Below are 277,818 nucleotides of genomic sequence, written 5' to 3' on the forward strand. Positions count from 1 at the left end.
GATGATGATGATGATGATGATGATGATGATGATGATGATGATGATGATGATGATGATGATGATGATGATGATGATGATGATGATAAAGATGGCTGCGAATCACCACGGGCTCAGGTGGAGCTGAGCTGGCTGCTACTGCCCAGGTAAGGGCGGAAGCAGAGCCCTGGCCATGTCAGGCCAGGACAAACCTCACTGACAGTGGGAGGGCTGGCTGAGCCTTTAAATATTCACATTTATAATCAGTGAAAATAAATTGTTTTTGACAGCTTATTATTATACAATGGATTATAAGCTTTATTGTAGCAAAATGTTTTCTGGGACAGCAAATTCTGCTGAAAAAATGGGAAAGTTCTTGTGTGCTTTTACAGTATTCATTCCTGACCCTCAGCAAGTAGGACCAAACCAGCGACATATTGTCAATTTCCCCGTTCAGACAATAACTCACTTGATGGGTTCAAAGATTTTATTGAAGATATGAGAAAGACAGAAGACAGTCCTGGCGAAAAGGCGTCAAAGCAGTTGATAATAGGTTGCAGCAAATCCCCACCCCCACATGTGAACCAAGAGAGTTAGAAAAAGTCCATCCTGAAGGTCCATCCCAGCCGCTGAGCTCCAAGGCCAGGGAAACAGATAAAGCAGCACCTGCAAATGCTAAAGCTCTCCCCAGCAATTCCCCCCTCTCAGCAATGGCATCCTGACATTTCCGCCCCCTTTAAGACCTTCCCCCTGGTTTGCTTGGACAGGCACGATGAAATGCTTTGATAAGTCGGAGTGCTCTGATGTCATCTGCATTCACCCATTCATTCTGTCCATGTAAATAGCCTTTCCAGGACACCAGGTACTGCAAGCGCGGTTCACTGATCAGTGCGCCCAACATTGGGAACGCCGCAGTTTCATCATTGCCAACATGGCCAAATAGCCTGTAATCCTGGGGATGCCCTGGCTGGAGGAACATGATCCAACCATCAAATGGGTGGATTGCATAGTGCAGTTCACTGATCCTCCTTGCAGCAGTCATGTGTGCTCGAGTGTAGGGGTGAGCCCGCGAACCCAGCAGAACCGCAGATAGAGCGCATGGAATGCCTGTGCCAGCTGCGGCCTTCTGGGCGCACACGCTCCCCCAACCCCCGGTCCCCCGTGAGTCACAGGTCATGAACTACCTGACTCACGGTCACCAGGTGTCCCAGACAAAGGGACAAAATGGCTCTTGCCCCCAGGTATGGATTAGACCCAGACACGGACGCTTCCTCCTGCACGTAGCAGCCCCATAAGATCATGCATCACATGATGATCTCCCGCTCTCCCGCTCTCCCGCTTTCCTGCCTATTCACCTCCTTTACACGCCCCCAGAGAAACCCTAATAAAAGGTGCCAGGGACTAGCACACGGCAGAGTTGCCAGGTCCATGGATCACGCGCTTCCTGCTGCTGGCTCTCTCCACCGGATGATATCACCGCATCTCGCCTCTTCCTTGCGACCCCTGCGGGCCGACTTCACTCGAGTCCCCCCCCCAACCAGCTTAGAAAGGACTGAGGGCATGGCCGCTTCTTTGGAGAGTCTGTCTGGAACGACAACCGGCATTCCAACGCCTTACTGGGATTTGAGTAGGGTGTTCAAAGAAAAGGAATATGATTCGTTGCCCCCACACCATAAAACTGACTTTAAAACAGAATTGGTTCCTGGTGCCTCTATCCCATGAGGTGGAGGATGCTGCACTTCGGAAATTTTTGGATAAAAACTTAGCTCGGGACTTTATTCGGACGGCCACTGGCAGCAATGCCGCTACAGTACATTTTGTTAGGAAGAATGGACCTCTCCATTTATGCATGGACTATCGAGGTCTCAACGCTGTTTCTACCTGCAATAAATACCCCCTACCACTAATCAAAGACTTGTTGGCCAGTTTGGGAAAGGGGCACTTGTTTACTAAACTGGACTTATGGGAAGCATACTATCGGGTTCGAATAGCAGAAGGCTTTGCGCATTTAACAGCTTTTGATAGCCTATATGGCCAATTTGAGAGGGATACCAACATTAACGAAAACAGTCAGGATTCAAAATTACCTTGGCAGCATGGAATGAGACAGCATTGTGATATGTCTGCTAAATAAAACTAATGCAACCTTGGATTACATTAACAAGGCATAGTGTCCAGATCACAGAAAGTAATAGTTGCACTTTGTTTTGCACTAGTCAGACCTCATATGGAATACTGTGTACAGTTCTGAGCACCTCATTTTAAAAAGGATATTGACAAAACAGATTGAATCCAGAGGAGAGCACACAGAATGATAAGAGGTTTAAAAACTGTCCTATGAAGAAAGAATGAAAGAGCTGGATATATTTAGCCTAGAGAAGAAAGACTAGCGGCAGAATCATGATTGTTGTCTTCCAATATCTAAAGGAATGCCACAGAGTTGATGGAATAGACCTGTTCTTTCTTGAGCAAGAAGGCAGAACTACAGGAAATTACAGAGAAATAGTTTTCAGCTAAATATTTGGAGAAACTTCCTTATGCTAAGATCTGCTCAGTAGTGGAACACATTGCTTTGGGAGCTGTTTCACTCTGCTTGATTAAAGGTTTTCAGCAGAAATTAGTTTATCATCTCCTAGAGATCCAATAGTTGTGTATTCCTGCACTGGGCAATGAATTGAACTAGATGACCTCCAAAGTCCATTCTAAATCTATGACAGCTTCCATATGGAGACAATTCTGTGTCTAGTTATTGCTACTGCAAATGCAGAGGCATACCTCCTTCCACTACAAACTTTTTTTAAAAAAAGGGGAACCAACAGATAGCTATGGCATAGTAACATTCTCCTGATCTGTTGCCATAATCTACTAGTTCCCAGCTTTCATTTTTAAAAAGTGAACATAGATCTCTAGCCTTTTTTTTTTTTGCTGTAGCATTAGAAGAGAGAAGATGCAGCCCAAACACTTTCCCTTATAACTGCAACAAAGGGCTACAAACTTACAAAAATTAAAGCTGGAAAGTATGTTGTTACAGTAGATCATTGTGATTGTATGCTCTTCTTCTCTAATTCAGAGAGACTCAAAAACTGGAAGAATTCATGAAGGCTATGTTAGATTTGAATAACTGTAACTTAGATAAAAATGAGGAGATGACTGATTTGACTTTGACAAGGTAAACATCACTTCCATGCAATTGCAAATTAACTTTGTTGTACACTGTGAATACATTTGCTAAGTAAGTGTGTCATCCTTGATTTTTATTAGTTCCATCATTAAGAACAGAATTGGACTCTTGGAAGAATTCAACAACTGTGTTAAAAAGTGAATACAAATGACTCAGGCAACTTTGCTTGCTGTGCAACCTGCTCTGAAGAACTTTTTCCTCCAGTATTGCAAAGCCACTTATTTTGACTCGCAGCAAGGGGAATAGGTGGCAGAGCAAGTTCAACAGTTGTATGTGCTACAGGTTTCCCTGCAAAGCCATAGCACATTTTCAATCCTTCCCTCTCAGTCTCCTGGAAAACTCTCTTCCCATCCCAACTCCAGTCATCTTGCAAACTCTTCTCCTTTGTGCAATTTGCACAGACCACACCAAAGACATAACGGCCCCCAGCATGCAATTTTGCATGCGTCCAGCTCATGTTCCTGCAAAGCATGAAAGCCAACACGCTTTTTGTTGTTGTTCTGCCTGCTCTACCCACCATAGGAAGGGGGATGGGAATGCTCACAGGCTCTGCACCCTTTCCCCTCTTTATGTTTTCTGCACAGCCCACAGCAACTGGGTCTCTGGCCACCCATGGTGCGCTCTTAACCCTGCACCTCACTTCCTTTGGCTCTGCAAGCAATCTCACACACCCCTCTGGTCAGTCCCGGGCTATACTCCATCCCACATGTCCCTAAAATTTCTCACCACCCACACCCCTTGATGTCTTCAGAACCCCCGGGAGGCAGTAACCCCCAAGTTGGGAATCCCAGCATAAAGAGATAAGCAGAGAGCAGTTCACTACAAGGACTTGCTCAATGCATTTGCATCTGGTCAGTCACCGTGCTGCCTGAACTTCAGCTTTTTATTAGGAGGAAGAACAGGCAGATCTGGAGATGCCTTAACACAGTTGATTCATGAACCACTTCAGTATCCTAATGAAAAGGTCTAATTGAAATTACTGCAGTCACAGTACTTCAATGTTAGGGTCAACATGAATTCACCTAAAATGACCCCTCTTTACTTTTGTTGGCTTACGTACTAATGGCATTGCAGGGTGTGTAATAATTTCCTGCTGTGGCTAAATTAACATTCCAGAAGCCAGTGGAAAATTTCTGTTTCTGCTACAGAACCTGCAGCCTCAGATAACTGTTACACAGGAGAGTGGGGTTCATACAGACAGACCTGCCACAAACTAAGAGTGTCTCAGAGCCTCCTAGTCTCCCCAGTGTTTCAGAAGCTGCTACTCAGGAATTCATGAGATGATTTTCAAAAGAATAGATTGGTATAAAATGTCCAGAGGATCCAGGTGTTTGAAATAAGAAATTTATGATTGTGCCAGAAATTCATGTGGCTATCGAGCAGACCCTTTCAATAGAGCAAGTGGACTATACAAATGGAGTTCGTGAGTCATAGGGAGAAGCATTGCCTTTAAACAAACAGGAAAGGGAAAACTGTGAAGGAGCCAGAATGACTCAGAGGGAAATGAAATGGGCTGTATCAAGACTACTGTGAGAATTTGCTAACCAACTTCACTTTTGTAACTGATTTCTGTAGTCCTGATGACACTGGAGATTGTTATGCAAAGAGCTTCTCAAGAGCACTCAAAAAAAATCCTGCAGTTGCCCACCCCAAGGTCTGCAATGCCCACTCAACTATGCTGTACAGTTCATGCAAAAGCAGTTTCTATAAAAAGTAAGTAAACATAAGATTGTGTGTCTTTTGGTAGGCAAAAGGTTAAAGAGGAAAGGAGACAATGTGCAATTGGCAGGCACTTATATCTCCTTATGGTTTTGTAAATAAAAAGGACCCAAAATAGCGTAGTACCCTGTTTCCCCTAATATAAGACATCCCCGAAAAGTAAGACATAGTAGAGGTTTTGCTGAAGTGCGAAATATAAGGCATCCCCCGAAAGTAAGACATAGCAAAGTTTTTGTTTGGAAGCATGCCCAACGAACAGAACACAGGAAAAATAAGACATCCTCTAAAAATAAGACATAGCACATCTTTGGGAGCAAAAATTAATATAAGACACTGTCTTATATTCGGGGAAACACGGTATAAGCTTGAGTAAGTGTGTGGTGGAGCAAATGGGAAGAATTGTATCATCACAAACATTACAAATCATACCCACTAAATTCCATTGATGTAAATTCATACAACCGCATTTCATATGGCAATTGAAGACTGGGTATGTGTAATCTGGGAGAAATGTTGCATTTCCCAAGTACAAAACATAGTACTTTGCTTAGATATGGTGTATCCTTACAACAGCAAAAATGCTACGTTTGCAAGACAGATATGGTATGTGTGCTAACACCTAAAAAATGTTCATGCATAAAAAGGGCCAGAGAGCAGTAGCACAGCAGCGACAGCACAAACTATGTGTCTTCTTTCTTTTGGCCACCATTTCCAATAAGTAATATAACCAAAAAGAAATATTTCAGGGCTGACAATAAGCAAAGCAGGTGGTGGCTTCTGAGCAATCATGAGGAGGAAACAATTTCAAAATACCTCCCCTCCTCCACGGGGGGAGGTCTTCTCCTCCACAGTTCTATAAGCTTTAATAGGCTTGAGCAGGCTCCCTTCCCTTCCTTCCTTCCTTTCCTTTAGCAGACTCTCAGCCTGCTGTCAGCATTTCATGCTTCCAGAAGCATTTGGGCTGCCCAGTCTTAAGACTCTGGTGCTAGCCAGCACAACACTGGCTCCAGCACAGTTCCAGTTCTGCTGTGGCACATCCTATGCTCAGAGCACAGAGGGGACAAAAATAAAGATAATAAGCCAAAGTTCAAAGAGCACAGCAATTGCAGCAGAGGCCACTGCAACACATCATAAACCCCCTGTCGTGGAACAGCATTACAGTTATGTCCCATGTTAGAGGTGTCAACCTGTTGCCACTCACATGCAGATCACAGCAAGGAATGGGACACAGAATCCTTCTCTGCATACTGCGAATAGGAGGAGGAGCCCTGGAAACAGATGTGGGTTTGAGCCCCTATGTAGTCTTTTACCAGACACACTTCTAAGGAAGGAAACATGGACATTACAGCAACATTTCCCACATCCTTCTGCAGCCCACTCATCAGAGAAAGCCTTGATAAAATTCTAAAGGCATTCTGGGACATTCACAAGGGTTTGATTTCATGGGGTTTCGGGAGCACCAGGAAGGGTCGGACTCAGAGGTGGGATCCAGCAGGTTCTCACCAGTTCCTGAGAGTGGGTTACTAATTATTTGTGTGTGCCGAGAGGGGGTTACTAATTGGGTCTGCTTTTCCGTTAGAAATTCCATTAGATCCAAAAATCATAAAGTCCTATTGTTTCCTATGTGGCTGGTTAGAAAATGGCTAGAAGGTAGAAAATGGGAGATAATTCTCCCTGTTGGGCTGTTTTAAAAACATGTTTTAGTAATATGGTAAAGTTCCTTGTTTAAGGAAAGTATCCTTCTTTTGATTTCTAGAAACAAAATTAAGTATTTGAAAGTATTAAGTATTTCACAGGCAGTCAATTAGAGGAGAAGTAGTTGTTTCTGTTGGCAGTAGACAATAGGACTTGCTATAATGAGTTTAAATTATGGACAGAAAGATACCAGCTCGAAATTAGGAACTTTTTTTTACAGTAAGAGTTTTTTACAGTAACAGAGAAATTATTAATGCCCCGCCCCCGGAATGCCTGGCCACGCCCCCGTCATGCCCTGCCCAGCCCCATTGGCGCTACGCCACTGTTTGAATGCCACCACCATGGGAACCTGTTACTAAAATTTTTGGATCCCACCACTGGTCAGACTGACCCCAGTGTAACTACAGAACTGAATATTCACAGAAACCTTCCTTGTGGTTCCCAGGAAAGGCTGGTTCCCAGGAATAAAACCAATGTGGCAAACAGGAGCCATGGTTTCAAACCATTTTAATGTGAGTGCCACAGCAAAAAGAAAACAGCCATCCAGCAACTGGATAAGCATCAGCAAAACAGAAGGCAAAGGACTGATTAGAACGCGCACCTCAAGATCAGTTTCCTAACCACAAACACGCAACTGGGCAGACAAACAAGAAATATTACTGAAGCAATGTGCAGAGACAAAAAAGGGGGGTAAAGGCTGGTAACATAGCCTGAGGCAGGGATGTCCCTCCTATGTTTACCTGTGTGGCATGTATTTTCCTCCCCTCCAGTTGGCAGAGCAGAGACCACTTCTGTGTGTTCTGATTCAAAGTACATGTGAGAGTTCAAAGCATAGCAGAGTGAGCAGTATGCTACAACAGCATTCATTCTGTCCCTTGGTTGCAAAATATCTTTTCACTGTAGTTCTCATTACCGAATTCTCCTTGTTCCAAGCAAGTGTGACATTAGACTAGAGGTATAAGTGTTTTATCTGCAGTCTGCATACTCCTTAGAAAGGCTGTGATTAGCTGATGAATTAGTTGATATCCTAAGATGTCCCTGAGTTTAAGAGTGAGGTGAGAGGGGAGTTATCTTTTTAAATTCCATGACTTCTATGAGGATGTTTAAAGCTAGGCACACATACATTGTGCTGGAGTTTTTTTGGGGGGGATGGGTGTTACTAGGATGCTAAGCTAGGGTGTTACTAGGATGCTAAGCCCCACTCTGTCCTGACACACCCCAGACACTGCCCAATTCTAGGTTGGTATCAGAGTTACACTGACACACTACTGGCACATTACTGGCAAAGCATGGTATATGATGATGCTGGTGAGGCGTCTAGAAATGCACCACTGTCTTTGCCACTTATGTTTCAGAGTATGCCAATTTAGGGCTTGGTTGTTATTCTACACTCTCCAGGTGCTCTCTGTCATGATGAGCAAAGTAGCATTATGATAATATGAATGGCTATATGAGTCAATAGGATTTGTAACCTTGTGATTCAACTACTGCAATACAATTTATGTGGGGCTGTCCTTGAAGACAACTTGGAGACTACAACTGGTTTTGCCAGAATGATTGTCAGGAGTTAGCCAGTGGTTTTTAATGAAGTCTAAGCTGCAGACACTTTCTGGGTGGAGGGTTAATGGGGTTTCATTATATTGTGTAATCTGGAACTGTAAGCCTCCCTGATATGCGAGAAAAATGCCGGGTGTAAGTACTGAGAGAGAGAGAGAGAGAGAGAGAGAGAGAGATTTTGTTTTATATAAAGCGTAGAAACAGTTATTTTCAATTAAAAATGTCCCGATGCTACATTTTTAATATAGAAACAGATAGCAAGGACTGCTCGGAACGTGAAGGGACAAACGGTTAAGAATCTCAGGGCATTTTGGGGCAGAGGGTACGTCACATGCATTCTTAGTAAACATATTTTATTGCCACTGTTCATAAACTACAAAATGCACACAATTTGTCAAAGATTTGTAGTAGTTTATAACGGTTAAAAAAATCTTACATTCTCCATTTGACCTTCCAGGCAATGCAGGACGTCTCACCTTGTGAGGATAACTGGCTACAGCCTGAAAGTCAGGAATCCCTGAAAATGATGTTTCATGTGGCAGATGAACTGCACCTCAATATAAAGAATCAGCTCTGTTATCAGGCACACAAGAAAGCATTTTGAGCACCAGCATAAACCTCTTTGATAATACAATAATTAATTTCTGAAAACTGGGTGGGGGAATAAAGTATGGGGCAGTTTTTGGGACTTCAGGAACTACATCTGTCAACAACAACAAGCCTCTATTGGCATACAAAACAGGACAAAATTTCAAAGTAAAACAAGATTAAAAACACAGTTAAAATTACTAATTTGCGGTATAAAATTTGCAACAGTCTCACAAAAGAGCACATCAGAGCTGTTCAGGAGGTTGGGTATCTTGTAACACACTTGCCACTGAGAACAATTGCAAGAAAATGGAATTCATGTATTTCATTTGTATCTTATAGCATATGAACAGAGAATGGTCAAGTGTTTCAACCGTAACCAGATCACAAGAACAAACCCTTTTAGAACGTTCTATATTCTTAAATTTTCCCTCCATTTGCCATCTGTTCAACTTCTTCATGATCCTGTTGAGAAGATAATACAAAACACATTCCTAGGAATAAAGTTTTCCTATGGTTTCAATTTCCTCTGCAAGGAGAAATAAAAGGGCCGCACCAGTCACAGGAGAGAGAAAAAAACAAAGCAAGGCCAATGGTGGTTACTGAACTTATACTCTTCTTTGAAAAACCACTTCAAGACTAACAGATTCCCTTGAAGAAACCTCGTGGACAAACCGTGTAGGGAATTTTATCTAATAAAATATATTTTCACCTTTTGTGAACCATTGACCTTGGCCTTATTTTTATCTTCAATTTTCACTGCACATATGCAATATAAATTATAGTAGTATGCTAAAAATAGTGTGTCTTCCTTTGAGGAGTTCTTGAATAAAGTTATTTTTGTTAGTATTTCCCTTCTTCCCTCCCCACACCCCTCTCTAGAGATCATGTCTGATGACATCAGAATTAGAAGAAAATTAAATCCTCTGAGCTCAACTGTCTTTTCATTCCACAAAAGAATCAAAATTGCAACATAAAGCTTTTGTGTAGAATGCAAGACACTATAATAAAACAAGATGGCGTCTGGAAGAACCTGCTTGTTGTGGGATCTCTTTAATTTTAAATTTTAGTAAATTTTAATTGCCCATGACCCACTTTTAACCCATAGGATAGAGATACAAGATACAAAGAAATGGAGAGCTTACTAGTGGGTATCTCATGGCAAGCGAGGGCGGTTGGATTCTTGTGCAGCTACACTACGTTATGCTACTTCAGGAGTAGTGGGTGAGTTTCGGTGGGGTGTCCTGCTTGGCGGCCTGCAAACGGTGCTGGAGGTTGGGCTGAGCTGGGCTGGAGCAAGAGCAAGCTGCAGGAGAAATTGAACATTCTGGAGCCGTGTTGGGACTGCAAGCCAAGTAGTCCGGACGAACTTTTAACAGAGGTGGTTCAGTGGCAGAGACCCCCCAGAGACTTGTCAGCGGTGGCATCGGCATAGGAATAGCAGTGATGGCATTGGGGGCTGGGTGAGCTTTGGCCAGCATCAGCAAACCACGACAGTGATGCAACAGCGACAGTGACGTCAGCGCAGGCAACGATGCCATCGGCAGCCTGCTGAACTCCTAGCCAGATTGTCAGTGGCTGTCTTGTTGAGAGGTTAGTGGCAGAGACTTCTTGGCAGTGACAGCTTGGCTGGAGGCGACATTGGTACCGTGGTTAGAGGAGACAAGCCTGCCTGTGAGGAGACTATCTCAAAGACCATCTCAGAGGTGACAGTCTGCAGTCTGCAACAGCACTACTGATAGGGGGCACACTTATGTCCTTTTGAACAATTTAGAACTACGCTGCTACTTGCCCCAGGGATTGGTGGCAGAATTCCTCATAACAGCAGCCACCCAGTTAACTCCCGGTATAGGGACAAGGGCCAGTGGCAGAGGACCTTGGCCCAGGACTTAATGGATAGTCCAGTTCCCTCTTGGGCTGAATACAGCCTGTACAATGACCATTTGCCACTTGAGTTCCATTTGGTATAGAACTGCTGATGGTAGGAGAGTCAGGCATTACGGGTGGCTTCAACTCTTGCTACGAGACCCCCATAGGGGGAGAAAAATTTTGATAGTATAGAGTAGTATTAGTGTTGTTGTTAGTGTTGTTGTCCTCCTATGTATTGTAGTTTAGTTATTAGGGTGCACTGTGTTGTATTTTTTCAGTTAAAGTTAGCTTAGCAAATTGTTAGGAGGGGGTTAGAGCGTTAGTCAGTTGTTAAGCTAGATTTAGGGTTCCAGTGGTGCTACCTAGGTTAGTAGTTAAATTGATTGAGTTATTATGACTAATTTTGACCATGCCCATCAGGAGACCAAGAGAAGGTCAGGGATCCCGGTGTTATTGGGCCGTGGGAGATATGACGGTAGGTCCAGGCCATATTATAGACATCGAGTGCGATATGGGTATGCTCTTTGTCTGACTGGCGTCCTATCACGAGACATGCAGGTTGTGAGGAAGGGGTCCTTAACTCTGTTCCAGGGCTGATGTTAATTAATGCAAGGTCCATTAATAACAAAACTGCTATCCTTCAAGACCATATTGACCACCAAGTCATGGACCTCGTATATATTATGGAAAGGGGTTGCCCTTAATTATCTCACCCCAGATGGTTTCGTGTTTGTCCATCAGAATTGGCGTGGCGTGGCGATGCTCATGAGATTCTGTCTCCTTCAGGATGTCTCCAGTCCTGCAGACTGCTGGCTTGGAGTGTTTGGGCCTTTGCTGGGACTCTCCTGAGAAACTGGCTGTTCTGTGGTGTACCAGTCGCCTAGCGCGCCAGTAGGCAGCCTGTCATGGTTCCTTGAGGTCGTCTCTGAGCGAACGTTGTTATATCCCAACCTATTAGTGCTGGGAGACTTCAATGCCCATGTTGATTAGACCTCTTCTGTGGCAGCTGCTAATCTAGTGTCATCCATGGTGATGCTAGGCCTCTCACTTGTGAACACCAGGAGCCCCGCACACCAACAAGGCCACACTCTGGACCTGATCTTCACGGATAGTGTGTATGCGGCCTTATTCTCTATAGTATGCCATGGTCTGATCACTACGTCCTCAAGGCTCGGATTGATGCTGCTGCACCTCCCTGTCTAGGCAATGGGAAAAATTTAAACTGCCTTCAGAGACTAATGGACCCTGAGAGGTTCCAGGATGTCCTACGGGAGACCTCGCCCACTGGTGACATGCTTGATGTGCTGGTAGAAGGCTGGGACATCAGGCTCTCTGAAGCCATTGAAGCTGTCGCTCTGAGACGCACTCTCCGCCCCCATGCTCACCCATCTCCTTGGTATACTGAGGAACTACGTGGGCTGAAACGGAAGTTGAGATGGCTAGAGCAACTGTGGAGGCGGGTTCATGACAAGAGGACATGACACTCGTATAGGACGCTTATGAATTCTACGAGAGAGCCATGAAGGAGGTGAAGAGGGCTTATTTTGCTACCTCTATTGCCACTGCAAGTTCGCACCTGGTTCAATTGTTTAGGGTAGTTGGGACATTGACAACCTCTTCGATGGGTCCTAAATTGAAGAAATTGGCATTTAGCTGTGAGGCTTTTGCAACTTCCTTCACAGACAAGATCTTGTCCATCCGCCAAGCCCTTCCTGCCACAATTGATACAGTAAGGGAACTGGAGGCCCCTTGGCTGTCTTTTGGTCCTTATTTGGACCACTTCAGCCTACTCGACCCAACAGGTGTGGACTGGACGCTGGCAGCTGTACAATCTACCACTTACGCTTTTGACCCATGACCTTTCTGGCTGGTCAAGGCCAGCGAGGAGGAGCTTCGGAGCCACCTTTTGGATATCATCAATAGCTCCCTCAAACAAGGAGTTTTCCCAGGTCAGCTAAAAGAGGCAGTGGTCCACCCGCTCCGACCTTACTTGGATCCGTTGGATTTGGCCAATTACTGCCCAGTTTCAAATCTACTGTTTCTGGGTAAGATAATTGAGTGAGCAGTGGTGGTTCAGCTCCAGAAGTTCCTGGATGACACAAATGGATCCCTTCCAGTCCAGCTTCCACACTGGCCATGGGACCGAGCCAGTGCTGGTTGCTGTCGTGAACAAACTCCTGCTCCACCTACAGAGGTGGGTCGGTGCTGCTGGTGCTGCTTGACCTCACTGATATGTTAAACTATGACCTTTTGGTTCACTGCCTCGCTGATATTGGAGTGTGGGGGTCAGCCTTAGATTGGCTGGCCTCCTTTCTCCAACATCGGGGATTGCAGGTGGCATTGGGGGGAGATAACTCCAGACATCATGCCATTGATTATGGGGTGCCGCAGGGGCCGATTCTCTCACCGATGCTTTTTAATATCTACATGCACCCCCTGACAGGGTTGGTCCAGAGTTTCGGCTGTGGTGTCACCAATATGCTGATGACACCCAGCGTGTGTTCACGATGGAGGGCAACCTGTCTTCGGCCCCTGGTGCTCTCCATTGTTGTTTAGAGGCCATTGCTGGTTGATTGAGTGCAAGTTGGCTGAAGCTGCATCCAGCAAAGACAGAGGTCCTGTGGTTGGGCCGGGGAGAGAGGCTGGTGGACTTTTGCCTGCCTACACTGGATGGCGAGGCCTTACATCTAACCTTAACTGTCTGTAGTCTGGGAGTGATTCTGGCCCCGGCGTTGTCACAGGAGGCCCAGATCGCCCAAGTGGCTTTCTACTATCTGCAGCAGGCATGACAACTGGCCCCATAACTCTCCCATTCTGATCTAGCCACAGTGATCCATGCAAAGGTCACCTACAGGCTGGATTACTGTAACTTGCTGTATGGTGGCCTACCCTTGGGTGTGATCCAGAAGCTTAAATTCGTGCAACACTACGAGGGCCAGGGCTTTTATGGCCTTGGCCCCCACATGCTGGAACAAGCTCCCTAGGGAGGTTAGGACCCTGCGAGGCCTACAGGAATTTCGCAGGGCCTGTAAGACAACCTTTTTCCATCAAGTGTTTCCACAGGGAAGATAAATAAGATTCCCTTGGCTTTCCTATGGGTACAGAGGGGAGGAGGTGGGTTCTGTTGCCATCTGTTTCACTGATTGGAATGTTTTTACCGGTTTTATATGATTTTATGCTGTTTTAAAATGTTGTACGCCGCCCTGAGCCCTTCGGGGGGATTGCGGGTTATAAATATAAAGAATGAATAAATAAATAATAAAAAAATATCTTAAGGCATTCATCACAAACCTCTTTCTCCTTGGTGCAACCTAATTCCATTGGAGCCATGGTAGAAGGGTATCTAGGGTGGGATAAGGCAGGGTACATATTTGGGCACCATCCTCAAGGAGCGCCATCCTGCACACGCAGACTCTGGGAGCAACTGTGCCCTGCCCCCAAACTCCACATGAAGTACGGAGGTGGGGAACACCTGTCCAATGTTGGGTTCACCTTGGCCAGGTCCAGCTTTAGTCTGCAGTTGAGTCAGGCCATCGAACTGAGCACTTAGTATTGAACTGAGTCCTTGGGATGACTGGCTCCAGCTGTATACTGCTGGCTTTGCCCCTCAAGCTCCACCTGAAGTTTAAAGTTGACCCAGTCAAGCATAGAGTCAAACAGGCAACCCACTTGGAATTGGGGGCAGAGCAAGCTGTAGTGCTTGCTCCCAGTGCCACTTTCTACCCCTAGGTCATGCCCTCCCCCTTGGAGCCAAAACCAGTTTTCATCTCTATTTTTGCATTTGAACAAAGAATTGAGCCTTTGGCTAGCAAATGAAGACAGGAGCACTCCTAATTTATGCAATTTACTGGAATTGGTATCCCAAGGAATCACCTGGAGAAAGCCTAATTGATTCTGATTCTGTCCTGGCATTCAGGACACTCAGTAATTAATCATAGTGTATCACAGGAATGCGCAACTTGCAACTCAGGGGCTACATCTGGAGTGGCAACACATTTTGTAGTGTGCAGCACCCACTGCCAGTTCTGTGATTCAGCAGGACTGTAAGTTCATGTCTGAAGAGCTCAGTGGTTTCATGGCAAATGGATGCTGACAAAGCAGCAGTGCTGATAAAGCAGTGTATGGGCGTCATCTCAGGCAAGCTGCTAAGAGCTGCAGGTGCCTGGGATAGGAGTGAAGGTAAGTGCTCTCGTTACAAGCTCTTACAAGAGCTCCAACAATGCATGCATGGCTTGGTAGACTTAGATAAAGACAGCCAACAATGACACACTTGGTCTCCAGCTATGAGGAACAGGGTGGGAACAGAAAGGATTGCAGTGTTGGCATGGGGTGACAGGAAGGACAGAGAGCTCCCCACTTAAAAAATGCTAACTCTCTTCTGATTGTGATGCACCCAGCCCTAATAATTCATTGTATTGTGACAAAAGTCATGATTATATATCTCTGCAGCATCTTGAACTCTGAGGCCGTTTCTGCACAGCCGTAAGGGCGCCTCCACGCTGGCAAGAATTCCGCCGGCGTGGAGGCGGAGGCTGTTCGCATGCAAGCATGCGGACGGCCTCTGGAGAGGCCGGCAGACGGCTGGTGGCTCCGCATGGAGCCGCCTCTTCCCCCTTCCCTGTCCGACTCACCTTGTCCTCGTCGTCGCCTGCTGGCCATCGAGGCCCCGCCCACGCTGTCCTCCGACCTCCAGGGGTCGGAGGGACGAAATGGCCGAAAACTTCCGGCTTGACTTTCCAACAACTTTGGCTGAGCAAAATGAATTGAACGAGAAAAAAACTAGCGTGTTCAATGGTGCTGTTAAGCACCTTCGCCCGAACATTTCGCAGCTGTTGAAAACAACCCTTTAAAGGGGTTGTTTTCAGAGCGACTTGACGCTGCCCTGGGAGAGAGGAGCAGAGTCGAATTCGGCTGCTGCGTTGCAGCAGCGCCGCCTGTCGCGAATAATAACTCCCTGGGGGCAGCGTATTTCCGTCCCAGAGCCGATAATGGAGCCCGTCTTGAGCTGACCTGAGACTCTCAGAGGAAGTTGTGATCTCATATATTTTCACCATGTGGCCCACTTGGATCCAATCTAAGTCAGTTCTAGTCTATGTAACTATTTGAGTTGTGCACCTTGCTTTACCCACCAGTATAACCATTTCAGGATCCATGCCTGTACTTTGATCAACCTTATTTGTTGTTTTCCCGTCAAGTTGCAGCCTCCAGCAGCAACCCATCAAGGGGTTTTCAAGGCAGTTTTCAAGTCAGTTCTAGTCTATGTAACTATTTGAGTTGTGCACCTTGCTTTACCCACCAGTATAACCATTTCAGGATCCATGCCTGTACTTTGATCAACCTTATTTGTTGTTTTCCCGTCAAGTTGCAGCCTCCAGCAGCAACCCATCAAGGGGTTTTCAAGGCAAGAGATATTCAATAGTGGTTTGCCTTTGCTTGCCCCTGTGTAGTGGCCCTGGACTTCCTTGTATCAAGTGTGAGTGAATAGATTGCATGGTGTATGGGTTGCTGTCTCAAGTTGGCAATTTTTTTTCATCAGATGATGACACCCAGTTCTATTTCACCTTTTCATCTACTTCAAACACCCTAATTCTAATCCACTATTTGGCTACACCCAGTGCCAGATTTACCTGTAGGCTTGGCAGGTTGAAGCCTAGGACCTCGAAATCTAGGGGTGTTTGGCCAAGATATATATATTTTGACACTGCCATAGGTCTTTCTTACATGTGTTGTCATAACACACTGTACTTTCTAAACAATCCTTCAGTAATTTTCCTTGCACTCCATTTCAAAATAATACTGTCACAAGCCAATAACTTGACACTAGCATTGATTTCTGTACTAATTTTGTCCTTCCAGGACTTCACTGAAGTGGATCCATTTTGTGACCCCATCTTCCTCAAAATGTGAGGGTGTGGGATTGGGCGGGGCCTCACAAATGGAATAGCCTCTCTTCATCTAAATCCATCACTGTCAACACCACCATGACTACTGAAGTGAAGTTGGCACAAAAGCGGGTCTGTTTCTTACATATATCATATTGTATGTTTAATTTATACAATTTATATACTGCCCTTCCCCGAAAGGCTCAGGGCTTTCAAGTCCCAACTGACATAGTGGCCCTAGCAAGAGGTTTTCATGGCAAGTGAGAGAGAGGTGATTTGCCACTGCATTCCTCTGCAGAGCCTTCCTTGCTGGTCTCCCATCCATGTACTGACCCTACTTGGCTTCCAAAATCAGGCTGTACTACACTGCCTTCCCTCCTCCTGCATACCTGAAGATGCAATATTTGTTCATAAGAGTGTTTCCATACATCACTTCCATGATGAAAATAACATCACACGGTTATGTGTTATTTACTTGCAAGTGACTCTGGACAGGTTGCTTCTTGAAATCTCTCAGGCTGAAATAGATGTTATTTTCACACCATGCCCAAACAGGAAATACAACTAGCACTTTCCCTTGTATCCAGGCAATATGTGGAACTGCCCTTAGGACAACAAACACTTATATACATGGATTCTGTGAAGTGCTTTGAATGACTGCAAGTATTTTTACTGAATGACGACAGACGTTGACCTAGCTATGATGCGCGGGAACATGCCATAAATGGCGGCCTCAGAATTTCTGCTTAGCTTCGATTGCACTAACTACCTGGAAAGTATGGGGAAAGCAGTTTGGTCTTATCACCTGTTTAAATCTCTTTGTTTAGTGATATGTATGTAATGTGAATCTAGCAAAGAGTAAACCTAACCTTGTTCAGTTTCAATGAAAATATCTAGCAATGGCAATAACATATTCTTTGCTCCTGGACGGAGGAGTTTTTTACATGCACAGATCACCCTCATGGATCAGTGAAATTACTTTTAGAAGACATTTTTGAAATCAGTAATATCCATGGAATTATTCTTTTTTAAATCATCAAAATATACATCTATAAAGCATTCCATTTGGACAAGAAAAAAACAACAGCACACAAATGCTGTAGATACTCTTCGAGCTTGCATATTTATTGAACAAATCCTACTAAAAGAGCTAAAATACATTGGGTACTTGTAGTGCATTATTAAAGATCACACTGTTACAAAAGCCTGCATTTCAGCAGTACACAACTGCAACTATACATAAATGCCACAACTGCTGATTACTGTTATTTGCTATACGTATATACAGCACAATTGACTTATCTAATCTACCAGAAAGAAAGTGCATAAGAATTGGGGGAGGGGGAACTAAGAAGTGCAGTGCATGCATTGGTATTTAACAGTCAGAAGCAAAGCATTTCAGGACAAAGCCTGCCCAGTAACAGAAAGAGCTGAAAGACAGAGTTATATAAAAAAATTAAGGTGGGCTTCCAGACTGTGTCTAACACAACAACATTCCATGAATAGATGGTACTGTTTTGTTTTGTATTTTGTTTCTTAATTCCCTGGGAGCAAGAACAAAAATGTAAAATCCACATGCTGGAAAAACTGTGGAACCAGATTCATTGCTTTTGAAAACATTTAAAGAAACAATTATGTTTTTATTTTATTTTTAAGCCAATTTTATTGATTCTAAGAGGACACTTAAAACATACTGCCCCCTTGAAGGATATGCCTCCTAATGCATTTTTTAAAAAGAAAAGATAAAAACATTAAGACAACCCCTAAAGACTATAAGAAAATTATTGCTGCTCTTTATTCAAATCATGTAAGCAAAATGGCAGCGAGGAAAATTGTAGCAAATTACAGTTTTGTGATTGCTCCCACCACCATTGCACGTTTGTGAGCATACCCAGGTGGGAATCAGTTCCTCACTTGCTGTATTAGTAATTACTCACCCTACAACACTGAATAAGAAAGCCACACTGAAGACACAAGGAAACAAGTCAGTCCAGTCTAAAGAACGAGAACAAAGTACCAACACCTTCTTAGAACATGGAAATTAAAAATAACTCCATCAGAGCTACCTTGCCAAGGAGCATGTTTAAAGTCCAAAATAGCACCATTCATCAGTGTCTCAAATCCCGTGGCAGCATCTCAGTCACTTACCACAAGGAAACCATGAGTTTCATACTACTTCTATACATCAAAAGAGTACATGGATAAAATATAGAGATATACAGACAATCGAAGAAAATAAACTACTAGGCTTGTTACGTCTAAATGAAATAAAGGGGGACTCTCAGCCTCTGCAAGAAGCAGTTTGGAATCATGAAAATGGAGAGGCAGCAGTTTACCAGTTGCATGTGGTCAGTGAAGTTTGAGTAGTGGAAGACATTGCTGTGGTAGAACAAGGCCTGAAGGCCCACCTGTAATGTTTGTAAACTTGAGTTCACAGTGTGAAATTCTGAGAGCTTTTAGTTGCGTCAGAATGGTTAAAAACCGGTTTATGGTATACATTTTCCCACTGTAATTCTCTAAAGCAAGGCTCAGAGTCCCATAGTTTTCTTCTTATGATTTACACAGAAACAATTCCCGATATATGACACCATAATGACCTCATCAACACCCATACACCATATTTAATACAAATGAGGAGTTGTGATTAAAAAGAGGAGGTAATTGATTTGGGTGAAATGGTGTCCATAGCCATTTGCTGATGACAGGAACGGAGGTTTGGATTTCTCATTCTTTTTGCGGTTAACTTCCTTTGGGATGGGCAGATTGTCCTACATTTGAAGAGGGAGGAAAAGGAAAGAATTATTGTATTTTTATAAAAATTACTGTACGTAAACCCTGCCCCTTAGATCCTTCTGGCTTTAAAGACATGAAATGTGGCTTAAACCTTTTTCAGACTTAAAAAATTAGACCTATTTTGAAAACTCATCGCTCTAGAGGTTTTGTCCTGACAGGTGCTATTTTTGTGCTAATAAGTTAAGAGGACTCCAAGTATTCATTCCAACTTCCAGTGTGTTTATGGCCAGGTGCCATTTTCCTGTGTAGAATGAGCTAGGCTAGCAGCAAATAGGTTTCTTGGAGCAGTCGCTATGAACACAAGTTGCTGATTTGTCCGATACTGCTCAGCCCAGTTATATGCTGGTCAGTGGCTTGGGTATGTGGCAAACAGTTTAGACAGAGAAGATTTCCTATTCAAAGTCAGAACCAACAGCAAACTGATAGAATGAATTAACTCACGGAACCAAGTTTACTAAATCTACTGCAGAAGGCCACATAAAAATTAGCCCAAGTTTCCGAGACCCAATGCAAACTATATCTATGCAGAGAAAAATATGAAGATTGTGATTTATAATCATGTTGCACTGTCAGTAATCAGCAGGATATTCAGGGCAAAAAAATCTTAACAGTATTACAATAATTTTACACCATCTAGACTTCTGGATATACAGGTTGAGGTACCTGGCCACAGAAAAGTATTCTCCCTTAGTATTTCACCATGCAACCATTCAAAATGATTGCAGGCTTCCCAATGATATAGACATTGTATTGGTGGTTATGGATCTTTCCTTGCCTTCTTTAACCATCGCCTGTGATCCTAAAAAAACGCTGGCAGGGAAAGGGAGACCTTTACAGAAGAGAGCTGTTTTGGAAGCAGGGCTTCATCCTCAGACCATGAAATACAGGATACCATTCAGCATCAGTTATCAACGTACATAGAGCTCTCTCTGGTCAGTGATAGGAGGCCGTAGAGTGCCACTTTGTGTAAAACACTCTTATCCCATTTTTTTTATTCAGCACAGCTTAGTAACAGTAGAGTTTAGAAATTAGAATATACAATGATCAAAGAAATTAAAAACTGTAACATGATAATGAAATTCATACTGTTAATACCTGAACTCTTCCTCCATAATCACATAAGTTCCACAAAATCTGAAAACATTTCAATAGTTTTCAATAGACCACATAGAGAAGATTACGTAATGATTACACTATGAAGAGAGAACCCTTGCCCAGAGGCATAAGCATTAATGAATATGTCTTCCAATAAATTCATTTTGAGTTTTTAATCATTTGCTTTACTTTTATTGCCACTTTAAATTGAACGCACAGAAAATCAATATGAGCTGTAAAAGACTGCCTTGTTACTGAAGTGTTCCTTTTGGTGCCTACTTCTGTCTTCTTAAATGACTTATTTCTTAGGCTTCTGGCACGCAGAAAAGAGCCCTTTTTCCTGTAAAAATTTACTGAAAGGCATATTTATTCCCCCACACTTGTAAGGAATGATAGCATAACCATTCTGCCAGAGACTGTGGTTCACTATGTCGCCTGCAAGCAACCTAAGACCCATATTCTCATATTTCAGTAGCCCTCAGATTTAGTCCTCAATTGCTACATTAAATAACAAACAGTTAAGTGGGAGCCCAGCTTTTGAAACCCAATTCTACATATATTCTGTTTACTGTAAATCATCAATGAGATGTAACATTAAGTACACATGATGGCATTTTTCTGTATTGTTGAAATATGGCCCTCACAACAAATCCCATGCAGGAAAATTACCTTTAATCCCTTTTTATTAAAAAATGCTAATCATAATGGTTGCAATCCTACACACAGTTAGGTGTCTTAATTCCCTCAGACTTCATTTTGTTCAGTTTGGAAGTGGAGATGGTTAACCATCTGTTTTTGCTTTATGGTGGTTACTTATAATTGAGCTAGAGTCAGAAGACTTAAACTCCATCAATCTAGTATGAAATACTTAAATTTCCCTCTTGAAATCAGAACATAGTTTCCACAACTCTATATTGATTTTATTTGGTTTCAGTGTTTTTGACTGAAAAATTACAAACACACACACACACACACACACACACACACACACACACACACACACGTACTATACAGAGTATTTCCCTAGCCTCAGTAGGTCCAAAATTTGCAACTACATTTCATACATACAGGTCTTTCTACAGTGAGCACATTCCACTATATGTCAAGAGTTCATTCACTTTATGGCTTTTCAGCAGTCTTTGTTGGAACATAACTAGCTTCAAGCTGAAGTCCATGTGTCATGGACAATTAATTCAAACGGTCTTTGCAGGATCTGCACTTGAGAACGAGAAGGAGCTCCATCCTGCTCTCTGTAATGCTGGCAGAGACATGACATCAGCCAGCATTCAACAAAAAACAATACCTGTTTGCCAGTGGTGAGGATGTTTTTCTTCCTGTTGAATGCCTTTTAATACAAAAGAATTTACTTTACACCTTTAAGAGCTTCACAACATGGAGCTTGCAGTCAAGTTTTACTTTCATTTTTAGCAGACATTTCTTGTGTGTCTGCTTTAGCAGACATTCTTTCTGCTTCTCTTTTTCTGACCATACTATCTGCTCAGCCAGAGAGAGGTAGAGAACGACCATTGGTCTTACCTGTGAAGGGTCATTCTCCTTTGAGCAGAAAAGGACATCTAGGTAGTTCCCCAGCAAGCAATCAGGGAGGCAGGAATCTTAATTAGGATTTTTGCTTCACTGGTCTGCTGAGTACCTCCCACTTCTGCTCCAGTTCTGGAGACTCCAATTAGCAATATCAATTTCTGTAACAACACCAGCAGGAGGCCATGACTCTCCCCTAAGATAAACACTTAAGAATGGTTAGGGAGGAAAACAAGCTCCACAGATCAGAAGTGGGAAGAGTATGATCCCAAACACAACATGTAAAACACAACAAGGCAGTCAGGAAGCTGAACAGTAAAACATAGAAAAACATCATATAACAAACAGCACAATTGCCTGATTGAGAAAAGATAATGGCTACCTGGGAGGGCAGATGACCTTTTCCGCTCAAAGGAGAATGACCCTTCACAGGTAAGAATGATCATTCTCCATTTGAGCTCAAGGACATCTGGGTGACCTCCCCTAGCAGTGTCACCTCGTATAGAGCAGGGTCGATAGCATCCCCTAAAATGTGCTCCAACACCCTTTTGCCATAACTAGCATCTGGAGAGCTGTATGCATAGAGTCTTTAATGTTTTATGAACGTAGAGACGACCAGCTTGCTGCTCTAAATGTTTCTTCTACCGGCACATATTGAAGGCCGCATTAGTCGAAGCATTTCTCACAGAATGAGCTGATTCCCTTTGGAACCTGAAGTCTTTGCGTCTTGTATGCCTCAGCGATGCATTCCCGTAGTGAGTGCAGTGAGTGCAGCACTGTATGAAGCTTCCTAGATGGGAAATGATGTTTGGTGGAACCATCCCTGAAACTCACCCCTCGCAAAAACCTGGTGACGTGAGGATGATCTAAAAGATTATGTTCCTCAACGGATGGAATTACTGAGGTGCTGACCCTCAGTAATCAGGGTGTTTGATTTTAAACCAGACTCCAAACCATCCTGGAGGAACCCTAGTATCTCTCAGATCTTTGGAGCAGTGGGACATACCTTCTTCCTCCAGCACCAGCAAATAAAGACCTTCCACATTGTCTTGTAAATCCTTTGGTGGAAGGCCTCCTTGAGGAGATGATGGTATTCAAGACAACAGAGCTGTAACCCCAGGCTGCTAAGTCTTGCCACTCAATCTCCATGTGGTCAAGGTCAAACGTTCTGGGTCAGCAACACTGGCCCCTGATGTAGGAGATCCCTGGATGGAGGTAGATGTATTGGACTCCGAATTGATAACAGTAAGATGTTCGCAAACCATGGTCTCCTCAGCCACCAGGGAGCCACTAGGATGAGCTCTGCTCTCTCCTCCCTGATCTGGCGAATCAGTCTGGGAATGAGAGGGAATGGAAGAAAAGCACGCAGCAGCCCTGGTGACCACTAAGAAGACAGTGCATCTGTGGCCTCCGCCTGAGTATGGTGAAAATGGGAGAAGAACCTCTGAATCTGGTTGTTGAAACTGGAGGCGAACAGATCTACTACTGGAGTTCCCAATGTCTGAGAAATGTGGAGAAAGACCTCTCTCTTCAGGGACCACTTGTTTGAGTGTAAACACTTACTCAGCCAGTCCGCCTTGTTGTTCTGTATGCCCCGAATGTGTCTGGCTCAAAAGGACAGGAGGTGTTGTTCTGACCGGATGAGGTTCCTCCTCACTCTACTCTGGAGTGGACCTGGGCCCTCCTTGGTGGTTCAAGTAGGATTTTGAAGCCATGTTGTCCGTTCTGAACAGAACATGGGATCCCTGCAGGGAGCACTGTAGAGCTAGGCCAGGGGTAGGGAACCTGCGGCTCTCCAGATGTTCAGGAACTACAATTCCCATCAGCCTCTGTCAGCATGGCCAATTGGCCATGCTGGTAGGGGCTGATGGGAATTGTAGTTCCTGAACATCTGGAGAGCCGCAGGTTCTCTACCCCTGAGCTAGGCGAATGGCTCTCATTTCTAGGACATTTATGGGTAGCTTGGTTTCTAAGGACCAGGACTGGCTGTTTCTCCAACACTGCACCCCAACTGGACAAACTGGGGTCTGTAAAGACCTGCTTGGTGGAGGCTATAAAAAAACTCTTCCCCTGTTCCAGGTTGGAAAGTTTAGTCCACCAGATTAGACTGACCCTGAGAGGATGGCTGGGACAGATACTTGTAAGTGGATCTTGTTCGTAATTTGTTCCTGGAAAGGATGAAGGAAGGTCTGTAATTCCCTTGAATGGAAGCATCCCCACTGGATTGCATATGAGCATACGACTAATAACCCCATAAGGCGGGCTAACCTCTGGAGGGAGCATTTGGTCTTGGTTATGACCGCACGCACCTTGGCTGTCAATTCCTTCTGCTTTGACAGAGGAATGAAGAGTCTGCAAGTTAGGGTTTCTATCAGAAATCCCATATATTCAAATCTCTGGGTTGGGATCAGGGCACTCTATTTGTACTTTATTAGAAACCCATGTTGTTCTAGGGTTTGAATAGTTAGTTGACAGTCTATCAGGGCTTTCTCTCGGGACTCTGACCTAATTAGGATGTTGTCCAAGTAGGGGTGCAGACGTATCTCCCTCTGCCTATGGATGACAATCAGGTTTATCAGGACTTTGGAAAACACTCTCAGGGCAGTACGCAGTCTAAATGATAGGTCCCTGATTTGAAAATGTTATCTTCCTATGCCAAATCTGAGGAACCTTCTGTAACCCTCGAAGATGGGAGTGTGTATGTAGGCCTTGGAGAGATCTATGGATGTGAGGAATTCCTGGGGTTGGAGGGAATCCGCTATGGAGCAGAGAGTTTCCATCCTGAAGTGTCTCAGTTTGATAAATCGATTCACAAACTGTAGGCCTAGGATGGCCCTCCACTCTCCATTCTTTTTTGGGACTGTAAACAGGATGGAGTACACACCTGTGCCCCTCTGAGAAGCAGATACATGCTCTACATCATGAACGTTTAGGAGGTGATCAATGGTCTCCAGTTTCCTTTGTCTTTTGATCAGGTCGTTGGATAATGGAGAGTACAAATCTGTTGGGGGGAATTGTCAGGAATTCTATTACATACCATGAAGATACTATCTCCTGGGTCCAAGCGTCTGAGGCTGACTGAATCCAGGTCTGTTGGAACCTGAGAAGTCTGCCCCGCACCGGAAGATCTCCAATATCACGCCTTAGAGTTTCTGTTGTCCTGGTTGAATCTTTCATTACCTGAGGGCTTACGGGAGAAGAAGGGCTCCCTGTATTGTTGTCTTTCTTTGGGTTCCTGCTTGAAGTGGGAAGGAAATGGCTGGGACCAAATGGACAAATTGAAGCTTGTCTTTTTGTCAAAGGGACAAAAAAAATTGGGCATGGTTTTGGTTTTATGCTTGGACTCAACCAGAATCTTGTTTAATTCCTCACCAAAGAGCTTATTGCCTTGAAATGCAAAGTCCGCTACCTTGGACTTAGACTTCCAGTCCATTTGCCAGGGTCTGAGCCACAACAGTCTCTTGATGTCCATGCAGGAATCCATGGCTCTGGCTGAGAAGGTTATGGTGTTCAAAGTTGAATCAGCTCCGAAGGAAGCTGCCTTCAGGATCCTATTTACTCCCTCAATGAGTCTAGTCTCCTCCTTGGGGATGAGTTCAAGGAGTTTTCTAGCCCATACAATGGATGCTCTGGCCACTAAGGAGGCTGCCGCAGATGATTTAATGGACATGGCCATAGCCTCATGTGAGCTCCGTTCTCCTGTCTAGGAGAGAAACTGCTCCGCTCTCCTGTCTAGGAGTTCTCTAATCTGCCCCTGGCCATCCTTGGACATCAGACCAGAAGATTGTAAGGCATCCACTGGGGCATCCACGGGAGGTACTTGGGAGTATCTCACTGGTGTAACTAGGCATAGCATAAAGCTTACACAAAAATCTGGGGTAACGCCTATTAGCAGTAGGCTTGCCCCACTTCTGAGTCATCTGCGTTTCAAAATTCTCTTGGAAAGGGAACACCTTTGGGGTAGCATTGGAAGCTGGGAAGAGTTCCCCCTCCCCCTTGTGCTTGGATCTGACCTTGCGTTTGGCCTTCCTTGGCTGCCTGAAGGTGAGTGCAGCCATAGACTTATAGAGCAGATATTGGTAACCCTCTGCTTGGGATAGGCGAGAGGCCTGTTCCGGAACCTGTATGTCCTCCAGGTCATCCTCCCATGATGAAAACTCCCCCTCCTCCTTGTCCAAGGTCTCCTCCTCCGAGGAATCCAAGGACCTACGTTCGGGACTCAGCCGGGTTCTTGGCTGCCTTAGTTTGCCGGGGGGATGGGCTCACTTAGTCTCCCATGAGGTACCTGGCACGGGCATAGAAAAGGGGCTACTCTGTGAGTGGGGATCAGCAGGGGCGAATCTAGGCAAACTGGAGCCCGGGGACAAAATCTGAGTTTGGTGCCCCTCCCACCCCAGGTATGGACGACCACCCTCCCCCACAACGACCAAACAATGATTTTTTGCACCAGCTCACAAAACACCTCCCACCACCAGCAAAACATACATGGCTTTCTCCCCACCAACTCTCTTTCCTAATTGTGTCCCCACACCAACCCTATGAGGTAGGTTGTTAGCCTCAGAAAGAGCTCCAAGCCAGTGCAAGGGGAATTAACTTTTAAGCATGTAAATCTCTCACAAGTCACCCCCATCTGAAGGTTTACCAAGCAAACATCAGCATCATCTCTCACAAATCACCTCCTACCCCCAGCAAAACAGGCATGGCTCTCTCCCCACCACTTTCCTAATTGTGTCCTCTCACCTACCCTGTGAGGTAGGCTGCTAGCCTGAGAAACAGCTCCAAGCCAGTGCAAGGGGAATTAACTTTTAAGCATGTAAATCTCTCACAAGTCACCCCCCATCTGACGGTTTACCAAGCAAACATCGGCATCATCTTCAGTTCTGCTGCTGCTTCTGGGCTCCCTGCTCAGCTTGCCTTTTCCTGTGCCTGCCGGTGCCGGCTGCCGGGGAGAAGGCTTCTGAGCAATGCCACACTTAATTTAAAGCGAATAAGGCATGCCGGGTTAGAGGGAGGGGAGGTGGAGCTCCCCAGTCCTGCTCCTGGGAGCCCAGTGGGACTTCTCCCCCGCCCCTGGACACTCCAGGCCACCGTACAGAGTGGGCGGGGCTACGACAGGCACTGGGAGCAGTGGCTGCTTCAGTGCCTGCTTTCTAGGGCTTGCTCAATCCCTCGCTGTGTAGGAGGATGTTTTGGCGCCCCCCACGTGACCTCAATCGATGCGCCCGGGGACAAGGGGTACCCCATGTCCCTAGGCAGGAACGCCAGTGGGGATCAGAAAACTCACCCCTTAGGTGAGCACTGAACAGGGCACGCATTTCTTCCCTCAGTAGTGCTCTCCCTTATCGCCAACTCCCTTTAACAAACTCTGTCAACTCAGTGGTAATAGAAGCCTTATCAAAGGTCTTACCCAGCACTTCCTTGTCTGAGAGGGCAGAGGATTCCTCAGGAGCTTTTCCAGGGCTGTTGGAGCGCTGGGGAGAAGCACCTGGAGGCGTTTGGCTTGTTCGCTCCAAAATGTGTCTTCCCGTGGTCACGGCAGCCATTTTTGAGGCACCTTTCTTTTTTGCCCCTAAACGGGCCTCCTTGGCGCTTGGTCTGTGTTGCAGCTCTGTGGCAGGAGATGGGGATTGGACAGGCCTCTTGTGGCGAATGTCCGTCCTACCAGACTGCAAGAACTCAGGAGTTCTGCTGTCTTCCTCAGAGGACAAAAAGTAATTCTTGTTCTGAGGCATCTTGCTGCCAGGGAGACTTGTCTCAGTCACAGAGAAGGCAAAGAGGAACACTGCTACTCAATGCAAAGGCACTGGTAGCCATTTATATGCTCCATACAACAAGGGGAAGGAGTACTCCTTTCCCAGTTCAGGCAGAAATTTCAGAATCAGAATCAAAATCAGAATAGAGTGAGTACAGAATAAAAGAAGCAGGATAGGGAATTTGCTCTGAGGCAAAAACTAACTGGGGCAGAAGTAGGAGGTCCCCAGCAGACCAGTGAGGCAGAAGTCCTAATAAAGATTCCTGCCTAACTAATTAGTTGCCGGTGAATTACCCAGATTTTCTTGAGCTCAAATGGAGAATGGGACCATCTAGCAGAGAAGACTATCTAACAGGGTAGAATAGAGGTATTTTTTAAAAACAAAAATCAGATTTGCTGATTTCCACTCAAAACGTTTTCTTAAACCCATCACAGAGTTTCTGTAATGTTCAATCTGATCATATGTATGCAGGCGTTTATTCCAGAAAGCATATATAGGACTGAATATTACACACATTATACTGGAGACAAACCACTGGTCCATCCAGTCCAGCACTGTGTAGTCTGATTACTAGCTGATGTCTGGTCTTAGCTACAGCTTTCCAGCCATGCTACCAGTGATCTTTTTAGCAGGAAATGTCAGCATCTGAATTTGAGCAGTTGCATTGAATATATTACTCCTGAATAAGATATGGCTCTTTTCTTTATCTGAAAAATCACATCTATAAAAGTTAAATCTGCTCTTTGCACCAGATGGCATTAAGTCTTCAAGGTAGAACTCTATGTTCCTGGAAACCCTATTACTCCTCTTTACTTCTAGAATAAGTTATTTTGGAGTAGATCTTAAATTAAGCATTGTATTATCCTTTCAACAGCAAATATAGTGTTCATATCAAGCACAAATACACCATAAAGGATGTACATTTTTATAGTACAATGTAAAGAAGTTATGAACTGGCTTAATAGTCTTCACATTTTGTGAAAGCAATTTCCCCCAGCAGAAAATGTATAAACTGTACGCAGCATTTGAGCTTAATGTAAAATGTATGCATTGCTGATTTTTTTAAAAAATTAAGTATTTCAAAGGCAAAGAAATTAAAATTTACAAAGTTAATTTAAAAATAAGAGTAATTTGATATGTTTATTAATTTAGAAATTATTGAATTAGGTGAGCCATTCTTTACACTGAAACCAGTATCTCCTCTTTATTAACACTGTTATTATAAAATCCAAAATCTAGAAGTTACTTACTGATGTAGGTAATAATTGTGTTGTATTTTACAGATGGCTGATAAAAATTATAGTTGGATAACAAGCCCAGCCACAATTTATGTTAACCTGATGCAAGCCACTAGCTGATATGCAATCCAGCAGGTTTGAGTTTTGCTTCCCCCTCTATAATGACACTGAGCAAATGTATACTCGCCCATGGAGACTGATGGACCCAACTGGTTTCCAAAATGCTCTGAGATTCCTCTGGACATGTCAGGTTCCCTCAATGAGCTTACTGAGTCCTGCAAACAAAGTCTTTGTCAGGTCATTAACCAAACTGCTCCTGGATGTTTGTCTGCATCCCCATTCTTCCTTTTGCCCACTGGTTTATACAGGAGCAAAGGCAGAGACAGAAGGAACTCGGACGACTGGAGAAAGTTTGGTGGCATGCTCACGACGAAGCCTTGAGAACACGATGTAAGCTGTTTCAAAAGCCTATGATGTGGCAATGAAAGCAGCAAAGAAGTCTTTCTTCTCTGATTCTACTGCATCTGCTTGTTCATATCCAGCTAATTATTTAGGATAGTTCAGACTCTGACCTCTCCTAAGGAGAAGTCCCAAATTATCTATTTGGCTTTTAGCTGTGATATGTTTGCATGCTTTTTTGTCTATTAAAATCTCTGGACCCTGCATCCAACTTTGATGTAAATAGTGGACCACTTCAGCCAGCTCTCACTATCTGATTAGAGTTCTGAGGGCTGCTCATTGGATCCTTGCCCATCTTGGTTGGTAGTCAGGCAGAATATGGTACAAGTTCCCTTGAGGGAGATTATTAATCTCCCCCTCTCTTGGTTGTTTTCCTAGATCCTTAAAACAAGGTACAGACAGTTAATGCTCTTTTTGAGAAAACTTCTTTAGATAAAAAGGTTCTAGCCAATTACTGCCCAGTATCAAATCTTTCCTTTCTGGAGAAGGTAATCTAGAGAGCTGTTGCTGATCAGTTTCAGATCTTCCTGGATGAAATATCAGCACTCAATCCATTCCAGTATGGTTTCAGGCTGGGTTTTGGTGACTGAGACAGCCCTTATAGCCCTTGTGGATGACTTCTGGATCCATCTTGATAAGGGCGGGTCAGCGCTGTGGCTTTTACTGGATTTATCAGTAGCAGTTAACCATTCCACAGTTAATGGAATAGTTGATACAGTTGATACAGTTAACCATTCCACTCTGGTCAGCTACCTGGTCTCCCAGGGGGTTTGTGTGGCACTGATTTGCCTCCTTTCTCCTCGGATGTAGTCAGAGGGTAGCCATTGGGGATAAGGGTTTGACTGGACAATTTCTGGGTTGTGGGGTCCTCAGGAGTCGATCCTTTCTCCAATGCTATTTAATAACTATATGTGTTCTCTTGCATAACTTGTTAGGAGATCTGGAGTTGAGTGCCGCCATTATGCTGACACCGATCTTTTCCTCCTGATGGATAAATAGCCCAAGGTACATCTCATGACCCTACCTCAGTCCCTGAATGCTGTGGTTTGATGGTTGAGAGAGAGCAGGCTGAAGTTAATTTAAAAAAACAAACAGACTGGTGAGGGCAGGGTTGTGGGGAAGGGACCGAAGGCTGCCAGTTCTTGAGGGGGTTTACCAGGCATTCTGTTGAGAACAGTGAAGATCAATTTTCTATCTTATCAGCAATGCTGTCTGGTTTTGACAACAGTCTGGGATGCAGGCTGCTGGGTGATATTGATGACGTTTTATTTTGATGTCTGTTCGGTTATCCTACTATCTTCTATTTTAAAGATTTTGTATATTTTAACATTATTGAATTGTATGCCGAATAAAGGTCTTTTGATGTATGTATGTATAACATTATTGAATTATTATTCTATTGAATTGTGAGCCATCCCAACCCTTGTGATCCAGAGGAGGGTTGGGTATAACTCTAAAATAAACGATGTTGCTTTAAAAAATAGTTCACAGCAGCTGCTGTCCGTCTGTTGGGAAACTGGGTTGGATTAAGGAACCCAGATTTGACTTGTTTAAGAAATGTAATGGAGTGGTAGGATAGAATCAATTATTCAGTACTTCATCTTGACCTCAGAACGCATATACAAATTTAAGACCTAAAAGGGTATCTGTAGGAAAGGCATTTTTTTCTGCCCTGTCTGTGCTTAAGGCTACATACAGATATATCTTCAAAACAGAAGCAAGTGCTGACTTTTCTGCTGTAGGTTGAGATCAGCCTTTCCTTACCTTCACGCCTGTAATTTAACCTTTGAATCCAACACTGTGCTACGATCCCTGCTTCATGTGGCAGGTAGGCCAATGGCTTAACATTTTTGTTCATTAAAAAAATGGGTATAGTCTTTTGGTTGCATGTTTCTGTTCAAACATTTGTCTGATATTTGTTACCTTCTGAAGTTTTACACTAAAAAAGTTTTTTTAAAATATTTTCCACTTAAAAAATATTTTCCACTAAAAAAGTTTTTTTTAAATATTTTCCACTTTCCACTTAAAAAAACTGTTTCAGAAACAGAAGCCTTACAGTGCAGTTCAAAGCAGAATTACACCCTTTAAAGTCCACTGACTGACAGAAGGCTCTGCTAAGTGATCCTGTGCACAGTCTTTATAGGAAGAAGCAGCTTTCTGACTGAACCAACTGCTGATCCATCTTGGTCCATATTCTGTTGAAAGCAGAACACGAGGCTTCCCTTGGGCTCAGTATGAGTAAAAAATGGTACATGTACACAAATGTAGTATGCGCTTCCACAGTGAAGTCACTGTTAAAAGTTTCCATGTCTGCATACTCCCCTGTTTCTGGCTTAAAGTTTCTGAGAATTTTGTCTAAGATTTCAAATTAAATTATATTCTGCAGGATATATGTAGATCATGTAAATCAATTATTTTAAAAATATTCTTGACATTATTTCACTCATTCATTGTATTTTTATCCTAAGAGGATGTGAGAAGAAAAATGGAAATATAGACATGCAAGCAACACAGACAGACAGACAAAAGATCTAGGCATACTTCCAAAAGCATTGTGTTATGCAGTTCCTTTTCAGCTGTAAAAACAATCTCAGTCCTGAAACTGTGCCATACAATCATAAGATAAAAATTCCATGAGACTATTCTGGGATCTGCAAATATGTTCTCTATTCCATGCAGCCATTTACATTTGGCTACTCCATAAGAAAGAGAAAGGGTCTTTTTGTCTGGAATTCTGAATTTTAAATCTGTTCCTTTTTAATTGCACCTTTATTATATGAGGCTTTTTGGAATTAGCGAGAGGTGTTCATAACATTGTTTTGAAGGTTTGAGCCCTTTTCACTCTCTTCCACAATGTTGTATTTTCTCTGATTTTATGACCTGATGTAAAGACTCTCCATTTCTAAGTAATCTTGTTATATCAGTATTCAGAAAGGCAGACTGAAAACATGTAATTATTCAATGGTGCTCATATTAGGTTTGGGGCAGGAGGCTGTGACTGATTCAACAAAACTGAAGGCTCAACCATTTTCTTGCATGCAGTGGCTTACGATGCAGCCCTTTAAACTGAGCATTTAATTGTTTCTATCTTGATGCACAGAACAGTTTTCAAGCAATTCACTTACTAGGGTTTCCATTACAGAAGTAAGCTAACATTTTGGTCACACTGACCAGCAATTAGAATGGCATCCGCTTCTTGTCAATGCTATAAGGAAACAGTGTGGTGTAGTGGGTAAGAGCAGGTGGATTCTAATCTGGAGAACCAGGTTGGATTCCCCACTCCTTCACCTGAGTGGTAGAGGCTTATCTGGTGAACCAGATGTGTTTCCGCACTCCTGCATGGTGATCTTGAGCTAGTCACAGTTCTTCCAAAAACTCTCAGCCCCACCTACCTCACAAGGTTTCTACTGTTGAGTCTCCTTACAGGAGAGAAAGGTGGGGTATAAATCCAAATTCTTCTTCTATCCCATATAGTGATCCAGCAGAAAACTGCCTTATTATGGTCCCTAGAAACCAACAGGATGCAGAAAAAGGACTTGCAGGGAAGCAATAACCATTCTGAGGAAGGTGTGAGATCTCATTTCCCCCCACTGGAAGGGAGAAAGACATTCACACTCAGTGGCCCAAAATTATTCCTGAAGCAAGACTTTGTTGTGAGTAATACCCTGTTTCCAAGTAAAGGCATTCATGTAAAGACGTAGGGCCCTTCCACACATGCAGAATAATGCACTTTCAATCCACTGTCACAATTGTTTACAAGTGGATTCTGCTATTTCACACAGTAGAATCCAGATGCAAAGTGCATTGAAAATGGATTGAAAATGAATTATTCCATATGTGCAGAAGGGACTTCAAGTTGTGAACAAAGGGAACCAGACATGGGGAAGGTCAAAGTGGAAGAAGATTTGTGATTCCCTTGGTTAAAATGGAAAGACCTTCTCTCTGGCTGAAGCCAAAGACGTTAAAGGAGTCCACAAACCTCTTATGCCTGTGATCACCTTTAGATTTCTGACATAATGTAGTGGGGCACAGCCCCAAAACAGCTGCAGCAGGAGGAAGAGCCAGTCACAAAATGGCTGCCATAGCTTACCTTTAGTCAAACAATGAAGATCCTTGTGCTGTGGTACCAGTTGCTGCCAAAGCAACATTTTAAAATATCTGAAAAGCCCATCAAATCTCCAGTAGTCAATCAAAAGCCTTGCTGGGCAAAAGTCCTACCTAGTGCTGCCTACATACTAAAAACAATTGATGGGTGTCAGAAAAGCTGCTGGTGAGAACACAGTGCCCACAGGCACCATGTTAGAGACACCTGGTCTAAAGGCTCCTAACCAACTTTCATATACAAGTTAGTCAAGAAACAACTAAATGATATCCAAGGACTCACCACCGCTAACAATACAGTATATGTTTGAGAACCATTGCCCAAAGATATAGGATCTAGTTTTTCAGGGATAGAGAATATACTCTTAACTAATAATTACTGAAATTAATTATGCAGTAATTGTTATACTAAAATACCTTTGTTCTGACTAACACTGATGTGATTAGCAAATATGTTAGATTAAAATATAATTTTGATGAACAGTAGGGGTAAAATTATATGGGAGTTTTGTGTGGTAATCTTCCTATCAAAGACTAAAAAAATCATTTTGTAATGTGTGGAATGTGTCGATTGTCACTAAATGAGAGACTGGTACAGATTGAGAGTAAATGGCCAATCAAAACAAACCCCCTTCACCTGAGCCTGCAGTGTTTCTTCACAAACTATAATCGAAAATGGCTATGCTGTGCAGTACATGAATGTATGGTTAGAATATAATGAGTATAATCATGTGTGACAGATTTTGATGAAACAATCTTGTCATAAAAATGACCATATTACAAGCAATTGTCCTCATCACAGTCCGCAATCCACACAGATGTCCATGCAGGTCCAATGATCCGCAGCATAGCCTTTTGGGGTGGTCAAATGGAATCTCCCTTTTCAATTCACATTGTTATATGGTGGTGTCTTTTTTAAAGTGTAATTTAACCCTTTCCATTCCACAACGGAACTGTCCAGTGTGCGAATCCCGCTGTCCATGAGGTTGGTTGACACTCACAGTCCTGGCTTGGGTAAGGCAGAACTGGGGCAAGGAGGCTATCCCAGTCAGGCAGCAGAGGCAGGATGGTGAGGCGCTCAGATCGAGGCCAGCTCTCTGGGTTCTTAAAGGGCCATGTGCAAAAGAAGCGGAGCCAGTAGTGTTGGTTCACCCCCACCCCGTGGATTTTCTTAGAAGGAAAAGGCAAACTCCAGCTCGCTTTTAGTAAAAGAGAGCTGTGGCGAATATGGGTGAGGAAGTGGATAAGTGGTGGTTGGATGTAAGGGAGGGCAGAGTGAGGTGTGTGAGGATGAGCTGGATGTGTGTTGTGTGGTAGCAGTGGGTGAGGCACAGAGAGTGAAAGTTACCTGCGTGTGAGTGGGGGGAACTCCACCTGATGTCTCACATGGCAAAGTGTGTATGTGTTTCACTTCCACTCGTATTACCTATTTACTGTTTTCACTGCTCATCTCTGCCCATCTGCACGAACATTCTAAGCCCTCAGGCCACAGACAGACAGGCTGCACGAACATTCTAAGGGTGACAGTTAAACACAGCCAGCTTCATGGCCTAGTGCGCCAGGAAAAAGACGTTTTACCTGGCTCAGGTATGGACTTTCGGCAATTTGAAGGTCCGATTACCTGCCCAGAACAGGGAGGAACGTCATGTGCAAATTTGGGGACGATCCGTCCAGCCGTTTTGGCGTTAGGGCGTGACTAACAAAGATACTGTTAGCTTTTTATACACACACACACGCGCGCGCGCGCGCTCTCTCTGCTAAGTCCATTTAAGTCAATGGGCTTAGGATACAACTACTTAAGACTGCACTGTTAGATTTGATTTTTCCCATGTGAATCCGAATGTATGTCACATTATAGTAAAATCAAGAGGACTTCCAAATATTGCAAAATAAACTACTTTCTAACTATACAGTTCAAAACTTTCCTTCAATAAAGGGTATGGGAAATGTGCTGATATCTGAACAACAGATTTGTTCATGGGAATTTTCTAAGGATAGCTCTAGGAATTTATCTCAAACTGTTTTCCATTTGATGAGTATTTTGCTTACTTGCCAATTCTGCTGCCAAATTTCTGATTCATTAGTAAACAGGGTTAAGAGAATGAAACTGATATGTTCTGTGGCTTTTGAAAAACTGTTTTCACTCTATTTAAATTTTATATCCTATTTTGGACAAATCAAAATGAAAATAAGGCTATTCAAACTTGCCAGGAAGACAAACATTTCTGTAGTCATGTTAGCACTATTATTATTTATCTGTATGATACTTAATTCCATTGAAAGTACTCAAAACCTCAAAGATAAGTAAGATGTCACATTACCAGACAAACTAACTATGACATTGCTTTTCTGTTCTGACTTCTTTTATCCGAGGTGCTTTTCATTTTTTAAAATGATGTTGAAGGTCTGCTGTGTTTTTCTGTGAAACATTTAGGTAGCCCACCAGAAAAAACAAACTTCAGGTTTATTACAGTAACTCATATTTCTCTTTTTATTCTCTTGACCATCATAAAATAATCCCAAATTATACTTGCATTATACAGTTTAAAGTTCTTGTAATCCAATCAGAGATATTTAAAAGTATGTAAATATATATACCTTAAGAAATCCTCCATACCCATGGCTGATCGGAATGTGTTTCTGGCTGGCTGTGAGCCTTGGTTGATAAACCTATAGAAACATTAATACAATAAAAATATTCATCATGAGAGTAAACAGATTCCACACTGTGACCGACTAAACCCACCAGAGGCCAGAGATTTTCAAGCAAATTTAGAGATCACTGCATTATAGAGGAAACTTTAAGATGAAGGCAACATCTGTCAAAGGGTCTGATACTGGAGGTTCTAGAAACAATCTTTTGGATCAAATATGTTTCCACTCTTTCCTGCCTCTCCCAATAGTGCCTAGTCCTAACATATTTGCCCTAAGTACTGCCTTTCAATATCCTATTGATTCTATATTCTTTTTCTACTGTTGTGCTGTTTTGCAGTTAGGGCACACCTAATCTCAAGTGACATTACCTATACTTCAGGTACTACTTTGGTCAATGAATACCATTTCTGTTGATGTTGAATTGTATTTGTTTTCAGTTAATTTTGAACTAATATATTAGAATAGAATAGAATAGAATAGAATAGAATAGAATAGAATAGAATAGAATAGAATAGAATAGAATAGAATCTTTATTGGCCAAGTGTGATTGGACACACAAGGAATTTGTCTCCAGTGCATATGCTCTCAGTGTACATAAAAGAAAAATACATTTGTCAAGAATCATAAGGTACAGCACTTAATGATTGTCATATAGGTCTAGTAAGCAATCAGGAAACAATCAGTAGTAATGAAAACATAAAAAGTAAAATCATAAACTAAAAAAAAATAAAATAAAATATAAAACAAAATGAAATGACAGCACAGGCTATAGTCATACAGTCATAAGTGGGAGGAGATGTGTAATAGGAATGATGAAAAAAAAAATGCAATAATTATATAATGAGTATATAATAAATAGTTTAACATTATAGGGGGAATTCTTTATTTAACAGAGGGATGGCATTGGGAAAAAAACTGTTCTTATGTCTAGTTGTCTTGGTGTGCAGTGCTCTGGCGACGTTTAGAGGGTAAGAGTTGAAACAGTTTATGTCAGGATGAGGGGTCAGTAAATATTTTCACAGCCCTTTTTTTGACCCGTGCAGTATACAGGTCCTCAATGGAAGGCAGGTTAGCAGCAATTGTTTTTTCTGCAGTTCTGATTATTAGTTTGCTACAGGAGCTTTTATCCTATGTTTGTAAGATTATATTTCAATCTGTATTGTTTACTTGTGCACTCACAACCAATGTTTTTTGTTTCAATATAGTTGCACTGCATTTATTTCCATGGGGTTTTTTTTTGGGGGGGGGGGGGTTGTTGTTGTTTCCCAATATATTAAAACTGAACAATTTATATAACTTACATTCTTTACTGTTTATGATATTTGGAATCAGTGAGGCAACTGAGAGAGAAACTAGACTGTACTAGTCAGCAACTGAAAGGCAAAGAGACTTGAGGTTACTGTGCCACACCAGTGAAAAAGGCAAACTTAGTCCTGAGGATTATTAGGAAAGCGACTGAAAATAAAATGGCCAATATCATAATGTCCCTGTATAGAGCTATGGTATAGCCTCATCTGGAATACTTTGGGCAGTTCTGGTCACCATGGTCACTAAAGGGAAGGATCCTATGTACTATTCAGAGAAAGGCAGTGACTTGTATACACCAAAACTAGGAGGCAAAAATCAGGAGGAGGTCCCAGCCTCTATGCTCTGTTGTTGGGCTTCTAGAATCACTAGTTGGCTACTGTGAAAACCAGTATGCTGGATTAAATGGACCACTAGTCTGATCCAGTAGGGTGCTTCACAAGTATCCTGTTATTCTGTGCCAAACTAAACTATCACTGGAAAGGCACTGATTTTTTCCCCTGTCCATCAATCAAGTCCTCCATCACCCTTTTTACTGAAGGATAGCTGAGTAGCTTCTCAAATGTATATTTATGGTTAACAAGATATGTCTCTCTTTATATAAGAGTATATAATTTTGCCTTTTATTCATGATATTTCTCACAACAATGACTAGTACAGAAAGATCCTCTTGAACCTGGACTAGTAGCAAAGAGAAATGCTGAACAGCTGGATCTATCTCCTTTTATTTAGCTCATTTACAGACAGAACAAACTATGAGACTAACCTAATTGGGGGTTCTTGTGTTATTTCTGTATTTAATCACTTAAGAAAAATGTGGGGCAGGGAGCCAAGTGGGACCTCTGCGAATTTTTATAGCACCTACTTTAATTGTAAGAAGACAGAGCATTATACCCCAAAGATTCTTAATACACTACAAACTAACAATCAGTAATGAGGAAGAAGACAGAAAATACGATACTTCCTAGTGGCTACTAGTAAGGTTAGATTCAAGCTTCACCATGGCCAACCGGAAGGATTCTATGTACTCTGACTTATAGTCCATCCAAGGATGTGGGGGTAGAGTGACAGCTGGGGATGGCACTGTGGCAGTGCAGCTGCACTGTGTCTCCAGTGGGGTTGCAGGCAGAATGGGAAGAGGGGAAACCAGAAAAAAATCTAGCTGGCTGAAAAATATTACAGGGAAAACTGACTTATACCACACCTTTCGGAGGTGTAAGTTGGTTGTTGGTGTAGGGCAGGGGTCTGCAACCTGTGGCTCTCCAGATGTTCATGGACTACAATTCCCATCAGCCCCTGCCAGCATGGCCAATTGTAGTCCATGAACATCTGGAGAGCCGCAGGTTGCAGACCCGTGGTGTAGGGGGTGTAGCTGGGCTGAAAGTCCCCAGGAACACCCCAGGAATATCAGTGCAGCCTCCTGTGCTGCAGGAACAATAGCATAGAAGACCACTTCCTCGTCCTGTGCTATAGCACCCTGCTGCCGGGTAAGTCTCTCTTCACTGGTTTCTGTGCCACTTTGTATGGTGTCAGTGGCATGAGCACCAGAACGACGCTTTCGCCATTTCAAATCTGGCTTCCTCCCCCCACTCTTTGAATTGCACAGTAAGAAGGGCCTTTGTGGGAATCTTTTGAGAGGTATTAAGTAGCATTGGTATCTTAGATAAACTGACCAGTCCCTGACATGTTTTTTTTTCTAAATAACTCAAATAAACAATAAAGCACCTCAAAATAACAATTATGATGGTCCTGCTGTACATCTTGCTCAAAAGTATTATTTATGGTTTGTACCCTATTTATATAGAAGAAAATACAAGTAGTTCTACAGCAGAAACTGTTTTTTTAGAGGTGCAGAAGGCAGCATAATAGAAGGGGCACCTCCCCTTTTCTCTCTTAGAGAAAGGTCATCTGCACATTTTATAAATATGTGCATTAAAATAATATTTAAGTCTGTTGTCCAATTATTTACAGCTTTTCCATCTCAAACTCGCTAAGAAGCTGCTAGAAATACCAACCTCCATTGCTATATAGCTAGGAAATAGTGGAGATTAATATTTGCCTTAGGAACAGGCTGGTAGATGAACAGACTGGGAAAGTGCAACAATGGAACTACAGGTGGGGGGAAATATGTCCTTTACTCTTAAAGACTTATCCAAACATTATGCAATCTTTGCTAAATATCTATGCCATAAACTGTTCTGCTGTTCCAGTGCCCCATTGGACTAGTATGACATAGCCAAGATATAGAGCCAGTCATCAGCCTACAGATGTCCCTAAAGCCTCTCACTAGAGTTTTAGCACTGGATGAATAGGAAGAAAGGAAACTCTCTATGACATGTTCTGACAGAGAGCAAAATGAAAATGTGCAACAGTCTAAACATTGGCAAACATTATAGACAAAGGTGCCCTGCAGCAACAGTTGTCAGAAAATTTCTATTTTTCAGCACTGTAGTGAACTGTGAAGGCCAACTCACCTAATCAACTATGCACACCTAGAACTGGTTTGAGCACTTATTCGTTTGTACTAGAATCATACTGGAATGATGATCACTCTTAATTCACTGGTTGGTATTCAGAAAGTTATCTAGGTCAACTTGCTAAGAACTCATTCATTCCATCTATATTTATGCAGTCATAAAAAATATATCATATGTATCATTCCTTGGGATATAAAAGTTCAATGTATGGTGATGAAAAGAGAGAGGATCACTGAAGGCAGAAGATGAAGTCTTGGCAACATAACTGCAGAAAGTTTACAGTTGACAGCTAGATGCTGTGGACAAGTGTGCTTTCCTGTAGTAGTTTTCCTCACTGGAACTAGGCCAGTGTACTTTTTGGCTCCATTTTTACTCCTTTATAGCAGCAATCCATGCCCAGAAGTGTGTGGAAGATAATTTTTTGAGTAAAAGTGAGCCAGTAAATGGGTGTGCCATTGCTAAAACCTCCATGATAAATTCCTCTCTTGTTTCCTTTGCTCCAACTTCTCTGGATTTGGTATTTTTCTATGGCTTCTCTATATTCTTTCCCCACTTGTGATTCAAATCTCTAATATTAACAGGCTGAAAACACCTAAACGGGACAAGCAGCTTTCCCATCATCCATTTTTACACCTTCCTTGCTGTCACTCCACAACTCCCGCATAAGTACTTCTTAACTGTGAAATTTCTAATAAAATCTTCTGATCTCCTGAATCCTCTAATTCATTTGCAAAGCCTTTCTTTTAGCTGGAATAATTAAACACGTTGATTTTTTCCCCTTCCCATTTTCAAAGGACAGAATGCCATCTACTACTTTGTCACTGTTATCAAAAGTTACTTTAATATGGCTACATTCTTGCCCTGCAATCAACGGATCATGGGATCCTGATTCCAACAAATATTTAGGCTTAATTTCCTATTTCAATAATATGGTAAGCTGACTCAAGTATTTTCTTTTTCAGCATGGTTGACTGTCCCTCCCTTTGTAATATGTTAGTTTAGGACCTTTATAATGCAATCCTAAGGAGAAAATCACCCTTCTAAGTACATTACAGTCAATGGGCTTAAACAAGTAAAACTCTGCTTAGGATTTTACTGCCAATTGTCTTAGGCCCTTTCCGCATGGGCCAAAAACGACGGCCTGGGCGTAAGCCCCCCAGGCCGCTGACTTCTGAAGCGGCTGCTAGCGCCAGCAGAAGCGCCCGCCTGGCCTCCCCTCCCAGGGCGTCAGGCGCCTAAACAACAACCCTTTAAAGGGTTGTTGTTTTGCAAAGTGTGTTCGGTGGCTGGCGCGAACCGCTGAACACGCTAGCGAAGCTGTCTCCGATCCACTTCACCTTGTCCCGTTATCGCCAGCCTGCTGGCGGTTGAAGTTCCCATCGCTGTCCTCCGACCCCTGGAGGTCGGAGGGCAGCGTGGAAACTGACGCCAGCAGCGACACGGCGTGAAGGTGAGTGGGACGGGCACGAAGAGGCGGCTCCATCTTGAGCGGGCATGCCGCTTTGCCTCTGCTGAGGCCGTCCGCATCGCGCAAAAGCGACGTTGCTCGCCTCCACGCCGGCGGAATTCTCGCCGGCGTGGAGGCGACAGGGAGGCCGTGCAGAAACGGCCTTAGTGTCTTCTCCAGATCAACTGTAGATCATTTTCCATGTGAAAGCAAGTGTAGAAGAACACATCTTCTACCCAAAACATTACAAAAACATATGGCAGATAGAGTGTTCAAAGTATGCCACAAAAACTGAAAGTTTCGCTTTCACAGCTGACAACTATGTGGTGACATTACATAAGCTTACAGGGCAAATATCCTCAGTGAAATCCAAAAATCCTTGTTTACTGTTATAGATCAGTACCTTTTTAAAAAGTCTTACCTCTGCTTCTTTTCACAGAGTAGGTACAACGTTTTGCACCATACATATTCACTTGTTTTAGCAACTTCCTTCTACATGTCCTCAAGGTCAAGTGAATGAAAATTTGCCATGCTATCACTGACCTGTACAAGCACATTGCTTTGAGAGCAAGGTGCTTTTAACAGAGAGGAATATACCCCCTTTCAGTTATCTTAAAACGTTAAAAGCACATTTAATCAACTTATGTTCTGCAAAATGATATCATGTAATTATATGTATGGTAGCTATACTGTTACATGAAATACATAATCTCTGATCCAACAAAAAAGTGACATAAAATAATAATTTAAATATCCGTGTACAGCTTAAATTCCTTAGGTGCATGTAAAATATAAAGGACTTACCAATATAAAATTATTTGCACTTTTACTATATACACCAGTAAACTCTAATTTAAAACTACATATAGTAATGTCAAAACAAAAAAAAATATTGAACTCAGTTCAGTTTATTTTGATACAAGAATAGCTTGATATTGAATGATCTTTAAATGGCCAGTAATCTTTTGAAATGTGCTAAAATGGTAGAATGAATATACTTGTGGGAGCGGGGGAGGTAGAAGTCATCTTCATTGGAACATTTGCATAGAGTCTGTATGCACACTGCTTTCTTTGCATGACTGACATCCCTGCTTTTTCCAGGTTTTCCATTTGTGTGCTTGCATATAGGTCAGGACAGAGCTTGTTATCACAGTTGTACTCCCTCTACTATATGTATTCATGTTACCTCCTGAGAATGTCTGGAAAGATTAATGATTATTTAAAGTGAGAAATACATTTCTTGAACTTACAACTATTATAAGATGGGCAGAAGAGGGAGGGTGAAAGGAGTCGTGGAAGTGGCCTGCCCAACCCATTGGTGTAAGGAGCAAATATTTCAGCAGAGAGGTTGAACATGCCAGCGGGCAGGTGCCATGCAGCCCCACTGCGCCCAACCCAGTAGAGGCTGACCACCTAGAGCCATGCCAGTGTAAAAGGAGGCACCAGCATAGCTGGGGGCAGGCTAGGGGTGTTCCTGGGGGAGGAGCCGGTTGTAGTTGGCTTCCAAAGGCCATTCAGCCTGGGAACACCTTTGATATAGCCCTGATTTATGCCATGAAAACGCCTGGTATAAGCCACTTTTTAAAGTGGAGTTTACCGGGTGGCAGTGAATTACCTTTTTTCCCCGCTACTTTCTATGCCGCCCAGAACTCCATTGATACAGCATAAATGTGCTTCAGGATTGTCCCTAGGTGCTGCCCTGCCCCCCACAGATTGCCCTTTTAAAACTTTATAGATGACTGTGAAGTGCATCTCAAGAGTTGTTTCCATTTTTTGTCCTCTCAGAGGAGTATTAAATGATTATACACACACAGAATCTAATTTTTTGATCCAAATATCCTTTCGCTTGGCAATGTGTATACCCACAAACATACAGGTTCTGATAGTTCAGAACACTTCAATCATGCAAAAGATAAAGGATGCATCATATCAAATAACTGCACCAACCATCTGTCAAGGGGTGTGTGCGTTAATCAGTCCGGCAAGGGATCCACTTGTTTCAAGAACAAATCATCCTTCCTAGAGCAGAGTGAAATACTGCTTCAGTTTGGATGCCAATCTAGCACCTTAAACTGCATTTTGTGCAAAGCTTTGGCAGTGTTTAAAGGTTCACTGATGGAAATCATGGAAACAATCCACAACATCTGCAAAATAACGTAAAGCCATGGCACATGTCATAATACCAGTTCATCGCTATAGCTCAAGGAATGGATTTTTTCCTAATGGAACAGGACAGGGATTTCACGGATTTTCCCTTTCACTGCACAGTTTTTTTTAATGTGAAAAATTTCCCACATATTAAGGTTTCAGGAAAGTGTTTTGGGTATTCACAAATACAAAAAATGACTCTTCCGTGTTTTCAACTGTGAGGAAAGAAGCATAATTAATATGACATTACTTATAACTATTTGTTTGCAATCTGAAAATTCACCTTTTGATGACAAGACATGAGTACCTCTTTTTCCTCCAGATTTAGTGAAGTAACTTAATTGCTTGCTTCTCACCAGAAAAATTGAAATAAAATGCACAAACAGAATCTTCATTAGCGCCAAACTAGACTGTGCACATGGGTTCAATCTATGGACACTACCACCATTTTAAACAGGTTTAAATGTAATGCAAGGAACTGAGTCTGCAGCACAGAGGGCTGAGGCACTCTTCTGAAAAGATGTGAGGAACAAAAGTAACTCAGCCTGCCATGCTATGGGCCCAATCAGGATGAGGTCCTTGCAGCATTTTTAAATTTCTTTAAAGAGGCAGCATCTACAGGTCACACCTAGTTTGGCTCTTAAATAAACTAATATTAATAGGCTATAATGATGATCACTTTCAATTTTTTTAGCACTAACCATTTAATTAATAAAAATATCTATAAATATTTTCTGGAAAGAAAAAATGTTTACAAGAATTCCTGAAATGGATTATACTTTCAGGGTTTTTTTCTGAAAGCTAAATTTAGAACACATTCCATAGATTAACAGTCTCATTCATTTTCCCCAAGCAGATAAGAAGTCAAGAATGCTCCCCAAATCTCCTATTGCTTTTGCCTTTTATTTTGAATCAAATGTTATAATCATGTACATACAGTTTAATTCTGTATAAGTTGATAGGCTTTTCAAATTGCAAACTTTCAAATTGCAATTTTCAAATTGCAAACTTTCTCACCTAGATACCAAAGAACTTCCTGGAAAAAAATAGGATTTAGCATGTAACAACTGGGTAATTCCCAACCCTTTCAACAACTGTTCATCAGATATTACTCACAACTTTTTTAAAAATTGGATATTTTCATTACTTAATATGAACCACAACATTCCCATTAGTTACTACATATATTACGAACTGTTGGGCCACATTCCCAGTCCCAACCCCATGATTTAAAAATTCTGGCAACAATGATTGCCATTAAAGGTCATTATGACAGATTTCGTTAATGTGAGAAAGGAACACAGAGATAGCAAACACATTAAATACAAATGGTAAACAATACTGAAAAATGAAAAGCATTAAAATTATTCTGTAGTTAGTGTACTTCTTAGTACTTACATACATACTATATAGGGGTATAATTTCAATGGTTCCACCAAGGGGGTTAAAATTGCTTTCTCCAAATTGATGTCCAAACAAAACTTTGTATAGGAATAACAAATTTAGCTGTGGCAGAGAAAGAATATGTGATACACTATTTCTGCTGCCATCTATGGTGACTTTAAAAGAAATTAATGAAAAATACACTATCACATACATTATATATATAAAAATCTATGCAACTTCTAAAGCATATGATACACCAAAGAATTCCTCTTGTTCTAAGTATGTCTTGTTTCAGCAAAACATACTTCAGGCTTCCATTCAAAATGTCTGAAAATGGAAAATCCAACTCACCAACGTTTTTCAAGTGCATTTATTCAATGCATGGCAGATCACCAAAATCACAATGCATGCATTTTAAAGGTCATGTTGATGAACATGTGTTGAGATAAGCCCATCAGATTAATATTTATCTGAAGCTGATTTGTTTTATTTGCTAAAACAACTAATGCTTACCATTCTTAGATTGATTAAGACTTAGGACTGCAACTCTCCCTCTGGTAGCGCAAAAATAGTCTGTCAAAAAAGAGGGGGGAAAAGAAAAGAAAAAGCCTAAATCAGCTCATCAAATACAAAAGGCTGCATACCAAATAGCAAATAAATCAAACAATAAATACTGATGGTTAAATTCAAACATTTGCAAATCAATCTACTTGCATGTCACGTTTCTTTGCATTTCAGCAGTCTATACTGTTAAATATAGGACAAAGGAATCCCTGAAACCTGGATATGCAAACCCCCATGCTATTCTTAGCACACTGCATGTCTTTGAAGTGCACTATATCTAACCCACTTCAAATTACAGACAAACCAACAAAAAAAGATGCATTTTGTACCAGTTACATAGTTGTCCATTGTTCTCAAACATACTATCAACTGCTTTTTTTTATTGAAGGCAGCAGTATTACAGTCACACTTTCACAACGTAATAGCCTGGAGAGGGGATATTTTTGGAAATGGCACTGCATTACATAACCTCTAGCTCTCTCAAGCATTACAAGCTTGCATCTCTTCTCTGCAAGAAAAATATTAACTTACAATTTCCCTCCTGAAAGTTTCATTTAAAAAGAATGCAAAAGAATTACATTATGTAAAATTTTCAGGATACAACTACACTGTCCACAAGGTTATTTCCCTAAAAATAATGATCATGCATATCTAACATTTTCATTTTATTTTATGAATATTTTCATTAATTAGTTCGAGCAAACTCAAGCACGGTTATATGTGCAGAAAAAAGTCAGGTAAAATAATGAGTGAAGCTTCTACACTGTCAGTCACACTCCATCCAGTAGTGGACTCTGTACAGAAAATAAGTAATACAAAGAAAAAATTTATTGCTGCCTTAACTGATACACATGCTAAAATGTAGAAGGCTGTTGCAGGAAGAACGCCTGTTTCTAAAAATACACCCAAGGCAAAGCAACCATTAATATCCCAAGCTTTAAAATCCACCCTTGGCACAGAAAGACAAAGATTTAAGTCTATATATACTGCACGTTTCTTCTTCACACAGTCTTCTCTGGAAATATTAAACAAGCACGAATATTTTCTTTTTTAAAAAAAATCTGAATATGCTTACAGCACATTCCAAGGGGGAGGGGGAATAACCTACAAAGGAAAGGAAACCAAACAAAGAGTTGGGAAGAGGAGACATCTCTTCAAAAGGCGGCGGGGGGGGGGGGGATGTATATACTTACAGACAAAAGCCCTTGCTCCCTTCTCACTCTCTGTCCTTTCTACATGATCTGAAATACAAATGTGGATTTAAAAGGGGGAGCAGGCTACAAGAAGAGAATTTATAGAGGGGGGGAGAGTGGGCTGGGTAAGAGGGTGTGGGGAGGAATGACTGCACCTCTTTCACAGTGCAGCCTTGGAAGGGGAAGGGAAAAAATCAGAAAGAAAGAAAAGGGGGTGGGGGCAGCAAGAGGGAAAATCTCTCTCTGGCTTTGGTTGCCTGCACTGGTTTATATTGAACAATGAGCTAATTCTGATGGTAGCTGGCGGGGCGCCAAGCGCTCCCCTCTCCCTTCCTTGCACACACCCCTCCCCCTTCCCGTTGCTGCTGCTGCAGAGCCAGACTGCTTAGTCTGCAATAATCTGCAGCTCAAAGTCCCCCCCCCCCCCGCCATGTCTAGCAGCCGAAGAACCACCCGACCAATCACTGGGCACAGACCGGGGAAGGCTGGAAACTCAGCAGCGGCAGCGACGGCGTGGGGGGAGGGGGGCAGCAAAGGGCTTCGGCTCCTCTGGTCTCCACCCCTCTCCCCCCGTGGCTACCGCCGGAGGTCCCAAATTGCCTCTGTCCGAGTCCAAGGCTGGGCAAATGCAAAGCACCCATTGGTCAACGCAGCCGTCGATCAGCCGCCTAGCCTCCACCTCCCCCACCCTTACCCGTCGCTGCTTTCCAGACAAATAATAAAGAGCAGAGAAGGCCGGCGGGAGGGAGGGATGCCAGGCGCGAAGCAAAGCCAAGGATCTGCTCAGCCGCGGCGCGGGGCCAAACTTGGACGGAGGTGGGGGGAGGAGGCGGCAGAAAGCAGCCACATACTGTAATAATAAACCTGCGGCAGCGGCAAAGGGCATCTGAGGAGACAGGGCGGGAAGCGGCGGCTGCTTTGCCTTTCTCCGTCCGTCAGGAAAAGGAGAGAAAATGGTGCACGCGAGTGGGGGGGGCGGGGAGAGAGAAGACTCCAAGCCGTGACACACAAACTCGGAGGCCTGAGGAGGGGGACCGCCGAAGTGAGGCGCACGCAACTCTTGCAAAGAGCCAGACAAAGCGCCCCGGGAGGTGGCGGACACGCTCTCGCTCAACCTGACAAGATGCGCAACACGCACACGCAACCCAGATATGGCCCGCAAGGCGGGCAGAGTTCAAGCAGCCACAGGCAGGCAGGCAGAAGTGCTGGCAGAGTTATCAGGCACAGTCACAGGTCAGGGAGGAAAAATGAAACGTCTAGTCTACACTAGAGGCAGGCAGGAGTCTTCAAAATTCTGAAGCAGACCAACACGGTTTGCCTTCTTTTAGAATCATTGTTAAGCGGTTCCCATGTAGACTCTGGCCCATTCCTCATAGGCCAAGAAACACGGGTGTGGGACACTATAATTCATTTGAGTGGGGAAGCTTTGCACAAGTCTGACCCCCAAAACGAGTCTGCCCAGTGTTATTTTTCCCAACCTGGTTTTTTTGAAAATTGCTAAACAAGTGATCCTTTTGAAAAATCCCAGGTTGGAGCCAGTGGTGTACCGGACCTAAATAACACCTGGGGCATGACTGCCTCCCCGAGCCCTGCCTGTTCCGCTCCCCATGCCCCACTTGTGGGAGCCAGCAGGGAGGGCAGGGCTCAAGGGGGTAACTCGGGACAAGCGCCACAGCACCCACCTAGACCACCTGCTGCAGCGCCGCACCTCCCTGTAGGCCGGGAGGGGGGCAGGGCTCAGTGACATGCACCCGGGGACATGGGATACCCAGTGGTGGAATTCAGCAGGTCTGCATCACTTTGACAGAACCGGTTGTTAAAATGGCGCTTGTAAACAACCAGTTGTTAAATTATTTGGATCCCACCACTGGGAATACCCCATGTCCCCATTAGCGGTATGACACTGGGTGGAGCAGCTCTTGAGTGAACAGCCAGGCAGGAAGCACTTTATTTCCCTCCCTTCCACCCTGTCCTCCATAGTGAGGAAGAAGCTACGTAACATTGCTGAGCTGTTGCAGGGAGGCCCCTTTTCCTTTAAAAAAACCTCCACAACATTGTGGCTTGTAGCTTTGCAGGTGCAGCCAGTCATATCGTGGAACATCAGTGGCGGTTGAGGTTCATTTCTGCCTGCCTGCATTAGCTGTGTATGTGTTGGGGGGGGGGGTGTGCAATTTGAGAGACTGCCCCAAGTGTCAATTTCTGTAGCTGTACCCCTGCAACCCCCACCCCCAAAGTGATAGGAAGTATCCCAAATGGAGGTTGCAAGGCCAATGCACCTTTTTGCCCACCCACCTCTTTGGGGTGGGCAAAAAGGTGCATTGGCTTGGATAGGAAACAAACAAACTGTAGGGAAAAAAGAATGGTGTAAACAGGAAAACTGCACTGTGAAGTGAAGTTAAATCAGTTGTTAGTATTGCATTCATAAATGGCCTGTGACAAAGAGACTGGCTCCAGGGCAAATTTGGAAAGAAAACTAAGATATGGATGTATTAGAACATTAAAGCAGAATAAAGTACACTTATGCAGTCAGAATTGTACCAGGTCAAGAAATAGCATTAAGGGCCAGAAAGCTTACAGTGAAAGTAAATATTCCAAAGGCCCACACAGGTTTGCCATGTGTAAACTCAACAGGGAAGACTTATGGTTAAAGAGAGAAAACTGTTGGAAAACCAGAGGATTGTAATTACCTACTCAGGCATGCTTCTGCATGGGGAAGTCATCTGGGGAGGTTGAAAAGCACCTGGGCAGTCACCAAGGCAAAAAAAAAATTTCCTAGCAGGCTAGGACTTCCAAGAGAGTCGCTGGAGTCCAAGTGGGAATCTGAGCAAAAGTCCAAGAAAAGATCAAGAGAAAGGACGCACAAGGTGGCACTAAGGGGGTTGAAAGTCAGAGGACGTAGCAGAATATGCAGCAAAGGTTGGGTATTAAACACAAACTGAGCAATTTATATGGTATAGTTATTGCATTTGACTAGGATCTCAGAAACCCAAGTATGAACCCCAGTCTGCCATGGAAAATTGAAGGATGACCTTGGCCACTCAGTCTCAGCCCAACCTCCTTAAAAGAATTGTTGTGAAGATATAAAATGGAGCAGAAGATAATTATATAAGCTGCTTTGGGTCCCCATAGGGCAGAAAGGCAGGATGTAAATGGAATAGACAGTCAGACTGATGAAATATAGCAGATGAAAATAATAAGAAAGAAAGCATTTAATTTCCAGACTTGTAAAGGGGAGGAGAATCTGGATGAAGTCAGAATTATGCTTTCTGTCTTAAAGAGGAAGATGCTCCTGGGCCCTGTAAACTACTTATAAAGGAAGGAAGAAGTATTGTCAAAGGCTTTCACGGCCGGATTCAACTGGTTGTTGTGTGAGCAGACAGATGGAGCAGCCATGGGAAGTCCCCTCAGCCCGGTGATAGCCAATTTTTACATGGAACATTTTGAGAAACAAGCCCTCAAAACAGCACCCAGGAAACCCGCAACTTGGTTCTGATTTGTGGATGACACTTTTACAATCTGGAGCCATGGTGAGGAGGAACTCCTGAACTTTCTGGACCACCTTAACTGCATCCACCCAAACATCCAATTTACCATGGAAACTGAAAAAGAAGGAAAACTGCCTTTTTTAGATGTCTTGGTCTTTCGCAGACCCAACCACCAATTGGGCCACACAGTATACAGAAAACCAACACACAGAGACCAGTATCTACATAAAAACTCCAATCACCATCCACAACAGAAAAGGGGCATAACCAAAACTCTGACAGATCGTGCAAAACGAATTTGTGAACCTCACCTCCTCCCTGATGAAATCAATCATCTAGACTGGGCTCTGCAAGCTAATGGCTACTCCACAACAGAAATCAGAAGAGCTTTAAGACCAAGAGAAACCCAGAGGGCTGAGAAACAGCCCACCACAAGAAAAATATTTCTACCATACATCAAGGGAATCACTGATCAAATAGGGAAACTGATGAAGAAACAACCTACAAGCCATCCTCAAACCTACCAGGAAAATACAGCAGATGCTACGCTCAGCAAAGGACAAGAGAGATCCGCTCACTTCTGCAGGAGTCTATCGCACACCCTGCAGCAGTGGAAAGGTCTACAAAGGAACCACAAAATGCAGCATTCAGACTCGTATTAAGGAGCATGAAAGACATGGTCGGCTTAACCATCCTGAAAAATCTGCAGTTGCAGAACATGTCTTAAATAAACAAAACTGCACATAACATTTTATTTGAAAACACTGAAATTCTGGACAATTCAAAAGGTTACTTTGTCAGACTGCACAGGGAGGCCATTGAAATTCACAAACACCAAGACAACTTCAATAGGAAAGAAGAGACTCTGAGAATTACCAAAGCTTGGCTACCAGTACTTAAAAACACCAAAAACAAATTTCAAGGGCATGCTAAGTTCATGAACAATGGACTCTACCCAAACACAGAATTTGCATTCACCAATACTGCTGCTGCTGTAGGGCATGAAAAAGTGAATGACTCCCTGGACTGATAAGCCTCACCCACAATACAATACTATCAACCACATCTTTGCCTAACAAGTTCCACCCAATCACTCACTGATTGGTTCCCCACCCTGGGACATGGACAATATATACTCCAAACATTCCCTTCTCTCTTGACACAGTGTGTAACAGACTTCTCTCTGTGATACACCTCTGAAGACGCCAGCCACAGATGCAGGCAAAACGTTAGGAACAAAATCTACCAGACCCTGGCAACCCAGCCCGGAAAACCCACAACAACCAGAAGGGAAGAATGTTCAAGGGTTATGTTAGAGGTAACTCACAATGAGTAGCTGTATTAGTCTGTAGCAGCAGAAAAGAGCAAGAGAGCAAGAGTTGAGTATCACCTTAAAGACTAACTAGAATTTCTGGCAGGGTATGAGCTTTTGTGAGTCACAGCTCCCTTCAGATACTTCTTCGTCTGAACAAGTGAGCTGTGACTCATGAAAGCTCATATCATGTTAGAAGCAGCAACCATGAGTTGAAACCAAGTTGGTAAAAATGGTGCAAGTTGTGAGTCATGTGATAGAGGCTGATTTTGCATGTGGTGCAAAAATGCAAACTGCTATAGTTGCAGCACCAAGTAGTAAAGGAACAGGTGTTAACAGCATATATACTCTTCGGCCCAAACACTTCCACTCACTTCTGCTCACTGTATTTATAGAGACTTGTGTCCATATCCATCACTACTGTTATTATATTATTGGTTTTCTTTATATATTTTTCCTTTTTTGTTTTTTTCAGGAAATGAAAAAAATGTTTTGCGGACTGGTGTCATGACCCACAATTCCATTCCTCCCTTTCCCCTTCATTATGCCTGTGTAAAGATTCAGGCACAGTAGCATCACACTGAGACCACACATTGCTCTGAATCCCTTCTCATTTTCACTGTCACTCTCCCTACCATCATAGGCTCATTCCGCACACGCAGAATAATGCACTTTCAAGCTGCTTTCAGGGCTCTTTGAAGCTGTGCGGAATGGCAAAAACAGTTGTGAAAGCAGCTTGAAAGTGCATTATTTTGCGTGTGCGGAATGAGCCATAGAGTATTTCAGAGCCACCGTGGTGTAGTGGTTAAAAGCAGAGGACTCTAATCTGGAGAAGTGGGTTTGATTTCCCACTCCTTGACATGAGTGGCAGACTCTAATCTGGTGAACTGGGTTTGTGTTCCTGCTCCTGCTGGGTGACCTTGGGCTAGTCACAGTTCTCTCAGAACCCTCTCAGCCCCACCTACCTCACAAGGTGTCTGATGGGGGATAGGAAGGAAAGAAATTGGTAATCCCCTTTGAGTCTCCTTAGGCCCTTTCCCCACTAAGAAATTAAATCCAGAAACAACCAGGTTTCAAAAGAAATGGCACTTTTTCATCATGGTTTCACCCTCCCCACTGCAGCGTGTGTGTGATGAGGACATCCATGGCTATTACACTTTCAAACAGTGCAGCACTCCCCATGATCCAAGGCGTGATCTGCTCAGTGGCTCTTTCTTCCTTGTCCTGATTGGCTATTGCGCTGTGTTGGGGCGGGAATTTTTTTTAACTTTTTTTTTTGCCCAGCTACGTCACCACGTGCATGCATAGATAAGACGGTAGCTGTTTTTCGCACTAAGTTTCGTTTATGTGCAGCTTTGGTACTCTTTACCCATGCAGCTGCATTGGCACAAAAGTCTACTTTTAGTTAACAATTGGCACAGAAATCATGTTCCACGCAGCCACGTTTCCACGTAGCCTCCACCGGCGCAAAACAAAAAAAGGGCTGTGTGCGAATCGCACACAGTCCACTGCACTCTGATTGGCTGGAAGGTTCTGCGTCACTGCCAATGGCAGGAAATTAAATCTAGATTGGAACCCCAATTCTCCCCACCAATCTGGATTCAGCGTGTATTTTTTTAAAAAAGGTGCATTTCCATGCGGGTTCTTTAAAACATGTGATAAGGGGAAGCGGGAGCGCCAGAACCGGGATGAATCGTGTTCGGTGATCAGGCAGTGGGGAGTTCTTCCTGAAACCTGGATATTTTGCATGAGTATCATACAATTAATTGATCGTGGGGATTTGACTTCAAAAGTAGAGAAAAGTTGGTATAAAAACTAATTCTTCATCATCATTAGGGAACTGAAGGGCCAAAGGGCTAAAAATGGGGGGATAGTGTGCAGCAGCTTTGCACCTCCCCATAGCAATGACAAAAGAAGCATCCACATGGACATTCTCCTGCAGCCCTCCAAAAATTCCTCTTCAAAAGAAAAGTAAGCATATTTTATTCTGTATTGAAGGGGAATGCCCCCAGAATGCTACGGGTTCTTCTTGGAATTAGCATGATGTTCTGAGGATCTTCCTCTCTTTTATCAGGGGATCCCTGCTTTCCATACAGGGGAAAATCCCTATGTGGAAGCAACTGGGGAAAATGTCCTTAGAGGTCTGGTATCACTGGGATCTCTTTTGCAAGGTAGGAATGTGCCAAGGACAAGGCTTTGTTCCAAAGAGCACCTTGAGTGAGCAGAAATATTTGAATAGTGAGCAGCAGTGGCGTAGGAGGTTAAGAGCTCATGTATCTAATCTGGAGGAACTGGGTTTGATTGCCCGCTCTGCCGCTTGAGCTGTGGAGGCTTATCTGGGGAATTCAGATTAGCCTGTACACTCCCACACACGCCAGCTGGGTGACCTTGGGCTAGTCACAGCTTCTCGGAGCTCTCTCAGCCCCTCCTACCTCACAGGGTGTTTGTTGTGAGGGGGAAGGGCAAGGAGATTGTAAGCCCCTTTGAGTCTCCTACAGGAGAGAAAGGGGGGATATAAATCCAAACTCTTCTTCTTCTTCTTCTTCTTCCTAAAAGCTTTGGCTTGACTGAATTACTTTTGCTCTAGTCTGTTCATGAGATTTTCTGCACAAATATACTATTCCTTGCTTTTGGGCTGACAACAGAGCTTCCATAGGGCTTCCCTACACATCCTTTTCTATAGTTGCCATAATGTTTCTTGGCTTCCAGATGTGTCTGAAGAAAGATTGGCATCTCTGTACTAGGTGTTTTCATCACAAGTGGTGGCAAAGTACCACCTCCTTTTAATTATTATTTTGTGTACGCAATATACTGTTGTATTGCAGACTGTGAGTATCTCCCCATCATCTCCTGCACGGCATAACTCCTCCTATTAAAGTTGGCCAGTAAACCTCCTGCTTTAGCAACTTTGGATTCATTGGTTGATCCCTGTGAAGATTTCAGTTTAAATTGTTGCTTGATTCTTGAATCTGTTCTGCATGCTTAATGACACTGGTGTACCATGTCCCCACTGAATGCTGTATTACTGATGTTGATTCAAGATATCCCATCATCACCCTAAACTGCTATCTGGATTTCTGTTCTCTGTATCTCCATCCTGTTTGGAAATAAAAGATTCTTGGAAATAAAAGATTCTCAGTTGAAGCCTCCAGCCAGCAGGAGCACTGTCCATGGAATCTCCTGCAGGTATTCCTGGCAAGCAGGCTATGGTGTGGCCTTGTAGAGGAGCACATATCCTGTCACAGATGGGTCTACCTTTGGAACACAGACTGGTGGGAGAAATTCATTATGCAAATCTGGAACAATCAGCATTGGATGAAGAGCTTCTACATGACCTGTGAAATTAATGAGATTATTGGAACACTATTCCAGTTGAAAAGAGAGTTGCAGTTGTAGTATGGCATCCAGTAAACACTAGGGGAATTACGACGATTATTTAGATGAAGGGAAGCTAAAGAGGGCAGTTCTTACAGACTTCACTATGAGAAATTAAGTTCCATGAACTCTACATAGGAAGCAGCACTTTGTTGATGATATTATATGTTTAAAAGTCTGAAAGGGCTCCATTTTCATGCTGGATGGATGGGAATAAGAAGGGCTTTATTACTGCATATACTTAGTACATATGGACCCACTTAGTACATATGGACCCACTGAGTACACTGGCAGTTTCACCTTGCCTTTGGTCTTTACTGTGCTTTCTGGTATTGTAGAATTGGCTGCAACAACAGTTACTGTAACCCCTTAGTTATCATTTCTCTCAAGTCTGCTGGTTTAACAGAGGAAGGAGATCAATAGTCACATAACTAAGCAGTGAGCACTTGCCTTTGGCTTTGTCTGCACTCTCCATAAAGTTGATAAGTGATTTAGCTGTACAGTTCAGTTGCCAAAAACATTCCAGGAATTTTCTTTATGCCAGGAAACTGGGATCTGCGCAGTCCAGCAAGAAAAGCTTTTGAGATCTCATCCTTCCCATGTACTTATCATCTGATGAAAAATGCTCTGCTTTAAAGCATAAACCAACATGTGGCAGAGGCCCTTTAAGAAGGGAAAGGACAAGAATGTGCTATTGTTTTTGAACCAGACTTTTTTTTTCTGGTCCTCTGCAGATGTTTTATATCTTTTTTTTCTCTGTGTGGATTAGTTTCCATACTGCTGCACTTCTATTACTATAGTTTTCTAAATAGTCTCTTTGGCTGCTTTAAGCTTTATAAATCTGAAGAAGCCAAACTCCAGAAGGTTGTACTGTTGTGCTTGCTATGTATGTTACCCATGGGCAAAAATCTTGATTATACAGTTAATGTAAGCAGCACTTGTAGTGTAGCCATGAGAATCATGCTGGATTAATGTATTGTCGAAGGCTTTCACGGCTGGATTCAACTGATTGTGGTGGGTTTTCCAGGCTGTGTGGCCATGGTCTGGTGGCTCTTGTTCCTAACGTTTTGCCTGCATCTGTGGCTGGCATCTTCAGAGGTGTATCACAGAGGGAAGTCTGTTACACGCAGTTACACGAATTCCACTGTTACACACTGTAACAGATTTCTCTCTGTGGTACACCTCTGAAGATGCCAGCCACAGATGCAGGTGAAACGTTAGGAACAAGAGCCACCAGACCACGGCCACACAGCCCAGAAAACCCACCACAGCCATGCTGGATTAACTTTAGTTACATTAACAGCTGTGTGTGGTCATAGCTAAGGATGTCAGTTTTTTAAACTGATTTTTTCCTGGTAAAATTATTCACTTGAACAACACATTCAATAATTCAGTACATGGTGAAAACAGAAAATGGGTAATGGAAGCAGGTTCCGTTGAAATTCATGTAACCCACTTCCAAATGAATTTAGGATCTTGTTACAATATTACGTTCATTTAATTTTAAATTAAAGTATACTTTCACTGGGAAATAAAGGTGAATATCTGCTGAAATATCATTTAATTAATGAAAAAAATCCTGATATTCACATATTCATTGGGCAAACTCCAATAAGAATGACATTTGTTTTAACCAAAGTTTTCACACATTTATTTTTTAAAACTGAATTGTATGGGTTTTGAACATTCAATCAATTAATTGCTCAAATCTACTTACATTTGCATATGAGAAAAATGTTCTAAAGCAGAAAACCACAATTTGTTTATATATTATACAAATGGGCTGTATCAGGGAGCAACTTATCAGTATCTATACATTTCTGCAATGGGGCAGATATCTTTGTGGGATCATTTCCAGTTGAACGAATTCCACTGAGAAGGAATCTTAAACCTCCCACTGTGCCACTTATTCATCACCTATTCAAGAGCCTTTTTCTTTAAAGGGGGGGGGGGATGGTGAGTGCTCTCAAATCCTCATCTGATTTGGCCTCCGGAAGGAGTATTTCATCTTCTTTTTCACATTTGAAGGAATGCTTCTAAGATGATGCCCCCCACCTGCCATAGTATCTATTAAACATATGAAATAATCTGATTTATTGGAGTTATCTTCTTGGATTATCAAGATGTTTTAATGAATTGGCAACTCAGTCCTAAAACTCTGACACAGGCACATTGCGTACATGGTTCTCAAGATGCTGGTTGGTATCCTATGCTTGGTCAGTGGAGGAGAGAAAAGCTAATGGAAGAAAATAAAATACATCATTCCAAGGTGCAAAGCACATAGCAATTGCACCAGGGACCACAGCAACCCTGCTGCAACCTGCCAAACATGGACCAGAATGCTGACAATGTCCCTGTGACAGGCAGAAATGGAAGCTGTGTTCATATGACCACACCCTCCTGATATGACCTCACTGCCCACCCACATATGCACACAAGAGCGGAATACTGCACATTTCACTGGATGCAGGGCAATAATGGGAGTGGGAATCATAGAAGAGGAATAGTAAACATGTTTGCTGCTGGGTTATGAGGTTGAACATAATAAAAACTGCAACATGCTTTGAAACTTTAAAGGAAAGCATAAAATATTAAAGAGTGATAATTAGTCTGCTTATGGTTTATTTATTTTATATTTGTATATATATTTTGGTTGAAGCACATGTGTCTCAATCATTGTGGAGTTTGAGTGTGCCAAGTGTTATAAAGGTGATTCTGAATTATTTTATACTTTTCCAACCAGCAGTAATTTAATTCAGCACTGTTTTTGTGAGAAGTTAATGACACATCTTGATTCAGTAGAGGCAGCAGCACAGCTAATATTATCTACATATAAGCAGGTTAGGTCTTAATGTCATTAGAATGCCTGGCCAAACTTGTTCACATTTATTTTATTGGCTGTCTCTTGTCTATTTCTTCATTCTCTCTCTTTCTCTCTCTCTCAGACACACACACACACTAACAGAAATAGGCATATCAAATAGAACATATATTTACTTAAATTATCATCCTGTTTAATGCATTACTCCTTCCCCTGTTTTAGATAGATGAAAACATATTTTAAACTGGTTGTTTTATTATTTGTTTCTTGATACAGTAGACAGTACCTCCCTGATCTACAACAACTCTAAAAACCCTTAGCATCGTTTCTCCAGCATTGATGCCCTGCTAAACCTGTGCTACTTCCCTCCTCTTTTCTTTCTAATTAACTTCTTGAGTTTTTTAAATTATGAAAACAAAACTGTCCATTCTAACCTCTTTACCTTTATTCTACACAATTCATTGGCTTTTGAACATCCTTAAAAAAATTTCTCCCCCACCCCCAGCCTAGCTTGTCCCACTTGATGAGCTGACTTTCCTATTGCCCTTTCCACATGCCTTCTTGATTCCCGCCCAGCTTCTGGTTAACATCTTTGTCATCACTCCTCCCATCACATAACTAAACTATCCCTATTCTATGGCTCCTTTCCTATTGCATTAAAACATGTCACCATTACTCCTAAAGCATGCTGCATAGTGTCACTGTCAGTTTCCTTTCCTCTAATTTCCTATTGACACTTCTATAATTTGGCTTTTGTCCTCAGCTCTTCATTGAAATTGCCACATATCACAGTTGGCCTTATTCAACCACATATCACATAGGACTTCCACACCAAGTTCCTTATAGTTAGAAAAAGCACCTTAATTTTATGGCAAATATAATTTTCATGCTGAAAAACTCAGCTTTTTGAAATAATGCAGCAGCTCCTGTGACTTCACAATATACACATGCATATTTGTTTCACAGAATTTAAAGTACCTTGCCTTTAATCAGAACCCTGAGAACTACAGCAATACACTTGAGCTGAAATGTTAATATAATATTGTACATTCCTGTGTAGAAGAAGCATTAGGGCCCAACTCACCTGAAACTGTAATATACGTGATTGGATCTTCCCAGCGTTTGAAAAAAAAATCAAGTAGGAGATGTTCAAGAATCCAGTTTGGACCTGGTCTGTGTTATAAGGGACAAAGTGATATAATCCAAGAAAGGAAAAAAAGACAGGCATTCTATATTTGCCTGAGTTATTTCCCTTCCAGGGTAGGGGGATCAGGCAATTAGCAAAATTTGTGAGAGAATTTCTCCTTAAAAGTTTTTAGGATAATTCCTCATAAAAATTAGCAACATTTGTGGGAAAATTTGTAGAAGAATTCAGTGCCATTTCTTCTATTCCCTTACTACTCTTCTGATCTGAATCAGGGCTCTGTTTGATCCCCCCCCCCCATATTGTGAAGATCTGAGTATGTCTTTCCCAGTCATCCAGTGACACTGAGGCTTAAGCAATACAGTCCAAAACACAGTTATAGACATCAAAATCAAAGGGATTAAAAGACTGTCACTTTGTTTAGGATTTACACTATAAAAGACCAAAAATAGTGTCCCTCGCTCTGGGGCCCAGAAACTCTTAGTGGTCTGCAAGTATACTCCAGAGGACCTGTATGTTCTTAGTCCTTGCTATTCCATGACAATTCTCACATATTAATTGGAATGGCAGCAGGGACTTAGCACCTCAAGGAGACCTCCCCCTGTTTCAAAGGTCAGAGGCTCTTAAAGTCGCTGCTGCTCACAGTTACAAGCTTCCAGGTCACCCCAGAGCAATAGCCAGAGAAGGCATTAACTGGTTGCTGGAAACCAATAGTTCAGCCCTAGGAATTATACTTGGTTGGGTAGAAGTACAATCATCATAGTTATTTCTGGCCTACATATATTAGAGGCTCAAGTCATGAAAACATCCCTATAGCTTCCTAGTTAATCTATTTTTCTCCATTTCATTTTAGCCTGTTATACAATCTGGAACGGGTTTATTATCTCAGGGTACTCTGGGAAACTGGCAAGAATCAAAGAATGGATTCATCATATATACTGCACTATACAAATATTGCTGACTCATACGCCACATTTCTTGAAAGCAACCTTGTTTACCAGCATGTTCCTTGTTGTTACAGTATTTTAGTCAGCAAAGAGGCAAAAACTATTTAGGAGGAAGTTCTAGACAACTGCATTGACCTTTGGGGAGCACTTAGTATCTTGTTTCTCACCACACAGCCACTCCTATCCAGAAAAACTATTTTAAAAGAATTATAATGCAAGAAAGCCAGGAAATTAACTCATGTAGAAGAGTAAAACTGAAAATTATTGCCTCTGCAAGCAAGTTGACAAAGCTAATCTAGGGCCAGTTTTTCATGGCGAAATAGCACTGGTGTGAGGATTCTTCATGGCTCCTGGAGCTGCAGCGTGTTTGCCCCAGTGTGGACCCAGAGTCATCCCACAATATTGCCTTTGCTCCACAAGTTTCAGAAATCGCTAGCAAGGTGGTACTTTTTACATACCCCTCTGTGACCCCATTGCCGTAAAAAAACCACAGGAGCAGATCCGGGGCAGAACTTTTGTATTTTTCCCACCTCGCTGTTCTGGCCCGCACAATGCTTTCCATGCTGAAAGTGTGAGCCGGAAATGCAAATGGCAAAGATGGTGGGGTGCTATGATCACATTAAGCAGAGGCTTGTGTGCAGCCCAAAGAGAAGGGAAGGGGACACCCTCTGCCGGGCTGCAGTGGCAAAAATTCATCTGCTGGAGGAGGGGGGAGATTTACGGGTGGGGGGCAGAGAGGAGAAGAGATGAGCGTGAAAAGAATTGCAGCTTCCCACCCATCATCTGCATAAAAGGACTCCCTCTTCCTCTCCTAAATGGAGTCTTTCACTGCAGCCATTACAGAAGGGCAGATGCCCACCCCCACACTTTCCTCCTGTCCTGCCTCGGAAAGGCAGACTGCTCTTTGTTCCCCCTTCCCCCCTCCTCTTTGTAAATCCATGGTTTCTCCCTCCATGAAAGGGAATGGGGGAGAATGACACCATTTGAGTGACACAACCAGCGGCCAATCAGAATGCAGGAAACGAAGGTTGTTTGCACATGCATGAACTAGACTGCGGGCAAATGAAAAAAGCCCTGTGCCTGTGGAGAAACAGCTGGAGCAGCATAGGGGCAGAAGCAGGGATCCAAGCAGAATCACAGACCGGGGCAAAATGGACCCGGTACGTGAGATCCCGGGTCCACCCAGGTGCAATTTCATCATGAAAAACGGCCTATGAAAAACAAGCTCAGGGATCTGCAAATGTTTAAAGCTGTATTTGAAACATAAAAAAGAGTAGGACATAAAGACTATACAACCCAAGGCTCTTTCATTGTGGGAGCATGTGTCTCTCCACTACATTTTTTGCACTGAAATAGCCTATATGGACATTCTATACATTCCCCATCACTGTAGATATTGACTGGATTTATTAGAGGAATGGCTGGCGCCTCTGGCAGAACAGAACTTCATTACAACTGCAAGGCAATCAATAAGAATGCTCAAGAATGCTAAATATTTCAGCAATGTGGCAGGCAGAAATTTTGCTCCAGCAATCATGTTCAAATTCTCTTTTAAAGATTCTCAAATAAGGTTAGTTACCCATCCGTCCTTCCTTAAAGGAGGTGAAATTATGACTGCTTGGGAAATAATGTTTTCTGTGGTGGCTCACTTCTGTGTGATGCATCTTCTTGTTCAATTCAGCTGGTAATGTATAGCTACATTGTTTAGATGGGCTTTTTCCTGATTCGGTTTTTATTGTTCTGTCACAAAATATGTTTTGGCTTTTGTTTTTACATATCAAGTTTTGGTTGGCTATAACTTGTGTCATTTTATTGCCAAATGGTTTGAACACAATGGAAAAGTGGTGTAGAAATATAGCATACCAATAAATAAATATTACATTTCAGATTCCTTTACTCAAGGCATGGGAAAAGAAATAATCCAATTGACTCCAGAGCTTGTACTCCCTGATTGGTTGAAGGTGCAAGAAGGGAGGAGTTACATGTCCTGCGAACGTTTCCAAATAAGGAAAAGAAAGAAACCTTGTGGGGAGGAGGGGCATCAGTGGCAGACTTGACTGTCGCATTGGAATGTAGAATGTTAGAAGTAGCTTCCAACTGTTCTGTGTCAGGTCATGTAAGGGAAAACATTTGGGATGAAGGATGTTTGTTAGAAAGAATATTAATGCAATAGGAGTGTAGTGTGCCCAAAAGCACCTTTATTAATTGAGCTGAAGACTAAATTATAGTCTGAAAGCCCTGATGCTAGGTGGAATTGTATATCTCTGAGATATTATTGCCTAGTGAATTTAAGGAGACAGGGGTGGAAATGGTGTTTGATTTTGACTCTTCTTTGTGGTCTTTCAGATTCTGTTGTAGAAATGGCCTGATAGAGTGTTTTGCAGGTTTGGGGAAAGGGATGCTGAGAAAGAATTAAGGTTGTCACTCTTCACTCTTTCTCTCCTTGCTATTGCACTTCTGGGGTGGGGTGTGGGAGAGAGGATTGCATTTGTATCCCAACAGGAGAGGAATGAAGAATATGTTTTATCCCCCCCTTCCCCAGAAATGTGAAGCACTGTAAAGTGGGGGGGGGGGGGCTGGCCAACTTTAAGACAGATTATTTATTTTATTTATTTATTTTATTTATTGCTTCAATTTTTATACCGCCCGATCCCCAAAGGGCTCCGGGCGGTGAACAACACAATTCAACGTCAGGCAGGAGCAAGTCATACATAAAATATAAATACATAGGCTCCATCCCATATCATCAATAAAATAACTTAAAACTCATAAAAATAGAGAAAACAGTTAATACATAAATAGGCAGGGCGTCCAAAACCCCAATTTAAAACCTACCCCCAAAAAGGGGGGACAGCGGGCCCCTCAATATGAGGGGACCCTGATGTAACAGCCCCAAAGCAGGGAGCAGTAAAGAGCAGTAAGGGGGCACCATATCAGCGGCTGGACACTCCAAATTAGCTTTTGATGCTGTTGCATTTTTGTGTTGTTGGGAAGGAGATGTATGGAGAGAGTTGAAGTGGCATATCTGTCCCAGCAGAAAGCGTGATCCTTTAAGAATTTGGGTGAGGGGCAGGAAGAGAAACATGGATCCATCTGCTTTCAGGGCTCCTTCTTGCTAAATATACTGGCTATATAACTTGGTGCTGTCAGGACTAGGGATTCTTGAACACTGACTTGTGAATAGAGAACCAATTTTTGGATTATCTGTTCATTGGCCAGTTGTAGCTGTTCAGCAGGTTGCCTCAACCATTGCTTCCTAATTTATAATACAGCATAATCAGCTTTTCCTCACATGTACATTCGTGCTAGTGTTGTCAACCTCCAGGTGGCAGCTAGAGATCTTTTGAAATTACAACTGTTCTCTAGGCAACAATTCCCCTGGAAGAAACATCAGCTTTAGAGGGCAGACTTTATAGAATCATATCCCCAAAGGGTTCCCTTCCCTCAGAGGTGGGATCCAACCAGTTCTCACCACTTCTCTAGAAGTGGTTACTAATTTTTTCTGAGTGCCGAGAAGGAGTTACTAAAGCAACCTCTCTGCCCAATAGGGACTGGAGGTGCGTGTGTGCAGCGGCACCACTGTTTGAATCCCACCACCATCGGAACCTGTTATTAAAATTTTTGGATCCCACCACTGCCTCCCCTCCATAAATTCCACCTTCCCCAGGTTCCACCCTCAAATCTCCAGGAATTCGCTAAACCAGAGTTGCCAACCCTGATTCTCACATAGGGGCTTTCTGCACTGACAGAGTTGTACTGGTTTCTATCTAGGTTCACCTCAGTGTATCCGCACCGCAACTGAGCTCAACGTTGCTTTGTCTCAGTTCCCTCCCCCCCTCAGAACTGCGACATCCCTGTCGCAGTTATGAACTGCACCTTTCTGCTGGAACAAGGTCAGTACTGGCCGAGAAGCTTCCGAAGTGCGGACGCTATCGAAACAACACCTCATCCGTTCAACCAATCAGGAGCCGCTTTTGTGGCATGCGCAGAACGGGAGAGTCGTGGCAGGCATGTAACTGTAAACTGTAAAAACTGTAAAAAAAGAACGCTCCCTTTTCCCATGGTAACACAAGCTCCAATCACGATCGAGGAGCGAAACAGGCACCAAGATGATCCCGCCCACTTAGCTCGGTTCCAGGGGGCCAGGTAAGTTGCTGTGCGGACAGCCTGGAATCGCCCCCCACTGAAGGGAACCAAGTTGACCTTAGCTCCCTTCTGTGGTGCGGAAAGCCCCATAGTCTTTCCCAGTAGAGTTCTTCTGTCCCCTATCCCACTGCACTAGAAGTCTGCTTGTGATTGTTGGAATAGACAGTTAAACCAGTCACAAGAAGTTCTCAAATAAATGCATCTAAGAGCGTTTACCCACTTACCTGCTGCTGCGCGCTACTCTCCCCAAGTAGCGCGGGGTCCCCCGGCGCTCCCCATTACAGGGGCGGCGACAATGCAGCCGCCCCGACTCTGCCACTGTCTTGCCCCCTCAGCGCGCAACATTCCTGGCGCCTTTTGAAATGGCGCCTTTTGATGACCCCACGTAGAGCGCGGAGTTGTGGGGAAGCCTGGGCGCGCATCAGAAATGACGCGCACTGAGAGTAGTGCGCAGCAACCACTCACGCAGGTAAGTGGGGAAACGACCTAAAAGAAATCCACCCAGGGCTAGACTAAAAAATCTTAACAACACTAAAGACTGTTTGAATTGGCAGAGGTTTGATACATATGCAGTTTTGCAAAATCTTGATGTAAAGTTCTTTGGCAGACATTGAGTTATTCAGCATTGAACTCAATATATGGGCAGATTGGCCTTTACAGTTAGGTCTTTTCTTGATGGCCTGATGGCTTGCTTCTCCCATACACACCTGTGCTGTGCCAGCCCAGTGGCAAGAAGAGTAGCACCCAGCTGAGTTGTGGTGAGGTGATCCTGGCAGGGCAGGCAAGGAGGCTCTTTATTTCTCCCTCCAATTTGAGAATAGGCTGGGGTTGGAACCCTTTTCCAGGGTGTCTTCTCCATTCAACCAGACTGCCTCTAGACCCTGGTGATCAGCTTACATCTGATTGACAAAGCTGAGCATGGTACATTCCACTGCCAAATGTTCACTATGCAGTTCATGTCATCCCTAGTTGGGACATCTTCTTAGGCAAGACTCTGACTGCTGCTCCATGCTTCTCATGAGATGTGTGTGTGGGAGGGTAATAATATAAAGCTTAGCAAGGTGCTCTGATAGCCCCCATTAGCTGTGTGATAGGCAACAGCCAGAAGAGGAGATAGATTCTTGATATGTGTAAGTCATATAATTATGTGTAACATTTGTTTAGCAGAGAACACATGTGTCATTGAAACTTTTCTATGTTAAAAATACTTCCTTTTTCTAACAGCTATCATTTTTTTCACTTTAGATGCTGGTTAGCTTATATGGAGATTTCAGCAATCTGTTAATAAGACTGGTAAGTATTCAAACATATCAATATGATCCACCAAGTTCAATAGTACTATATAAATACACATATATCAAGTGGGAAAAAACAATATTTCAGACAAAGATTACAATGAAGCTATTTAACGTGTATTGATATGACATCCCCCTACTCCAAGATATTATTTAGATTTTTTTTAAAAAAATGTCACCCTTACATTGCAACATTTGCCATGTATCTCCATTTGTAGATTATTGTATTTGGTCACAAATATGATCTGTGGAATTCTGAATTTGACACCTTAACATGGGCTGACCTGGATGGCCCAAACTAGTCAGATTTCATCAGATCTTAGAAGCTAAGCAGGGTCAGCCTGGTTAGTATTTGGATGGCACATGGGCGCCAGCTCAAGCAATTTATATTACCTATTAGTTACTTGTAAAGTATGCCAAATTGTTGGCTATTAGACTTATCAAACTATTATATCTCCATAACACATATTATCTATATTATATACATACTAGCAGGGCCCAGCCACGCGTTGCTGTGGCTTATTGTGGTGAAATGGGAAAGGAACAGCAGCAGCAAATCAATTGCAGAGGCCAGCAGTATGTGCTCATGCAAACAGCCTGATACTGTGCGATGTCATTGATGTGTGTGCCCGCATTCCTTGCGGGGGGGGGGGGCGCGACGCAGCCATTCAAAGTATGTCAAGGTAGCTGTACTGAGCTTATTCCTGAGTAATGTGTGCCTGGTTTTCTTAACTGTAACCGCAGTATTCAGGGAATCTAGGGTCCCTGGCCCCTGCCTCCCATCCCTTGCATGTCGCCCCTCACGCTCTTCCCTCCCTCACTTCTCTTCCCTTGCATGCCACCCCTCCCCCTCCTTCCCTTCCCTTTCCCTCCGCTAGGGTGGATGGGTCATATCAAGATGCTGGGCCCCCTGCCTCCCCTCCCTTGCATGCTACCCCTCACTCTCTCTCACTTCTCTTCCCTTGCATGCCTCCCACTCCGTCCCTTTCCTCTCCCTCCCTCTCTTCCCTTGCATGCCACCCCTCCCTCCCTTCCCTGTCCCTTGTGTGTATGTGTGTGTATGTGTTTCATTTCCACACGAGTTACTGCCTATTTACTGTTTTCACTGCTCATATCTGGCCGTCTGAGTGAACATTCTAAGCAGTGCGAACATTCTAAGGGTGACAGTTACACACAGGCAGCTGCATGTCCTTCACCAGGGAGCGCCAGGAAAAAGGTGTTTTACCTGGGCCAGGTGTGAAATTTCAGGTATGTGAACATCTAAAAACACTCTCGCCTGGTTGACTACAGTGGCTGGGAATTTTCAGAGGAATTGGCCCAGCGGTTACTGAGGTATACTGTCATCAACAAAAACACTGTTAGCTTTTTATATATATAGATATATATCTCCACTTTTCAATCCAATTCATGCAACACAGTTTTCATTAATTGTTATGAACTTTCACCACAGTCACAGTGGATGCAATAATATATACAAGATTATGGACATTGTTGGTTTAACAAATACATGATTATGGACTTGAGAGAAGATTGTCTTGTAATAAATTGTGTTGCATGGATATATATAATGTGTTATGGAGATATAATAGTTTGATAAGTCTAATAGCCAACAATTTGGCATACTTTACAAGTAACTAATAGGTAATATAAATTGCTTGAGCCGGCACCCATGTGCCACGCGTTTTTGTGTATCTTATATTGTTTTGTATGTAGCACATTTATATCATAGTATTTGGATGGGACACCACCAAGGAATATCAGGGTCACTATGCAGAGGAAGGCAATGGCAAAGTGCCTCTATTCTCTTGCCTTGAAAATTCTACCAAATTGCTTTAAGTCTGCTGTGACTTGACCGCACTTTACATACTCACAAAATGATACCTACCAACTGAGCAACCCCACTGGGAAAGACGATCCAAGGATGTGGAATCAGTAAGTTGGTGATTGTTCTATTTCTCCTTTTTGTTTAATTCCAGGGACACACTAGTACTGATTAAAACCCATACATTGAAGCCGTTAGACAACTGCAACTGAAGGGGATACTAGTCATTTTACCAATTTAAATATATTTCCATTTTATGACTAGAAGTCAATTATGTTTTTGGTCACTAATTGTTTGTAGAAATGCAAACTGACTTAATTCTAATTTTGCCAATGAAAGAGGCAGAACATTATTTTCTATGAAGCCATGAAATCTATGGAGATCATGCAGATTGAGATGTGCAGTGATCAGGTTCTAAGGACATTTGCAATATCCACTTGTTTAGCAAGAAATCAGGCTTTTAAAGATTTGGATATATTGGAATGAAATATTATCAGAATTCCCAGTAACACCGAAAAATAAATACCCACATGGTATTAGGATTCTGCCCCCACCCCCACCCACAGTTTCCAAAGGTTTGTGGTTCATTATTCCTCATAGGGAAATTTTCTGGGTGGCTGGGAGTTGTTTTTAAAAGTACAGACATCAAAATGTCAGGTGATGCCTATCCTTTAAATACTCCCTAAATTTTAAGTAGATTGGACCAAGGAACCCAATTCTATAAGCCTCTGAACAAGGTGCCTCCAGACAACCTCCACTATTTTCTTTGGAGTTTCTCCGAACTGCTTACAGGGCAAACGTTATGTCTGCAAGCAGCAAATTACAGGTCAAATGCCTTCCATGGAAGAATCAGCAACAAGCCCAACGGAACCAATGCAGAACCCAGTAATTTCAGTAGAATCACAGCCGAAGTGCCGAGCCAAACAAAACCAAAATCAAATTAGGGAATGCTGCAGTGAAAACTTCAGTTGAGGAGCACTTTTGCAAGCCCACAGTACCAGTGACAACGTGCAGATGCCCAGCAGAATGCAGAGCCACTGTGGCAATGCAAACTCAACAAAACCACTGCCAAATCAGAGAATCTTGACAATAAAAACTGCAGTTGGGGGTGCACTTTTGCAAAACCAGCAGAACCAGTGACAATGTGCATATGTCCAATAGGATCCAGGGCCACGGTGACAGTGCAAGCCCCCCGCCCCAAAGTAGTGTCAAACCAAAGAATCTGCACTGGAAACTGAAGGTGGGATAGCACGTTTCCAACAATTGTAATGTATGAAGCCCAGCAGAACCCAGTGCTCCTCTAACAGTGCAAGCTCAAAAAAGTAATTTCAAAGAATCTCTCCAGTTGACATTCAAGGTGGATGGACACTTTTGCAAGCCCAGCAAAACCAATGACAATGAGTGGATGCCCAACAGAACCCAGAGCCACTCCGGCAGTGCAAGCCCAACAGAAGTAATGTCCAACTGGAGAATCACAACAGAACACATTCAAGCCCGGGGGGAGGGGGGGCGAAAGCCTGTCTGGCAACTATAAAGAGAACAATTGAAACTGGCACAGCCTTGAAATAGATGGAAGCAGTCTGGCAAACCAATGGAAACCTTGGGAGACACAGAAGCAAAAACAAAGAAAAATGCAGTGGGAGGGGGAACAGTCACGGAACCCTGCAAATGGTTAATCCTGAATATTTCCAAAAATTTTCAGGATCATTTTTTGGATATTCCTCCACTGGAATGTCAAATATATCTGCAAAATACCAATATGGTATTTTAAAGGTATATTTATGGTTCAGTCTTACCAGAATGCACATCTTCGTATTTAGCCAGACATCTGCAATGTCCCATAGCCAACAATGTATGCTACAAAAGTACATTTATGTTGGAACTTGATAGACCATGGAGCCATACTTCTGGCCCAAGTCTCCCTTCAGGTTCATCCTGAAGGGCCTAGACTAGCCTAAAATAGAGAGAGGATGGGATTCACAGCCACCACTGGTCTCTCTTCCCAATCAACATTTTGAATGTTGAAGAGGTCCTAGGCTGTTTCTCCCCAGCCTGTTCCCTGGCCCTATTTAAATAGATCTTCCTATAGACCTGGTGTGGAGAAAGGCTTAATTTCTAACAATCCGTTGAAGTCTGTGGAACCTGCTGATTGCATGATGGGAGAAATTTTTAAAAGAATGAACATTCCTTCAGCAGCAGTTAAGGCAGTTAGGACAGTTAAGCTGAGCCTTCAGACTGAGGTGGTGAAAAAAAAAGAGAGAAGTCTCTCTATATACTTGCATGTATTTAGTTTAGTGGGGGTTGTTCACTATTTAGTCAGAACTTGAATGTGAAACAAATTAACTGAAACTAAAAGAGTTACTTAGTTTGTTTTAATTGTAACCAACATAAGCTTCACATACAGCATTTTGATTTTTATTGTTCTTACCTCATAAATGATTTTTTTAAATTGGCTCTGAGTGCTTTACATTAACCAAATCAGAATCCACGCAGTAGCAGAGAGTTCCTCTTGCTGTACACCTGGCATAGCCTATCCCTTATCCCAACCACTTGCAAGGGATGAGGAGCAGTCCTGACTGCCTTCTCACTCCAGCCCTGCCCTTATTTTCCTGATGATACATCTCACCTCCAGTGGGGTTGGTGGTGCCACTGCAATAGTCAGCTGCTCACTATACTTCAGAAGAGGGCAATCCTGCATTAGTTGCCACAGGAAACAGCATCTTCAGTGTGTTGGAGTCATGTCTCTGGCAGGCCAGAGCTGTTCCACCTGGGTGAAGGTGGGAGTGTGAAAGAGACACCTGAACAGGTTGTACTGTCTTCCAGTGAACAGAAGGGAGAGTTCAGAGCATAGTGATTTAGTTGGGTAAATTTGGGGTTAGCAATGATCTCCCAGGTGGTGCCAAAGGGTTCCATACTGTCCTCTTGCTGCTGCTTCAAAATATATTCAAAGCAAAGAGCAATTCTTGACTTTCTTCTTCATCACTAGCATAGGAGATCCTTCAGAAGACCCCAGCAAGTATCACTTTTGTGTCTGCAGGGAATACTTATATGGAAACAACTTCATCCATCAAAAGAACATTATTGACTCAGATGGGATGGGAGCCCTACATGGTATATTCTCATTTAGAGATTTTTGCCTTTTTTCAGTCAGCCATGTGGAGAATTTTCTAAAAGTTTTGGATAAAGGAGGAAGGGAAACAACTTTTTGCACTTCCAAACCAGCAAGTCACTTTTTTGCTGTTCAAAATCCTCAAACTAGGCAGGTGTAGACAGAATAAACCAGATAGGATTTCCTGGATAAAAAAGGCAAAGTTTCCCCTTCAGTCGTGTCCGACCCTGGGGTACCACTGCAAGAAATGATTTTATAGGCAAGCCTTTTGTGGGGTAGTTTGCCATTGCTTTCCCCGGCTATTCTTCACCCCTCAGCTAAATGTGAACACCTATGACTGGCTCATCTCCATCTAGATGAAAGGCCACCCAGACTACACACATCTGTTTTTGTACAAGAAAGCTGGTTAAAGGGGATATATTGGACATCCTGTATTTGACAGTACACTAATATTAATTAATTAAAAACATGCCAAATTGGGGGAATCTGTGTTTATCAGAGATCTTTGGGGAAAAATATGTTTTCTCTTTCCCGTGAATGATTCATGAGTGTTTTCCACTGAAACCATAAAAGAATGCAGCTAGTAAAGAACTTAATTGGATGGAGGTTTCATGCTTTTTAGAACAATTTTTTTTTAAATTGAAACAGTTATTTCCATTATATCTATATCAAGAGGACACCAAGAGGCCAGAGACATAAAACAAGGCTTCAGAAGAAAGAGACTGTTTCGCTCTTTTTTGGAGGTGGCGGGCGAGCGGGGCGGGGGGGGGGGGATCTTCAAAACTTGTAATTCCACAACTCAGACTTTAAAACTCTAGAATGTTTGGGATTCTTGTCAAGTCTACACAACACAGAGAGTCAAAGCTATGGCAGAGCAACTTAATGATTTGAAAACAGAGCCAGAAATATATTGGAAGGTAAAAAGTATGCTATATTTGTAACCTGTATCTTGTTAATTCTTCCCACAACCTCATGTTGTCCCCCATCCCCACATTTTACACCTCAGGAAACAATTTCACTACATAATAAAACAACCTTGTGTAATATTAAAAGTTCTGTTTTGATAATGAAAAAATTAACTGCAGCTGACAGTGGGTTTTTTTTAAAAAAAACTTGTTTTACTAAAGAAGGAAGAAACAGACCTTCCAAGTTATTTAGCTTTCATCAACCAGCTAAAATCTGAGTGTGGATCTAAGTTCCTACGAATCAAATAAGTTAACAGGAGTTAATCCATTTTGTCTTTCAGAAGATCTATTCAGGAGGAAAGGAAACCTTCACAAAGTGTAAGCTAGGTATGGGGCCTGCAAGAAGAAAGAGAGTTGGATAGAATCACTCCCTTTGCTCTTTTTTTACATGTAATATTTATCAAATCGATAACATGTTCTTATGACCAAATCCAGTTCAGAAATTAATATCAGCTATAGTGTACAAAAGAAATCAAATGGTCAGATTGCATCTTGAAATTAAGAGTTACAATACATTAAAAAGATAGTTCATAGAATTTGTTCACTCCAAAATTCAACCTTGTTTGATCAGGTAAATAGCATGCCCATTGAACTAACTTTCCATATCTTATTAAGACATTCTTCTCTCATTGGTGTTTTTTCCCCACTCATTTTTGCCACAGATTATTCTTTCAAATTTTTTCCTAAGTGTAGGACCTGGATTATCCACCTCTTGATGGTTTTGAATAAAATAATGTAATACACCCTATAATACGTATATCACTCATGATTAATCCACACTATATTTTTGCCCAAGTGTGCCATATTTCCTTAGAAAGGTTTGGGCACTCCTATAAAATATTAACTCTCACATTCATTCTCATATTGCAAGAATGAAGCCAGCTCTGTGAGTGTATAAGGGGGGGGGGAGGGTTTTGCTATACTTCCCCTGGGCTGCATGGCATATCATTCTATATGGAATCCCCACTTTCAGTAGTGGATTTTTTGGGAGGTGCAGGGATCTTCCAGGGGAATGGGAAGATGGAAAAGACCTCCTCCTGTGAACTTTACCATTTGTGAAAACTTGGATCTAACCAACTGGAGTTCAGAACAAACAAACAAACAAAATGTTTGTAACACATGGTATGTTAAATGTGAAGGCTCTACACATTATTCCAGTTAAGCATGCTGTACCATTTCTGGTGCACTTGCTGGATGGGGCTGTTCTGAACAGAGAATACCTACGTGAGAGTGAAAACAGTAACTGGGAGTTGGATTCTAAATTATTATTTTTGTTGCTTAATCTCCATAGTTCCATATTGGCTAGGCCAGACAATCTGTACCATACGATTTGCTTGCAATACTTCCAGTGGTGATTTTTCAAATCATAAAAGTATTTAAGATAAAGAGGAAATTGCTTATTTAAGTGTACTGCCAGTTTCTGTTGTTATCTCTGATGCTAACTTGGGACAGTGTGATTTAGGACATTGTGGAAAACAATTTGGGTAGAAATGGGAAGGATGTCAGAGGAGTGGGTGATAGTGAAATGTAATTGGACTTGGTCCTGGATTTTATTTTTGATTTTTTTGTTGACTAAGCATGACTTTAAGGGATTTAATTGTAGGATTTAAATTATGAAGACCTGTGGAGAAGAGTAAAATATGGGTAGAATATTAAAATAGGAGACTGTTTCAATCTCTCAGGGGTGATGATTTTTTTAAATGCCCATGTAAAACGCTCCCTGCTGGTAAAGTCATAGTTCTACCATCTCAGTTCCATTTCATGCTGTTGCCTGTGCAGACTAGGTTTTATTCAGCCTGCAATAAGATTCAGAACACTCCTAACAACCCTCGGGGTGGGGGGAACATTGACCAGACAGCAGGTTTTCTCAAGAGCAACCCATAAGCATATACGCAGTGGCGTAGCACCTACGGGACAGGGGATGCGACACCCTGGCAGAGGCATGGCTTCTGGGCCATGGAGGGGGCAGGGCGGAGGCGCTCCAAGGTGGGGTTGGGGCAGGCAGGGCCACGGCAGGGATGCAGGGTATGCATGCACCCCGGGCACAGTTTCCCCTTGCTCCACCTCTGCATATATGTTAGGGTTGCCAACTCTAGTTTGGGCAATGCATCTCCAGGGTGAGGCGTGGGGAGGGGAGGGTTTGGAGGGGAGACAGTCTTCAGCAAGTTATAATGCCATATGATCCATCCTCCAAAACAGACTTCAGAAGGATGCAGTGCCATATAATGGCTCACAGTTCACCATCCAAAGCAGCCATTTCCTCCAGGGGAACTGATCTCTGTAGTCTGGAGATCAGTTGTAATCCTGAGAGATCTCCAGGCCCCACCTGGAGGTTGGCTACCCATATGCAAATCCAAAGTATTCATAGTTGATAATAACAGAGGTGGATTCTTGTTGGTATTTTTGCAAATGTCTATCACAATTCAGTTACTAAAGGGTTAACAGTTTGTATGTAAACCAGTTGCTGAGGTCACTGTTTTATGACCTGTCCTATTGATTAGCTATTGGTCAGGGAATCACCATTGCATACAAGCCAGCAGGCACACAGAGCTAAGTTTATAAAGTTAACTCTGTTTTCTTTGAGTGTTCATAGTATGTTGTAGTGTGGATCTAGAGAGAGGCATGAGGCTAGATAGTCTTAAGTACAAGATGTAGTCTTCTACTGTAAATATGTAACAGAAAAGTATAGCATTTGTTGTTTTATCCCATGTAACCCTTCCCTAAGCTACTAAACTATTTTTATTCAAAAGCAACTCAAAGCATCTCTGGCTATCTTCTTTTCACACATGAGACTGCCTGCGCATCGCTGCTACTTAAGTATCTCTTTTAATATATTTAAAAACCTACAATTCTGCACAGCATAATAATAATGGGTTGCATCCGTTATTTTTGAATCCGAGTCCATTTTATTCTGTTTTTGTCTTTTGTATGGGTGCCTGTTTTCTGTGAAGGAATTTAATTGATATTGGGGACGGGGGAACAATCTGCTTTCTTTCTACTCCATCATACAAACTCACTATTTTTTTTTACCATGCAAACCATGTGCAGGCACAAATAATTTTTCCTGGATTCTGATTGGTTGTTCCATCACCCCAGCCCTTCTTCCACTCGTTCCCTCCCTCTGTTAAGGGAACACATATGGTTAGTGGATATTCTGTAGCAATCCTGGGAGCTCAAGAAGAACCTCCTCCCACTCCCATTTCTCCAGCATGGAAGAAAATATGAAGCATGCAATCCCACCAATCCCACCCTGTTCCTGTACACATTTGGTTGAAATGGCAGCTGCTGTCATGGGGAGAAAACGTGCTTGGGGAACATTTTGGAAATGGTAGACTATCACACTGGCCAGCAGCTCAGCAGAAACTAAACTGACATGATATAAGGTGGGAGAACGGGCAGTGGAAAAATGAGGGAAAATAAAGTGGTTGGGCACCTGTGCTGTTCGCTTGGGAGTGGGTTTTACCCGAGATTTTGCAAAAAGATCATTATTTTTGGTGATTTTTTTAAAAAAAACTGGGTCAAGGGAAATATAACAGGCTGATCCCGCTTTGGGAGAGGGGCCTATACTAAGTTCTTCCCCAAACCAGGATATTTCCCTTCATCAACCCATTATATTTCTACTGTGCACAATCCACCAGAGCAACTTATACTCATGGATAATCCCCAAATGGGCATATGCCAAAACCCCAATATGACTACAAAGGCCTACACATGTGTGACAAATTTAGCATTGGGGATCAGCTCAGAGGTTTCTGCTTCTCTGCCTAGGAATCTGAGGTTCCATCTAAAGACTACACATCCTACATACAGTCACGCCTGTTTGACATTATACTGAATACATGTAGTACTGCTTCCTAACAATGGTCATTTTTGTGAAAGCATCAATATTTATATGTTCACAGGCAATTTATTGTTTGCTTGAGTTAGACTGGGTAAGCAACTGGACAAATGCTGGAGTAAAACCAAAGAGTACTTTCTTTGTATTTCTGAAGTCCAAAATCAAAGAAAATAATGTAAGAATGCATGGACATCCAAGCCAGTGCAGCTGTTGAGAAGGAATTAACCAGATGTGCCAGATGTAATAACATACTCCCCCTCCAGGGCACTTTGGCTCTGATACTGTACAGAGCATAATCATACAGATAGATGCAATGTGCTGAAAATGTATCTGATCCATGAAGGAGAAAAGACTATGTTTTTATAAAAGTTAATCTTTGGGAATTCAGAATTACTTCATCATGCTTTTGTGGAATGTGTCATGGGCAAACAGCAATGTATGGCTAAGATACTGATAAATGTGCTCCATCTGTTTACCTCCTCCATTCCATCTAAGCACATTTATCTCAAGTAGACTAAGTAGACTTTCATTCAATTATTATGGTTTCACAGCTTCGAAGGTTGATGTCTTATGAAGAAACCATGATAAACCACATTTGAAAGTCATTCTGAGACAAAATGGATATAGTTACAAAGTAAGCAACGCTAAAGCTAAATTTTCTTACATCAGCTTCTAAAAGTACATCGGATATATATCTTGTATTGTAACAGCAATTACCTTTCACATTATAGGCAATTGCAATACAGAGATTTTTTAAAAAAAAATTAAAACTTTTAATATAAGAACTGATGTGCTACTATTTCACTCATGTTTTTGCAAGGCAGGAAAATGTACGTTTCATGGAAATTTGGATCCAACCCATTATGGATAATATTCTCTATGTCAAATATGGATAATATCTTCTCTCAGATGTCAAAATGTAGAGCTTTCTTAGATAACCAAACAACTTCCATTGTATTTTTACTTTTTAGTGCTATTTTGCATTGATTAGTCACATTGGACATAAACTTATTGGGAAATTAAGCCCATATATAGACACAAATCGGTGAACTTTGATAGTTTGCTTAATCATTATGGCTCATGATTAAAGTTTCAGAAAAAATATGATTTCCTTTGTCTTTGACAGCTGTTCAAAGGGCGTTGATAGAGGGGTGTTTTGGTTATGTTTTCCTATTTATGTATTTTATTATTTTATTTTACGAAATTTATATCTTGCCTTTCTGGCCTCATAAGGTACCTGGTGACAGGGAAACCAAGAACTCATGCTCAGTCAGGCCAGCATCCTCTCTGGGAGGGGACTCAGGAGTGGCACTCCCTCTCCAGCCATCAGCCCATTAAGATTTTTCCTGAGGGCCACAATAGCCAGTTTGTCCCAAATTCAAATTCTAGTGCATTACTCAATGGAAAATTAGTTTTGACACTTCATCAGTATTTAAGTGACTGGGTCTCTAAACAGATATGAAAATATGCATAATAGTGCCTACCATGGCTATAATATAGGTTCTGCAAGGGAAAACTCATTTTTCAGAACCTTCTTAGTTTAAAAAAAAACTGATTGGTTCACTTTTATTTATTTGTACCCCTTTCTCCCTCAGTGGAGACCAAAAAGGATTACAGCATAATTCTTGACATGGGCGCAAATTTGTTTTCTAGAAATGTTCCTATAATTCTAGATTTTACTAAAGGTACTTAAAAAAAAAACTCCTGCGAGGTGTGTTTGGAAGAAAACTGAATATGGCATAATTTTTAAAAATTGACATAGCTGCTATTTATAGCATTTACTGTGCCAACACTGTCTAAAATAGATATTGACATACATCATAAGCCCATATTAGATAGACAAAAATAGACCTGGGGAGTTTTGTAAGACCCAGCATTGTTAGGCAGCCATAAACCACAATCCAAAAATTAGAAGCAGAGAGATGGAAGAATAGATTTCCCTTCAGAAATAGCACCAGCTTCCAAGAGGCGTGAGTACACCTAGAAAGAAAGAGCCAGCTGCCTGAATCCATTTGGGCATAGAGTAGTCAGAAGCAACACAGCATGTTTTTTCCTGAGAACAGGAATGGACAAGAGACAGGATCTGCACAATCTCAGGCTGATTTTTAACGGTCAAAATGCCCTGTGGTAGATCCAGGAGCGTCCCTGCCATGGCACTTTTTGCCCTGCTTCTGACTCTTCACTTCTCCCTGGTTCTTCCTGAGATTTGAGGCAGGGACAGTGTACAGCGCACCCCAAGTTCCAGGCTCGCAGGCTCGTGCACCCGCTCGCACTCTCTCTCTCTAGAGCTCTAGCTCTAGCACTAGCTGGCTAGCTCCTAGTGAGATCACTGGCTCATTCCAGCTCTTTACTAGGCTGAACCACTCTTGTGTCAAGTTGGTTTTGAGTCACGATATCATCCTTCACTTGGATCCACATGCTGGCCATTTGAATCCTTGCCTTGTCCAAGAACTTCTCAGCTGAACCTAGGTAACGTTGTCCCTGCTACCCCCTTCCTAATCTTTCATCCAAACCTATTTTTCCACCCTTTTTATATCTTTTAAGAACTGTGTGTAAGTTTCTCTATGTTTCACTGTGTGAATGTTTTTGCCAAAAACTTATACAAATATTTAAATTCAATTTGGACTCTTTTGTGTTCTCTGTGGAACGTTTCAAGCCATTTTCTGGTATAGTTGTTCTAAAGATCCCTCCACTAGCATACCTCTCGCTGCCAAGCAGAGTTATTTCCCTATTGCCATTTTAAAACGTTTCTAGCTAGCATAACACTGAGGTTCAGAAGATCTTGAGAATGGAGAAGTTCTTGAGCTGCAGTCACAATTGCATTCAACCAGCCTGATTTTGAAATATAGAGGGCAGTATCTAAGTTGCTATCTGAGGTAGTTGAATGAGTAAAACTAAGATTAACTGTAAGAGTGAGAGGGAAGTGATCACTCAGAGAGTTACATTTGATTTGAAAGTCCCCAACCCAATCGAAGTTCCCAGCAGGCACCAAAATGTAGTCTGGCACACTGCTGCCATGCTGTGAGACGAAAGTATATTCACCAGAACCCGCAAATTTGTGAAGGCCATTTAAAGGAATCATATTAAAGTGGATACAGAAGTTTAAAAGGTTAATTAATACCAGCCTGATTTATTGACCTGTCTTTAGAAGCACTGGGTAATAAGCAGAACCAGGGTAAAAAATCTGGGTCAATCCCTGCAGCCTCATGTAGAACCAGTTCATTGCTACCCATCCTGGTACATGTTGGAACCTCAACTTGTGTGAATTCTTCAGCATTGGACGAAACAGTAGGTTGAGAATTTGTTTTATCCCCAAGGGGCTGCTCTGAAGCTAATAGATATAGTTCTTTGCTATCTAATAGATTAGTCTTGAGTAGATCCAGCCATTTGATGATAGACTCAAAAAGGACTCCTTAAGGTTTTTCTCAAGAATTTTGCCTCCAAGCCAAGCATTATCATCAACTGGCTCAAAGGAGTTTAGTAAGGTTGGGTAGAGTCATTTTGGCTTGCCTTGATCCTGTTAAAATTCTTTGGTCTAAGCATTCAAGCAGAAATGTAATAGACAGGTTTTGGAAAACTTGTGTGGGTTTGACACCTTTACTGTTCAGGGTTTCCTTAGAACATGGGATAGCAGCATATGGGATATTTTTGGGTTAGCAGCTGAGCCAAATGTAAGAATTAATCTTTTATAGTTTGGTGCATCATTTAACTTTTAAATTGCTACCAGATCAATATGACTCATCTTCTTTAATAATGTGATGAGATGGCATTTGGCAAGATTTATAGTATACCAGGGAGGGCGCAAGCCGTGGGTTTTGAGGATAACAAGGCAAACTTTATTATGAGCAAGCACCAGCTGCTGGGATCTAAAATTTCCTCTTGTGCCTTTTGAGTTAAGGTTGTAGCTTGAAATTTGCATGTTGGGTTTATCTGCAGATTGTTGAGTTGTCTTGTTGTTTTTATTATTTCCTAGTGCATTTATTTGCATTTGCATCAGAATGTTTTTAATCTGATCAGTAACAAGACTCAATTTAACATTAATGTTGTTTATTTCATTGTAAATGTTTTCAAGGGTCACAGGAGTAAGAGTGCAAGGGGAATGTAACTCAAGTTTGCTCATCTTGTGCACAGTATCGATCTCCTCTTTGCTTACAGAAGAGGTGGGAAGTTCATAATTGATATCAGACATGACAGGAATATTAGAAATGCTATTACTATCAGTTTGAGGAGTAGTGGGGTAAGTTCCTTTAACAATTTCTCTAGGAGGAGTGTCAGTGTCGCCATTGGGGATTTCTTCATGAGTTCAAGGACATAGGTAAGGGGGGTTCTCGGGTTCAACCCCCCCCCCCATTCATGTCCGAAGTTCCGCCCACCCGTTTGTGGGTTTTTAAAACATTTTTAATGTTTTTTGGTTTTTGGCCTGCAGGGGGCGCATTGTTTAGGCTAGGAGCACCAAACTTTCAGGGATTGTTTGGGGGACTCTCCTGATGATGCTACCCAGGTTTGGTGAGGTTTGGTCCAGGGGGTCCAAAGTTATGGACTCCCAAAAGGGGTGCCCCCATCCTCCATTGTTTCCAATGGGAGCTAATAGAAGATGGGGGATACACCTTTGAGGGTCCATACCTTTGGACGCCCTGAACCAAACTTCACCAAACCTGGGAGGTATCATCAGAGGAGTCTCTTAAAGATACCCTAAAAGTTTGGTGCTGCTAGCTTAACAATTGCACCTCTGACAGCAGGCACCCCCCAAATTTCCCCACATTCTCCTTTTAAATCCACCCCCTTCAGCATGGATTTAAAAGAAGAATCTGAGGTCCTCAGTTTAGAAGAAGAAGAAGAGTTTGGATTTATATTCCCCCTTTCTCTCCTGTAGGAGACTCAAAGGAGCTTACAATCTCCTTGACCTTCCTCCCTCACAACAAACACCCTGTGAGGTGGGTGGGGCTGAGAGAGCTCCGAAAAGTTGTGACTAGCCCAAGGTCACCCAGCTGGCATGTGTGGGAGTGCACAGGCTAATCTGAATTCCCCAGATAAGCCTCCACAGCTCAAGCAGCAGAGCAGGGAATCAAACCCGGTTCCTCCAGATTAGAATGTACCTGCTCTTAACCACTACACCACATTGAAAGTGATGCTGTTTGGGAGTGGATTCCAGCATCACAGCGGCTGCCCCGGGAGGAGAGACGCAAAACTTAGATTTTGCACTGGGCTCCATTTTCCCTCTATGCCTCTGCCCAGAGGGGAGGGCAGAAGGAACTGCCAGCTGCCGGCTAGGAGCGCAGCTGGTGGGGGGCAGGGTGGGGGAGTCCTTGGAGAGCTGCTTTTAAAAGCGCTAGGCTGAGGGCGGGGCTTGGGGAGGCGTGGCCATGCCCTAGGGGCGAGTGGGGGTGTGGGCCCACCCCCGAACCCTCCCCCATAAAAATCTATACCTACGTCCCTTCATGAGTTAATGGGGAAACATGGTTTGAGACAGGTACTGCATATTTTACTGGTCCTAGATATGAAGTAGTCACTGATTTTGAATTATTTGAAAAATGGGGAGGAACACACTTACTCAGAGTCTCTTTGCCACTTCCCTGGAGCCATTTAGCTGAGGTATCTTACTCAAGAGAATAGGGAAATACTAAGTTGTAATTTCCCAATAAGTCCAAACAGTTCTGATGATGTCAAGGGAAACAATTTATGACCCTACCATCACAGCCTATTTCCAAAACAGAGAGAAGCTCCTCAGTGCTGATAAAAAAGCCTTCAGTGTTGTTGAAAGTTAGGAAGTGTTTGTAATTCCCCAGCTGTGATTAAGCAGTCCTATGTTCCTTGCAATCACTCTTATCACTCCAAAAGAAGTACCCAAGTAGAACTGTGTTATCACTAGTCCTATCCCATCACCATCTTGAAAACCATCCTAGTCAAGGGGAGTTAAAACCCTTTACTTCCTGTTTCTCAACTAGTTTTTAATCCATCAGAGGACTTCCCCTCTGATTCCTTGATAGCTGAGTTTTCTCAATAATTTTTGGTGAGGAACTTTGTCAAAAGCCTTTTGGAAATCCAAGTAGACAATGTCCACTGGTTCCCCTTTATCCACATGCTTGTTTATACCCTCAAAGAACTCTAGTAAGTTTGTAAAGCAAGACTTGCCTCTGCAAAAGCCATGCTGACTCTTCCTCAGGAAGTCTTGCTTTTCTACATGTTTTATAATTTTATCTTTAATGATAGATTCTACTAATTTACCAGGAACAGATGTCAAACTGACTGGCCTGTAATTTCCTGGGTCCCCCCTATATCCTTTCTTAAAGATTGGTGTGGCATTGGCCATCTTCCAATCTTCAAGGATGGAGGCTGATTTCAGGGATAAATTGCATATTAAAGTGAGAATCAAATATAAATCAAATATAAATCAAATCAAATATAAATACTGAGACTACAACTGACTGCTTTCTCTCATGTCTTGTGTAGTGTCTTCAAGAGAAGAGGAATAATTGGAAGTTCTATCCTTCTAAATACAGGTGTGATAAGTAAATTCCAAACACCTATCTTTTCAGGAGCAGCAGTGGCATAGTGGTTAAGAGCAGGTGTACTTTAATCTGGAGGAACCAAGTTTGATTCCCCGCTTCCGCCTGAGCTGTGGAGGCTTATCTGGAGAATTCAGATTAGTCTGTACACTCCAACACATGCCAGTTGGGTGACCTTGGGCTAGTAACAGTTCTTCGGAGCTCTCTCAGCCCCACCTATCTCACAGGGTGTTTGTTGTGAGTGGGGAAGGGAAAGGAATTTGTAAGCCCCTTTGAGTCTCCCATAGGAGAGAAAGGGGGGATATAAATCCAATCCTCCTCCTCCTCCTCCTCCTTCTTGGTGAGCTGTGAAGTCAATACCTCTATTGAGCCCAAAAGGGTCTACAGAGTTCAGAGGCGTAGCAAGGGGGGAAAGCGCCTGGTACACGGGTGCATCATCTGTCTCATCCCGCTCCTGAACGCCCCGTCCTGCCCCAGAATGCCCCCATCATGGCCCCAGCATGGTCCTGGAATGTCCTCACCACACCCCCACAGGGGAGTGCACCCAGTGTATCATACGCCCCCCCCGCCCGCCTCTGACAGAGTTCAATTTAAAGATGTAAAGTCCTTCCAGTTGTAACAGCCTTTGTTTGATGTTATAGCAGGTCACGCTTCTTTCCACTGTGGCAAGCGCTGTCACCTTGAAGGCATCTGAAGCATGATTTTTTTCTATAAAGTGGTGAACCAATGGAGCTTCCCAGACACGATTTTAAATCCTGGAAATATGTTCTAAAATTCTAACTTTTAGTTTCTGAAAATTTGCCCAATATAAATCATGCCAAAGTCACAACGTAATAAATAAACATTGTTGGTGTTACAATTTGAAAATTTATCCAGTTTTTTTTCTAAAACCCAGTTCCTCTAATGTAATTTCCTTGCATTCAATTATACATTTATAATGCCCAATAATGTTGGGTTTGGCTTTAACATGTTTTGTGATGTCTGTTTTTACCACAGTGTTACCTAATGTTTTGCTGTGCCTAAGTCCTAACAAGGGAAGGCAATGGCAACCAGGAAGATCTCTAACTATAGGCCAGTATTTGATAATTCTTTCACTGTGAATTGAGTATTGAATGAAAATTTTTATCCTGTTCAAATTTCTAGTTCTAAAGTTTTTGGTAGAAAGAGGATTAGTTTTTCAGCTCTTTCCTTGGCTTTTTAAAATTATGCTCCATGGGAACCCTCTGTTTAATAATTTTACTTCAATGTCTCTGGCAGCCTTTTTGTAGTCTCTATAAAAGGTGGAATTACATTTAGCTCTCAAAAATATACCATAGGGCAAATTGTTTTCATGTGGTGTGGATGAAAGAAGTTGTAATGGAGATATCTATTTCAGTCAGTTGATTTTTGAAGAAGTGACACTGCCACTGTATCCTCTTTAGTGATTCTTACTGTTAAGTCCAAAAAAGAAAGTTGCAATTTGTTTTTATTATATGTAAATTTTATGGAATTGTGAAGAGTGTTGAGCCAAACAGTAAACAGTAAATCTAGCAGCTATGTTAGGATCCTTAAGAATAAAAAATAAATCATCAATAAATCTCTTATGAATAATTATCTAATTGAAAAAAGGGTTATTGATATATGTCTCCTCAAAGTTGGCCATATATAAATTAGCTAAACTTGGAGCAATATGAGATCCCATTGAAACTCCTTTAATTTGTTTAAATAGTGTGCTATCAAAACGAAAATAACTGTGGTCCAAAATTATGTCTAATAAGTCTTGTCAGGAGCTGAAGGTATAACAGCTGCATGGCAAAACCCTTGATTGCCTTAATTGCCTGCTGAAGGACTAACTACAGTAACCTGTTGGCAGTCAGCCAAAGGGAATGACTAAGCATGATTGCATCAGCTATATATAAGAGTCATGTGACCTTTGACTGTACTAGCCATAGGCTAATTAATGTATTATAGTGTATATAAGTAAGCTAACTCAGTTAAGCATGTTCCTTGCTGGGGACAGGACCTAAGCCGAAGGCTCTGTCCGTTTAAACTGTATATATTGTATCAATGCCAATACATCCTTTCTTTGCGTGAACTCCCTGGCTCCAGTGGTTATTGCCGCACTCTGTGTATGCTCAGTTGCGCCTACGCTGTCAACTCATGTCAGGTTATGGGCCCAGTTGCTGCTAGGCGTCGTACAACCCACTGGTGAGTAACATTGCCTAGTGGGCGGAGCGAAGAGTGTGGGGTAGTCATGACGGGTCCTACTCATGGGCTGCTGTTTGAAAGGCTCAATGAGTCCAATTACATCTCATGGGTGGAGAAAATGAAATGCTTCCTCATCCGGGAAGGACTCTGGAAAGCTGCTCAGAAAGCTCCAGATATGGACGATGATGATGAGGTGGAGGCTGATGAGAAAGCCAGAGCAGCCATTGTTCTAGCAGTGGAAAACAGCCAATTGGTGTTCCTGCAAGATAAAACAACAGCTTTGGGGTGTTGGACTGCCCTGAAAGAGTTGTACCAGAGGACAACAGCGGGCTCCAAGCTGATTCTGGTGCGTAGACTCTTTCATCTCAAGTTGCATGAAGGCAATGTGATTTCCCATCTGCAACAAATGAGAGGACTCTTTGCTGATTTTTCCGATAGAGGTTTGGCTAGTCATCTGATATTCATGAAAAGCAAATATGGCAGTTGCATTGATCATCCTAGTTAAGATCATCAATGACTGTTGCTATCCAAATAGAGTTTAATTGCATATTAAGATTTTGTACAGACAGATGGAATAATTTATGAAGAGTGATAGCAACAGCTGGGGAAATGCGTGATTAAAATATCAGTGCTATTGATGATGGTCGCTTCTAATTTTGAAAAATAAATTCAAATTATTAAATGAATGAAATTGTTTAATTAATGGGAATTATACTAAATGATTGCCTGCACATCTATTCTTTTAAACTATGATAGAGATAAATGTTGATTGTGCTACATCTTACACATAAGGAGTCCCAAAAACCTTGTAGCTATTAAATTGGCAGTGTTCCTTCCTATGGAGAAGATGGCAAATCTTCTATTTTTCTATTTTAAACTTTAGACATCATTGGCTGCCAAAAACACAACATGGCCCTATAAGCTAAACTGAAGCTATTATACTTTGGCCACATTATAAAACAAGAGTCACTGGAAAAGACAATAATGCTAGGAAAAGTTGAAGGCAACAGGAAAAGAGGAAGACCCAAGATTACATGGATTGACTCTAGAAAAGAATCTACAGCCCTCTGTTTGCAAGACAGGAGCAAGGCTAGTAGGACATTTTGATTCACAGGATCTCCATGAGTCAAAAGCAATTTGATTGTCAAGGGCATAACATGGGTGGAACAAGCCTGGGTACTAGTGGACTGGGGGCACATCGGTCACACATACCCCCCACAGCCAAAGATTGCTGAGTTAAACAGCATGTGCCTTTAATTTTATACCAGGTGAGCAGCCAGTAGGAGATTGGAGGTAGAAATGAAGCCAGGGAAGGGGCACCCGTTCCCTAGCTTTGTTCCTTCCCCCAGTCTCCTCCCAGTCAGCCACTCTCCTGGCACTTAATATACACACAAATTATCAATGTGTGCAGAGTGCCTTGCTTTGACACATAATCCAAGCAATAAGGGAAATTAAATGCTCAAGCTATATATGTTTTGTTTTGTGCATGTGGCAGCAGCAAAGGGCTGAATGGGCAAGGCATGGTCGTCCCTGACAAATTAATCTCAAAATATGGCTGACTAGCAATAAAGTCCGTTGAATGAGAAAATACAGTGGGTTCTAGAAAACTGTTGTTTGCAGTGCTGGATCCCATCATCTGGTTGTGGTCTACCTACCCTAAGGGAAATGGAGAGGGAGGGGAAGGGGCTCCGTAATCTGGCCCACCCACACTGGGGAGGAGGGTTAGGGTTAGGGGAGGAGGGAGAGGTGCCTCTGAAAATGGGGAGACTTCTCCCCATCTCCGGAGGCACACACCTCCCATTTCCAAAGCTGGATTCCAACTTTGCAAAGGGATGGGGAGCCAGCAGGATGCCTGTGAAGAGTTCTTTCCATCTACATAGGCATCCCCCCGTTTGCAAAGCTGGATCCCAGGTCTGCAAAGTGGTGGGAGACAGCAAGGTTCCTGTGAAGATGGAGAGAGTTTTCCCCATCTCCATAGTCCCCTGGGCCACTTAAGATGAAAGAGTGGCTGGCTGCTTTCCTTCTTCTGCTGCTGCCACCGCCCCACCTTGGCCCATTCCAAGTCTGCTGGTGTCACTGCCTCAGCAGCCTTGTTCCACACCTGTAAGTGCTTGTGAAGGGGACGGGCAGTCACCTCAGTGGCTCGGCCAGGTGAAAGGACTTGGCCTCCAAGAGAGTGAATAACCACCACATACCGCTGTTTTGCTTGTGTTTTTAAGCTGTTTTGAGTAAGCCCCGCCCCCAAGCCATGTATGTGTGGCAACTGGCTGGAAGTGAGTCATCGTCATCACAGCTAGCCTTTTATATATACTGATTAAACAGACTTCTTCCTGTAAAAGAAAAATGTTATCTTAATTATGTTTGGAACACCCTGGATCTTGGATTATATCCAGAATGAAGAGTATTATGTCTCTCATAGGAAATGGCTTGGATTTCAAAACAATAGTAATCTATAGTTGTTACTTCCTCCTTATTGGTGGTGCCAACGTAGTAATATCTCATACCCTGGATTGCTCATTGCAATGAACCATCATGAATCAAAGGATATCATGTGAGTGCAGCAGGGAGGATGAGGTCAGTGTCTTTCAGACGACACTTTCACATTGTGCAGAAGGATACATTATGAATGACACTGAAATCAACTCAAGCCACAAAGTGTTTCAGATAAATCAGGTGATATGCTTGTGTCACCTGAAATAAAGGCATTCCCATCTCAGTTTACAAAGGGCTTTATGATTCAGTTGCCATCGCCCCGCCCCCTACACAGCGGTCAGTTCAGATCAAGCATCAAAAGGCAATTAATCTGACAGTATAATCACACTATGACTAATTTTTCTGTTTAGGATGGAGCATTTTGATGCATTGTCATTATCTTGAAATCTTGGCAGTTTAAAACTGGGCGGTATCCTTAAGAAGTCCAAGTGCTATACCCTTTTCCACCAAAAGAACTAAGTAGGATTGTATTCATCTGCCATTATTTCCTGGACCTTCTTTGTTGTCTTAGTGCTTATCTTAAAGTTCTGTTTCTGTTCCCTTCAGCGAAGTATCAGCATTGTGGTGCAGTGGAGAGCCAGAGAAAGGCGTGGGCAAGTGGGGCAGCAACTCTGGAGGCTCCTCTCCTCCATTCTCACACCAAGTGGAACGCCCTCTGCTAAGCTAGTGCCTAGGGCACTCACAGTGTTAACCATACCCTTTCCCTCCAAACAAGACTGTTTTCAATTGTGGAAGCATGGTACCTCCGCCCCACTACCATTGTCCACACTTGATTCTTTTGGTAGAAAAAGGTATAATTGCCTCATTTCCATAATACAACTTGTAACCAATACATGTGTCTGGGAGTGAGGGTGGCGATGACCTTTAGAGTGTGCTGACTTTCAATGAGGTTATTAAAGTTTTAAAAAACTTGAGGTCAAGAGCACCCACATGATTTGAGGGTGTCTGGCCATGCTGAGGAAAATGTGGTGAGATCAGGTGTGTTAATGTTGAATTGTGCATAAGTAAGCAGAAAGATTTTAACTGTGCCATTCTAAGCAGAGTTACTTCCTTCTAAACCCACTGACTTCAATGGATTTAGAAGGGAATCAGTTCAGTTTTAGTTCAGTTCAGTTCAGTTTTATTACGGCCATTAGGCCAGCAAAAAAGAGCAGAGAAGAACAAGAAAAAGGAGGAACAACAAACAAAAGAACAATCGAATTTGCACTGAAATCCACGAAACAGAAATCCACACAAAAAATATCATCAGCTTGTAGCATTCTTACGGTCACCCTCATGTGGTCTGGCTCTTGGTCCCAACATGGTTCTTCTCTTACTATATGCCAGCATACAAAATTTAGCTACCTGCTGAGATATAAGAGAAACTCGGTCTTCCAGCAAAATTCTCACAAGAACTGAGTCGGAATTAACTCTAGTTAAATTTCTGTACTGGATAAACAATGGATGAATTAACGCCTCCCTTTCCCCTTTATGGAGTTCACAATGCAATAAAATATGTAATACAGAGTCCACTTCCCCTGAGTTACAAACACATAGTCTCCTACGTCGTGGGATTTTTTGAAATCTGCCCATTAGATTGGCTGATGGAAAAGCGTCAAAACGGGCCCTTGAAAAGGCCCAGCGGCATTTCGTAGATGTTATATTGGACAGGTAAGGGGCAGCCGAGATACCTGTCCAAGATTTTAATGGTTTATATAACGCCGGTAACAAGGAGAAATCTGTTTGCATTTCAATATCATTGAGCCGTTGATAGACCAAGGCTGTTGCTCTGCAATGATCCAGTTCCAATAATTGTACAGGATCCAAACCACACTGTGTAAGTTTAAGTGTTATTTTTTCTAGCCAGCTTGGATATGGTGTTGCTGCCAGAAGCAAAGGCAATAAACCCATGGGATGGGAGAGAACTTTAAGCCAGTATTTGATAATAAGCCTCCAAAAGGTTGTCTCAACTTTAACCAACTCTGCTTCTTGTCTTAAAACTACATTAGCTGTACATTTAGGAGTGTTAAAAAGAGCTCTGAGGAATGTGGATAGGACTCTCTCTAATAGAGTGAAATCCGAAATTATTGCCAATGGGGCTCCATAGGTGAGTTGTGCCAGGGATTTAGCTTCAAATAATCTAATTGCCGCTGGAATAAATCCACCCCCTTGTGATCGAAAATATCTTAGGATTGCCTGTGAGCTCCTTTGTGCTGTGTGTATGGCTGTTTGTATATGGGCTGAGGGTTTTCCGTTGTACTGGAAAACCACACCTAGGTATTTGAAACACTTTATTTGTTCAATCTGATGACCTAACAACTGCCATTTCAGTTTCTTAAATTTGGCATTAAAATGCACTATCTTGGTCTTTGTGTAGTTGATACTTAGCTGTTCCTCTGTGCATATCTGATTTAGAAGGGAATAATTCTGCTTGGGATGAATTTTCATTCTATGCACATGACAGGAAGTGGCAATAGCATCTCAGTGAAATGCAAGGAATCAACTGCACCAACTCAGGTTTTGACTTCCCTTCTTTGTTACCTCCTACTACATGTTCATCACTTTCTCCCACCTTCTTCACTTTCTATAATAGATTTTGTTGTGGTACTTATAAAGCAGAGTTTGCATAATAATGAGACAGAGGCAGTTGCTTACTGAAATAAAGTTTACTAGCTATAAAATAGAAAGGGTAACTTGGATACAAAACAAGAAATATCTTTCTAACTAGCTAGCTCCATCAGCTAGCTCCTGCTTGACTATTACATGGCTAACAAGCTACTAGAGAGAGCATGTGCAGAGAGTAACAAAGAATATACCGGTATATCTATAGCCTACGTGCAGACCTGCATGTTGCCCATGCCAGGTTTGCTTGACCAATAGGGATCAATTACCTGGTCATTGACTTCTGACCTCACTAACTAATTAGCATGCATCAATTAACTCCTTCATTACTGGATTGTATGACTGGCACTTGCCAAATCCCAACAAACCCCTTCTCAAGTGACAGTTTTACAATCATCATGCAAACATAAACATTCACGAAGATTATTGAACTTCATCTTGGTCAGTGGCTTAGTAAAGATGTCAGCCACCATTTTTTCTGAATGAATCAGCATCCATGTATCACACCAGTCATGGGTTATCACAGGATGAAAACTTTAGTTTAAAGTCCACAGTGTCAGCGTAACTTGGATACTTGGTAACTTGGATACAAAACAAGAAATATCTTTCTAACTAGCTAGCTCCATCAGCTAGCTCCTGCTTGGCTATTACATGGCTAACAAGCTACTAGAGAGAACATGTGCACAGATTTACTTATTTCCACACTTGTTGCTGTCCTGATTCTATTGCTTTCTTCCACAGCAAAGGTCACAAGTCAGGGTAGGGATGAAGAACATTTTGGTAGCTTAGAACAACAGTATAGTCTGGGATGCAGTGCTTCCAGTGGGTATATCTGATGGCAGATTGATGCTTCTGGCTAGACTTATGCAAGGAAAAAATATCATCCATTCAATAGGCAAGATGAGGGACATCTGAGAGCTTATCCACATGAAAGCCAGTGTCGTGTAGTGGTTAGAATGCTGAGCTAGGAGTAGGAGAGGACTATGGCTCAAAGACCCCCTTCCTGAACACACACTGAACCTAATCTTCCTTTCAAGATTGTTGTGAGAAAAATGGGAGAGGGTAGAGTTACAAAATCCATCCTTGTAAGAAGGACTGGATAAAAAATTCTAGAATAATGAGCATTTCAACATTCTAAGATGTGCATTTCGGGGTTATCAGTGCATGCTGAAATCAAATAAAAGCTGTCACTAGAGTGCTCCAGTTTGTAATCTGAATCACTGTGTTACGGCCTTAACAGGGGAAGGGGTTTTAGGAAAGGGATCCTCCACCAGCTGCTAAGAGTGTAACAGCACACTTTTAAGTTTTTAAGTAGCACAGGGGAATAAAAACTCACGTTGGCAGCAAGAGGTTGGCCGAGGGGATCTTTGAGACTGTATAATACGGGGGGGAAGGGATTCTGGCAAAGAATATTCCACAGAGGAATGCAAGAATCCAATTGAGTTTAAACATTTCATATGAATTTAGTTCAAAAATACATACATACAGTAAGGCACAAGAACACACACATTCAAGTTCTAGTATATAAAAAGGTTTGAAATATAGATGGGAGGATAGAGAAGGAATGGGGGGTTGTAGGGTAATACGTTACCTAACTATTCTTAAGAGTAGACGAAGTAGAAGGCAGGGATTCCACGCCAGCACAGAAACCCGGTGAAGACGATATCATGTCTCAACACTGACCAGACCAAGGGAGGTACAGGCTAGTAATGAGCAAGGTGCTCCAGGTGAACTAAACCTTTATAGGGTAGATCGTTCTTTGGCGGGAAAGGGAACCAATCAGAGTAAGTTTCATTTCTGCAACATCTGTGCTGGATTTGGGGTGCTGACCTCGATGAGTCAGCTCACCTACTGCTAACCCCATGACAATAGGGCCAGAATTACATTGTTAAGCTAAATGAGGGAGGGCTGCAATGCTCCCATGCAGATTAACCCTGTAGGGTCACTCCCCAAGATATTCAAATTTTGGCTGAGACCTTTGGACCTGGGAGAGGTAAGGGGCTTTTAGGAGAACCATTACAAAAGGAGGGGGAAATGCAGAGCAGTAAGTATTTGCTGCTGACCTGTGTTTCCGAGAGAGATAAAGAATACAGTATCTGCTGGCAGGGTGACTTTCCATATCCTTTGTCTTTAACAGTTTCTATAGCAAGGTGTGGTAATCAAGCATGCTATTAACTCAAATGAGACCTCCAGGTTACCAGGAGTAACTCATTATCTTAACTTGACTTTTGTTAAGGCAGTTTTGACCTTTGGCCTGTGATCAAGTGACCATGTGGCTACCTACACCCAGAGGAGAGTTTTCCACCTGGCTTTTGCCAATATGGTTTTAAAGCAAAATATATTTACTAATATTATTCTGGGGGTCCTTTGGGTCGTTACAACTGCTTAAAGCAATTACAGAAGATTCCTTATGGAGTGGTGAACAGGTCTTGGCATACAGTATACTTTTTTCAGGATAAAGATGGCACCAGATTTGAGACTTCTTCTGTCATTTCTTGGACTGTCTTTGTTTTAGAATTCTTGGGGTCCTTGTGCCTACCTAGTTCTGTCCCCAAGGCACTAGGACCCAAGCGGAGCATCCTAGAACAAAGATGGTCCAGGAAATGGTGGATGAATTCTCAAATCTGATGTCATCTTTATCCTGAAAAAGATGTCGCTCACTCAAGATGAATCACACAACCAAAAGAAATCTTGACAGTACCGCAAGGTTATCACATATATTATGGCTGGTTGAACGTTCCCTGTGATTATCTGACATGTTGCATGACCACATTATGTGTGTTGTTTTTATGAGATTAGTAGCATTTGTTGTACCCAGTATCGTAGGATGAAAATCAGTCTGGTGCATTTCACAATGGAGCAGTCCTACTGGTGTTTGCCTACAATTATGATTCAAGCTATTTTTCTACAAAGGTAGAAGAGGCTTTTTTTTTGCAAATAAATATTTATATTTGTTTATGAATAAATATTCATCACTCACTACTCACACATAATAACTCACATTTTACCATGCCAAAATGGTTGCATGAATCAGTCCTGAGCTTACACAGCCACCAGTTCCCTTAAGCCACAGCTGTGTAAATTCTCTAATTTCTCAGTATACAAAAGTGTGGGCAAGACAAAATCTGTGTTAAAGGGATGTTGCAGAACAAACTGTCATGTCAATCTCTATTTGTTTCAAAACAAAGTGGGTGAAATTATGTGCCAAGCAGAAAAAGGATGGAATGCACTATTTCATCTGTATTCCGTGAAGGTATAATTTTTCTAAAGAAAAATTATTGAGATCTCTTTCAGTAACAATGTTAACTTGTATGTCTTTGTGGGTTTTTTTCTTATTTTGTGTTTTGAATTCTCTGTATTTAAAATTGTTGATGCTTTTTAATGTGTAACAGGCAGCCCAATCCAGATGAGAGGGGCTGATTGAGCTGTGGATATGACACTGGGCTAAGCCAATGCATGTGTCCCTTCAGCCAGCACAAAGGGCACCCCTGGCAGCAAAGAGGGCAGAAATGCTGACAGCTGGGTACCCCAGAGCTCTGCAGCAATGAAGCCCAGAAGTGAGTGTTGTCATGGAGCTATGCTTGTGTCTGAGTAGATGCCAGCACATGGAGTAGGAGGGTCAGGGCATTCCTGTGGGTGGAACCAACTTCCATTGACATTTCAGCCCTCAGACTGAAATGCCATTGTTTGTGCCCTCAGACTTACGCCGCACTTTCATGTGGTGTAAACCTGGTTGGGCTATGGCACAATTTTGGCAGCAGGAGGGTTTTTGAATAACCCTCTTTTTTGTGTCATTCCACCCTGTAGAGACAGTGTGGTGCCGCCAGTGGCATATTTGCATGCCACAGGTGCAACTAATCTGGTCACGTGGGGGCGCAAAATCACACACCCCCATGTGACCAGATGCCTTCCTGTTGTTTGGCAGGGAAAAGGGACTGCCCTCCGCTCCTCTTCCCGCCCAGCAGCCAGAATGCCAGAGAAACTGACGCCCTGGCTGCTGGGCAGGGAAGAGGGGCTGCCCTTGGCTCCTCTTCCTGTCCAGCAGCTGGGACGCCAGAGAAACTGGTGCCCTAGCTAATGAGCAGGGAACAGGGGCTGTGGCCCGACTCACAAGTAAGCAGGGCATACTCATGAGTAAGCGGAGCGCCACACGGGTTGGTGCCCGGAGGTTTTGCCTCCGGGTGCCATTTGGCCCTAATACGCCTCTGGGTGCCACCTTTGGCACATTGTCCCTGGCTGACTCTGCACTCTCCTTCATCTGGATTGAACTGTTAATCTGTGTTTTATTCTTGTTAACTGGACTGTTATATTAACTGGACCCTTAGCTGCCTTGAGCTTGAGGAGGAAAGGTAGGATAGAAATATTTTAAATAAATAAATAAATGTCCCAAATGTCTAAAATAGGAGGTGGTTTTGAATTATTCCTGTGTTCAGAGTGCCTCAAATTTACACTTCATTATCCATTAAAAGAACCACATAAGACTGCCTACAAAAGTATCCTGCTTAAGCCAATATAAATAACTCCTTACCTCTCTACTCAGGGTATTCAGGTGAAGATTAAAAATTATTATTCAAAATTAACCAAATCCTACTTCTGCTGATCTATCTGATGATTCCAGTGTATGAGAGTGTGTTTCTTTCTGTTTCTCTGCCAAACATTATGATGAAATAAGATTTATTTGGGCAATTTTAAGTTAACACAAGCCTTTATTGGCATATAAAACAGGACAAAATTTTAAAACAAAACAAGATTAAGAAATACAGTTAAAATTGCTAAAATTACTAATTTCCAGTATAAAATTTGCAACAGTTTCACAAAAGAGCACATCAGAGCTGTTCAGGAGATTGGGTATCTTATAACACTCATGCCACTGAGAACATTGCAAGAAAATGGAATTCATGTATTTCATGCGTATCTTATTGTATTTAGGGCATAGAAACAAAGAATGGTCAAGTGTTTCAACTGTAGTCCTATCACATGAGCAAACTCTTTTAGAACTTTCCATATTCTTAAATCTTCCCTCCAGCAGAGCTGATGGCAGCACATTACATCTTGCAGTAGCCAAGGCTCTCCTCTGGGTGGGATTAATCAGCAGACGAAGAAATAAAGTGATCTGATAACAGAGAGGGAATATAGCTATTGGATCCCACTAGAAAATGTATATGCAGCCAATATTTTATGGCCCTTATCCATGCCAAGGTTTCTAGAGTTGTTTGGCCCATCTCAATGCACAACGCAGCATAAGACACATATCTAGGGAGCCCCATTAGTTTCCGAAGGAATTTGGAATGTAATAAATTAAATGATTTATTTATTGCCGAAATCCAAATGGGGGAACCGTACAGTAGCAAGGAGCCAATCCTAGCCTCAAAAACCTTCAAAGCCGCAGGAATGTATTGATTGCCTTTGCTGTAAAAAAAGCGATATATTGCTGTCATGTTGGTATGTGCCGAGATAGTTACTGCTAGTCGCTGTGAGGACCATGACAAATTATACCTATAGTAAATGCCAAGGTATCGGAAATATTTGACCTGCTCAATTTTGTGGCCCTTAATTCGTCAGGACGTGGGCTTCCAACTCTTAGCAAAAATGAGAACTTTAGTTTTAGCATAGTTAATTTCCAGTCTGTTCTCAATAATTAGCAAAACTGTACATTAGGCGTTTAAGGCCAATACTGGACAAGGACAATAACACTGCATCGTCTGCATACAACATTAAAGGAACATGGGTAAGATGTAATTTAGGACTATGCCCATTCACAGACACCAAAGCATGAGGTAAATCATTGAGGAATAAATTGAATAAAGTAGGAGCCAGTATGCAACCTTGTTTAACCCCACGAGGAGTACTAATTCTGCTGGTTAACTGACCTTCCCTGGAGCATCTAACTTGACAAACAGTGTTGGTATACAACTGTTTGATCAGGAATAGAAGTCTGGGGTCAACATTCAATGACCTCATCTTGTCCCACAGGAGATTTCTTGTCACGGTATCAAAGGCTCCTTTTAGGTCAATAAAAGCAGCAAATAATTTAGAAGCCTTTGTGGTAGCATACTTATTTACCAGATGGGAGAGCACTAAACAGTGATCCAAGGTTGATTTATTTCTACAAAATCCTGCTTGCTCAGGTCCAATGATTTTAGTTTGATCCAGCCAAGTTTGCAATCTAATCAATGTTTATGCCCATCTGGAATTCTGACTTCCAACTTCCATCATGGCTTCCCAAGACAGAGATAGACTATGATGGGACATCTATTTAACAAAATTAGAACAGAAACTGATTGATGCTTATGAAAATATAGTTAGTAGGAGGCAGAAAGCACAGAGAGAATGTCTATCAATGAGGACGCAATAATAACGTTTTAAAACTTACCGTACCTCAGATATGCAATGCAGTCAATCATATTTTAGTTTAATCATTTGGATTTACAGAAGAACCAAAAAGATGAGTCCAAATTAAAAGGAACAAACTGTACATCTTGTGTACTTAGATTTCACACTTATGCCATTTTGAATGTACTAAAATTATGACTGGCTCATTGCCAAGACAGTGTAATTTAAGGGCATTCGAACAAAATGGAGGAATAATACAGACATCATGGCTGCCTTTACTTGCCTTATTAATATTAGAGAATTAAATCTAAATCTAGCACATTTGAAGAAATGTCTTTTTTAGGACCACCCAATGTTCGAAATACAATATGAAATTACACAGAATTCTTTCTCAGAGAAATAAGAGGGGCCAAATTATAAGGAACAAACTGTACATCTTGTGGATTTAAAATCTATGTCATTTTGGATGTACTAGAATTATTACTAGCTCATTGCCAAGATGGTGTGATTCAAAGACATTGGAACAAAATTGAAGAAATAACAAAGACATTATGGCAGCCTTTACTTGCCTTATTGATAATATGAGACAAAATCTAAATCTAGCCTCATCTTAGGGCCACCCAGCATTCAAAATACAATATGAAATTACATTGAATGTTCAAGAAAAGGAGGGGAAACACAAGGCAATCCCCCATCTGTCTCAGGGCTGCTTCAAGCTGCTTCTGCATGGAGAGTGTTCCTCTTATGGAAAGTGGGAAGCCACCACACGACATTGTGCTAATTCCAAACACAACTCATAGTGTTTCCAAGTTTTCCACTATAAACTTGATTAACAACACACCAACTTAATTCGGCTGAAAGGGGTGGTTGTAACAGAGGAATGGTTGTAACAGAGAGTCCATGTGGACATTTGCTTGAATACAGCAATCAGCCGAACTAGATGTTATAGAGTTTATTGGTCAGCCCGTGGATCTTGCCACAATTTTAAAGTGCCCTCAAAGTAGTGGGCTTGCAGCATAGTAGGCTTACACATGCCCCCTCAACCATTCAAGTGCCACAACCATTTGAAAAGGTGTGGCAGGGGGATGACAAAAATGCCTCAGTTCACAGTGATGCAGGCCTGATTGGACTATCTTAGAATTTTGACATTACTTTAAAATGACAGCAACATCCACGGACCTGACTGGTGGTCACTGTTGTAGTCGACCCACGTGGTCAGCGTAAGAACGAGACGAGACGCGGAGATAACATCTGGTGGAGATCGCCAGCAGCGGGAGCCCGGAGGTCCGTGTTCCTAGCGAGTCTCCCGCGTGCCGGTTCCTGGCACCTTTTATTGTTATTCTATCGGGGGCGTGTAGGAGGGAGGACCGGGGGGAGTTCCGGGAGAGCGGGAGGCGGGAGGTCGGGAGATCATCATGTGATGCATGATCTCACCTGGCTACGTGCGGAGAGGAGCGTAAGCGTCTGAGCCTAATCCTCACCTGGGGGCAAGACCATTGTCCCTGCGCCCGGTGACTGAGCCAGACAGTTCATGACCCGTGACTCATAGGGGGATGAGGAGTGGGGGTGCGGTGCGACCAGAAGGCCGTAGGTCCGTTGGCGTCCCAACGTTCTACCACGGTGCTGCTGGGTCAGCAGTGCATTACTACACACTGTTACATTTATTTTACCTCAATATTGAGGGAGCTAAGGTCCTCTTCCTAATTTGTGCAGGACTGCTCACTGCTACATGTTATCTCTATTCCTTTAGCATTTTAAGATCCCCCCCCTTTCAATGTCAAGGTGTTCTGTACCACTAAAATGTGTCTTGGTAGGGATAGGGAAAGTGGAGGGAAATGAGGTTCAAGATAGGGTTGCCAACCTTCAGGTGGGGGCTGGAGATTGGCTGGAATTTATTTATTTATTCGTTCATTCAATTTATAGGAATTACAAGTATTCTCCAGATGAAATAATTTTCCTCTGGCGAAAATAGCTGCTTTGGAGGGTGACCTCCATGGCATTATGCCATGTTGATGTCCCTCATCTCCCCAATCTCCTCCAAAGTGGGCTAAGAAATGGCAAATGCAGTTCAATGTAGCAAAAGCCGTTCACGGTCTCGGACCTGCATACCTGAGGGACCGCCTCTCCCCATATTGCCCCGGTAGGCCCCTCCGCTCCTCGGAGGAGGACCTACTTGTGATCCCTGGCCCCAAAATGATCAGGCTGGCCTCGACAAGGGGCAGGGCCTTTTCAGCCCTGGCCCCTACCTGGTGGAACAGGCTCCCTAGGGAGATCAGGGCCCTGCGGGACTTACAGAGTTTCCGCAGGGCCTGCAAGATGGACCTGTTCCACCAGGCGTTTGGCCAGCCTGGTTAAAAAAAAATACATCTACTGTGTCATCTAGCCTCCCGTGGGCACAAGGGAGGGAGGGGAGTAGTCAGACACCATCCACATTTTAAACTGGGTTATGTTTTATATAATTGATATTAAATTATGTTTTAATATTTGTTTTAACCTGTTGTGAACCACCCTGAGCCCTCAGGGGGAGGGCAGTATATAAAACCAATAATAAATAAAATAAAATAAAAAAAATAAAAAATGTAAAGTGATGCACATGGGGCAAAAAATCCAAACTTCACATACATGCTACAGGGGTCAGTGCTAACAGTCACAGACCAGGAAAGGGATTTGGGTGTCTTAGTTGATAGTTCCATGGGAATGTCAACTCAATGCATGGCAGCTGTGAAAAAGGCAAACTCTATGCTGGGGATAATTAGGAAAGGAATTGATAATAAAACTGCAAAGATTTTCATGCCCTTATATAAAGCCGTTGTGCGACCGCACTTGGAGTACTGTGTTCAGTTCTGGTCGCCACATCTCAAAAAGGATATCAAAGAGATAGAAAAAGTGCAGAGAAGGGCAACAAGGATGATTGAGGGACTGGAGCACCTTCCTTATGAGGAGAGGCTGCAGCGTTTGGGACTCTTTAGTTTGGAGAGGAGACGTCTGAGGCGGGATATGATTGAAGTCTATAAAATTATGCTTGGGATAGAAAATGTTGACAGAGAGAAATTTTTCTCTCTTTCTCACAATACTAGAACCAGGGGGCATACGTTGAAAATGCTGGGGGGAAGAATTAGGACTAATAAAAGGAAACACTTCTTCACGCAACGTGTGATTGGTGTTTGGAATATGCTGCCACAGGAGGTGGTGATGGCTGCTAACCTGGATAGCTTTAAAAGGGGCTTGGACAGATTTATGGAGAAGTCGATCTCCGGCTACCAATCTTGATTCTTCTTGATCTGGAGTTGCAAATGCTTTAGCTCGGGAACAGCAGCCGCAGAAGGCCATTGCTTTCACCTCCTGCATGTGAGCTCCCAAAGGCACCTGGTGGGCCACTGTGAGTAGCAGAGTGCTGGACTAGATGGACTCTGGTCTGATCCAGCAGGCTCTTTCTTATGTTCTTATGTTCTTAAAGACTCCACCCCAAAATTTCCAGCTATTTCCCAACCCACAGTTGGCAGCCCTAATTCATGACTATTGGAGGATGGTGGGCTGGCATGAATGTCAAGGCTTCTTTTGGAGAAGTTCAGGGAAACAAGCTTTTTTTAAAGGGGGAAAGAATCTGCTTTTGATTGGGAAAAGATGATGATGGCAGAAGAGCTGTGGAAGGGAGCAAGCCAAAAGAATACCTGCAGGATTTATCTGAATTAGGTACTGTTGGGGTGGCTGCAATTGAGTTTGGGTAATATAATGAAAAATAGGTTAAGGGTGTTGGGCAAAATCTTCAATTCTTCATTTCTCTATCCTGTTCTACTTCTACTCTATCCTGTTCTACTCTGGACAGATGTCTTTTGTAATAGGCCACATTTATTTCTAAAAGTAACAGGAAACTTAACTGAAGAACCATAATCACCAGTCATTTAAACTCTTGCATTCACTAGTCATCATGGTACTAACTGGAATCCACTGAATGTAACATATCTTATCAGTATTAAAATATCTTCACTAGTTCTTAATTTATCTCTGAGTAAAAATCAAAGTGCTGGTTTTGACATAAGAAGATCTAAAAAGTCTGGGATCACATATCTGTATGACCACCTTCTTCCTATTATATTCACTTGCATGATTATTGTAAATATGTTTTCCCCACATGAGATGGAATGCGACACTGAATTATTCACCAGGCCATTTATAAATGCAACACTTTTGCAGTGAATAATTCCAAATAACTATATTAGCTTGATGTGAGAGTACAAAACTAATATTCACATTTTACAGCTGCTGTTTCTAATCAAGTTTCCGTAAACATGATGATGAAGATAAATTAACCACTAATTTAATGTTTTCAGAAGATAAATCAACAAGATTAATCTTCATGATAAATTAAAATTGTAACTCTTTGTCCTCCTGAGCATTCTGTAAATCAACTGAATAAAGATATATTGCGAATCATCTTTAAGAAAAAGCTGATCAATATCCAGATGTTAGCATTTCAGTGACTGTATATGAATAAATATTTATGTGTTGTGCAGCACCATTCCCTTTACCAATATTGTGGCATTTTCTAATAAGTATTTTTTTTTAATTGTCTAAATGAGAGAGAAATTTGTGTCATTTGCTGCTGATCTCTGTAAGGCTGTTTCTGCACGGCAGCAAAAGCGGCTGTCCACTGGCAGAGGCACAAGACCATTTGCACGGTCTCATGCAGGCAGTGTTGAAGATGCTGCGCACTGTAGAGGTGGCTCTGCATGGAGCCGCCTCCTGTCTGCATGTGTTGTTTACCCTGTCTTCCCTCTGAGGCTCCAGAGAGAGGGAGTGACATGCCCACGCTGCCCTCTGACCCACGGAGCCTCGGAGGGAAGACAAGGAAAACAGCACACGCAAACAGGTAGCGCCTGAAAGCGGCGCTCTCACACCAGTGCCTTTTGCACTGCGCCGGTGGGAAGACGCCGCTTTTCAAAAGCGCCATTGGGGGAGTGAGCACAGCACTGCTGCACTTCAGCAGCAGTGGCTGTGCAAACAGCGCCCCAGGGACAGAGTTTTTACCGTCCCTAGTGAGCTGTTTTGGGGCTGGGCAGAAGCAGCCTAAGACTGAAATAGAGTGCTAATTGTAAAGTGCAGGAAGAATGAAATATGGTTATAAATCAGCCTTCCTGCATGGCCATCACTTGATTCAAAAAGCTGGCACAAATACATTTAAACCTATCTTGTTTTTCACATGTGCACAACAACTGTGGGAGGAGGCATAAATCAATGGGACAGTAAAATTAACAGGCTGGATTCTGTGCAGTTTTATTCTCTTCAGTTTCATTCAGAAGGGAAGAAAAGAAAGAGGGATTCTTGAATGATTGGGACATTACTGAGATACTTTAAGAAAAAAATCCTCCTGACTCAGCATGAATCTCTCCCAGTTGAGTATTGCCAAAAGGAAAAAAAAGTTAAAATGACCCTGAGCACACAAAGATCCCATTTTAATTGACATTATTTATACTCTCAATTGCTTGCATAAACTATTTATTTATAACCTACCCTCCCACAGCACAGCAGGGCTCAGGGTGAGTAACAACTATTTAAAATACACTACATAATAAAACTAAATTTAAAACAGTACGCTATAGATGGTGCTTAAAAGGCAGTAAGGTGCAAGTTCTAATCTGGCCTATAGGCCTGGCCTATATGCAGCTACAAATTCAATCACTGAGAGCAAGCCTACAACTAGCTGACAAGCTGGTAGGGTATTGGCACAAAAGACTGGACGATCAAATAGCACGTGATAGGCCAGCCAAAGAGTTTGCTGTATACTGTCTCTAGCCTCAACTATAAGCCTGGTGGAACAGCTCCATCCTACAGGCCTGGTAAAACTGAGCCAGAAGGTTTAAAGCTTAAACCACTTATTCTGTGGAGGCTTATCTGGGGAACTAGATTAGCTTGTGCACTCCAACACATGCCAGCTGGGTGAGCATTCTCAGCCCCACCCATCTCACATGGTGTTTGTTGCTGCGGGAGGGAAGGGAAACGAGATTGTAAGCCCCTTTGAGTCTCCTTACAGGACAGAAAGGGGGGGACATAAATCCAAACTCTTCTTCTTCTAATAAAGTTTGTTTTCTTGGCAATCTTGTGTTTGTGTTGTTGTTTTTCTTTTTCTTTTGTTTTGAAGGAGTTGTCTTCATAGATGCGACAACATGATACGTGAATCGTAGTCAATCAAAGGGCTGGTCTACCTCCCATTAAGAAGCAATAGGTTGAGTCCAGGTCTACCCATTACTTTCAATAGCAAAGGGCTGGTTGACCTGCAAGTGAAAGTTATTGGTAGACCTGGCCTCTATGGAGGTCAGGGCTACCTATTGCTTCTTACTGGGGATGGGGGTGGATGGGTAGACCAGCCCTCTAAATAGCTGCAATTCTTGATGGTGTCATCTTAGCTCCAAAGACACTCAAACAAAAGAAAAAAGAAAAAAATGACATGAACACAGGATCACCAGGGAAAACAGACTTTATTACTGAACGTTTTAGATGGAAATAGCAAGTGGGTGAGCTGCTAGCAGCGGAAATGTCCATGGGAACAGTCTGCAAATGATGGTGGCTACATGGAGTCTCCCAAAGCTTGAAGAAAATGGTGGGTGTGATTTGCTGTAAAAATGAAAGTAAGAACTTGAGTGCGGGGGCGCGGGGAGGTGGGAAAAATAAAAAACTTGTTCTGCACAGCCAAGGGAAAATATCTTTAACCCGTCCTGGGGGGAAAAGATTTTTTTTAAAACGGATTTGGAGAAAAAACTCAACCTGAAGATGTCTTGGGGGAGAAAACTGTGCAAAGTTCCTTCCCAAAATGCTTTTTATAACATCCTCAGGATGTTATATTTGGTCTGTGCAAAAAGGGCCTATGGGAGTACATACCAGAGAATTCGTCCCAAAGACATGAGGGTTCCAGGCCATGCAGGGCTTCAAAGGTTAATACCAAAACTTTGAAACTGCTTTGGTACACAACTGGAAGCCAGTACAACAGGCTGGATATGTGGTCCCCATGGTGCCCTAGCAAAGGTCTGTGCAGTTGCATTCTGGACCAGCTGCAACATCCTAAGCAGGCTCAAGGATAACCCTGCATAGACTGAATTGCAGTAGTGCCATCTGCAAAGAGGAAATGGGAAAGCATATTATTGATGGCCTTAGTGAAAAACTATAAGTGGTCATCCCAGTTATTTTCATGGGATAGTCAGACCCTTGACCTAGGAAGCTTAGGAAAGCCCAGTCTCATCCGATTTCAGAAACTAAGCATGGTTGGCCCTACTCAATATTTGAATAGAAATTCGCCAAGAAAATCCCAAGTGGCTATGTAGAGGTAGGCAATGGGAAACCACCTTTGAATGTCTCTTGCCTTGAAAATCTCAAGGGGTCGGCATAAATTGGCTGCAACGAGGGGAGGGGGCGTTAAATCTGTACATAATGTTGCATCTCAAATTCTGTTGATATCTGCAACATTTACTGATAGGCAGGAGACCACCAGGCTTCTGGTTGAGCGGAATTCCTGTTATTGTCAAATTCAGTTGCTATGAGTGTTAAGGCAAGATACATCAGACCCTGCTGGGCCTATGATGAGGCCACTGCCTCAGCTGGTAAATGTGGGAATTCTCAGCTGATTTTTTTAAACTATGGTAGAAGACATCATTTAAATTTCCTCCCTCAAGAACCCAACTATCTTGGATGGTGCCTGGAAGCCTCCAGATACCAGGAAAAGAATAAGGATAACAATGGTACAAAATTCTTCCCTCTTGACCCACTCCAGACATTAATACTTTCCAACATCAACATTCTGAAACATCAGGGAATCATGAAATTCAACCATCTCCCTTCCTTTTGAACATGCTACATTTTGGCAGCTAACAGAAGCTTACTTGGCAGACCCAAGAGCCAAATGTTCATTTCAATCTTGTAACAGATGGAATACATTACACACAGAATTGCCTGCCCTGAGTACAGTATCTAAGTGCAGCAGAATCAACTTACATCAATTGTGGAAAGAATGAACTGGGGAGAACAACGTTTCTGTGCATTGTGTTCTTTTCATTTGGATTTATACTGTAGAGTCCAGTCAGGGCAAATGTTGATTCTGACTCATTAAGGCACACTATGTAGCAGATGTGCCCTGAGTGGAACCTAATCCAAGCCCAGTCAGTTCCATCTATGTTGTAAATAGAGTTGTATAGTAAGAAGGATGAAAGTCCTCCTAAACAACAATTTCTTGAGAGTTAAGCCCTGCTGAATAAAATGTGACTAACTTCTGAGTGGATTTGCTTAGGATCATTGTCAAATTGTTCTACTAATTTGAAAGAAATTGTTTTTAGTACTTTTCTTGTAATAGAGTTTGGGATAAAACTACCTGGACATACAATACAACAAAGATCTGTCTATATTTTATGCTATGTTACACTGTAATACTACTGCAACATATTGTAATGCAGAGGGAGTAGCCTGGATCAATGAAGTCAGTGAATTGGGAGATGAGTCAAGGGGAGGGGAAAGATATTTTGTTGTTGTTTGTGCTTCAGAAAAGCCATGTACTCCACCAACCAGGGAAGTAGGTAAGGGGAGGGTTCTCGGGTTTAACCCCCCCCCCCCATTGCATGTCCAGCGGGGGCGGGTGCAAGCCAGCCATGCAAGCTGACAGGCAGAGTAAGTTGCGGGGGTGGCTGCACTTACGGAGGACGCCCCCAGCCGGATAGGCGACTGAAGGGACGCAAAAGAAGAGAGTGGCTGCCTGCCCACCTGGACATGGGAGGGCAGGAGAGTGAGAAGCCACCCCGCGTGAGGCGCTATTTCTCTGGGAGGTAGCGGCAGGTGACAGCAGGTGCCAGACGAGGGAAGGAGGGGAAAGGACACCAGAGGGAGGAAGGAAGGAGGGGGCGGGGAAGAAGGCGTGCTTGCCACATCCCAAGTGCAACTTGTCATCATTGGCATCGCTGCTGCCATCTATTCCACCTGCTTGGGTGTGTAAACAACAGCTGGAATGTCTGCCTAGGATCTAGGGGTTCTGACTCCTGGTGCTAAACCCCCACTTTGCCATAAAGCTCTTTCAGCCTTACCTAACTCACAGGGTTGCTATCAGGGTACAATGGAAAAGGGAAGAACTATGTATGCTGCCCTGAGCTCCTAGGAGGAAGAGTGGAATAAACATGTACTAAAATAAATTTCAAGCATGAATCCAACAAGACTGCTTTCAGAATACCCACAATTCAGCAGGGCTGTTGTCTGGGATGCAGCCACTGCAAGGATATTACCCACACTCTTCCACAGAAGAGCTGGACAGGCAGTGGCAGTACTGACTCAAAGCAGTTCCCCCCCTGGGATGACCCTGATTGCCCAGAGATGCTTCACAGTGCTTGCCAGGACTGTGTCATGTAGCATGGATTGGTTTTCTTAGGAGAACATTAGGAATAATGTCCAGAACCCCGCCACATGGAGGCTGTTTGAATTGGCCTAACAGTTATGGCTTCCAGTAAGGATCACCAAATGGCCTGGAGAAAAAAAATCTTATTTAACAGACACTTAAAGTAATGCTGCTTATCTGGTGATGTTATTTACCTTCATGCCATGAAAAACTTCAGTCATCCATTTCCACATCCAATACAGCCAATCAGAGGCATGGGGGGGGGGGGGGAATGGCACCTGGGGCAAAATGGTGCCTGAGCCCTATCTGTGGTGCCCTGCCCCCCGCCCACTTACTTCAGTTCAGCCAGCTGCTCTTTGCAGCCAGCTGAGAAGCTTCTGCCGGGCCTGGTGAGGTGAGGCAAGGGGGAAGATGTAGGGGCACCCCGCCCCCTGTGGCCCCCTGCCCACTTACCTTAGTTCAGCCAGCTGCTCTTTGCAGCCGGCTGAAAAGTGTCTGCCATGCCTGGCAGGGTGGAGCAAGGGGGTGGGGTGTGCCGCCCATGGCACCCCGCCCCTGCCCCCACTCACTTACCCTAGTTTAGCCAGCTGCAAAGAGCAGCCAGCTGAAAAAGAGCAGCTAGTTGCTTTTTGCAACCCGCTGAAAAGCTTCTGCTGGACCTGGTGGGGCAAGGGGGGGAGAGGTGCGATTTTTCACTCCTACGTGACTCACTGGGGCGGCGCCCGGGGCATTTGTCCCTGGATGTCCCCATTATAGCTATGCCACTGCAGCCAATGCATGTTGTGCTTTTACATGGAAGAGTTTGAGCAATACAACTACAATAAACAATTCTGGATATTCAGAAGATTATGTTAAAGAGATAGGACACTTTTATCCAGGCCAGTTGGCAATCGTATTTCTAACCAGTTTCTAAATCTATTTCTAAGTCCGTTGATCACTGCAATTCTGTTAAAAGGCAATGTCTAAAAGAAAAAAATCTCAGCACCCTCAAAAATGTTTTTGTGGGAAGCCATGCCAGTTTAACTAAGTTCACATTAGCTTACACTTGTGCTCTAGAGGTGCTTTTTGAATACATCTCAATACTAATTGCCAACCTTGTTTCTAAATGAATAAGGTTGCCAACATGCCTGGAGAAAAATTATCTGTCTCCTTACTTGAAGTTTATTGCCTAGAACTGACCTATTGAAGCTTTTCATGACCTGGAGGTAAATAACATCATCTGGTAAATAACACCCTATTAAACATCTATTTAAAAGGTAATTTCTAGGCACATTGGCAACACTAAAGTAAAAACCAATATTAGCGTATTAAATGAAAGTAGGATTGCTAATTATTCTTGGAAGGAACATCTTTGCCTTTAACAGGTGAAAAGCACCAAAGGTTAACTCCCTCTTCTCCTCCCCTTCCCTCCCCCTCTTTCCTGTGGGTTTGGACAGAAACCCTGTGGGGTAGTGACAGAAAAAGGCAGGCTTGGATAATTTCTTTGTCAGGTAAATATTACAATCTCAGGAACTTCTGTCTACTGCTCCTCCCCCATTTCTCCTGGCTCCGCTTTATTTCATTTCCTGTCATGGTCATTTAAAGCCAGCACTAGCATGTTTTATGTTCCAATATCACTAAACTAAACCATTTACCCATTAAACTCTCAGTTGCTATATTTTAGTCAGATAGATTTTCCCCCATCCTTTTCATTATGCAATGGGACTGGCTGTGCAGTTAAGGTACATTGTTTTTTCAATATTCTCCAATTATAATTTCTGAATAACTAATTTATTGGTAAAGGGAACATTCTAATCTGTTTAATGTGATTAGATGACAATTATTACGTATTAACATATAGCAAAGGTGGGGTGCTTTGAACAAAATCATTGAATTCTCTCTAGTGAAATGTTTTGTATTATGACTCTTTAGAGAGTTTTGTAAATACTGGATAAAAGACCCTCTAAGAACAACTTCTGTGCTAAACCCATCAGAATGAATGAGGGTCATGTAAGAGAAACTCCAAAAGGACTTCAGATTCCACCCCACTTCAATCCTTTAATTTCCACTTGAGGCTAATGCTATATTTTAGTTTTATGTCAAGAAGCAGATTAATTCCTATTCAAGCTCCTGTCCAAAGTGTATCACCTCTAACAAGAAGTCTGCCATTTCACATTAACCTGCTCATCCATCAGCTATGTACAAAAGCATCTTAAGCCTAATTCAGCTGAGCAGTGTGAGCCTTAATTAATCTTTGACATTGTGTAGAGCTAATCAGAAATAAACTAGTCCCCAAGATGAGCAAGAACTGACCTGCCTTTTCTAGAGAGATTTGTAAGTGCAGGGCACCTTGTTAAACAGAAAGTGTCTCAGACTGTAGTTGCTGCCATATGGATATTTTGCTCTGGTTTGGCAACCAGACTAGAAGATTTGGGTTTTCTTCAGAGGGCCGTAAAATATGTTTGTGTTACCAGGCCAACCTGTGGCAGGACAGGGGGGCCTGTTTCTTGGACAGAGTCTTAATTGTCCTCTCTAAAGGTGCCATAGACAGTGCAGGCTAAGATGGATGCCATATCCTAAGTCTGGACTTTGGTTCCAATAGAACAGTGGTTCTCAACCTTCCTAATGCCGCGACCCTTTAATACAGTTCCTCATGTTGTGGTTACCCCCAACTCTAACATTTATCCATTTCACAGATGGAGAACACTGATGCAGAGAGTCTTAGGCAACCCCTGTGAAAGGGTCGTTCGATCCCCAAAAGGGTCCCGATCCCCAGGTTGAGAACCGCTGCAATAGAAGAACTCTGCCTGGACAAGTTCCCCATTCCTACATCAGTATGCATAACATGCCTTTCCTGTTGCCTTGAGAATCGCCATTTGGATCACAATAGCCACAGCCCTTGGAAACTGCATTCACATCGGGACATGAAAAATGAATGCTAGAAAAATCTGTTAGTTTATTTTTCATTTTTCTCCAGCTGAAAGGGAAATTATTAAAGACTTCGTATCTAGACTAAAAGTAGATGTTATTCAAGAGAAGATACATTTGCTGCTATTAAGTTAAAGGTTCAAGTGAATATGATGGGGGGAATGCCAATAATCTCTTAGAATAATAAGATAAACAAACTTAAAATAGGAAAAAGTATCTATCAAAACATGACCATCAAAACTGATATAGCAAGCCAGCATTCTTTAAAAAAAAAATCAGGAACACAGCCAGGGGTATAACTTTGTAGAATGGAGCTTGGAGCTCATCCTGGGCCCTGTCCTTTGCGACTGTGGCCTCCCCCCAACTCCCTATGGAGCTTGGGGCAGGGGTGCAGTTGAACACGGGCCAGTGGAGCTCACCCCACTTCTGAATTCTACATGGAGCTCAGTAGCAGGGCCTCAGTAGTTGGGCTCACTCCAACCTGAACTTCATGAAGTGTTCAGAGCAGGTAAATGCCAGCCAGCAGGGCTTGTGTCACCCTTGAACTCCATGTGGAGTTTGGCTCACCAAATGGAGGTGGAGCTTGGGGGCAGAGCCAACGGTATGAAGCTGGAACCAGTCAGCTTCAGTTCTCAGTTTGATCCTGGCATCAGCTTGGAGCCTGCAGTTTAAAGTTGGACCTGGGCAAGCTGAGGCCAGCATCAAACAGTTTTGCACTGCTTCCAAGCTCTATGTGGAGTTTGGGAGTGGGGCGAGCCTTACTGGTTGTGTTCAACTGAGTCCCTGCCCCGACCTCCACAAGGAGTTTTGGGGTGGGGCACAGTTGCAAGGAGGGCATGGCCCTACAATGTAGCCCCCAGGAAGTGGGGCCAAGGCTGTAGCGCCTCTCCCCACACCCCTCACTATGCCACTGAACAGAGCATTGAACCATGTTCATTGGAGGTAGATGCACTTCTATGTAATACAGAAGGAATGTTCATTGCTGCATAACTGAATTTACTGCATAATTGCTACCTGTGTCCACACACAAACTGGGACTGCAGGGAAAATAAATGTTTTAAGGTTATGTTTTTATGATTGTTTCAATTTGAACTGCATACTATGTAATAGCTGTTAGCTAAAGAAATTTTTGCCCCCAAAGTAAAAGTAATACAAAATATTACAAAACCAATTTAGGCCATGTCAGGAATCCCAGAGGTAGACCAAGCACATGTACATGAACATAAATGGAGTTGCCTTAGACCATGGGACCATCAAGGTCAGTATAGCCTAAGCAGAATGGCAGCAGTCGTTCAGAGTCTCAGGCAGATGTCTGAAACATTACGTACTGCCTGGTGTTTTTTAATTGGAGGTGATAGGGCAGTGATGGCGAACCTTTTCGAGGCCAAGTGCTCAAACTGCAACCCAAAACCCACTTATTTATCACAAAGTGCCAACACGGCAATTTAACCTGAATACTGAGGTTTTAGTTTAGAAAAAACGGTTGGCTCAGAGGCGTGTGTTACTCAGGAGTAAGCTTGGTGGTAGTCGGTGGCTTTGCTTTGAAGCAACCGTGTAACTCTTCCAATGGGTGAATCATGACCCTAGGAGGGTTTACTCAGAAACAAGCCCCATTGCCAGCAACCGAGCTAACTCCCAGGTAAAGGATCATGCTTTAGTTCTTCGCATGAAAATCAGTGGGGTTTAACAGCGCTTAATAGGGTGACCTACACTGCTTCCCCAAAACTAGGTCTTAAGTTTAATGCTAATAATCGAGCCCAGCAGCTCAGGCCAGCCTAGATGTGTGTGGGGGGCACTCTGTTTGCACGTGCCCACAGAGAGGGCTCTGAGTGCCACCTCTGGCACCCGTGCCATAGGTTCGCCACCACTGTGATAGGGGCTGAACCTGAGATGCATGAAAAGCAGAAGCTCTTCCACTAAACCACAATGCTTTCCCAAGTGGGGGAAGGTTGTTGAATATAGCATCATTCGCAGCTGAACCATATTCTTCTATGCTGCTGAGCAGACAATACTAGGCAGATGCTGTACATAAGCAATGGATTTGTTGTAGCTGAAATTTAACCTCTACTGAACAGCTAGTATAAAGCAAAGGGTTTCATTGTACATTTTTTCACTCCTGAATTTTGAGAATGTTGGAGCCAGTTTGAGAGTTATTAGAAGCAAGGAAAGAAGGAAAAAAATTAAGAATATATAAAGAACTCTTCATTTAGTATAGCATAGTTGAATAATAGCCAACAAGATGCCTCTGGAAAGCTCACAAGAAGGGCATGAAGACAATAATCCATCCCCAATTGCTCCTTCAACAATTAGAATGTACAGGTATACTGCACTAAATTTGGAGGTTTCATTCAGCTATCATGGCTAATAGACTTCCAGTACCATCAGTATCTTCCATGCCAATTAACTTAAATATACTTGGAAGGGTATAACTCTATTTAAGATTTTCCATGCCCAGTCTTCTAAGCCAGGGGTTATTACCACATCCCATGACACCCAATTCCATGTTATATGTCATATAAAATATTTTAAACTGTCCTGAAATGAACTATCTTGCAGTTTCAGTGGTGAAACATTCTTCTTTGAACATTACAGCAGAAGCACATTCACATTCCACAACTGTCTGGAATAATTCCAAAGGTCTGAAACATGCACTTGCAATGCTTGGAAAAATATGCAGAAAAGACTGGAGAGGAGGAGAAATGTCCCATGAACGGAGACTCTTGAAGGGCCTCTACTATTCATGCATTAATTGTGTGCAGCATTCATTATGCATGTACACTATCTGGTGACACAACTGAAAAATGTGAAGAGAGTCCATTGAAAAGCGTTGTGTTTGAGGTGCAGCAGGAGAATGTTTTGTTTACAGGTTTTCATAACCTGCATACTCAGTCATTATATGACAGTTCTATCTGTGGTCTTGGATCTATTATAGTTCTTTTACCTATGCAGTCACCCAGAGTTGACCTTGTCATTAGAGGCAAACTAAACACCTTTAAAGATCAACAATTTATTATTACATTGGGTTGTATTCAAACCATAGGATACAAGGATCCAAATCATGAGTGGAAGGGCATTTTGGATAGAACCATAGGGCTGGAGCCAGCCAGCCACCAGTACAAAATGTTGTTGAATTTCTCCATGTTCCCAGTAGTGCGCTAGTTTGACCCTGAGAAAGATGACTCCTGAAGTCAACTCACATGGAGAAAAGCCAGATGGGTTGAGGAAGCTGCAGTGAGAAGAAAGAATCCCTCTTCAGACTTTGTGGAAAAAACTACACACATTGAACTGGAAGTTAGTTGGATACAGCCTGTTGTTTAGATCCAATTTAGATTTTACAAGCTAGTAAGAAAGCATCATTTAGATTTTCCTCATCAGGTTCCAAAATATCATAGGCTGATTCTGAGGTACTTGATGCTGCATTTACCAAACAATGACCATGCATGTGTGAACTGGCCCAGCATGCATGGTCATTGTCAAATAATTTCAAAACATGTCTTCACCCTCAAGAGGGTGCATTCAAAGCTTCAATGTGACATGACAAGCAGCTGTAAGATTTATAGATGAACAGAGCTGTAGAATTCATGCTCTAACTGGACTTACATTTCCAGTCTCAACATGATTCCTCCACATAACGGTTGGTTAGTAGACTTTACAGTCTTGTAAAATAAAAAATTACTTCTCATAATTTTCAGTGGCTGGAAGTAAAGTAACATTTAACACTTGTTTGAGGTGTTAAACTGCCACTCAGAAATACAATTGCATTACAGCTACAAAAAAAAGTCAACCAAAGCAAGATAAAAAGTCTTAAAAGCACATCCAGTTGTCTATAATCAGCATGACACATCTTCAAAATGAAGCTGATTCATTTCTTCCTACTGGGAGTTTCTTCCTTTCTATGGGAAACACTTAAAGTTCTCCAGACTGAACAGACTATAAAACAGTTTTATTCAATAAAATGTTGAGCAACTTGCATTTATTAAGTATGTAGCACAAAGGGCTCCATCTTGTATATGTCTATATAATACAACAGTGTGACAAAGTGCATTAAGTTAATGATATTTCAGACATATATGCCTGTAGCTATGTATGATTTTTTTTAAGTCCTATGTTTGGAGGAAGTAACCAAGTGAAAATCCCACATGAGCCTCTTATCTCTAAAAAGAGAATTCAGGCAATAGTTAAATATACTGATATATTTGTGATCAATGGGAATATTCAGTGTTAACTCTTAATGCGAAAGTGATGCTGTTTTGGGGTGGATTATTCCCCACCCTGAAACAGCATCACTTTCAACTGGGGACCTCAGATTCTACCTTTAATTTCAAACCAAAGGAGGTGGATTTAAAAGTAGATCTGGGGAAATTTGGAGGGTGCCTGCTTTCAGGAGTGCAATTGTTAAGCTAGCAGCACCAAACTTTCAGGGTATCTTTAGGAGACTCTCCTGATGATACCACCCAGGTTTGATGAAGTTTGGTTCAGGGGGTCCAAAGTTATGGACCCTCAAAGGTGTAGCCCCATCTTCAATTAGCTCCCATTGGAAACAATGGGGGATTGGGGCACCACCTTTGGGAGTCCATAACTTTGGACCCCCTGAACCAAACCTCACCAAACTTGGGTGGTATCGTCAGGAGAGCCTCCTGAAAAATCCCTTAAGTTTTGGTGCTGCTACCCTAAAAATGTCACTCTCTGCAGGCCAAAAACTGAAAAAACACTAAAAATACAAAAAAACCCACGAATGAATCTGACATTTTTGCGCCCCTCCACGTGACCAAATGGGGGGTGTCCAGGGACATGGGGTACCTGATGGATGACCTCTACCAGGAGAAGAACAGGGGGAAATCCTCCCTGTTAAATCTTCTGGATCTCTCAGCTGCTTTTGAAACCATTGACCATGCTATCCTCCTGAAGTGGCTCCGTGGGTTGAGTTTGGGGGGCACTGTTCTTCAGTGGTTTTCGTCTTTTATTTGGGACAGGTTCCAGAGAGTAGAAGTGGGGAGTTCCTGCTCCCAGCCCTGGTAACTTCATTGTTGGGCTTCCCATGGCTCAGTGTTTTCCCCTCTGCTTTTTAATATCTATATGAAGCCGCAGAGGGAGATCATGGGGGGTTTGGAGTTGGGTGCCATCAGTATGAGGATGACACCCCGCTCTACCTCTCAATTATAGATAAATCAGGTGAGGCCATTCAGAAGCTGGATACTTGCCTGGAAGTGGTGTTAAACTGGATGAAGACCAACAAACTGACTGAATCCAGATAAGATGGAGGTGCTGTGGGTAGTGGGTCCCCAAGTTTAGGAGATCAGGGGGCACCTGGTGCTGGATGGAGCGGTGTTGCCCCTGAAGAACTGGGTGCAAGATCTGGGGGTGCTCTTAGATTCTGTCCTGTCCCTGGAATTACAGGTGGCAGTGGTGGCCAGGGATGCCTATCAGCAGCTCCAGCTGGTTTGCCATCTTCACCCTTATCTGAAGGGACCTGGCCAGAGTAATGTATGCCCTGATAACCTCCTGTCTTGATTACTGCAATGCGCTTTACATGTGGTTTCCCTTGAAGATGATCTGAAAGCTGGAGCTTGTGCAAAATGCAGCAGCTAGGCTGCAGATGGGCCAACCTGGCCGGTTGCATTTAACACCGGCCTTGAAAGAACTGCATTGGCTCCCCATTGACAATCATATTTAAAGCCCTAAATGGTTTGGGTCCCACCTACCTAAAGGAGCGCCTGTGCCCATATGAACCAGCCCCATGAACTGAGGTCAAGTGAGGAGGCCCTCCTGGTTATCCCTTCTGCTATCGAGATGTGGTGAGAGAGGGCACCCAGAAGGGCTTTTTCTGTGGTGAGCCCCATGCTGTGGAACAGCCTCCCTGCAGAAATTCACCTGGGTAAAACCTTCCTCTTTACCCAGGCCTTCAATGTGTTACCCCCATGGTCCCCTGTAATGATGCCAGCTGACGGGTGGGGGATTTTTAATGATGTTTTAATTGACTGTTTTTAAAAGATGGTTTTATGGTGGTTTTTAATGTTTATGTTTTTAGGATTGTATGTTTTAACGGGCTTTTGAGCCCATTATGTAAGCCACCCTGGGAGGGGTATAAATGAGCGGGGAATAAATGGAATAAATAAATAAATAAATAATAAACTATGTTAACGCAAACCTTCTCGGTGGTAAGCAGTTGGACTTATTGGTAGAACTGATATGTGGCATAGCAGAATGGGCTATACAATAATGCAGGGGTCCCCAAACTACGGCCTGGGGGCCAAATGTGGCCCCCTGAAGGCATTTATCCGGCCCGCCAGGCATGGCAGCGATTGCTCCATTCATGTGCAGTGGGGGCTCGAGGGAGAGGAGGAACTGGCCCCAACGGCCGTTGATTGCAGTTACATGATGGCACCCCCAAATCTCCATGCATTTTCTGACCCAGAGTTGGAAACCTTACATGTGGCAACGCCTGCTCCACCCTTCCCTCTCGGCTACTCCATGTGTTGCTCTCAGGCTTTCTGTTCCGCCTCACTCCCATTGGCATCAGCCAGGCTGGCGAATCGCTCGCTGGCTGCTAGGGAGGAAAGAACCCAGGAAGATACCTGATCCTGGGTTAGATGGAATGCTTCATTGGGAAAGTTCTGCTTTTTTTTTTTTTACAGGGGAAGGTATTCCACAGCCTCCCCAACAATATTTGGAGCCCACCCTGTACTTGACATACTTTGGTCACTGTTCTAAAAATAGACCATGACAGAAAGGCTGAAAGGTGAAATCAAACATTTTACAATCATTTGTGCATAGGAATTTGTTCATAGTTTTTTTTAGTCCGGCCCTCCAACAGTCTGAGGGACAGTGAACTGGCCCCCTGTTTAAAAAGTTTGGGGACCCCTGCAATAATGTATAACGCTTATGGTACACCATTATCCATGAATTTCTATAAACCTGGGGCCATACAACGCCAAAAGGATCTAAGGAGACTCTGGCCATTTACACATGTCTGTTCACTTTCAGAATACATTCCTTTGGGTTTTATTTTCTTTTACACACACATTTTCCGCTCTTGGGCACCAATCCCACTTTCAGATTTGGGAGCCCCCATGTTTTCTGAATGCTCTGTAAATGCAACTTTTTCCCCCTTTGCAGGGAAAACGAAGAAGATCTGTATGCTTAATGATTTCCTTCAGGTTTTTTCGCTGTACCCTTCCCACCTTCTGCCACTCACACTGTAGCATTTTCTCCCATTCTACTACCCAACTCTCTCCCATGCCAGCTCCATTGTAAGACAATCAGAAGTTTTAGGAGGTTTCCCCAGTGATTTTGTCTTCTTTTTTTTATCTTCATGTTTTCAGGCTATTGAAGAAGCAGTGAAATTGAAAAGGCTTGGCTCATTAAGAAAGTTCTTGCCAACCTTTCTCATCTCCCCCCCCCTTACCCCAGCATTCATCACCTTTCTGAGCATTTCATCCATCCTCCCCACCGCTACCCATGGGAGGCTTCCACTTAAGGAAATATGCCCCCACCTTCAATCATTTTGGCTTGAGCTGGACCTGCTTGTCTATCAGCATAACTGAAACAAGAATGGTATATAGTGCCATGTGTTACACATGTGCATCCAGGCTGCACAGTGCCATATGATCCCTATCAGCACTACACTTCCCCATCCTTCTTGTGATACAGATGAGAATGTGTCCTCATCTACTACATGGGGCCTCTACATATGATGATCACCTGGGCTAGAGGACACACAGTAGCCTTTACTGCATGCAACAGTCTGTGAATCTCCATCAACCAATTAGCTAGATTTGATGTTTCCATGACAACTTGCCTTGTTCATTACCTTGAGCCATTATAACTGGAGCAACAAAACTAACTGAAAATGAACTTAGATATGGATCTGAATACATTAAAAACAGCACTAATGGAATTGCAAAAGAAGCACTAACTGTAATTGTCATCCATAAAAGGAAGAAGACTATCCAAGCACAAAAGGAACTACTGTGAAAATTGGCTCTTCCACCACACAAGGCAGCATCTCTTTCACAAACATAAATTAGTGATAACTGCTTTACGTGTCTAATGGTAACACTGTCATTATTCCTGCTCTGCATTAATTTCAAAGGAAGTCTTCCAGAGTTTAACATCAGGGTTTGGAAATGTTCCTCCCAGTTAATTCAATTTTAATTTTGAGCTGTTATCTCTGGACAAGCTTCCAAATTTCTTCTAATATACAAATGCCAAATAAAGCAGAGTTATATACTCAAAAGTGTCTTGAATTTACTGAAATCCCAGGATTGTTATGAACACATATTGCAGTTCCAGTCTAGTTGGTCTCCACTGAACATTTGCAATCACCATGTAGCACAACTGTTCAACAGAATGGGGAACAGGCCACAGGGAAGTTCCATGCGCAGCAGCAGCTGAGGAGTGGGGCTGTAAGAAGCTTCTATGGCTGCTTTCAGAAACACAGAGATTAGTAAGAAAAGTTCTAGAGAGAAGTTAATGACAACATGCATGGCAACAGAATTATAGGCTGGCTATTTAAAAGCTTTTAGAGGTAAATTTGATTATAAACATTTAGTTGATTGAAATTCAGTTTAAGAAATAAGAAACAAGTAGGGCTGCTGACCTATTTCACAGACAAATAGAGCAGCTGGCTACTTCATGAACAAAATTCTCAGAAAATTCCTGGTTACCTCAGAAGGCTTTGGGTTGGACCAGGGTGGTTCAGGAGGGGAGAGAAAATGGCAGGGAATCCCATCAGGACTCTCAGTGGCCACAGGTTGATACGATAGCCTATGTATATTTGGCAGAGAGAGAAATAGCCTTCTCTGTGCTTCATTGTTTGGTAGTGTTAATACTGGTTGCAATACTGGTGTTAATACTGGTTGCAATTACTTTCCATGTGGTGACCTGAAAATACAGACCAATTAAGGAGGTTTATCCAAATCTGCATAAAGAAGATTTTTTTAGCTGATTGCTAAAGAAGGATGAAGTGCTGATTGTAATATTTATGTCATAAAGAAAAGGAGTTGGTTTTCATACTCCACTTTTTTGCTACCTTAAGGAGTCTCAAAGCAGCTTATGATCACAATCCCTTCCTCTCCACACAACAGGCACCTTGTGAGGAAGTTGGGGACAGAACTGGCCCAAGGTCACCCAGGGGGCTTCATGTGGAGGAGAGGGGAATCAAACTAGTTCTCCAGATCACAAGTCCGTAGCTCTTAACCACTACACCATGCGGTTCATGAAAATAACGCTAATTATCAAAATAATTAAAGAAATAATAAATAAATAAAATGCTTCTCACCAAAAAAAGTATATGCTGAACATTTTATTAAGTATGTAAGGCTCATTCCGCCCATGCAGAATAATGCACTTTCAAACTGCTTTCAGTGCTCTTTGAAGCTGTGCGGAATAGCAAAATCCACTTGCAAACAGTTGTGAAAGTGGTTTGAAAACGCATTATTTTGTGTGTGCGGAAGGGGCCTAAGTGCCATCTAGTTACAACAGAGTCATGGTGATCCCAGCAAGGGGCTTTCAAGGCAAGGGAGGTGTTTTGACATTGCCTTCCTCTGCAGAGCATTCTTTACGGCTATCCTATTCAAGTACCAACCCAGCTTAACTTCTCAGATCTGGCAAGATCAGGCTACACCACATTGTTTTCCCTCCTAAACATCTTACTACCAGTATGTTTATTTCATGCTGGCTGTAAGAGAAGAAATCATTACCACTTCACATATCTCTTTGATCCAGCAACACTGAATGCACCACAGCCTGATAGAAAATCACTTGGGTAGCCTTTCACAAAAGATAATATTTCTCTAATTTAAAGTTTGCACGTGCTTGGAAAAGACCTCTAATAACAGCAATTGTTATATTTCTTCCCAGGACCCATGCACCCCACTCCATCCCCACTTGCATTCTGGACCAGTCTCCTTGACTATTTACAGCACAGCCATATGTTAAGGCATAAGTATTTACCCACTTGCAAAATGATACATCCGTTCCAATAATAGATACTTAATAGAAAAGCAAGGAAATTCCCTCACTTCCTCCAGAGATCCCTTCCTCTGTCCCAGAAATGCCATATGGCTTCTTTTTAAAGAAAACAAAGCCCCTATTGACACTGGGTTACATGTCCACATAGAGAAAAGATGGTACCATCGATGCCAAAACAACAGATGGGCAAGGCAACAGGAACCTAAGAAAAGGATTAAAGTGTCATGTGGTGTCCAACATGCTACAAAGGAAGACAACAGGGAGGCACACTCCATAAAGGTGTTGATAGGACTTCCCACAGAGCAATGGATTACAGCAAAACTGTGGTACATGATGCGTAAATGTTTCAGTAGTTGCATGAAAATCACAAGGAACAAACTTCACAATGATTTTGAAAGCACAGCTAGAATTTTTAGATAGATAGTATTACAAAACTGTTTCAATAAAAGTAGACTGCTAAAAGTGGTGTTTGTTTCCCCTACATTTTGTTTTTAACTTGGCATATCTACTTACACACCAAAGGATCAGCATGCCAGGCTAGGGTCTCTCTTGTTTTTAGACAGCTATGAATAATATTGTATATTTCAAGACAGGATAAAAAAAAAGCATTAAAGCACAGAAACCCAACCTTGGTCACTAATGTTCTTGCACAAATATATATTATGCTGCTATGTGGAAAGAGTAAGGCTTATTCCGCACATGCAGAATAATGCACTTTCAGACTGCTTTCAGTGCTCTTTCAAGCTGTGCGGAATGGCAAAATCCACTTGCAAACAATTGTGAAAGTGGTTTGAAAACGCATTATTTTGCGTGTGCAGAAGGGGCCTAAGATTTAGCTAAAGTTGAATATTTCAAGTCCCACTGGTTTCAATGGGAGAAATGTAGGATGGAATTATATTTTCTACAGTCGCCTTCAGTATGGAAACCATGGTTCCACTTCTCTCTACAGTAATTCTAAGGGAAGGTGATTTGCATAGGAGAAACAGGAAGTTGATCAATCCTCCCATCCGCTTTTTTTTAACCCAACATCTTTTTCTCTGGCCTGTGTTCCATGGAAGGAAGCAGATGAAACAGTAGAAATACAAGAGGAAAGGGAGCCCAAACCCAGTTGGGAAGGAATATGTCCAGCATCTTCTCACTATTTGGTGGGCATCCCTTAAGACCATAAAAAAACAACCCACTCACATTATTCTTCTCATAGTGGAGTACCAAAACATGGCTCAGATAGAATTCTGTATCTGTTGTAGGCACTGTACAGCAACCTTCTCCCATAAATACATGCTTAAATTAAACTAAACTGTATTATTTCCTGAGAAAAGCAGGACCAGCTTCATAGTGCTGTCTCCATCAGGAATTCAAGATTGGCAGCTAACCAGAATTGCTTACATTCCACATAAGTGACTAACACACTGGACACATTTGCTTTTTTAGTACAGAACTTTATATCTAGTGAGCAATTCCCAGGTTTGTGTGTTTCTGCACTTTTCAGTAGACAGTGAAAAATTACTCTGAAACCTAAGGTTGTTTCCACACAAACAATTCAGCATGCAATAGATATACATTTTTCTTTCCTTTTTGTTTGAATAGCCCTTTTATCTTTCACCAAGGTTACAATTATGTTACAGGGACATTATATTTTTCAATTGGGCACCTGGAAACCATTACTTTCCTCAGTTAATGTAGTCATCACTCCTGTAACTGTTATGGTGGAACATCATATTATAAGAGAAATCCCATGTTTCCCCTTGAAATGCTAATGCAAAGTGCATTATCTAAGCCAGGGGTCTGCAACCTGAGGCTCTCCAGATGTTCATGGACTACAAATGGCCATGCTGGCAGGGGCTGATGAGATTTGTAGTCCATGAACATCTGGAGAGCCACAGGTTTCAGACCCCTAATCTAAGCAAATACGAGGTTGGGAACACATACTTGCACCTAGATCTTTTGAGATAACCCTGATTTGGACAGGACAGGCTAGGGCAACTCTCCAAAGGAGGCTGAGAGGACCCAAGCCACACGAAGCCGCAGTACAAGGATGAAAGCCGCATGCGGCTCCAGAGCCTCAGGTTGCAGACCCCTGGGCTAGCCTGATCTTTTCAGATGTCAGAAGCTAAGCAAGGTCAACCCTGGCTAGTATTTGGATGGGAGACCTCCAAGGAATAACAGGTTCCTGATGTGGAGGCAAGCAATGGCAAACTGCCTCTGAATGTCTTTTCCCTTGAAACCTTATGGGATCTTCACAAGTCAGCAGTGACTTTTCTGCCAGGCCAGCCAGGTACCCATTCTTCTAAATCACCTCTGACCCCATCTGGATGCAGCATGCACATCCGTTTTTATGTCCTCAGATAGATTTTATGCCATCTGTTTTTAAAGTTTATAATGCTATATTTTTCTACTTATTTATTGTATTCAATTGTTTAATTGCTTCTAGTGTAAGCTGCCCTGAGTCCTCTGGGAAAATTGGCAAGGTATAAACAAACAAACAAATACACACACACACACACACACACACACACACACACACACACACACAGGCCTACAGATTTGCCCTGATTTGGCCAATGAATGAATGCAAGTGGCACCAACACCAAACGAATACGAACAGCAATCATATCTGTTCTCTTTGATCCTGAGGATGTGTGATTCTCTCATAGCACACTAAAAATCTAAAGAATTTTATATTTAGAGACCCCTTTTTTGTATTATAACCTGGTTACAGTTTGCCTTGGTGTATTTACAAATACTGTGTAGCCCCTTTTTGGTATCAAATGAATACTAGTCATGATTTATGATTTAATTACCTTCCCATCCCAAATTTTATAATCTAATTTATCTTTAAGTTTAGAAAAAGATTCTCCACTATAGATCTTAAGGGTGTCATAACCACTGCTAAGCTAGCCTTAAATTTGTCAGAGGCAGAAATGGGTACTCTTGACAACAAGACAGAACACTGCCTGAGAAGAACCAGGGGAGCTGGGGAGATCCTAGCACCATAGCGTTTTTCTAAGAGCTCCTGGCTTCCAAGCCCATACTCCAAGAGCCTGTGGCTAAGACCTTGTCCCTGGGAGACCCATTGCCCCCAGAGCCAAAGGCTGTGAGCCAAGAACCTTCAATCAAGACCTCAGCACTTGGAGATCCAGTAGACATTTCAGATCCAGTGAGGGACCAATGGAAGATCTTGTGTCCCCTGCCTCCACTGCTGCCCAGTGCAGCAGTGGGGCAGGGGAAGAGTGCTATCATGGCAACTTCACTTCAAACTGCATAACTGGAAGTGACGTCATGCACCATTGTGACACCCTAGCAATCCTCCCCAATCCTCCCTATGGATTGCTTGAAAGTTGTGATGACACATGACATCACTTCTGTTTACACAAGCATATGACATTGTGATATCACATTACAGCAAGCCCAGCTCCCCCAAACTCCCAGAGGTCATTAGCCTTCCAGGCTGCACCATTCCCAACAGGAGCAATGTCATGTTTGGTATGCTTGTGTCATGTTAGAGAATGGGCTCATACAGAAGAAGTTTGGTGTGCTTGTGTCATTTGGTATGCTTGTGTCATGTGAGATAGTGGGCTCATACAGAAGCCCAGTGGAGATGCAGTGCCAGCCTTGCAGGCCAGGCTCCAGCTCTTAAGCCAAACCATTGCTCCAGCGGACTTCATCCTTTGCAGGATTCTGTCCCAAACCGAGTCCTGCCTTGAAAGCAGGTAGAGCTGTTTCCCCTTTGATTTATTTAATGCTTGTGCTCTTTCTCTGTGTGCACGCGAGTATGTGCAGGATGTATCTTTCTGTGTTGATCAACCAGATTGTAAGGCCTCAACTCTTGCGCTCTGGTTCCCACACCTAGGCCCTCTATCCAAACATCTGACTACCCAAGAGGTTCCTGCTCTTGGAAGATACTTCTTGTTGTGAGTAAGAACAAAGAATATCCAGGTTGTGGAATTTACAGATTCTGTTTGTCTCTTTGGAAGCTGTATGCTCTTCCTTTCACTTGCTAGAATGTCATACATCTAGCAAGATTTGGACACAGAAAAATCAATACAGCAGTATGGCTGTTTTCCCTGTCAAGTGCAAAGGAAAGGAATACATCGCTATGGTAAAAGAAAGGAGTCTTGTTGATCAAGCAGAAAGACATTAAGATACAAATATTCAAATGACCCCCAAAATTAGCTGGAAAAGGTAGTCAGAACTGCTTCATACTTGAAGCATTTTCTAATTGAAACCCTTTCTCTTCAGACTGGCATCTTAGGTGGAATACCCACAGTCAATTAATCACGTGATACTCATGTGAAATATCCAAGTTTCAGCATGTCCACTGCTCAACTGCCGAACACGGATTCATCCCAGTTCTGGTGCTCCCGCTCCCCCTTATCATGTGTTTTTTAAGAACCTGCATGGAAGTGCACCTTTTTAAAAAACATGTGCCAAACATTTAGATTAATTTTTCTTTTATCCTTTGACTTTTAGTCTGAGGGTCTCAGCCTGGAGCAGACTGGAAGATCAGTCAAGAGAAACAGAAAGACTTCTTCTGCAATCAGAAGCTTCCCCTTCATCCTTTGTTTATTTCTATTGTATTTTCTTTTGGTATATTGTAAACTGTTTTGAGTCCCTGATGGGGAAAAAAGCAAGACACAAATAATAAAATGGATAAAATATAGCAAACACACAAAATTGTAGTTTTTATAAGTGCTTAGATGCTAGTTCTTCGGCAAGTCAGATGTCAGGTTGTTATGGGGAATACTGTCTTTTTTCAAAATTTACTTTTTAAGATCTAGTCATTAATTCCTCTTATTCTCTTTTTAAAAGAGAGATTTCTCTTCCAGTTCTTTTTCATTTCTCTTTGAAGAGAAATCAATGCACTATATGTAACTTCAACTCCAGCAGTTAGGCTATACAAGACATGGTGATGCTGTAGCAGGAGGGCATCTACAGGTTAAAATCCTCAAATTTGCAAAACTTCCTCTCCTATAATTTCTTGGAATTTCTCTATGATCAGACAACTGACTAGAAATTGACTCCTAAAAATAGATAAAGAAATTACTGTTGGGTTTCAGGGAAACTTGAATAATAAAGAGAATTTCTCTTAACTCCATTCAAATGGCTCAAGGTATAATTTGATTGCGATGGGCACAAACCTGATTGCAAGGCTCACCTGCTTCCTTTCTCACATTCCTCCCTTGGTTCTGTGAGCTAAGACTGAAAATGGAACTCCAGCCATTTGTGATGTCTTAGTTCAGATGCCTTGACTAACTATGATTTGTTACTATTCCTACAACTGGAATACAGTTACTGAGATAAATCTCATTTGGTGACGGCACTTACATTTGGACATTGGGACTAACAGGAATTACGTGGAAGGCCTCTGCTTTCCATTCTGATGTGCTATGTAAGAGAAGGATGGAGCGATTGTGCAACCCCAGCAGTTAACCAGAGTCATGCTTATTTGATGTGTCTGTGTGATGTGAACTGGGCTGGAAGTATTTATAGAGACAGTGTAAGCTAAACTAGAATACACAGCACATTTGTGACAAGAAGAAAATATGATTAAAATAGTATGAAGAATTCATATGTTGTATGAAGTATTCAATTTCACATGTTATACTATTAAAGATACGTTTTGGTAAAGTTAATGCCGTAAACACCTTTACATTCTGAGGAGCTATTAATGTTATAGAAACAGGTACCAAGAAATAATTTACTTTAAACTAGTTATGTTGTGTAGAGTGTACAGCAGTACAGTTCAGAGCAAATAGGACTGAGGAGACCTGGATTCTGTCACGAAGTTCACTGGGTGAGCTTGTCCCAGGCACTTCCTCAGTCTACTCTACGTCATAAAATTATTGTGAAGCCAGTATGGAGAGAACAAGGTTTGAACTCCCATAAAGGAAGGATGAAAACATAAAAACATTATAGAAGTGTCTTTTTAACCATCATTATTTTTGTTTGCAATCTGCTTCATATAAACAGTGCAATACATTTCTACACTTAATAGTTTACATGAATAGTGTCCATGATAGCAATTGACAATCTTTTTTCTCACTTCTTTTTCTTATTCCTCAAAATTATTAGACTGATAGAGACACCTGGTGGTGATCATTGACCAGAACAGATTGTTGAGATTATGTACTGTAATCTGTGTTCAGTTAACTTGTATATGTCTGTGTTAAGTACTGGCAAGTTACTTTTGACTCGTGGCGATCCTATGAATCAATGTCCTCCAAAACATCCTCCAAATGTCCTCCAAAATGTTTTATCATTAACTGAGGGCTGTAGCTTCTCATGTTTTTTTGTTATCTTCAATCCTTTCTAGCATTACTGACTTTTCCAGTGATTCCTGTCTTCTTGTAATATGACCAAAGTATGATAGCCTCAGTTGGCCATTTTAGCTTCTAAGGAGAGTTAAGAATTTGATCTAGAACCCACTTATTTGTCTTTTTGGTAGTCCATAGTATCTCTAAAACACTCCTCCAACACCAGAGGTGTAACTTGGTCAAAACTGCGCCTGGGGCTCTGCATTTTCCACCCCCTCCATGGACCCCCCCCCCTCCTGGCCTGCTCCCCCCAAGCCCTCCACTTACCTTAGTTTCTGGCTGAAAAACGGCCTGTTCAGTTCAGGTTGAAGAAAGTCCGGGTGGGAACTACACTACCCAGGAGCGCTTGGAGCTTGCAAGGTGATTTCCCGGGGGGGGGGGGGGGGCAGACGTGCGCCTGGTGCAAGGCGCACCCTGTCCCGCCCCCTTGTAGCTTCACCTATGTCCAACATCACATTTCAAATGAATCAACTTTCTTCCAGTTAGTTTTCTTCATAGTCTAACTTTCTCATCCATACATACTATTAGGGAATACTATGACATGAATTAACTTGACCTTGGTCACCAGTGACACATTTTTACACTTAGCTATACTTGGTAAATGATCCATTTAAAACTGGAAGTTGCAGGCTTCAGTTTTAATTTTATGCATGCTTACTTGATAGTAAGTTCTACCGAAATCAGTGGGACTTGTGTATGAATATATAATGTGCATGTAAGTTGGCTGCACACTACTTACATGTAAGTTCTACTAAAATAAACACATTCTTAGAATGTACATTTTAAACAAAATAAACACATATTTAGAATGTACATTTTAAACAAATGTATATTTAGAATGCAAATACAAAGTTATATCACCAGATTTTCATTTGCAGACATTTATAACAGGTATGGCTACACTGCTGTATTACAAATATCCAAAATATAGCAAGTCTAGCCATTCTACTAGAATTTCTTCATAAATTTGAAAAATATAATCAAGCAGAATGAGTTCCCACCGTAATTATCAATGTACTACTCAACCAAGAACAACATTCCAATGCATATATTGGCAGAAATATTAATGCATTTTAATTTATGGCATGTACTCTTGGAAACATATCCTGCATGTCCTGTCTTCCAGTTCTACTAAGTTAGTAGTTACAGATTTTAAAAACACTTATATAAATTACTTTGGTACTTTTGTTGCTCCATGTAAAAAGAAGAGTAATGTAGGCCCTTCTTATCACTTTCCCTTAAAACTGAATCCTTAAGTCTGAATCTTAAATATAATCTGTTCTCTATTGCTGAAAATTCAACTATTAAAGGAAAAAGAATAATTTGAGAGGTGTGGATAAAGTGCTGCTAATGTCTGACAAACAGTTATTTAAACACGTAAACTATGTACACATTTATAGTACATGTTACCAAACAGGCAATTATAGTGGCATATAGAACACCTTGGACTTACCATGACAGTGTCTTCTCTTCAGTGGGGTGAAATCTTCCAGACTAATTAGGTCACACACCCTTCACTACAGGCAGGGCTATGTAAATTTTCTTGCAGGCTCTCTTGGGTGATACAGGGCTTGCCTTTCTAGTCGTCCAAGCACTCTGCTGTTTTGCTCCACTCACATATACATATTATTATCAATTATTATTATTATTAGCTTTTTGCCTCTGTGTGTAATGGGAAATTGGATTACTTTGCCCCACTGAAGGGAAGGCACCCTCACGGTAAGTCCAAGGAGTCATTCCACTGCAATGGGGATCAGCCATCCAGACAAGTTATGTACCAGAGCTTCATTTAGGGTAAGTTGGATAAGAAAATAGTTTTCCCATACCTTGGATTTTATGGCAGTATGTGCACAAGGTCCCTTCTCCCAAACTCTGCCTCTACAGACTTGATCTGGTCAATTCTGTAATGCTTTACAGATGGAGAAGGTGAACCAAGTCGCTGCCCCGCAGATTTCTTCTACTGGAGCTCTGATCATACATGCCGCTGATGTGGCTGATGCCTTGGTGGAGTGGGCATATATTCCTGCTGACCAAAATAGTTCTTGAACTTAGAAAGTCTTTTGTTTACACAGTTTGTATCCCCCAGTTTGCTAGGCCCATATTGCACAAATAATCCATTTGACAAAAATCTTTTGTTCTTTCCAAGTAAATTTTAAGAGCATTTCTGACCTGTGCCAGGTTCTCTCTTTAGGGTGACTTAAATTGGGATAAAATGATGGTAAATTCAGTTGTTGATTGGCAGGAAAAGTGGATACCATCTTCGGGGTAAAGGATCTTTCCTTAAGACTTCCAAGTCCTTGTGGAAAGTGCACAGTTCTTTTCTCATTGAAAGTGTATCTAGTTCTGAAATTCTTCTTGTGGATGTTATAGCTATCAGGAAAGTTACTTTCTATGTCAGATATTTTATGTCTATAGCTTTAATGGGCTCAAAGGGCTATTGCATTAAGGCCTTTAATACTTTGTTTAGGTCCCACGTGGGAAAGGGTAAGAACTACTTTTTGTAATAATCTATTATAATACTCTGGTTGGAGAGTCTTGAGAAGGCATCTCCCTTCTCAGACTCCATTACTTTTCCTAAGTTTGGGCCCATGGATGATCTGTGGGAGGTGGAGTCATCCCAGGTCTTTTTGTGATGTTTACAAGATGGCTGTTGATTTTTGTGTGCCCTTTTTTCTGGAGCCATAATTAGACTGCTGTTATATACTGGGGTTCCAAGAGCAAAGCGATAGCTTTGGCTTTCTGAATCTCGGGCTGACACAGTTCCAATAAAGGTCTTGAAACTTTCTTGAGTCTTATTTGTTGACTGGAGTAACAGACCCTTAAAATGACCTAGCCAGTCTAGATGACAGGGGTAGAATGTGAATCAGTTTACTAAGTCTAGAGGAGAATCCATGGAAAACCATTTGCTTTGTATGCAGAAAGTTTCATATTCAATTCCCAGCATCTCTAATTAAAAGAATCAGTGCATGGGTGATGTTACAGACATATAACTGAGACCTTGGACAGCGGCTGCCCATCAAGGAAATCAAACATCTGTAGCAATTGCCAAATCCTAGAGAGGCCTGATATCACCTCTGAGTTTTCCAAGAAGTGATATCACACAATCAGCTGATGGCCATTTTTTAATATTTTATTTTTCTCTCATCACTGTTTTCAGTGCTGGCAGGAAATACCAGCTTGAGGGCAGGATATCCCTTACCATATTGGGGTGTGCGGCTGGCAAACTAGACAATATGAACCTTGATAGAACAATCAACAGTCTGATTTTTCATGAGGCAACTTTACACGTGCCTAACGTGTGTACTCAAGCCGAATTTGTCCAGTGCCATAAACTGTACCAAATTATTCACAAATCCCCGGGCACCAACATTAAAAAAGCGAGCTCCACTGAGACAGCCTCAAACAGCCCTTGCCTGTTCATAGGAGGACCTTGGATAACTCAAGGGTTAGCTCCATTGCCCCGCCCTTCCGGCGCTTCCCTGAATAGAGGAAACCACAGTTGGTACATTTCTCATTCTCTTCTCGAGTGTGAAATGGAAAGAGAATCGCGAGCGTTTGGTGCAACCCGTGCCTTCGCCCTCTCCTGGGAAGGCGCTACTATGTTTCCCTCCTGCGGTAGGAGGTACAGCAGAAAGATGTATTCTGCTCTGGCTCCCCCCACTGTTCCAATAATAATGGTATGTCCTGCCGCAAAGCACATCGGGAGCTAAGCGGCTAGGGGGCGTCCCTTGTCCTCGTGGCACCGGCCGCAATCTACTGAAGAGGCTGCAATGGTGGCAAGGGATGGTGAGTTGCACGTGGCGCGCGAAAGTTGTAAAAGTGGGGTCTGGAGCCTGCTTCGGCTAATGGCGGGGGCCACGCGTGCAGCCTGCGGGCTGTTGGTGCCTTTTGTGACTCTTGCAAGTGTCTCTCCCGCCCCCGTATTCGGAACGAGATGGTGGAGCAGCAGGAGCGCTACCCTTTCCTCTCCCATCAGTTGTAAAGGGTGGGGCGTTCATGGATGCTTGTCCAAGTATGTTCTTCCTGAGTGTAGTTCAATTTTGAATAAAACTTAACACCTCCGGAGGGGCAGTATTACGGTTGTATTTATTAGTTCCTACTTTTAGACTGCTTAAACATTCAAAATTATTAATTGTGCATTATTAATGATATCACACAAGTAATATGGACATTGTATCCCGTGTGTCGCTCTGTGCCTTCCTCGGGGCATGATCTCCACATGGAGCAGTTGAGTGTGGAGGAGGGGAAAGGGACTGCGCCCCTTCAGGCGGCAGGCGCCGGCTCGTGTGCGTTTCCCACAGTTCTCTGATGCTAATGATTGACTGTAAATGAAAAACCAGAGCAGTGTACTAGATTTATTTAACTGGTTCTGGAGGGTTTCCCGGGCTGTGTGGCCGTGGTCTGGTGGATTTTGTTTCTAACGTTTCGCCTGCGTCTGTGGGTGGTGTCTTCAGAGGTGTATCACAGAGAAAAGTCTGTTTCACACTGTGTCTAAGTGAGAAGGGAAAGTTTAGTGTGGTATATTGTCCATGTCCCAGAGTGGGGAACCAATCATTAACTGTTTGGGTGGAACTTGCTATGCAAAGGTGTGGTTGAGTGCATTGTATTGCGGGGTGGGGTTATCAGTCCAGTTTTTAAGTACCGGGAGCCAGGCCCTGCTCTATCCACTACACTGCATTCACTCTGTCAAATGGGGTTCATTTCCACCTTCTGCTTCATGTGTAGACCAAGCCTTACAGGAGGCCGTGGCACATGTTGTGCCATGGCTGAAGAGCTCTGAATTAATTTGTTCTCCAGTAGAAGCTACATGAGGTGTTGCTGGCATAGTTGTTCAAATAGGTATTGAGTGGCAGTGGATTGAAGGGCAGTGTATGGTTATGTATGTATGCATCTTTGTTTCTTCTGCCTTCAGTGTTGCCCATTCATCTTGACTGCTAGTGAATGTGGTGTCTGAGAAGGCGCAGATCAAGCTCCCCCTTGCAGCTTTTTCACATATAGGAGTCATTCCTACTAGGTCTGCTGCCAGTGGGACAGTACCAAGGAATGTTTGTCAGTCTGCATCTGAATCAAGTATATAAAACCTTGTTTGTTCTAAAGTCTGAGGCATTCTTTTTAGGAGCTGTGTGCTGAGGTTTTGCTGAAATTTAAAGCTGTCTGTTGGACAACCTTGATCCTTTTTTAACTTACATTGTCCAGCTGAGACAAAGATTAACCTAATAGAATGTCTTGGGCTCTTTACGACTTACACAACTTATTGTGTTAAAGCCATGTCACACCTTATTAGGGTTCAGCGTGGGAAGCATCAAGGCTGTTATACATGACAATATGAATGGTTCTCTTTTGCTTAGATCTAAGGAGCTAGTGACTCTTCCGTAGGGTTGCTGGGAATGGGGGAGCTGAGGACAGAATTCCCTGATCCAGAGATGCAGGGAGACTCACTATACCCATTTTGCTGATATGGAAGAAAAAGGAAGCTTCTGGCATGCTATGGTGTCTGTGCTTTTGGTGCTTCAGCAATTAGAAGCCTCTTTAGTATACATATTCATTCACATTAACTTTTTGGTTGATCAGAAAGTCATACAAGTGCTAAGAACATAAGAACAAGCCAGCTGGATCAGACCAAAGTCCATCTAGTCCAGCTCTCTGCTACTCGCAGTGGCCCACCAGGTGCCTTGGGGAGCTCACATGTAGGATGTGAACGCAATGGCCTTCTGCGGCTGTTGCTCCCAATTACCTGGTCTGTTGAGGCATTTGCAATCTCAGATCAAGGAGGATCAAGATTGGTAGCCATAAATCGACTTCTCCTCCATAAATCTGTCCAAGCCCCTTTTAAAGCTATCCAGCTTAGTGGCCATCACCACCTCCTGTGGCAGCATATTCCAAACACCAATCACACATTGCGTGAAGAAGTGTTTCCTTTTATTAGTTCTAATTCTTCCCCCCAGCATTTTCAATGAATGCTCCCTGGTTCTAGTATTGTGAGAAAGAGAGAAAAAATTCTCTCTGTCAACATTTTCTACCCCATGCATAATTTTGTAGACTTCAATCATATCCCCCCTCAGCCGCCTCCTCTCCAAACTAAAGAGTCCCAAACGCTGCAGCCTCTCCTCATAGGGAAGGTGCTCCAGTCCCTCAATCATCCTTGTTGCCCTTCTCTGTACTTTTTCTATCTCCTCAATATCCTTTTTGAGATGCGGCGACCAGAACTGGACACAGTACTCCAAGTGCGGTCGCACCACTGCTTTATATAAGGGCATGACAATCGTTGCAGTTTTATGATCAATTCCTTTTCTAATGATCCCCAGCATAGAGTTTGCCTTTTTCACAGCTGCCATGCATTGAGTTGACATTCCCATGGAACTATCAACTAAGACGCCTAAATCCCTTTCCTGGTCTGTGACTGATAGCACTGACCCCTGTAGCGTGTATGTGAAGTTTGGATTTTTTGCCCCTATGTGCATCACTTTACATTTTGCTACATTGAACTGCATTTGCCATTTCTGAGCCCACTCACCTAATTCATCAAGGTCCGCTTGGAGCTCTTCGCAATCCTTTGTGGTTCTTACCACCCTACATAATTTGGTATCAAATTATGCTCTCTGTGCACTGGGATCTGTGGAGTTTATTTTAATGCTTCCCCCCACCCCTCAGTTTTGTTCCAGGGCATAGCCTTGCTCTTTACCACTTGAATAGTGTTGCATATGCATTCCATTGAATAGTGTTGCATATGCATTCCATTCTAGGCATTCCATCTTAGCCTTAAGGTTGATTAATTCATAACAAGGCTGTGTGTCATGTACACTATGTTATAAGTCATGTACAGCAGCTTAGTAGCTATCCCAGCTATAACCACCTGTGGGGAACAGAACTTCCTCTGGGTTTTTAGGATGTGCTAACACCACTTTTGTACATTTATCAAGTTCCAGGCTTGTATTAAGTAATTTGATTGCTGCTGAATTTGTTTTGGGTTGCTTTCTTAGAAATAATTGTACTGAATTATTTGCAGCTATACTGGGACATGATTCATTACTTAATTGTCTTTTTTTTTTCAGCAGCAGGAAAAGTTCACCAACAGTTTTGGATGACAATTTTTACGTATCAGAATATAGGTATGTCTCAAGGCATTCTGAATCTAGTGTCTAATGTTTAACTGATTCGCTTTTGACTTTGCCTTTGTGTTGCCCATTCATTAATTTCTCCAATGAATGTGGTGTCAAAAAAGGCATACAATAACTCTAGCTGTTATAAGTTTAAGAGTTGGTTATGTACCTTCTCTGCATATCAGCCAGAACATGCTCCTCTGTAGAAGAACTACATTTCCTCCTGAGCAAGTAGGAAGGCTGCAGCCATGATCTATATGCAAGATTTATTGTACAGAAGGAGAGTTGAAAATAAAGGGTCCCTGGATCCTAAGCCAACTCATTGCTCTAAGTCAGTGATGTTTTAGTAGAGAGCATCTTGTGGTTGAAACATTTCCAGTTAGACTTCATTGGACAAACTGGTTCATTTCATGATCACATAGGGAAGATTGCCTTTTTTCACCAAGGGAGTCTGAAGCCTGATTAGATGTGATGAGTTCTGAGACTGGATGTGTGAAACACAGGTCCAGACCCCTATTAATCTATAAAGATCAGTGGTTGATGGTCTTAATCAACACTCTGCCAGGTGACAGAGAGGATAAAATGAAATGCTTCTTGAAATTCTCCCCCCCCTTCCCTGCAGCTTCACAATATTGATTTCAACTTTGAAAATGTCAAAGTTGTAGTTGTGGGAAGAATCAGACAGCATATTAATGTGTTTTATTTGACCTTTCAGACAAACATGAAGCTGACTTGAAAGAAGCAACTTTCGGTGCTCGAGTCCTGTCCTAGCACCATAATGGAGTACTTGGTTTAGAGATGCTGAGATGAATTTGCCAAAGCTGATGTGAAACCAGAAAACCAAAAACAAATGAACACATGACAAAACCAAGTAGCTTTTCCCACACAAACATAACCAAATGAAACATCAACAGTGATTGTTAAATTGGCTATAAATTCTGCTGTGCTGAAAGCATCTTTTGAGGTAACTTTACCTATAGCAAAACCTCACATTATACCTGAAGCCTATTAATGTAACAACAAACGATGGTTTGTATTGTCAAAGGCTTTCATGGCCAGAATCAACTGGCTGTTGTGGGTTTTATGGGTTGAGTGGCCACTGTCTGGTAGTTTTTGCTTGTAACATTTCACCCTTGTTTATGACTGGCATGTTAAATCAAGGTATGTTAAATCAAGATATACCTTTGAAGATGCCAGCCATATATGCGAATGAAATGTGCTAGTTACAGGACAATATACATCTGGCTTAATACACACTGTTGTGGGGATGTGGGCAGATGATAGAATATCTTTTCAGAAGACTGCAGGGGGTGACTTACAGGCATACATTTAGCTGTAGTTATTGTGATATAAAGATGCAGATTTGCTCAATGGCCAACAATTATAGAAATATACATTCTGATGTTGTAGGTGGTATTTACACTACAGATCTTTTGGGTTGTAGTATAGGAAATGCAGGGCAAGATCTGATAGAAGTAGGAACAGTCAACAATGTTAAAACTTTTCTGCTACATTAGAATTACCATCTACCCATAGACAGCCAAAAGCTGGTAAGCATGAAATCCAGCAGAGATCAGTTAGAAAAGTACAAGGTAATTAGAAAATGAATGCAAAAATATAAACTATGATTTGGAAACTTATGTTCTGTCCATTGAATAAATATAAAAGTGCTTAATTTTGATTTGACCATGTTCTTATTAGTTAAGCAATTCTAAAATGAAATGCAACTTATTTTTGTGCATTTCATAAGCTGCTCTCTAATAGTATAGAGAATGCCATTACATAAAGTAACAGCTAAGTCTAACCTTGAAAACAGTCAGGTTTTTATGGCCTCTCATGTGTGCTGTTATTGCACAGAAGGGAAAAGACAATCGTAAAGGTAACTGTGTCCACAGTGTTTCTGTGATGATTTTTTACACTTGGTGATGGTTCAGTTCTAACCAATCCCCCCCCCTTCAGATTTATGGCATGTTGTTAGTATCAAGCCCAAAATTAAAAACCAAAATCTTCACAATTGTTTATTCAGAAAAATAATTGAACACCCACAGTGAAACAACGGAAGTTGAAGGCTTTGCTGTGATCCCAGTCTGGTCTGTTTCCCTTCTCCCACCCATCTTTTCACACTGAGGATAAGGAAGAAAGAGGAGCTAAACATGAATTTTAAATTCTGTTCTCCACGGTATCTGCCCTGCTATGCAACAGAATTGATGACTTGTGGGGCTTCATTGGTTTATGAGCAGTCACTGCAACAGGGATAAATGTATCAGTTCCCTTTGCACTAATACCTGCACTTGTAGGCTTTTTCTATTGACAATTTAAACTCTCAGCCATCAGAATGTACAGGAACATCTGAATAGGCAGTTGCTTAAAAACCAACAACTGAAATAAAACTCTTCACAGCCAATAGCAAGGGAGGTTTCAAAGAATCCAGTGCTTGCTTCAGATGCATTCCTTTCTTTAAGGCTTAAAAAAAAAGCTTTTCTAAAAATCGTTATATTCTGCACTATAATTGGATGCCATATTCAAAACTGCAGAATAAGGTAAGTGCCCTAAGAGCTGTGGCAATGGTTTAACTATTACAAATTATTCAGAAATGCCTAAATCCAAATACAAGAGTTCATTGAAATTAGCATACAAAATTCTTGAAAAAAGTCTCCTTTTTCATAACCAATACTTGTATGAAGAGTTCATTTTGTCACATTCTAATAAAAGATTAAACAGTGGCATGTGATATTGCCAGACAAGTACAGATATAAGAATTGCAATTCCCATCCAGCATATAAATTGAACAAGTGAATGTGAAAAACATTTACCATTGCGCATTTGGAAAAAATATCTGTAGGTCTTGGAGTGAAGCAGTTCTTAAGATAGGTTGACATAAAATTTAATCTGACATGGTTTTGGAACTAGTAGTTGGTAACAGTTGCTTTTTTGCCATAAGGATTGCTAGCAAGTCAGCAGCAGACTTTCTGCCCAGTGCTTTAGATAGGAATGCTGAAGGAGGAAAACAATGTCTGCTCCAGAGCAATGAAGCAGCAGTTCAAATGTTCTTTCATGATTAATATCTTCTGTTTAAGTCAAAGCAGACATCTTTTGGTGAAGGTATATTTGAACTTGTGTGTCATCCACAAATGCAAGAAGTGGCATTCATTCAGTATTCATTGGAATCAGGCCTCCATCTTGAGCCGAGATGCTTGAACAATTTTTACTGTCTTTGTGCTATGCCTTCCATCCAGGTTAATGGATGACTCTGTCTTGTCTTCTAACAAGCTGTCTTTAGATCCGTTTCTCCTCTGAGGGGGAAAAATGAAACAATTCATAAGGTAGAACTGAATAGGAATTAATTACTGTTCTGTGTTTCAAACCTGTCAATGCTACCAATATACTCATTGCAGACTTTAGCTAATGCATGAGTTGGACATGCATTTTAAAAATGTGTTCAAAAACTTTATCATACATGTAAGTCACAAGACAGGGTGAATTGCTAAACCGCATTCCATTAAAAATAAACTTGTTTTCATTTAGCTCTACGGGTTTACTTGTTTAACCATTGGATAATGTAATATTGTTTTAACAGTAGTACTCACGTCCATGTTAATAAACCTAGAGAACAGGGATTCCAAACTTACTGAGCCTGTGGGCACCTGAGGAATTTTTAGAAAGGGCAGTTGGCACCCACCACAAAATGGCTTCCATGTAATAACACAATGTTGGGAGGTTCAAAGCCTATAATGGAGGCAGTTATTTCCAAATGGGTGCTCCCTGGAGACACAAAGGGCAAAAGCCAGGACTGACTCTTTGTCTTTAGGAAAAAGTGAGTGAGTTAGTGATTGGAAACACATTAGAGAAGAAAAATTTGTTTTTATACCCAACTTTTATCTACCTTTAAGGAGTCTCAAACCAGCTTAAAATCACCTTTCCTCCCTAAAACTAACATCCTGTTAGGTAGGTGGGGCTGAAGGAGTCATAAGAGAACTGACTAGCCAAAGTATTGTTGAAGGCTTTCACTGCTTCCACCAGACCATGCCCACCCAGCCCGGATTACCCACCAGAACCAACTGACTAGCCAGAGGTCACCCAGCAGGCTTCATGTGAAGGACAGGGGACTCAAACCAGGTTCACCACATTAGAGTATCCACACATGCCACATTGGAGATTACTGGCCTATATAACAAGACCTATTAAAAGCTCTTCTGGTGAGCAAAGATTTTATCTTCTACTTTGCAGCCCCTAGAGATCTTATTTAACAATGGCAGTTTAAAGTGGCATTTTGATTAGTTTTGTTACAGTTGTTTAATAATGCCAATTAAATTATTCCGGTTGAAAGGTACAGTATCTAGCTGCTAGTTGGGTTCACATTTACATCTGTAAACACTGTTTTGTTGCCAAATACTGAAAAAAAGAAGTTAATAGAATTCCCTATCTAAGGTTTCATGATCTGGTAAAACTCGTGCTCTTTGATTTTTCAAAACTCAAGAATGCCAATATTATGCAACATATAGGATTGTAGGTTTTATATTTCAGAATTTACAAATACAATCTGGCATATTCTAAACACACATACCCTGTGGCTTTTAGGAATACAGTTGTACATACAACAGGCTCAATAAAGTGAATGATTTAAAAATAAATATTTTTGCTTTCGATAACAATTAAAAATTTTCATTACCTACCTTGTGAGCTACTGTGATGGTGGAGTACTGTGCATCTGAACAGCGAGTTACAGGTAATGGAGACACAAGGTCCATTTTAGAGCTGGAAAAGAGAACAAGATGTTTGGTGTTTTTAGAGTAAAAGGGAGTATCTGACTGAAAAAGTCACCTGCATAAGAATACAATAATACCTTCTGTAAAGCTATTTCGTTATAATATTCACTATACTGGGTGTAATTTTTAAAAATAAAATTGGGGAAAGGGGGTTTAGCAGCAACTCCACAGTCCAAATTCAGTCAGGCCAAAAGTGGTGTGGCTCTGCCAGAGGCAGGACAACCACCTCCCAACTAGGTTGCAAATCTACAGAAGACCTTTACAGTTGAGTAACAAGGCCTCAGTAGGAGCTACAGTGCTCCAGGCAAGAACATTGACATGGAAGTCAACCTTAGTGGGATTTTCCAGGACACAACCTGAAGAAAAGCATTAGGCTGTTGGCTGCCACCTCTATCAGGAATGGCCTTGTGTGAACATATCTCCATTAGAACCAATGGTATCAAACTCTCAAACTACTGTTCAGGAGGGCGGTCTATAAACCCAATAAATAATAATAAAAATAATAATAATATAACCACAGTGTTAAAGAAGGTATTACAGAAGAGGCTTCCCTTTACAGTACATCTCATAGGTTAGCAGTTCCATGTTTTCTTACCAAAGCCTATACGGTGAAATAAGCCTAAGCATTCAGTATTGGATCGTCAAGTATGCAAAAAACCTTGGAGTAATATTTTAGTTTGTTGCACATAGCTAAATAAGCCTTTTCTATAGTATTGGTAAGAGAGTGACATGAAAGCACTAGAGGTATGCCAGGGTGGGGGGTGGACTTTTAGGGATATAGACACTGCAAGCAAGGGGGCAGCTTAATATACAAAATCGGTTGGAAGTCTAGGTAACATAATTAAATACTTCCATGGTGGAAGTATTTTTCATAGAAATAATTTTATGGAACTGTACCTTAAAGAGATATGCCAATGTATGCCCTGTGGCCCATAGCATCCCTCCCCCAGTTTGGTGACTCAGCAGGCATTTCTTCATGTCCCTGACTGGCTGCAACTTTGAGCAGGAGCCTTCTATTCAGTAAAAAAAGCAACTCGGTATCAAGTAGCATCACAAGATATGGATGGTAAGTCTTTGGCAAGCTGCCAAGAGCTGCTAAACTCTAGGACATTTTTATTTTAAAATGATAAAGCAGTGAAACCAAGTGCAGACTGGATTACTAAAACCCCATCTTTCTTTCCTGCCCAACCCCAAGGCAAACAGACTACAGTTTACCTACAGAAGATGACCACCTTCTTATCTGATTGATCTTTAAATGTTGCCCAATCTCTAGCATCCCAAACCTTGTAGTGGTGCACTTCCAAGTCAGTGTTTATTCTGGCCAGTGCAATTGTGAGTTGTGCACTGTGAATTAACACAATAAGTCTGAGAGAAAAATGCAAGGACATGCCAACATTCTATTGCTTAATGACTCCTATAGTGCAAACTGACCTTTTTCTTGAGTTTGACAGCATTCTGAATGGAGTGCTACCACAAGAGGCGAGCATGTGGAGTAGATGTTTATGCTCTGCTTATCTCCACAAACTTTGAAATAGCAGCCCTGCAATTTCTTTGCCCTCATGTATCCTAAACTGTACAAAGAGTTACATCCTGAATGTGTGTGGAGCAGGAGGGGGAAACTTATTTTAATCATGGCACCATTCCTTACTAATGACCAAATATTTAACATACTTCACTTCTGAAAGAACAGATCTCTCCCCATCAGAACACTGGGACCGTCGAGACTGACGACAGCTCCGAGGAGAATGAGAGTGCCTAATGCGAACAGGGTCACCTTGAGTTCTAAAGAGAAAACACAGATTTTATAAGAGTAGATTTCATGAATGTTTGTAAAATATACCTTCACAGGAGAAAAACCTTGCCTCATACCAAGTGAGACCATTAGTCCATCCTGCTTTATTGTCTGGCAGCAGCTTTTCAGTGTCTCAGCCAGATAGAGATCTTTTCTGAGACCCACTTTCTGAGAAAGTTATGCCAGGGATCAAAGCTTGTACCTTCTTCAGGCAAAGTAGGTGCAGAACACGTTAATAAATGAAGTGACCTTATGCCTAGTTAAACAAGGTCCTTCTATTAGGAAAGCATCTACCCACCTTTTGCAAACAGAATAGTTTTATAAACTTCTGCCTCCCCCCTAGTCATTTTTTAAAAAAAAAACAAAACCCAAACATGGTAACCTTTCCTCATAGGGAAGAGGCTCCAACCTTGTGATAATTTTGGTCACCCTTTTCTACAATCTAAAGTGCTACATCATGATTCAATATTCTTAACCAAGAGTAAAGTGTGCCTTTGTTTGAAATACCACTTGTATCTCTACAAATGTTTGAAGGCAGTGAACGTAAAAAAAAGTCATTCCAATAGTCATCCCAAAAGTCATTCCAATAGTCATCCCAAGCAAAAAAGGCTAATTTGACTAATTTAAAGTAGTATATGGAGAATGAGTCCACTGACACTTAATTTTATATCTTGCCAGTATGCTTTTGCCACCACAATTTCCTTCTATTCAGTGATGCAACAGAATCACACTATAATGCAAAACAAAATTCCTCTCCCGTCAGAAGCACTTGTCCGCATCACTACACACCATCCAGGATGGCCAATTACTGGAATGAAATGGAGCAACTCTGCTATGGTAATTGCTGGTGACATATTTCGGAAGAAAGGTCAAGGAAGTCAACCAGCCATTTCAGATGATAAGAGGAAGAGTAAATTTTTAAGAGAGTATGAGAAAAGTTGCTGTCCCTAGATTTCAGTAGTTTCTAGCAGGCATGCAGCAAACTGTTAGGAACTCAGATGCGAGTGAGAACTGAACATGGTGGTGGGCCCCAACTACACAGAAAACACAGAATGGAAGGTTTGTTGTGAAGCATGCTGCAGCTTAACTGTCCACAGTCCTCCTCCTCCCTGGACATTTCTCTCTTTACACCCTGCTAAGACTATTGCTTGGGGGGAAATCTCATTTAGGAACAGATTGAGAAGCTAAATAATGTGAGGGATGGGCCTTGTACCCCTCGACTACACGTTCCTTTGTTGCTTCCCCAATGTCAGATCCGTATCCCACCCTTCTTTTATTGTGACAGGGGTGGCCCAAGTTTAAACAAATGAACATGCCAGAGTTATATAAGAAGAAGAAGAGTTTGGATTTATATTCCCCCTTTTTCTCCTGCAGGAGACTCAAAGGGGCTTACAATCGCCTTGCCCTTCCCCCCTCACAACAAACACCCTGTGAGGTAGGTGGGGCTGAGAGAGCTGCGAGAAGCTGTGACTAGCCCAAGGCCACCCAGCTGGCGTGTGTGGGAGTGTACAGGCTAATCTGAATTCCCCAGATAAGCCTCCACAGCTCAGGCGGCAGAGCTGGGAATCAAACCCGGTTCCTCCAGATTAGATACACGAGCTCTTAACCTCCTACGCCACTGCTGCTCCTTATATAAAGTTTGGCCCTGATTCTGTTTGAATTTCTGAAAGAAAAAGTACAAAGGACAAGCCAGAGGTTTGGCGACACTCACAGAACAAGCTATTGGGAGCATACCTATACCAATCTGATTAAAATGAAAGGGAACCATTGGTCATTCTCCTTTTGAGTGAAAGGACATCTGGGTATTTTGTCAGCGACCAATCAGGGAGGCAGAAATCTTAAGTAAGATTTTTTGCTTTACTTTGCATGCACTTTGGCTGTTAATTTCCTCTGTTTGGATTGGGGTACAAATAGTCTGCATGCTATCGTATCTATGAGAAAACCCAAGTATTCTAATCTCTGAGTTGGGACAAGAGATTTCTTTCCATAATTTACAAGGAACCCATGGTGTTCTAGGGTTTGAATAGTCCGTTGGCAATCTATCAGTGCTTGTTCTCTTGACTCTGACCTGATAAAAATATTGACCAAGTAGGGGTGGAGACATATACCCCACCCCCGCCTGAGGATGACAATCAGGTTTACCGGGACCTTGGAGAACACTCTTGGGGTGGTATGGAGACCAAATGGCAAGGCCATGAACTGAAAATGTTCTCTTCCGATGCCAAATTGGAGGAACCTTCTGTGGCCCTTGAATATGGGAATATGTAAGTATGCCTCGGATAGATCTATTGACGTGAGGAACTCCCTGGGTGATAGGGAGTCCGCTATTGACCAAAGGGTTTCCATCCAGAACCTTCTCAACTTGACAAACGGATTCACAAACTTCAGATCTAAGATGGCCCTCCACTCTCCATTCTTCTTGGGGATGGTAAATAAGATGGAGTATACACCTGTGCCCCTCTGAGAGGCAATTACATGCTCTACAGCTTGACTGGAAACAAGATTATGTATGGCCTCTAATTTCTGAAGTCTTTTGAGAGGGTTGTTGGAGAGTGGAGAGAGTATGAATCTGCTGGGGGGGGGGTTCTCAAGAATTCTATTACGTACCCTGAGGACCCTCCAGGGTCCATGTGTTGGAGGCTGACTGGACCCAGGTTTGATGAAACCTGAGAAGTCTGCCCGCCTACTGGAATCTCCCCGGTGTCACACTTTGGGCTTTCTGTTGCCTTGGTTGGGTCTATTGCTACTAATGAATTTGTGGGAGAAGAAGGGCTTCCAAAATTGTCTTTTTTGATGCCAGATGGGCTGCTTATATTCCTGCTTGGACTGAGAGGGGATTGGCTGGGTCTGAAAGGACTGTGTAAAAGTTTGCTTTTATCAAAGGGACAAAAAGTTTTGGGCATGGTTTTAGTTTTGTTCTTGGATTCAACCAGGATCTTATCCAATTCGTCACCAAAGAGTTTGTCCACCTGGAATGAGAAGTCTGTAACCTTGGACTTTGATCTCTAGTCCATTTGCCATTGTCTGAGCGATAATAATCTCCTGGTGGCTACAGAGGAAGCCATGGCCCTGGCGGAGAAGGTTATGGTATCCAAGGTGGCATCAGCCCCAAAGGAGGCTGCCTTCAAAATCCTATTTACTCTGTCCACTATTCTAGTCTCCTCCTTAGGTATAATATCCAGAAGCTTCCTGGCCCACACTATCAAAGCTCTGGCAACTAAGGAGGCTGCTGCCAAAGCCTTTATGGACATGGACATGTCCTCATGGTATCGTCTGCAAAACTGCTCCGCCCTTCTATCTAAGACTTCCCTGATCTGACCCTGGATGTCCATGGTCATCTACAGGTGGGACTTGCAGGATATCATTGGTATAGCTTGGCTTCGCAAAGAGTTTACGCAGGAATCTGAGGTACCGTCTGTTGGCCGAAGGTCTGTCCCACTCTTGGGTCATCTGGACCTCAAAATTTTCTGGGAAAGGAAAAACCTTGGTAGTGACATTGGCATCTGGAATGAGTTCTTCTTCGCCCTTATGCTTAGATCTAAGCTTATGCTTAGCTGGCTCTTTCCCTCCCTCAGTCGGTTGGAGATGGAGAGCAGCCACTGATTTGGTAAGTAGGTAATGATAATCCCCTGCCTGGAAGAGGTGAGAGGCTTGTTGTGGAACCTGGATGTCCTCTAATCCATCCTCCCCTGAGGAGAACTCACCCTCCTGTTTATCTGAGGCTTCCCCCTCCAAGGAACCTAAATACTCAGGTTTGGGGCTCAACCTTGCCTTCTTTAACGCTGCTTTTGTTTGCCAGGAAGCATGGGTCCACTTATTTTCCCGTGAACTACCAGGAATGGGGGAGAGAAGAGAAATCTCCTGCAGAGTAGGAGCAAAGGACTCACCATCTAAATGAGCCCTAAACATTGCACACATTTCGTCCCTCATCATATCCCTCTTCTTTCCAACTTCCCTTAATGAGCTCTGTAGCTAGAGAGTCCCTAATGGAGGTCTTACCCGGTAGCTCCTTGTCAATAGGGGCCAAGGTGGTGGCTGGAGCCATTCCAGGGCTGGCAGGGCGCTGTGAAGAAGCTCCTGGTGGTGCTTTGTCTGAGCATGCCAAAACTTGGGTTCCCGCTGTTGCGGCGGCCATTTTGGAAGCACTACTGGAATTCGTGCCTAAATCAGTCTCCTCAGGGCTTGGGCTACATTGGAGCTCCATCATGAGGGAGAGGGATCAGACAGGCCCTCTGCGGCAAGTGTCCGCCATTCCCTGCTATGCTGGGTTGATGGGTCCGCAGTCCTCATCTGAGGACAGAGAGTGGCCTTTGTTGTGAGGCATCGCAGTAGCTGGCCCAGTAATAATGAGGGCAAAGGTGCTCACTGCCAGTCAGTACTAATGCACTAGTAGTCAGACTACGCTCCGTGCAGCAAGGGGCACGAGTGCTCCTTTTCCCAGCTCAAGCAGCATACAGACCAAAAGATAAACAGAATAGTAGTACTCAGAAGAAATTGATTAGCTTAGAAGTTAAGACAGGCAATTGTCTCAACTGCACTCCCTAGACGCAGGAAACAAACTGGAGAAGTGGGAGGGTCCCACGGCAACAGTGAAGCAAAAAATCTTACTTAAGATTCCTGCCTCCCTGATTGGTGGCTAACGAAATACCCAGATATCCTGAGACCTAAAGGAAGAACTGCACAATTCACATTTATTTCTGGGAGGTCTGAGAGCTGTTTTCAGTAGACTGTGCCATAATTCGTTACAATAATATTTTATTGCCCTTTTCCATTTTGCACTGCCTTCTCCAGCAAACAATCTTTTATCAAAGAAGTCCCATAATTGGTTCTTAATGCAAAGCCAACTGCCTGCAGAAATGAGCCATCTGAATGGAAGACAGAGTGGGTACAAAACTGGAATCCCTAGTGCACACACTTACTCTACTTTGGTGTAAGGAATCTCTCTTAATTGTTCCTCAGAGAGGCCTGATGGGTCCACGAGTTCCTTCCTGGAAAAACATTAGACATTACATTAGACATTACATAAAAACAGAGCTATGCCAAATTCACTAGTGGCAACCCAGCCCTGCAGAAATACATACTGAATGTGTTTCCACAATTCTTCCTTTGCTTGCACATCTGGACTTCTCCTATAAATGCCAACAAAAAAAGTCATGTAGTCATAATCCAAATAGACCCAAACTCCAAAATTGTGCTAGCTAAGAACAGTGATTTTAATATTATACTTTTAGTAGAACAATTCATTCAAATTTCCATGATATTTACTTTCTTCCTTCCCTTCTTTTTGGTAATATGTATTTCTAGGATGAGTCACAAATTGTATACCTCAAGCCTTTAAGAAAAGTATACATAGGAGACACTAGTTGTTTTTAGCAGAAGCACAGTCAGGTAAGAGCCATGCGAGCGAACTGGCATTACTGTAGTTTTGATTCAAATGGTACAATTGTTTTTGGTTACCATCCATTCACCTAATGAATCAAACATTCAAAAAACAAAAAAGCAAACAAAAAATGTGCATCCATTTCCATAGAGTATGAATACTGCCTTCTAGAATAGGGAAAAATAATTACACTCAGAAGAGACCCATAGCAGGATTTTCCTGGTTTTTCCCTCAAGGCTATCAATGCTCTGCATTAGTTTCTGTTGCATTTGTGTTTTTATCCCCCTCCTATTTCTCAGCTGCCTTTTCTTGTTCCCCCTTCTGTTCTCCCTTCTACGTGCATTGGTGCTCTTGCTTCCCTAAGGCAGAAGCCTGGTGCATTAGTGAATATTATGAGAAGGTGGGAGAAGGGGGATTTTAATATCTTTCAGCCTAAATGCTGAGCTGCTTCCTTTTTTCATTAAATCCCATTCATCCAAAGTGGCAGCTGTGAACTCTGCACTTATCTCAAGGGACTGGCATCCCTTTCTGAATAAGTAATAATCAGGCATCGGGGGATGCAAAAATAATCATCAATGAATCTCAGATTCTCTAAGGAGAAAGAGTGAATTGCTTTGATAAGGCTTATGGCTCAGCTAGAATGGCAAGGGAAAGTCCTCAGGTCAGCGCTTAGTACAACATTATTAGCATATGCACTGTGAAATTCACCACGTTAAGATACAGTAAAAATGGACTCAAGATGCATCACTGGCGTTTTTATTAGCACCAACCATGCATGCCCTGACTTTACAAATCTTAGATAAAAATAAACTTTTTGATTTTTAAAAAATTATTTGTTAGGAGTCTCTTATTATTCATGTACATCCAATCGTTTAATTGTGAAAGTAAGTAGTGCAGCACAGTGGCTGAAGCTACAAATCAGGTAGTTCCCAGATCAAATCTCACTTCTGCCATGATCTCAGTAGGTGGCACCAAGGCACTTTCTCCTAGCCTCAGCCCCATCTTTAACATGGGGATGACAACATTAACCTACTTTACAGGATTATTGCAGGTATTACAACAAGCAATGTATATGAAGGACTTTGAGCAGTTGAAAGAACTACAAAAATGCCAGATATCAACAGAGTCTGCTAAATATGTGGGAAAAATACAAAGGAGTTGTAGCCAGTAGTGGGATTCAAATAATTTAACAACCGGTTCCAATGGTGGGATTCAAGTAATTTAACAACTGGTTGTTTACAAGTACCATTCAACAACTGGTTCTGCCGAAGTGGTGCGAACCTGCAGAATCCCACCACTGGTTGTAGCCCACATATCAGTGTTCTTTATCCCATAGGTTGGAGCCCTCAAGTGGATTAGCAGAGCCTTGCCTGCTAGGTTGTAAACCCCATACAGCAGGTAAGTTTCTTCTTCCTGCCTTTTGAAAGGACATGCTACAAGTGTGCCTACATGGAGAGAAAAAATGCCCTGTATCTTGGCTCCCTTTGCATGCATGGTGACAAGAGCAACAGGAGACTGAGACATGGACTGATTATACACTGGCACTCTGTCCCGCAGCAAGTGTATGGTTCCTGCGGGGCCGAGATTCTTGTACAGACGCCATTAAAGTTGTGTCCCCAGAAATCTCTGACTCCCCACAGTTTGCAAGGGTGGAGAAACCACAGTTTTCCTCTCACTTCAGGGCTTCCCTCCTTCTGGATGGCTCCAAAGGCAAGGAAGTTGATTTGCTTTTTTAAAGCCTTTAAAGATAATATTGATATTGCTTATATTGATATTGCGGAGGCTGCTTTTGTAGCTTTAGCATTTTAAGGGAAAAACCTGTCATGCCCCCACAGACCCTTTAAGATTTAGTTTCCCCACAGTTAGTATGGGTTTAGCTATGTTTTGTACAGTATTCAGTGGGAGGGAACCGAATTTAGTTCTGTCCCTTTAAGAAGCCCTAGGGTTGGTGTTCTATGGCAGTTATTACCCAGCAACCCGTCTGGTTTTGGCAGTTAGGTGCCAACGGAAGCTGGGTGACAGCAACAAGTTAGACAGTCCAAGATGTTATAGACTCTCAGTATTTAACAGTCCAAGATGTTATAGACTCTCAGTATTTAACAGTCAAAGATGTTATAGATTCACAGTATTTAAGTTAAAAAATCATGGATGTTATAGTCTCACAGTGTTTACGTCAATAAATTCCAGCCTCCAGAAAGTTTCTGCAACAAAGTAACCTTTATTTAGTTAGACCCGGGAGGAGTCAGGGTCTGTCAACATTGTTACAATTAAAGCTTTAAGTATTGAACTGTTAACTGAATCAGTGAGTCTTACATTCTGCTTTGGCCGGGTGCAGGGCACCTAAATAACCACCTGGGGAGCAGAACAAAACCTGCCATCAATCCCTCAGGCAACAATGGCCAGCTTTTCCCTTAAAATGCAAAGGCCTTGAAAGCAGCCTCTGTAATACTGATATAATCAATACAGATATTACCTTGAAAGGATAATATTGATCTTTTCTTTTGACTTTCATTCACATATAGCCATCCAACTGAGTGGTGAATGGGTTGGTGTCTATCTCCAGGGTGGGGTGGGGGGACCAGCTCTGCCCTCAGAGGTCAGCTGCGATGATTTTGCAAAATATTTTCAGGGCAATGTCACTCAGATTTGTATGGATTTGGACTCCCATGATTTTGAATAACCCTGAGGTGGCCTCCAGAGAACTGACTGGTCAGGCTGTATGGGATCAGTTTCAATTGCTGCAACACGAGAATATGGACAAGTTGCTTGCAGTGTTGCAGCTGACCACTTGCTCCTTGGATCCGTGCCTATTGTGGCAAGGTTACATAGAGGAAATTGGCTTGGTGGATCCTGGAGGTGTTGAATGCCTCCTTTGGGAGTGGGGAAATGCATTATGCCTTGAAGGAGGCAGTGGTACACTCCCTCCTGAAGAGGTCATCCCTGGACTCAGATTTCAACAACAATCACCTGGCAGCCAATATCCCCTTAAAAGGGGCAGACATCAGCTGTCCCTGTTGGTACTTTTTGATCTTTCAGTAGTCTGAAAGGAGACTTGTTCACTTAGAGGTACAAGCTCTGGTAGTGAAGACATGGCACTAGCCACGCAGAAAAACCTGAAGCCACTGTTACAATGCAGGCAAGGAGCTGATTAAAACAGTACCTATGCCTTAGGGTTAAGAATCAGTGCAGTAAGTTTGAAGCAAAAAGATGGACCAAGGCTGCTGTGTTGAATAGAAAATGAAGCTCAGCAGGGCTTAAATTTGCTTGTTACCTCAGAACACAAGAACAGGAAAGCCCACCCATTTCAGCAATTCTCCAAAACTACAGGGGCTGATGAGGTCCAAATAACCCCAACTAAAAGGCACAAGCCTTCCTGATATGCACAACCCAGAGACCCATTGAAAATTGCAAGACCCACTGAGAATTGCAAGGCTCTGCTAACCGTTTGCATCCAAGGATTCCACCTTGAAACTGAGGGCAGCCAGGAAAAGGTTCCTTCACTCAGGCATAGCTAAGACTTTAAAAGAGGCTCCCATCAGGCCACGACTGCCAGGCCTTCTCCCCTCCAATCAGACAGAAGGAGAGGGAGGGAAGTCTTGCCTTCAGTCAGGCAGTGTTCATTCTGAAATGGTCAGTCTTGCTACTACATGCTACCTAGAATTCAAGTTTAGAGTTTAGGAAGTCAGAACAAAAAAAAATCTGGCTGCCTGTCAAGAATAATAAAAACTGAAACACTGATTCCAGCAATCTCATTCTATTGCACTTGGAATTTTAACTGTAGTAAATGTCTGTGACTCAAACCCATTTTCTTTATAGCTTCTATTACTATTCAGTCTTCACCTTCTCTCTGGATTTTGAAAATACCATATGCAGTTTGACAGGGGTTACCAGAATGAGCTTCAGAACTCCCCACAGCCCCCTCTCTATTATGTAGTTCTCTTCATTGAAGCATAGCAAAGCTCATTATCATCAGATGAAGAAGGGGAGTGAGGATTTATACCCCATCTTTTTCTTCCTGTAAGAAAACTCAAGGCAGCTTACAAACTCTCCCTTTCTCTCCCCACAACAGACACCTTGTGAAGTAGGTGGGGCTGAGAGAGTTCCAAAGAACTATGACAGGCCCAAGGTCACCCAGTAGGTATCGATCATGTGTAGGAGTATGGAAACAAATCCAGTTCACCTGAGAAGATTCTGCCACTCTTGGGGGAGTAGGGAATCAAGTTTTCCAGATTAGAGTCCACCGCTCTAAATCGCTACACCACACTGACTATCTACTTAACTGAGTACAGGAAACCTAAAAGAACATTATCTCTGTAGTCAACATTCTAGAAGTTTTATAAAATTTCAAGCAGATTAACATACGAGCGAGATCTGTGCCTGGATCGTCGATGATTGGGGTCAGATTGGTTTCTCTCTTTCTGTCTCCTTAGAACTGCTTCCCACTGAGGAGCTGAATCAACCATCTCATTTTCCTGCCGTAACCTGTGGAAAGATTAACATACCAAGTGTAAATATTTGAAAAATCAATGGCTTGGTGTCTGGTTAATACATCACTTTCAGAAAAGTACATTTAAGTGTGTGAACATTTAAAAGATGTATGAATTCATTATTCACACAAGCTAACAAAAGCCAGGAAAGGAAGAATGAACATTATTGGCACAAAACCAGTGAAAGTTAGGCATTTTAAAATCCTAACATCAGTTTACTTCAACTGGGAACATGTTTAACTCTTACAACTGAATCACTGGGACAAACATGAGTAATAGCCTATTCAGAAGACAAGAAACAAAGGGGGAAAGGTAATATATGTCTGTCCTACACAATAAGGCAAAATAACTTTTATTTGTTTTCTTGGGTTAATGGCAAGAAGAAAGTCAATTTTCCCCGTAAGAGAATTTCAAGGAGGAAAGAACTAATAAAGCAAGTTACATGCACGAGCCCAGGGCTTCCAGATCCACACTCACACTCAGTGGTGTAGTGCCAATGGGACAGGGGGGCACGACGGCGCGTGGTGGGGGCGGGTGGCGTTGCGGCAGGGCACGCGCATGCCCTAGCACAGTTCCCCCTCACTCCGCCCCTGCTCACACTTAACTATTGGAAAACCATGTTATAGAACTGACTCTTAAACCAGATTTACTGCACTGAAGCACTGCATGAGAATACCAACTCGCCCACAATGTATAGTAAATATTCTGGCAAAATGGCCTTTCTCAGTGGTCAAAAACTGGAACTGAGATTTTTTTGACCACTAAGAAAGACCATTTGGCTGAAACGTTTGGTCAGGATTGGAAACTGGATTTGTTTGTCTATTTCTGTAAGAATATGTTCAAAATGTAGGCTATTAAGAGCCCTACTTGTGTTGTTGTTTTAGCTGGCAACACACAAACATATACTATTTTTTAATTATTTACAAAATTATCATAATTGAACTTGTTGGTTCTAAATAGGAGCTTATTCTTGACCTTTGAGTACTTAACACAATTCCTAACACTACATGGAATGTGGGGGAAAACACAGCAATATTACAAGAATAATGTCAGTTTGACTTATGCAGACATGCAGCATTCTTACTGATGTCATTCAAACTATCCACAATAGCTGATATTGTGGAGTTGTAAAGGCAACTAAGAGGATATTTGTCAAAAAGATTTTCATCAAAATCTACCCAATGATAGAAAGATCTGCACTCTTTCTATAATATTTCATGTTAAGTTGTGAAATATTTGCCATTTGGAAAAGAATTTTAACCTATTAACTATTTATTTACTACATTTACTCCATGCTTTTCACCCCAATAGGGGTGCAGCACTCTCCTCTCCTCCATTTTATCCTCACAATGACCCTGTGAGCTAGCTTAGGATGAGAGTGTATGGCTTTCCTCAGGCCACCCAGCAAAATTTCATGGCAGAATGTGGATTTGACCATTAGTCTTCCAGACCTTATTCCATCACTACATTCACTCCTCCACACTGTGTACCACTACTTCCATACTTCCTAGTAGAAGATGGAGGGTTATCTCCCAGCTTTTAGAAAAAAACCAGAAAAAAGATACTTCATATAAATTAAATCATTATAATTCCATATAAACAGATCTCTTGTTTCTAGGTTAAGCAAAGTATACAGTTTGTTTGGAACATCTGCAGAATTACATAGTTACCTGTTTCTCTTCTTACGGTGTTCTCTGTTGGAATTTTCTGACTCACTACCACTGCTGGTATTACAACGGGATCGCGATCTAGAAAAAAATTGAAATAATGAAACATTTACATGAATGTTTTTTTTAAGTTACAAATTCAGAACTGCAAACTATGAGAACATCTTACTATAAGAGAAAATCATACTATAAAATAAATGCTGCCCTTGTACCATTAAAATCTGAGGTCTCACCTCCTTCTGAGTGGCTGACCAGGTTCATTTTCATTTCCACCTGAAAGGTGCCGTCGTTGTGAATAAGGAAACTTTGGTGATCTGTTTCGGTCACTGGGAGAATTATAAAGCCCACTAGGGTTAAAGAAAAACAAGAATAAACAAAGGATCTCACTGGCATTCCACAGCATATACCAGGGGTCGGGAACCTTTTCCCCTCAAAGAGCCATTTGGCTCACCCCCCCCCACTTACCCCCCCACTCGCTCGCACGCCCCCCGTCCGCTCCCCCGCCCACTTGCTCGCTCGCCCACCCCCGCTCACCCCCCCCCCGGGGCCGGCGGGAGGCAACCAGCGAAACGGGCGGGAGGCACAGCCCACGGCGCGGCCTAGCCAGCCATGGGCAAGGGATGCGCCCGCCCTGCTACCTGCAGGGCGAGCGAAGATATGGCCGGCGGACCGGCTCGCCAGCCCGCTGGAGAGCGCCAGCAACCAGCGGGCGGGAGGCAAAGCCCGCGGCACGGCCTAGCCAGCCATGGGCAAGGGATGCGCCCGCCCTGCTACCTGCAGGGCGAGCGAAGATGGGGCCGGCGGCTCGGCTCGGCCAGCCGCTGGGAGAGCGCCCGCCCCGCAACCAGCGGGGCGGGCGGGAGGCAAAGCCCGCGGCGCGGCCTACCGGCCATGGGCAAGGGATGCGCCCACCCTGCTGCCTGCAGGGCGGGCGAAGTTGGGGCTGGCGGCTCGGCTCGGCCAGCCGCCGGGAAAGCGCCCGCCCCGCTGGCTGCGGGGCGGGCGGGAGGCACAGCCCACGGCGCGGCCTAGCCGGCCATGGGCGAGGGATGCGCCCGTCCTGCTGTCTGCAGGGCGGGCGAAGATGGGGCCAGCGGCTCGGCTCATGGAGCCACAGAACAGCGGCAGAAGAGCCACATGCGGCTCGTGAGCCGCGGGTTCCCGACCCCTGGCATATACCATGAAGATATATACCATACTTTGTTGGCAGTGTTGGAAAATACTATAATTTCCTGTGCTGACAGGAACATTATTTAAAAGGTGTACAGATAACAAGATTTGGTCAAGCTGAGATTGAAGATGTTATTGCTTTTCCATGAATAAATACATTATACTGAACTCTTCAAACAAAAGGACAATTGCACATAAGCCTTCGGAGAATGCATACAGGATGATTAAGGAACTTTACACTGATACAATTTTTTATGAGAAGGTACAAAGCAGAATAGAAAATAAACATTTCTTGGAAATAGGGAATTTTTACAGTTAAGAAGTTCTAATGAATATGTCTTTCTTACACCAATGATGAAACTAAAATACTACATTTCTTACAGAGGTGAAATCATTTTAATGTTTGTGTGATTACAACTCTGTATTTGCACACATGCTCTTCTCACTCCATATTTTCCTATTAACAGTATTAATTACTAACAGCATTTATGAGCCTGCAAACCTATCACAATTCTCTAAAAAAGCAAGTTATAACACATCATGATGGAGAGGAGAAAGAGGAATAAATTTGAACTAGTCATCTCCACTGCTGTCAACAGTATGCTTACAACATGTCTGCACACAGGCATAATACACGCATGCTGTATATACACAGATGCTGGGTATACTTAGATGAGCACATATACTACAGATTTAATATACAAAGTGGAAAGCATTATCCAGAGCAAAGAATTCCCCTGGCCTATCCCCTCCAATCTCTCCCTAGTGCCGTGGTGGCGAACCTTTGGCACTCCAGATGTTATGGACTACAATTCCCATCAGCCCCCTGCCAGCATGGCCAATTGGCCATGCTGGTAGGGGCTGATGGGAATTGTAGTCCATAACATCTGGAGTGCCAAAGGTTCGCCACCACTGCCCTAGTGTGTAAGCACACACACATAGTTACACCTCTTGGGAACCAGCATAGTGTAGTGGGTTAAGAGTGGTGGACTCTAATCTGGAGAACCAGGTTTAATTTCCCACTTCTCCATTTGAGCAGAGGATTCTTACTGAGTGAAATAGAATTGCCACACATGATGCCAACTGGGTGACCTTGAGTCATTCATAGTTCTCTCAGAATTCTCTCAGCTCTATCTACCTCGCAAGGTTTCTGCTGGGAGGTAGGAAAGGATGGAGTTTGCACTTTAAGACTCCTTATGGTTGAGAAAAGTGGGGTATAAATCCAAACTTCTTCTTCTCTTAAAACACTCAGGAGGAGATGGGTGGTAGGAGAGGAAATTCTTCCCTTTGCCTTACCCTTCCACATGCATACATGTGCACACATATACAAGTGGGACTTCCACACATGCAAGCACAGGGAAATTCCATCATTCTGCTTCTACCATTCCCCTCGGTGTTCCTCTTTTTTACCCTTCTCCCAATACTCAGTGCTTCAGGGTTTCAGTGACACAGAGAGAGTCAAGGAAGAGAAGCTCTGTCAGGCACAAGTAGAACTTCAAACAGTTGTGTGAAGCTGGAGATGGGCTGACTGTGGTAAAATCCTTCCAACCTGTCAGATATTAGTGCTAGGTCACCGCTGGTGGTTGAGAAGACTGCTCCCCACCTTCCATTTTTTTGCCTGCCAATCTTCCTACCCTACCAAAATACAGAGGAATGTTCAGGAACAGGGTACAAATGTCAGAAGTAGCATATATGTGGGCAATTAAAATGTATGTTTTCCAGTAAGCAAATATGAACAACTGAATCCTTTTTGCAAGTTATCATGCATTTTCTTACCTCTGAGAGCAGTTTTCTTCCCATGGTGCACAAGCTTTACTTCTCTGGGTTTCTGGGCTGCTTTCATTTCTTGATTTCTTAAAACTAAAAAGTAGGGAGAAATGACTTTTTATTGAAAAACTCAATTTTTAATTAGTTGAACACAGGTATTTTAAAATCCCAGTTTTTAGGAAAAACATTTAAGCACTTGCTTTCACTAGTGCTGCATTCTCCCCTAGCTATTTGCAGGAATAAAATGGCAATCCTGGTCTTTTTATCATTACCTTTTTATTGGTGAGGGGGCAATAATTCTGGTAGTTTGTTCATTTTCTCCGAACTCTTTGTGTATTACAGACTGCTTTGTACAATGTGATCCTGAAGGAAAAACAAACATTTTAGTGACTCCTTTGCACTTTAGGGCACCTGATTTCAATAATATATTTTGATTTTAATTCCATCCTTCCTCCAAGGACCATCCCTGGCTAGCGTACACAGTATTCCTCAGCCCTTTATTCTTCACACCCATCCTATGAAGTAGTTTGTGCTGAGAACAAATGGGTCAAGCCACCCAGTAAGCTTCATAGTGGGGTAGTGGTTAAGAGTGGTAGATTCTAATCTGGAGAACTAGGTTTGTTTACTCACTTCTAGCCATGAGCTATCGCTTATCTAGTGAACTGGATTTGTTTCCCTGCTTGAAGCCTACGTGAAGCCTGCTGGGTGACCTTGGCTAATCACAGTTCTTTGGAACACTCTCAGCTCCACCTACCTCACAAGCTGCCTGTTATGGGAAGAGGAAGAGAAGGAGGTTGAAAGCCATTTTGGAACTCCTTACAGGAGAAAAAGGCTGGGTATAAATCCAAACTCTTCTTCATCTATTACTGCAGTGATTGGAAACCAATGTCCACCCTGTTGTAGTCCAACACTATAATTGCTATACCACACTGGTTCACTTTATGTGAATATGTTGCCATTTTTGTTGTTCAATCACCATGCACACATACATTATACATACATATACACAAAGATTTCTAGATCAGGCAAGTCTCAGACCAATGACTCAACCTTCTCTTTAGTCTCTCATTGCACAATGCACAAAAGAATAGAAAAACTTGCTACAATTCTTACAGATCCGCTGCATAAAAAGGAAGCAATACCCCCCTGCACCATTATTGTGAGGCAGTATCCATTAATCAAACTTCAATTGTTAAAATTCAGGAAAATGCAAAAAATCACAAAACAGGAAGCCAAGACCCTATTGTCATGGTAGGCAACAGAGAACTGACTTAAGAGAATAGAGGACTTTAAAAAAAACTGATTTGGAAGTCTAACTTAGACTTAGAGATCCTTAGATTTCCAGAAGATTGCTGCTTGCTGTCTCACAATACACTTCTCAAGACCATCCCCTGAAACTGAAAAAGTGTGCATTTTCTTGTATTGCTATAGTAATTAACTTGAAACCTGCTCTAATAAAGAAATATACCATCTACATGTAATAGGGGAGTGTGGGACAGAGTGAGAAAGATAACATGCTGCTGCAGCTGGGGTACAGAGATGAACTTTGCTGGGTTTTTTAATAGGAAGGAAACTGAGCACTGCATCAACAAAAGAAAGTGAACAGTCGGCAAAGAAGTAATACCTAAAAACAAAGTTCCTGAATTACTGGGAGACTTGGTTCCCATGGACCCCATTTTTTAAGATTGTGTATAATTTATTTTTATTTTAAGGACAAGTATATGATACAGCAGAAAAACATTCAGAATTTGAAAAATGACAATAAAATAAACATTTTACACACGATTGAAAAAAGCTGTGCCACAAAATGGTGGGCTCAAGGGAACAGAGTTAGATCATTCAGGTAAAGAGGATCTACACAAGGAATTTTCCAATGGCTAGTATCCAGTTGTAACAAAACCAAACAGGGGGGAGGGAAGGATTCCCTTTCACAAGTTCCAAGACCAGGGAGTTATTACTTCAGGAATTATTCTTTATTGAAGTTAAGGACCTCCCTCAAAATCAGCACTAGAGCCCGTATTGCCGTACAACTCCACAACAAAAGGTTTTATTTAAAACCAACATCAAACATTTCTTTGGTAGGATTGAGGAACACATAAACATAAACAAAACCCAGAAGTATTATCATTCAGACAGTTTGATCCACGGTGAGTTGGTTGGGTCCCTGCCTAGAATCCCTGTGTCTCCCCTTCGGGGATAGGGCGGTATATTAAATTAATTAATTAATTAATTAATTAATAATAAACCAAGAAGGGTCACAGCTCTCTCCTCAAGAAGCTGATATTCCACTTCAAACTGACCAGTCTCCCTCAGGCACTTCCCTGCAGCCATATCTAGGAGACCTCCCCTTAAGGCAGGGATAGGGAACCTGCGGCTCTCCAGATGTTCAGGAACTACAATTCCCATCAGCCTCTGGGAATTGTAGTTCCTGAACATCTGGAGAGCCGCAGGTTCCCTACCCCTGCCTTAAGGGAAAGTAAACAAGTCCCAATGACACATCCCTAGGGTCACCCTAATTTTATATATTCAGTAGCCCTGACAGGTTTTTGGGTTCAGACCCTTTTTCTGGAATTTTCCTCACTCCAACTCTCCCCAGGGGAACCCCCCCCCCCCCCCAGCACTCCAGCTGCCTCTTTTTCTCCTCTCAGGCAGTTTCCCCCCAGTCAATCAGGACTGGGCAGGACTTAACTATTTCAGTGCAGTCTCTCACTGGAAACCACTTCCCAAACATGGGCCTTTGTTACACCAGTCATTGCAGACAGAGACATGCCCATGCTATGTTTGTGCCACACAGCATAAAGACTCCATGCGGCCACTAATGCTTCCCATCTGTGCATCAAGCACACGGTGCTATTTGGACTTTTAGCAATATTCTATGAGAGCCAGACAGGGGCTGAGTGGGTTCTCATACAAAGTTCCCAATCCTCCAAATGACTGGGAACAAAAAGGAGCAGCAATAAAACAAAACAAAAAAACTGATTATCAACTATAGACAAATCTTCAGCTTTTCCAATGAGATATGTGCAGGAAAAGGATCTTGGAAGTAAAAGTATGCATTTGTTGGCTCAGCAATCATTCTGACAAAGAATAAAATAATCTAAACTTCTAAATTCTGGCACTAAACTTCCTAATTATGGAAATAATCTATCAAATCTATCTTTTTTATTTCTTTTTGGAAAGTTTAACTGAATAAACATTAGACCACTGAGCCTCCTAACAGAATATTGAAGCTAATTCCAAGTAAATGAATGCGCTCAGCTTGCTTATAAACATTAACTTTTGAGAGAGATTATTAATTTGTCTCTCACAGGGCTGTGAAAACTCCCTTAGAGAGCCGATTGTTAGACATTTGCTAATTCTCCTTAGATAAAAAGTAGCTGGCCAATTACTGCCCAATGCCTAATCTACCTTTCCTTTGGGAGGTAATTGAGCGAGCTCTGGCTGAACAGCTCCAGGTTTTTGTGGATGAGACATCTGATCTCAACTTTTTTCAATCAAGCTTCAGGGCTAGCTGAGACAGAGCTAGCTGTTTTGGTTGATAATCTCTATATACATCTGAATAAAGGCATGTTGGATCTGTTGATCCTTCTGGAACTATCAGCAGCATCCAATACAGTTGATCATTTGTCCTGATTGACTGGCTTGCTTCCCTGGAAGTGCGGGACACTACCCTTACTTAATTCTCCCATTCCTCCAGAGATGCTCCCAGAGGGTTGCTATCAGGGAGGAGAAGTCTTCCCAACAAGAAATGCAGGATCCCACTGGGCTCAATCCTCTCTCTGATGTTATTCAACATACATATGCAGCCTTTTGTTGAGGCCATCAGGAGTTTGATGATGGATTCCATCAAAATGCTAATGGTACTCAGCTCTTCCTCCTATACTATCCCAATGTCTGGGATTCTTCCTACACTATCCCTCCTACATTATCCTAGTGCCTGGATACCACAATCAAAGCCCCGTTATGCTACTCCTAAGTATTTGTTTGGGGAGGCATGGGGAGAGAATTGGCTCTGATAAAAAGGGCAAGAAGTCAAACAACCTGCTCAATGATATCTCGAGCAGTCATTTGACTTGCTTCCAACCTTAAAAAACATTTTAAATACTGGAAAGAAGGAAATTTTCTGATTTATATTCTGCTATGTACTGAGCAACAGGGAAAGATTTTAAGAGGCCATCACGTGTTTTCTAAAAATTAACAAAAAATGAGATAATTGCTCCTGGGGCTTCTGAAATGCCTCACCACTGCCTGGACAGTTTCTGGGTTTAGGGACTACTCCCCAAGTTATAGGGCTGATTGGCTGACCCAGTCTGCCATCATGTTGTCCACATCCTGAACATAATCTGCTTGCAGACTTGCGAGGTTTTGTTGTGTCCAACTGAACAGAAAGATAGTTTTCCAATGGAGAGCCATTGTTCTGTTCCCCCTTGTCTATGTGAGATGCCATGTTGTTGGTTCTTAGTAGAACATAATGGCCCCAGAGCAGATGTGTAAAGGCCATAAAAGGTATAAGTCCCTTCCTTGCCACTCACAGCTCTAACCAGTTAATGCTGAAGGAGCACTCCGCCTTTGACCAACATCCTTATGCTTCCCAATCTTTGCAGTGGGCTCCCCAACCCCACTTGCTCACATCTGTTGTCACCAGAATTTGTGGCAGTTGGAGAAAGGCTGTGCCTGGACTGAGATATGAACGTATCATCCACCATGCCAAGTCCTTTTTCAAGCTCTCTTTGAGATTTTGCCTTTTCCTGCAGATATCTCACTGGAAGGACAGTAGTTCCCACTGGAGATCTGGTGTGAACCCCTGCCCACAGAATCAAGTCTATTGTCAAGATGAAGAGACCCAGCACTGCAGTCAATTCCATCAGTTTTTTCTGTTACTTTCTGCACAGGTCTCTGATTACCCCCTAAATCTTCTCTTGCTTTTCTGATGGTAAGAAAACTCTCCTCATCTCTGTGTTCACTTTGGCTTCCAGGTGAATGAAGTCCCTGGTTGGGGCCAAATGTCACTTCTCCCAGTTTATCAGGAAACCATGGTCCTGCAACAGTTGTAGTGCAACTTGAGTATCTCTCCTTAGGCTGTCTTCCGAAGCTCTGATCAGCATGTAATCTAAGCAGGGGTAGATGTGTCGTTCCCTGACCCTGAAAAGTGCTTGACCCTGAAAAGTTCTGATCAGTGTGATCAGGACTTTGAAGAGAACTCTGGGGCTGACAAGAGTCCAAAGGGCAAGGTGCTGTACTTTTCTCCCAATCAGAAGCAAAGAAACCGATAGGTGGCTGAATAGGCACATGGAGGTAAGCCTCCATGTGAATAGGCACATGGAGGTAAGCCTCCATGTGAATAGGCACATGGAGGTAAGCCTCTCCGAGGTACAGGTTGGCTAGGAGAGTTACTTTCACTTTTACAGGTAGGAGCTATGATAGATGACCCTGACCTGAACAGCAGAGCTATTCAGACTGGAAAAGTTCAGCCCCTTCATCCAGGAGTTCTTACAAAAATGTGCATAGTTCTGCCTTGACAAAGAAGGCATGATCTCATCAGCCTGGATGACTGTAGCCCCACTGAAGGAGAACAAGGCGTTTCCAGGGGAAGCTGCTCTCGTTTACAAAAGAAAAATATAAAAATCTGTAAGGAAAGGAGTGCCTTCCTGACACAATTACACAATGTAAATTACTTGCCTTTTCTGATCAACAGAACTGAACCAACACTCTTCCCACCATCCTAGAGAGTAAAATAAACCGGCCATTGGAATCACTGACATTGCTAGACATCAAGGAGACACAAATAGCACAGAATGTAGCTGCCTATTTCTTCTGTTGCAATAGTCTCTGCTCAAATAAGATGGTTTTTAAGAAATTCTACAAAAAGAACCTGTCAGGATTTCCTGTCCAAGTTTTACAGTTCAATGTAGTACTGCTCTACTTTTCACAGGACTATGTAAATAAGATGATGTAAATAAATAGCTAAGAACGTTATTCCAAATTAGACTTTTGATTTGAAAGGTGGAGTTTTCCAAAGAACTTCCAGATCAATTCTACTGTCACCAACTGTAAAAATCAGAATGTTCTAGTTCAATTAATATTTCCAACACAACAAAAATGCAGCACATGAGCACAGTAATGAAAATGTAATGCTACTGTGACATTTCAGAATGATTTACAGAAAGTAGCAGAGATAATAAGGATGGGACAAAAAACCATTAATTGATACTAGTTTTGCCACTGATTCTAATTAGATGTGATTTATACTTCTGCTTCAATCTCAGAGAAAACTGTTCATTCTGACTTACCAGTCTGTTGCATTTTTGGCATTCTTTTTGGATAAGTCTTACTGCGAGTTCTTTCAACAATTTGGTCAGGTCGAGGAAGCTGGATGGAGATGTCTCTGTTCATTTGCAAAGCTGTCCTCCCACTAGAAAATGCAACAGTGTGTATTTCATTAACAAATGGAAAGCTTGAAAAATAAAATTCAATTATCTATTATATTTTAGTAAGATAAATCCATTCACTACAGTTCAATGCAATGCAATTTCACAGTCAATCAAGCTTTTCTATAGAAAAATGAAAATAAGGCCCATTTTCCTCACAATTATAACCACTGCTTTCACTTGCTCATTCCTGGTTCTCAGTTTAGCATATGGTATCTCCCTTTTCTTACCAAACCAATCCTGCCTCTTATACTACCAGCCCCCTATCTGAATCTGTTCTGAGTGGTTGTTGGTCCAAGAACACCAACAAATGACCTTTCAGAAACCCCCACTGAGTCTTTGAATGTATGGCTACACAATATAATTCCTGGTTCTATTCAGTCTTGGGGAAGGGGGCAAATTGATTTAGCTGGCATTTTTCTTTTCTTGATATTTTTCCAAAGATGTGTTTAAGACCACACACAAAATGCTTTCCCTGTTTAACTATTTACCCAAGGAAACTGTGACCTTATAACTCAGATCTATGTTGTGCAATTCTTAATAATATAAAGTTGGTTTTGGTGCATTTCTTGAATTAATTTTCTTGAATATTTATTCTTATTAAAGAGCTTCAACATTTGCACAAACTGAGCAAATAAATGGCTGTGTCACTGAAAATGAGGACAAAAGTAGGATCCAACAAGGCAATACAAATGTCTCTAAAAACTCTACTCTATTTTCATTTCTACCATAACTCCTTTACTTCCAGAACAGTGTTCTGCCCATCCATTTTAGAAGCAGATTAACAAGGAACACAAAGGATTAATCTGAACAGTATAGCAATCCCATCTATCTCTGAATTGCTGTACATATGCTAGCCCAGATCCAGCAAGATAGTACAGTATCTTACACACAGTCAACAGAGATGGGACAGCCAGCTTGACACTACTTTTTTAATTAAAAAAAAAAGAGTGCACAGAGAATGCATGAGAAAATGCTACAGTGGGACAGAGAACAGCCTCCAAGGAGATATTTTAGAATGAAACTAGAAAGAAAAGATTTACAAAATGGTAGGGTAATTCTGAAAGGGGCAGGAACAGGAGTACTTGTACTCACCACTTTCTTTTTAAAGAGTGATTTTGAGAATCTCCCTTTTAAATGATATGGTGAATGATCACTCCGTCTCAAAAAGTGAAAACGAAAGCCAGTATAACTTTGCAACCAATTACAAAATCATCCAGACATGCAAAGGACCCATTTCCTGATCTGTGGTATTAGACCCAGGGACACTAACCAGTAGGCATTTATGCAATTATATTTATATTTATTTAATCATATTTCTTTCACATATTCTAATTTATACTGGTCCTTTTTACACTTTTTACACAAATTGACAGTTTTCTGGCAGCCAGAAAATATTATTTTCCATTAACAACAATGATTCTTCAAACACTAGAAAAGTGTGCGATCACCATAGGAGAAGAATTTCATATCTACATCTCATGCAATACATTTGTCACCTTGAACATTTATTATTCAATAAATTAAACTCAAATAGTATTTTTGCTCTGCAATGTATCAGTTCTAAATGTTGTTAGCACAGAAAGTTGAAGAGTCTAAGATCTGAACTAATTTTAGTCAGTGCAGCTGTTTATCTGAGGGACCCGTCTCATCCAGCACACTCTCTTTTTGAACTGTTACCATCTGGTAGACGATACAGGTCTATCAAAACTAGGACAAAGAGGCTTAGAGACAGCTTCTACTCTAGAGCTGTGGCTATACTAAACTCCGCGGTTTCGTGTTGATGTGTTTGGGGCTGTGTAGGGATGGGTGGAGGAAGGGGAAAGTGAGGATGATGTATGAGTCTGAAATTGTGTGCATCGAGGAATGCTGCTGTAAATTTCGTTGTGCGTGCACAATGACAATAAAAATGCTTATGCTTATGCTTATCTGATTCCTAATATGGAAAATGCAGAAACTAATTTCAAAATTCTTGATGAAGAAGGAGAAGGAAAAGGAGAGTTGGATTTATATCACCCCCCCCTTTTTTTTTCTGCTGTAAGGTAGGTGGGGCTGACAGAGCTGCAAAGAACTGTGACTAGCCCAAGGCCACCCAGCTGGCATGTGCTGGAGTGCACAAGCTAATCTAGTTCACCAGATAAGCCTCCACAGCTCAAGTGGCAGAGCAGGGAATCAAATCCAGTTCTCTAGATTAGAGTGCACCTGCTCTTAACCATTACACCACGCTGGCTCTCAGTGCCTGTGACTTTGTAAATGAAATCATAAAGCCAAATTTGGATTTGAAAAAATAATAATGTGTGACTTAACAGCATTAGGGGACAATTACACAAACATGCTGTCAACTTGCGCAGTGTATATGCATTTGTGTGATAAGAAAGAGGCCAGATCAATGACTCTCCCCACCTCTTCTGTTAAGCATCGCCATAGAGGCTTCCTGGCAGAATGGGGAGGCTTAAAAAGCGGAATGCTTCCCTACTGCCAGGAAGTCCCTATTGGGCAGAATAGACTTGCACCATGTTTTTGGTGGTGAAAGTCAGCCTTCCTGTCTGCCAGCACAACAGGGTGAACAGCTCCAGCCATACCCCCCGGCCGCCTGTGCTACACCGGCACTGCATCCCAGTGATGGGGAGGGCCATGGTGGTCATGGCTAGCTGTTTCACCTCTTCCCCAGGGCAAGTCCGCTGATGCGGCCTGCACTGCTTTCGTAGATAGATTTGCCACCCCTCCCTTAGATGGGGCCCTATATGATCAGAAAAACATACAGAAAAACGTTAATATAAATGTTTGAAGTGATAATAAATTGAATTACCTATAACGATGCTTATAACGAAGGGATCCCAGCTTACCAAGTTTTCTTGACAGAGAACTGGACTCATTTTCTGGCATCCTATATGTTTTAAAAATAAAACAATTTATTTTATTTGATAATGATTATTTTGTTTTATAATGATTATAAACATTATAACATTTTCCCTATGAACATGATTTATATGCAAGCTCTTCTTTATCATCACCTTTAAAAAATCCTGTCTTGCACACAATTTGGTAACAATGAAGATTCTGTGGACCCCAAGAATCTGCAACAAGGAAGAAATGGCTACTCTGCTTTTTGTCAGGCTTTTAACACCCAAGTTTCTAATGCAAAAAAAAAAAAAAGATTACTTTAGGCTTCAGTTTTGCCTACAAATTTGTCTTGTGGATGTTAAGACTCAAGCACAACTAAATTTCACTGAAGCAAGGCCAGAAGGTATACTGATACAAATGACCACTTAGTGTGACACCAGTGAACTGTACAAATCTCTCCTCTGAAACATTAAGTTCTTTGCCCACTCTGTGAGAAGCCTGATGGTAGAGTTCACTGTAATAGCATAAATATTCTGTGCTGAAAATCTGGGAAATTAAAGGGTATTTCAGTGGGACAAAAATATTTATGTATATTTGAATTGCAGCCACAGGCTGAAATCCTGCACACATGTGGATTCCACTGAAATCAACAGAATTTATGTGCAGGTAGCTGTATGTAGGATTTCAGCTACAGATTTTGCCTCCAATAGCTCTCTCAGCACGCATATGAAGACTGGGAACTTTTTCCAATTCCACAGAAGCATTGCAAATCCAAATATCCATCTCACAGACGTTCCAGAACTGGGCATTAACAATCATATGCTACCATTTTGAAATTACAAATGTGGTTCTTTGGCTTTACTGCATTCTTTCCTGGCAGAGGAATTAAAATGTTTAATCTCCAATAGACTAACTTACATAAACAGTACTGTAACAGACTTTGTGAAGAGTACATACACTCCAGAATTATGTTCCGTGGCATAACCCATGTCCCTGGGCGTACCTAATCTGGTCACGTGAGGGGTGCAAAATCGGCTCTCCATGTGACCAGATGCCTTCCTGCTGCTGGGCCAGGAAGAGGGACTGCCCTCAGAGAAACTGGTGCCCTGGCTGCTGGGCTGGGAAGAGGGGCTGTGGCCCAACTCATGAGTAAGCAGGGCTTACTTGTGAGTAAGCAGAGCTCCATGTGGGGGCGGGGGACACCCAAAGGGGTTTTTGCCTCCGGGCGGCATTTGGCCCTCATATGCCTCTGGCTAACATTGAACAGAGGTGGAGTCTCTGGACAGGTACAATTTAGAATCAAAACTGCCACATAACATGCAGATTTGTAGACAGATTAGTAAGGGGGCAGAAAAGGACAGAAAGTAAAATAATGCACTTGCAAGAAAGCTAAAATTAAGAACCAGAAGACTCAAGGAAGCCTAGTAAAAGATTTTTCAAGCTGGAGGCCTGTCCAGCTGAGCCAGAGTGATGCTGGTAACAATAAATAGTGATCCAAGTCACTATGGCACTAATGATTAAGAGCTAAATTTCTACTACTTTCCTACCATCTCTACTAACATTGTGTTTCTTCTCTTTGTTACTCTTATTTCTTAACACTGGTAGTTCTTTAACAAAACAAAAGTTTCCTTTCTTGTCTGGAAGATGTCTTCTTCTTGCAGAAATGTTGTTTTATGACTTGAATTGCATTAGAGAAGTGATCATAAGGTGTTTTTTTTCTATTTCTGCAACAGCATTTGCAACTTCCTCTACCTGGAAGCTTGAGAACTGCTAGAGAACCTATATGGCACTGTGTGAACTCTCACACAAGTACTTACAGAACTGACATTTACCTAAATGCTATTTAACTTCCTTGGTTCCTTGGATCCAGTGTAAAAAAGTCAGAAGACAGTCCTAAATTATAGCTAGGCTCATTCGAGAGATTCAAAATTTTGCTAAAAACAAGCCTTAAGCTTCCCTATGAAATATGTTTGCTTTTTGTAATCATACAGCTTTAAATATGTAGCTTACTCACCTGAAGAATGTATGGTGTTCTACACAGCATTTCCATAAATTTCTGCATGCGGTTTTGCTATGTGCTTCAAAAAAGAAGGAGGTTTCATTACACTGAAATTTAAAAAAGTAATAAGAAGGGCTGAGAATGATTCTTCTGACATAAATTATTTTGCATTTCAAAGTTTGGGCATGTGCAGACTGATCCTTCTTTCATGTCAGCCTGTGGAGTTACAACAGTGTTGTAAGTACTGGCCTGATAAACATTCTTTTCTTACCAGTATGATCCTAAATACCATGAGTCATTAAAATGAACCTAGCAAATCAACATTAGCCCCAAGGGCCACTTCAACACTGCAGTTTCCAGGACTAAGATAAGAACTGCAAAAAGCATGTCCCCTGAAATGTGAATACTAATGTGAGTATCTTTTTTCCTCAAAGTTTCATTCATTGAGAAGCAAACACACACTTGCTTCACCTTTCCAATGCAAACAAAAGACATGCCTTCAAACCGTAAAATATACAGTTTTGGTGGACTAAGGAAGTACAAAAAAACAGAAATACCAGTTCAGTCATAATTAGACGCATTCCTAAACTGACATTTTTAAAAAGTATATTAGCAGTTCATTACAAAACATGTTGTGTGTTCTACCAACAATGGTGACAGTGAAGAATGACCATTCTTTTTCTACAAGAGCACATCCATCAACTGGACAAGTTAGAGAATTCAAAGAAAAGGAGGAAATGCTATGCACATGAAACATACATGCTTTCTGTCATGGTCAATTAAAGCCACTGAAAACTTGAAAAGAACACACCTCTAGGGCAAAGGTAGGTTAGTCATTATGCATAGGAGTGTATTTAACTAGTCAATGGATTAAGCACTTGTGTCAGTAACACCATGTAAAATACACAACGCCTAACTTTTCTACACTCCAAAGGCAATAAGAAAATGCATTCTGATTATAATGCGCTAGCTAGACTGTGCCCTCAATGAAAAAAAACCCAGCTACAATATTCCATGTCTTCTGACCTGTGCAGGCTGCCCAACTGGCAGTTCTGACCATTGTTGCTAAGCACAAGGAAGAAGTGAACCCGAACTTATGGATTTCAATAGGACTTACTCCCAAGTAACTAAGCATACAGTTGTGGCTTTGGTATCCTTTTTTAATTGCTTTATTTCACATAAAATTATACGATGGCCTCTTTTACACCCAAAGGAGCTTTTAAAAAAGTCAGTAGGGACTGATATTCAAGGAAAAACTGACGGAGCCCCTAAGGGTCTGTCCCCACAAAGCCCCAGAGGGCTTTACTGTAGCCAGCATGGAGCAGTATAGGAACTACTATAGAATACTATAGAATACTAAGGCTACCAAGACTCTAGTTTTATGCCTTATTTTAAAGAACATAAACCTAAAACAAGCTTTTGCCCATATACACCAGAAGCCAGAGTCCCGCTACTAGAACTGCATTTAACACACACAAGCTGGCCACACCCCCCAAAAATATTTCTGAAATGAAGGGTTAGTTTACACATCACAGCAAGAAATCAGCAACTTAATCTGTTGTGATTTATTTACAAAGCTTATAGCGGCCAATGCAGAGGAATAAATTATTTGGATCAGGGTTGTGGCAACAGAGAGGGAGCTAACTCTTTCCAAACTATGCTCTTGGCCTGATGGAAATTATCCATCCTTCCTGGAGTTATCAGCCTTTTCAGAGTTATCAGCCTACACACATTTTCTTTTATTATAGCAAACAGCAACTATTGCATTGGGGAGAACCGTTAAACTCACAGCTCTGGCAGCATGGGACCAATCTGATCTCTCCTCGCCCCTCCCCCCGCCCCTAATTACTATTTATAAAAATTAAAAAACACACAAAGTCCAACCACAGCTATCCAAATTTTAAATCTGGTTTGGCCCAAAGACCCTGACAATCCCTGGATATACCTTAGCAGACAACAGTAAGAAAAAGGGAAGAAAACCATAACATCTCTTCCTTAATACTTTCCCTCTCATCTCAAAAGCTACAAGCCAAAATAAAGAAAAATATAAATGCAAAGATTGTTCAAGCAGAGAGAGGTTTCTGTCATCACCAGTTAGGCACATTTAGACATAAGTTCAAATCACTACTCTTATAAAGAGCACCTTATGCCAGTTTCTCTATTTCAGCCTAATCTATCACACAGTCTTGTTTGAAGGAGAGAATGATTTATATCACCCTGAGCTCTTCGGAGGAAGGGTGGGATAAAAACACACCAAATAAATAAACAAACATATCAAGCTTTGTTTTCAGGCTACAAGACATATTCCTTCAAAAAACTTACATCTTTTCCTAGGACTCTGAGTTCAAACTGAGTTTCCTTGAAGTGGACCTTTGTAATTCTAGGCCTACATATTAGAAGAGAAAATATTCATTAAAACATTTAAAATGGCTTGGAATGGATATAAGTTTTATAATAACTATGCTTTTTATAAAATGCACAAATCCAGCTATGAAGAACTGAAAGACTTTAGTACTGTCATACAGTGCAAATTGAAAATATTTATGCCTCCCCCCAACTCTTTCAAAGCAGCTTCTGTAATAACAAAATGACATAAAACTAGGAGCTGAAAAATTATTCTCAAGTACAATTCATAATTAAAATCAATTAGGGATAACAGCTTGGACTGTCCATGCCAAAAAGATCATCTGTATGAGATAGAGAGTGAGGAAAAGTAGACAATCTATTTAATCCAAGAAGGCATAGAATTTTGGGTCAACCTCAAAGACCACTCCTCTCTGGCCCTCCATCCCCACAGCTGCTGTCTTGAGCTCAGCCAAGCCCAAAGCCAGCCACGCAGCCTGCATTGGCACCCCAGGTGTACACTTGCTTCTCCAGCCTGCCACTCTGGCGGGGCAGTGGGGTGGGGCACCAAATGCACACTGCACAGGTGCTCCTCTCTGGCCCTCTGGCCCCTCAGCTGCTGACCCACCAGCATTGGTCTGGCCCTCTGCATATGCACTGACTTGCACAGAGGCCTTCCCAAAAGCTGCAGCCACAAAGTTTACCTTCCCTGCTGCAGTTCCCATCAGGAGAGGCTACAGGGTGGGGGAGCATTTCCCAATTCTGGAAGGAGGAAGAAGAATCCCTGAAAGAAGTTCCTGGAATTCAGCTCCAGGAACAACACTGCTCTTGGAATTCAGCAAAATCTCCACTAACAATTCTGGGAGACAAAAATCTCCTTCTTCAACTAGCATAAATGACCTTCAGCTGGCAAAAAAAGTTTGGATACAATATATGCTTATACTGCATGATTTACTAAGCCACGTTTTTGCTATTTGGACGAACCTGACAGACTTCACTTACCAGAAATACTTTCCAACTTGCTTTTTATTCTTATAGACAACCACTCCAACAGGGGTTAATCCTAAAAAATATTCAGATCTGTTTTCACCCTAAAAAAATAATTTTAAAAGGATACATGTAAACACATACATGTACTTAAAGGATATCATTTTGTGAAGCTTACACCTTCAAAACTCAAAACAGTCTGATTCAAGAGTTCCAATAAGCTTCACATAAGTTTCCACAGCTCGTTCTCTCTTATGCATGCATCTACTTTGTAGAGGCCAACTGCACACTGGGAGCTCCAGCTACAGAACTCCAGCATCATAAATAATATGACCCTCATTCATTTTACAGGAGAAAAAGAACTTAGGTAATGTTCTTGCTTCGGTTGGTTTCTAATCTGTATGTAAAACTTTTATTATTGACAATGTTCATTCACATTCCAAAGGCCTCTCTCTTAGTTTTTGTTCTGCAAGACCAGTAGTCAAGTTGACTTAGCACAGTGGTTCTCAACCTTCCTAATGCCACGACCCTTTAATACAGTTCCTCATGTTGTGGTGACCCCCAACCCTAACATTTATCCATTTTACAGATGGAAAACACTGATGCAGAGAGTCTTAGGCGACCCCTGTGAAAGGGTTGTTCGACCCCCAAAGGGGTCTGGACCCCCAGGTTGAGAACCACTGACTTAGCACAAGAGCTACACAAGCAATAACTTGTGTTTTCCACTTGTGCAAAAGCTGCGGACAAGCACATTAAGTTTTGTGGGATCCAACCTACTATTCAACCTGGTAACAAAGGGAGGAGGCGGTTCTCCACCAACAAAAAGGCTACAGGATCTGAATGAACAAAAGTCACATGGGACAGAGACTGTAGTAAAGAGAGAGGCGACTGGTCAACACTGAACAAAAAAGCTGGCTGAATTCAAACCCATTTGTGGATCCCAAAATTAGTTTCTCCCCTGAACCACTAAATTAATGGGAAGCAATTGAAGATGGGAAAGCTGTATGGATGTATCATGGCTCATAAACAATTGTCAGAAAAGAGAAAGTGTATGCAAATCCTCCACACACAGAGGCAGAGAAAGAACATTATGAAAATAACAGAGATATTTCAGAACAGAATAAATCTCTGTATGCAGTTTGTAGAAACAGGATCCAAACCTCTCCACAGTCAAACCCCACAACTGAACTTTCAAAAAGATTAATTTTAGTATCTGTCTTTCTACAAACAGGAGAATGATAACAACTGATAAGAAATTCCAGTTTATTACGGAATCTTGATCGAATGTCATCAAATGAAGGCATTCTTCAACCTTAGTTTTGTATTTACAGTTTTTGTTCTTAAAAGGTTCTTAAAAGGTTACAACATTTTGAAGATTAAGACCATTTAATAAAAATAAAAATATTTCAACTCTAACTGCTGAGTTCAGCTTAATCTCTGGTTTTGGTGTTGTTTGTCAAAAGCAGAATTACAAATCATAAAAGTTTAATTAAAAGTTAAAAAAAATGATGAATGTCTTATTACATAAAATCACAAAATGTAAGATGCTCCATGATACAATTTGAAATTATTTTTAAACGTCCTGGATGCTTCTAGGAAACATCAGCATGAACCTTACGTTCTTGAAGTACTCTGATATTTCCTGTCTAAACACATCCACTGTAATAAACCCCTTCTTCCAACAAATAGCATAAATTCCTCAGATTTGTTGTCCACATTGTTTTTTCCAGTACAGTTAATTGTCCTCTGCATGGAAATCCAAACTCTTTCATCCAAAGCCTACTAGTCTTCCTTAAGCATAAGCCTGTTTAGTCCATGTTTCTTCAAAGTATGTGTTCCTATGGATTTAAGCCTCATTTAAAGGGAGAATAGGAGAGTACCAGGTTATGAAGTAGCTTACTTTTGACTTTACATTTTGTGAGCTGAATCTTCTGTCATCTGGAAACTGCTGAGTCCTTTAAGCTGCTTTTAAAAACTGAACAGAATTTCAAAAACTGATCATGATACAGCATGAGAATTTGCCATTGAAAGAAAAAATCAATCATTTCACTGAACATGTGCCTATGTATATGTCAAGTGTTGTCAAATTGCAGCTGATCTATGGCAACACTGTAAGGTCTTCAAGGCAAGAAGTAACGGAGGTGGTTTGCCATTGCCTGCCTCTACAAAGCAGCCCTGGATTTCCTTGATGGTTTCTCATCCAAATATTAACCGGGGCAATCAAGATCTGGCTACCCTGAACGATCACGATCATGGCAGTATTATTTACTTACTTAATTTATGCCCCATCTTTCTTGGGCCAGTGTGATTTCATTGTTCTCTTCTTCATTTTATCCTCAAAACAACTCTGTGAGTTAGATTAGACTGACAATGTTTGTGGATCTGGATCTCAGAAAAAGGAGTAACAGGACTTAGGCCATACTTTGCTTCTGCAGTGGGAGATCTTCTGACCTACTGTGGCTGGTTAAGAGTTCCTCTTTGATCCCACACTAATTCCCTTAATTGAACAAGAACTCTGAATGCCTGCAACCAGTATACCAGAAAGCCAGACGTGCTGCAGTCTTCTAGAGTGTGCGCAGGTCTCAGTAATTCATGGGATTCCATTTGGTGCCCCAAAACTTTGATTTGCTGTGTTTGCTTATCTCTAACATGCCAGGGTGGTTTAGCAGAGTAGCAGCCTTCCTCACATACATCCTATTCTTTCTAAGATATTTTACTGGGAGAGATTATCCAGGCCCTATTCATTTAAAAATATTTTTCTCTAACCATGCCCTATGGTGTACATCAAAGTCCATGCAAAGTTCTTACATATGTGGATTGCCACCTTGAGCTTTTTGTGTGCATTTGAGACCAATAACCCTCACACACACACACACAATTGCTTGACAACAGCAACTTCCTGCAATAGTAATTCAGTTACACTGATGTGGGTTTGTTATAAAATATTACTTACATAGACAGGATGAAGGTCAACTCCATACATTTCAAGTGTTTTTGAAACTCCTAAATAATTCATTTCTGCCTCAGCTGGAACTTGGCCCCTGTTTAACATAATAATCATAAAGATATCTATTCAATACAGAAATATTTATTGGGAAAAATTATATTCATGTGACTTTCCGATGCAAGCAATGTGGCCTTATGAAGAGGGCCAATATTCTTGCATCCACTTACACATACTATGCAGGTCATGAACCCTACGAGTTGGGATATTTGTACCAATGTCTGCCCCTTTCCTGTTATTTAGCTCTCCTTTTTTGACAGAAAGGAACTGTGGCAGCAGACACTCTCAGCAATCAAGATATAATATAAAAGCCTGTACCCATGGATATATTTCTTACTAAGATAAAGAAGGGAGAGTGCCATTTCTTTAGGCTCATGATGCCACCTCCAGTGCAAACACTTCATCTTATGATCACCTCAGTCAGAAGGTCAAGGTGTCTGAAGAAGGGCCTCTCAAAAATAGTAGATGGGAGAATCATATAAAAGAAGACTCTTTAAAGGTAAAACCAGCACTATGAGTTGCGCCCAGAAGCAAGTAATAAGTACAGTTCTTAAAAAATATGACCACTGCCAAGTGCTTTTTCAACCACACTGCCACAGTTTTTTTACCACTTCAAGTTTCTTCAAATGGTTGTTTTCAAGCATGGATATGGCATTCAAACCTGCAATCGTTTATCTCTTTCTCCCGCCCCTCTTGATTCGTTAATCCATAATCACCTGATTCACATCTGAAATATGCTTTTTCCTTTCCCTCAACTTTCTGATTGATGTGGAAGATTTTGCCAAACAACTAAATTAATGCTGATGAGCTAAATATTGCAAATTATGAACACTGTTTGTCATCTCTTGATGTTGTAACTCTTATCTCTCTTAGAGCAGAGAGTGCAGTTCTGTGTTTAAAAAACAATGTGATCTTTCTCTGCCTATGGTTGGAAGCTGAAGATATTAACATATATTGTTATTTTGCAATGTAAATAGTGACTATAAAATAAAGCAAAAGAAACATATCTGAGAGCAGGGGTTTTTAGACTGTCATTTGATTGCTGAGAACTCCTGCTGGCACAGTTCCTTTCCATAAAAAAGGAGAGCTAAGTGGCGAGAAAGGGGCAAACACTGGTACAAAGAACCCAGTTCATAAAGTTTCTAACCTGCACGATGTGTTCCAGAAACAGTAAAGATTTATCTACATTATAAACTGATATTTTCAGAGTCATCTAGGAATAGGCAATAATTCTAGCCTTTTCCATATGTTATGTTTCCAGAAATTTTATTTAAAGGTTCCCCAAGTTCTCCTGGTTTTTATTTTTGTTTTGTTTTTTGGTGAAATGGGCAGCATGTTTTCCCCCCTCTATCCACCCACCATACATGCTAATCAAAACCAGGATTTGTGAGGGTATGCACTAGCACCTACTGAAGTTGCAAAATAAGCATGTTGTCCCTTTCATGAAAAATGGTAATCATGAACACAGAGAGGTCTGCACATAGCACACTCTCCAGGTATGCAGGACAAGAGGGGCAGAAATATTATCAGAAACATGTTTATTGAACCAGGTTAAGTATGTAGCACAGATAATCTCAGAGAGACTAGATAGAAACTGTTCAGATTTAAAACAAAAATCAAAAATCTTCATTATTCACGGCAATTCTCTTTTCTCCTTGAATTATTTAGCTTTTTAATGAAGTTCAGATAATAACAACTGAATATTTACATCAGAGTTTTATGTATCCGTTCTACAGCATCTTCTAATTCTTCTTTCTGGTCCGGAACAAAGCGGTATTCTGATACATAGCCAGCAGTGTGCTTGTACGGGTCATAGTCCCCAAGTTCAGCTATACAGAACACACACACACACAAAAACACCACACAATTTTATAATTAACACAATCTTACATCCCAACACAAGCATAAGAACTAAATGTAACACAATTAAATATAACACAAAGCTGGGAGGTCAAGAAAGGGGAAATTGAGAACAACCTGAAGTAGTACAGAGCCACTATTATGAGCTCATAACTTTCATCAAATTACTGCACTTTCAATGAAACAGTTGATAATGGATTGTCTGTCTTCTCAGTACTACATACATGTCCAACTCCAAGTCTCCAAAATTTTTCATAAGTGAAGCATACATCTTCGAAATTGTATCAGAATAAGAATCACCCACATTCATTAGAACACATACCCTCTGATTCTATATGTTTTACTCATTGTTCAAGGCATGCTTTTCTATGGAAATTAATTATAGCAAGGAGCCGAATCATCAGAGAGTAGGTAATTCTGCTGCTTCTCTATATCAGAAGCAACTGAATGATCCTATCATGCTCAACACAGACATGCAGTACATCAGAAGCTAATGGGTAGAAAGTAGTGCTACAGCAAACAATCAAAAATACAAACAAGGGAACACACAGTAGAAATTGTTAATGAAAACAGAAGCCTGTGTGAATGCCCAATGACCTGGCAATATAATATACAATAATGAAGTCTTAAGTCTATATTGTGGTTCTTTAATATTCTACTTGCTTCAACCACATCAGAGCAGGCAGGAATTCAATTTGCTTTCATTGATACATTGACACAATAAAGTCAGAAATTCTACTTGCTTCCAGCCTATATTGACATAATACAAGCAACAATTAAACTTGGTTTCAACCACCAGCTTTCATCAGTTCCAGCGGAAGTTCAAACAATCATGCAGATATACAGCAGACAACCTCCTCTGGTCACTGAGCTCACAGGAGATTTTAATTATTGAATGAACCTATTTTTCAGAGAACAGCTGTAGTTCTTTCATGACCTACTGGGTGCCCCAATGAATAATTTGTGAATTAATAGTGTAACTGATACACAGCGGTATGCATCAATGGTACTACAGTGGAACTGGTCAGCCATTCAATGCTAACACCAATAAAACAGGTTATTGTGTCTTTAGGAAATGGTATACTTAAGCATTTTCACAAGCTGCCAATACCTTGATCGTAAAGTATCTTGTTCTCCTCCATTTCTGTGCTATGACTGCACAATGGTTTGTGATTTACAGCAACATGACAGTTCTCACAAAGCCAGCGTGGTTACACAAAGCCCTCACTCAGCCTTTAAAGCTAGCACAAGATAATCGGTTGGGATATCACACACAAGTAGCCTTTTTGGACCCTATTTCTGAATGTTTATCTTTCAGATTGTTTACAATCAGAGCCTCAAGCCTAAATTCTATACAAAATACACCTCACATTTGCGACCTCCAGAAGTAGTATTGCTAAAAACTGAACCCAGATTCATCTTTTCTTTTGGAAAACATTCCCTGAGGAGTGATTTTACATTCATACTAATCACAGTTCAACTGCATTTTTTTCGACAAAGTGAAGCAGATGATTTAATTTCCAGGTTAGAAAAGGTCCCATCAAAACTAAAAAGACACAAATGCGATTAAATGACACTATCCAGCAAGTTAGATCATTCTCATTAAACCCCTCTTCCCTGTGCTCCCTCAGACAAAAGTGTGCAGGCGGCAAACAGAGACAGAGCTTTTAAATTGGCTTTTACAATCTGTCCAAAGTCTGAGGACTATTATGAGGATAATTAAGGATACCAAATGTTTCATAATCTGGATTTTTATGCTTCTCAATTAAAAAGCACTTTAGTGCACTTTTAAGATTCTAGGTTTTATCAGCTGATTTTTAGTGGGTGTTCATTTTAATGATTTTACGTTTTCATAATTCTATCTTCTATTTTTGAGCCATACAAAGCAGGCCTCTGAAGATGACACATATACATGTTTTAAATAAATAAAATACATTTTGGACTTTAGATGGTGACAACAAGCATGCACTTAAGTGTGATCCAGTAGACATAAAAAACATGAACTTCCAAAAAGCTTTTTACAAAGCCCTGTGCAAAGACTCCTCAGTAAACTTAGCCGCCATGGTATAAGAGGACAGGCCTACATATGAGGTAGCAACTGCAAATGTTAAAAAGCAGAGTATAGGAGTAATGAACATTTCACATAACAGAAGGAAGCAAGAAGTGCCATTTTCAGAGATCTATACTAAGCATAGAATACTTTTAAAAATATAATTTGACCAGAAAGCATCGGCAACATAAATACATAAATTGTTTGACCAGAAGCACATACATTGTATTGCATAAGCTCCCAGTTGAGCAGCAATGTTGAAAGGACAAGGCAAGCGGCCTTGCAAGACATCTTGTTTCACTTGCAAAAATATCTGATACCTAAAAACAAACGTAGAACACAACATTACTAGACAATTTTTTATTTATTTTATTTATATATCAGATTTAATATACCACCCATCCCCAAAGGGCTCTGGGCGGTGTACAACCAATAAAACAATCACATTAAATCATGATCAATAAAACAATATTTTTAAATACCAGCCAATGCAATTAACAACCAGCTCCAACCTCCATCTCAAAATCAGATGATGACATAAACAATGAACTCATTGGGCGGGCGGTGTAATATGGACAAACCCCCAAGGTGGAATACGGGGCTGGGGGACGAGCACTTTCAGCAAATAAGCCAACCCTCCCCAAAGGCCCTTTGGAACAACCTTGCCGTCTTGCACAGCAGGTCCCCTAAAGTGGAACTGTTCTATGTCCCTCCCAGAGGCGTATCATGAGGCAAAACTCTGGAGCCCTGGGAGAAAACCTACCAGTTTGATTCCCCCCATGAGCAGCTGGAAGGAGGTGGAGTTCCTCCGCCCTCCTCCCCTGGTGGCTTCAGGCTCCCCCCCTCCTGCTGGCTGAACTTTAGGCCCCTCACCTGCCAAATGTAACAGAGATGTGGGGGGGTGGCAAGCAGCTGTGTGGGCAGTGGCAGCATCCAGGGGAGAGTAGCGGTAGGTGGGCTTCAGCCAGGTGCATGTGCACCTCTGACTCCGCTAGTCCCATCCTACGAAAGATCATCCACTCTGAGGACGCAGGGGCTGGCAACGAGACGGAGAAGCAGGCGAAGCAAGGCTTCTGGTGGTTCTAGAGCTGGGACTAGAGGTGCTAGGAGGGCCATGACCTGAGCCCTCCACTTCCAAACTCTTCCATGTGATCCAAACTTTTCTGCGATAACATCCGGGAGATCTCCTCTGATGCCAGCTTTTATTTCTTTGGTGCGTTTTGCATTTCCTTTGGCCCTGCAGGGGGCATATCTTTAGGAGGATGGGCACCGAGATGGGGTCAAGGGTCTCTGTGGAGACTGTCCTTGATGATGTTCTCAAGTTTGGTGTGCAGAGTTTGCGAAACAGGGATTCCTGCAGTTATGGACCCCCAAAGCAGTAGGCCTCCCCATCCCCCATTGCTTTTAATGGGAATATTCTTAAGGAGATAGGGGCTGCACTCCCTGAGGGCTCCAGCAACTCTAATATCCCCTGGACCGAGGACTTCACCAAACTTAGGGGGGTGTCATTAGGACAGTCTCCTGAAGATATCCTGGAAAGCTTCTTGTGGACTGTTCCTTCCAGAAATGTCCACCCCCCCTACAGGCTGCACTCAGAAATTCTCTATTGATGCCACTCAATGGAAAAAATCAATGCAGAAATTACAGATTCTGTGGCCAAATTTCTGGGAGTGCAGCCTTGGCTCGCCGATGGGTGCAATTGTTAAGTTAGTGACGCATCAAAATTTCAGGGTATCATCAGGAGACTGTCCTGATATGACATTCCTGAAAGATTTGCGTGCAGTTTGATTCAGGGGTTTCGCCGAAGTTATGGACCCTCAAATGTGCAGCCCCCATCTCCTTGGCTCTACCCATTGCTGGAAACAATAGGGATAGGGGCATACCCCTTTGGGGGTCCATAATTTTGGACCCCCTGACTCAAACTGCACCAAACGTGGAAGGTATCATCAGGACAGTCTCCTGATGATACCCTGAAATCTTGGTGCTGATACCTCTAAAAATGCACCCCTTGCAGGCCGAAACATGAAAAAACCCAAAAAATAAAAACGCAGGAGCATGCCCTGCAAAATTCCTGAGCCCAGGGCAGGTGCCTACTTTGCCCAATGGACATTACGCCACTGGGTCCTCTGCCAAACGCAGAGATCGAACAGGGACAAATGGGGACAGATGTTCCCTTTGGTGATATGGAATGCCCTAGATGATTTGGTAGAGAGAGAGTGCCTTAAAGGTTAAACGGCAATGGCACCTTGAAGATGATTCTGAATTTGTTAGAAGAGAGCCGGTGCAGGCGTGGGACAGCGCTATGTACGCGAGATGCCTGATCTCTATGCGATGGAACGCTACCACGTAAGAAGTCAGCGCCCACACGTGATTCTGGACCAATTTCAACTTCTGGATCAACTGCAAGGGAAGGCTCGTGTAGAGCAAGTTGCAATAGTCTAACATGGAGGTGACCATCGCATGGATCACTGTGGCCATGTCAGTCTGGGAGGGGTAAGGGGCCAGTCGACGTGCTTGCTGCAGATAGAAAAATGCCACCTCAGCGGTGTGGGTAACCTGAGTCTCCATAGAGAGAACTGAATCCAGACAAACCCCAGGCTCTGGACTGAGAGAGCTAATGATAGAGAAGCCCCCTCCAGAAACAGTGACTGAAACCCCCCTCCTCCCCTTTCATGACTCACACACAAGACCTCTGTCTTTGATGGATTGAGTTTTATCCTGCTTTGCCTCAACCAACCAATGACTGCCTCCATGACAATGATAAAGATCTGAATGCACTAACATTTTACAACCACAGTTTTATCCTAAAGAAGTACCATTTAGATTAGCTTAGGGAAATACAGCAGCACACAGCAAAAACCTGAAATAAATTGTATTTTATTTGTAATTACTTGCACTGGTAGATAGCTTTCTGTTTCAGGGAAAACACATTGCTGGGTTTCTGTTTCCAAAGGGGAAGGTTTGTGCCCAGGGACAGGTTGTTAAGTCCTTTAACATAAGTAGGTGTTTATGGCCAAGCTAAAGGAGCGTAGAAGTGAAACAAGTGGTCTGGATGAGCTCAGAGTTTTGTTAGTCAGGCAACTGGTAGTCATCTGACTTAAAACTTGCTGTTTTTTTGTTCCATTCATGTCCCTTCGGATTTTATCTCCAAGAAGCTAGTGGGCACCAAGAAACACATCAATGGACATCATGGTTTCCCCAGGCAACCTATTTGAAATCACACCAATAAGTACAGAGTAAGGCTTGTTAGCCTTACAAACATTAGTGTACACTACCATAATTATCTGGGATTGGTTTAATAAATACATGGCCCAACATATAAACACTACCTAAGCAACTATACTACTCAAGTGTTGCCAGGCTGCTGGAAGAACCCTGGGGTGAGGGGATTATTGGGGGGGGGGGGGACTGGTATATTAACATGCCAGTACACTGAAAACCAGAAGTGACATTATGGGATGGTCTAGGACAGGGGTAGGGAACCTGCGGCTCTCCAGATGTTCAGGAACTACAGTTCCCATCAGCCCCTACCAGCATGGCCAATTGACAGAGGCTGATGGGAATTGTAGTTCCTGAACATCTGGAGAGCCGCAGGTTCCCTACCCCTGGTCTAGGAGGTATTTAGTATGGTAAAACTTTAGAGTTTTTGAAAAATCTTAGAGGGCATCCATGACCTCACTTTTGGTTTTTAATAGAAGTGACATTAGTATGCCAGAACAATACCAGTGCATGTCCCCATTTCCTCCTGCTGGTGCCTGAAGTACAACAAACATGGCTGCTGGGAGGTCTGCTGCTATAGCTGGAGACCAAGCAACCCTAAGCAACAGGCACAGTTTTATATATACATCATATTATTAGATGTAATCTGTTATTGCTCATTCAACAGGCTCTTGGATACCCACTAGAGCTCTGCGTACATAATCCATCTGCTGGAACAAGAAAAAGGCTACATACTAAAAAAAAAAAGGTCTACTTTGAAGGCAGCACAACCAGCATTTAATTATTGTATCATCTTTAGGAAGATGAATAATGGCTTGAATTACTGCATTATAGACCATAATTTGTGAACCTTTTATTAAGGACCTTTGTTATATTTTGGATAGACTATTCAGTTTTGAAAATAAATGCACATCCAGAACTTATTCCTTAAAGCTATGTCAGAATAAACTTATACCATTCATCCTATGGCTTTCTATAGAAGTTCGTTCCATCATGACAAAATACAAACCTGAATAAATCAAACAGAAAGAAAACTTCCCTACCACAACCAATACAAATACTGGAGCACAAGTCAAAGCAAACAGTGATGTTTCTCATTATTTAAAAAAGGTGCATAACAAGCAATGAAAGCTATAGTATTAAATTGCTTTTAAAAATCAAAGTGCTCAATTTTTTACTGTTTTGAAAAGTACCTACTATGTCCTATCCATAATGGCTAGATGTTAATTATACAATACCTGGTAATTTCTTCCTTTAGTTTGCAAGGATCTTCTGCATAGAATTTAACCCCAAAATACAGTGTATATGGAGGACCAGCTATTAGAAATAAGAAAATTCATTATTTTTGAAGTTTTCATAAACAATGTTTGTTTTGCACATTATATTACACCTACATACAGCAACACATTTCCTTGGGAATCTTCTATTTTCCCAAAGCCCCACTGAGAACAGTACACTGGACCACAGACTTGGGTTGCTATACCACCTTTTTTCCCACCCAGGAAACAATTCAGAAACTAGAGTAATCCACTGATCTTAGTGCTTTAAAGTAATGGCAATCATCTAAATACAGAAGCATCTTCCACGTAGAACTGAGAACACTTAGCAATGTTCCTGTGGATTTCTGGTTTTCTTTGAGTAAAATTGCAGGGTCCACAATCCATTAACAATAGTTTTCATAAAAGCCTTCATAAGATTAACTGGAGTTGTACAGTATCATGCTTAGAGGAAAGGACCTAATTTTTGATGCAGTTCATTTAGTGGGGGTTCTGGTGCTAGGGTGCCTGGTCTCTGTAGAAAAAAGAGAGCATAACTGGGCAAGGATGAGTGTGTGTGTGGAATCAATATCTCATCAACCCAACAATATCACTTCTGGCACGTACCTGAAAGTGACATCACCATATTGAGGCAATGCTGATTACATTGTCCCTACCCGGCTAGAGCTCAGCTGGTAGCCCTATTCTATGTTGGTTTGATTATCAATGGTTGATTGATTATCAATTATCAATTAATTGGTGGTGTACGCCAGTGATATGTGCATTAAGGAAGAATTTAATGAATCACTGCTTGCTACCACAAAAGCTGCTGATGTGCTCCAAGTAATGGATGAATTTTTTTTTCAAAGATTGGACTTGACTGGAAGACAATGGGCCTTTCCCCACTTTCGTCCTTCCCCTCTATGCCACAAGCAGCTGCTCTCCAATTGCGCCAAGCAGCATCCCCCCCAGGCGGCGTGCTCCAGCTCGGGTCCCTAACGTAATCCCGCAGCGCTCTGCCGGGGGGGGGCATCAAAAGGCGCCCGTTGAAGGGAAAGAGTGCTTGGGATGCTGCGCTGAGGGGAAACGCTGGAGCAGCAGCAGCTTAACATGGCTGACTCGCGATATGCGCCCGCCCCTCTCAGTAATTAAACGAGGAGTGCGCGAGGACATCCGCGCTACTTCCTCCCTTCGCAGTAAGCGCAGGGCTTAAGGGAAGTGGGGAAAGGCCCAATGTTGGGTTTCATAAGCACTGTCAGTGCACCTTTCATGCTGAGCAGAAAATCTGCCTTTAGAGCTTTGGGGAATTATGTTATGGAATTAAGAACTGAGATAGCCATATTTTTTTCAAGAAAAGTAAAAGAAATTGTGTGAAGAATCTGAAACCTTCATTGTGTCCTTGGCTTATCTCACAAATATACTTCACACTTGAATAACCTCAGCATTTCAATTTGTCAGGATCAGAAGTCAGTGTTTTGGATGCAAGTGAGAAGGCTACTGCCTTCAATTATTTTCTAATGCTGTAGATTGTATTATACAAAAATCTTGATACTACATACTCTGAGCAAGATCTTGCTTTAAATTATTTTACTCATTGAAAAGATAACAATATCTCTTCCACTACACCCAAAAAAAAATTCATAAGAAAAAAAATGAAAAAGTCCTATAGGAAATGTGTTTTTTTTCACATTTTTTCCAGTTTCTTTCTTGACTCTTAAACAAACCTCCAAACTTAAAGGTGCCTGCTTTGCACATGTTGTGTTTTCTGCACCTCTCCATCACCAATGTCTAAACTAGCCTGTCAGGCTCATGGTTGAGGACAGCAACAGAATCCATCTAAGAACCTCCCCTCTCCTTTTCCCTTCTCCCTCCCCCACCCTTTCTGCCTTTGAGTGTATGAATGTGATTTTAAGCATCATAGTTAATTTAACTGTTATCCCTTAATGGAAAAATGGCACAGGGACATAACTGTGGACTTTTATTAATTTTACTGTTGTTTCATTGATGGTGTGCACCGCTTGAGCCCGTACAGGGAAGGGCGGCCTATATACCAAAAAAACCCATAAACATATACATACTGTTTATGAGTTCCTTATGTTCTGTAAGGCTCTTTGCAGGATCCAGCCAGTACTGTGAGAATAATAACAGAAAGGTAACTTTGTTATGGCAGATGATTATAATATACATTTATATACATACATCCACACACACACACACACACACACACACACACACACACACACACACACACACACACACACACACAGCCTTTAAAAAAAAATATCATCAACTTAATCCAAATTACAGTTACTACAGAACAGCTTTCTAAGAGGTTACCTAAAAAATATCTTGCTCCATCCCAAATTCTGCAAACAAACACAAACATACCATCAGCAGTTAACTGTGCTCATTAAAACAACATTCAGGGCTCCAATAAATGGAGTATTGTCGTCTGAGTAGAAGGAATTTACATCATTTTGATGAATGGGTACTTCCCACAATCCTAGAGAGCAGGAAGTTTATTGTGGACTTTTGTCTCTGCCTTAGAGGAAGTGCCCACCAAAACAATTCAGTCTGGAGCTTCCATAGTTGTATAACTATTCTTTCAGAACAACTTATCCCTACTTAGAAAAGTTAAATATGTAGAATCAAGGAAAAACAGTAGAGAGGAAGCAAACTTCAACATTACTGTAAATAAATGACACTGTCAGCAGATGAAAAGCAAGGCCAGGTACTTGATCCAACTCCCAAATGCCCCTCTTCCCATTAAACAGGTGGAATAAAATGATTTCCTGTGAATTCCAGATAGAAGGAATTTCCATGGTAAATTCCAATGCTCTGCTCTTCCCTGGTACCAGAGAACACAGTTTCAATAAATTTATTTATTTATTTATTTATTTATTTATTAGATTTTTATACCACCCTATCCCCGAGGGGCTCTGGGTGTTTCAAAGCTGCATAGAATGAGGGAGGGATCAATTTTTATAACATTTTATAACATCTGCTGGAGCATCTTTACCCCAATGCTGTATCAGCCATGACATCAGCCAAGGTATTCAATTTGTAGTAATCCAATCCAATCCAAATACCTTTCATTGGCATTGTAAAAAAAAACCTTACTATACAGGACAATACATAACATAGGCCCTTTCTGCACTGCAACAGTGCGGGGGTGCATCGGCATAAACAATGCCAACGCACCCCCCCGGGACCATTCGCATGGATAGTCCCAGGAGGGCGGCAGGCAGCGGCGCAGCCTTTGCACAGGCTGCACCGTCACTGAACGCCTACCTTGTCTCCTGGCTTCCAGCTTGTCGCAGAAGCCAGGGGACATGCCCCCGCAGCCTGAAGCGATGGCTCTGGAGTCGCAGACCAGGGGGGCGTGTCCCCTGGCCTCTGCGACAAGCTGGAAGCCAAGAGACAAGGTAGGCGTTCAGGAAAGGGGGGAGGGGGAAATGGCGCCTTCCAGCCGCTGCCGTTCGCGCAGCAGCAGTTGGAAGCCGCTGTTTCTGAAATACCTCGCTCAGGGAGCGAGGTTCGGAAACAGCGGCTTCGCGCAGCTCGGGGGTTGCGAGGCTGCCGCTATGCCATGCAAACCCCTCCCCAGGGACGCTGTTTTTAGCGTCCCTGGGATGCTGTATTCCACCCGTGTGGAAACAGCCATTGTAACAAAAACTAATAAAACTATATAATCTGAATCCCTGGAGATATGGCAGGATATAAATGTAATAAATAAATAATCTGAAATACAATATTGTCTCAGTGTGGTTTGAACCAGGAATCAGTTGTTCAGTGAGTTCACATCAGGCTCTTGTATTTAATTGTGAATGTTGTTTCATGGCAAAACACAAGAACCTTGCGACCTTTTCAGTTACAATGCAAGACGTGTTACTTAGTATCAGGCAGTTTTTCTGTTGGTCCGTAAATCCTTCTTTGCTGACCAAAAAAAGCGGTCAACAAGGAATGACTAATTGTGCTATAAAAAGGACAATGTAAAAGTATGTGACCAACAGTTTCTATAAGCACATGTTCTTTCCTGATAGGGAATTTTTGAACATCTCCGTAACATAACTGCCGATGGTAAAACATTACACCTTGTGAGTGACAGCGCTCTGCGGGTGTTGGGCAGAGTTAATTGGTGAAAGTATTTGGCCGTGCTAGCTGCACTAAGGGAAATTCCTAATAATTAAGATTCTGATATTCCTCAATGAATAGTCTCAACTTTAGCAAGCAACATAGCCAAAGATTCTAATAAGAAGCCTAAATATAATATTTTCCCTCTATCCAGTCTGAAACTTGCAAAGTAGCTAAAGCTTGATAGACTAGTATCCTCTGGGTTAAAGCAGAGGTGAATCCAGAATCTGAAAGTGGCTAGCCATTCTCTGGTCTCTAGGAGATGCTGGCTAGTCTCTAAACACAGGACAGCATAGGATATGTAGTTGGGTAGAGCCAAGATCTCACACAGAAAGCAGGATTGGATCCTTTCAACTGATCGATTTGAAGCACCCATCCATATTGGACCACATAAAGTAATTGCTGGGTCATCTTGGCATTAAAGGCCTTTATTGCAGATAGTACAAATTCGTGACCCTTGTTGTAAAAGAAGCGCAAGATGGCCAAGACACTTCCAGCACAGGCCAAAGTCACCATGTCCCTATGCTTGGCCCATTCTGTACTGTGGTGGAAATACAGTAACAGATATTTGAAATACTTGCTCAAAGGAATTACTGTTTTGGGCCCATCTAGTACGTTTACATGCCCTTGAGAATACCAGTGTCTTGGATTTCTCAAGATTCAAAGCAAGGCTATTGCTGGCTCAGTAGGCCTTGCAGCTGGCGAGGAGATGCTTTAGACCCATTCTTGAGCAAGATAAGAGGACTGCATCATCAGCATATGATAAGATTGGGATTTGGGCTTCTCTTATCCTTGGACAGTGTGAGTTTTGATCTTTCAGTGTGGGTTTGAGCTCATTCAGAAAAAAATTGAAAAGTACAGAGCCAAAACACAACCCTGTTTGACACCTTAATGTTAATGGAAATTTTCGGGGTGCACAGATTGGGTGCATTTGATTTGGCAGTCAGTATCGCTATACAAAGATTTAATAAGAATTAGGAGTCTGCTGTCAAAGCCCATTCTGGTGAGTGTTTCCCATAACAAGGTTATAGAAATCAAATCAAAGGCCCCTTTAGATCCAGGTCTTCAGGCTCTGACTCATAAACTGCAAATAGTTTGCACTGCACACTTGATGAGGTCTCTCATCCTCACAAGTTTTGGGAAACCATTTCTAGTCACAGTCCCAGCAGAAGAAATCCCACAAACAAAATCAAACAGCAGTGCCAGAAAATGGCCACTGTACTGATAACTCCTCATGCTTTCTTCCTCTGGAATGGCTTTCTTCAGAACTTCTCCACTCCCTTCTGGAGTACAATGCTTCTTCTCTGCCTCTCTGCTGGAGATCTTCCCCTTCCCTTGCCTTGTTGCCGGGCAACCACTCATTCAGCCTCTCTGCAAAAATCTCCCCCTCTCATGTGCAGTGTTCCAGACCAGGGATGGCTGTGCAGGTGAAAACATGTCACAAACTTCTAAATAATAAATAAATATCTTTGCAAGGCTTACAGGTACCATAAGGGGAAGAAGATTTGTGATCCCAAAATGCTTTACAAGCTGCCTTAGTCTAGAAGACCCAGTGGAGAGAGAAGAATGTATACGGTGTTTCCTCTCCCTTGGTGTCTGAGCCTTTTAGCCATGGATTTTCCCATATACTTCTGCAGCCACTGTCTGATATCCTCATCCTTCAAGTCTTTAGAGGAATGGGAGAGATTAGGTATATAAATCTCTTCTAACATCTGTAGTTTTAGATGATGTGTCCCTTCACTGCATCTCCTTAAAAGATTGACTGGAGATCACTGATGATTTGGCACCAATTTCTGCTCTAATGCCAATTTCTTTGTCATTGGCAGACATGCTGCAACTTCTCAATGAGTATGGAATCTCTGAAGGATCAGTCTGGCTGGCTGTGGAATTCAACATCTCTGACGATAAAGCTTTCTGCATGCCTATCTGATGAAGGCTCAATCTTCAAAGTCTCAGCAGCAGAGCTAGCAGCAAGCATCACATGAAAGCACAAGCACAAGGCAAACAGTAGCCAGCAGCAAAAGGGAATCCTTCCCTGTTTTCTTCTTTGTTATTAAGACGGAAGAGATTTTTAAAAGGAGGAAAAACAAGCATGCTCAAAGTTGAAAATCGATGTCAAAGGTTTAATATTTTAACTATAGTTCTCTCCTTCCATGTGCTAACTTCTGAAGTAGGAAGTAAAACTGAAAGCATGTTGGGGAGAGAGAGAGAGAGAGAGAGAGAGAGAGAGGGAGAGAGAGAGAGAGAGATTAGCAGAGTAGAACAGACGAGACAGATTTTCTGTTGCTTTTTATAATTGAATTTACTAACTATAAGGGAGGGTTACATGGAGATAAAACAAGAAATCCTTTCTTTCCTGTTACACATCTACATTCAGTGGTGGGATCCAAAAATTTTAATAACAGGTTCCGATGGTGGTGGGATTCAAACAGTGGCACCGCCGCACACACGCACCTCCAGTTCCTATTGGGCAGGGAGGTTGCTTTAGTAACCCCTTCTCGGAACTCAGAAAAAATTAGTAACCACTTCTAGAGAAGTGGTGAGAACTGGTTGGATCCCACCTCTGTCTACATTACTGTACATTTGGTTACATCTTGGTACCTATCTGCTATCTCTTGCTCGTTGTGGTGCTGGTGTGCTCAAACAAAGAAACAGAGTTAACTTTATAACTTCAGATGTGCTCACTAGCATGTAAGCAATGGCTATCTCACTGAACAATAGCTAATGAATAGATCAGGTCATAAACAGTGACTTCAGCAACTCGTTTACATACAAACAGTTAACTCTTTTATAACTCAGCTGTGACAGACTTTCAAAATCCCAACAAAGCACCCAGTGAGCACTTCCTGTAAGGTGGAGACAAAAATCTGCAATTAACTTCCTGACTCTCTTGGATTACCAGAAGGTTTGTCTGTTTGTTTGTTTTGGCCAACTAGTCATATTCGACTTATGGCTATACTTGGTGGGATATTTCAAGGCAAGAGACATTTGGAGGTGGTTTGCCATTGCCATCACGACCCTGGTATTTCTTGAAGACCTTTCATCCAAATACTAACCAGGATTGACTTTGCTAAGACCTGACAAGATCAGGCTAGTCTGTGCTATCCAGGCCAGAGTTTACCAGGGGAGGGAGGGAGGGAGGGAGAGAGAGAGTAAGTGAGTGAGTGAGTGAGTGAAATGCCATCAAGTTGCAGCCAACTTACAGTGACCCAGTAGGGTTTTCAAGTCAAGAGACTAACAGAGGTGGTTTGCCATTGCCTTCCTCTGCCTAATGACCCTGATATTCTATGGTGGTCTCCCATTCAAATATTCACCAGGGCTGACTCTGCTTAACTTCCGAGATCTGATGAAATTAGGCTAGGCTGGGCCATCCAGAAGTACTTATTCATTAAAATCATGTGCTCCAGTTCTAGAGGAGAAGTTGAAGCTTCATTGACCTGAGTACACTTGGACTTTTAACACAAACACTCTCCAAATGCCACAACAGCCATTTCCAAGTAAACAAATGCTGGATTGTAGCCCTCAAAGTGAGCAAAAAGAAAACAAAGATGAGTTGGGTGTCTGTTATAGACCCCAAGTCTTTCAAGTCTGCAGTTACACAACTTTTATGTTCCATCCAGAATCCAGTACCAAATAAATACCTAAATAACAGGAGTAGTTCTAATGTTGGCAACACCAATTATACCTCCAGGATGATACCTTAAAATTAAATTTTACAAAGCCTGAGAAAAGGTTTTGTAACTTCTTTCAAATAGTATTTACAGGTCACTTGTTGGTTATGAATTATTTTGCTATACAGACTTCATCCAACTTTATTATATATTCACAGAACTCTCAGTTTTGTCTCCTAACGATGACAAAAGATAACCAAATCTGAAATGTTAATACTGAAGATCCTGTGTATAAAATTTCATTGTTTGAAGTTCAATAACACTTCAAATACTTGACAATCCTCTACAAAACTCTGTTACAACAAAAGCAAACAAATCAGACTTTTGTGCTTTGTGCACATCTCATTTCAATAAGCAGACAAAGAGTTATGGGTGCCTCAAATGTCCATTTTTCTACTCTGCAAGTAAAATGGCCATATTTGGACTTGCAGCTAAGTACTGTCAATAAGAAATAGGCTTTTAAAAATTTCACACCAAAATGAACTTCATCTGCACGTCAGGATGCTGCATGACTAACAGTGCCATCCTATCCATGTTTACTCGCAAGTAAGTCTTGCTTATTTAGTGAGCATTACTGTCAGATACGTCTGGCAAGACAGCAGCCCAAGCTAATCATAAAGAATGGAAATCAAGCACAACAGAATAGTTTTAAGAAGCAGAAAATGCCTGTGGTTCTGAATGTCCCAGGTGGCCCACATGGCACGGACAGCTTTTTTCATCTGCCCCAGACACGGCGACTGTCCCCATACCTCTCCCAGACCGACCTAGGCACTGTGATCCAACAGTCACCTCCAGATTAGATTATTGCAACTCACTCTACGCGGACCTTCCCCTGTGGTTGATCCGGAGGTTGAAATTGGTCCAGAATGCAGCACTGAGCATTGCAGCCTCAAGAGAGATGCATGTAGAGCATCTGGACATTAAAACTGCCTTCCTTAATGGAGAATTATCAAAGGAAATTTACATGGAATTGCCTCAGGGCATACTGCAACCTGAGTGGACCACTTGTATATAAGCTTCAGAAAAGCCTGTATGGCTTAAAACAGGCAGCTAGATCATGGAATGAGTCTCTAACACAGAGGCGTACAAGCCTAGGGACATGGGGATATCCATGTCTCCGGGCACACACCTTTCAGACATGTGACTGGAAGGCCAGCATTGGTGCCCCACCCCTGGCCTCCAGGGAAGAAGGGGAGATCTGCTCCACACACCCTGCCCCACACCCATTCCCCTCCCCCAGGCTCCCTGGAGCCCGGCTGCAGCTCTCCCCAGAGCCCAGGGTCTCTGGGACATTCTTTTATCAGCACGGAGGCTGGGGGTGGAGCTTGGGGGTGTGGTTGCACACCCAAGGACAGAGCTTGGGCATGGCCACACACTTCAGCCCCCGCCCAACCCCCCTCAAGGCTCCCTGGAGCTCTGCTACTGCTGTCCCCAGACCCTGGGGAAAGAGCACTTGCCGGCCTATGGGACGTGCTTTTATAAGCACAGAGGCTGGGGTGGGGCTTGGGGGGTTCAGGCCTCCCAGAGGCAGGGTCACTCCAAGCCCCGTCCCCAGGCCTCCGTGCTTATAAAACACGTCCCAGAGGCCAGCAAGCGGTCTCTCCCCAGGCTCTAGGAAGAGTAGCAACTGGGCACCAGGCAGCCGGGGGGGGGGGCTTGGGGTGTGGCCACACCCCTGAGCCATGCCCCTGAGTGGTGAGGCACCTGGAGACCTCGTTGTCTCCAGGCACCATTTTCCCTCGGTACGCCTCTGCTCTAACAGTACTACTGCACTACTGAAAAATCAAGGATTTCAGCAAGAAAAAGCTGAGCCATGTTTGTTCACCAGAGTGAAAGATGGACAATATCAATATGTGCAAACCTTTGTAGATGACCTGCTGCTGTTTTGCCAGAGCAAAGAGGATAAAGCAGAAATTGCCAGTACCTTAAACCAGGCTGTAGAGGTTAAACAGCTGGGCGAAGCAAAGCAATACTTGGGAATAAAAATGGAGAGAACCCAAGATGGCAGTTTTCTTCTTCATCAGAAACCCAACATTCTGGACTTTTTGGAATCAATGAATATGAAAAATACTAAAGGAGCGAGCACACCAATGGATCCTGCATACCTGAGCCTGCAAGACAGAACCAATGGAAGACAATCATAGCTACAGGGAAGCACTTGGAAAGCTCCTGTGCTTGAGTACTGTCACAAGGCCTGATATATCTGCAGCTGTAGGAATCTTAAGCAGAAAAACAAATTCACCCAATCACCACAATTGGGAAGCTGTCAAAAGAATGGCCAGATATCTCATCAACACCATGGACATTTAACTAAAGAGTTCACCCTGTGACAACTGATGGCTAGAGGGATATATGAATGCTGACTGAGCAGAAGACAAATTGGATTACAGGTCTACAAGTGGATACATTTTCTTCTATGGAGACAACTTGATCATTTGGACTGTTCAAAAGCAAAATATAGTTGCCAGATCAACGACAGATTCCAAATGCATTACTGCTTGCAATGCATGCAAGGAAATGCCAAGTTGCACGTAAGACAAAGGTTATATAGGTAACTTTGCTTCTTGGTCTCTGCATGCGTGTGTGTTACTCTCTGTGTGTGTGCACATGTGTCTCTGTCTGAGTGCAGATGCAGTTGTATGCTGGGTGATAGCTAGAGCCGGCTAGCTTATGTAGCTAGCTAGCCAGTTAGTAAGTAATTTGTTGTTTTAATTCCAAGTTACCCTTCTCTTATAGTCAGTATACCTTTTTCTTTACAAAGCAACTGACTCTGCTCCTTATTTGCATAACTTTGCAAACTTACCAAGTTTTTCTATAAGATTTACAACAGGATTCAACCAAGATGCTAGGCTGACACTCTAACCATTACACCACATTGGATTTCTTTCCTGAATGTGCTGGTGTCATTTGCAGTCACAAACGATTACAATACCTGGACATGCCAAAATACAGAATTTGCCATTATTTCAGATTCTAAAAAGTCTGCCACCTATCAGATTTATAAGTAAATACAGATTTGGTGCTTAAGGCTCATAGTGCTAAGATGGATCTCTGTCTACAGAAGGAAAGAGAGTGAAAGACAGCAGATCAACAAGAAAGGATTTGGGGTTTGTTATTTTATTCTGGTTTTAACTAGAAATATTCTTTCAATTACTATTGTAAGCCACCTTGAACCACAAAAAAAGGAGGGGCATAAATATTTTCATGAATAAATATATATAAAATACTCTGTACTAATAATATTGTGTGAAATGAAAAATATTCCATGAAACTGGCAGAAGCATGGATAGAAATATATAAGTCTATCTAACCAATCTGTCAAACACCTCTTCCAGAAGGAAGCAGTCACAAAACTAGATTTACATTTTACCACTTTGAATAGGGTTGCCATGTCCCCCAGCCACTGATGGAGTATGGTTACGAGATCTAGGTTGGAAAACTCCTGGGTGGAGGATGAGGAGGACAAGGACCTTAGTGGGGTATCAAGCCAAAGCATCGACCCTCCAAAGCATCTGTTTTCTCCACAGGAGCTGGTCTCTGTAGTCTGGAGATGAGCTATAATTCAGAAAATTACCATATCAAAAAAAGTCTTGGGTAAGATTCCTGCAAGGGAAGGGGAGGTGAGGGTGTGTGGAGTGACATGCAAGGGAGGGGAGGAAAGGGGAGGGGACCAAGCATCTGGACATGGCCCACCCACCCTAGTAAAGGGAGGGGTGGCATGCAAGGGGAGGGAATGACGGGTGGCATGCAAGGGAGGAGAGGGAGGGATGGGAGGGAAGGGGAGGGGAGGGGAGGGGAGGGGGTGGCATGCAAGGGATGGGAGAAAATTACCAAAGACTTTTTCTGATATAATTCTGATATAATTCAGATGAGCTACAATTCTGAGATAAGCTATGATTCTGGGGAATCCCTAGGTCCTATCTGGAGGCCGGCATCCCTACTCTTGAAGGTGCAGTATTCAAGGACGTAGGTAAGGGGTGAGTTCTTGGGTTCAACCCCCTATTACATGTCCAAAGCTCTGCCCCCCTGTTTGTGGGTTTTTCATATTTTTAGTGTTTTTTCAGTCTTTGGCCTGCAGGGAGTGCAGTTTTTAGGCTAGTAGCACCAAAATATCAGGGATTTGTTGGGAGACTCTCCTGATGATACCACCCAGGTCTGGTGATGTTTGGTTCAGGGGTCCAGAGTTATGGACTCCCAAAGGGGGTGCCCCAATCCCCCATTGTTTCCAATGGGAGCTAATAGAAGATGGGGGCTACACATTTGAGGGTCCATAACTTTGGACCCCCTGAACCAAACTTCACCAAACCTGGGTGATATTATCAGGAGAGTCTCTTAAAGATACCCTGAAAGTTTGGTGCTGCTAGCTTAACAATTGCACCCCTGACAGTAGGCATCCCCCCCCAAATTTCCCCAGATTCTCCTTTTAAATCCACCCCCTTCGGCATGGATTTAAAGGGAGAATCTGAGGTCCCCAGTGTAAACATTGAAAGTGATGCTGTTTCAGGGTGGGGGATAATCCACTCCAAAACAGCATCACTTTCAATGTTGTTTTAACTGTGGACCCCAGATTCTCCCTTTAAGGTGGATTTAAAAGAAAAACCTGGGCTCCCTAGTTTAAACACCATAGTTTAAACAGTGATGCTGTTTGGGGTGGATTCCAACATCACAGTGGCTGCCAATGGGGGGGCACACAAAACTCAGATTTTGCACCGAGCTCCATTTTTCCTAGCTACGCCTCTGCCTGGAGGGAAGGGCAGAAGGGACTGCCAGCTGGAAGTCCAGCCGGTGGGGGGGGGGGAGAAAAGGGAGTCTGCCGTCCCTCACCTCGGAGAGCTGCTTTTATAAGCACTGAGGCCGGGGGTGGGGCTTGGGGAGGCGTGGACATGGCCCCCGAACCTCCTCCCCTTAAAAATCTATAACTACATCACTGGCAGTATTCCCATATGCCAGGTAAGTCTTTCTTGGTCACACTATTATTCTGGAAGATTAGTAAAATTCTTAGTAATCCAAATTTTCTTTCCACACTCAAGATCTTAACAAAAGAGACCCACAAGAACTGTCCACATTCTCTGTGTGGATAGCTTAACCACAACATCATTGAGGCCCAAACTACATAAACCCATTTTTAATTAAATTGTGAGATAGGGATGTGATTTGAAAAGCACAAGGTTGCATGACTAGAAGGTGTCAAAATGTATAGTGTTATTTCTTTAAATATAGTCAAAATGTGTGCATTTCAATTGTTCGGTGGCAAAGCTACGCAAAAAAACCAAACCGTACATTTCACTTATCTACTTTTACAATTAATATTACCATTATATATTTTTACTATTGATTAAAACCAAACGTACATTCCACTTATATACTTTTATCTTTAATATTCGTTAAGATCAACCCCCTCCCCTCTCTTTTGTAAAAAGAACACACTGGGTCAAATTTAGGTCAAACCATCTGGACTCTTTATATAAGAAATCATTAACTAGGTTTAAAACGTTTCATTCACTGTTATGCCAATCATCAAAGTACCTATTGTACCACAACACTCAAAATCCAACATAATCTTCCTATTTCTTTCCGTTTCTACTTTGGGAGAGTCACTGCCTGTTAAGAAGGCCCCTTCTGCTGATCTACTATGGCAGAATAAAGATGAATGGATTGTTCTATTTGCAGATTTGTCACACTGCTCTCTGGTTTCAAGTATATATACATACCTAGCAGACATACAAAACTTTGTTCTGCTGAAACTAATTCAAGTGCACACATGCACACCCTCCAAGTTACAACTTGCTTACACATATGCAATATGCCAACCCTGTCCACGTGAGCCATTAAAGTCAATCAGTTACATGCTCCTGGACATTCTGTACTCCCTTTCCCAGTGCTTGCAGGGATGCTCTGTTACAACACAGGCAGAATGAATAGAGGATGGATCAGCTAAGTCAGGAGTGTTGAATTCATTTGTTACGAGGGCTGGATATTTCATAAATGTGACTTCGTCGGGCCAGGTCAGGCCCTCAGGTAGGCTCAAGGGGCTGCCTCAGCTGGCAAGCCCCCAGCAGGCTCGCCAGCCCAGACTGGCTACCTCAGCTTGAGAGGTTTATCAGGCTCACAAGCCAGCTGAGGCAAACCTCTCTTGCTTCCAATCTGGCCTGGTGTCCAGCCACTTTCAGTGTCCACTGAAATTGCTGAGTAGCAGAGGGAGGAGAGACAGGAAGATTGTGCTTGAGTCAAGTTTCATTTGTGAAAAATGCTTTTATTTGCTCTTCTAGGTAGCTAGCTTTGGACTTTTTAAGGCTTTAATTTACTTTTTTTAAAACATAAACTATTATAAGAACACAGTTTTAGTTAAAGTGACTTACACTGCTGACACATAGGGCCAATCTGGCCATTCTCTTCAGCATCGTACCAAAAGAATGTAGGTGGGGAAAGGTGTGATATTATGAGATGCATAATTACTGAGATCACATAGTGGATGAATTAGCAAAGAATAGCTTTATTTGGTTTCTGCTCTACTTTAATCTACCACAGAATTGAACTGGGTTTTTTCCTGATTTTTGAATGTGTAAAAAAGGAGACAATGCATCCAGTTCCAATTATTAATCTTTTTTGTCAGACTAGGGACTCACTTCACAAAAACCTGGTACTGGCAAAAGACTGAATTCCTACTATCACAGACATCCATATTGTCCAGCTCACTCAGCAGTCAGATCATGAATACACAAATATCATGAATACACAGCCCACTACAGGAACGTCAGATACCACACCACAGTCCTGAAGTACCACCAATACACAGCCCACCCATCAACCTGGTTTGATATACTGGTGAAAGTGAGGCATGGATTCAATCACTCTTATCACCCCTTTCCCATTTTCTGATGGACAACTGCCAATGATACAACTGGGGCTATACATGTCTGAGTCCTGGGTGGGGTTCTTTAACCTCAGGAAGTGTGAACTAAACTGTTTAACTAGATTGGGGTCAATGTATAAATTCCCATGTCTTCCAAACATGAGCCTTTTCTTAATTTTCATTTTCTTTGCTTGTAAGTTCCTGTTTCCACAGTTGGGGTGGGGCCATTCAGCACATATTTTTCTACTTCTAGTGATCAATTCGATATACCAGTTTGTATTATACCAGATATTATACCAGCACATGCTGGGCACACCTTTGTGTAATATCAAAGCAACCACTAGAGGGAGCAAGACATGTACAGAACAGGGGGGGAAATCCTGAAGAAACAGGAACTTACAAGGAAGGAAAATGTGAATGCAGAAAGCCCAAACTTGCCTCCAACTTTGTTTGAAGTGAGAATCAAACTAAGATACTATAAAAGGAGATAGCTACTGTATATTGATTAGGTAGAAGTATTACTTGCTATCAGCAGTGCTGAGTATCACTCCCTTTTGAGAGCAATCACGTCTTCAAAAATCAAAAATTAATTAACAGCGCTGCACTGAGACAATATACTGGAATTTGTAAGGTCTAGGCCAAATTTCTATTTCAGTAAGAAGCAGAGTGAGTGAGCGAACAAGTGTGAGCATGAGGGAGATGAAGAGACAATGAGCAAGCTGCTTAATCTCCATGTCTCAGTTTCATCACTAAAGTGTATGTTTTCAACACTTCATCTTGAGTCAGATAATCAGGCCTCAGGGATTAACATCAGGAACAGCATCCTGTTGTATTCTACCTACTGTTTCGATAGTATTTCACACATAAACCTTTAAAGAGATGACTCTTCAGTTCAGTTCAGTCCATGTACCTTTGACACTAACCCACTTGGAAAATACAACTAAGTTTTCAATAGATCCTAATATATTAGTCATTCCAGAAGTTTGGCATCGAAGTCATCACAAGGAAAACTGCCTAGCATGTAATGCAAATTTGATGTATTCATAAATGACAAACAGACTTATTTAGTACATTTTTATTCTGCCCTTCCTCCAAGAAACTCAGAATGGTATATAAGGGTCTCTCCTTTCCCTCTTCCATTTTATCCTCGCAGCAACTTTATAAGTTAGGCTGAGAAAGGGCAATTTACTTGACCAAAGATACCCAGCGAGCTTCTTAATAAGTGCATATTTGAACCTGGTTCTCCCTTTTTTTCCTTCTACACTTCCATTTTACTGGCTTATTGAAGTTCAGGAGCATGCTTTTCTAACAGAGCTATAGTCTACTCCGCTGTTTATTGTATGTATTATCACGTCCTTATTGAATTTTGTCTTCTACTTTTATCATTCCATTTTCTGCAGTAACTTATGATGTAGCATGGATTATAGTTTCACACGTACCTACAAAGTGACAAATTTGTCCAATTTTTCCCTTTATTTGCACGTAAGCATGAAAGCCTGCTGACAAACTACGGCGCTTTAAAATATGCCTAAAAATGGGTTACCTACAGGGTGACATTTACCAAAGGAAAATCTAATCTATTGTGGTTTTACTCACCGTCTGGTGACTTCTGTCACAGTAACGAAGTCCAAAGTAATCTATCTCCACAAGGTTTAAATGCTGGAATACGTAGCCTAGGACAACCGACCCTTTCGTTGACTTCTGTGGGAAAGAATGTACAGAGCCTTTTCATACAAGAGTTTTAGTCCTTTGTAAGCTCCACGGTGGCAGTCATGCATTCAGCCAGCTTTGTATACCACAGGAAGTTGCTTTATTAGTTAGAAATAGACATACTGGTCTTCAACTAAAATCTCAATTACAAGAAATTATTCTCATATGCTCTGAAGTAATTCTGTAGGACTATTAAACTGGTGATCCCATGAGCTCTGCATATATATATGTCAAAATGCCATTCTGTGATCTACTCTGTTAGTTCTGATATTTTGCCCTCTATTTGCATAAATCTCTTTAAAGCATTCTGTTTCAGGCTTGGGGAGGGGACAATTGCTCAGCTCTGAGTTTTCCTGTACTAGAAAATAAATACATAAGACAAGACAGGTCAAATCAGCTGTTGTGCCAGTGTAAAGTCACACACTATGATGTCTGTATTGCTGGCCAGTACTCCTGTTCCTAAAAACGAACACTGTTTTCTCTAAAAGTCAATGTAATTTTAATACTCAGTATAATTTAAATTTTTTTAATTTCTCATAGGCACCCCTCCTCCCAGCATACTTTACAACATCGACCTAACCTCTACCCCAGGTCCATCAAATGCATTTGATATAGTAGGTTGCTCCTTACAAACCACAGCAACCTGATTTTTTAATCATCTGATAAACTGTCACATTTTGCATTATTAATGCAAATGACTTTATGAGACACAGCATCTCTGATAGTTACAGTAACCTTCATATGCATAATCTATAACTCTATACACACTAGCTTTTTATGAAAGGGAACTGGAAGCCTGAAAAGTCATTTGATAATGATTTGGGAAATTACTTTCTGCAACAAAAATATTGTAAATAGTCCAAGCACAAAATTCCATCAGAGCAAGTCAGAAAGAGGGCAATCAATAATGAAGATATTTCTAGTTACACAGACTGCTTCATACTAAGATCAAACTTGCTAGAGGCTTGCATTCTCAGAGAAGGGACAAGTTTATTTGAAATACCATCAGTACAGCTTTCAAGAAAAGAACAAAGAATTGTTCAAAATTAGTCATAAAGCCATGTTTTATAGATCAGCAACAACAGCATAAACCAGAAAGGCAGGTTTCTGTCAGCTTCATAAAAATGACAACTACAACTTTCAGAAAAGATGGATTTTCTCTTGATACAAATGAAAACGTGCTATTGAGAGATCAAAACATATTTAAAATATTTTTAAAAGCTAAAGTAAACCTGATAACTCCAGGCCAAACTGAAGCATTCCATAACACACGCTCCTTAAACCACAAATCTCATGGATCTGTAAAAGTGCTACAGCTCCTTCCAACAGAAGCCCAGGGTTTTTAAAGCTACAGGGCAAACAGAACTCAATTAATGTCTCATTTGCAACTGAATATCTATCATCCACTCAGTCCCAGAAGTTTTGGATTTTACAGTGAACAGTCATTGATTAGATCTTATTTGCATCTGATGAAGTGGCCTCATGCTAGAATATCTCTTGTGTGACAATTTTCAAAGTACCACAGAACCTCTGTTTGTATGGACTGCAACTGGTAAAAACATAGAACAACAAAAGGCAACTCCAGCTGATAATCAAATTTCCACCATCAACATTAATTGTACTCCCTCAGCAACTTTTCAAGCCACTTATCAATATGAAACAGCTGAGGGGGCAAATTCCTGACTATGACAACAATCTGTAAGAGTCCTACCTGCAGGGCAGATTAACCTATCTCCAGTTTCAGCATAGGCAGCTGATCACAAGAAAGTCCCAAGCGTAACTGTTGTTATGGGAAGTGCAATTTATTTTCCCAAAATTCACTTTTTAAAATATTGTCATTGATTCTGAAAGAGAAGAAGAATTTTTCTCATTTCTCTTCATAACTTTCTGCTGCACCTGTATGCACCCTTTTTGGAACTTCAGAAACTGTAAGGCTATTTTAATGTTATACTTCATAGGGGTCATTTTCCCACTGAGAAATTAAAGCTGGATACAACTAGGTTTCAAAAGAAACAGCACCTTTTCATTACGGTTTCTCCCTCCTCACAGCAGCGTGTGTCTAGTGAAGACCTCAATGTCTATCACAGATTCAAGCAATGTGACACTCCCCACGAACATGCAATCTGCTCGATGGGTCTGTTCTTCCACGTCCTGATTGGCTGTTGTGTTGGGGTGGAACTTTTTTAAAAAACTTTTTTTTTGCGCAGCTACATCACTATGTAGATCCATAGGCAGAATTTCCCCACTTTCTGATTGGCTATTGTGCTGGAGCGGGAACACTACTCCGCCCCATGTTATTCTTCTCGTTTTTACGTTCAAATGTAGCCACACATAAACAATTTATCAAAATCATTATACCGTAGCTTCCTATTTACGTTCCTTCATAGCCACGCCCAGCGCGGCACAAAAAAAGGCTGTGCGCGCTCTGTGCATAGCCCACTGCGCTCTGATTGGCTGGAAGGTCCGAAGGGTGGGAAGAATAAGCCGCGTCTGTTCCCTGTTTCTTCCCACCGATCCGGCTTTGGAGCATGATTGGGAAAAAAGGTGCACTTCAATGCAGGTTCTGAAAAAACACGAGATAAGGGGGGAGCGCATGTCAGAACCAGGGTGAATCTGTGTTCGGCACTTAAGCAGTGGGGAGTTCTTGCTTAAATCGTGTTTTTTCATGTGAGTATCATGTGATAAATTGACCATGGACAATCGGCCAGAGTGTTGCTCTAACATGGGATAGGAAGGTGTGAGAAGATCTGCCTGTCTCTGCTAAGTTAATTTTTTCAGAAATTTTGCAGAATCTCCCTTCTTTCCTATCTCTTCTCTTTCTGTATTTCTTTTCTGACCAAATTGAATTAATTTGAAACAGACTCTGAAGTTCTAAATTCAGAGGCAGGATGGATAAAAATCAATATTTTAAATGATTTTTCAAAATTTAAATAAGGTTTACAAATCTAGATTAACTTTTTAAAATAAAATGCTTTTTGGGGAAAAATCTATCTAAATTTTTCTATTTAAGATACATTATAGTTCAAAGGTTATTCATGACGAAATAAGGATTAATTATTAATTGTGTAGCATAAAGCTGCATATTCATGTAATGTTTAAATTTTTTGGTAAATGAATTCCATTAATCCATTCACGACGTCATGGTCTCTCCAAGGTTCCTCCTATAAGATTATTTGGGACAGTTTTTCTATTTAAAACATATTATCACGTATGTTTGGTTTTGTAATTCTCAAAACTGTGAACATGCATCTGTTGAGATAACATGCCTCTTCTTCACAGCAAAAATGTTATAAAATAAACATACAGAGTTGAGAAAAATATCCTAATCTCTTTGTTCCTTTGCAAATATATGTAAACAAGCCCTCCTCCTCAACTCTTAGTCCTCCCAGCGCTTTGCTGCCCTCACCACTTTTGCAATTTAGATTATCTGTTCCTCAGAACAAGGCTCTATCTTTTTTGTTCATGCTGCATATAAACTGCCACATGCAACAACAATGTTATACAAACAATGAAACCATTCGCCGTGAGCTGCATTTTGGAAATCTCGACCAAATAAAAGATTTTGTCAAATGTTTTTATTTGAATTTTAAGACGATTGACTGAATATTATGTAAATGCAGAGCATCCACAATCTTGACTTATTATTGAATCTAATGCACTGTATATTTATGTTTACAAAATGGATGACCTTATGGATAGATAACCAGTTTGCTAAATACACATTCAAGCAAAGAGTCCTAATTCAACAATGGCTAATATTGCAAATGTTTACAAAGATAAAAACTAAGACCTTTATTAACTGAATATACATTTAAACAGAATATGAATAAATACAGATTAGATTGGTCATACATTATCCAAGTAAGTCGTGGCATAAATGCATAGTCTAACATATATTCATGATTAAAATTTGATTTACATGGTAAGCATAAACATTCAAGTGAAATTTTTCAAATGTAATCTCCTTCACTGAATCTGTTACACAGCAAAACCAAATCTTATTTTCCTAGAGCTGACATTACTGTATTCAAGAAGATGCCTGATCATTCTCAGGATGGACTGGATAAAAGGGAGTCTGTCCAGACACTGATCAAATATGCCATGTATCAGCCCCACACTTTCATGTCCTGCCTCCTTTTTATTTATTTGTGTCATTTATAGTCTACCTTTCTCACTTGGATCAAGATAGAATACACAGAGTAAGTCAATACAACATCCAATAAGAAATGCAATAGGATTTGGATTGCAGAAATCTGGAACCAACCAGAAATCTGAAACAAAGCATAAATATTAACATGATGTGTTAAACAATGCAAAATTCACATACTAGGATCCTACTTAGAGCAACAGATAGAACAAGCTGTACTCAAGTAGTACAGTCCACAGTCCCTAGTGCTAAGAAACCTGCCAGTGGACCTAGAGTGTGTCTGTTTCCCAGATGTACAATCAAGCAAAGGGTTGGCCCTCAACTCAATTCAAAATACATATTCTACCCTACCTAGTAGAATGGCTATGCTTATTACCACTATCAACAATTGCTGGCTGGTCATCAGACAAAGCTAGGAAAGGATTTGGGAGGGGCATCCTTCAGTGGTTTTGACAGTTTAGGGGATGGGAATATTAGTTGTTTTTGGGTGCTGTGTGGTTTCCGGGCTGCATGGCCGTATTCTAGCAGCATTCTCTCCTGACGTTTCGCCTGCATCTGTGGCTGGCATCTTCAGAGCCACAGATGCCAGCGAAACGTCAGGAGAGAGTGCTGCTAGAACACAGCCATACAGCCCAGAAACCACACAACACCCCAGTGATTCCAGCCGTGAAAGCCTTCGACAATACATTGGTTGTTTTGATTTTGCATCTTGCAAATGATGCTGTGCTTCTTATTTATTTTCAATAACATTCCATTTTAAAAATTCTATAAGCCATGCAAAATATTCAACAGTGGGAACAGTCTCATTCCCAGAGGAATTCTGTTAGCTTCATTAGCACTGCAGCATTCCACACCATATTACAGTAAGAGTCATATACATATAGAACTCTGGGGAATAGGGAATCTTCCATACTATCATATCATAACAGTGAGATGGTGAAAATTCAGAATAGGCTGAGAGAGGCATTTCAAATTATTCATTCCAGAAAAAGTGTCATCAGCTTTAGGAGAGTTAATTATTTTAATGCAACACTGTGTCATGTGATGTTTGCACAACAGAGGAACAAAAATATGCAAAGCTGACCAATCAACCTTATGAGATAATCCCTGATGGCCCAGCTGAAATTGAATATGGCAGGGCTAGAAGGGTACTGGAGGATGGGGTCCAAACCAACAAAAGGTGGCCACTAGACAGCAGGAAAGGGGGATGAAGTGGTGTGGCAGAAGTATGGGGTAGAGGGCAGCAGTGGCAGTCCAGAAGATGGCCTGGCTTCCAAACACAGAGGAGCCCCAAGCAGGACAGCAAAGGCTGTGAGAGACCCAGGACATTAAGTGGATGGTGGTTCATACCTTCCTAGGTACAAGCATACCATGAGAAGCAACTGCGAGGAGCCAAGAATACCAGGAGGTTATGTAAAATATTGCCCCCCCCCTCCATTTGCTCAATGAGGTCAGAGAATCCAGAAGATGAAAGAAATTGGGAAGGTGACTGTGAAGGAACCCTACATACAGGAAGAACCAGCAGATGGGCCACAGGGCACTTTCCGAAAAGCACACTGGTGTAGGGGAACACCATAGAGCAAAAGTTAGCAAGGAGGTCACCAGAGCAATTGACCTGCACACTGTGACATGCTCCCTCTTTTGGGTTATTCTTTTACTTTTATTTTTTGAAGACTCGCTGAGGTGTTTCTCACAGATACTGGGTGCTCATTCTTCCATCACAGTGGTAAAAATGAACTGAAGGAAAAGCGATCACCTCTTCCCCACTCCCCCCGATAAGGTGACCACTGGGCAAGAAAATGGTCACTGGCATGCTTGGAGGGGGTGGCTCCCCAGTAATGTTGTTGAGAAAGTTGGAAAGTTCTCCAGTAGCTGACCTGCACAAGCACAGTCCTCTGTGGGACTGCACAGAAGAACAATGATGAACTCTGGGGTTCCTGGTTGCCATCAAGTAGCCAGGAACTCAATCTGAGGCCATGGATGCTTGTGACATAATGTACTGTTTTGTTCTATGAAACAGGAGTGAAAGCATCACCAACACCAAATTGTATTTTAGAAAAAGTAAATAGATTCTCTGGTTCTGCTCATTCTAGTCTCAAATGAGTAACAATAGCTCTTCTGATATCAAAGCTCCAATTTCAGCACCCCACTCAAAATACCCTCAAAAAAACACTCCCACCAATTTTACTCCCTACACATGTGCAAAGCATTAGATAAACCATGTGAACACTGACAGACCTAAAAAGCATTTTGCTCCCCCCTCCCCTCAAAAATCTAATTTCATTAGGCAGGCTACTTTTAGCTACCTAGTCACATGTACCAGGGATGGGTCTAATACTTGAGAAAGGGAAGTCCAGCATTTCCTTTGGCACCTGGAACTAGCTGCAGTTTGGTCTTAGCTTCATTTTTACCATGAATAAAATTAGGAAAGCTTTCTAAATATTTCTGTTTTGCAACTAAACTTTTTCATATTTTAATCTTGTCAAAGAAAGCAAGATCGTTTTTTTTTCATCAACTAGGACCTTGGTTCACATGGACTACTGAATGGTTAACCTCTTGTGGCCACATTCAAGAGCTCTTTATTCACGGCATTAATAAAAAATGCATTACCTTCAAGACTCTGACCAACAGACTCTTGGGGTTAATTAATAAAATGCTCCAGGCAAATTTGCTCTCTTTTACAGGAGATTAAAGTTTGTTGAACTCTGCAAACTTTATTGGTAATTTAGACACATTTTTATTCAATGGATGCAAGCAAAGGAGGGGGGCCATACCCCCCCCTCCAAAAAAAGACCCAGAAAGTTCCCATAGTGCTGGAAATACTGCATCATCTGAATAGGTGCAAAGGTTAATTAATACCCAGAACCAAAAGTTCCAGCTGATAACAGAAAGAGAAAGAAAACACACTGGCAGGTTATCCATGTCTTCTTATAAGTCAGAACATGATTAGAAGATTGTTTGCAGTAGAGTGTCCTTGAAATGGTGTATGCCTGAAATGCCACCGACTGAGCAATTTGCTTTGTGTATAAGGTGAACTACTTGGGAATGTTTTTACACAGAATAAAGACAATGGAAAATGCAAATATACAAAACAGTACAAGGGACACAAGTACCTTCATAAGCACCAACCCTGTATCCCAAACCACACTTTGGTGCTGAAATGAGGGGAGGGGCTATGCCAATATCACATGCAGCATTTCAGAAATGCCCAACAGCACATAGTGCACATTCAGGAACCACCATTTTTCCAGTGCCCACCGGGAAACATAACAGCCTTCGTGCCCATGCTTATCCCATGACCAAGAGAAGCAGCACTTGCTACCAAAACATTCCTCATCCAAGAAGATCATAGTGGTGGAAAGTGTCATCAAGATGCAACCAACTTATGGCAACGCATAAGTTGGCAAAATACATGCAGAGATGCTTTGCCATTGTCTGCCTATGGCCCCTTCCACAGAGGCCAATAAACACAGGTGTAGGAGAATAAAAATCCCATTTGGGTGGGGAATTTCGTACAGATCCCACCCCCAAAACAAGCCAGCCCTGTGTTATTTCCCCCAAAACCGAAAATCGCTAAACTAGAGAGTCTTTTCAAAAATCCCGGGTTGCAGCCACTCGTGAGCAAACGGCTGGGTAGGAGCTGCTTTGTCTCCCTTTTCCTTTAAAAAACTTTTTGCAGCTTACATCTGCGGAGCTACACAGGTGCAAATGGTCATATCATGAGACATCAGCATGGCTGGGGGGGGGGGGGTTCTTTTGTGCATGCCTGCCATCTGTTATGAAAGAAACTGCAGAGCAAAAATATGATCACCCCTGTACCAGCTTCACCTGGCCATATATGTCTTAAGGACATAAACCAAATTTGCAAGTGCTTAAGGACATAAACCAAATCCTCTGAAGATGCCAGATGCAGGTGAAATGTCAGGAGAAAATGCTACTAGAACATGGCCATACAGCCTAGAAACCACACAACCCCCCAGAAACCAAACAAAGTCAAGTATAAGAAGAAAAACAGAATCAGTCACAATGAGTTATATGCTGCATATGAGCTTCACTATGCCCTGGAAGGGTTTATTTGTCAATACTAGCTCATCCCAAAAATCTCTGTAATTTTGAAATGCCCAATAATTATTGGCATACTACCAGCAAAAACCAATTGCAGCAGGGGGGGAGGATGCAATAGGCTCTAGAACAGGGGCCTGCAACCTGCGGCTCTCCAGATGTTCATGGACTACAAATCCAATTGGCCATGCTGGCAGGGGCCAATGGGATTTGTAGTCCATGAACATCTGGAGAAGCGCAGGTTGCAGACTCCTGCTTTAGAAAGTATTTGCCCTGTCCACACACAGTGGTCTAAAGTGTTGGTGCCCTATTCTACATTGATCATCACAGACAGAGAAGCAGCTAGTCTGTAAGCTATACAAAAAGATATTCCACATTATACTCATGTGCTGAAACCATATTATAAAAGATGTAGAATTCTGGGTTTCAGCACATGAAAGAGGAAAACTAGATAAGAAGGTGTAACAACATTCTTCAGCTGTTAGATTGTGAAAATGAAAATGAATTTCTGGAATTGTTTGAAAAATTAAAAATCAAGTAGAGTGCCAGCTTTCTTTGAACAGAAGCCGCAAAAAGGTCTTGTGTGGAAGGTTCGGCTCATGTAATGGTAAAATAAAATTACATATTTTTGCAAGCACAACCTGGCTGCTTCATTGTCAGAGGATTACATGAGAAGGAATATGTAGTAAAACAGTTCCCAACAGAAATTTGCACTTGCAGTAGTGGAACATGCTACCATATAACAGTGAAGATGTCTACAGTGAAAAGTCGACACGCAACAAAGTGATGTACTCCTTGAAGAAACTGAGGTTGAATGCAAGAAAAGGAAAATCAGGAAGAAAGAAAGCAAGACAAAAGGATGAGCTAACTATACTGACAGTATCAGATTCCATCCTCATGCATTGCAACTGATCAGATTCCATCCTCATGCACTGCAACTGATATCATACCCAAGCAAAAAGTGACAAGTCATAATAAAGTAACAGGCGAAGAAAGTGAAATCTCCTCCTCAATTTAGAACCAGAAGCCCCACATTTTCCAAGGACCCCTTAAAAAACAAATCAAGAAATGCAAATAATACAGTGTGTTCCATGGGATTCTGTCAAAGGTTATCCACACATGAAAAAGACGTGTATATAAAGAGTCTTCATCAGTGCAGAGGACATGAAGCTTCTCTTGAATAATAACTGGATAGTTCAGAGCTTCCTACTTAGTAGAGCTACCCTGGCAACAATTACTACTACAAATGCCAATCTGAGTGTATGGATATACAACATGGAACTGCATGGATATACAACAAATATGCATAACTCTGGCATAAATTATGATGCACTGGCAAAGGACATCTGACTCATTCCCACAAATGTACAGAACTGTCACAGGATACTGGTGATGAACTACTTTAAGTGGAAAATAATTCTCTATCTTGATTCAAATCAAGACCTTTCCACTGATTATACTGACATGCTGCAAATATTTATGGAGATACAGACAGTGTTGCCAATAATTTGGTCAGAGTGGATTATTCATGCACCAGTCGACACACCGGTCCAGAAGGATTCATTCAGCTGTTAGATCTTTGCTTCTCTTTGTGCATGTTTTGTGCAATGGGTCAGAAGTCCCCTTCCCAGCAGACATGGATCATGTATGGCAGTGGACTGCTCAGACAGAAATCATTTCTTCAACAACCAAGTATCACACAGGGAAAACATCAGAGAACAAAGAGAAGAAATAAAGTAGAAAGTCAAAAGTGAATTCAAAGTCCATATTTCCAGAAGTGCATCCACTACTGAATTTTGATCTTCATCAGTACAACAGTATTATTTTTCAGCTTCGTCTTTGTGCTTGAAGGTTAACTTTTGTAAGAAAAGTTATATAAAGCAGCCATTTTCTCCAGGGAAACTGATCTCTTTTGCCTAGGGATCAGTGGCAATAGCAGGAGATCTTCAGGCTTTACATGGAAGCTGGCAACCCTGAACCCCAATCCATGAAAAGAAAATGAATGTGCAGTCTTGGATCCAGGGATCCAGCAACAGGCCCCTCATTGTTCATGAGTGACACAATCCAGATAAGCTCTGATGAAGGGAGGGATGCACATTTTGGAACATAGATAATTATTGATGGATCAAGGCAGTCATGCTATAAAAATTTAATGGAGTAAATCAAGATTTTTAGTTCCTGTTCACAGGTCTAAGCCAAAGCTTAAACAAGTTAAATGGAATGGTCTTGTGTGTCAGAAAACATCAACACAATTTGATAAAAATGATCAGATTAAAATCCCATTATACAGATATGTAAATGGGTAAAAAAAAACCTGCTATTTTTGTAAACTACTCCCAGACACCATAAATCCACACATCTTCAACCTTGTGCCCATTTCCAGTTGTCAAAAGCAGCTTTTTTCAGTTAGATAGTATCTTTTAAAATGTACTTCCTGAGTGTTAATGCAGAAGAGATTATAACCCTTTTATATAGATATAATGAGGAACGTAAGCATGTCACACTCACCAGTCTACCATGGTGTGTAAGAAAATGAAGCAGGAAATTTGTTTATCTTTCATTAAAGCATCTTTTCGATTTGTTCACAGTGGCATGTTATTACAGCAGACAAGTAGGGCTTTTTCACACCACATTCTTTTGTATCCCTAATCTACGAGAACAATGCTATAGCCCTTCAACGTTGTTCAACAAAACAGTGAAACATTTACTTATCAAAACTGCCATACTTGGAAAATCAAATATGCAGCAGTCTTATTAAAAGAGACAGAAACTTCCTTATCCGTAGGATAATTCCGCATCATGTGAAATATAACAAGCTATCATAGCTACTGCTGCACTGATCACACTAGTCATAATTCTTTTCAGAGCAAAGAAAAATTATCCATTGCTGCTTATCATCAAGCACTATTTAGCAGACTAAAGGACAGAATGATCAAAAAAGTCAATAAGGTCAATTCACTTATAGCACATCTAAGAAAATATGTAGAAGAAGAAGAAGAAGAAGAAGAAGAAGAAGAAGAAGAAGAAGAAGAAGAAGAAGAAGAAGAAGAAGAAGAAGAAGAAGAAGAAGAAGAAGAAGAAGAAGAAGAAGAAGTAGTTTTGATTTATATCCCACTTTTCTCTCCTGTAATGAGACTCAAGGTGGCTTACAAATTCCTTTCCCTTCCTCTGTCCACAACAGGGCTGAGAGAGTTCTGAAGAACTGTGACTAGCCCAAGCATCCAGCATTAATGTAGGGGTGCAGAAACACATCTGGTTCACCAGATAAGCCTCTGCCACTCAGGTGGAGGAGTGGGGACTCAAACCCAGTTCTCCAAATTAGAATCCACCTGCTCTTAATCACTACACCACGCTGGCTCTGGAGATCAAACCAGTTCAAGGTTTTTTTCAGAGGGGGGGGGATTTTTTGTTTGTTTTGAATTAAGAACATCCACACAATGTTATTATTTTTATATCTCCCACTTTCTGTAACTTTCCTCTGCTTTCGTATTAGCTTTTCCAAACCTGATTTGCTTCAGTGTTTTCATAAAAAATGCAGTCAAAGTCTATTTACATTCCATGTGGTTAGGAAGGTGTGTGTTTCTGCAGGTCCCACTCTCTATCCCACAATGATTTTTTAAAATTGACAGTTGACATATTGCTACAGCACTATGATATAACTATCTACCAGCTCCTCTGAATGCTAGTTTTCATCTGATTTTTAAAAGCACATCTCTACAGTTTTCATTGTGAAAAAAAAACACTTTTTTCATTACAGTTGTGCCAGTAAAGCAGATGCATGGCAGCAATGGGGACATCTGGGGTGGCTTGTCCTGGGTGCTGCCATTGCTGTCATGTGTCAGGGCGGGGTGGGAGGGGGCAAGCGGGCAGCCCAGGCCGCAATTCCCCCTCCCTTCATCACTGCAGTAAAGGAACTTGCCCTTTAAAAAAATAATTAAATCTGTGATTTCATATATTTCTAGTGCTTTTAATTTTATTTGTATAATTTCACTGCCTTACTGCCAAGTCTATGTAACAAAATTATGCAGCAAATACATTTATATCTGGGTTTCTAAAGCAGGAAAGAAGAATCTGAAATGAACCAAGAACGTGTCTTAGAAGAACCAGTTACACAATACTTATGCACAGTACTCAGAAATTTGCAAGTTTATAAGAAGTTATGCATTTCCCTCATCATGGGAAAGAAACAAAAATCTTAAGAAACATATAATTACAGCTGAGGATTTCTGTTCATACCACTGAGCATTCACAAATGTAAATTATAAGGAGATCTGCCCTGAGGAGATTTTTCTCTCCAAAATTCTAATGGTCAATTATGCTTTGATGGTGCCATCCATTTGTTTATCAATATGCAATGCAGTACTGTCAACGTGGAGATTTAGACTTTGTGTATACACTTTGCATTCTCCCACTTCCATACATTAAATTAAACAGTAAGAATTGTTTTTTAGTTGTTCAACCAGGGCATTTCACAGACAGGAAGATTAAGACTCTGTAGGGATACCAAAATAATCTTTTTCCTAATGTCAGAAAATAAAATAATGAACTGACACCAGAGGCTTGTAAAGTTCAAACAAAGACTCAAACATTTTTATTTACAAGAAATAAATCAGGAAGCTTTTCTGGCAAAGGATAAAATTATATACAAGAAGCTGATTTCTGGGAGGTTACTATTTTACAAGTCGTTTCAGTATCTTTTTACAGTTGATACAATGTTCACACAAGTTCACACTATCTTCAGTGTCTTTAAGTTGTTACAGTCACTTAAATGCCCTATACCCACCAGGATAGTTGTTCAGTTTTCTGTTTGACTTTCTAGTTAATGTGCTAACAAAATCTTAATTTCGACTCTCACGCGAGTATAACCTACACAGTTCCGCAAACACTGACTTTAAGATAGTCTGTCCTCTAGAGTGTCTATCTCACACTTTGCTTAAACAGAAAATTGACCAACTAAACCACCTTCAGGAGCTTCACTTCGCCATATTTGTGTGGGTTGTCCTCAGAGAAAATCAACCAAGCCACCAGTGTGATTAATCAGTATTACTGTGTTATGGTTAACTCCAGGATCTTGGCAGATTCCCTAACTTAAATCCATCCTTTCTAGCACTTAATCAGAGTAGCTCAGCTCACTTAAAACTGGCTCTCAGCCAGCACAGAATGGAGATACAACAGAACAACCATTCACTCTGGTGTTCAAATCAGTTCCCTCCTCAAAACTCTCAGTGCTTTGGTTAAGAACGCTTTACAGTTCTCTCTAGCCAATCACGAGGAAGTCCATGCCACCCCTTTGGGCTCTCAAACAGCCTGAATGTGCCTAAGTGTCTGTATATGTTACACTGTGCAAGAAAACTTAAGGAGAAAGCAAAGTAATAACTCAAAACTGAAAAGATTACTTCTGGTAGATTCTACTTTTATACAGAGAACCCTTCAACCAAAATGGAAGATTGAACACGTGATATCACTGCAACTTAAAACTAAATATACTGTATTTAAGGAGAACTTTTATAACTATATGACTACAGAAGTTTATAATTTTACAATTTGAATAAACCCAGTAGTACATTATTTTCTTGTCGACAATAAGCTTCCATTGTATGGTAAGACTGAAAAAAACTGAGAAAAAGATACCTGCTTTGAGTAATAACTGAACCTAAGACAATATGAAATCCCTCTGTCTTTTGGCACTGGAAACAGACTGTAAGATTGTTTTTCAGTTTCCTGAGAATGAAATCTTTATTCCCTTAGATTTCCTGTGATGAGTGATCACCACACCAAGTGTAATATTTAGAAGTGTTTATAACAAGAATGGTTATAAACAGTACTCTCTGACAGCTTCAGATCTCTCTGGCAAGATAATGGAGGTTCTCCATTTGATGCCAATTATGCTCATGCTATTGTAACCCCCATGCCCAGAATGGGTTGGCCCAGAATGGGTTGACCCAGTAAGGGGTGGAGACTCAGAGCAGCAGAAAGGCTGCAAGAGCTCTTTGCAGAAGACAAGGCTTCCAGACTCGGACCTTGATTTCCATAAGCCCTTAACACCTTGTTAAGGGTTTTCTTTTGTGATTGTAATGGGTGAGAGTTCTCCTGGAGACCTTCATCATGTTGCAACCTGTTCATCAAGCCCTTGGAGTCTTCAGGCGCCAGCCAACTTGCAAAGAAGAATTTGGACTTGGCAATATCAGTAGACTGTAAATAGAAGGACTTGAAATGCAACCTGAACAGGACCTTGAATTGTAACGTTAAATGTTGATGTTTTAAAAGTGTTAATTGTAAAGAAAAGTAAACCATTTTGTTGTTTAAAAATTGTTGTTGCAACTCATTCCAAGTACTGCCCCACAGAACCCACAAGCTGAGGTTACACTATAACAGTCCTTCCAAATGTAACAGCAGAACATAAAATGTTAACTATGGGAGGCTGCTTTGGGTAGCAACCCCATGGCAAGTCAGACATGACAAAACCTTAAGAAAGCAAACTACATGCCTAGACACAATCAGTGGATTGGTTGTTGTGGGTTTTTCGGGTTGTGTGGCCGAGGTCTGGTAGATCTTGTTCCTAACGTTTCGACTGCATCTGTGGCTAGAATCTTCAGAGGTGTATCACAGAGGGAAGTCTATTACACACTGTGTCCAGACTGGAAAACCTACAACAACCAGTTGAATCCGGCTGTGAAAGCCTTCGACAATACATTGAACACTATCAGTGGAGTTTGCTATGGCAGTTGATATACAGATTTCATTAGAACTCTGAAATGTCAGGCCAAGATGAGAATCAGAAAGAGATACATTGAAGATAATTTTCAGAGAATACTGGACAGTACTTATTGTGGCTTAAAAATGGCATCACATGAATGAACCTGAATGTGTAGGTTATTAAGTAGTGTCAATAAAGCCCTCAAAATGCCATTATGAACATTTGCCAATGAAAGAGAAGGGCACAAAGCAAAGCAAAATCAAAATGGCAAAAAACACTGAATAGCCTTGCCCTCGCACAATTCCTCTTATCTGCACAGGAGGCATTTCTCATACACAACACATACACACAAGACTTGTAGGTGCAAATTTTCACCAAGAAAAAATACCTTAAATACAGGAAAGAATCAGGCATATAGAACATTCCCTGGAAAATGCTTAAATGATTCTGCACATACGAACAGCTCCTTCTTTTCCCTGAGAGTGAAACAGTTTTACCTACACTATCAGCTATATCTGTCCTAGAAAAAAAATCTATGCTGACGTTTCCTGAAGGTAAATTTCTGCAAGTTCCTCCTATTTAACTATTCTTCCCAAGCAAGGAGAAAAAAGAAAAAAAAACAGGCCTCATTGTGCCAATAACTTATTTATGAAGCAGACAGGAGTGCTCTGGCCTGCCTTTTATCCTGCAGCTGTTATTGGCTGCTTTAACTATAGAAATTAATATTTCCACAACCTGATAAATAAGATGATATAGAAGTCTGCTTGAAGTTCTTTCAAAAAGATCAGCCACAGTCAATCCCTTCTCTTAGTACGAAGAACAGGCGGTATGCAAAATATTCCAAATTATTTTATCACATTACTTTTAGTTTTCTCTTGAACAAGGAAAAGGAAGAAATCTATATCAACACAGAGGAAAGAAGGATATAAGCCACACTGGCTGCTTGTTCGGAAGAAATATGGGTGTACAAATGAAGGAAATGAATAAACTCTTTCCACACATTCAGTGTACAAATGTTCAATTCACATTCAATGTACATACATAGTTGGTATTTAATCTTTAATAACATTTAAAAATAATGAAGTATTTAGTAACCATTGCAGTTACGTAGGCAATCCAAAGTACATAAAGCTTACACTATGGAACACAATCACATCCATCCAGTGCCCCATCCCCTGATGTAGGCACATTCAGCTGAATATGTGCAGAGTTCCAATCTACACACATACACTCTCTCTCTCTCTCATAGACTCTTCTATGTGATCCAGACAGCTGCAAAACCTCAAGTGCATGAAAAAGCCTGTCATCATGCACCTATACACAATTAGGGCTATCTGCAGAGATTTGGCAAGATGGGAAATTTTTTCACTGAAAAAGTTATGCCAAGTTAGTTATATTCTGGAAGAGGATACCTAGTATGAGGCAAATATCTGGAAATCCTGGAATCAGTTTAACAATTACAGACAGTTGCATTCACAAGAGAAAATTTCCTTTCACAGAAAAGCAATGTGGTCTTAAGTGTCTACAACCAATCAACTCCAAGAGGCAGCCCCACAAACTACCATCCAACTGAGCCCCTCTCCTTCACAAGCTTATAAATGCTGATACATTGCATTATAATTGCTAATTTGGGCTTCTCTTTATCAAGAGAATCAAACAATACAAGATAATTAAGAATTAATTAATTTTTTTAAGATATACAGAATGTAAATATACAATTTTACTCTCACTTATAGCTATGATTTAAGAGCTGCTCCATAAAAATCAGTAGTGCAGTTCTGCCAAAATCTCATTATGACATTACAAACAAGACAAAAAGGCACACTTTGATGCTAATATGGCTTAATTAATTGTGGGTTTTTTACTGTTTTAAAGAGTAGCAGCTGCTAAAAAAGGTTTGTCTATAAGTTATGTTCTCTAATGCTGTGCATGGAAATGAATATAAATCTGTTCTCAGTAGAAGTTTCCTGACAATCATAGCCATTTGTTGCATTTGTTCAATGACAATGCATTTTTGACAGTCATAGCCATTTCTTGCATTTGATTTGTTCAATGACAATGCATTTCTAACCCTATGCCTATGGTTATCTATATATATAAAAAGCTAACAGTGTTTTTGTTGATGATAGTATAGCTCAGTAACTGCTGGGCCAATTCCTCTGAAAATTCCCAGCCACTATAGTCAGCCACGCGAGAGTGTTTTTAGATGTTCGCATTCCTGAAATTTCACACCTGGCCCAGGTAAAACACCTTTTTTCTGGCGCTCCCTTGTGAAGGACATGCAGCTGCCTGTGTGTAACTGTCACCTTTAGAATGTTTGTGCTGCTTAGAATGTTCACTCAGATGGCCAGATATGAGCAGTGGAAACAGTACATAGTCAGTAACTCGAGTGGAAGTGAAACACATACACACACATACACACGAGGGAGAGGGAAGGGAGGGAGAGGGAGGGGTGGCATGCAAGGGAAGAGAGGGAGGGAGAGGAAAGGGACGGAGGGGGAGGCATGCAAGGGAAGAGAAGTGAGAGAGGGGAGACAGTGAGGGGTGGCATGCAAGAGAGGGGAGCCAGGGGCCCCAGCATCTTGATATGACCCACCCACCCTAGTGGACAAAAAGGGAAGGGAGGGAGGGAGGGAGGGAGGGGGAGGGGTGGCATGCAAGGGAAGAGAAGTGAGGGAGGGAAGAAAGGGAGGGGTGACATGCAAGGGAAGGGAGGGCGGGGCCAGGCACCCTAGATTCCCTGAATACTGCAGTTACAGTTAAGAAAACCAGGCACGCATTACTCAGGAGTAAGCTCAGTCCAGCAACTGTGACATACTTTGAATGGCTGCGTCACGCCCCTCAGAAGGTTTCCTCAGAAGCGACACCCATTGCCACCAACCAAACTTACTCCCAGGTAAAGGATCATGACCAGCCAGCCTAGATGTGTGGCTGGTCCATTCCCCCACCCCCAAGGAATGCGAGCACACAGATCAATGACATCGCACAGTATCAGGCTGCGTGTTTGCATGAGCACGTACTGCTGGCCTCTGCAATTTATTTGCTGCTACTGTTCCTTTCCCATTTCACCACAATAAGCCACAGCAACGCATGGCGGGCCCTGCTAGTCTATATATATATAAAAAGCTAACAGTGAGGGAGGGAGGGAGAGGAAGGGACGGAGGGGGAGGCATGCAAGGAAAGAGAAGTGAGAGAGGGGAGACAGTGAGGGGTGGCATGCAAGGGAGGGGAGCCAGGGGGCCCAGCATCTTGATATGACCCACCCACCCTAGCGGACAAAAAGGGAAGGGAGGGAGGGGCCAGGCACCCTAGATTCCCTGAATACTGCGGTTACAGTTCAGAAAACCAGGCACGCATTACTCAGGAGTAAGCTCGGTACAGAAACCGTGACATACTTTGAATGGCTGCATCGCGCCCCTCAGAGGGTTTCCTCAGAAGCAACACCCATTGCCACCAACCAAACTTACCCCCAGGTAAAGGATCATGACCAGCCAGCCTAGATGTGTGGGAGGGGTGACTTTCCATTCCCCCACCCCCAAGGAATGCGGGCACACACATCAATGACATTGCACAGTATCAGGCTGTGTGTTTGCATGAGCACGTACTGCTAGCCTCTGCAATTGATTTGCTGCTACTGCTCCTTTCCCATTTCACCACAATAAGCCACAGCAACGCGTGGCTGGGCCCCGCTAGTATATAATGAAATGCTGGTCGTGGCACACAGCTCAGGTACCAAGGTAATTAAGTAAATGCATACTATTCCAAATGCATAATATTCAAAAGATACTACCTACTTTGCTGTGACTATGAAAAGCAAAAACCAAAGCCTCAACCCAGAGATTAGGAATTAAATTTAAATTAGTTTTTACTTTTCAGTTAAGAAGGGGAAGCTAAAGGCTTCTGTAGACATGATCAAAGATATCAAGTTCTATCCAGCAGGAGAAAGACCTCCAGGTCCATGGCCTCACTAATTCTTCCCCTGGCCGAGGCACCCGCCACAAATATTCAAACATGACAGATAAAGTAATATAAAAGTCTAATTATTAACACTTCATAGAGGTCAACATAATTTATTCCATCATTTAAAAAGTTGTTGATTATATACATTGATTATATACATACATGATTATATACATTGATTATATACATTCATGTGCGTAGGGAGGGAGGGGGAGAGAGAGAGGGGGGAGAGAGAGGGAGAGAGAGAGAGAGAGAGAGAGAGAGAATTTTGTGCGTGTGTATATACATATAATATATGTGTATATTATAAGGGTGTCATTTTGTACTTTGCCCCCTTCAGAAAAATCGTAGATTCGACCCTGAGAAAGCTTCTCTATGTTTCTTCTCATATCATCTCACTTTCCGGCTATTATGGAATATGCAATGATTTGCATATTGAAAACCTGAATGATACAGTTTGTATGCTCTTCAAGCTAGAATTATAAGTAGAAAAAATGCATACCATTTCTAACCTCATATCAATGTTTTAAGAAAATGAAAACGTTTTTCAACTGTGCATACCTAAAAATGAGAAAATATGTTTGATCAAGTGTGGAGGATTATTCTTGAATTTATTTTTCTTTTAAACGAATGTCATGTTTCTCTTGCTTCATGCAAAGTTTCATAATACTTCTTAATCCAGGTGTCAAATTCCACTGATAAAGGTTCTTCCAGACAGGAGTGGGAAGAGAAGCTCTTAGTGCCAGGCACTGATTCTTCACACTTGACATCTGCAAGTCACAGAGTGATTAGTCAACCTCTGTTCTGAACTCTGCTAGTCCAAATGGAAGGTCTGCCATGAGCAATACATTCCTCTTACAAAACTGTTTCATTGTCTTCCCACTCCATTCACTTTTGAACCTACACTACAGCCGCTATAAGGAAACCTGGATGGGTTGAAAAATATGCACTCAGATACTGTCTTTTCAACTGATTATAACCGTGCTTGGAATACAAGAACATTTTGATAGAAGGAAATGGAACCCCCCACCCCCCCCCCACCCCAAATTAGAACGTATTACATTCAAGAGTCAATGGGAAATCTGAATTATGGCTGTAGTCAAATATACATTTACCTGGGAATAACTTCCACTGAGATCTATGGAATTTACATCTGATTAAATGGAGACTGGATTGGACTGTGAATTTAAATTAAGCAGTTGCAATTTTACAGGGATGTGAGATCAAGATTAATCAGAGGGTTTTGCTCTACTATCAACAAATTCAAAGAGTTGTAAACTAGCTCAACCAAACAGGTATATGGTAAACACAGCTGAAGTGCAATATTTCATCTAAACCCCAATACAATATTCTTTGTTGTAAAATATGTTTTTTTTCCCCTCCTTCTTCACTTGTCTGTCTTTTCTGCTCAAAGTGAAAACCTTCATAACAGGACTGTGATTTCAGCTGGGACTTCTGGTAGAAATAGCAGCTGGAAAAAGACTTTGTGAGGAAAGGTGTGATGTGAACAGAAGAAAAGATAAAAGCCAGTATGTAACTGGAAGTTATTTTCTTCTTGCACCTTGAGAATATATTAGTGCATGTAATTAAAAACTCTCAAATGCAAAAACATCTTTTAATTTTTTAAGGAAGGATATAAAGAAGGTGAGACTCAGAAAACTTTAGAATTTTACATATTTTGTTTAAACTTCAAAGACCCTCAGAAAGCATTCCCACCCCCTCCAGCAGAAACATGAATAACTTGTTCCTCACTAGGATTGATCTGAATCTACAGTAGCCCTGATTTCACATCTGCTGTTTGAAGACATTCTGTATGTCAATACCTCTGTTTCCATGACACAGTCACATCTAACTTCAGTTGTTCAAATTATTCTAAGCATATCTTCAAAACTATTCTCACCAGAGTTTAAGAAACTTCTTCAGAGACTTGTTAGGCAAAGCTGTGTTTTGTTGTTTAGATAAAAGAAAACATCTTTGTTCAGAAGATCCCAAGGTAAATGTATGCTATCTCTCACTGGCAAAACTAGTACAAGTTTAACTCTTATCTACATACAGAGCTGACCTTTAAAAAGTCAACACCAGAATTTCAATATATTTCAGTCCATGCTTGCTTGCAAACTTTCATTCTATTCTGAACACAAACTTAAGACATATCAAAATGAATACCTGTACTTTTAAATAAATGCATTCATGCATAAACTGGTACCAAAATAAAGATGGGGAATCAAAGTAAAAATAATGGGATCCTTTTATCTCCTTCAGGGCAACTCTGCACTTTTGCTGAACGCATCTGAATGGACACTCAGTTTGAAGAGTGAACTGATTACATTTAAAACCACATCTTTTCTGTAAGCAAGTCAGGGTAGTATATATGAAGTCATACTATTTTATCTTTGTTACAAGCCTGAGGGGCTCAAGGAAACCTGTGATGGACAAGAGACTGTCTTGTCCTTGAAAGGAAAAAAAACAGCCAATCAGCTGCTGCTCCAGCACGCAGTCACCTTGGGATGTTGCAGGGAGGCACAACAGGAGTCAGTTTGAGTTTGTCTCAGCAAGACAGCAAACAAGTTAAGGGGTAGCACTGCTGGGTAGAACGGCAGAGTGGTTTAATGCTATCTTTGGGAGAGGGCAGAGTATCCAGCTGTGAGGTCTTTCTGTGGTGACAAGCAGATGTGGTCCTATTTAGTCTGACACTTTTGAAACTGCAGGCTGGTGTGAGTAGGTGTGCGTGAGTGTGAGGTGATTCAGCATAGGCCAAAAACGGTGTGAAAACGGTGTAAAATGATTTAAAGCAGTGTAAAACGGTTTACACCATTTTCACACCACTGTTTTTGCCCCATGCGGAATCTGCCTAAGTGGGACAGAGAGAAAGGAGCCAACTAATGGCTTTGAACATATCGTATTCGAGCCGAATATGTATTGTATTTGAGCCTGAATAGGCCCGAATAGACCAGGATTTGGCCTGAACAGGAGATTCATTTTATCTGAATCACCAAGCCTGGTTAGCACAACGGATCAAGTAATGCTGCCAAACATTACTCATAGAACATATAAGAACATAAGAACTAGCCTGCTGGATCAGACCAGAGTCCATCTAGTCCAGCATTCTGCTACTCGCAGTGGCCCACCAGGTGCCTTTGGGAGCTCACATGCAGGATGTGAAAGCAATGGCCTTCTGCTGCTGCTGCTGCTCCTGAGCACCTGGTCTGCTAAGGCATTTGCAATCTGGGATCAAGGAGGATCAAGATTGGTAGCCATAGATTGACTTCTCCTCCATAAATCTGTCCAAGCCCTTTTTAAAGCTATCCAGGTTAGTGGCCATCACCACCTCCTGTGGCAGTATATTCCAAACACCAATCACACGTTGCGTGAAGAAGTGTTTCCTTTTATTAGTCCTAATTCTTCCCCCCAGCATTTTCAATGAATGCCCCCTGGTTCTAGTATTGTGAGAAAGAGAGAAAAATTTCTCTCTGTCAACATTTTCTTACCTCATGCATAAGGTTTTATATGGACTTCAATCATATCCCCCCCCCCCTCAGACGTCTCCTCTCCAAACTAAAGAGTCCCCAAACGCTGCAGCCTTCTCATCATGCGGAAGGTGCTCAATCCTTCAATCATCCTCGTTGCCCTTCTCTGCATCTCTTTTTCTATCTCTTCGAGCATATCCCTTTTTTGAGATGTGGCGACCAGAACTGAACATTAGTACTCCAAGTGCGGTCGCGACCACTGCTTTATATATAAGGGCATGACAATCCTCTGCAGTTTTATTATCAACTCCTTTTCCTAATGATCCCTGTAGCATAGAGTTTGCCTTTTTCACAGCTTGCCATGCATTGAGTTGACATTCCCATGGAGACTATCAACTAAGGCGCCCAAATCCCTTTCTTGTCTGTCTGTGGCGACTGTTAGCACTTCGACCCCTGCTTAAGCGTGTAATGTGAAGTTTGGATTTTTTGCCCCTATGTGCATCACTTTACATTTAGCTACATTGAACTGCATTTGCCATTTCTTAGCCCACTCACCTAATTTATCAAGGTCCGCTTGGAGCTCTTCGCAATCCTTTGTGGTTCTTACCACCCTACATAATTTGGTATCATCTGCAAACTTGGCCACCATACTACCCACCCCTACTGCCAGGTCATTTATGAATAAGTTAAAGAGCACTGGTCTATCATTAAAGATAAAATTATTAAACTTGTAGAAAAGCAAGACCTGCTGAGGAAGAGTCAGCATGGCTTTTGTAGAGGCAAGTCCTGTCTTACAAACTTACTAGAGTTCTTTGAGTGTGTAAACAGATCCTTGGGGGACACCACTCCGTACATCTCTCCATTGTGAGAACTTCCCATTTATACCCACCCTTTGTTTCCTGTTCCTCAACCAGTTTTTAATCCATAGGAGGACTTCCCCTCTTATTCCTTCATTGCTGAGTTTTCTCAACAGTCTCTGGTGAGGAACTTTGTCAAAAGCCTTTTGGAAATCCAAGTAGACAATGTCCACTGGTTCCCCCTTATCCACATGTCTGTTTACACACACAAAGAACTATAGTAAGTTTGTAAGACATGACTTGGCTCTACAAAACCACTGCTGACTCTTCCTCAGCAGGTCTTGCTTTTCTACAAGTTTAATAATTTTATCTTTAATGATAGATTCTACTAATTTACCAGGAACAGATGTCAAACTGACTGGCCTGTAATTTCCTGGATCCCCCCTAGACCCTTTCTTAAAGATTGGTGTGACATTGGCCATCTTCCAGTCTTCAGGGATGGAGCCTGATTTCAGTTTGAAGAGTGAACTCATGCATTTAATGGTGTTAAATACAGGATGAGGTGCACAAAATCAATGAAATAAATGAAGGATGCGCAGCTAGATTATGCTCAGAACTTGTAGTATTATCAACATTATGGTGGGACCAACCATTTTCCCAGAACCACAGGGGGTCCTCTAACCTACCAAGATTATTTCCCCTGGAGGAAAGCCAACTTCAGAATGCAGAATTCCCAGTCACCACAACGTATAGCACAGAATGTAGAAGAAACTCAATTCCTAGACGGACTACACAATACATATGCTCTATGACAGTGGTTCTCAACCTTCCTAATGCCATGACCCTTTAATACAGTTCCTCATGTTATGGTGACTCCCAACCCTAACATTTATGCATTTTACAGATGGAGAACACTGATGCAGAGAGTCTTAGGTGACCCCTGTGAAAGGGTTGTTCGACCCCCAAAGGGGTCCCGACCCACAGGTTGAGAACCACTGCTCTATGACTTCCACTTACCTATATTTATATGTTAGAAACTATAGGATAAAATGACTGCTGTTCGTAAAGACAGTAAAGGCCAGAGGCCAGTTGAGAATTGAGACAGGAACAGAATTGCTGTTGGCTGGCACTTTTCTACAGATTTTCTGAGAGGTTTTTTTCCCCCTTAACACTAAGAAAACCCTGAAGAAGACTTTGCAAGTTTAAAAAAAAAAGTTGAGTGGAACAGAACTTGGTAACAAGTTATAGAAGCATTTGGGATCAAAAGGTTAGTATAAAATACAAAGCTTTTGCATAACAAAGCCTAGAATAGATGTAAGAAGGGATAAAATGTCTTTTTTTCCAGGTAACTTGGAAGAATACAGTAACAGGCATCGTACAACACAGACAATTTTTCTGAGATCTCCCTGTGGAAGTTTAGCTATGAGCTTCCTTTTCGGATTTTTAAGGGGTTTTTTTTTACCTTCTAAGATTACTGGAATGGCTTTACTGATGTTTCTGAAGTTTTGGTGCAATTAGACTATGGCTCTATATTTGTCTTAATGACACAGTTTTTGATATTTCACATTGTTGCTAGATATCTTCACCTTCTTTCCTACATGTTAGCATTGGATGTACACAAAAACCTAATCTCAGCCAGTCTCATGAACTGTTCAAACTGTGACTTGATCAGGACGTACCAAGCACAGCTTAGCTAATTTTACTTTCCCATTCCCTCCAATGAGTTTAGGGCAGCATTCTTAGCTTTCCCCTGTCCCATTTTACTCTCACAACAACCCTGTGAGGGAGGCTAGGCTGACCGATGTAACTGGTCCAAGAACATCCAGCGAGCATCATGGAAGAATGTGGATTTCAGTGCAAGTTTCTCCCATTCCAGTCCAACACTCTAACCACTACATAACACTGGCTCTCTTGCACATTTAGCATGTGATGAAATAATATAAAGGCTAGGGCACTTATTTTGCATCAGAGAAACTACGCACACTAAACAGTTTCTTTTAAAACTGGTTCCCATAAAAATTATGATGAGGTCATAAAGCTGTGACTCAGCTGTATCATTTCAGTTACAAATTCTCATGACTTAATGTTGCTCCACACTCTAAAAATAATTTGCATACAGATTATTAAAAGACTGTGAAAAAGGATCTCTCTGAGAAAACAGTTTTTGAAGCACAGGAATCATTTTAATGGGATAGCATTCTGTCACACAAAGCTGTACTGGCACATTCAAGACACTAGCTCATCCCTTCATCTGAGATTTGTGGATTTTAAGCCCTAGCCTTGCCACTGTGGCTTTGTTAATTATAGCTATTATGATAGATGCTTACTAGGATCCAGTGAGCGCCTTTTTCGATAGGTACACATCAGAGTCAATGATGGAAAGGAGGTATCTGTTGAGTTCTTTACCAGAAGACCAGAGATTTAACAAAAACCCAACTTTTTGTTAAACCACCACAAACTGCAGTGGTCGTAGGAACAAATCAAACAAGAATGCAAGGGAATAATGTGGAAGAATAGAAGCTGTGCGAATACACTGTTTAGCAATCTTTACATGGCCAAACTAGAGAAGAAAGGGAGAAACAATAGGTTTATATGAGTATCAAAAGGATTCCTTCCACCTTCTCCTATAATTATTTCTATTTTTCCAAGTAAACCTCTCAGGAAAAAAGATGAAGGCATAAAAGCTTAGCTATTTTCTCTTCCACATTATATTCTGTTGTATCAAAATCTTAACTTCTTCCATTCTACATTTAGTCCTGCAGTTTTAAGTGCAACTCTGTAACACATGCCAAAGCCCCACACTCTTCTGACATTTCTATTTTGTAACATCTCAAAGTCCTTCTAATTCTTCTGAAATGGTTATGTCTTTCGTTTTCCCTGCTTTTAATGCCTGCTCTTTCCCCGTCTAATTCATTTATTTTACAGCAACAAAAGAACAAAAGTGGGGCAAATGTATGGTAGGACTCCCAGTGTGGCAACTCAATTCTGCTCCCAACGTATCAATCATCCAAACGGGATGGCTGTGGCTTCCCGAAGCTCCTAATGCCCTGCTGGGGGGGGGGGGGAGCCCCCCTCTGCGCTCCCTCTGCATCTGCTTCATTTGTACCACAATGGCAGCTGCACTGTATCTATATTAAAGCTATAAATGTGTATTCAAAAACTGCTTGGACAAGTCACCAACTTAACAGCCAAATATAATACAAGATATCATTTTATCATTTCCAGGTGATTGTTCTTAAACAAAGGGGGCCAGTCAAGAATCAGAACTGAACACCTTTCAAATTAATGGAAACCTACTTCCCAATCACTGTAATTCAGCAGTTAGTTTCACTTTGGTTAGCAATTTTCAATGAGATGGAGCTGAATGTGATTCAGTTTAAAGGAGATGTCTTTATAAACCCATTGCTTCTATAACAGAAGTTCAAATTAGGGATGCAAATAGAAGATTATTAAATTTAAAGAATACAATTCTTGCATGTTTTCTGCTTGCATTACAAAATTACTGTTCATTAAACTCACTAACTGCCCCCTCCCACAGTACTATTGTTCAAACCTCAGGGTGACCAGGAGGTAACTTCATTTAAAAATTAATGGGTTTCAGTCGAGCTGTCATGATATTTTCATTAATTTAGTTAGATGCATCCTGGGAAAACAAAATATTTCAACAGTCATTAATTACACTGTTATCCCTCAGAGAACTCAAAATTGCTGGTCTCATCTGTAAAGATGCAGGGAAACATTAGTAATCTATTTCGAATAATAACAATCATTTCCAAGTAAGGCTAATTTACAGAAAGATTTGCAAAACCTTTTGTTTCTTTTGATCCTCCAAATTAATAACAAAAACAAGAAGAGAACTGAAATGCTCATTCACTTATATATATACACAATTATATGTTTAAAACCTCAAATTCTTCCTGGTATGTCAAATTAAGTTTTACTTCATTCTCTTTCCACCCAATATTACAGTGTAGCATCATGGAACAGCATGAATTTAGTAGTTCTTTAGGGACCTTATATCTCAGAATAAAAATTGTCTGAAGTGTATATAATATCATACCATAGCATATCTGCCCTGCTGAGGGCTTGTTATAGAATACAAGGTGGATAAAAATCAATAATTTTTTAAAAATTAAAAGATTTTTAAAATTTAAGTCAGATTTTATTTAAATAAGATTTTTAAAATTTCTATTGGGTTTTGGGATTTATTGGTTTTGGAGTGGTATATTGGGTTTTTTAATGAAATGCTTTTTGGAGGAACAATTTATCAAAAAATAGTTTTCTATTCAAGATACGTTATAGTCCAAAAGTTATTCATCATGGAATAAGGATTAGTTTTTAATTCCGTAGCTTGAGGCTGTATATTCATGCAATGTTTAATTATTATTTTTTTTGTAATTTTATTAATCCATTCACAATGTTATGCTCTTCTAGAGTAAGATAGTTTTGGACAATTTTTTCATCTATAAGATATTATCACAGATGTTTGGTTTTGCATTTCTCAAAACTGAATTTGTGAGTGCCGAGATAACATCGTCTGGTCTCAGGATTGTGAAAGTGACCATGTTCGAACAGTAATGTTGCGGGAGTAAGAATGACAGGGAACAGACCAAACCTCATGGAATTCATTGCCACTCAATGTAGTGATTACCACTGAATATAGTGATGGTCAGCTGGGATCCAGCAGGTTCTCACAGGTTCCCGAGAGTAGGTTACTAATTATTTGTGTGTGCCGAGCGGGTGTTACTAATTGGTGATTTTGCCATGTGATTTTTGCCTTAGTTACACCCCTCCTCTCAGCAGTAGAGCGCAGAACTTGAAGCAGTCTAGCAGGAGGTGCACCAGCGTGCGTGGCAGCCTGCGCCTGCGTGCATTTGTTTCCCGCCCAAGGACAGGCGCAGCAGCTGCGTCCTTGCCACAGCCCTGCCCAGGAATGCCCCACCCCCGAAATGCCCGGCCACGCCTCTGTCATGCCCCGCCCAGCCTCATTTTTATTTATTTTATTTATTTATTCGATTTGATAAACCGCCCTACCCCCAAAGGGCTCAGGGCGGTGTACAACAGCAAATAACAAGACAATAAAACAAATCGAATAGCCCCAATTAAAACAATACAAAACCTTAAAACTATTAAAACTATAGCAGCAGTAACCTACAAAAAATGAATGATAATAAAAGGCGTCTGGGATTAAACCCCAGTGGACAAACCCTGGGCGGGAGAGGGTAGGCAGATGCTCAGATATATAGCCAGTGCGTGGGCAACAAAAGAGGGGCGGACTCAGCGGCTGACCCCCCTCAAAAGCCCGGTGGAACAACACAATTTTGCAGGCCCTGCAAGGTCCCGCAAGGCCCTAACTGCTGGAGGAAGAGCGTTCCACCAGGCAGGGGTCAGGGCAGTAAATGCGTGGAGGCCAACCTCATCATGGAGGGGCCGGGGACCACCAACAGATTCGCCTCCGCTGATCGGAGGATGCGACTCGGGACATATGTGGTGAGACAGTCCCGTAGATATGAGGGTCCCTGGCCGTAAAGGGCCTTAAAGGTAAAAACCAACACTTTGAAGACGATCTGGAATTCCACTGGGAGCCAATACAGGCGGCACAACACAGGGGTGATATGGTCTCTGACTTACTTCTGGGTAGACCTACTTAGAATGACTTCCACTGCAATTCCATTACAATTAAATCTTAACTTTAAATTATCTTGCATTTAAACTGTATTTCTGGTTTCACAGGTTGTCTCGTGTAGCTAATCATTGGTGCTACGCCCCAGTTTGAATCCCACCACCATGGGAACCTGTTACTAAAATTTTTGGATCCCACCACTGGCTGGGATTGCTTAAAAAAATGGACAGATTCATGGAGGATAAGTTCATAAATAGCTGTTAACCATTATAACTGAATAGGGCCTCCAGATTGGAGATAGCATGTGTCTAAATGTTAGCTCTGGCCACTGACCCCACTAAGGCAAACAGGAGATAGGACTAGGTGGGGTACTGATCTTGGGACAGTGATAGCGAACCTTTTTGAGACCGAGTGCCCAAATTGCAACCCAAAACCCACTTATTTATCACAAAGTGCCAACACAGCAATTTAACCTGAATACTGAGGTTTTAGTTTAGAAAAAATGGTTGGCTCCGAGGCATGCGTTACTTAGGAGTAAGCTTGGTGGTAGTCGGTGGCTTTGCTTTGAAGCAACCGTGCAACTCTTCGAACGGGTGAATCACGACCCTAGAAGGGTTTACTCAGAAGCAAGCCCCATTGCCAGCAACCGAGCTTACTCCCAGGTAAAGGATCGCGTTTCAGTTCTTCACATGAAAATCAGTGGGGTTTAACAGCGCTTAACAGAGTTACCTACACTGCTTCCCCAGCCTAGATGTGTGGGCGGGGCATTTCCCCCCCACGTGACGAACTATGTTTGCACATGCCCACAGAGAGGGCTCTGAGTGCCACCTCTGGCACCCATGCCATAGGTTCGTCACCACTGTCTTAGGATCTCATCAACAAAGTCCTACCAGGTCCCTAGATATCGATACCCCACCATTTGAAGCTCCAAGGATTAATCAACGAGTTCCCACAATTGCGCTCAATGATGACTACATACTATGTTTGTATTGTCAAAGGCTTTCACAGCTGGAATCACTGGGGTGTTGTGTGGTTTCGGGCTGTATGGCTGTATTCTAGCAGCATTTTCTCCTGACATTTTGCCTGCATCTGTGGCTGGCATCCTATGCTTGCTTCAGCATGTGTTGACTCGTTATTTTCATGTGTTGATTACAACTTATTTCATTTTCCATCATACTTAATTAGCATTAACTGCATGAACCAGTCTAAAGTCAACAGTTATACATGGAAGAATCACAAGAGCAAAGAATCCCAAGATTGTCATGCCCTTATATAACGCAGTGGTGTGACTGTACTTGGAGTACTGTGTTCAGTTCTGGTCGCCACATCTCAAAAAGGATATCGAAGAGATAGAAAAAGTGCAGACAAGGGCAAAGAGGATGATTGAGGGATTGGAGCACCTTCCTTATGAGGAGAGGCGGAAGTGTTTGGAACTCATTTTAATTTGGAGAGAAGTCTATAAAATTATGCATGAGGTAGAAAATGTTGACAGAGAGAATTTTTTTCTCTCTTTATCACAATACTAGAACCAGGGGGCATTCATTGAAAATGCTGGGGGGAAGAATTCGGACTAATAAAAGGAAATATTTATTCATGCAACGCGTGAGTGGTGTTTGGAATATGCTGCATCGGGAGGTGGTGATGGCCACTAACCTGGATAGCTTTAAAAGGGGCTTGAACAGATTTATGGAGGAGAAGTCGATCTACGGCTACCAATCTTGATCCTTCTTGATCTGAGACTGCAAATGCCTTAGCAGACGAGGTGCTCAGGAGCAGCAGCAGCAGCAGGCCATTGCTTTCACATCCTTCATGTGAGCTCCCAAAGGCATCTGATGGGCCACTGCGAGTAGCAGAGTGCTGGACTAGATAGACTCTGATCTGATCCAGCAAGGCTCATTCTTATGTTCAAGAGCAAAGCAATATTCCCTATTAACCTCTGAGCCACCTGGACCCTACCCATTATTAAAGCATCACAGTTCTCAAACCATATTCTCCGTAGTGATTCGGGCAGCTTTACTTTCAATATTGGCATAGCAACTGGGAAAACTATTCTAAGACTGTGATCCTAAGCATGCTTACAAGCAGGGTGGATTTGGTATATATCAAATGGATTTAAATCACAATTTAAATCACTAGTCAGTAAGACATGGTGTAAATCAAGGTTTTCTACATAAAGACTCATTCACAGTTGTCAAATCATATTCTCTGCAATGATCCAGGCAGTTTTACTTTCAAGACTGGCATAACAGCTGGGAAAACTATTCGAAGACTGTGATCCTAAGCATGCTTACAAGCAGGGTAGATTTGTATTGTCGAAGGCTTTCACAGCCGGAATCACTAGAGTGTTGCGGGGTTTCTGGAGATGCCAGCCACAGCTCCTCTGAAGCAGATGCAGGCGAAACGTCAAGAGAAAATGCTACTGGAACACGGCCATACAGCCCGGAAACCCCACAACACTCCAGGGTAGATTTGATTTAAATCAGTAATCACAATTGAAATTATGGTTTTTTACATAAAGACTCATTTTGGCTGTATAATTTTAATTTTTTACAACATTTAAGGTTTCATTTTTAGAATAACAACTTTTTGGATTAATTTGACAGTTATATTTAAAATTATTGATGTGGTTATTAGAAATCCATAGATAATTATGAAATTATTGCGAGGTGAACTATCTTCAGTTTCATTCAGACCACCAGGCCTTGCATTTCTTTGTTGCAATGTTTGTATTTTTCATGCATGCCATGCCTTATCCACAGATACATAAACTTCATTAAAATATTCCCTAACAGGGTCTCTTTCATGGACTACTGCCATTATAGGTTTTCTCCTTCAGGGAACTAATAAATTCATTGCTTGTCCCTTCCTCCTTATAGTAAGCTCCTTTGCTTTTGTGGTATTTTTGTCTGTTAACTACTTTAGATTACCATTGGGAAGAAAATCAGAATATGAATAAATCACATAGGTCTGACACATGGAATTGTCCATGGCCACACATTCCCCAGTAGTGTGGAATCGTACTATGAGAAAGTAAACCACCACCACCCTCCCAGTGTAGTTTACACATCTTTTTAAGTTCCTGGATGCAGTTGGAGATACAGAAACCATTTTTTTCTGGTGCCATGGCTAGTCCTCAACTACTGTGGCAAGTAGGGCAAGTGTGTTGAGTAGCAGGTGCATGGGCTCCATTTGAATAGCAGCACTATAGATGGCCATATGTCCAGCTAAAGATGCATTCAAGGACCAGGCTGCAGAGGATCACCACTCTCTAAAGCAAGAACAGCCATTGAAAGGTCTTTTCCACACAACAGAAATATTATGTCTTGAAGACATTATAAAAAGTATTTCAGGGAAGAAGTTCACACAGCTCTCTCTCACAAAATGTCTTCAGGACATTTTATTTCTTTCAACAAGGTTTTTTTTCAAAAGTGATCTTTTTTCCCCAACCTGGGTTGAAGTCATCTCCTATGAAAACAAAACAGAGAGGAGACTCTTATGTTTCCCACCCTATTTCCCCCTGCCCACTACAAAGTCCTCATATTGTTTCCCAACAAACTCAAGCACTTTGTAAAGATTGAGCCTCATACTCTGCACCATTCAGAGTATGACACAAATACAGTCTCTTCAGCAGTTGTACATTTCTGCTTCTTCCTTGCTTGTTCATTATCCAAAATACGCACATCCACTATTTGACCGGTGAAGACTCTCTGAAATGTTCCCACTGTGATTTAGCGAGACAAACAATTTTCTCGGCAGGGTTTGCAGCAGAAACCAACTGTGAACAGCCCTAATTGGCTGGCCCCTGTGAGAGCATAATCCTACCTCCTCTGCACATATCCACAAAGCAATCTTGACACTTATAAGAAATGATTATGTGTTATATAACAATATGACATATAAATATTTAATTCAACAGGTGCCTATATGGTTAATTAAAAGGCATATAATTAAAAGGCATGTATGGGGAGAAACACAAGATTGATAACTTGATCACTGTGAGTAATATTCATATGTCTTTCTTTACATAACAAAAAGCTGAGATGTAAGCAGACTCAGTCCCAGGAGAAAAAATGCACAGGCTTATTTTAATGTTAAGTCTGTTTGCAACCTAAGAAACGTAACAGATCCTGACAAACCTTCTTTACACTTGCTCACTTCTCTGCCTATAATCTCATCCCTCAAAACCTATCCTGCATACATTATCATTGTTCAGTTGGCTGCTTTAATTCTGAAAATCACTGTTCCCCTAGTAAGTCCTCAAAGCTTTCATAAATCTTAGGTAGCCAAAAACTGTGTCTTTGTATACCTGCACATACTATCTTCATTTAATAAGTCTCTCAACATTGTATGAATAGACAGCACCCCACTCTGCTCTAAATGTTACCTTCATAAATATCCTAAAAGTGCTGGCCCCAAGTATGGACTCAAAGGATGAGTTTTGTACTAGTGAGCTCAACAGCACTTTACAAATTAACACTTTTTTATTCCAGTGTGAACTTTTGTACACTAGAGCCCACTTCTTCCGATGCAATGCATGTCAACAACAACCACCTTTATTTGGCATTTAAAAATAGGTTCTAGAGCGTTGCCAGACATTTTTGAAATACAAATCAAGAGTACATTCAAAGCGCAGACAGGAAGTCTGTATATAGCAGTATACATTATTTAGAAAGTTCTGTCACTTGTAAAAGAAATTTTGCTACTTTTTCCAAGAGCATGACATCTGTGTTGTTTAACAGAAGCTCCACAACAGAACAGTCAGAGCCACTTTCAGATTTGTCTAGGGCCAGCCTGGGAGAGAAATTCCTAATGCCCACATATCTTGGACAGTAAAGAATAATGTGAGCAAGAGTCTCCACTTGATTTTTACAGTGTGGACAAACCCGATCCTGGAGAGGGATGGATAAGTAACGACCCTTTGTAATGGCCGATGGGAAGGTATTGGATCTTGCCCTTGTGATAATCCATCTCTGTTGGGGTTCAGTTAATAATTCAAGATATTTGGTTATGTGCCCCTATTCTGGTATTATTCCGACAGAGAGGGGCAATGCATGTCTTTTCACTAGGCAGAATTTTAAAAAGGGGGGGGGGTTTACAGGCCATGAAACACACAAAGTACAGGAAGAAAAATATATACCTAAAAAAATTTTTTAAGCAAGAGACCATTAACTAGTTTTGCAAAGCTTGTTAGTATCAATAATGGGTGGAGAGTCTCAAACTTGGCTAGAAGAGTCTGGATTTTTAGTCCACTTTTCTCAAACATAAGGAGCCTCAAAGTGGCTTACAAACTGCTTCCCTTCATCTCCCCACAACAGATACCATGTAAAGCAGGTGGGGCAGACAAAGCTCTGAAGAACTGTGACTAGCCCAAGGTCACACAGTGGGCTTCATGGGTAGGAGAAGGGAAACAAATTCAATTCACCAGATGAGACTCCACTGTTCATGTGGACGAATGGGAAATCAAATCCAGTTTTCCAGATTAGAGTCCACCATTCTTAACCACTACATCACGCTGGCTTTCATAGAAACTAAGGAATCCTTAGTCCTTGCTCAGCCTTGTAGGCAGCAAGGGAAGAGACTGTATCAAATGCATTAATAAATTCTGATTCAATACTTTCATAGACAATTCTACCTTTGAATTTAATTCACTGTAGAATGATGAATTTTAGGTCAATAATACAATATCTGGAAGATTGTAATTTTCTCCCACTAGTTTCTAAATATTGTGATTTTAATATCAGATTTGTCTCCATAAATTTTTTGCCTAGGGTATGATCCATTTTTGCACTATACTGAGAGCAGAAGGACAATGTTGACAATATATATACCACATTGGAAGATGAGTGAAGAGCAGCCCAATCCAGAAACCTGGGCAGCCAGGGACAGCACTGCTGCGGCACAACCCCGCCACCTCCAGAAGATTTTTTGGCACTTCAGGGAAGCAAAAAACAAAAAAACCCTCCCCGTCACTGAAAAGTCTTTTATTGGGCTCCATGGGCTTAAGTCTAAGTCTCAATGGGCTTAAGTGTAAGCCCTAGGTGCCAGAGTCCCAGGAGGCAAAGCCAGGGTGGTAGCTGAATATTGTCAACTCTATCCTCAGTCATGCCTCTGGAACACCCCTACTATGCCAGCAGAGCCAGGTGGGGTGTAGGAGTGCTGAGCTCCGCCCACCAGTAGAATTTCCCCTCTGCTGGGGTAAATGTCCCAAGAAGGGCAAATCTGACAGTGCTGGGCTCCTTCACAATTCCTACCTCCAGATTGGGCTGTAAATCCAACATCATATAGTTGCTGTTACTAGAGTCCATTGTAGTATAGCATGAGGATATATGGAAATAGAGTGGGCATCTAGATTTGTTACAAAGTTTGATTCTTTTGTTAGCTGGTCCACCCAGGGGCCGGGGGGAGGGCGCAATGCCCTGGGCAGAGCCGCAGCGGAGGCATGGTCGGGCTGTGGAGCAGGCATGGTGTAAGGAATTCCAAAGAGCAGAAATAAAAAGGCTTTTGATTATAAGTCCATTTATTCAGACATCCTGGAAAGCACACACACACGACATGGCAGGAATGAGCAACCCCGCTCAAACAACAGGTTATAATGCTGACTAACCCATCCCCCCGGCTCCGTTCTCATGAGAAGCGAGGAATTCTACTATGCGAAAAGCAGAGATAAGCATTCTCACAAAGGATTGAGTACAGGTCCTTGGCGGACGCTTCCGGCCAAAAGAATCTCCGTCAAGGCCAGGTTTGGCTGTAAGGGAAACAAGAACGACTGAGATCCTTACACTCTGCCTCTCCTAAAAGAAATCTCCCCCTTTTCCCCCTCCCCCGGTTTGTCCGGGAAAGCTTGGTGAAATGCAGCAATTAAAGAGGGGGCGTCGATATTCTCCTTATACACCCATTGATTATGGCCAGAAGAATAGCTTCAACCTTACATGACACTAGATATTGTAGAAGTTCTGCTATGTAAAGAAGCGAGAGTCCAGGGATAGCATCCTATTTCATAATGCTTGTGTCCATCAATTATAACTGGCGGGGGGGGTGTCTCCGGAGGGTCGTGCCAGGTACTATCTAGGAAGGGGAGCCTCCTTGAGAGCAAGCTGGACATGAAGAGACGGGATGAATGTTACTCCAGTGGAATTAGAGCAGATCTAAGCCCGAAGCGAGTAACATCATTGATCGCACTTTTGCTTAATCCGAAAGGGGACCCACAAATTTCTTGCCAAGTTTTGGAATATTTGTGCACGTCTGGAAGGTTTTTAGTGGACAAATAAACCCAAGCCCCAACACTGTAAGGAAATTCTGAGCGGGCGGTTTATCTGCACTGAAACTTTGGGCTTCTTGAGCCTGTTTTAAGGTAGACTGAACTGTTTTCCAGCCTTCAGCTAGTACAAAATCCATTGATTGAATTCCGTGGTGGCTGCAATGCACTCCATGCCGGCAGCTGGGGCGAACGGCGGGAAAAGGATCGACTCCAGAGACGCTACTTCCAAATGGGGTTTTCATGGCATACTGCACTATGAATTGCATTATTGTAAGCATTACTCTTGAAGGGAAGCAATTCCACACCAGGTTGTCCCTGATGGTAGTTTGGCCTGCTATAACAAGCGTAAATATTGCTCCTAGTAGTTCTGTTCGTCCGTTCCACTTTGCCCGTCACTTTACAGAGCGTGCGGTAGGGTGGCGACTGCTGAGTGTGGTTCCCAATAACTCCAGGAAAGCCTTCCAAAACCGAGAAATGAATTGGGGGCCATGAATCCGATACCACCTTCTCAGGAGGAAGGAAATGCAGGCGGTAGATGTGTTGAGATGAACAACCGGAGCTAGTTTGGGAGCTGACAGCGTATGGTGGTTGCAAAGGAATGAAAATGCTTGTTTGGAAAAGAGATCCACCACCACCCACAAAACAGTGTTCCTCAATGACTGTATCCGGCAAGTCAGTCGATAAAATCCATTGAAATAGATACCTGCCAGGGTCGGGGAGGCAATAGCGGGGAGAGGTTTCAGTAATCCATGAGGCTTCCCGGTATTGACTTGGCCTCCGCGACGCATATGGAACACCTCTTTTAATGTAAGACTCCAACGTCCCTGAGCATAGAAGCCACCAAAACTGGCCGGCGAGGAGCTAGAATGAAGGGTTTTCTACAAAACCGAAGTGCCCAAGCCTGAGCGAGCATCATGGCATGCTTGAAGAACCTGCTTTCGAAGGGGAGGGAGGAACGGTACTAACACCCCCCCCCTTTTCCAGACACCATCACTCCAAAGCGTAGCTGTGCATCTTTTTTTTCCTCTGTTGGTAGCTCGGCGTGAAATCCCGCCTCCTTAAAATTCCTGGAGGAAGGGGGAGGCGTATGGCTGGGATGGGTGAGGGGAAGACATAGAAAGGATTGGGCTGAGCGGGTGACAGCCAATCCCAGCTGGGAGGGGGAGAGAACGGTCGCTGATGGAATATCTCCGATAAGGGATGCGTCTCCCCCCTCCCCGGGGAGGCGGGACAACGCATCAACCAGCTTATTGCTTTTACCAGGGAAAAAATGGACCGTAAAGGAAAGAAGCGAGAGAAAATCAATCAGCCCAACGTAATTGTTTAGCTGGACATTTTTGAGGGGTGTGGAAAGCGCCAGCCAAATTTTTATGATACGACCAGACTTGAGAAAGGGGTGCTTGGCTCCTTCCAACCAATGGCGCCAAAGTGCTCAACGCATAAAGTTTGATAAGTGCAGCCGGTTTCCTTATCTCCGACAGTCCAGTTTAGTTAGGACCAGAAAATTTTTTGGATAAATAAGCACCACGGTACCAATTTATTGTCTTTATTTTTTCTGCAAGAGGGCAGCCCAACGCCTTGTCCGAAACATCCACGTGAGCGATGAAAGGAAGCTCAGAGGTCGCTGATGTGTCCAGAATTGGTTCAGTTGTGAAAGCTGTTTTCAGCTGCTGGAGCGCTTAATTGGCATTCCCTAAGCGTAACCAGGGGAGGGGCTCCGGGCTTGGCCGCCAGGCATCCTTTCGCTTTAGTGCAGTAAAAGATCAGTGAGCGGTAAAGGCAAGTTTGGCAAAATGAGGAAACCTGAAAGTCACGATAGAAGTTAGCAAAGCCTTAAGAAAGATTACGTAATTCCCTTCTATTGGTAGAGGGCAGGCCAGTCAACCACTCGGCCACTTTAGCGAGGTCCCATTTCTAGACCGTCAGAGGGATGATTACGATAGCCCAGGTAGTCTATGGAGGATTGGGTGGGAAACAGCACTTTGAACAACCTTGTGGCAAAGAGGGAGTTATCAAGTAAGAAGCGTTGTAAAACTTCCCGGACTAAAGCCTCATGCTCTTCCCAGGGGTCTGTGAGTAAATCAAAACATCATCCAAATATACTCGACTACCCCTTGTACAACAAATCATGTATTATACTTCGTTTATGAGGGGCCATATAGAAGGCCCCCTGGGGCCCCAGCTAATAATCCGAAGGAGCATTATTAAATATTCATATTGGCCCGAATTTGGTATTAAATGCTATTAAATGTTACGTACCCCACTCTTCACGCGATGCTTGGGAACGATAATAAACTTCCCACGCCGTCAATTTGGTAAAAATCCGGCCTTTGCCTAGGGCATCCAAGAGGTCCTTTATTAAGGGCAAAGGATATTTGTTGGAGATGGAAACAGCATTTTAGTCCACGGTAATCAGTACAAAGTCTTAATGAACCGTCTTTTTCTTAACGAATAAAACAGGGGCGGCATGGGTGTGTTTTGTGGCTCGCCGTATGAATCCGCTGGCTAAATTTTTTTTTTTATCTAAGAAGGCGCGGAGCTCCTTTTCCTCGGTGGGACTCATGCGATAGATCCTACCCTTAGGTAATTGGGCTCCGGGTTGTAGCAGGATCTTGCAATCGGTATCTCTATGGGGGGGAAGTTGATCGCACTCCTGTTCCTGGAAAACTCTGGATAGGTCTTGATACGCCTTTGGGATTTCTACAGCTAGGGGAGCCGACAGTACATTGAAAGCTGTAGCGATCGTTGCTTCCCCCTCCCCTACCGATGGATCTTCCCCCCCATCCATGTGATCTCCGCAGGGGGGATCTGAGAATTGAAGGATTCGTTCCTTCCAAACGAAGGTTGGTTCGTGTAAAAGAAGTCATGGCATACCTAATACAATGGAGTGCTTTGCAACTGGAGCAAGAATGAAACTAATCTTTTCCCAATGATCGTTGCAACGGAGAAGTACCGGTTGGGTTTTGAACCGGGCCGGACCCTCACCACCCAGTGGGCTACCGTCCATTTGGGTGAAAGGAATGGGCTTCACCAAGGGAACTCGGTCTAAACTGAGTTCCTCGGCCACTTGCGGTCTCATAAGACAGTGGGAGCAACCTGAGTCCACAAGTGCAGAGGCCAAAATACGTGTACGTTTACTGGGGTTGGCTAAGGAAGTCAAAATAGTAATGGGCGCGCTGCCTTCACTCACCGGATCAGGGGAAGGATTAAGATCCACGGGTGCCGCTGAAAGACTAAGCGCAGTTTCTTCCTCTTCGACATCCTCATCAAAAGTAGCTTTGGACGATCCTTGAGTTGGCAGGCTGGATTTGCGTGGAGGCTTGGCAGAAGGAGTACGGGCCCCCGGGAGGGGAGGCTTCTGCTTCTTCGGGCAGTTGGCAGCCAGGTGGCCAGGACCTCCGCAGTAAAGGCACAATCCCAAACGGCGACGGCGTTCCGACGTGGTCTCAGCCGCTACGGCCGGGCTTGGTTTTCTAGCGGCCGGCGCCGGCGTGTTGGCTGGTTTCGGCGTGGCGGCCTCCAGTCGCGGGCATAGGCAAGACGGGCAGCAACCTGCGAGCCGAGTTCGATCCATTCCGCAAAGCGTTTCTGCGGGATCCGAATAAGGATCACTGTTTCACGAAGTTTAATATCCATAGCTTCGAAAAATACTGGCATTTCATGCGCGCGGGCCAGTCCGGTGGACGTTTACGGGCCGCTGCGCAGAATTCACAGGGCAAATCAGCCGGGGGGCGGTTGCCCTGTTGGATGGTTTTACTATGCGGATGGCATCGTTTTCAGCATTGGGATCTTGGAACCGAATGCTTAGCGCTTGAGGAAGCCTCGCTACCGTGCGGGTATCGCCCCTGCAATTCATAAAGGGTAACAAACCACTCAGCGGCTACCCCATCCAACACCGACCCAATGTCTCGTATTTTTTCGCGTTCAGAACGATATAGATCATGAAATTCTTGCATATGGGCATCGAGTTGCAGGATAAAGTAAGGAAGTTTAGATGCGGTGCCATCAAAACGAGCTGGAATGAGGGGTCTGTAGAACCCTCTTTCAATCGCTCTAGGTGCGTGTTGGGGTTGCTGCTGCATGTAACCTGGTTGTTGCACTGGATAGTGTAGGGGCGCTGGAGGAGCAGGGGGTTGAGGAGGTGCCCTAAGTTGAAAAGCTGGAACCGGGCCGCGAGGCGCCGCGCCTCCGGCAGGGGGGAGGGCCGCCGGTGCGGGGGTGAAGGTGTAGGCACCAACTGGGGCTCTAACCAACGTCTCACGTTGCCGTCGTAGAGTTTGCTCCCGTTCAGCCAATTCCCTTTCCTTGCGTGTTAAGGCATCTTGGTGCGCGTGCAAAGCTGCCCTCTCTCGATCCAATTTGGCTCTTTCGTCTCGTTGAACGGCTAAAGTCAGTTCATTCTGGGTTTGAATGGCTTTGATGCTTTCGCGCTGGCGCTGTAAATCCAGTTTGGACTGATCCAGTACTTTGTCATGAATCGTCAGATTCTGTTGATACTGTTGACGCAACGCTTCTCTTTCACCGGGTCCAACTCCATTTGGATTTCCTTGCGCTTTTGCTCTTCACGGTCCTCCGGCTTTACCCGGACTTTCGCGGCTCCTCTTCCCACAGTTCGTGCTCAAGGCGCTCCCAGGCCAGTTTACGTCCCAAGCAGCATGGGCCACCGCATCGTCCCAATTTTCTTCGAGGGGCATGGGTAACGAGTCGGGATCGGGATCCAGTTCCTCCTTTGATGGTTTTTTCCTCCATGCCTCCAACTGCTCCACGGATTTCACCCTATTCGCCGTTTCGGCCTCTCGGGTTTGGAACTGCCCGAGGTGGTGTGGAACCCTCTTCCGATCATCGATCCAACCCTCGGTCATCGTATCTCCTGCTTCCGGGCTTCGTAACTTTGGGGACGAGCTCCGGTGCTATGCCACTGCTGGATCTTTGGGAATATCATCGAAGTATTTGTCCAGGAACCTTTCAATGGATTCTTGGGTGTCAGCATGAATGGTAGATAACCCAAACTCCTTGCTAGGGGACTGGCTGCATCTGGGGTTTTGTAATCCACGCTGTTGTCGGGTGGAAACGAACCCGGTCCACAGGCCTTTCGATCCATGGATAGCGCCCCAAAACTCTCAATGCATCTCCACACGATCCCTGACCCATGTCGATCGTCCCAAGGAAGAGAGGCAGACTTCGAACTGGACCGAGGTCGAGAGAGTCCACCAGCGAAATCGGATCATCCCCCGGATCCCTCGGAGTCCTGGAAGGGGAAGGCTCGAAACCCTCTATGAGGGCTACCGTGCCTTCCACATGGTCAAGAGTACTCAATCTCTGCATGTTAGAACACCCGTGAGATCCAAACACAGTCAAGAGAAAAAATGAGTTAGATTCCTGCCACTTACGTAAGGGAATTCCGAAGAGCAGAAATAAAAAGGCTTTTGATTATAAGTCCGTTTATTCAGACATCCTGGAAAGCACACACACACGACATGGCAGGAATGAGCAACCCCGCTCAAACAACAGGTTATAATGCTGACTAACCCATCCCCCCGGCTCCGTTCTCATGAGAACGGAATTCTACTATGCGAAAGCGAGATAAGCATTCTCACAAGGTTGGTACAGGTCCTGGCCGGACGCCCGGCCAAAAGAATCTCCGTCAAGGCCAGGTTTGGCTGTAAGGGAAACAAGAACGACTGAGATCCTTACACATGGCAGAGGCGTTCCAGGGTGGGCGCAGGGTACACATGCACCCTGGACGCAGTTTCCCCTCGCTCCGCCTCTGGGTCCACTGTGGTTGATGACAATCTGTTTCAGGGTAAAGTGGCTGCCTACAAGCAAGGAAAAATCTTCCACCCAAGGATATTCTGACATGGGAACGAGGGATTGCATCAATGTCACAAATGAATGCAAGGGCTGAATAACTGAATGAATGAACTTACAGAAGGTAGCCATACTGATCTGCAGTAAAACAGTTAGATTCAAGTCCAGTAGCACTTTAGAGACTAAGGTTTTAGGTTATAAGCACTCTTCAATAGATGTATTTATTTAATACATCTGAGGAAGAGACTTTTGACTCTTGAAAGCTTATGTATCTAACACATCTGATGAAAAGAAAGCTGACCATCAAAAAATCATATCCTGAAAATCTTGTGGGTTTCTAAAATGCTACTGGACATAAATCCAGTTGAATGAATAAATACAATCACAAACAGAGGAGTCATTACTCTAAAGGTGTTTAACCCCAAGAAGGTACTAAGTCTTAATTATGGAATAGGGTTCACAAATTCTATATCCACAATTATTTCAACAAGATAACAAACACACTATACCTTTTTAGAGTGCTACCTGAAATATTTATATATAAGAAAGACAAAACTGACAGTGCTTGCAAAGAAATGATACCCCTACAATTAATAGCCAACTTGTAAACTATTTGTAGGATTTGCAAGGTTACTTGTCTGGATTTCCCTTTGCTTTTCAATTTTTATTATGCTGCAGAAATGATGTCTTTTTTCTGCCATTGCAGTATGACATACTCATTAGAATTTATCCCGCAGGTATGAATTAAAAATACATTCCTGCATTTTTTACACTCTTCCCATATAAATTATACGAGTAAAACTCATTACACAGTACATAGCAATAGCGCTATGTTCAAAATGGAAATAAGATTTTTTAAAAGTATAAGGCCAGTTCCCACTACTTTCATTTGCCCTAAATTAATCGTGGCTTTCGAAGCCAATGAGTCTGCTACTTAATTAAATTGTTCTGTGAAGCATAAAAGGTACTATTTAATGAAAGTTAGTAGTGACTAAGGACATATTCACTCTAGACATGCAACATAACCCTATGCATATTTAATGGGAAGCAAGTCCTGCTGAATTCAGCAAACTTGCTCCCATGTCAGAGTGAATAGAATTTAGAATTTCATCCTTAAACTAGCAGTCACTCCTTTCCCCCAAGAAAGCCCAGAAATTAAAGGACTGTGAAGAGGCCTAGAAATTGCCAGCAGATAGCTCTAAGCAACCACATTTGTTTGGAAGAAGCCATCACAGCTAAAGTATTTCTATTAATGCCACAATTCAAAGTCAGCAACTTTAAGGCAATTATGGCATGATCATGCATTTTGTTTCCATTTATTTCAGTGGGTTGAGGGCTCTTCCAACCACCACAACAAAAACAGGTTTCCTATCTAGCATTTGTTGGAAGTGAAGGACTTTGTTACGCTGTTTCCTGCCTCAACCTACAGAGGGGGTTTTTACTAGAGAGCTAGTGGCTAGATAGGGACCTAGGGATTTGACACCTTTACTCTATCATGCTGGTTCTATCCCTTTGATGTTAGACTGATACTCTCAGGGACTTCCTTCCTTCCGGCTTCTTCCTCGACCCCTTCTCACACACTTCTTCCTGCCATGCCTAGAGAGAGGATGGATGCTCCTCGCATCCATCTCCATCCAGCTAGATTAAGATAGCATAGTGCCTCTATCTACCTACCTTTCTATCCAGAATGGAGTTCACTAATAAATACTCTTTTTATTAGATAAGAAACTATAACTGACTCCGACTTTCTTTTGTGTAAGCTTGCCGCACATTGGGATTCATCACGCACACGCACGCACACGAGGTAAGGGCTTCTGCTGTGTTCTAGCCACCCGTGCCGCTCTGCTAACTACGATAAAGAGATAATCTCCAACTACCAGGAGCTCTTATCCCAACAGCATTAACTCAACTGGGACCCACAACCAATCCTGGCTCCCCACCATATGATCAACATGCTTGTAAAAACTTATTAGTCATATTTACATATTACACTGTGGGTAATACACGTGGATCATCTGAAGCATGAACTGCCGTTAGACACCACTAACTTTAACTGCACACAAGAGATTGGAGAACACAGTTTTCAGTCCTCAGTATATGTCATTGGAAATAAGTCCAACTGAAATCAATAAGACTGTCTTCACAGTAAACATATTTAAGATCAGGCTGTAAATCCATATTCCACTTAAATTCTCTAATTGTGACAAACAGTTTTTGTTTTAGGCAGGATTACTCTAATGAGCAAGTTCATGAACAGAATTCATGAAGAGGCAATAATAACAAACAGGTATGCGGGCACCTTGCTGGTCATGGGTACACAGTCAGATTCACAGTCAGACATACACCAGGGAACTCACAGTTAAAAAGAACTTGTTCATGGGGGGGATGAGCTTCTGGTTTCCCTCCCACCCTACTGTAGCCAGTGGAAAGGATGTGAAAGTTTTCTCCAGCAAAAAGGGGCAACCCCCCCACCACCACCACCTCTATCTCCCCCCCTTGCATTATTAAGCAAACGAGGTAAGTTAACCTGATGCATATCTGAGAATCCAGTCAGGCATCCATGACCCTGCCTGTACAAGGCTCTGACTCTCACCATTTATTCCCATGCACAAGTTGTAGCTCTTTGGCTGCCACCTTCCAGTTGCTTTACTTAACATTTGTCAACCTTTTTCAATAATGGCTTCCTTATGGAACGGGCTTCCTGAAGAAGAGAGGGGGGCATCATCATCCTTGAAAGTTTTCAGGAGGCGATGTAAGACTTTTTTTACATGCCAGTGCTCTCAGTGTGATTTGAACTGCAAGGATTAGGGGTAGTGGTTAATGTGGTTTTATTGTTTTACTTGTGGATTTATTTTAGAATTGTAATCCATCTTGAGTCAGAAGGGAAAGGAAGGCATAAATATAATCAATAAAATGCATCTGAAACAAAATCCACCCAAAAGATCTGTGGGTATGGTTCTCTTCCTCAAGTCTATCTCTCAGGTAATACTGAACAGACGTCTGGTGCCTGCAGATATTGCATTCAGAAGACTTCATCAATTTACATTCAAACACAACATTTGTATTTGTGTTGATAAAGGTTTGAAAGATTGAGGATACTGTCCTGCCAATGATGAGCATCTTTACATTCCACTGATTCCTATGGAAACATGAAGCACATGGCAAACTATTTACCTTTCTTACTGATATTAGAAAGAATGTGCTTGTAAGGGGCTGGAGCCTACCAAACTCCTCTGTTGATCAATACAGTGCCTTTATGATGCCTACTTATTAAGTAAAGTATAGGTATATTAGGCAAACATTCGGCATATCCTTGCTCATGGACATATTTTACAAGTACTTCTTTTGTTATATAAGGCTCACAAGAGCTGAAAATTATAGTACATTACATAATACAAAGAAACCACCTGGAAAACAAAGTGTTCTAAAGATTTTGAACTGCTAACACAAACTTGTGGCATGAAGTTATTAAGATTTAGTTTGCTTCTAGGACATATTCAAACTACTTCTCAATTAATTAAATGTGATGCACGGTCAGATGCCTCTTCACATGGTCATTTCCTGGTAATTACATGCAAGTCTGTTTTGATAGGCACTCTCTTTCTCTGAGCAGTGTTTCCAAGCAGATTTGCCCCCTATTGCTCAACTTTAGACAAAGCATTTCAAGCACTATTGACAAGCACCTGGGTAACGGCAGAGAAAACACAACAGGCTGCACACTCACCTTTATGCCCTGCTGCTGGGTGGTTAAGGTCAATTTGGATTCATCCAGAAGCAGAACTTCACAATAAAATTCCTCTGGGACTGCACAGAAACAGCCCATGGCTTTGATGTATGAGGGCAAATGGGAATAAGAGATGAAGGTCCCAGGAACAAGGGAAATCCAGAGAGTGCTTAACACAGTGCTGGCAAACAATAGTGTATTTGGCTCAGCAAGAGAGATCAAGGAAGCTGAACAGAGCAAATTATTCTTTGACCTTGTGAAGTAGTGGCTCCAGCTGTTAACAAGGTATTGAGCTAAACAATACAGGAATAATCCTCTTTAGACGTTCAGCAAAATAGCTTGAAGTTCTCTCTTTTGCTGCCTGTAGGTATATATATAGAGAGAAAATAAATTAGTTGCCTGGTAATACTGATACTCAATTAACATTAAGGTATTCACATTATATTCAATTCTTCCAAGCAGCTGATTGCAAGGCTTGCAACACAAAAGCTTTGCAGGCTCCTGGGATACTATGTGCAGCCATGAGAAACTACTGATTTTTTTGGATCCCAGGAATCTTCTAGACCCAAGGCAAAATTCCCTTCCAAATTGCAAAACCCAATCACAAGCGGAAACATACAATTACTCAAGGCCTAAAATGAATCAGACGGGCCCAGACGAGCTCGTGTGGGCGCCCAGGCAGCATTTCCTCTTCCTCAGCGCCCCGGCTGCTCACCCTACCCTGCCTTGGCCGGGTGACAGAGGCATTTGTCTGGGATTAATGATTTAGCCACACTCCCCCTCCACTTCCCTCGCCAGGGACTACTCGTCTGTGTCCGAAGAGGAGAAGCGGGGCAAACAGAAGCCTCTCCCCCCACCCCCGATATTTTGAAGGAGGAAACTACCAATTCAGTACCTAGACCGGGTGAATGAAGCCAACCGAACCCCTCTCTGGGCGGGGCGCGGGCTAGCAGTGCTGAGGCGCACGACGCGGTGGGCAGCCCACTCTCGCTCTCCGCTCAGCTGCCTTGTGATCTTCCTCCTTACCCCGTGAAGCCAAGAGCACAAGCCAAGCGCAGCCCTTGGAGCGGCTTTCCTCCGCGTCGCTCAAGCACGCCTTCCTCCCGTCGGGCAAATTCGGGGCCCCAAAAGTTCCCAGCAAAAGGGTTGGCGTCAAGCGCACCAGACGCGCCACCTGCCCTGGCGGAGGCGCAGCGAAGGCTCAGCAAGTAGCCCCGCAGAAGCCGAGCGCCCGAGAGAGCAGCCTCGTCTCCTTGCCTGGCGCTCCGTGGTTAAAACCCGTCGCCTGCTCCTTTTTGACCGGCATGTCCGGAGACGGAAGCAGCAGTTGTGAGCGGTAACGGGAGCAAGAGCTCCTGGACCCGCGGTGGAGGCAATCGCCCCGGCGGTCACCAAGCCGTCGCTGCGCGCTATTCCAGCAAAGCCTCGTCGGATACACTACGACGTCGCCTTCGCAGAGCGGCTATTCCCTGCCCGGTTGCTGGGCACGTCCGCCGGGTCCGTGTACGGGTCTGCCGACCCGCCAGCCGGCGTCGCCTCCCTTCCTTTTCCTCCTCCTTTCGGCTCCTGCCAACCTTTCACCTTTTGCTGCCCCAGCAGCTCCGGCTCCAGAGGTAGCCCGGCTGCGCTGGCACAGGAGTGACGCCTGCTGGCAGATTCCCGAGACATGGACTAAATGCGATTGGCTAAGAAGGTGCTTGACTGCTTATAGTTGCATGGGAGACTCTCTAGAATCTGGATGGTTTAGGCTGACAGTATTTTATTTTTTAATGGGGACATGTCACGAAGTTAGGTCTGAAGAAAGCATTTTTTGAAACTTTGCAAGTGAGGCCCTTATGAACGTTAGTCTTTTGGATTCCAATATTTGAGTAAAGAAAATTCATTTTGTATTGTATTGTCGAAGGCTTTCATGACCAGAATCCGTTGGCTGTTGTGGGCTGTGTGTGGCTGATGAGATGTGTTTTTCTCCATAGCATAGTTAGGAGCAAAAACTACCAGACTATTGCCACACAACCCGAAAAACCCACAACAGCCAATAAAATTGATTTTATTTACATACTTCTCATGGAACTTTCCCTATGCATTTCATGAAATGAATGCAATTTGCACAAGGATATTCTTTGCTTTTCCTTTTAGCTTATGCTTTGGAAGTAGGTTTGTACACTTTTCAAGACCACTAATTGCCATTAGGGAGTTACATGGTTCTTAACTTTCTTCCATTTAAATTAATGGGACTTTTTTTGTGCTTGATACTATGCTGCCTAGTGCACAGGTTTTAGCTTCACAGCCTTCTTAGGGGCTGAAACGTCTTGTTAGAAGGGAATCTTCACAGTCACTATGACATAACTGAAACAAACTTTTTTGTATTGGGAGAGCCAGTCAATTTTTTTCCCCTAGTGGTGATTTCTTTCAAAACAGTTTCTCAACTGGTGAATAGTGTGAATGAGGGCAATCGGCAATTCAGCATTCTTTATTACAGGTTTCATTCTTGCCCATGCTTTGAAAAAGCACTCCTTTGGGGGTTTACTGTGGAAAGGCAGAAACCTACACCTCCATATGAATGCTGAAAGTTTAACTCCCTCACAGCCCCATCCAAAGGGCTAGGCATCCAGACACAGCACCACAGCCGTACCACCCTGCCTTGCCCAAGGGAGCTTTCCAGCATTGTGGGGAGGAAAAGAACACAAAAAAGCCACCCTGCTGCCAGAAAGCTTCCCTTGGGATCAGTGGCATACCTAGGCAAACTGGAGCCCTGGGCAAAACCTGAGTTTGATGCCCCCCCAGGTCATTTCAAAGTCACCATCACCATAGAACATGCCCCAACTCACAAATCTGAACACAGCAATGGGTTATGCCACACAGCAGAAATATTTTTTGAAAACCTGTTCAAAATGTTTTCAAAATGTTTTATTACTGCTATGAAAACATTTTATGGTGTTGTATCCAGTCCCCCCAGCATAATTTTCAATGTTATTTAAACTGGGGACTCCAGATTCTCCCTTTAAGGTGGATTTAAAAGGAGAATCTGGGCTCCCTAGTTTAAACAAGTGATGCTGGAATCCACCTCCAAACAGCATCATTTTCAATGGTGTTTAAACTAGGGAGCCCAGATTCTCCTTTTAAATCCACCTTAAAGGGAGAGTCTGGGGTTCCTAGTTTAAACAACATTGAAAGTGATGCTATTTTGGGGTGGATTCTCCCCCACCTTGAAACAGCATCACTTTCAATGTTTAAACTGGGGACCTCAGATTCTCCCTTTAAATCCATGCTGAAGGAAGTGGAGTTAACAACAACAACAACAACAACAACAACAACACTCCTGCTTCAAGTGCGGAGGCTAATCTACTGGTGGGTCCCTTGGCCCCTCGATGATAATACGTGCTGGGCCTCCACACGTGGCCATTGTGGCTTTTACAGCTCTGGCTCCCAGCCTGGTGGGAACACTCTCCCACCTCGAAGCTGTCCGGGGTTCACCTGCGGGATCTTTACTGAATTCCGCAGAGGCCTGTAAGACTTGAGTTGTTCGGCCAGGGCCTTTGGAGGATCCAGCCGCTGATGGTGCTCCCCATGGCCTCCTTTACATCAGTGCCTTTGCCATCTGGGGTTTGCTGATCTTCCCCCTGAAAGAGGGTTTGGAAATGGATCTGTCGGACGCCATTGCGTGTTAGTTTTAATCTTTCTACTAGTTTTTATTTTACTGCTGCTTTTAATGGTTTTAGTTATTTTACTTGTATACGTGCATTTTTATCTGTATATGTGCATTGTATTGTACACCGCCCAGAGCCCTATGGGGATGGGGCGGTATAATAAATCGAAAAAATAAATAAATAAAAATAAATAAAAATTGAGAGAATAAAAGAAAGAAAGAAAACAAGCATTGGCAGGAAGGGGGTGAATTTAAAAGGAGAATCTTGGGAAATTTAGGGGGTGCCTACTGCCAGGGTGCAATTATTAAGATAGCAGCACCAAAATTTCAGAGTATCTTTGTGAGCCCCTACTGATGATACCACCCAGGTTTGGTGAAGTTTGGTTCAGGAGGTCCAAAGTTATGGACCCTCAAAGGTGTAGCCCCCATCTCCTATTAACTCCATTGGAAACAATGGGGGATGCGGGCACTCCCTTTGGGAGTCCAAACCAAACCTCACCAAACCTGGGTGATATCATCAGGAGAGTCTCTCGAAAAATTCCTGAAATTTTGGTGCTGCTAGCATAAAAACTGCGCCCCCTGCGGGCCAAAAACGGGAAAAACACTGAAAATACAAAAAACCCCACAAATGAACCTGCATTTTTGGCGCCCACCACAAGGGGCGCCCTGGGCAACTGCCCACTTTGCCCAATGAGAGGAACGCCTCTGCTTGGGATTAATGGACTAATGCCACTGAAAAGTCCAAAGCCCAGGCCACTGGCATAACAGGGGCAATGGCCAAGAGGAAGCTGACTAGAATCAGCTCCTTCCTCAGCCATACCCTTGGATAGCCCCTTGTACACCGGTAGGGGTGCAGGGATGCTGGCATGGTGTTCAGCGCTGTGTTCCACTGCCACAGTGGTCACCCACCAGAGAATCCACCCCTCCATTTGGGGCAAGTGCTCCAGGAAGGGCAAATCCACCTATACAGCCCCTCACCACTCCCTGTGGTGGATTTGGCCCCTTTTAGATTGGTCTGTCTGTCTCTGCAGGCTGCAGTCCTGAGGGATCTTTCTTGGGAGTAAACCTCAATGAATAGCATGTGACTTAATGTATTATGAAAAGCTTTCATGGCTGGAATCAATTGGCTGATGTGGGTTTTCCAGGCTGTGTGATCGTGATTTGGCACTCCTAACATTTCACTCATATTTATGACTGGCATCTTCAGAGGCATGTCACAGTATCTATGGAAAATGTAGCCCAGTGCAAAATCTGAGTCCCCCCCCCCCCAACCCAAATTTCCCATGCTGCGCATACATGCTGGGACCCCGGTGTCTTCAGACATCTTCCGACCTTCTGAAGATGTCGGGGTCGCAGCGCTCATTATACAAACAGTTAAATACATCAGCTATCTAATTCTGCTGTTGGTTATTGCCAGATGAATAAATTCACCTCTGCCTTGGTGCATTGTTATGAAGCTTCCAGAGGGCTAGGGGAGGCACTGTGGGGGGAGCAGCCTCTTGCCCCACAGCACAGTGCACCCACTCCTGATATTTCCCCTCACAAACACTTTACCGCTACACGGTGTGCCCTCCCAATGCCTGTTTGCAGGCCAGCTCTGCCTATTTGGCTCTGCTCTGACAGCTCCGTTCATTTGAGCCAGGCCATCTGCAGGTGTCCCCTGCAAATGGGCAAGTCTGTCAGAGCCTGACAGCTCTGCCTGGTGCTATTGCTGGCCTTGGGGCTGAGGAGGCCTCCTGCCGCTGCCTTGAGTCTATAAACCAAGCCAAGGAGATAAGGGGGGAGGGGGTTCCAAAGTCACCTTCCAGGATCACGGGTCCAAAGCCCGTGCAGTATTTCTGGAGCGGGGAGGAGCCACTCCCAAAGAGACCCTCTGATTCACAATGGGAAAGGAAGCAGGCTTCTCTGGCCCAGGGTTTCAGTGGGCGCTTGGGCAGGGCGGCTCCCCTGGCATTTTGCACCATGGCTGCTGGAGCGGGGGGGGGGGGGAGGCAGAGAGAGGGTTGTCGGCGGGATAGCCCGTCTTGGACCGTCCTTTCTGGGTCCCTGCAGGTTGCCCTTCCAGCAGGCGGATGGCCCTTCTGGAGGGCAGGTGAGTGCAGGCGGCTGTCAAAGTCCCCTTCGACTGCACCCCGATTGACCTGAAACATTTCTGTGCAGCTTTCTCTTCAGAATCTGGGTCCCAGTGTAAGACCACATTGGCAGGTGCTTTATTGCGAATGTTTTTGCGCTACCTCTTCGTTGAGGCAGCTCAGTTTGAAGACCGAAATCATCTCAAACACTGAAGCAGGGCTTAAAGTACACCAACGCACATATTGTTTGTTTATTTATTTTATTCAATTTGGTATACCGCCCCATCCCCAAAGGGCTCTGATAGGGCATATCATCTACCTACCTACAGCCAGCATGTGACTTACGTCTGAGTAGACCTGCTCAAGATTGTTCCCTAAATCCTTTTCTTTAGCTGAGTTAAGTACACAGAGCAGGAAGGAGCAACATTACATGTACTCTTCTTTGGAAAGAAGGCACACTGCTCCTTATTTTTTTTTACTCAGGTATTTATGCAGGCATGCAGTCCAGTGTAATCTGCACCGTTATCCACCACAAAAAAGTAGTTCCTTATAAAAATTGAGATTATCCTCTCATGACTTCATTGAATATGATAATCTTGGGAGGTAGTACAATATTGTTACATGCTAGCTCAAAATAAAATCTGTGCAGTAAATGGTATGTGATGAAGCAAGTGAACTGTAGGTGTTGAAAATTAGCAATCAGCAGTAACAAGCGGCATTTACATATACAGTCCTATAGGTGAATTCACATAAGTTATGCATAAGTTACATAGGTGTCCCAATGTGAAAATAACTGGCAGGAAAAATCGCTGGAAAAGTTAACATATGGATCCATCCATAATCATTCCTATTTGGAACTGTGAAAAGGTCATGGCAAGAGCATACTGGTAATAAAAGGGGCAGTATGAAGTCTGACTTTTTCATATCTGGGGAAGGGGTGGGGCTCTTTCTTCTCTATGAATAGACAGTCTATTCTACTCAGTATGGCGCTTTTAATATGCTGAGTATAAGTTAGAAAGCTCTGGAGCAAAACTACAAATCTTGGGAGTTCTGTGAACACAATTAATTTGTAAATAGACCTCAAGGGGTTTGGCCCACACATTACTAATGAAGGGATATATGCCAGGCTGTGCTGTTCTGCATTAGCATGTCCTTACCTGTCTGCACACATCGCCGCCTCATGCAGCTGCTCAAAGACATTTGCAATTTCTTTCTGGGAGTGCCTGCTGAGATGGTACCTAATAGGCCATTGGGAGGTTGCCCCACCTCACCCCCAAGGAAAAAAATACAGTGGGCAAGAGAGCATGCAATGCTTCAACACAGTTTTACAATGAGCCTGGTACTTTGAATGTGCCAGGTGGAGTGTGAGTACTTGTTCTTTGGAAATAAATGTTTCTATCTAAATTGTTATCCATCTAAAACATTTTTTATGAAATATTTATTTAAACTATATGCAAGCTAAATACTAATTTATTAAAACTACTAAATACTAATTTATTAAAAATACTAATTCATTGGCAGGATACCTTAAAATACTTTAAAAGTGCAGAGAAGGGCAATGAGGATGATTGAGGGATTGGAGCACCTTCCTTATGAGGAGATTCTGCAGCGTTTCTTTAGTTTCAAGAGGAAACAGCTGAGGGGGGATATGATTGAAGTCTATAACATTATGCATGGGGTAGAAAATGTTGACAGAGGGAAATTTTTCTTTCTTTCTCACAATACTAGAACCAGGGGGCATACATTGAAAATGCTGGGGGGAGAAATTTGGACTAATAAAAGGAAACTTTTGTTCATGCATTGAATATGCTGCCACAGGAGGTGGTGATGGCCACTAACCTGGATAGCTTTAAAAGGGGCTTGGACAGATTTATGGGGGCTTGGACAGGAGGAGAAGTTGATCTATGGCTACCAATCTTGATCCTCCTTGATCTGAGATTGCAAATGCCTTAGCAGACCAGGTGCTCTGGAGCAGTAGCAGCAGAAGGCCATTGCTTTCATATCCTGCATGTGAGCTCCCAAAGGAATCTGGTGGGCCACGGCAAGTAGCAAAGTGCTGGACTAGATGGACTCTAGTCTGATCCAGCAAGGCTCTTTCTTATGTTCTTATGTTCTTACCTTTAAAGCTTCTGACAATAATTTCTAGAGCTAATATTTCACTCCAGTGACAAGCTCTCTTTCCATGCAAGTCCCCACTTCACATCCCCATCTCTCAAACATACAGGGTTCTCCTCCCCGAGTCCCCACACATATATTTATTTCTCATTAAACATCTTTATTCTTTTTTAACAAAGAAAAGGTAATGAGCTTTGATAGTCCTGTACGGTTTCCTCCCCTGACTTTGGGACAAAAGTTGTGAGCACTTGACCCTGTTGGAGATTCATCATTACCATGGACTTATTTGCAGTGCAGTCCTATTGGGCTGATACTGGAGTAACTCTGTCAAGAATTGCACTGTTAGGTTGTTTCCGGACAGCAAAATTATACCTGTGTACCACCTTTTTTTTAACCCGGGTGTGGAGAAATTGAGTCTATCATTTTAAATTTCTCTATTTTGTAGCTTTTTTGGCTAAGTGTAGAGCCCCAGCTGTAGAGCATGTTCCTTTTAGTTAGGACTCAAATGATTAACACCTGTTTGCAACTTTTGACTTTTGCCAAGCTGACTCAGCTAATTATCAGGAAAGAATTATTGGTCCGTCTACATCAGCTGACAGATAATTTCCGTATAATTTGCCTTTCAGCATTTCATTAGCCTACCTTTCTATCTTTCTTTATTCTTCCTGTTGCTCTGTTTGTAAACTTTGTCTGTTATTTATCTATGTTTTAGGTCGTTAATCTCTGCCAGTGGATATTTTTAGTTATAGTTAAGTGTTTAGTCTCTGCTTGCATGTTGTTGTAACAAAGCTGTGCTACCGGAAATTTTAAGTTATTGTTTTAACTTTTACTTTTGCATTCTCAGTTTATTGAGCAAGTGCAGAACTCAATAAACATCAAAATATATTTTTCTAAGAACCGTTTTGTTTTCAGTGAAAATTGAGTCTATCATTTCAAATTTCTCCACACCGGGTATTTTATCACAGACTGTCCATTTGCATGGCTGCCTGTTTTTTGAAGGAATCCAGTGAAGACCGGGAGAAAATACTCCAGCTTGTTTTGCATGAGCCCGGGACTTTTGTATTTACTTCACAAGCATTTTTGAGCATGACGGGTGTCCCACGTTCTGATTGGTTGTTGTCTTTGAGTGGTGTAGTCGACCCACGCGGTCAGCGTAAGAACGAGACGAGACGCGGAGATAACATCTGGTGGAGATCGCCAGCAGCGGGAGACCGGAGGTCCGTGTTCCTAGCGAGTCTCCCGTCCGCCGGTTCCTGGCACCTTTTATTGTTACTCTATCGGGGGCGTGTAGGAGGGAGGACTGGGGGGAGTTCCGGGAGAGCGGGAGGTCGGGAGATCATCAGGTGATGCATGATCTCATCTGGCTACGTGCGGAGAAGAGCGTACGCGTCTGAGCCTAATCCTCACCTGGGGGCAAGACCATTGTCCCTGCGCCCGGTGATTGAGCCAGACAGTTCACGACCCGTGACTCATGGGGGGATGAGGAGTGGGGGTGCGATGTGACCGGCAAGGCCGCAGGTCCGCTGGCGTCCCAACGTTCTACTACGGCACTGCTGGGTCGGCAGTGCACTACTACATCTCCTCCTTTGGCACATCTTAGAAAACGGGGGGCCGAAACGCCAAGGGCTGCATTTAAAGGACGCTTTGTCTCCTCCGGCCGCTTGGTCAAGTTGGCCAAGCTGCTTGTGCAACATTGGAACTTGGTTGCGGGGTAAGGGAAATGCGAGGGGTTTCTTACACACGTTACAGGCAATATTAGACACGCATTGAACGTAAACAAGATCCGGATAACAAGGCACACAATTAAAACCAATGCAGAGCTGTACAATAGCACTCAACCATCCTCCCGGCAGCCAGCTCCAGAGGGCTGACCACCAATGGGGCAAAACATCATACTTCAGATTAGATACAACTTCTTGCAGCTCACGCACTTTCATGTGGATCAACTGGGAATTATCAGAAAGATTAAAACAACACATATTATGTACATTCTCACAACCTTGGTGATGTAACAACAACAAATAATCAATAGCTGCACGATTGTCTAGGGTCGCTTGACGAAAGTTCCTGCTGCTCGGAGGCCAGGGCATCCAGAGCGGTGGAGGTAGAGTTGATGGACTTCGCAAGGGCACAGGCCAGCCGGCCAATAGTCTTAGCATTGTAGGAAGCGAAGTCCGGACTCCCACTAGGGAGGTTGCGAGGGAGACGAACTCCGCTGGAGAGGGCTGACCGCTGGCCGCTCCGACAGGAGGGGTCGAAGCAGGGCGGAGCGGCGGCGGCGCGTCCGGGCTCCCCGGTGGAGCCTGGGGTAGGAGAATGGTGAGGCGACTGAGGCAGCAAAGAGTTCCGGCAGGGAGTCGGGCGTTGATGTAGTTAAACGCCCTCTCCCCGCAGGTCCAGAACCAGCCCCTGGGGAGCAGGATGTTTCCGAACACGGGGATGTCCTCCATGTGTGTGCAGTTCCAACTGGCCGAGCCGCATTTAACGGCCCGGTCGGTTCCCCGTTCGGCTGCGCCGGGTGATGCGGGCGCAGGTGTTGGACTCGTGGTTAGCCACCGCCTTGGTGGCAAGGGAAAGAGCGCCCGCCGCGAGGGTCTGGACGACGGTTCCCCAGCCGGCGCCCATAGAATATCTGATGGATGAGGCATTCGTGAAGGGGCTCAGCCCAGACTCCGCTAGGAAGTCTCCCGGTGCTTTGCAGACGGGAGCAGGCAGGAGCTTAGCAGGCTCCCCGACTCCTCTAGGTACTGGCCCAGGCAGAAGGATGAGACGTTGGCAGTGGCAGCAAACTGCTCCCAGATGTTGGTCTGGTGAAAGCTTGCCAGGGGGTGGCCGATCGCCATCGGCAGGAGGCAGCAGAGCAGGCCAAGGATGGTGGCCGCTGCGTTGGCGGTGCTGATCGCAAAGAGCGCGGCACCGAGGTTGTCGGGCGTCTCGGGGTGGTCTTGCTGACGCCGCAGCTCTCGGGCGTTGCTGGTGGTCGCATTCACGTCTCCCCAGGTCATTCGGGTCGTTGGGCGTTGGCGACGGCGGTCCTGCTGGGGTCGCTGGGCGGGATCCTCTAGGGAGATGCGTTCCATCTCCGGGATGGGGTTGGTTTCCTCCTGGCGCCATTCCATGGGTTGGCCTGTCATGGCGAATCGGAGTCCACAGGAACCTGTAGGAAGAGGGACTGAAACACACCCCCCTTTCCCAGGTTACGGGCCGGGTCCCGCCAGGCTCAGTTCTAGAGCGTATGGCGGGAGATTGGGAGCGAGTTAGTGTTTAGATTTAATATGGGAAGGACGAAGGCTTGTTTTGCAGCCTGTGAAGGTTGCTTTTAATGCAACCCTCCTGGGGGCCGCCTACACTCCTCTTTCTTTAGTTGTTTGACAGGGAGGGCAGGAGGTAGGCGACCCTGGTGGGCATTGGCTTCAGAGCGCCATCAGGGTGCGTCAAGGCCAGGGTCCGAGCCTCGAGGGGGGCGGGAACAGGCGAGTCCTGGGGGGATTGTGGGTATGCATACTTAATCAGCAACACAAAGGGGGCTTTGGAAGCACCTTTTGGGGGGATGGGTGCATCCGGGGAATGAAGCAATCAGGCAATTAGAGGCAAATTCCTCGCACACACAAAGGAGAAAGGAAGGGGGGGTTTCTTTGCAAGGGAGTTGCACTTACCGTGACCTTGGTGGCTAATGCAGGAAGCTGGATGGTGCTAAATTTTGTGATCGAATTATCTCGAATGTCGCCCGCCGAGACCGCTCCTTAAGGGGCGGTTTCGCTGGAGCTTCGGCCTTTAACATGGTACTGATAAAGTTGCCAGGCGCTGGGCAGCCATAACCCAAACGGGTTTGGGTATTAGCGGCATAATGGCGGCAGCCCCTTTTTAAACTGGGGCCTGTCCTGACAGTGCTGCGGTATCAGGACGGGCCCAGATTTTAATCCAGGGAGGGCCAGTCAGCCAATTGGCCCTCCCGCCTCTACTGGTCGAAAAACAGAAGGAGAAGAGGAGGGGAGAGGGAAACAGTTTTCCTGTGGGAGTTAGAAAATAATTTCGGAGGGCAAGATTGGGATCAATGACCTGTGGCGGCTCTACCCGTCCCAAACCAGAGTCGTTTTAACCTGACTCCATGAGGTCTCTTCCCAGAGATCGACATGGATATCTAGAACGATGGGGCGGACTGTGAGCTGCCGCCGAAGTCCTGGGCTGTTGACCGTGAGCGGGCGGATGTCTGCCTCGCGGTTTGTCTCCCCCCCACCCCCCAGATGTGCGGGCAAGCCTCGGTCGGCCACTGGTCGGGCCACTCGGCTGCTCTGATGACGGTAACATCAGCGCCGGTGGCCACCAGGCCCGGTAACTTACATCCTTCTATGGCGAGCTCCAGATATGGACGGGAGCTCCCGATAGGCGTCTCCACCGCTGCGACGGTGGTGTAGGCTGCGCCATGTTGGCTGCTGGGACTCGTAGCCTTTATTGGGTCGGCAGCGGGCAGCGCATGGGGCAAGAGAATCAGCTGAGCGCAGCTGCCTCCGGCCGGCAGCTCCTGTGGGATGTTTGTCCAGACCTGGAGGTGGATGGGTCCTTGGTGCGTGGAGTCGATCACTCCGGGGACGATGAACAGTCCCTGTTCAGCGGCAGAGGCCTTTGGCAGCACTAGCCCAATTGTCCCGGTAGGGATGGGCTCGCCATACTGGGTTGGGGCGACAAGAACCTCGTGGGGGAACTTAAAGGAGATGGGCTGGGTGCATGCGAGCGAGATGCCACGAGGGGGGGGTGGTTTTGGCAGGGGCCTTGGCGTTTGGGTCTGCTCTAGTACTCTCCTCCTTGGTCCTGGGTTGGGGAGACGCCCGGGCGGGAGTTTCCCGACGGGCAGTCGTTTCTCCAATGGAAGCCCTTCTGGCAACGCGGGCACCGGTTTTGGTGGCCTTCTCCTCCTGGGGAGGACCCTCCATCGGGTTGTAGGCCCCCCCGCCGGGCTGCTCTACACTCCTCTTCGGAAGTGTCCGGGTCTGCCGCAGTTAAAGCAGTCATCCTGAGACTGTCTCCCGCCGGTGGAAAGTGCTGCGGCGAGGAGGCTAGCTTGGTGGGCGGAGGATCCACGTCCTGGCAAGCCTTAAGCATGTCGGCCAGTTCAGGATTTTGCCTAGGCCCGTGAGTGCCCTGCGGCACTCCATGGAAGCGTTCTCCTTGGCGAGGCGCAGGAGGAGCCCGTTTTGGGCCTCCTCGCCATCTACCTGCCTCTTGAGCGCTTCCTGGAGCCTGTTCACAAATTCAGCATAGGGCTCTTGGGGTTTTTGCCGGATGGAGGAGAAACTCTGGGTTGGCTGGTCGGGCATTGGGGACTTTGACAAATGCCTTATAGGCGCACTCAGAGGCGACCGTATGGGTGGCCTCAGGCAGTACAATCTGATCGCTGGGATTGGCAAAAGCGTCGAAGCCGTAAAGCTGAGCGGGCGGTGTAGGCGCCGCCAGAGGTGGCTGCTCTGTTGAAGCATTGCTGGCGGAACTCACTTTCCCAGACCACAAATTGTGCAGGGCTCAGGAGCATGCGAAAAGGTGGTTTTCCAGTCATCTGGAACCATTAGGTGGTTCCTTGCGATGGCTTCCAGCATGCCTCTCACGTAGGGGCTAGTGACTCCTACGTCCCGCATTGCTTTGTGGAGCTCGGTAAGGATATTATAGCTCAGGGCGGTACTCGACAACCCGCCGAACTATGCCATCCTCTTCGGTATCTGTGAAGTGGATGGGGCACAATGCAAGAATATCGGCATCGGCTCTTCCGCCAGGGTTTCTTTCTTCTGCAGATCGTGGGCTAATACGCTCTGCGAGAGTTTTGAAACCTCGCGCCATTACGCTGGCGCTGACGGAGGTGCAGTGGCTTCGGAAAATGAAGGCGGAGCAGGAGGCGGCTGAGCCGCTGGAGAGTTTGGAAATGGGTGAGGGAGCCAGGGGGGCAGAAGGAGGACAGGCGTCCAATTTAGTGGATAGAGAAAATTCCGGGGTCAAAATTGAAGGTGAAAGATCGAAAGGAGGGCTGCCTACAGCAAGGGAGCCGTGAGGGTCTGCAGGCTGATGGCGACAAAACATTGTCTCCACGTCAGTAGCAGCGACATCGGCGCGCGAGGCTCTGTGCTAAGAGTGCGCCCGATGTTTTCCCAGTCCTTAAGATTCAATGTCCCCCCCTCTGGGTACCATGGACACTGAGCTTCAATCTCCTCAACCAATTTGCGCAGCTCCCTTCTCTTTACGGGACTTCTGCCGCATTTCGTTAACGCTCTCAGTTCGTCAACGTTTTGTCATAAGCCCTGCTTTTGCAAGCTCCCATACTCACCGGTGTTCCGTCGGACGAGAGTGTCCTAGGACGCTGTTCTGGATGCGCCGATCCAGAGGACAGGCGATACCGAAACGGTGGTCCCTGGATGCGCCGATCCAGCGACTTCGGGTATCGCTGCCCTTCCCCAGGCGACGGTGAGCAGGGTGGAGGTTCGAGGATTCCCGGGTTTCGGCACCAGCTTGTAGTCGACCCACGCGGTCAGCGTAAGAACGAGACGAGACGCGGAGATAACATCTGGTGGAGATCGCCAGCAGCGGAGACCGGAGGTCCGTGGTTCCTAGCGAGTCTCCCGTCCGGCCGTTCCTGGCACCTTTATTGTTACTCTATCGGGGCGGTAGGGGGGAGGACTGGGGAGTTCCGGGAGAGCGGGAGGTCGGGAGATCATCAGGTGATGCATGATCTCATCTGGCTACGTGCGGAGAAGAGCGTACGCGTCTGAGCCTAATCCTCACCTGGGGGCAAGACCATTGTCCCTGCGCCCGGTGATTGAGCCAGACAGTTCACGACCCATGACTCATGGGGGGATGAGGAGTGGGGGTGCGATGCGACCGGCAAGGCCGCAGGTCCGTTGGCGTCCCAACGTTCTACTACGGCACTGCTGGGTCGGCAGTGCACTACTACAGAGTGGCAGATGCAGGCATTTCTGAGCATGCCCAATGTCCCGCATTCTGATTGGATGTTGTTTTTGACCGGCAGCTTGAATGAATGTCAGGTGGGGAGACCAGGTGGCTGGGCGGGAAAAAAAACCAATTGGTGTTTGCACTGTAGCTGGCTGTAGTCTAACTGGCTCACCCTGGGATTTTTTAAAAGAACCTCCAATTTTGCAGTTTTTGAATACTCTGGGATGAGGGGAATATTGCAGGGAAAACCTACATTAGAACTGAAAACTGTGTGAAATTCTTGGCTGCACAGGGATATTTTTCTTCCTCAACTCAGGATATTTTGACCATGTGAAAACGACTTAAGTTATAGAGTTATTCAACTGTACTATTTTCATTGGAAACCAGCCTCTAATTTGGGTTACAGTGTCAAAAATTATAGCAGAAGCTTTATGTTTGTCTATGTGTGGATAAATGAAGGAAATTGTGCAGGATTCCCTGCCATTTTAATAATCATTGTCAAAACAGGAAATGCAGCTCCACTCTGGAGCCATGGTCACCACGACTCTTCCCCCATTTCTAAGCCTTTGTCTTCTGATTTTTCTGTTTTATTAAGCAGATCTTTGCAGAGAGTAAACTGTAGTTTGCTTGTCTGTGCTGTCTGTTCACAGCTCTAGTCTTTGAATTAAAGTACCACAGATTTGCCCAAGTTTATAATTACCGGTAGCTGTATTGATATTTTACAAACAACTGAGATATTATTCTTGACACATTTTCACAATTTCCTTGTCATTTCTCCATTTTGATATTTGTGCCAAAGTTGAATATTGCTTCAAGAGAAACAAAGCAATGAATTCATTAAGTTGTGTTGTACATACATGTTACGATGAACAGGGTTATAGTTGAGTAGCTTATTTCCCCATCTTAAGCACATAACTAAAATGCCATTTAATTTTATAAGTTTTTAGATTAGACATATATAGTTATTAGTGGGCTTCTTTCATTTTGAATTAAAGTACTTGTGACCTACATTTTAAACATTTGGTCTGTCCAGAGACTGCCCTCTGGACTCCTGGACCCCCAGCCGTGTTTCATCCCAAACTGCTGGGGAATAACTCTTATCTGTGTGGTCCTGGGTCAAGGAGGACTGCCGCAGCCGGGAGGTGAAGAGAGCCCAAGGCCTGCCCAGGTAGAAGACCGAAGACACAGCTGGGGGAAGGACCGGGTAGAGGCCATCAACCTCTCTCCACCATCAGGCCAGCCAGACCAGGAAGGAAAGGCCTAAGCTCCAGGAAAGGCTCAGGCCAGCCACAGAGGCAAGGCAGCCTGAGAATGAGCCCTGTCCCACAGCTGCAAAGAGGGAAAAATAGCCAGGCCAGGTGGGGCAGCTTTAAAAAGACTCTGAAGGAAGAGTTGGGCAGGGCCAGTCCGTAGGAGGGGATAACAGGGGTAAGGGTCTGGATGGCCAAGGAAAATGGACTCAGCTGTTACGCAACACAGGGTTAGGTAACTGCTGGGAAGGGCTCCTTTGGACATAAGAGGCAGGTGAGCCAGAGGAAAGGCATTTCAGGACCTCAGGGAGAGGCCACCAAGGACCAGGAATGTGACAGCTCTGCACATAGGTTTTGGAAGTGATGTAATTTACATGGTAAAACAAGCCACAAGTAACGAGCATGAAATAAAGCTAGGGCCGCCAGGTCAACTGATACAGCAAAAGTTGGCCTGCCCTGAGCCTCCCCACTCTCCTGACCCCAATTACCTGCTGCCACTTGACAGGACAATAAAGGGGAAATGGGGGTATGCTTTGGTGTTGTGCCAAGGTTACAACATCACTTCCAGTTCATGCTGTCATTGTGTTGTTACACTACTTGTAGGATTCACCCAACTGTATGGTTAAACCATAGAGGTTTTGGTGAATCCTACAGTGCTGCACTGATGCAATGACATCACCTCCAGTTTATTGTGAAAGTCATGTTTCAGCATTGGCATAATGCTGATCAGATATGTTCTTGTCCTATATTCCCACTGGTTGCCAGTAGTGGTCTGGTAACCTTACATGAAGCACTTAGCACAAGCAATAAATACATGGACAAACCCTATGGGTCACTGTGTAATGCCAAGAGTTCAGCTTTTGTTTTCTGTTCTGCATACTTAGTTTTAGATTTTGTGTTTGCTTCTGATAGCATGTTGAGAGGAATTCAGCATGAGGAGAAGGAGCTTTGTTTACTTTCTGATTATCAGCTACTAGAAAGCAAGATTATATATTTTCACATAAATCAAAATCAAGCTCAGACAGGTTGCATATAAAACACAGAATCATGGAGAAACATATTGATCCGGTACTAGCAGATAATTATGTTTGCCTCAGGAGAATTCTACCACAGCAGTGCTGTATGACCTCATATCTGTGTTGCTGATTGCCAGTCTGATTTTTGGTGGTACATGGAAGTGTTGTTTAGGATTAAGGTGGAGAAGTGGCATGGATGGGTATTTGGTTGCTTTTTACTTCCATGTTGTTTGTTTGCTCTGAACCTATGAAGACTCTTATACCAATTGTGCAGTATTCCAATTCATCACATAAAAATGATTACCCTATGCTTTAGAAATGCAATTCCATAATCATTTAAATCAAAACCAGGTGAAATATTATTGGCCTTTGAAACCAGAGAAACACCCATATTATGCATTCAGGCATTCCAAAATAGACTACTGCATTGATCAGACCTCACGTAAAATACTGTGTCCAGTTCTGGACACCACAATTCAAGAAGGATATTGACAAGCTGAAGTATGTCAAGAGTTCTGGAATCCATACCCTATGAGGAGAGACTTAGGGAGCTAGTTATGTTTAGTCTGGAGATTAGAAGGTTACGGGGAGACATGACAGATATGCTTAAGTATTTGAAGGGATGTCAGGTTGAAGAGGGAGCAAGCTTGTTTTCTGCTGCTCCAGAGACTAGAACATGGAGTAATGGATTCAAACAACAAGAAAAGAGATTTCATCTAAACATTAGGAAGAACTTCCTGATGGTAAGGGCTGCTCAATATCTCTACAGGGCCTTCCATAGGTGCCACTCTGCAAGTGGGAAAGATCAACAACTATCCATGCATGTGCATTCTTTGTAGTGACTTCCACCCTATGGAATACCCTTCCTGGGAAGGTCAGAAAGGCTCCCATATTTCTGGCTTTCAGCAAACTATGTAAAATAGAGCTGTCCTGGTGGGCATTTTTATAACAAAATCAGTCTGCATTATACCAAAATGATTCAGGAAGACATCTGAACAGAAGGAATAGAGCTATGAACTATATTAGTAATTTGTACTATATGTTGCTGATTGTTTTTATCTCTCTCTTACTACAGTATATTTCTGCTTACATAATACTATTTCTTGCAATGTTTAACATGTCCTATTTAATGCTTATGCTCTGTTTCAGGTTTCTGAAATGTGAGTTCTATTTCACTGTTTATTAGATGCCTCTTCATCCTGTTGATTGTACTGGCTTACATTATGTAATACAACTCCAATCTCCATGAGAAAAATGGCCTATAAAAACTTACAATAAATAACTGGTTCCTGGTTTCTTTATGGTGTTCATTGCTTAAAAATGTGTTCTGTGTTTTAAAATATGGTTTATCTATGTTCAAGTACTCAGAGGTTTTTAAAGATATTTGAAACAATTTTGGATATTCTGTTTTGTAGCAAACAAATCTTGTTTTTGAGATTCTGTATTGTATGAATTGCACTGGGTACTAAGACATGTTATCACCAAAAAAGAAAATGCCCAATTTTTTGCAATTAGATTACACTAGATAAAATTAGATAATATCATATGAAATTGCTATTTGTAATTTTTGTGAAGGTTGATCCACATCATGCAGCAAAAATTGCACTTTAGCAAATGTACAGCTGCCATTTAGTAGCTATGATTTTCAGACAGCTGTTTCCTGTCCATTACATTATGAGATGACTGTGTTCATTAAGATTTCCTTGTACTTTGAGCTTATTGAATTTTATGGCATTTATGCCAGAGAAACCTGATAGACAACTCTAGTCAGATGAGTGATATTTCTAGCTACTACATGATTTGATATCTAGTAGATAAAGAGGCATTATTTTCAGATTGATTAAAATGGGTCATTTCATCCAAGTATCAGAATGAAGTCAATGATGATCTGTCACTACTGAATTGAATCCGAAAAGCAGCTGAAAAGGAGCCAACATTCCCACGTTTCCATTAAAGGAGAATGACCAAAAGTATTATATTCTAACAACTGTTCCTTTGTCTGTTAACATATTCACAATTGTTTTCAAATGATACTCTATGCTGCTTTTTTTACCTAATACTGGTTAATACTTTAAAATAATTTTCATTCTTTTGAAAGATTAGTTTCTAGACAGGATTGTTGAGTTCAAGTAATGTGATTTTTAAAAACAAAGTTTTAAAATAAATCACATACTTCAATTCCTTATATGTGAACCACTTATCTGAAGAAAGATTTGTATCCTTCAGTTCAATAGACTGTTAACATTTGAGTAATTTACCCAAAGAAATTGCTTCACAGTCATTCATAAGTGTACTATACAGTCTCTGTAAATACATTATTTCCTATCAGTGATCTGTCAAACAGTAGTTTAAATTTTCTGTGCAACTTAAAGAATATAGCATGGGCATGATCCAGCCAAAGTGAAGAACTTTAACGTATGTTTATTTCATAACAGAAAAGAAATCAACAACAGAAGAAGTACAAAATAAGTACCTCCGTGGCTAGAAGAATTGGCAACCTTTGCTTTAGTTTAGCAGTATGTGTTACTGCAGAGTCTGCTGAGGTCTCAGAAGAACTGTTTTCTTAATGGTACATTTTTATTGTCATTTAAGGCCAGCTGTGGGCAGCAATATGAGCAGAACTCTTAACTGGTGTAAATAATTTATATTTTGTGTCTGAATAGGGCTTGTTTCATTAGTGCAGTAACTTTGATTTATAGAGATTAGTAACTAACTTGTCATGAAACGACATATTATAAAATGACATTCCAGGATAATTTGGCATATTAATAATTTCACAATGGCCTGAGGCTGTTCTTTTGTTCCAAACCTTCACCTTCATATGTTCTTATCTTTTTCTTGTGACAGAACCTTTGGATACACTTTGAAAGCACTGTCAAAAGCTAAGGTGAAATGTTCAGCTGTGTTTAAAGCACTATTTTCAAGCTACTAATAATATACTACAGAAGATAAAAGTATTTGGCCAGAATCCAAAAATCCTCTTTCTTTGCACCTAAAATACCTCCATACATTGAATGCTGTTCAGCAGGGTTCTGCTAACACACAAGAATGGCATTTGAGGATTTTAAATGGTAGCCTTGGAAGGATGCATCTGTTTAACTCCATTCCAAAAGTCTCCAATTGGCTATTTACACATGTGGGTTCTTTTCGCTTTCAGCATAAATTCTCGCTGGGCTTTTTTTTCTTTTTTCTTTTTTGTATTCACACATTTTCCCCTCTTCAGAACTCACTGTGCTATCACTTCAGCAATCCCTTGTGTTTTGTGAATGCTCTTAAAACACAGGGAAAGCAAAGGCAATTCTGATAAGTAATCATTTGCCTCGGGTTTCTTGTCTTCATTCTCTCCGCCTCCCTCCATCCACTCCATGGTCATTCTTCCCACTCAACTGACCATCTTCCTCCCCTATGTTCATTCTCATTCCCATGCCACTTCCATTTTCTGACACTGGAAAGTTTGGGGAGCTTTCCCCAGTAGTCTATTTCTTTTTTTAAAAAAATAGCAGCAAGGGGATGATGAACTGTAGTGAAATTGACAAGACTGGATTTTTGGATTTGTCCCCATTTAGCCTTTTTAGTGCTCTTGACAAAAGGGGGGGGGCTTCCCAGTGGTGGGATCCAAACATTTTAGTAACAGGTTCCCATGGTGGTGGGATTCAAACAGTGGCGTAGCGCCAATGGGGCTGGGAGGGGCACGACGGGGGCATGGCCGGGCATTTTGGGGGTGGGGCATTGCTGGGCGGGGCTGTGGCAAGGACGCAGCCGCTGCGCCGGTCCTTGGGTGGGAAACGAATGCACGCAGGCGCAGGCTGCCACGCACGCCGGTGCACCTCCTGCTAGACTGCTTCAAGTTCTGTGCGCTACTGCTGAGAGGAGGGGCGTAACTAAGGCAAAAATCACGTGGCAAAATCACCAATTAGTAACCCCCTCTCGGCACACACAAATCATTAGTAACCTACTCTCGGGAACCGGTGAGAACCTGCTGGATCCCACCTCTGGGGCTTCCTTGGAGGGGAAGAACAGGGCCCAATCATAGATGTGTTTACTCAGGTTCAGTGGCATTTATTGGCAGCAGATTGTAAGCTTCCCTCCATGATCCCTACTTCCCAATAATTTCCCTCGCATTCGAAAAGATCATGAAAGAAGCAGCAGCACAGAAAAGGCTAAATGTGGACAAATCTGAGAATCCAGCTTCATCCACATCACATCACTTCAGTTCATCATTCTATTGATATATCCTTGCTGCTATTTTTTTTTAAAGATTTTTTTTAAAAGTTCTGCACAGTTTCAGCACTCAAGACAGATTTTTCAAGAGCAAGTCAAGAAAGTAGATTCTGAGTTTGTGCCCAAAAGGCAGCTTCTGGCCTTGGCTACCCAGGCTGATGAATGCTCACCATATACATTCAAAAGAATACATAACACCCCCCCCTCTCATTCTCATTCTCATTCTCTCTCTCTCTCTCTCTCTCTCTCTCTCTCTCTCTCTGGGAAGAACTTTTGGGTAATCCAGGCATTACTTTGGGCTGCACCCTTAGCAATTAGAGGACGAATCTGCAGTTGCTTGCAGCTCTTGTAGTTACAAGTGTGAAATAGGCATTCAAAGGAAGAGATGGAAATTCAGGCTTGCTTGTGGCTTATTTGGGTAGGTTTGATATTAAGCCAAATTGGCTATTATTTCTGGCAATGCTTGGGAGAAATGCAAAAGAATGAGTGAAGGGTAATAAAACATTATTCACAGCAGTAGTAAAACATTTTGAAAGCATTTTAAGTCATATGACACTTAAAATACTTTAAAGTGTTATAACAGTTGTTAAACATTTTGAAAGCATTTTGAAAATGTTGTCAATTTTTTTTATCTCTGTTACGTGCCATGGCCCATTGCTGTGTTCAGATTTGTGAGTTGAGACATATTCTATAATGTGATGGTGGCTTTGAGATGACCTGGTGCAAAAAAATCATTCTTTGGTTGTAGTGGGGGAAGGTGGCCTTTGGTCATGGTGGGGGAGGGTGGCTGCCCATACAGGGGGGGAGCTCAGATTTTGCTTCGGGCTCCATTTTTCCTAGCTACACCTCAGGTTTAAAAACATGAAAGATTTCAATGCAACAGCATATGGCATTCCCTACCCTACCCAGGAAAGAAGGAATGCAAAGGACTCGTTTTCTCTCTGCAGGGTGAGGGCCTAGGGGTTTGCGTCCTTGGGATAATGCTCTTAAAATTAACTGAAGTGGAGGATTCTTTCCTAGGAAACATTTGGGTTAAAGCCAACCGCAAATGGCAATAGAATGACTGAAAAGGGTCTATTTCCCATGGCCCTCATGGAAGTTATATGAGGAAATCAAACATGACATGAATAAAATGTATCTTCCATTGCCCCTTCATCGATTTGTGTACCTTCTGAATTTCCCTCCTGATGGGAAATTATGTAATATGTATCTATTGTTATATTGTGTTTTTGGTTGTATTTTACATATTGCTTAAAATAAAGATTTATTTTTAAAAAATGTTTTTGGGGACAGCGCTGTGCAAACATTGTCCCCAAAATGCTTTTTATAATGTCCTCAAGATGTTATAATTGTGCTGGGCAGAAAGGACCTATGTGCTGGAGGTGTGGCAGTAGGGAAGGAAAATCAACCTTTCTTCTGAACACCAGGTGACACTCTTGTTTCAGATTTCACTGTGAATCGTTGTCATTGTAAAGAATTGGTCAGATTTTATTGCAAACAAACAATTAACCAAAGTCTGTAAAAAAGCATTAGGCAGGGCTTGTACAAATATTTAAAATTTATAATGATTCTATGAAGGGAATACAGTCAAAGTCAATGTTCTGATTGTGAAAGCAGCAATTTATATGTGAAAGCAGAAATTCCTATTCATAGCACTTTGTAAAATTGCTTCTAACAATATCATTTTTGCCATGCATGGTAAAATATTAATATATCTAATTCTACAAATGTTCCCATCTGTGGATACTTAAATACAGAGATTAGAGCCATGAACAGATAAGACAGATTGTTCCTCAAATATGAGAAAAGCTCTAGGTTTGAAGTAAAATGTTAAAACCTCACAAAATAATAGCAGTGCCTCTACTTCGTTAAAAATGGATGTGTCTGAGGTCTCAATGGCCCGTGGGGGATTGCTAGCCTACCACAACAGTATTGCCAGCCTTCAAACCTCGGTTTCTGTCAGTATGAAAAAGGGGAGGGGGGCAGGATCATTTCATGGGTTGTTTTGGCCTCCCAGTCCATTTTTGCTGTCATTTTTCCTGCCCTGGAGGGTGGCCTTATCAAGGCCAGGGCCAGCAACAACCACCAGGCAACTTACTGTTATGTTACTGGTGCAACTCATCCAAATGTGGTGCTGGTTATAACTTGATCACAAATAGCCCCCCTGCCCACCCTAGGCCCAGAAGCAGCTTCCAGACAATACTTGGTTACGCCCAGTAATGACCTCAACACACCTGAGTGACTCGCTACCACATGACTTTTGCAACTTGATCAGACATGTCTTAGAGGCTGCCAAGGAAAGGAAAATTGAGAAAGCTGAAAGCCAGTGAGTTGTACAGGTTACAATGTCAGACTAGGATCTAGGATATCCAGTTTCAGATCTCCATTCTCCAGGAAAGTCTTCAGTTACCTTGGGGCCCATCACACACTCTCAGCCTAATCTTCCTCACAGGGCTGTTGTAAGAATAAAATGAAAGAGAGGAAAATGATGCAAGATACTTTGGTTTCTGTGAAGAGATTGCATGCTGGGAGAAATTTTCAGGAGTGAACATTCTATTAGCAGCAGTTAAGCAAAGCCTTCACACTGAGGGGATGGAAAAAAGCTCTTTCCACATACGTGCGTGTAGTTATGTCTGTAGACATTGTTTACCGTTCTGCTTGAACTTGAAATCTGAAACAAATGAACTGTAACTACATACAAAAACAGTTACTTAGTTTAGTGTGTATTATTATTATTATTATTATTATTATTATTATTATTATTATTATTATTATTATTATTATTATTATTAATTCGATTTGATAAACCACCCTACCCCCGAAGGGCTCAGTAACAATTGTATGGTAACAAATTCAAGCTTCAGATGCATTATTTTGCTTTTGCTTGTTTCTTAAGGAATAAAAGCCAACACTATTAAAGGACAAATAGTGTGTCTGCTGTGTGCTCGCTGCGGTGGGGAGGGAGAAACTCCGATGAAGAGGACACAGTTTCACAATGAACAGGTTTGGATCTGCGTGCAAATTTCAAGTGGGGATTCGACCATAGCTAACCATTTGTTGGCCATTAATTTATAGTCAGCCGTGACCCTGGATAGAATTGATTTTATATCAGCTGGCTATATGTTGTTATATTTATAAATGCTGTTTGAATCGTTGAGGAATATTTACCTCTCAATAAATGAAAGATTTTTTTATTGGCTCTGAGTGCTTTGTGTCAACCAAATCAGAATCCATGCAGTAGCAGAGAGTTCCTCTTGCTCTACAGTTTCCCAATGGAAATCTTAGAATTAAATTTAGTTGTATTATAAAATCAATCTGATAGTGATTGCTATTGCTATCCATGAGACAAACATTTCTTAATGTAAACATCTTTATCTAGGGTTGCTAACAGGCTTGAAGGAGAATGTCCCGCCCCTATAACAGAGGTTTGATGAGATGTTATTTATCAGATGATATTATTTACCTCCGTGCTTTGAAATGGAGAACTCCATGATGAGCCAGGAAAGAAAAAGGTAAAGTTCAAGAAATGGAGAAAAGGACATACTTCTAAAGGAGAGAATCTGCAGGTAGCCAGGTACTATAGATCAGCCATCAGAGATGCCAAAAGGTCAAAGAGAGCTGAGGCTGATCAGGGAGTTTTGCCACAATCAGGAAAGCTACTTCAGGTATGTGAGGAGCAAACATAAGGTAAAAGAGGCAATAGGCCCACAGTTGGCTGAAAATGGAGAAACTCTGACAGAAGACAGTGAAAGTGGAAATGTTCAGTGCCTTTATGACCTCAGCTTTTTCTCTGAAGGAAAGAACAGGATCATCTATAGCAGGGGTAGCACAATTGGCCATGCTGGTAGGGGCTGATGGGAATTGTAGTTCCTGAACATCTGGAGAGCCGCAGGTTCCCTACCCCTGATCTATAGATTATAAAAGGCAAGGCATGGTATCTGGGCTGCTGATCAACAGGGACTGAGATGTGGTTGAGAGACACCTGGCTGCATTGGATGAGTAGAAATACCCTGGGTTGGACGTTATATACCCAAGACTGCTCAAATAACTTTCTAGAGAGCTTGCACAGCTTATGCCTCTCATCTTGGAGGATGGGAGATGAGCCACAAGACTGGAGAAGGGCAAATGTTATTGTTCAAAAAAGGGGTGCAGGTTGATCAAGAAAACTACAGACCAGTCAGTCTGATCTCTGTCCCAGTGCAAATATTGGAACAGATTTTAAAGGGATGAATCCGCAAGCTTTTGAAGAACAACTTGGTGATCTAGAGAAGTCAGCACAGATTTTTCCCCAACAGGTCCTGCCAGACCAACCTCTTTTCCTTTTTTGACTGAGTGACAAACTTGCTGGATCATAGGAATGCCACCAACATTGTTTATCTGGATGTCAGTTTAGTTTTTGACAGGGTTCCACATGGTGTTATGATGGGTAAATGGGAGGAGTGTAGAATATTTAGGTGACTAGGGAACTGATTGGAAAACTGCATCCAAAGAGTAGTTTGTTTGTTTGTTTGTTTGTTTGTTTATTGTTTAGTTTTATATACTGCCTATCCCCGCAGGGCTCTGATTAGAGGTGGCATCCAGTAGGGTGCCACAGGGCTTAGTTCTGGGACCATCATTCATTAAATATGCCAATAAACACCAAATTGGGAGAAGTAACAAACAGCCTAGAAGACAGAGATAGAATTCAACAAGAATTAAGCAGATGTAAACAAGGTGCAATTCAAAAAGATAAGTGCAGAGTTCTACATCTGGATAACAAAAATGAGAAACACACATACTGGATGGAGCATATGCTTCTGGGACGCCATGTGTGTGAACAGGATCTTGGGGTATGGGTCAATGTAAAGCTAATCATGAGCAGTCAGTGTGGAGGGGAAAGGCTAATATGGTCTTGGAGTATATCAAAAGAGGCATAACATCCAAATTGCAAGATATAATAGTCCTGCTGTACACCACATCTGTCAAGCTGTACTTGGAGTACTGCATACAATTCTGGATGCCGCACTTCAAAAACAATGTGGACAAAATGGAGTGGATAAAGAAGAGAGCAATGAAAATGATCAGGAACCTGGAGATCAGGTCCAATGAGGAAAGGCTGAAGGACTTGGATAAGTTCAGTCTGGAGAAGAGGAGGTTGAGATGATTGCTATATTTAAGTATTTAAAAGGCTGTCATTTAGAGGAGGGTAGGAAGGAGCTGTTCCTGTTGACCCAGACAAGATAAATCTCCAGGTAGGAGTGAGTGAAACTGACAAGGTACTGCTGCAGTAATGATTGTGAGTTACTGCAGCTCTAATTTGGCTAACATGTGTTTTTCTTGGGGGGGGGGGGCTATGTGTTTCTGTTCAGGTAATGGTACCTGTTCCAGCAGCTGGGGTTTTTTGGCTTCCATTTTGTGTGGGTCGTTCTCAGAGGTAGAAATGGAGGTTGAGACAACCCCACCTGACGTCTCCCTGACAAGAGCCAAGCAAGTGTATGTGTCTCCCCCCCCACTTCCACTCGCATTGCCACTCTAACAGTATTACCTATTTACTGTTTTCAACTGCTCATCTCTGCTTACATCTGCATGAACATTCCTAAGACCCTCTCGCACCAAGCCCTCCCTCAGGCTGGCACAGACAGACAGGGCTGCAAACAAACATCTCTATAGGGTGACAGTTAAACACAGCCAGCTTCATGGCCTGGACTTTTGGTGATTTGAAGGTCCGTTTACCTGCCCGCAACAGGGTGGGATGTCATGTGAAAATTTGGGGGCGATCCATCCAGCTGTTTCGGCGTTAGGGCAAGACCGACAAACGAATGGTTAGCTTTTTATATATATAGATTAAAGCACGCATTCATGATAGAGAACCCGTGAAACATTGCCTTCCCTGGATGCAAGCAAAAAAACAGCTGATGGATAATGCCTGCCCCACTGCAAACAGGAGCAGTGGGTAATAATGCTGAACATGCCTCAAACCAAAGACTCCCCGGCCAATTTTCTTTGAAGTTGCAGAAACTTCGCCATGCATTATCAGCCAACAAAATGTTCTCACATGTATCCCCCCCCCCGCACCTTTTTATTCAATGCCATTAAGAAATCAAATGTTAGCTTTCAGACAGTCAATGTTCTCTTATGGATAAATTAGAATTTACAAGGAGCCGGAGCAGGAAACGTCTGCCTTGTCATCCCAAAATATTAGATTATTTCATATTTTTATGTATTAATGTGGATTAAAGGAAACCTTTTCTTATTTGTAAGCTGCAGATAACAAACATACTTCACTATAGTGAATCATGAAAAATAGCATGTTCATGCAAGTGTGACTAGATATAGCTACTTCAATCACATGAAGTTTAAAATAAAATTACTAAGAAAATAGTGAGATTAATATTTTTACTAAAGATATCTTTACTTAAATCAGAAAGAACACAATAGGAAACAACAGAACATTAACATTTTAATCCAATGAGGTAGCAAAACATTGTATGTGAAAGGGGAAAGAGAGAATGGAGAAAGAGTGACATAAATATAGGTATAAAAGTCAAAGCTCAGGGAGAATTGTGGACCAGGAGTTCCACTTTGCCATTGTATTTTTAGCAAGGTTATCAAAAAATACACTCAAGAGGGCACTGCTGAGTAATTATTTGAGACTCTTATAGGATACTAGAAAGAAGACTGCCTTAGCTATGCTGGGCCTAAGGTGTTAAGGGCTTTATAGGTGAAAAACATAAGTGTGAATGCTATGTGATCCTAGGGTATGGTTACCAGCTCCAGAGTGGGGGGAAACCTGGAGATTTGGTGAGGGACTTCAATAGGGTGCAATGTCACAGATCACACTTTTCAAAGAGGCCATTTTCTCCAGTTTGCCTGAAGATCAGTTGTAATAAGAAAATATCCCCAGCTGCCACCTGGGAGTTGGTAACTCTTGTTTTAGGATGTCAAAACATTTGCAAAAATGGAAGATTAAATTTTCCCAATTCTCTACTGAATTCACTCTGGACTTGCAAAAATTCTTTGCCAACCCTAGATCTCTTGCATTGGTATTCATTTTGGAATAACATTCTGTAGTTATTGTGGACTACACAGCTTTTAACAAAAATCTGAATCTATTATTAGGACAGTACAACTGTAACAACAATAAGTGAATTTGTTTGAACTACTGCTGCATTGATCCTTCTCAGACACTAAATATGACCTCAGCAGGTTATGAATAGATTTTTCCAGAGCCTAGTGACACTGCTACTTCTGGAATGATCACGAGTAGTGTGAGAGGGAGCCCAAAACAATGGCTGGCTTCACTTCTCTGTGTTGCACCTCTTGTACACCAGCATAACCTTACCCTGTCCCAGGTATATCCAGAACTACCAGCAGCATAAGAACGTAAGAAAGAGTCTGCTGGATCAGACCAGAGTCCATCTAGTCCAGCACTCTGCTACTTGCAGTGGCCCACCAGATGCCTTTGGGAGCTCACATGCAGGATGTGAAAGCAATGGCCTGCTGCTGTTGCTGCTGCTGCTCCTGATTGTGGGAATAAATAAGCATAGTAATTGCCGGCATAAATGCTTCCAATTTCAAGTGGCACATAATTGAAAACAAAAAACTATGCAGGTATCTCCATGCAAGTCTCGATGACACACATTTTGCCATGAGAAGGAAAGCATAATTCTGATGGTCAGCCTCCATGAGAACTGCTTGCTCTGGTCACTATTTTGTCAATAACATCATTTGAAACTGGCAGCATTCCATCATTACATTATTTCTATCACTAGGTGATAATCCTGCTGATATGACATATAGCACTAATTGTCTTAATTTGAAATCTGCTTTCCCCTATGATTGCTGATATTGGAAGAAGTACATCTCCATTTTTTTTTCCTCTTTCAGCCAGCATGTACCTTCCACAGGTTGTGGATAAGATCCCTGTGTATGTCAACCTCTTAGGATTTATATTTGTGCAATTGGTACTTAGATCTCTGATCAATAATTAGTATTCTGAATGTAGGCTGGCAAGCTATATTAGAAATTGCTTCATTTGGCTAAATGTTGTAAATGTTGTTTTGTATCTATAAGCATAGCAATGTTGTTACCATGACCATTTAGCTTGCATTGTGTTGCCATCAATTTCTACCCTTCGCCTATGTTCAGCCTACTTGTTTCGCTAAATGCAAAGTGATCTAGCAAACCCTTATCTAAAAATTGTTTGCTGAAAGAATTCTATGAGCCTCAGGTGAAGGGTACTTGCAGGACAAAGAATGTCAGTCTGGCAGAAGAACTGATAGGAGCAGGCTACTTTGCATGATCTAATTTTAGCCTTAAAGAGACAATGGCCATCTCTTAAAGCCAGGAAAGCTGAAGCTTGGCACAAAGGGAAAACCCAGAGAGAGACTGATCCAATCAGGCGTGAGCATCTTTGTAACTACTATTTCAAGTGTTTCAATCCAATCAAGGTGTTTTAGGCACAATGCTCTGCTGTCTTGCTTTGGTCTTGTTCAACAAAAGATCTCCACCTATGGCTTAATGAATATTATTCCTAAAGGTGATAACTCTCTCACCACTAACCTCTCCCTTCCTGTTCTCATTTGGAAAGATTTCCTCCAGAATAGCCCTTTCTTGGTACATACCCTGCATCCAGACTCCCCCATGCACCAATTATGTGTTCCTCTCTGAAAAACAACTGCAAGACTAACAGATTTCCCTGAAGAAGCCTCTTGGGTGAAACATGTAGGGAATTTTTATACACCTATTTTGCTCCATTGGTCTTGTTTTTTTTTATTATCCTACAGCCTTGTAAGGTAGGTGAAGCTAAAAGAGACCTGGTCAAGGCTAGTCAGTAACCTTTGTGAGCTTGGAATCTCAATCCAGAAACATCCAACATTCAGTCCCCATTATCACACTGGCTCTCCAATTGACCCCTACTACATATAAATAGAAAATCCCAATATGAAATAGGTTTTTATTCTTTGCAATAAATACCACCTGCTACTAATTTATAAACTAACGTTGAAAACACTGGACAACAAAAGTTCACAGTAAAAATGTAGTTCTGGTTAGAACAAAACCTGCTATTGTGGCATAAACATCCACTGATATTCTTATAGACAGCAATTTCCTTTTGCAACATTGATGGCAGCATAAATTTTTATCTGTATGACAGGCAATTATGAATACATAATAGCAAACTTATTTCACAGGAAGTCATGGTTCACTAATAAAACGGAAATTCAGGAAACAGATTGCCATTGACATGATCTGAAAACAGCTGCTGCAATCAAATTTTGAGGTCCTGTGATTTAATCATTCAGTAAATATCCAGCAATTTAATCAACAGTGCAGGAAATTTTATGTCTATAAGGGAGCTCCAGCCTAATTCCAGAGGAAAAAAATGTATTATGCTGAATGAGGCAAGTTATTAATATAATATAATATGACACTGTTATTAATATAATATTTTCTTTCTCTTCAGTTATATTTTAGGCTTACAGCCAATCAGCTACAACATGGTATTTTATTTAGTTTAATCTCACTTGTCTGTTTTCAAAACACACATGCTAGGAATCTTGGGGCAAAATCCAGATTTGAAGCTTTTAAATAACACAATTTAAAAAGACAACCCACCCCCCCAAAAAAACCAGACTGGCAGAAATAATAAAACCAGTCCAGAAAAAATTCTTTATACAGAGCAATAAAAATGGGTAGTAAACGAGCAAAACCATACAATCCGGTCATAATAACAATAATAAAGGCAATGTAAGTAGCTTAAACTGTACTAAAAAATTCCACTACAGATGGTTGTCATGTTTTACTGGAAGGAGCCCAAACCTCAACCTGCAATGAGTTCGAAGACCAAGAATGTTTTGCTGCACAAGTCTGCCAACATTTCTTCAATTCACAGAGCAGAATTATTACTCACAAATCTTAAAAGCATGGACTGACTAAAATCCTCCAGACAATCAAAAATACCAATTGTGACTGTTTATACTTCATTGTACTTTCATAGATGGCCTCAGTTACATGGTAAGTCCCTACTCACCACTATAATTTTTAATGCTGTTTATAAAAAAGGAATATGTGGAAGGTTTCCATGCCAGTGATGCACACTTCCACAAACTATTTGTGGCCAAATTCCTATTGAAAATTTAATCTAGGTACAACCAAGAATTGGCACCTTTTCATCCAGGTTCCAATATCCTCACTGCAGCATGTTTCATCAAGGCCTGCCCCTTGGGGTGGGGGGGTGGGGGGTGCCTGCTGTCAGGGGTACAATTGTTAAGCTAGCAGCACCAACATTTCAGAGTATCTTTAGGAGACCCTCCAGATGATACCACCCAGGTTTGGTGAAGTTTGGTTCATGGGGGTCAAAGTTATGTCTCCTATTAGCTCCTATTGGAGTGTTTTTTCAAAAAGGTGCATATACAAGCAGGTCCAGGAAAATCCCGTGATAAGTGGGGCGGGGGGGGGGTGGTGGTGCCAGAAACAGGACTGATCTGTGTTCCATGGTTCGGCTGTGAGGAGATCTCAAGGGTACCTGGATATTTCAGGTGACTATCCCAGGATTAATTGCCAGTGAGGAAATCACCTGTGCCAGTATGAAAAATGTCCACATGATAATGAGGATATGTGGAGATATGCTAGACATTGCAGCATTTATATCCTACCTCTCAAAAACTTAAGGCAGATTCCAGAAAAATAAAACAAAAATGTCAAATTAAAAGCAAGAATCAATAAATGTACTAAAATATTATTTACAATAAATACATTAAATACACCAGAAACTTAAGGACTAGAATGTCCCACCAGGAGCCACAGGTTTCCCAGAAGAGATAGATTGCATATCCTCTTCAAAAACTACAGGACCAAAACAGTCCCAGCCCTTGGTGGGGGTGGGGGTAAATCATTCTATGGTGTTTGATATGAAGGTGCTACTTCTTGTCACAGGACCTGTACTGCTCAGCCAAAGACTCTTCCCTGACAAATCACAGGCAGAAGAAATTATCCACATTTGATAGGCAACTATCATTGTAACTTGCAGAGTAGGTAGAGCAAGGTGTGACATGTATGTTATTAGCTAGTTTCCTCTCCTTTTCCAGTATTGTCAAACAATGTGGGGAAGAGGGGAGGGGGAATGCTTCAAACACCAGAATGAAGTTAAGGGTAGGGTTTGCTTAAGCATCCTGCTTGTGTTCAAAAAGACATACACACATTTCCTTTACCTATTGTTAGGATTTGTCAGCTACCTCCTGACCCTCTGAATCTGAAAGAATCTGAATTCAGAAAATAAGGGAGATCTCATTGCAGGCCCTAGTACAGTGGTGGTGAACCTTTGGCACTCCAGATGTTGTGGACTACAATTCCTATCAGCCCCTGCCAGCATGGCCAATTGGGCATGCTGGTAGGGGCTGATGGGAATTGTAGTCCATAACATTTGGAGTGCCAAAGGTTCACCACCACGGCCCTAGTACATCATGACCTCAGAAGTATACAACACTCCCATCTGGAAGCTTTGAATCTATATCTGTGGGTCACCTTCTGATCTCAGACATTTCCAAATACAAGGGCTCCAAAATGCACTGCTTCACCCAAGCCTTGGTTCTTCATTGCTTCTAGGCTGCCCACAGCCACTCCCTACATCCCAGGAATAATAACAATGGCAAACTGGATGGAATAAAATCTAATACCTTTTTATTGTAGATGGAAGCCATTCTCTGAAGGGATATTCTCAGAAGAGTTCTCAGAAATGTGATCATGATGGATCCAGTTTGTATAGAGATTTCAGATTCCTCCTATCACACCTTATTTGGTTTGGTACTGCTTTACAATGTGGGCAGGAAAATTTGCCTCTATTCCCCCACCCCCCACCCACAGTCTGCTGTGCAGCAGTTTACTTGTCCACCTATCTTCCAGAACGTGTATGAAAAATATTTAATTATCCTCTGAAGGTGCACCTCCCATGACTGGGAGAAGGTTTAAGGTAGGCTTTTCCTTTATCACTCCTCCTCTATGTTCCATCATCTTCCAGCCAGTAAAAACAATTTTTGTCTTGCTTTCTTGGAGTAATACTACCTATTGCTGAGAGATGTGGGTACACTCCCCTCCCCTCCCCAGTCTGCTGTACCTGCCTCTGGAGCATTCCAAGGAAAATGTTTGCCTGTGCACACAAGGACCCCAGTGTGTAAATGATCAAGGAAGCCTTCCCCAAGTCTGGGATAGTGAACAGACAATAGTAATGATGTTTATAGGAACACTTAGTTAACTCCCATGGTTAGAAGGCAAACTTGTCACCTAGGTTCTCTGTTGAATCCTTCTGTCCAGAATCAGGCAGCTGCCTGTCACCCCCCTCCCCCCCGGTGACGTCCCCCTCTGATTCCATCTATACCGCCCTTCTGCCAACAGTTGGATTGGGTGCTGCTAAAATTTCTCTGCGTTGCTGCTACTATATTTTAAATGATTTTAATGTTTATATGATTATATTTTATCACTGTATATTGGGTTTGCCTCTTTTGGCCTTATTGTTCACTGCTCAGAGCCCTTCGGGGTTTGGGTGGTATAAGAAAATTAATAAATAATAATAGTAGCTTTGGCAATCAATGGAAAGTGTGATCAGAGGGTACAGTCCAAGGTAAAACACAGGCAAGGCAGAATCCAAGGTGACCAGCAGTAGAGGGCAAATCCAAAAGGTGGGAGTCAGGCCCAACTCAGAATAGTCAGGTTCACTGAGAATCTGACATGTAGAATGAAACAAAGACAGACATGGCAAATGGTTTTTTTACACGTTATTCCCACACTAGCTTTGCTAATTTCTTAAAGATGAAACTGATTTGCTGGGATGGGTAAGCCAGGCATCATTCATCAGCCCTGTACTATTTCTGTGTTGCTGCCAGTAATAGATCTGTGCTAAGTCAGCAATATGGCAATTCATTGCCATTCCTGCAGTTCTCTTTGTAAATGCCCCACCATCATCCTTGTTCTAAAGGTTCTGGCAACCTTAAAGGTGAGGCTGCTGGTTGCCTCTTCCCATCCCTGCACCAAGTTGGCTGCACCGTGGCAAAGGCACCAGGCCACCCTCACCACCAGCCTGGCAAAAGCCCCACGCTTCCCCTCACCTTCTCCCAACCCCCACACCAACCCACACCTGGTTCCCTAACACCCTCTCCCCACCCAAAACATAAGGCAGCCCTGGTGGAAAAGGAGCAACAAGGTGTTCACCCACCAGCTCTCGCACTTGCCTCTCCATTACCCCACCAACCAGCCCCCAACCCAAACAAAAAGGAGCACCCACCTGGTGACGAGCAGCAGTTTTGCTCTCTAGTAAGTCCGGCTGGGATTCCAGTGAGGCTGGTGTGGGGGCAGACTCCTGGGGTGGGAGGAGGATAGGGGTGGGGATCCACATCAGTCTTCCCTCCTCCCTTTCCTAGAGCCTATTTTAAGTTAAAATGGACTTTGGTGCTAGTTTTTTATAATCAGGTTTGAAAATAGAGAATTCCGTTTGGATTGTCATTCTTTAATTTTGAATCCACATTACTACTAAATATTATTTCTTTCTGTATTCTGTTCCAATGAAATTAATGCGAAACAACTTTGAAGTTGGGGTTCAAGTTCTTGTTCAAATATGGCATTTTTCACTAGATTGTATTCATATATGACATTCATGTGACTTCCTTCAAAGGCTTGAATGAAAACCATTTATGCTACCTTGAGTCCTTGGAGAATGGCAACACGTAGTACATTATGTCATTTGTACGATTTCAAAATCAACAGCGTATTCTGTATAGTATCAAAAACACCCATCATGAATAGACAGTAGATTGAAACATCCATCTAAAATAGAACTAGAAATCTAATTGCAGTAATCATATTTCCAACTGTAGTGATAAAATAAACTATTCTCTTTTGAGGGATTTCCAAATTAATATGGTTCTGTTGACCCTCCCTTCAGGTTCAGCCTCTACTTCAGATGGACTATATCCTCAAAATGCACTGATTGGCTGTTGTAGCTTGAAGGCAAATCACTGTTACCTAGCAACTAAAAAGAATGGTGGCATTGTATAATTAACTCTTTTAGGTCTGTCAAGATGAATATTGCCTTGAGGTTTTTAGAATCACCTGAAAGCACAGACATAAACCTGTGTATTAGCAATAGCTGACTCTGATTTTTTCATAGTTTAAAACAGTGATGGGCCCATATTCAGATCTGCCTTTCACAAGTCTAACAATATCTGGGCAGCATTGATTAACAGGATCTTTTGCACAGCCAGTATCATCTGGATCTCTTGAAGTGACACCTGTCATATTATATCGCATTCTAAAGAGGGAGAAGGTATATAAAAACGACAGAAATTAATCTATTTCCCAGGGAAATGCAGTTGAAATACATTTTCAAGTACTGATATCCTGTTTCCCCGAAAATAAGACAGTGTCTTATATTAATTTTTGCTCCCAAAGATGCGCTATGTCTTATTTTCAGGGGATGTCTTATTTTTCCGCTCCACAGCTGCATGGTCTGGTCGACGGGCATGCTTCCAAACAAAAACATTGCTACGTCTTACTTTCAGGGGATGCTTTATATTTAGCACTTCAGCAAAACCTCTACTACGTCTTATTTTCAGGGGATCTCTTATTTTCGGGAAAACAGGGTAGTAATTGGTTTAATGTAAAAAAAATAATCAGGAGCTCTGACAGAACATTTATGCTAGAAATAGTCATGCATTTTCCTTAATTGTTACTGTTGTTCACTTTACGTCCTTTCACAGTTCTATATTGGGTCACCATGAAATTCAGTCTGATGCTGCCAACATCCACATTTACCTGATAATTTAAAACTCATATTTTAATCTCCCCAAATTTTGTCATTTTTAAACTACTCAAAAAAATTTTAATGGTGCAATTCTTCTCAAGTCCTCTTTTTCCATCTTCCTATGTTATTTTTATTCTTGTTTGGGACTATCTAAAACAACTAGTTCTATTTTAAATTTCTCCAAAGTCACAAGGAAATTCTCTTCAGCCTGTCTATGCCCATTCTGCATTTAAATGTTATGCTCTAAATATGACCTATGGGCATCATCCATTCCTCCACATAACATTCTACAGATATGTGAGGAATAACCAAGTGTCAGGATTATATATTGACTTCTCTTAGAGATAATACCTGTTTCAAACATGCTAATGTTTGATTAATATGCACTTTCTGCTGACATCTCAGCTGAAAATACTAAGCCTTAAATGAACAGATGGTGCATTAAATTGAACGATAAGAGGAGAGCATTAAAGCACTTTGAACAGGAAGAAGCAAGGGAGAATGAAAGATGTGAATTTTTATCTATTAAAGAGGATATGAAACGTATTTTCCCTTAGTTGTCAGAAGGGAAGCAGCTCTTTAATTACTGCATTTGCAGCTGTACTTGTTGGAACCTATTTTTAATGAGACTATTTGGTGCAAAGCGCTTAAGTCCTCAAGTGATCTTCATAAGCACAGGAGTCTGAGAAAAGAGTATGCTTTGTCATCAGGTCACTGTCACCCATTCAAATGACTCTCTAATGATGTTTCACAGCGAATCAGTGAAAATGTGTCATGGAAACTGAGGTCAACTTGCTTCCTTAATACAGGATCCATCATTATTACAACCTGTTGGCTGGTACGGGGCATGCAACCTTTCCAGTGTTCAGAGCCACAGCCCTTCAGGCTTCAAAAAGTACATAGTCACCTCCCTCTGGCAGTAATAGCTCTATGTAATCTTATCCAGTTATAAGTATTCTACTCAACTTAATCACCAAAAGGAAAAAACAACAGTTAAATAGTTTGAATATTTTGTATTTATTTTGCAGGGCAATTCCAAGTTTTATCAGGAAGGCGAAATTGTGAGTCTTTATTTACATTTACACCTTAAGCGCTGGTGATGGTAACTGTCTCTGCTGCCATCTTTCCATGTGCTGGCCTTAAGAGTTAAGGTACATCTCATCTGTGAGTTGTTTGAAAAACATATATTTAGCATATGATTGCTATATCTTTATATGCAGGAGCAGATATTTTATTCTTTTATGATTTTCCTCATTCTGCCCAGGGATGCCACAAAATTTCATGGTGAAATGTTGGATAGGTTGTGTGTGCTGTGTTCAATAATGAGCACTCATGAGCCAAAAAGCCAATGTGTTTGCTTGTCCTCTGTCTGCCTTGAATAGCTGTCCAACAATTTTGCAGCTATACAGAAACTGGGCCTTGGTGTGGTCATCGCCTCTCCTTCAGTATGACATCACATTTGCATGTTCCTTTTTCCTAACACAGTATCATTTAGATTCTTGGTTCTATCCCATAACATCATGGGGCAACTTCACTGAAGGTAGAATATATGGACCAGCAGATGCATGTAAGAACATTGATGTAATTTAAGTGGCCAAGGCCTGAACTTTCACTAAGTTCATAGTGTATGTGTGAACAACTTTATAACTTAACATGCTTATAAAAGCAACAGGTATCTAAAGCTTCGTTGATGAACATGACACAAGAAGCTATGGAAAAGATAAATTATGGTGCTGCTTCTCTTCATGGAGGATTAAAATAAACAGTACTGCAAACACTAATTGCTGGCATTAATTTAATTTTCAGAAACTCATTTTCTAAAATCTAGTGATTATGAACCGAATGAGTCCCCTGAGTTCATAGGCTCTGTTTCCTCTTGAATCCTGTCGCCTCTGGAGGGTGAACTGAAGCACAGGGAAACAGGCTAAAGAAGACTGAAATAGTTTTAGTGCTGTCCAAAGGTTCAGGATACAGGAAAAATGAGAACTTGACATCTCTCCCATAATCATGATCAGAAGGGACTGCTAAGGGAAGGCAAATGCAGCACACTGCAGTACCCCAGCGCTATTAGTCCACATGCATTCCAAGAATCAACTTTCTCAAGGTTGGAAAGGACTACTGAGGAGAAGGGACACAGTGAAGATTTTTATCCACAAGCTCCTTCCGCTGGATACTTAAACCATTTAAATGACTTACAGGTCTGTTA

At 42.4% G+C, this 277,818-nt stretch overlaps 1 protein-coding gene, 3 long non-coding RNA genes and 2 other non-coding genes across 7 annotated transcripts; 4 read left to right on the forward strand and 2 right to left on the reverse strand.

Moving 5' to 3' along the window:
- Window positions 1–17,565: 17,565 nt before the first annotated feature.
- LOC125436174 lies at window positions 17,566–47,002 on the reverse strand. Its single transcript, XR_007245011.1, has 4 exons — window positions 46,621–47,002; window positions 45,377–45,436; window positions 36,044–36,115; window positions 17,566–19,235 (listed from the first exon to the last, which is right to left on the reverse strand). It is a non-coding gene; the product is annotated as an uncharacterized LOC125436174 (long non-coding RNA).
- An 80,194-nt stretch (window positions 47,003–127,196) lies between these two features.
- On the forward strand, window positions 127,197–132,331 carry LOC125436276. The gene is made up of 3 exons (XR_007245032.1): window positions 127,197–127,342; window positions 130,609–130,665; window positions 131,372–132,331. It is a non-coding gene; the product is annotated as an uncharacterized LOC125436276 (long non-coding RNA).
- Window positions 128,460–128,592, forward strand: LOC125437353. Its single transcript, XR_007245192.1, has one exon. It is a non-coding gene; the product is annotated as a small nucleolar RNA SNORA13 (small nucleolar RNA).
- Window positions 130,725–130,852, forward strand: LOC125437352. Its single transcript, XR_007245191.1, has one exon. It is a non-coding gene; the product is annotated as a small nucleolar RNA SNORA13 (small nucleolar RNA).
- Window positions 132,332–132,648: 317 nt separating the features above from the next.
- Window positions 132,649–241,175, reverse strand: EPB41L4A (erythrocyte membrane protein band 4.1 like 4A). 2 transcript variants are annotated; one of them, XM_048503140.1, is made up of 23 exons: window positions 240,613–241,175; window positions 239,587–239,947; window positions 193,930–194,034; window positions 179,754–179,805; window positions 177,658–177,736; window positions 173,423–173,520; window positions 170,999–171,119; window positions 169,240–169,327; window positions 166,302–166,390; window positions 165,279–165,342; window positions 162,972–163,063; window positions 160,923–161,000; window positions 157,976–158,097; window positions 151,958–152,048; window positions 151,695–151,778; window positions 148,982–149,095; window positions 148,752–148,829; window positions 146,957–147,076; window positions 142,296–142,343; window positions 142,134–142,202; window positions 137,094–137,204; window positions 135,330–135,411; window positions 132,649–133,949 (listed from the first exon to the last, which is right to left on the reverse strand). In XM_048503140.1, exons 2-23 carry the CDS (start codon window positions 239,683–239,685, stop codon window positions 133,824–133,826), a joined length of 2,010 nt encoding a protein of 669 aa, XP_048359097.1. In that variant the 5' UTR covers window positions 239,686–239,947; window positions 240,613–241,175; the 3' UTR covers window positions 132,649–133,823. The 2 variants fall into 2 exon arrangements, with proteins under 2 accessions (XP_048359097.1, XP_048359096.1); XM_048503139.1 differs by having other exon boundaries at window positions 240,482–241,175.
- On the forward strand, window positions 141,936–163,086 carry LOC125436277. Its single transcript, XR_007245033.1, has 3 exons — window positions 141,936–142,602; window positions 143,931–143,992; window positions 162,691–163,086. It is a non-coding gene; the product is annotated as an uncharacterized LOC125436277 (long non-coding RNA).
- Window positions 241,176–277,818: the final 36,643 nt, after the last annotated feature.

This window comes from Sphaerodactylus townsendi, linkage group LG07, assembly GCF_021028975.2.
Source record: "Sphaerodactylus townsendi isolate TG3544 linkage group LG07, MPM_Stown_v2.3, whole genome shotgun sequence".
In the NCBI taxonomy this organism is placed as follows: domain Eukaryota; kingdom Metazoa; phylum Chordata; class Lepidosauria; order Squamata; family Sphaerodactylidae; genus Sphaerodactylus; species Sphaerodactylus townsendi.

Coding starts and splice junctions, on each gene's coding strand:
- EPB41L4A (XM_048503140.1), bottom strand. CDS start 239,685: ATGGGCTGTTTCTGTGCAGTCCCAGAGGAATTTTATTGTGAAGTTCTG. Junction 179,806..193,929: donor GTGACAGAAGTCACCAGACG/GTGAGTAAAACC, acceptor TTATTCTCACAG/TACTGGCTGGATCCTGCAAA. Junction 147,077..148,751: donor CACCGTAAGAAGAGAAACAG/GTAACTATGTAA, acceptor ATCTTTCCACAG/GTTACGGCAGGAAAATGAGA.